This window comes from Cibotium barometz, chromosome 25 (genome assembly GCF_041138505.1).
Source record: "Cibotium barometz isolate CiBa-2024 chromosome 25, ASM4113850v1, whole genome shotgun sequence".
NCBI lineage: Eukaryota > Viridiplantae > Streptophyta > Polypodiopsida > Cyatheales > Cibotiaceae > Cibotium > Cibotium barometz.
Window position 1 is genome coordinate 37,984,546 of NC_141070.1, and position 220,888 is coordinate 38,205,433.

The 220,888-nt window shown below is 40.0% G+C and overlaps 4 protein-coding genes and 1 pseudogene across 5 annotated transcripts; 2 read left to right on the forward strand and 3 right to left on the reverse strand.

The window, feature by feature from the left end:
- Positions 1-54,095: 54,095 nt before the first annotated feature.
- LOC147624534 (uncharacterized) lies at positions 54,096-55,036 on the reverse strand. Its single transcript, XM_086819984.1, has 2 exons — positions 54,524-55,036; positions 54,096-54,440 (listed from the first exon to the last, which is right to left on the reverse strand). Exons 1-2 carry the CDS (start codon positions 55,003-55,005, stop codon positions 54,296-54,298), a joined length of 627 nt encoding a protein of 208 aa, XP_086676110.1. The 5' UTR covers positions 55,006-55,036; the 3' UTR covers positions 54,096-54,295.
- On the reverse strand, positions 54,096-111,624 carry LOC147624535 (uncharacterized). The gene is made up of 3 exons (XM_086819985.1): positions 111,113-111,624; positions 110,823-111,029; positions 54,096-54,241 (listed from the first exon to the last, which is right to left on the reverse strand). Exons 1-2 carry the CDS (start codon positions 111,592-111,594, stop codon positions 110,885-110,887), a joined length of 627 nt encoding a protein of 208 aa, XP_086676111.1. The 5' UTR covers positions 111,595-111,624; the 3' UTR covers positions 54,096-54,241; positions 110,823-110,884.
- Positions 105,333-106,449, forward strand: LOC147624536 (uncharacterized). Its single transcript, XM_086819983.1, has 2 exons — positions 105,333-105,980; positions 106,061-106,449. The coding sequence occupies exons 1-2, from the start codon at positions 105,511-105,513 to the stop codon at positions 106,203-106,205; spliced, it is 615 nt and encodes a 204-aa protein (XP_086676109.1). The 5' UTR covers positions 105,333-105,510; the 3' UTR covers positions 106,206-106,449.
- Positions 110,496-147,668, reverse strand: LOC147624537 (uncharacterized; annotated as a pseudogene). The gene is made up of 3 exons (XR_015269108.1): positions 147,217-147,668; positions 146,863-147,133; positions 110,496-110,731 (listed from the first exon to the last, which is right to left on the reverse strand). The product of XR_015269108.1 is annotated as an uncharacterized LOC147624537 (transcript).
- A 44,171-nt stretch (positions 147,669-191,839) lies between these two features.
- Positions 191,840-196,509, forward strand: LOC147624538 (uncharacterized). Its single transcript, XM_086819553.1, has 5 exons — positions 191,840-192,404; positions 193,102-193,237; positions 193,326-193,458; positions 193,599-194,831; positions 194,927-196,509. The coding sequence occupies exons 1-5, from the start codon at positions 192,263-192,265 to the stop codon at positions 195,476-195,478; spliced, it is 2,196 nt and encodes a 731-aa protein (XP_086675679.1). The 5' UTR covers positions 191,840-192,262; the 3' UTR covers positions 195,479-196,509.
- Positions 196,510-220,888: the final 24,379 nt, after the last annotated feature.

The window sequence follows — 220,888 nt, forward strand, 5'->3', positions numbered from 1 at the left end:
TACCCTTTCAGTTTGACCATCGGTCTCAGGGTGATAAGCCGTGCTGAGATCCAAGAAAGTTCCCATTGCTTCGAAAAATGCAGTCCAGAACCTTGAAGTAAACTTGGGATCTTGATCACTTACTATTCTCCTGGGTAGGCCATGCAATCTGATTCTTTGAGGAACACTCTGGCCACATCCACTACAGTGTAGGTTTTTTTTACTGGGATCAGATGGGCAACTTTGGTTAGTCTGTTAACTACCATAAAAATGGAGTTATAACCTGATTGCACTTAAGGTAATCCAGTAATAAAGTCCATAATACTGATACATTCCCACTTCATCTGGGGGATGTCCAATGGATGTAACTTCCTAGGCATTTTTACTCTTTGAGTTTTGACTTTCTGGCATGTCAGACATTGACGTACAACATGATTCAGTACATCCTTTTTCAGACCAAGCCAAAAGAAGCTTTTCTTTACAGACATGTAGGTCTTGATGAAACCTGGATGTCCTGCAATAAGGCTGTCATGGGCTTCATTCAAAATTTGTCCTTTGGTTCCCTTATCATTGGGAATGCATAGCCTGCGATTATAATACATAATTCCATCATTCAGGCTGTACCCTTGAACTCGGCTCAACTCCTGTGGAGTTTTGCTTTCCTGCATAAGTAGGGTAGTAATAGGGCCAAAGAATCTATCCTGCATGATCTTCTCTCTTGCTCTTCAATAATCAAAGGATTTGACACTACAGTAAATGCAAACAAGGAGGCTTTCTTGCTGAGGGCATCTGCTTCTACCACATTTTCTTTGCCTGGGCGATACTTGATTTCAAAATCAAATTCCTATAGGGTCTACATCCACCTTCTTTGGTGCATGTTGAGATCCTTCTGAGTGAAGATCCACTTTAAGCTCTGATGATCAGTCCATCAAAGTGAATCTTTGACCCAGTAGGTAATGTCTCCACAATTTCAGAGCATATACTACTGAAAGTAGTTCCAACTTCCTGCATGAGTGCACCTCCCAGGGAAAAACCACTTGCATCAAATACTACCTCACAAATACTACCTCAAAGGGTAGAGAGAAATCTGGCAGCTTTAGAACGGGATTGGTTACCCAAGGCAGTCTTTAGCTTATCAAAAGCACTCTGGCACCTGGCAGACCATTGAAACGGAATATTCTTCTTGAGAAGATTAGTCAGGGGGAAGCTATGAGAGCATACTTTGGTATAAAAATTCTATACCAACCAATCAATCCCAAGAATCCTCTGACTTCTTTCACTGTCTTTGGTTTAGGCCAATCTATGACTGCTTGGACTTTTGCGGAATCTGGAGAAATTCCATCTTTTGACACCAGAAAGGCCAAGTATTCAACATGGTCGGCAGAGAAAGTGCATTTTCTCTTTTTGGCAAAGAGTTGGTGCTTCCTTAGGATCTCAAGAACTATTCTGACATGAGCTTCATGGTCAGCTGCATTCTTTGGGTAAATCAAAATATCATCAAAGAAAACAAGAACAAAATCATCCAAGTATTCTCTGAGAATGTCCTACATTAAGCGATTGAATGTAGCTGGGGAATTTGTTAATCCAAATGGCATGACAGTGAATTCATAATGCCCATACCGAGTATTGATGGCTGTCTTCGGGATATCTTGCTCATTAATCCTGATCTGATAATACCCTAATTTGAGATCTGGGCTCCACTTAGCCTGTCCAGAAGCTCATTAATTATGGGGATAGGATACTTATTCTTAACTGTCAGTTGATTTAGACCTCTGCAGTCCACACAGAGTCTTAGCGTTCCATGTTTCTTTTTCTGAAAGAGAACTGGCGCACCCCAAGGTGAAACATTGGGTCTTACAAACCCTTGTTCCAACAGCTGTCTAAGCTGTTCCTTGAGTTCAATGGCTTCAGGAATTGGCATTTTGTACGTGCGCAGGGCTACTGGCTAAGCTCCTAGGGTCAATTCTATCACATGATCTACTTCCCGTATTGGAGGCATCTCTATTAGCTCTGCTGGGAATAAATCATCATATTCACTTAACCATTCAGGTTCTTTAGCTTTTAACTTTGAGTCTACCGGATTCATTTTGACAAGATAAATGCACTGCTTCTTTCTAAGTCCTTTTAGTAACTTAGAAGCCTTTTAGTAACTTTGCAGACTTGGGGATCCTGAAATTCCGGTTCCTTGAACTTTGTTTCCGTGAAGGTCACGGAAGGAAATGGTTCCATTATGACAGTGAATGTCAGCTTGATTTTTGTGGAGCCAATCCATTCCAAGGATCCCATCAAAAACTCCCAAAGGTATAACTCTAAACTGACAGTCAGTTAAATTCTCATCTAGATGGAACCGAATACGATTTGTCTCAAGGTGAGTGAAAAGAATCTTCCCACTTGCCAATTCAACTTGCATAGATTTCCTTAATTTATGATCTAAGACTAGCTTACGCAAGCATCCAGGGGAAATGAAAGAATGAGTACTACCTGAATCAATCAAAAGCTTAAAAGTTTTGCCGTGATACTCAGCTGGAGTATTGATGACGGAGAATCGACGATTTGGCCCTTGATTTTCAATTGCTGCATAAATCTGGCCTCTTTCTTCTTCCACTACTTCTGCTAATGTGACTGCTCTGGCTGCTCCAGTCTGAGGCGAAACTCTTTCTCTTTGGTTGCCCTAGTTCTGGGAAGGAGTTCTGAGGCTACTCTGGACAGAGGCAGATGTTTGAGCTGGAGTTCTCCTGGGATTTCCCTGATTCTGGCGTAGGGAACCCTGATTGGACCGATAAGAAGGAATCTGTCTCTCGGAACTCTGGGACCCTGGCTTCCTTGGCCCACAGAAGGAGATGGGCAATCCTTGAGCTGGTGCCCAAGACCTTGACATCTGAAGCATCTGTTCTCGCTTCGAAGGTCTTCTGTTTGCATTTTGGAGAGAGCCGGAGTTCCGAAGAATGTACGTCTCCCTTCATTTCTAAAGCTTCCCGTTTCCACATTTTGGTTAGGACCTTGGAGTCTCTTTGGAGGCGTTTCTCTAGAAAACATTTCTTTATTTATATATAAGTTGCAATATGTACATAGAGCAGCTCGGCTCCAAAATTCAAAATCTCCTCGGGAGACGCATATGACGACGGTACTACTGGGCCATAGCCATGCCCTGATACAAACGTCTGCTTATTGACAAGGGAGCTATTATCTTCCACTTAGGAATAACGCAACTAAAGAGTCTGTAGACTTGACATGAAAGTCTAAAATTTCGAGGCGTCGAATGATATAGAATGACACCATGCACCATTTTCAACTTTAACAAAATCATTGCCAATGAGAGGTTCTGCCTTAACATTACACGCCGATCACAAGAGGCGTGGTCATACTACCCTGCAAACCACTTATGCTGTCGTCTCTCTGCTGGTGGGTCTGGAAAATATAATTCCTCGAAATGGCTTGCGAGTCTTTCTTGGCTTGTTCGAGTTGAAGCGGGAGAGATAAGATGCTCGAAGGCGAACACAGTCATATCTTGAGACTGGTTGAGGTCGGGAATACCGGATAAGTATGGAGCTTCCATCTATAATTTCCAATTCAATTTATAAGTTTTTAATTTTTTTGAAGTTTACTCAACATAATATTAGCAAGCAAAAAACATTATTTCTCAAAATTTTAAGCAATTTATGCTATTGTTACGTAAATTTTACAACAGTGCTCTGATACCAACTGTGAGATTCCTCAGCCCCCTCCGCGCACCGGCGGATTGGCGGTAGCTGACAGCGGAAGCAGCCCCCTCATGCGCGAGGAAGGGTTTCTCACTCGGGGCCTCGCCCACGAATGTCCGGACACGAGACTAGGCTGGTGGTCACTCCGAAAACCGAAACCGGGAAAATTTTCCATGCCCGGAAAGCGGGGACGATTCCAACTTTTTGAATTTTCTTAACGAATTTTTCTAATGTGATCAATTCTAAGCTATGCTTCACCTGAATAAACCAGATAGAAGGAAACTATCACTAATATAATTTGATCATTTGAGTAAACTCAACGCTTTTTTCTTGATCAAGATCAGGCACAGCCGTTGATCCACTCACTTGAGAAATTTATCAGGGAATTGACTAGCTACTTGAATCCTAGCGTAATCCTAAGATTTTTCAGTTTGATTATTAAAACTCTACTGATTCCAGCCCATGGGTTAGCCACACCACCCTACCACTGGAATCGGAGGAACCAACAACAAGTACTCACCCACCCATAATTGAAATGCCTTTCTTAACTTTAACTTTAGAAAACAGATACGCACACACTACTCTTTAAAACTTTAATATAAAAATAATCCATTGACAAAACAGATATGATCACAGATTTCATAATTCAAAATTTTCATTCAATCCCTTGTTCACAAAAAGAGTACCACTCTGGATTCTCTGTTGGGACTAGCTGGTCAACAACAACGAGATCCAGTAACAGATTACAATAATCACTTCGTCAACATACATATATATCTTTCTCGACATACATATGGGTGTCCTAAGCACCGCGAGCCCGTGCATCGCCTGGTCAGAACCCAACCCTCCAGGATTCTCCTTAGGTGTCTTGGCACTTCACTCAGGGACCGCTTCGTCGGCCCTCGCCCATCGTACCGGAAGCGCACCATTTTTCACCATACCCAGGTTGGTCAAGACGTGGGCAAGTTTTTACCGCGTGAGCTGTCCCTCGAACACTCCCCGCTAGCTGTTGCAACCGAACTTCCCTTAGATAAACATATATACCAAATGCTCCCTCCAGCATTTTGGCGTAAGACAGTCTTTTAAGAAAACAAGGTTTCTATGCAAGTTTTCAGTTTAGATTTTGTTTGAAAACCATGAATAATCTTAAATCTGTATCCCAATACTTCTAGATCCAGGTCTGAATTCCAAACAGAATTCCTCGAATTCTGTTAACTTGATCCTTAGATCAAAATCAAAAGTCTTAACTTAGTTTCAAATTCGGAGGGGGATTTGAGTACATTTTTTCTGAACTGGGCACATCGTCATTGATTGAAATTGATGAAGGAATTAGGTCTTGGTCAATAGTCTGAATCAGAGTTTGGGTCTTTAATTCCAACAATTATCACCTAACTAGGATAAAGAAGGGTTGATTCTAAGAAGAGAGAGGGGAAAAGCCTTTCGATCAAGGCATAGTGTCCATTTATCACTTCAAACAATCATAAAAATTAGGAAAGCATAAAAATCAATAAGAAAATTACAAGATCTCTACTTACATAATTCATTAGGACCTCAATGGAAGGCTTCTTGGGCCCTTTTATTTGGCAGTTTAAGGAGTCAAACCTTTTCTCTTAAGAAGAAACGTTTTCTAATTAGAAACTTCAAAACGGCTACTTTATTCGAATTTGAATTTTGGGGGAAAAATGGAATTTAAAATCTAGCGGACAAAACCATATCATGTAACATATCTATGGAAAGCTCTTGATGCGTAGATCACGAATCTATAACCTCCGCTCAAATCGGAGCTTGTATATAGAAGTTATGGAGGTCCGAAAATTGTAAAATTGCCTCCCCCCCTTTTTGGGGAAAAAAGTGCACCCTTTGATCACTCTTACACCTCTCTTACAAACCCAACATTTCAGTCCATATGGCAACCCTCCATTTGGCTATTCCTTAATCACCTTGATTAGGCTTGGGCAAATTAAAGGGCCCAAGAAGACCCCATTCACTTCCTAATGTCTTGGAGCTTTCCTTTGGCTTGATGGTTTGAGGGTTCTACTCTTGTTTGTAACAAGAGTGGCCACCAATCTTTGGAAGAGGGAAATGTCAAAAACTAGTGAATTATGAATAAATTCACAGTTCTTGGCTTGGGAGGAGTAGAGTAACAGTGCGTAAACACTATTGAGTTTTAACAAAGGGGAAGGCTTCTATTTAGGAAAAATTGAGCTCTTAACCAAACAAACTGATTCTAGAATTTTCCAAATCAGTTTGGTCAATTTTTGACCATTTTTAGGTCAGTTGAGCTAACTTTTTGGAACTAGACGTGAATTAAGAGAGAGGAGAGATGAAATATCTCAATTTTTGAAGATTTAAAACTCAATTGCACATGTGAAGTAGGCACCTCATTCATGAGGGAGAATCCCCATTGTGAGGTGTCAAAAATCCATTTTTTTAGCTTTTCCTTTGGTCCTTAGTCCACTCTTCATCTTATGTGAATATTTACTCATTTTTGGGGGTGATTTTCTTTATTTCTTCTATTTATCTTCTTCATACATTTGGATGAATTTGATTGGCCCTTCAAAACCTTAATTTGAAATTTTTCGAAAATCTAGACCCCTAGGATAAGGCCTCTTGAATAAATTATACTTAATTTCTAATGCACCTTCTGAAAATCTTTTTGAACTTCTATTTCGGGGGAACTTATTTTAATAAGGAGAGATATTTTTCCATCCAAAAATATTCAAAATCTGAATATTCTCTCTCTAGAATATTTTCTCTCTCTAGGCTAAAACAAGTAGAAACAAGATCTTTTATATTTCTGAAGAGGGAATTGATTACAGGGGAAGATGCTGGACATCTTGAGAGGCTGGGGAGGAATCTTACATATCCCGTGATCAGCTCCCCTGTCCTTAGTGCTCAACTACAGGAGGAAAGTGCTAAGCGATCTACTTGGTCCCAAGGAAGAAAACAATAGCTTGTCTGATTCCTACAGGCAGGAGTTAGAAGCAGATTGCAAGTCAGAAACAACAAAAGTCATAATGACAGACAATGGTGTACCCCAGATAACAGTAATGTTAAAGGGGAAGCCGATCCATGAAGCAATACTAGATGGAGGCTTGGGAGTAAACATACTGTCACAATCCATAGCAAAAGAACTCAATCTCATAAACTATGACCATGCTTCTTTTCTTGTGAAGATGGCAGATCAGCATAGAGTCTAGACCCTAGGATTAGTTCGAGGGGAAAACATTCAGATTGCCGGATATGATTTCTTTATGATTTTTCTTGTTCTCTGAATGGAAAATGAGGGATCATAACCAATGCTGTTGGGAAGACCATGTCTTTGACAAGGCAAGATCAAACACGATTGGCATAGAGAACAAATCATAATTAGAAAAGGAAAAAAGAAGGTGAAAATCTCCACAAATCCAAAGAGGAAAGTCAATCTGGTTGTTAGATCGCTATATGTAGAAGGACTGAACATGTTGGAAGGAATTGAAGAGGACGAGAAGGAAAGAATCCTCAAAGAAAACCCACATCTCATATCTTGATTCCAGATGGACATAGAAAAGATTGTGTCCAAATACTCAGCAGAAGTATTGAACGTCCAGCCAGCGGAAGAAGCTGCAACAACTGCAACTAACACAAAAGCAATGCAAGAGGAGCAAAATCTTTAGGAAAAGAAGTTGCCAACAATTGACACAGAAGCAGTGTCAGAAGAGAAAACAAAAGAAGCTAAAGCCTCAGGAAACACAGAAGAAGTCCCATCATCCAAGGGGCAAAAGGAATGGATGGAAGCAATGCATTGCAAGGATAGGGAGTAGCAGCAATCCATCCGTCTTCTACAAGAATAAGAACTCATGGAGCTCAATCTAGGGATAGAAGAGCAACCGCCGCAGATAGTAAAAATCAATGCAAAACTAGAAGAAGCAATGCATAACAAACTCCAAGAATTGTTGATGTAGTACAAAGATGTCTTTTCCTGGAGCTACACATATATACTCGACATTGACACAAAATAAACCTGAAGGGGGATGTAGTGCCGATTAAGCAACAATGGTACATGATGAAACCCAACTATGCCAAGCTTCTACCAACACAAAATAAACCTGAAGGAGGATGTAGTGCCGATCAGCCACCCATTAACGGTACATGATGAACCCCAACTATGCCAAGCAAGTCAAGGAGAAAATCGACAAACTGCTGGTAGTAGGATTCATTCAACTAATAGAAAAGCAACCTGGGTGACCTGGAAAACTCACAGTCTGTGTGGATTACAGGAAGCTAAATGCAGCAATAATACCAGACCTGTTTTCTTTGTCCCAATCCTTGTAGCCAGCTAGTGTAGGTTCTTTGTTATTAAAGAAGGCCACAGCCTTTTGGCAATGGTGGCGGTGTTGGAAGAGGGGTCGGTGTAAGGAAGGAAGCAAAAGAATATGCTATAAGCCTTAGCCTTGGCCATGGAAAAAGAATATGGGAAGTATCCCACATCCATGCGGGATGGCCTTGCCCATAGCATTAATATAAGGGTGGATGCATGGTAAGGTGGACTCGAAACCTATGTCCTGCTGGACATGGATTTTAAAGTGGTTTTTAGACATTTGCGAAAGTCATTTTCTCCCATATTTTCTACGTTTGAAAATCCTGCAGACAAAAAACAGTTATAAGCAGCTCGTAGTGCACTCATTTCACCACCTCTCCCACGTCTCTCTCTCTCTCTCTCTCTCTCTCTCTCTCTCTCTCTCTCTCTTTTTCTTACCCACTCTGTGTCTTTCCATCTCCTTTGTACCCTAAAATTGCATCACTGCTGCCTTGTTGTCTACCTCCTCCCTCTCTCTCTCTCTCTCTCTCTCTCTCTCTCTCTCTCACTCGCTCTCTGTGCCTATTTCATGTCCCTTACTATTGTTTCACTGACACACACACACATACGCATGGACCTTTCACCCATCATATATTCCCAAGCTTTTAGAGGCAAATGTAGAAGTTTAGGCTGTGTAGACAGCAGCTACGAGTCATGTGTAAATTTTTCTTCCGATGCAATGAAGGACTATCATGCATAGAGGAAGCAAGAACAACATGCAAGGATTAAGTCTAAGCTATAGGAATAATAGGAGCACAATGTAAGTCATGGTGCAAACGAGCAGAAGTGTCAAAAAATATGCAATGATGATGTTCATTACTTTAATCAATGGACCAAGGGTCTAGATGAGAAAACGAGGTTTGATATATTATCTCAGGTTCTCCAACATTGCTCCATGAAGGAAATTTCCAACAGTTTTCCACTATGGAACCAGACAAGTGTAATAGAGGGAGGGCATACAAAATACACTTGAAGCACTGAAAGTGCCTAGAAACGCTGAGGAGATATTTCTTAAAATGTCTATTCTAGTGATTCTTATGAATGGTATTGGCACAAATACATCCTCTCTTAACATTGCAAATGCTTCAAGGTAGTTGAACATACATAGACATAATTTCTATGCAACTAGAGAGATTTTGCAAACCTTTGCTGATGGTATTTTGCCATTATCTTCATGCCATCAGCAGGCCCGTATAGTAGGCATAATCAGTGATGAGGTGAAAGATCTTGTTTTCAATTTTCGGTTAAGCCATACTCGTGTTTCACCCAACAAAAAGGATGTACGTCAGCGACTTGGTAGAAAATCTTATGTTAAAGCATTGGACACACCTTCTCGATCAATCTCAAGTAACAGCAGCAACCTGTGCTCCAACACATGCTGATTTGGTGTGCTTTTATACATTACATATTCCTTTAGTATAGATTCAAATTCTTTGTAATGATGCCAAATACTAGATTAGATGTTTCCAACCTGTATATAAACAAATGCCAAACTCTCTACTCTTCTATGATTCTATCATCCTTGATTGTTTCCTTCTTTTATCATGTGTTTATGTGTATTATGTATGACTGTCAGATTTTCAATCTGTCAACTTATAGCTCTTGGACTACTTGGGGAAGTTTATGACTGGAAAATCTAGCACATAAAACTCCATACGAGGCTTTCCATGGTGAGAAGCCCTCCGTTGTTCATTTTCGGATATTTGGGTGTACGGTGTATGTTCATGTGCCTAAGGAGCATCGCTCCAAGTTGGACTCAAAGTCTCAGTGCATGCCTTTTCTCATATACAGCACTGTGTCCAAGGCATATCGCCTTTATGATCCTCAGGTCGGTATAAAGTTGTTGAGCCTTGATGTGGTGTTCGATGAGACTCCTACATCTTCAGAGGGGGGTGGTTAGCTTCTTCTTCCTTCACCTCCATCTCTGCCTTCTTCTTCTCCTCCTCCTGCCCCTGCTTCTGTTACACCTCCAGCTGAGGATACTCAGTCAGATGATGATGACCCTGCTTCTCCTCCGGTGAGTTTGAGCAAATTTGTACCTGGTTGGTATTATCAGATAGTTCGTGATTCTCGGTTACGTGAGCTTCCTTCTGCTCCTCCGCCTGGTTCTCTCTTCGGCGTTCTTCCAGAGTTACAGGGAAACAAATTCATGAGGGCAACATGTTTATTAATTATGCTCTTATGTCTACTATCATTAATGGTCCTTCTGATCCCACTTCTGTAGACGAGGCTCTTTCACATGAGCCTTGGCATCGTGCTATATGTAGGCAGATCTGGATGCTATCGAACAGAATGGCACTTGGATTTTGGTGCCTCGGCCACTGCAGCGTGTAAGGTGATTGGTGTGCATTGGATCTTCAAATCAAAGTTCCGAGCTGATGGCTGCTTGGACAACCACAAGGTGAGGTTGGTTGCCAAGGGTTATGCTTAGCGCTGCCCTAGTGTTGACTTTGATGAGACCTTCGCTCCGATGGCCCGGATGACTACCATTCGTGTACCGTTCTTGCTCTTGCAGGACATCATAGATGGCCCATTTTCTAGATGGACGTCAAGTCGGCTTTCCTAAATGGAGAGCTTACAGAAGAGGTTTATATTGATCAGCTGCCAGGATTTGTTGTTTCGTGCAAACAGGATCATGTGTACTAGTTGAAGAAGGCTTTATATGGTCTGAAGCAAGCTCTGCGGGCTTGGTACCAGCAGATTGTTGAGTTCTTTTAGAAGCTTAGCCTGCAGCGTTCTCATGCAAATTCAAACCTTTATATCCTCCTTGAGAGGGAGTTGATTGTTATCATTGTGGTCTATGTTGATGAACTCATCTTTACAAGTTCTTATTCTATGTGGATCCGTTCTGCTATGGATGCTTTTTGGAGACAGAGTTTGAGATGACGGATCTACCTCTTGCATTATTTTCTTGGCTTTGAGATTTGGCAGACCGCGAAGGGCATTTTCTTCTCTCTGCAAAAGTACACTCGGGAGATTCTTGACAGATTTTAGATGACTGGGTGCAAACCAGTATCTTCTCCTATGGATATTGGTGAGAAGCTTTCTTCACTTGATGCTTCTCCAAGGACTGATCAGGGATAGTATCAGGTTCTCGTCGATTGTTTAGTATGGTTGACCTACTCCCGATTGGACATATGCATTGCTGAGTCAATTTATTGAGTTCCTTCTTCTCATCCAAACCCCATCAGCAGCATTGGCGGTGTGCTCTCAGAGTTCTTCGGTACTTGTGTGGCACTTTGGATTTTGGCATCTTTTATGGCCAAGGATGCACTCTTGTTGGATGGTCTGGGCTAGAGATCCAGATACACGGCGTTCGACCACTGGTTGTGTTTTTTCACTTGGGTCTGGAGCCATTTCTTGGAGCAATAAAAAGCAGCCTACTGTGGCACTTTCCTCTATGAGGCGGAGTACTGTGCAGTTTGTTATGCTGCATGTGAGGCGATATGGTTGCGGAGATTATTGGAGGAGCTCGGTAGTCCTCCTACCGGATCTACTTTTTTTTGGTGTGACAATCAGAGTTGCATCGCCATCGCCAAGAACCCTGTGTTTCATGCTCGTACGAAACACATTGAGATTCAGTATCGCTATGTTCGTGAACGGGTTCTTTTTGCTGGAGATTTGCATTTGGAGTATTGTCCTTCCATGGAGAATGCTGTAGATTTGTTCACCAAGGCGGTTTCTCAGGCTTCCTTGGCTCCTCATCTTTAGATTCTCGGAGTTTGTTCAGCATCTGCTGGGTGTGCTGAGAGGGGGTGTTAGCACATTCATCCCCAGATTTTGCTCTTTTATGGTGCCCATTTGGTCCCTTTTGCATGGCCCTTGCTTGTGGGCTGGCCACCCCTTTTTCTAGTATTTTTTTGGAAATTTTCCCAGCCTTTCTGGCATTTTCCAGTTGGCCTTTGTCCAGTAGCTCCAGTCGGCCTTTGTCCAGTAGCTCTAGTCGACCTGTTTTTTGTAGCTCCAGTCGGCCTGTTTTTTGTAGCTCCAGTCGGCTAGCTTACCCCTACTATAAATAGTGGTAGTGGGTGTTCGCCTCTCATTGTTCATTCAGTCTTGTACATATTTTTCTCCCTCACTTATGAGACTTATGAGACTTGTACTGTCTCTTGCTTGGGACTGTTTTGCTTCAGTATATTCAGCATAGTTTTCTCCATATCTCTCTCTCTCTCTCTCTCTCTCTCTCTCTCTTGCACTCTCTGTTCATCACATTCTAGTGCCACTCTCCGTCCGCTCTGTGAACTCTTTCAGCCCCATGAGGTCCAAAAATGATGTCCCCTAATTTTGTAATTGCCTTGATATGAGAGGGTCTACAACATATGTACTATTCTATATGTCTTCTAGTAGAAGTGAGAGATAATAACATGCAACAATGAATAGAAAATAAAATTAGGATTTGTGAAAAATAGAATTAGAATTGGAAAATAGAATACAGCATGATCATGGCGCCATACCATAGTCATACATTCATGACTGTGTCTGTGACTTCCAATATCCCGTCACATTTCAAAACATGTAAATCAACTGCATCTAAGCTGGTAAACAAGCCTTGTTCCCCAAATTATAAATGCCATATTGACGGGTGTAATACTCTCCAAATACCTTAATTCTATGATATTTTCTACTTCAATGACGGTAATTTCTCTACAAATCGTGTTGTCTTCTTGGCCTGCATCAGCATCTGTTATATCATCCAGCAAAATTATCACCATCATTAGCATAACCGGAGGGTTGTGGCTGTGTGGTAGCAGCCTTTGGTTGTGCCTTTTGTGGTTGTGTCTCCGGTTGTGGTTGTGTGTGAGGTTCTGGTTGTGCAGCATCTTACTGTCAGCTGGTCTTGTGCTTCTAATCTTCTCTGAGTGGGTGTCTGTGTCATGACCAACATGGGTGTTCTCAATTGGCCTTGCATGAGGATGGAGGGGAAAGACCGTCAGGATCTCCAGCATGTGACAATCGCTAATAGAAATAGGTGCTAATATCTAGTCAGCACATGCCATGATTGCTAACAAAAACATGTGCTAATAATTGGTCATATCTGTACCTCAACCTATGGAGTGTATCAAAATCTCTAGGCATTATTGTAAGCCTATGGGAATTGACAGCAAGGAAATATGCATCTTCAAAAACCTCAATCAACCAGTCTTTAAAAATTTCCAAGAGACACAAAACTGCAGATGCTTGCCATCGCATGCCAATACTCCAATGTTCACAAATATCACGCACAAGCCTCTAAAATGGTAGCCTGGCTATTACAAAATGCATATTTCGCTCAATCTTTCAAAGCTCTCGTAGAATTGTTGTGTGGGATTGATATCCTCTCCTCCTACCTTACCCGTGTAGTAGTGACTCCGTTGGCCTTTCACTTGTTTCTAGCCTTCAAGCAATTTGCTTGGTATGTGTCATCTAATAAATAAACTCAGTAAGATGACAACCAAAAAGTTGTTCGGAGTCAGTACCAAGTGATAACGGACTAGCGGGATGCCCACCGCGAATAATTAATCGCTTGTTGGTACCAACCCCCGCTAACAATATCTTATTGTATAGGTGTTGTCTGAATAGGGAGGAAGATGTAGTTGCAAGAGGCAAAGGCAATAATGTTTCCTAAAATAAATCAAATGCATGCAAGAGAGGAGAGGAGAGGAGTACCTACCATAGTGACGTGTCATTCATGCGTCAAACCTTTTAAATGCTACTTATGATCAGCACGGGAGTGGTTCTAAGAACACATGGTACAACCACGTGGTACGGGACCATGTTGGTCTATAACGTCCCCTATCTCCCCCTCGGGAGCTTCATTCATTTGGTCGAGTTCCTTGCCATCGCCCTTTGCGTCATCCCTCTGCATTGCCATTGCCCCTCCTTCTTCTTCTATCTCCACAAGCAAACTATAGCGTTTTATCAAATCTACAGGCATGATTTTCTTTCTATCTCTCTCTCTAATTAATGCACACAGTGAAACACTCACAATATTCATTCTAAATACACACGCACACAAAAAGAAAAAAATTCTTCTCCGTCTCCAATAACCTTACAAAAGGAAAAAAAATATATGATGTTTTAATGCACCATAGCCTTGTAAACTGTGATGCATGCTCATTTTTGAAGGCATGGGATGAAACTTTTATTTGAAGGGTTAATTCTATTATGCCCTTTTTTCCCTATATGTAACAAGGGGATTTTGAAAAATTAACCCTTCAATTTTTTGGTGGCATTATATGAAGGGTAAAATGGCTTATAAATGTGTGAGACCTTATAGTGCCACTTATAATCAGGACACACCACACCTGTACCACCACGTGGGTCTAAAACAGCCCGAATCTCCTTGGGACATCGAGCTTTCTGCCCTTCCTGAACCCTTGGCATCGAGCTCTCTACCCTTCGTGTCATCCCTCTGCATCACCATCTCCATCTTCTAACCTCTGCCTTTCCCTGGTCTTCCTGTCGAGATCCTCTGCCGCCATCGTTGTCACCATCGCCAAAGAAGGTATCCTTGTAGTATCTTATAGCTTGTTCTTACTGACCCCCTTTTCTTTCATTTTGTTATCTGGGTTAGGAGGAAGCAGTAAGGGACTCTCGCGACGGACATTGCGTAAGACCCCTACCACTTGTACTAACCCCATGATCCATATGGCCTCGTATTTACCCCCATGTCTCTCCTTTTATACACAAGGGGTTAGTACCAAGCAATAGGGAGCTCGCAAGCATCGCGTAAGCCCCTAATCGCTTGATACTGACCCCTTTTGTTTTCTTTTGTTTTGGGGTTAGTATGAAGTGACAAGGTGCTCACATACATTGCCGAAGCCCCTTATCGCTTTGTACTGACCCCTTGTATATTAATCGTGCTTGTCCTAATAGACTGAAATGTTTCTTTAGGCATGTCGACGAATGAGTTGGACATTATCTTGGAATCAGATGATGAGGCGAAAGAGTCTTGCACAGAAAAGCTATATATGTTCCTATACACTGCACTCGTGCTTTTGAATTATCTTCAATGTTCAATGCATAATTTCCTTTTGAGAACATTATTAAGATTTTAAGGATTTTTCTTGGTGATTGGGAGCAAGATTATGAACATATTATTTTTGGGAACATCGTGACATCCATGGTGGACAATATGTTCATCCATTTGATTTTGCAACATACAAAGTCATGAAAAGAAGGCTCAACCGTTGTCATGAAAAGATCCCCAACTATGGTAGTAGAGTAGAGGAGAAATCCCCATTACACTCAAAGAAGTGTCACCTTCTCCAATACAGTTATACATTTCTTTGGTTTCTGCATCTCCTTACTAAAGAATTTGAGCCCCAAACAACGGATTTGCCAAGCAGTCAAGTGCCAATTGAGGATGATGGAGTTGAGGAAAAGGTGGTTATCGATCCAATAGAGGAGAGGGAAGAGGCCAAAAAGGAAACGTTTCCCACTAGTACATCCCTTGTCGGTGCGATGCAGCAACACCTATGAGTATAATCCCATTGGAAGCCAGTCCACCTAATGAGAATAAAAAGGAAAACTTATCACTTCCTTCTTTGCCCAACTTTACTATGGTAGACCAATTTGATTATATATTATTAACATACATTATGCATCATTTTAATATTCGTGAAGACTATTGCTTTGGCAGCTTTAGCAAATTATAGTGAAGCAGACATAGGGTGGATAGAGCAAGGAGTTGATAAACACCTCCTAGTTGATTTTGCAGTTTAGGACTCCGAGTATTTGCCTCGCAAGGAGATATTAAAGGAAATGTTCAATGAAGCTAGGACATATGAAACCTAATTGCCTTCCAAGGAGAAGGTTGCAGTAATTGCAAACCATCTTGGTTTGGCAGATATGGGCAAATATATAGCAGTCATCGTACATGAAGACAGTAAGTCTATGATCCCTTTGTGGATACGCAAAATGCTTGAGTCTGATGAAAATCAACAGATAAACCCTAAACTAAAAATTTCTTAAGCTATTAGTATTCATTTTATGTGTATTTTATCGATTTAACGTATTACATTGCTTCCAAATTTTCGTATATGATGATGATTTCCTGAAGAGAGCAAGAGGCTCAAGATCATCTGGGTGCTAGTAGTTCAAAATCATCAGATAATCAAAAGGATGCTAGTCTCACTGAATATATAAGACATTTGAATCATCAAAAGATACATACAATTTATGACACTTGCTTATAATTGATAGTAAGTTGACTTGAATCATGATGATTACAATTTTAATGCGCAAATCATTACATTTCATAAAGAGTTCTCAAAAGACAATGTAAAATTTTCTTTATTTGCATTGAAAGTACTCTCCAAGTTTTGTGGTGGATATGATGTGCCGTTGAATGCTGAGAAAGTGGTACTGGTGGAGAAACAGTTTGCATTACGGGTGTTTGGTTAGGGGCATGGATGTCAAGCGCTAAGATGCCCCTACTACCTATCATACACAGCCCAGGATCTTGCAATAGGAATTAATGAACTAGACACATTGCCTCCTTATGGGGAAAGATATCTTATGAGGACAAGAAAGAGTAGGTGTGTTCCTCAAGAATTGATGCCTCCAGAGGTGCAACTGACAGGAATAGATTTCCCAGCAGATGAAGTTGAAAAAGAAGACGAAGAAGAAGGAAGAGGACTGAAGAAGATCAAGCCCACCTCCTCATCAAGCTAAATTCCTCCCAACCTTAATCAATTGTAAAGTACGGTGTATGATTATACAATATATGCTGCAATCAATGACAAAACAAAACTAGATGTATGTATAAATTAGACTTGAAGTATTAAGATTCTTTTAAGTCTTCTTCTTCTTCTTCTTTGTGAGTCATTTCTACTACTGTTACTGAGTACTTGAGTGTCTCCATGTGTCGATGTTGTATTCATCGGAATCCCCACTTTAGGATTGATGTTCTCATTTACAAAGCAAGTGTTCTCTGTCGCCATTTTTAAGAATAGCAAATTGAAAAGGAAATTAGCTTGAGTAAGGATGTTTTTTTTAACGTGAAACTATTTTTTGGCAGATGAATCATTAAAACTTCCATACATACTACCTCAAATCATTAAAATCTTGATTCTGACAAGGTTTACGTGCATCTAATCAAATATTCAAGAGAATTGAATCATCGAAGCTACATAATACATCGTCCTCGAGCACTAAATTTCATGAGCAACATAATAAACATAGACATGGATAAAAGAAGGAAAGAACGCACATATAGAATCATAGAAGAGTAGAGATGTAACATGCCCATTTTCAATAATAATATATGCCCATAAATTTATGGTCCTTTGTGGTGTAAAAATCAACAATTTCAATAAACAAGTTGTTTCCACTTAGAATCTTACAATTCTGAGTGCAAATTTGGAATCTGTGCATGATTTTACCCTAATATAGGATTTTAGAGAATCCAAATGGACACCGGATCGAGCCTATATATAAAATTTTAGTTACTTTCAGTTAAAATACGGTAAACTTAAACCTTAATAAATGCACGTCTGAGTGTTCGATTGACAGACAGTCTGCACGCCTACGACTAGGAAGACACCTCGGACATTTTCGTTGAAAATTATTTTTCGCACCGCTAGGCGCTCTGGCACACATATCAAGGCCGATGCCCCAAATTAGGGTCCTACCCCAAAAAGATGTCGTACACACACCTGGGTGCTCGTACAATGCCCGCACAAGGACCAAAGGCCAACCACCCTAACGTTTGGTCCACACAGACCGCCACGTGGATGCCCATGTTGCCTCTAATCCGCCCGGAAGGTACATGCATACCATAGCTTTTGCCCATGCACATGTACCATTCCTTTTCCCAGGCCCATGCAAGCCACATGTTAGTGTAATTTCATCGTACACTATCCTTTGTACCTATGCTTTGCTCTTCCTTTCCCTGCACCCATACGCGCACCTATATAAACCCCCTAGCACCCCTTGTGGTTGAGACACCCAACACCTTGCTGCCCGCGCGCCCGACACTCTACATAGTGACTGTACCCGACAATCCATACCCAGCACTCTGTGCGGGACTATACCCGACAGCCCTTTTTACAACCCTCTTCCAGTAAGCCCTTTCTACCCATTTCCAAGTAAGTAAGCCCTTCACAAATTTGTTTTGCCTCATCTCACCCTTTGTGGGTAGAGTGCCCTTAGCTGCTCTCTCTCCTTCCCTCGCCGGTGTGAATAGACTTAAGGGAGGACTCCCCCTTCTCTCCCTCTAGGTACAACCTTCTTCTCTACAAATCCAGTTTAAGGATACCTCCCCCCCCATTAGCCGGTGAGTAAGGGCTTTTTGGGTCTTAGAGGTGGTTCTCACCTACTAGGAGTTTTTTTGCTCATAAATTGAGCAAACGAGCTCCGATTTATGATCTGAGTGAAGTGTTGGATTCCCAACTACGTGGGCTACAAGAAGTCAGGCAGAATGGCTCCTCACACGAAAGCGCCAAAATATTGCCTAGAGAGACATGCACAACAACGAGCCTAGAGAGGTTGCTCTACATGCGGCCCCAACTCTCCCCTTGGGATCCCCATAAGGAATTAATGGCCAGGTTAGCTTGGTCATCATTTAAAAAGAGGTTTTTGATTAATCCTTAATGTTAACTTTAAGAAATTAAGAAAGAAGATACCACTTTCCTTTATACCAATTTTTTTTAAATTGTTGTTTTCTCAAGAAAGTGATGATAACTATCATATTCTGTGGTTTAGTTTAAATTTTTTTATTTTGATTGAGTTAAGAAGTACAGGTACATCTTCTCCCCGCTTCGACGCTAACCCCGTTCTCGTGCTTGTGTAGCCAGGCGGTGTCGTTAGAGCGAGGCCAATCGTTTCGCTGACCCAAGGTATCCCTTGTACCATTGGGAGAATGAGGTTTGCCAATGGAGGCGAGTATTGTGATGCTGCCTAGTTCTATGGGCCCCTAGTGTGGTGAATAAGCCCTCCCTACTGCATAGACATCCCTCTGATGAGGGGTAGGAGGATCAAGCAATGGAGCCTTAGAGGAGGGCGATAGGCCGACAAGCTGACTTGAGTCCTCGTCGCCAGCTGCCGAGGATGAGCTGTATGGTCCCGTAGGGATTGCCCAGTCTATAGAGGTTGGAAGGCCAAATTCTAGATCATTGTCATAATAAAGTAAAGAGCCTCGATTTGGTTACGATATAATTTTGATTATTGTATCTATTTTTTTAATGAAATCCTTTGTTTGTAAGCATTGTTGTATCATTGATAAAAACTTTTTAAACGAACAATGTGTAAGGCCTTTAATTAAGGAACTTTTTTATTTATGTCAAACAATGTGGTAGTATTAATTAGCAAACAAATTGACACATGCGTGTGGGAGGATGGAATGCCCTGAAATGGCAACATCCTATGGACAAGTGGACCCGATTAGTCGGGTAGCTTTCCAATAAATTAATTGAAGCTCTACATTAGATAAATAAATCCCTGGGCAACCCTACTCTAGAGGACTAGGTTAGCAGTTGTGCCTTGCATAGATGAGGAAAAAAGCGTTGTTTCTAGAAGTCAAGAATAGAGGTTGCGTGAGTTAAGGTTGATCACTCAATGAGTGGTTTGATTTTAGAAATCCTTTAGAAAGACCATGCTCCCCCCTGCCGGATAGAACTAGGTCTTAGTGTCGACGAGTAGGAAATTATCCCAGGTTAGACTTAGTAGACTATCGTAAAGGTTTTTCCTATTTAGGAAGGGGGACCTTACAAGAGACGACAACAAAAGAGCACTATAGAGGGATACTAGCAAAATCAAACTTGAAATATATTAATCGCGAGAGATCATTGGAGTAAAAAAGAGGAGTGTTTTGTTACAGATGGCTACAAGCATAGCTTGTGCCCTTTAGGTTTTGTTACAGATGGCTACAAGCATAGCTTGTGCCCTTTAGGTTTTGAGGTTCGACCAACTAAATCGTTGGTTTCTTTTAGCCCAGTACTAACTTTGTTCTCATTGTCACATGATGCTTGCTCATCTCTAACTCTGAATTCTCTGTTCTCACCCTCTACAAACCCAGATGTTGCAATTATTGCTGATTTCTCGGGTGGTAGAACATCTTCTTTCGAATGCACATCCCTTGAGGGCAACAAAACATTAGCCTTTCCCTTCTTCTTCTTCCTCTTCGCTAGTTGGTGCAAGGTCATATCCTGTGAAATTTTTTCAACTAAAAGAACAAGAAAATATAAGCGGCCAACACTAGGGACAGTGGTTAGGTCTTTTCAAATGACTTGTAAATAATGCTCGCCTTGATCATCAGAACTCTTCCTTTCTGGTGTCCTAGAACATGTCACACGGTTAGTACAAGCATGCCCAGCTAGAGAGCTTCCTTCTTGCCTCATGGGTGATAGTTGAACATTTAGCTCACCTTAGCTCACCCTGATCATCAAAACCCTTCCTCTTTGGCATCCTAGAACGTGTCATGCGATTATTATATGCTTGTCCTGGTTCTGCACTTGCAGTGTGATTGTGCCCACTTGGAGAGCTTCTTCCATCATGCCACACGGGTGACAGCTCTCCTGTACTCAACTTAGTTCGAAGTGGTGCTCTTTGGTTCCTTGTTGACATCGCCCTCCCCTTCTTCCAAGTCAATAATGATAACACTTATTGAATCAGTAGTGTGGTCTCATCATGTGAAAGCATGATGATGGAGATTGAAAAACACTCACCAGGCGTTCTTCCCACACGAGACAATTTTTTTGGAGTTTCCTCTACATCTGTAAAATGAAGCCTATGCTCCACAACCTCACTCAAATCAACATGTTCATGTCTTTTGTCTGCCCCCCTTGCCTAGTACAAGACGGGTGCTGAAGTGTATCCTACACATTTTGAAATTCATTGGTAGCAACACATCTTTCAAATGATTAGAAGACTCGGGGGGAGTCACTCATAAAAATGTAAGCGTAGCACGTGGCTTCAACAGAAGGGATTTTTAAAATCCTCTTTTTAAACATTTTTTTACATACAGAAGGGTACCATTTAAAGGGAGCATTCACAGGTTGAATAGAAAAAGGGTGTGTTTTATTCATGAAAAATTCACAAATAAGGGATTTTTAAATTAGGCCTTGAACTCATGTGATACAGAGGGTTTACATATAGTGAGCCCCCTGAGTTAGAAGAAGACATACACAAGTCGCTTCAACACATGGCAATTCATCTATCAATTTTGAGGTTGGGAGCAAAGCATGTGATTTTCAACACAAAGCTTTGCAACCGGTTGATGGTTTGTCCAAAAGGTGGATTCCCAGTTTATAAGTTGGCACCTCTAAGGATTTTTTACCACAGGTTTCCAACAGGCAGTTGATAACCATATAATAGGTTGTAAGGGTTTACAACCCATTAGTTAAAACCAGTTTATAAGTTGACAACTAGGATTATAAACATCGGTTGTTAACTTATAAACTGGTTTAAAACCAGTTTATAAATTGGGCCATTTTAATGGTTTTTAACCCTTGTTTTCCAACTCCTTTGAAACCATTTTATGGGTTGGAAGGGTTCATAACCACCATTGGTTGACAATCAGTTTATAAATTGAGAGCATGACAAATGGCAATTGGCTTCCAACTTGTTGACATCAACCGGTTTATATATTGAGAGTATGACAAATAGCAACTGCAAGTTTATAGAGAAGGGGCACTTGAAAGGGTTTTAGACTATTAGTTTCAGTCCACTGACAACCAGTTTATATGTTTGGAGCATAACAAATGGTTTTTAGTCACTAGATTGACACCCATTGTAATAGCTTGGAAGCACTGCAAATGGGTTTCAACTGGTTTCCAACGGGTTGGCATATAGCAAGTGCTTAAAGTTGGTATTAACAAATGCCCAACAATGCTAATCAAATAAAACCAGTTAAAGAGTATAGGTTTCTACCTTTCTTTTCAAGCATGCATGACCAAGTGGTTTCCTTGCCACTATTTTTTTTGCTTCTTTGGGTATGTCCTAGCTACAACCAATTGCAACACTTGCCTTTGACACATACATAAGAGTAGCAAAACGCATGGTACACATGCTTGCGAGGTAATATTAACAGACCAACAAATAGACTGGTCCGCTTCAAATCCAAGGCTACACCCTGGGCAACTTTTCATCACAATCAATATACTATCCTCATGCAGAAGAATCTTTGGCGGTTGTGGAATGATCATCATGCTAGAGTTCTCTAACTTCACACCCATCATGAAAGCTCTACTAGCACCTGCTTTCTCCACAACCTCATTCTTGTGGTCTAAATTGGCCTACAAACATAGACAAAGAGGCAATTAACATGGCATGGAGTTTCTTCATATGTAAAAAACACATATACATACCTTTGCTTTTTCTAGAGCTTCTCTAGTGACGCAAAGTTTATCTTGCTGCCGCTTTGCTTATTCTTGTGCATCAGGGGGGATGTTATTTGATGGATGCATCATGGTGTGGTATTCAATTGCACCTTCAATGTGATGCAAGATGCACTTTGCTCCTCTACCTTCGTTGTCGTTGTACAAAGAGCCAGCAATGCAGCTTCTTTGTTGCACTTGGTATTCAATAGAATGTCATCTAGCAATGTCTACACCTGACCTGAGGCCTCCAGTTCTACCTCATATAGGCTACCTTGTGCCACTGGAGTGCATGTGTCATGAGTTAGTGTTACACCACATCTCATAGATGACAAAATGACTGTACACCTACCTCGCACATCCATTGAGTTCTTTTTTTTGTTCAATTACCATCAACACTTGTCTTCTTTAACAACCTGCTTAGAAAATACGGCCCACTTCCCAGGACCCGTGCAGACCTTGTAGACGTAACCTCCAACAAATTGAACGCCCACATAATAGTTTGAGGGTGTAGTTTGGTAAACTTGTTTATATAATGTATACAAGGCTAGGTAGTGCTCATGCCTTGTCATTTGCAACATTACATTTGATGGATATATTGCCTTTGAGTTTCCTCCTTGTGGAGCAGGTTCTATAATGATTGGCATGGATCAAAAGCACGATGGGCATGTTTGGACATAATACATTACTTGCACATCAGATTGTTTTGCTGATGCCGTTAGGCTTAGCAAGTGATGTGGTCATTTGCAACACTTGAATCTTGATTGCCCATACTTGGAAGAATGATGAGTGCTAACTTGACACAATGTAAAGGAAGACTTAAATGAACATGGTCAATAGAAATAATTGGTCCGGAATATGGAAGTCTCTCTTACAAACATTGTGGTTAAATGCCAAACTATATAGGGACTTGTCTGGAGCAATTATATACTAGTGCATACTTAGTGACCATTTCTCAACCACAAGATGTTCTATTCATTTAGGTTTTCATGAAGACCCTTACAAAGAGGGTTAATCTAGGCAGAAAAAAGTGTGGAGGAGAAGATTGTAATGCATGCACAATTCAATCCTTTCTCTACTCCAAAATAATTAGGGGTTACTATGGCCTAGGACATTGTTATGGACATGTTGTTGGGGTGATGGGGTTACAAATACTAAAGAGTTTGGAGACATAGACCTTAAAGAGCTTCTGGATGTATTAACTCCACTTTCTAATAAAAGGAGGTTTCAAAAGTGTGTAGCGGATGCAAAGAGGGCAAGTTCAGCTAGTGCAAAAGGATTAGATGCAATGTTGGATCTAAAAAACAGATGTAGATATCCATTTATTCACAACATTCTATTTCCTTATCAACTAGAGACCACACACCAACTGCATATATTTAAAATGTCCACTATTAGACCAAGGAGTGGCTTATACTTTGTGAATAGAATGCATCCTCATGGATGTGGATTCACTTTGACCTTGTGAATCAAGTTCAAGGCTGGTCTACAATGGGCGCCCATGTGTATGACCCTTTCATCTATGAGTTGTTGACAATAGCCACATGTGAGTTCAAGGTGAAGCATAGATATGTGTAGCTTGAGTTTTGGAAAATGTTAAATGTTGTGGTTAGGAAGTGTGGCTTTAGAAATCCATAGTTTCATGGCCGAGGAGGCTAGTGCTAATTGGTTAGCTATGCGGTCCGTGTATAATGGTGGTGCTAAAAAGATCATGCATGTATCTTGGTTAAATTAAGGTACAGGTACAACTTCTCCCTGCCTTGACGCTGCCCTGTTCTTGTGCTTATATAGCCGGATGGCGGAGACGTTAGTAAGGCCCGGAGTTGGCCCATGGTATCCCTCATACCATTGGGAGAATGAGGTTCGCCGATTGAGGCGAGTGATTGTGATGCTGCCTAGTTCTGAGAGCCCAGGCTAGTGCGGTGAATTAGCCCACCCTAGTGTGCAGACATCCCTCTGAGGGACGGGAGGATCGAGCGATGGAGCCTGAGAGGGCGACAGGCCGGCTTGAGTCCTCACTAGCAGCCGACGATGAGGTGTATGGTCCCGTAGGGTTTTGCCTAGCATGTAGAGGCTGGAAGGCCGAATTCTAGATCATCGGCAGTATAAGAATAAGAGAGCCGATTTGGCTTGTATGAAATTGATCCATGTTTAAACTTTATTTTTATAAATCTTATCTTTGGCATTATTGTATTGTGAAAAAAGGCTATTTTAACAAACCTTGTGAAAAAGGCCTTAATTAAGGAACATGTTTATTTATGTCAAACAGTGTGGTAGGATTAATTAGAAAACAAATTGACGCGTGAGTAGGGTGGAAAGTGGGAGGATGGAATGCCCCGACGGCACCATTCTACGGACGGGTGGACCCGATTAGTTGGGTAACTTTCCAACATATTAAGTGAAAGCCCTATGTTAGATAAATAGGTTCTCGAGCAATTCTATTCTAGAAGACTAGGCCAGCGGGGCTGTGCCTTGCATGGATGAGGAAAAAAGCGTTGTCTCTAGGAATCAAGACTAGTAGTTGCCCAAATTATGATCAATTACCATATGGGTGATTTGATTAGTAGAAGACCACGCTCCCCCTGCGGGATAGAATTAGGTCTTACCTTGAATCGTATCCTTGAATCTCTGCATGGTCAAGGTGTCGATGAGTAGAAAATTTTCTCCAAGATAAGACTTAGTGGACTATCTTAAGTGTTTCCCCCATTTTGAAAGGGGGGGAACCTTACGTGTGCTATGGCCTATGACTATCATTCTCAAGAATAACACTGGGAGTATTTAACACTAGCCCTTACATCGCACACTATATTGTTCCCTATGGACACATTGCCTCTCAGGAGAGTAATGCCCGCCTCTTCCATTGTTTAATTAACCAAATCAACAAGGGTTTTATCGGAGGTTACGTCAAGCTCCCCACTACAAACTTGTCTCATATGCCCTCAAGTTGTGGACCAGTTCCTAAGTGCTTTCCTCTAAGAAATGCATTGTAGTTTGAGATTTGCAAAACCTCCAGACAAGTCTACATAGTAGCTTCATATAAGAAAATGTGATTTTTGAATCCCACACTTGCTCGCGTGCTAGAGCGCTTTACCTTGGCCAAATTTGTTGTCAGCACAAACAAGTCATCCTTATTTTGCATAAGAAACCATGACCCCCAATGGAAGGCCCTAACATCTTACCATGCTAGCCAAATTTCCAAGCAAGGAATCTCCCCCTTCACGGCATGATTATTTCTCCAAAATTTTTACAATTCTTGCTTGCACTATTTGGTGGGCCCACATTTGTGGGGGCTTCTCTCCATTTTTTGCACAAAATCCTGTGGTCCTTCTCAGAGGATGCACACATACATTTCTTTGTGTGATTGAGCATGTGGAAAACACAAGATCTGTCCTTTTACTCACTAAACCACAGGACTAGGATCCATGTCACCTTCTTAAGAAAACAATCCTTTTCACAAAGATTTTAGCATTTCAACTTGAGATTGCGATAAGACATTCTTTATTAAGACATATGCTATTATTTAAAAGAATACAAACTTTAAATAGTAAATCAATCAAATAAATCACTATTAACAATTTATAGAGAAGCCAGGGCCATACCTCAACCCCTAAGAATGATATGTAAATGAAAAACAAAATATGTATATACCTTATAGAAATTTGTCGTTTATCGTTGTCCTTGCTTGTTAACAAGATCTTTAGAACTTGACATATGAGAATAGAGTCTTCTAATACCTTGTCTTATGATTGAAATCATCCAGTCATTCCCAAGCTTTATCTCCTCCTACTCGTAGTGTGACTCTTCTCTCTTTCTAAGGTTTATGGCAAAATAGCCTCTTCTTATACTATACTTTCTCTAAAAGAAAAGCTATGGAGTTTAGGTCTCTTCCTCCGAAAGACCATAGCAATCTAAGCTTATTTTCTGAGATATTAGATAAGAATGAAGGGATATATGCATCTCAAACTCTAGGATTACCTTGAGGCTACTTGCTGCCTTCTCACAGTTTTCTCTGTGTAGAGACCCTGACAGAAACAGTAAATTGTTTCGGCCATAACTCTCTGATAAAAACTCTGAATATGGTCATATAACCAGTAAAAAGAACAGGAAGGCATCTGGTCTATAAGCTAGCGCGGGCAGAATAGGCAAAAACGTCTGTATATAGCCACAAACGCGCCATCTTTAGAAACGCATTGTTTTTCCACATTTTTAGTATGCATGGACTCTAAATGTGTAAAAGTACTCTAAATATGATCTCTTATCACCTAAATTCGAAATTCTATTTTTGGGGATACTTATCTCTTAATAGAACTATTCTTATGTTCTTATTTCTTTTAGGATTTTTGAAGCTAATATTTTTATTCTAACACTTTCCTAATGTTTCTAGCCTTATTGTCTCACTCTTCTCTAAGTGCACTCTCTTTCCTTCTTGAAATCTATATTAAAAGAGACACATACATACGTGGCTTGGGAGGGATGTTACAACACATAACCATAATAATGAATTAGTGAGTCGATCTACGTGTGCCATAAAGAAAATTCAATATGGATGTTGTGGAGGCAGGTGGTAGCAAGACCATATGAGCTATTCAAAGAACTGAACCGCATACCATGGTCACATGTTTTGGATTATTTTTGGAGAGCAAGATGAGGTGTGGGAAATCGATCAATACTTCTACGAAGTTTGGGCACCTAGTTTTTGGGGTTGCCTGCTCATTATCCCAATAGTGCAGTGGAGACTTCTATATGGCTTAGTAACTTCACCAACACACACTCATGGGCTGTGGATATATCCAAGGTCTTGGGGTCACGTGGTCCCGCTCTCGGCGTGTGGCCAGTTGCCACATCGAGATAAGTCTCAGCACTGTTTTGGAGAGAGGAATCTCAACCTCCAATCACCAGAGAGATCAACAAACCACTCCAAGGTCATTCAGTGGTGTACTCATAAATATAGAGACGGCAAGGTAGTTCAATGGAGGGAGAAGTTGACTAAAGAGTCAATGAGAAAATTGAAAAGGGAAAAATCTCTCGGCTGAAGAGGTTTAGTAATCATCTTGTGTAATGAATCACAAATATTTTATGTTAGCACGGAGGGGTCATGCACCAAGGGTGTGAACTATTTCGGTCACTATTTCGGAGCTCCCTCATTGCAATTGTGAGGACTTTCAAAAGCGGGAGAGAAAACACCTTACTTATGTACCTTGTAAACACATGACATACTTTGTGTTCCTGTAAACAAGTGCTCAACTTAGATACACAGACTCATCATTACTTTATGCATCAAGTTTCTTTATCTATGGTGGAACTATTCCAGGCACTTTCAGGATGCAAGTCTCAAACTACACCTTGAGAATATGTCTTGATGCTAGATGGGACATCGTAATCCCCTGTGGAAAAGGATAATTAGGAAATTTAAAATGAGTCCAACTTTGTGGTATTGGAAAGAAGTAAGTTTTGGGTTTTGGTTGTTTGTTTGTTATTTGGTCATTTAAAAACCATCATAGACTACTTATGCAAAGAGTGTATTGAGGTTGAATGTACCTTGTTTTGAGGTGTTCCACATCAGTGAGGTTGAATGTACCTTGTTTTGAGGTGTTCCACATCAGTGAGTTTTTAATTTTTGAAATGAATCTCAAGCCAATATGGAGCTATAAAAAATTTCTTCTATGAGGACTCGGGAGGAATATGAAGGCAAATGAGAGCTCTATTGTAGTGTTGGATATAGGTTTGTTTGTTTGATGTTGTGGTGTTCCATTGTTAACATGCTTCACATCTTTGTCTTGTGACTGAGATATATTTCTAGCTTGCATAGGTCAAGGGTGACAATGAAGCCAAAAAGATGATATTTTTGGATGCTTGCTTGATGAGAAAGTTGAGCTCCACTGTGGCTTCTTGTATTTAACACGAAAAATGTATGTTTTGATATCATCGTTGGCAAATTCGTTTGGTAGATTTTCTGTACTCGCTCAGAGATGCTTTCTACTCGGTTTTAGTTGCTCAGAGTGTGTTAATCCTTGTGTGTGTGTGATTTCACTGTTGTTAACATGTTTTTTTGTATTATTTTTATAGGGTTTCCATTGATTTATACTTGCAAGCTCAAGCTCTGTATTGGTCTCTCATGCTATAAACCTTCCCTAGAGACTCCAACTAGTCATGAATCTCTCCAGTAAGTGCCCTAAACACGTTGTTTTAGTTCATTTTGTATGCATCTACTTGCTTTTGAAGTTTCCCCTCGATGCGGGCTTTGGGTAGGTAGATCTAAGCATGAACCATGTTTATGCCATGTATTGCCTAAACCCTAAACACTAAACACATGCATAATCATGCGTATAACCACCTTTGTGTGTGTGTGTGTGTAGCCCATGGATCGTACAAAAAATGACACACCCGCATACATTCCCATAATCATGCGTTGTATAACCACCATTAGGGCCAAAAACGGCTAGAAAAGGGCTGTTTGTTAATCCAAGGATTAAGAAATTATCCAATTGTGAATTGACACGTATACAAAAGTATGGCATTCTTGTCTCCTCCAAATGTCTTCTTAACGGTTCTATTTTAGTGGCGAATGGCTAAAACGGCTAAATTTAGATGTTTACGATGGCCAACATTAAAGTTTGGGTCCAAAATAGTGACATCTTGTTCCATTTTTTATTTCAAAAAATCAAGCATTAAGATACGAAATCCTCTTTTCAGGCCTTGAAAACAACGCTATTAATGACAAAACATCAGACGTCTACTTTCCGCCTTCCTTTCATTTTGGCATATGGTTTATTCTTTCTTCTTTGCACTTTCAAAAGATTCACTATTCAAAAGATTCACTATTCAAAGGATTTACTATTTTTCTCTTATCTGTGAGCTTCTATGGCGTCCTCACGTCGTCCTTCTCATAATATAACTTCTTGTGATTTTCATAACACGAGAGAAGATGGTGTTTGGAAACCCATGTCTTTTCGTGTGAATGATTGGGTAACAATGCTTCCCTCTTGCAAAGGTGCCCACAGGGTGAAAAGAACCAAGCGAAATGAAGTGAAATCCCATTGGAAAGGTCGTGTTCTTGCATTCAAAGTGACCGACAATGGCTGGCTTGCAAAAGTTCAACATGTCTACATGGCCAAAGACATGGTGTTGAACTTGGATGAACATCCAATTCTCCATTCTTACTGTAATTCAACAAACCTTTATCTATTTGACACAACATAATATTTCTCTTTCTGATATATTTGTTGTTTGTTTCATTTCAGTTATCTTTCCGTCAACAGCTGTGGAGTGGCAGCCTGTTGAGAGCTTAAGTGGCACATTCAAGGCAATTCACAAGGGGATTGCAGATGTCATGTACGCAGACAAACCACCTTCATTTTACAAATCAGTGGATTTATTTGTGTATTTTGCAGAATACAGGGTTCCATAAAGAGAAGGTGTTCATGGAGAATTGTATGACATACCTATTCCCACAATAATGTCACTACAATGGGAAGTTCCTGATCCAAATACCATAACAAGCTTCAAATCCAAAATCAAAGATGATATTCTTAAAGCAATGTCTCCTGGAAGGATTTCAAGAAGGATTAAACTTCAATGGTTCTTGCCTATACATGTCTTTGTGGCATGTTTCAAAACAATGGAATTGGAGAGGACAAGAACGATGTGGCTTAATAGAAGACTATCTCTGACTGATCTGGACACTGTACTTGGAGAAGGATGGAGTACCAAGGAAACTTTTCATATGGGGGACAATATCAGTTGTAGAGTAAGCCCAAATTCTTTGTCCATCTCATACCAACTGTGTCGCCAATCCTTAGTTTTGGGCTATGACTATAGGAGATGGAAAAGCAAGCTTGGCAGTTGGGTCCCTTTGGACTCTGAAGAGAATTGTCCAGAGTTTGAATTTAACATCATAGTCCATCCATTCATAGATCCAAGGAAACTCATAGTAACATCAAACTGGCGACTACAACATGTAAGAGAGTCGCTTGAGTTTCTGGATGAAATATCACCTGAATATAGATTCAAAGTAGATGATATTGTTATCCGTACAAGGATGGAGAGTGCAACCTCATGCATCACATGTCTCCCCCCAAAAAAAGTTGTATTTGAGCCACTTGCAAGGGCAAGTTTGTACAGTTGAAAAGGATAATGTAATCAATATATTCTGCTAGATTTCGTCTCGTCTTCTTCACAAAATTGGTTAACAAATTGTTCGCGACACAAAACAAGGTTTAACAGATTGATATCAAATTATTGATACAGAAATTTACAGAAAATTAACCCAAAAAGGGTGTGTTCATATGGACAAAATGAACAAAACAAAATCGAAAATGTGGAATCACTCTGCAAAATCAACTTTCCTTTTGGCATGAGATGACCCTGCATCTTTAGAGAATCTTTCTCTCTTCTGTTTGCTTCGATCAAATTTTGCTGATTGAGGTTCAAGTTCTGGAGTTTTCAGCACTTGAGGTGTTGGAGAGGAAGACTTTAGAGTGGATTCCCCTAATGGTGGTAAGTTGGGCTCCTCTTTGAGACCTTCACGTGTTGGCGAGGGAGATTTGGCAGTGGGGTCTGGTTTTGGAGAAGGTTCTTTGGAGGTTGGCCTTGGAGACTTGGCAGTCTTCTTGGGGAACATGAACAAGAGATTAAATGGAGAGCCAACATTTGCCCTCTTACTACCTTTGTTGGACAAACGACGCTTCTGAATTTTAAATTTCACTGGTGAGTGAAAAGGAAGACCTTTAGCAGCACTCCTCTCTTTGACAGGGGTCTTCTCTTTGATAGGTGTCTTCTCTTGAGCTGGATAAGAGCTCTTCTCTTTGGTAGGAGGACTAGGGATCTTCTCTTTGATAGGTGTCTTCCCTTGAGCTGGAGAAGAGCTCATTTCTTTGGCAGGAGGGCTAGGGGTCTTCTCTTTAGCAAGTGGGCTAGGGCTCTTCTCTTTAACAGGAGGGGTAGGGATCTTCTCTGTAGCCTGAGGGATCTTTAATTTAGAATGGCTCTTCTCTTTAGAATGGCTCTTTTTCCCCTTGGAAGACTTGCTCTTGGAAGGGCTCTTCTTTCTCTTCTTCTTCTCTTTGGCAGAGGTCTTTTCCTTCTTGAATGAGTCATCCTTGTCTTTGCTTTCCTTCTTCTCCCTTTTCCTTTTCTTTGAAGTTGTATCCTTGGCTCCAGGTGGAAAGGGAGAATCAGGATCATATGGATTGATGGATCTGCTCAAAACCATGGACACTGCCTTCTCCCTTACCCAACTTACCCAAGAATCTGAATACTCATGCAACTAAGACAAAAGAAAAAAAGAAAGTAAGAAAACAAGTCACTCAATGTATTCACTAAATCAATCAATGGTTTTTATTCATGAACTTACAGGAAGTGTTGTCATTCTGAATCTTGACTCAAGAAATTTCCAAGCATTAGCAAGAACCATCCATCCACAAGATGTTGAGTCTTTCTGCAAGGGAACTTCCTGATTGAAATACTTAAAATCTTCAAGTTTGTAGTCTACATAGGTAGAGGCTAGAAAACTCAAGATAAGTTTGGCAGCACTGCAAACATAAAATTTTGAGGGTCAACCAAATAATTGAAATCATGCAAGAAATTTGAGGGTCAACACATGGCAAAATTGATTCTTACATTTTACTTCTCCCATGGATGGATGCCAAAGAGTTCATAAAGATCACATCTCTATCCAATAGATTGATAATAATAAGACTCCAGTGGCCTCTGTGATAATATTACTGAAATTAGTAATGAATACTGTCATGTCTATAATAGGCAAAAGGTAATTGAGAATGAGTCTTACACTTCAACATAAGGGTACACAATGTAATGCAGGTAAGCATATCAAAGTCTTTGAGAAAACTTGCAAGATCCCCTTGCCTATTGAAAAGGCATTGTGTAACAAGGGGATCAAGAATTGTCACTTGCACAGCCATTGATTCATGAAGATCCCTCATAAGACATCTGGATACACAAACAAAACATGTCAACAAAATATGGTTCCTGGGAAATTCATCAAGAAAACAAAAGCAAATCCCTACAAACCTCAGGCAGATGAAGAGGACTGTGTCAGATATCTCAATATTAGGATTCACAAGCATGCTTGTGTCCTCAGGGACAATGTCACAATACACCTCATCCTCTCCAGGCATGGACACATCTACTATCATTTGACCTGTCACATTCTTATAAAGCTCTGAATTGGATGAATGGAGAATCTCAGCTTGCTGAGAAAGAAGTGCATCCTCTGAAATTTTCTCTTGCTCTCTCTCTTTTTCAACTTCTTCTTTGATATCCTGAGCTTTTCTTGTATCATAAGGATGAGAAATATCTTCAATAACAACAGACTGCTTGGGTTGCCTTGCTGGAGGGATATTAAGAATTTCAAAAGCTCTCATATCTTGACTTGGAATAGGCTCCAAAGCTTTGTCAAACTTATATCTAAGTCTGGACACCAGCACAAAATCTTTGCTCATAAGAGTGATCCTATGAGCAAATGCAGCAGCAATGTAGCCATCATTCATAAAGTCGATTAAAAAATCTTCAGCAGCCTCTTGAAGACACATGAGGGCCTGGGTTTCCCATCGAACTTTCTGAAGATATGTGTTTCTCATTTTACCAACCAACCTTTCTGATATGTCCCTGACAACCTGTGTAAATGGCAGTCGAGGGATGAGGAGACTTGTAGACTTCTGTGCTGCTCTTATCTCTCTTAAGGACTTCACCTGATAATTCAATCTCTTTCTTGCTGTCGCCCTCGCACGAGGCTTTGGAAGGGGCTTTTCCTGTTCGGAAGGTCCTGGCTTGTCTTCAGCTTTTTCAGTCTCCAATGGTGGGTAAACTTTCCTTGCAGTCTGCTTCGTCCTTGCCATTGAAGCTAGAAAAGGAGACCAGATCAAGCAATTTGTATAATAGGACAAAAAAATGAAGTAGCCCGAACGAAGCGATATAGGGAATCCAAAGATGATGGAAGATGATAATCGCTTGATTCGAGCACGAAATAAAAAAAAAGAAAAATCCCGAACGAAGCGATGATGAGAATCCTAGAGGTTCGGATGTGTCTTATCGCTTGATGCGGGCAAGATTCAATGAAAAATTTAAGACCCGAACGAAGCGATGACGAGAATCCTAGAGGTTCGGATGTATATTATCGCTTGATGTGGGCAGGATTTAATGAAAACTTGAAGACCCGAACGAAGCGATGAGGGAAATCCTAGTGAATCGGATGTGTGTAATCGCTTGATGCGGGTAGGAACGAAGCGATGCGGAGAATGCAAGGATCTCGGATGTTCGTATCGCTTGATTCGGGTAGGGAATTGAGAAAACGCTTGATATGGGAAAAGTGGGGTTGAGAACCAAAGGTTAGCCTGGTTTCGCTTGATACAGTGTGACGGAGAAAAAAATGAATATTTTTAACAATATTAAGTTTTTATACCTCGGATATGTCGTACAAAGTACCGTTGAGTCCACGTGGTATGTAATCATTATTGCCACGTGGCATAAACGGTCACTTTTTAATGTGTTTAAGTCACGCGCTTTTAAATTTTTTCCCCAGTTTTGGACCACTCACTTGCGTCAGATCAAGCTTTGCACCGTTTTCTCTTCCAAACCCTATTTTGCAAAAATCAAAATAAATTTCGAGACCTTGGAATTGTCAAAGCCCGCACCAAGCGATAGAGTCATTCCAATTTTTTTGGACCTTTCATTTTCGCTTGGTTCTGGCACATCAGAATTTTCTAGGCATTTTTCTCAAATATGTCAATGAGTAAAGGTGCTGCGGATCGACATGAGCTTGTTGAAGAAAGCCCAAGCGAGAAACTCTTGAATGCTATTTTGCAAGATGGTCATGATATGAAGGTATACTTTGATGCAGTGGAGATTTTCAATCCAAGGTTTTCTCTTTCAGATGTTTTGTTGAAGCTCAAGGACATTCTTGAAGATGAGTACAACCAATTTGAAATGTCAATTCAAGCTCATTGTTTTCGTATCGGAGACCATGATTTTTGTCACCTTACAGATTTTACACAGCTATCTGTGGAGAAAGCCAAAGTAACAAAGAGGTTCAGTAGATTTTCAAATAGAACTTCTTTCACATGCCCTTCATCCATTTCTTGTCCTATCCATAAAAAACATTGCAACCTTGTCCCCAAGGATGTCTCCTTTCTTTTCTTCCTATTTTTGAAAGCAGAAATACAGGATAAAGAGCAACAACCAGAAATTGATGCAGAGAATGAGGAAGAAAACTTAATTGTCACCACAGTTTCAAAGTTAGAGAAATGTGAAATTTTGGAAGAGGAAGAAATTGATGTTCAAGCTGAGGAGAGAGAAAGTGCAAATCTTGATGTTGCAGAATTTAGGGCTTCCACTATTACTGAAGAGCCTTCAGAGGTAGCAAGTATATCTGTGTCCTCTGTTACTCTTCCAAACCTTCCTTTCTTTTATATCAATGAGAAAGATTTTATTCCTCTTTCCTATCTTCAATGTCTCTTCAATATCAGAGAAGACTACTGTATTGCAATTTCAGAAGCTTGTGAAGTGGCCAAAGACTTTATTGATACAGAAGTAGAGCCAAAGGAAGAGTTTTTGGCACTTGATTTGCAAACATCTGACAACTCATTTATCCCTGCTCTACTGATGCACTTGCCTTGTGCCTTAAAAAAATGGAAGAGGGGAAGCCTTCCTTGAGTGATGAGGATTTTGAAGACAGGCTAATTGAGTTAGGTATTGAGTCTTTTGGCAGAGATTTCAAGCTTCAGGCAGATTCTGATAAAGTGGAAAGGGTTGGCTCTTGCAACTTGATGAAAGACAAAGTAGTAATTGAGGATGAGTTGCAGAAGGTAGCTTCCATTTAATCCTTTGTTAAATGTTATTGTGATTGTAATTTTTTTTAATTGAGGTTTTTTTCTTGCAGATTGAATTGCTTGATAAGGATGATTTTCTGGGAAGAGCTAGAGGCACCAGAGTGAAATCTACAGAAACAAGGTCAAGAAGGCCTTCATCTGCTCTCATGCACTACTTGCCTACATTGGATAAGGCTGTGTTCTGTGCATTCCACATGAACTTCTCTGAAGATGCTGAGTTGCCAATATTTGCCTTCAAGGTGTTGTCAAGGTTTATGGGATATACTCCCCTTCAAATAAATGCTAACAAGGTTTTGCTTCTAGAGAGAGCTGCTGCTCTTAGAATCTTTGGATATGCTGCAGGTTTCAATGCCTCAAGAGCAGGATACTTTCTTTGCTACTCTAGCTATGCAGCTGCAGCTGAGGTATCAGATATCAATCTCCTTGGAGGTTATAGAAGGAGAAAATTTTTGAGATACAGAGGTGACATGCCAAGTAGTCCCAAGAGAATCAAATACTAATGTACACAATATTTTGCAAGGACCAACTTTATTTCAGCAAAACTTTTTGTTAGAGGTACAAATGTGTTAGTAATCATTAGTCTCTTTCTTGAGGTGTTGGTGTAGTTTCAGATTGCTGGGTCTTTGATCTCATCCTTTGTAATTGCCTCCTGTAGAACCAATTGAATAATTCGTTTAGTGCGTTGCTTCTTCTTTGTCCACCTCCTCCTCTTCGGGTACATCTAAAAAAGGAAGTTCTCGCTTGATAATGAGACTTTTCCATTCCTTGTGTATTCCATGTTGCAAGTGGTCCTTCTGTAGCAAAATATGGTCCATGCAAGTAAAGAATATGCTACAAAGAAAATTTTTGTTAGTACATTTAAGAAATTTCAAGTAATTTGTCTGGACACACCAATTTATAACTGTTTTGATAAGTCTGAATACTCACCAAGTAATAAGTTATGTCTTTTTCTCCCCAGGCATCTGTGATAGCTTTGATCAAAAGCTTTATTGCGTTTTTGAAATCATCTGCATAAGTATTTGAACCAACTTGTCGTCTAAGGACTTGAAAAAAATTGTCGAGTTTTTTCCAAACTTCCATACGTTTGTTGGCTACATCTGGTCTACTTTTGACATTTGTGGTGATGACACATAGCTGTTTCCAACAGTTCCACATTGCGTTGACTTGTTTGGTGTCATGGTTGCTCAAAAATCTTCTCGCTTTTGCTCCTCCCATTGAAACATCTTGCAGAACATCACCTGTACCTCCAGAAAGAACAGGATCTTTTTTAAGATGCACTTCCCCACCATGAAAACCCATTTGAGAGAGCAAGGCTTCGCACTTTTCTATGCACTCATCTGCAAGTTTAGTCGGCTTAATAGAATATGCATAGTCCAGATGAAGTCTGAGCAATTTGTCCAAGATTCTTATCTCTGCATGCAGTGTACATATATGCACATTTTTCAAATGTATTGGTAGAATTGGATCCCATATTTTAACAGAAGTTGGATAATCGACAACATTCACATTATTTCTGGATGGTGGTTTTCCAATCTCATTTTCTGCAAGCCATTCTTTTGTCCCTGTGCTTGCCATGCAATAGAGACATGGATATTTGGTATTTGCTCCTCCACATACACCAAACATACACTTCAACGCCTTGAGGTCGGCACTCAAATGCCATTCCACAATGAAATCACCTATGTCATCAACATGAAGGTGTTCACCTATATTCTGGCTCTGAATAACTGAAGGAATGTCTGTTTTTGAGAAGAGCAACTTTAATGTTTCATGACTCTCTACTGGTACCTGAGCTGATCCAATCCACCATAGCTCCATTTCTGATTGAGTTTTGTGGTATGGAGAATCAAGCTTACCCTGACTATAGTCCAATGCTTTATTCATTAGGGATATAGATATTCTTTCCATTTTTTGACACTTTTGGATTTGAGCTTCATCTAATTTTAAAACAAATACAAGTTTTCCTTCACAATCTATTTCTCTTATGTTGTAATATCTCACCATAAAAGATTGGACTTTTCTAATGTTCATCCAAATATTATTATAAACGTTGTATTCAAAAGATGATTTTTTTTTTTGTCTCTCATATGGCATTGTTCCCTCAATATGGAAATACTCTCCGAAATGTTTAGAAATTTCCTCATTTAACATAGTTCTATATTTTCCAACATTGTGAGGTCTAGGCAACCCAAAAGCTTTGATTTTGTAATACTTAAGGACCCTGAACCAGGTTTTAGAGATGGCTCTGTATCCCACTCACTCCCACTGTGTCACAAACTTCTTGCATTTGGGAAGGCTGGACTAATAAGTCCATATCTTTTAATAGATGTTGAAAGACCAGTTTTTTTTTAGTTTGATTTTCAGAAAGTTCTAAAAGTTTCAAGATATCCGACCTATTCATAAGCTCATTCAAAAATCTCACCCTTTCCTGAGCATTAGACATGTCAAATCCTAGAAGGTTAGTAACATGATCTCTTACAAGTTTTAACCTTTTTTTTCTTTGTCCAGATCTCTCTGTTAAGTTAACTACATCCCGCATTCGTTTTACTCGTGCTCTTAATCCTATTGGAGTTTCTTTTAAGGATTTCAATTGATCATTTTCTTGTTTCAAAGACACTATTTCGTTTTCAAGTTCTAAAATTTTTGTGCATTCAAAGATGAAGTATTTTGAAGATATGTAGTATATTCTGCATAATTAATATGTGATTGAGATAGTCTTGAACTATAACCAAGTAAGCCATCCTCCCCATCACCAACAAATCTAATCAAATCATGTGGTGTGTGAAAAGAAGGATACCTTCCTGTTTTGGGATCCGGTGGATATAGACTTCCATCTGTCCATAGGTCAATATGCTTCTTTCCTTTGTTGCGAAGATGTTGAGCTTCATTTGTACATGATAGGGATCTTTGGTAGACACTCCGTGTAGTTGCATACTCTTGGTTAAGCTTGATGTTCAAATGAAACTTACGATTAGATGTATCACTCATTACTAACCGAGCAAAAAGTATAAGTAGAGCTATTAGATCATGAGAGACACAGAAGAATGAGAATGAGATGTAGCTTGTGAAATTTTTAGAGAAGCAGAGGAGTGAAATTTTTTTGGAGAATGGATAAGAGCGCGTTTGGAGAGAATGGTCATTTTGCCGCGTAGTCACTGAAAGAGGACAAATTTCGAGACGAGCCATTAAAGAGTAGCATGAAAACGATCTATTTTTTAAGATTTTAAAATATGCACTTAAATACGTATTCAATCAGATAGATACGCTTTAAATACCCAAAACGGCTAAATTTGGAGCCGTTTTGACCGTCAACATTCTACTAATTAGCAAGTTAGCGAAATTCCTTACACAGCCCATTTTGAGACGTTTTTGGCCCTAATGCCTTTATTTGTGTGTGTGTGTAGACCATGGATCACACACCAAATGACACACCCGCATACAGTCCCAATATCTCCACCACTGCGCCTACTCATAGGTAATGTTCCCCAATCAATTTTTTAATTTTATCTCCCAAACGAGCCCTAAGCAAAGGGCTATGGCACAAGCATACTTTGGGAGAAGGGATGGCACTTCTACACAACCACCACATCCCAACACCACACAAGTTATGCCAACATGGCGAGGGGTCATAGGAATCCCGCCCATAGCTCACTCAACCAATTCTAGTCATAGAAGATGGGATTGCTCATTGAGTTGTTGTCATGGGGGTGTCAGACGTTTCTACCCCTCCGTGCAAGTGTCCACCATTTCCAGTTGTGAGGAGACATTACTCTCACACTCATTGATGATTCAACACTAACCCCTCTACCCTCAGTCTAGCTCATAACAAATATCAAGTAGTGGAGGGAAATATAGTCCTCTCACCGATGTCGGCAAATAAGATAAAGACTCGCATGGTGATTTATGCCATATAGTTTCTTTCGACGACTATGAATACATGGCATAAAACAGAATAGGCAAACAAGGACCGCATTGTCAACCAGATTAGGAGTGACTTTAGTGACTTTAGGCCAGCCCCATGTAGTGAAGAGGTTCATCCTAGGTGGATCAAAGATCACATGGTGGATGTCATGAAGAACTGGTGTAATGATGTTACACAGAGGGTGAAAGTAGGGGGAGAAAAACCTTGGTATTGTCACCAAGAGATTTGGGATAAGGAGTACATGAATCCCAATGCAAACCTCCCCATAGTTATAAGCAGCAAAAGAACTCGAGAAGGTAAGCAAATGGAGAGCATAGGGGGCTTCCATCTTGGGAACGGTGGGGTTGGGACTCTTTCCACATGTACTTTGTAAGTATTAATAATAATCTTTCTCTCTTTTGATGGCATAATGTGCATTTCTTATGCAATAAAGTATTTATGGTTGGTTTTCATGCTTCCGAGTGGTGGGACGTGCAATGAATTATATAGAGGAGAGGTATGCCTTAAACCATGGCATGTATGCCCTCCTCGAGCAACTTGAGTGAGAGGGCATCAATATCAACGGGACATGTGGTCGATATGGTAATCACTCTACACTTTGCTCCCATGCTAAACTTTTCCATCACTTACCATTTCCCATTTTTTGTGTTTCATATCAACGTTTTTTTGTGGAGAGCAATGCCGAACCCCAAGTTCACACCGATTGGGTTCGGCCTTGCTCACAAGACACTATATATAGGAGAAAAAACTTTAAGTATTTTTTTGTCATCTCCAATTGTGTGAGGATATATTATAATCCTAAATAGAAGATGCTATGTAAATTGGTTGAAGTAATAAAAATACATGTTTTGTGAAATCTGAGTACAATTGATATGGGTACTCTTCTCAATACTGGCATAGTGGTGTATCCAGCTGCTATGTAGGTCTATTGGATGCACCATTATTGCAAAAAACATTTATAGCTGTATCTTTTTTCAACGACCTTTTAAATGTTTTTTCAACAGACATTTTGATGAATCTATACCGATGGTTATTTTGACATGCATTTTTACGCTTTCAAGTTTTTCACATGTTCATTTTCGTCGAAATAGAGTGTCAAAATTAGGCCCATTTGTAATAGTGAAAGTTACGGGGCAATGAAGGACATTATATATGCATTTACACCCTATGCATAGGGCAAGGTCCTATGTGTATTTGTTGCATGGTTCCCTTGCCCTATGCATATCTTAGGCTATGTATAAATGCTAGCCTTTATGAATGGCCTTAAGCCATGTGGCCTTATGTATAAGCTTAAGGCCATGCATAGAGCTTTATGCATGGCCAGCATATGTGTAGGGCACATGGAGCCATGCATAAAGGCATCCTTTCCCTATGCATATTCCTTTGTGCATGGATTGTTAAGAGGTAGTGATTGCGGTTGTGCAATGCTACATTGATGGGTGATGGGTGATGGGTGAGTGAGAACACCTCGATTAAGAGGGGGGGTTGAGAGATGTAATTGCGGTGTTGTGTGTATGTGGGAAATCACCCTAGAAGTGCAAGATATTATGGTAAGATAAGAATTCCACATATAATATTGTATGGTGTGTGAGTGTTGACCAAAAAATGGAAAAGGGAGTGCCATATGGATGATGATGTGTAAAGTGGGATAAGGCTAGAAGGCCTATATCATTGTATGGCTCATTTGTGATATGCAATAGAATTGAGTGTTGAGTGTGCATTCTCTCTCTCTCTTATGGAGTTCTTAGTGTGGTTTAATCCACCCTAATTATATTGCTTAATCTATGTCTATCACCATGATCAATCCCATTTTAGGATTGTTTAACATGGTATTAGAGCTTGGGTGGGCTCTTGGTCATGGTAAATATTTATGTATAGTTTTTCTTGGTTATGAGTTCTTTGATTAAGCATTATTTTTAGTTTATTACAAAAAAAAAATTATGCACACTCATACTATCATTTGGATTTGCATTTGTGAGGATTTGAGAGAGATTTGGAGCTGCCATTCTCAAGTTTTAGAGGAGATTTGCAAACAAGGAGGTTACATAGAAGCTTCCCAAGAGAGTTGCAAATGGGATTTTTGCAACATGGAAAGCCTGCTCATCATCATGGAAGCTGAACATGGAGATTTCAGCAAGTATGAAGGCTCGATGTGTCATCAAGGAGAAGCTGCCAAGAAGTTTATGGAGGTAATTTGTGAAATTTTATCTTAATGTTTTTGGTTATTGAGCATGGAAGAATGCTCTTGTGGAGGTGCATGCTTGTCAAGATGATGGCAAATGAAATGGTGGACTCAATGGAGTTCACATGTGTGTGCATCAAGAAAAGGATGCACTTGTGGATGTTGCTCAAGGAGATGAGAAAAGTTGTGAAAGTTGTGGGAAATTTCACAATGGTTTATGCATCTTGGTTTCTTGTAGGAAACCTTAAGTGAAGCACCCTTGAATGGTTGCATGAAAAGGAAGAGCATGCATATTTGAGAGCTCAATGGTAAGCTCATGGAAGCAATAGGATGGATGGCTTGTGGCCTTGAACTAGGCCAAGAATGAATCTATGGAGCCTAATTGGAGGTAACAATTTGTAGCAATGTATAGCTAGTATATTTGAAGCTCATTGGAGAGCTCATGGTGGTGATGGCCATCTGAATTTCTATGCATATCTCATAAAGAAGGTTCAGTTAAGGGAAGAATTTTTTGGCAAAGGAGTTGTAGCAAAAGAAGCTACATATGGAGCTCATTTAGGAGCTTCTAGTGCTGGTCATTCAATGGCTGAGATAACCTCATTAAGGAGGTTTTGTGAGGCAAAGATGATGAGGCCACTGTAAGCTCAAGAGATGGACATAACACTAGGGCATATCTGAAAGGTCAGGCTAGTAGTCAGTAGCAAACGTTGGATAAACCTTCTCCTCAGTGCTACAGTGGATTGAAAGAGGCAGCTTGCGATGCTTGTAATGATGCCAAGATTGTAAATGCTTGTGCCCGGGAGGGCTTTGTCTTACTTGCATGGGGATTTGAAAGACTTGACAGACGAGCACGTCATGACGTTGCCCTCTTGGGGTCAATATTTTTGAAGTGTGATGCTCGTGCTAGGAAAGATACAGTAAAACTAGATACTGATGCCTGTTGCTCGCCTATAGAGAGCATTGCCGTGGGTCTGAAAGACGAAGCACAAACATAGTTGAAGACAGTAGCAGAGAAGCACTGGAGTATTAGGGCTCTAGATGCTGATTTACGACTAGCAGACTTGAGGGCTAAAAGACATGCCAGCAAAGAAGGGGCTGTAGTTGTGGCTATCCCTCAAACAACAAGCAGCATCATCGCAGCTATGGCATGCATAGAGAAAGAGGCCATAAGGGAGGAAGACGAAGACCTGCAAGGCGGGTCCCAATTCTGCAAAAGATTGGTGCAGTACGGTGCAGAGATTCACCAGTGTTTTAAAAGAACTAATTTGACCCTTATTGGCAATAAGGGTTCATTCACACACACCGTATCATTTTTGTTTTTAAAGCATAAGCCTTGTTCACATGATTTTAGCGGTGAACTTTGTATTTGATGACGGATATGCCATTTTACATATTTGTTTATATGGTGTAAAGTGAATTGTAAGTAACACACACAGCTTCGGTGTGGAATTTCGAGTTGATATCGGCTCAACTCAAGGTAAGTTAAGAATTTTCACACGGGGTCCACTGCCTGGCTATGGCCAAAATGCTTTGTGATCTTTCCACCCATGTATGTGAGAGTAACCATACCCAAGCTTGTGTGTCAAAATGAGAATATTTTGTAATCACCCACATTGGTATGAGGGTTGCCCTGCCCAAGCTCACACCGAGAAGCTCAAAATGGTTGTTGTGATGTGTCATAAGCAATGCATGTGTGAGTGTGCATGGGTTGGTTCACACCCGAACTTCTATGTTCAAATCGGACTCAGTAATTCCACTACTGTGAGCAAGTCGGCTCAGAATGGAGTAGGTGTCTAAGATGGTAGACATCTTAGACATGCGCACACATGTTTGTTTGATGGACACTCCAATGTATCATTGAGGTAGCGATTGCGGTTGTGCAATGCTACATTGATGGGTGAGTGAGAATACCTCGATTAAGAGGGGGTGTTGAGAGATGTAATCGCGGTGTTGTGTGTATGTGGAAAAGCACCCTAGAGGTGCAAGATATTGTGGTAAGATAAGAATGCCACATGTAATATTGTATGGTGTGTGAGTGTTGACCAAAAGAGTGGAAAAGGGAGTGCCACATGGATGATGATTTGTAAAGTGGGATAAGGCTAGAATGCCTATATCATTGTATGGTTCATTTGTGATATGTAATAGAATTGAGTGTTGAGTGTGCATTCTCTCTCTCTCTCTCTCTCTCTCTCTCTTATGGAGTTCTTAGTGTGGTTTAATCCACCCTAATTTTATTGCTTAATCTATGTCTATCACCATGATCAATCCCATTTTAGGATTGTTTAACATGGATCTCAACCTTGCCCTATGTATACTTATTTATGCTTGAATCCCCTCGCTCTACGCATATGCCTACCATGCCTAAACCCTAGCCTCACGCAATATAGATATTAAGGCCATACATAGAGCTTTATGCATAAAGTTTAGCCTCCATTAGTAGCATGAGGAAAAATACCATTGGTAGGATCCCTATCATGAATATATTTGCATTGGTAGTATCCCTATCATAAGAATGTTCCCATTCGTGGAATCCATGTAACTTTAAACTTGGCATACTGCTAAATGAGCATGGTCTGATCATTCCAAAGGTTGGCCTAGAGTTCCACTTGATAAGCTCGGGGGGTTCACGACGCAAATATGTAAAAATAGCATGTGAGTTCAAATGAAGGGGTTTTTTAATTCAAAATGTTAAGGTAAATTTATAGAAATACATTTATAGAAGGCATTTTTTAAAACAATTTTGAAAAAAAGCCCTTAACTCCATAAAGAAAAAGGGATAATTTTATTCATGAAAAATTTACAAGTAGTTTTTTAAATACCCCTTGAACGCGCGTGATACATAGGATTTCTTAGTAGTGCACCCCCCGAGTTGATATGCATATTAATTAGTGTCCTTATAATTGGCAAGGGTAATGAAATTGGTTCTATTCTAAATCTTGGTGTGTGGCAAGTTGAGATTTGTGAGAACATTACCATTGGTAGGATCCTTGCGATGGTGAATTTGGCGTAATGCAAATGAGCTCTCTAAGAGAAGCCTCCTAGCCTTTGTAAAAGGGTATCAGGAATTGGATGTTGAGTTCAAAATGTTGTCCTTGGTAGTAGAGATACTATTTTTGAAATTTTAAAGTGAAAAATCTATAGAGGATGCATGGAAGCCATCCAAAGAAAAACACCTTGACTAGCCAAAATCAAAAGTACACTATGGCAAGCCAAGAACTTTATAGAGGTGCATTTGTTATGGAGACTTGATTTAGTTGGTCATCCAAAGACAAAAGATTGTGATGAATACATTTTGAGTGGGATTGAATCGTGCTCAGTATGCACCCCAAATCTTTTGTGGGGGTTGCATTAATTAATTATTGAATATAACCTTAATCTAGTTCTTTTGCATGTGAACGCGGACAAGTGCACCCCAAATCTTTTGTGGGGATTGCATTATAAATTATTGCATGTGAACGCAGACACGTGTAACATTCGTATGCATTGTTTTGCATGTAATTTGTTCTATGGGGTTGTCGTCGTCTGTCTTTCCCGTCTTCTGGAACCTGTGGTGGTCGGGTTAGTATGACCAATTTTGTCGCCAACTTTTGCGATGGTTTGGCATGCTTCGTCACCAACTTCTGCGAGCGATGGGATTTTGTCGCCGAATCTGTGATGGTATGGGATGGAATACACTTGTTTTGTTCTGTTTTCTCCTCCTCGTCTGTCTTTCTCGTCGTCTGGAACCTGTGCTCGGGTTAGTATGGCCAACTTTTGTGATGGTATGGCCGACTTTTGCGAACTTATTACCGATTCTGGCATGGTATGGGATGGTCACGTGCTTTTTCTGGATGGAGTTGTGGAGCGAGTCGTCAGGTGGTTCCTTTCGTTGTTTTTCTGGAGAGTTCATCGGCGTTTTTCCTAGTTGTGGCTCTTCTCGAATGGTAGGCAATTGTTTATCTTCACGTCCTTCTGGACTTGCACGTTAGATTTCTTCTGGACTTGCACGTTAGATTTCTTCTACCTATTTAATGAACTGTGTGTTAGTCTTTTCGGTGCATCTGTTTCCCAGCTATTTAATGTACGCTCTGTTAGTCTTTTTGGTGCATCTTTTTCTTATCAGTGTTTTTCTGTTCGATTCTCTTAATTCTATTCTACAAAATGGCTCCTAAAAGGAAACCGATGAATGACATAACAAACTATATGTGTCTTGATCGTCATCCTTCCCCCGTCACGTTTTTTGATGCATGCATGCAAAGTCCGCCTAGATTACCTCAAGTTTCCAATTGTCCCACAACATCGACTACTGTCCCTAGACCTATCTCTGAGGAGGGACCTCGCATCAGCACTCCACCAGATGGGCCTTCTAGAGTCCGTAATCTTCGTGCGGCCAAGAAGAAAGTGAGATCGGCCGATATGTAGTTATTCAATTATTTTCCGTTATGCTCTCTTTTTTCCCGCACCTTATTCATTAAATTGTTTTTCTATTCAAAATGCAGGAAAGTGAATAAATATTTTAGCAGTCAATAGTACAATTCTTATAATTGCACATATATACAGTGCGCATATTAATCGACATGGGGTGCACGTTACACGAGTCCGCATTCAATGCAACCCCCACAAAAGATTCGGGGTGCATTGATTAATTATTTGTTATATTTGTCATAATTTTTTTATGAATGAATACCAAAAAAAAATCTCGTTTACCCGGATTGTATTTATCTAGACTGTATTTATTTGGAATTAAAACAATTTTGTAGTCGATTAATACGACTATATATATACAAAATTGTAAGATTTATGCTATTTCTATTTTTTTTCCTTTTGTTTCTCTTGATTTTTAGATTTAATTTTTTTATTAAGCTATTTTTCTCATTTAACCGGATTGTATTTATCCGGACTATATTTATTTGGAATTAAAACAATTTTGTAGTCGATTAATACGATTATATATATATATAATTAAAAGATTTATGCTATTTCTATTTTTTTCCCTCTTGTTTCTCTTGATTTTTAGATTTATTTTTTTGGTAAGAGTAGATTAATACAGTTCATTGATACCATACTGTATTTATGCAAAATTAAATCAATTTTGTAGTCAATTTATACGCAGACTTATACGCAGACTGTATAAATTCATATTTATAAGAATTGTGCTACGCGAACTGTAATAAAGCGGAATTATAAGAATTATGCTATTTTTGTTTTTCCTTTTTTTATATTTCTCCTACTTTTTTAATTGTTTCTTTTATTATGTTTTTTTTAGTAACAATACATTGATACAGTCCATTGATACGCAAACTGTTTTATGTAGAATTATAACAATTTATTGATATTTATTCTCCTTTGTTTTTAAAAATATTTCTCCTAAGTTTCTTATAAATCCCTAACAATTTTTTTAAACCTATACGCACTCCATGTTTTTTCAAAAATAATTTAAACGATAATTGTTTGTATTTTAAACTCTCTTAAACTGCACGATTGACACACTCAGATAAAAAAAACAAAAAGCCAGAGACATTCAAACCGTCGATTCACAAGATACCTAAATTCCAAGAAGATAAAAAAACAAGGCTGTTTGAAGTATCTGTGACAATAGGTATTGGAATGGTGATATTAAATTGTCTTCCTCGGAACGATTAGAAGAATTTGTTAGGATGGAATGCTTTAAAGGTCTTTTTGCTCTAGAGAAGGGGGGCACATTAAATCACTTGCACTTTCAAATGGTAGCTAGTTTAAGGGTGCCATCTTTAATTAGCATAGGTAAAACCATAAAGAGATACTTGGGGTGGGATATGTTTAAACCTCAAGGTGGTTTAGTGATGTGTAGAGGCCTTTGACATATTAGAATGCACACACTAGAAGGAATGATAGGCTACTGTATGAAGGATTTGCAGAAGCCACACTTTAAATTTTTCTCGCACAACATCTCCACTGAAGAGATAACAAGAGGTAGACAGCTATACGCCTTGTATGGCCAAGCAGACTTTAAAAATAAGGTTTGCCTGTCTCCTGTAAACTTATTTGAGAGAGCATATGTATATATGGACAACTACATAGCCAATAAACTGGGAGCCTCATTGCAAAGCACACTTTTGAAGATGGTGTGTACCGGTAATACTACCCGACTGCTTCATGGATCATTCCCAAAACTGGTTCCGGCATGAACAAGCAAAGATCAGCTGTTGTTTGGAAAGTACTGAAACTCCCTCACTTGACCCAATGTATCGACATCAAAGATCAGCTGTTGTTTGGAAAGTACTGAAACTCCCTCACTTGACCCAATGTATCGACATCGAAGAAATTTTCTTCTCCGACAAACCCACCAGAAGATACTTCAACCAGATGAATCCAACATCTCGAGCTCAATAACATGAAGATGAAGATAGCGACAATACCGAGGAAGAACAATATCGAAACAACAATGAGATGGGGACTAGAAACAACCCGATTGTGATTGATGATGATGTGCCAGAACAACAACAAGAAGACTACAAAAAATCATATCTTTGTGTTATTGAAAGGAATGCCAACTTCAAGAGATCTTTTGTGGAAGGGCATAATTTTGTACCTCTATCACCTGAGGTATGTAAATATGTGGGCCTCAGTGAAGAAGATGGTTGTTTTCTATAGGTTTTTCAGTTTTTGATAGAAAGCCACTTCTATAGGTTTTTCGGTTTTTGATAGAAAGCCACTTCTATAGTATCCAATGTATAGTGTCCGTTTTGTAAATTAGGCTTTCTGTTTGATGTATCGTCAGAGTCATGTTTTGCTCTCAAATGTACATGTCTCTTTTCTATATGATGTATATAGTTTACTTATATCAAATTTATATTAATTAAATTTCTTTTAAATGCCGCTACTAATTTTTGTCAAAAAGTATTTGACTAAAATTTTTCAAAGGTCCCTCTGTTGTATTTTCACTCCCTTCTTTATTCTTTTGCACTGAAAATTGAATAAGCACCACCAACAAAAATGAAAGAGTGAATAAGCACCACCAACAAAGAGTGTGATGAATACATTTTGAGTGGGATTGAATCGTGCTCAATGCACAAGCACCACCAACAAAAATTAATTAATAGTGAAAGAGTGAATAAGCACCACCAACAAAGAGTGTGATGAATACATTTTGAGTGGGATTGAATCGTGCTCAATGCACAGTCTTACTTGAAAAAAAACATTATTAGCCAAGAGATCCTTACATAGGGACCGATTATTAGCCAAGAGATCCTTACATAGGGACCGCTACGCTCACTTAAGGGGAGATAACTTCAAGCCTAAACAAGAGCTAACAAACGTGAAACGGAAAGTGGGTTGGATGAGGGTGTAAAACAAACGTCTTTTACGTAGAAGGCGTAGATTATGGAGTAAGGAGTTGCTTGCAAATCTCCTGGTTGTGCGCCGTGGGTGCTGGGAGGAGGCAGGCCGCCCTTGGATGCAACTCTCTGCAGGTAAGTGACGGCACCGAGAAGCTCCCTGAAGAACACAAGCATTAATTAAAATCGATGCAAAAATTAATGCGAGAGCGGAAGCACGTAAGATCATGTACTATTCAATGCGTTAATCGTGAGGTGTATTAATTTTTGCATCAATATTAATTAATGCTTGTGTTCTTCAGGGAGCTTCTCGGTGCCGTCACTTACCTGCAGAGAGTTGCATCCAAGGGCGGCCTGCCTCCTCCCAGCACCCACGGCGCACAACCAGGAGATTTGCAAGCAACTCCTTACTCCATAATCTACGCCTTCTACGTAAAAGACGTTTGAAGAACTAAACAGCCACCGTTGTCGCTGTATGATTAGCCCGCCTACGTTGTCACTGTATGATTAGCTTCAAACACACCCCGAAACCTATTTGTTTTACACGCTAATCCAACCCACCTTCCATTTCACGTTTGTTAGCTCTTGTTTAGGTTTCAAGTTATCTCCCCTTAAGTGAGCTCAGAGCTTTGAGGGTCCTTATGTAAGCATTTCTTGACACATAAATAAACATAATAATGATTTTTTTCAATGAAGACTGTGCATTGAGCACGATTCAATCCCACTCAAAATGTATTGATTACACTCTTTTGTCTTCGGATGAGCAACTAAATCAAGTCTCCATAACAAATGGACCTCTATACAATTCTTGGCTTGCCATAGTGTACTTTTGATTTCGGCTAGTCAAGATGTTTTTCTTTGCCTGGCTTCCATGCATCTTCTACAAGTTTTTCACTTTAAAATTTCAAAAATAGTATCTCTACTACCCAAGGACATAACATTTTGAACTCAACATCAAATTCTTATACCCCTTACAAAGGCTAGGAGGCTTCTCTTCTCTTGGAGAGGTCATTCTTGTGGCATCATGCCAAATTCACCATCACAAGGATCCTACCAATGGTAACATTCTCACAAAGCTCACCTTGCCACATGCCCAGATTTGGAATGGGACCAATTTCATTACCCCTTGCCAATTATAAGGACACTGATATGCTCATCAAGTGGAAGGGCATTCTAGACCAACCTTTGGGATGAGGCCATGCTAGTTTGGTAGTACACTACAAGAGAATCAGAACATAGCTGCGTAAACTAGAGAGAGATGGAAGTGGGAGAGGGGCCATGGACGAATTTACGATCTGGCGGGGTTTACGCGGCTATATGTGCGGATATATGCACGTCTATACTGATATAGACGCGAGTATAGACGCCCTCTGTTTAAAAAAAAAATCGAATAATCTCGCGTCGACGCCGTAATATGGGATTCTTGCGCTGATTCTTGTGTTGACGTCCTCCTTTCTTGGTCGGTTGAGGTGGTATTGATTGAAAATCCTTGGGAACCCATTTCCAGGTAGATTTGGGTTGCCATTTTGTAACTCGTCCAATATGTTCGTTCTTTTCATATCCATGTGTCTGCTGTGTGGAGGAAGAAGGATCTTGAGATTCTTTTGGATATTGGACACTTAAGTGGAGGGAGTTAAAGCTTCCACAAATTATGTGGATGTTGAATCTTCCTCCTCTTTGCGACCCTCGAGAATAGTGAGAGGTGGCATAGAGACTCTCCATGTTGACCAATCAATCATACATCCTGTAGCCTTCATCCCTATACGACTAAGTATTATTGATTTAGGTAATGTTTTGGCAAGCATAATCAGGAAGTCTACCACTAGTTGCTTGCTGCTATCATAGTATATCTCTAAACTTTGTAATATCCCAAGAACCTTGGTATTTCTACCATGGATACCTTTAACCTTTAAGGAGGTATCTACAAGTTAGGGTTTTCCCAATTGGTTCCATGCATCGAAGGAAATCAGATTCTGACTGGCTCCCATATCAAGTAATTATAAAGCACTTTTTACCATAAGGGCTAGGCAATTGAATCCCCTTCAACTTTTCCCACAAAGGCTTGCGCAGTAGGTCTAAGGTTCCCTTATCATTGTTGTTGTAGTTTGGCTCGCCTTTCCCTTGCCTCCTCTTAGGATTGGGTCTTCTTTTGAGCAAACCTTTCCTTGGCAGCTTTCTTGTCATGTGAAGCATGTAGGGATTCTTCGGTAAGAGGTCCATAATATTTTTTAAACTTACTTCCATTAAGGAAACCAATAGTTTTAAATCCATCAAGAGTCTCAACAGGTATAGTACCTTGTGGAGTAACTTTACAGACCCTAAATGGTCCCCTTTTGGCATTTTTAGGCCTTTTATTTTTAAGCCTTTTATTTTCAATGCGGACCCCATACATGAGTACAAGGTCTCCTACCTCCATCTCCTTATCCTTGAGATTTTTATCAAACCACTTCTTTCGTTGGTCCTTTTCTATGAGCATGTTTTGCACTGCAATTTGTCTCTCTTCAATGATTTGTTCTAAAACAAATAGCCGGTCAACCAATTCATTACCGTCAAGCTTTTCATTTACAACTACCCTTAAGCTAGGAATCAAACTTACTTCCATTAAGGAAACCAATAGTTTTAAATCCATCAAGAGTCTCAACAGGTATAGTACCTTGTGGAGTAACTTTACAGACCCTAAATGGTCCCCTTTTGGTATTTTTAGGCCTTTTATTTTTAAGCCTTTTATTTTCAATGCGGACCCCATACATGAGTACAAGGTCTCCTACCTCCATCTCCTTATCCTTGAGATTTTTATCAAACCACTTCTTTCGTTGGTCCTTTTCTATGAGCATGTTTTGCACTGCAATTTGTCTCTCTTCAGTGATTTGTTCTAAAACAAATAGCCGGTCAACCAATTCATTACCGTCAAGCTTTTCATTTACAACTGCCCTTAAGCTTTTCATTTACAACTACCCTTAAGCTAGGAATCATGAACTCCCAAGGAATTACTACCTCAAGTCCATACACCATCTTAAAAGGTGTGCAACTAATTGCAACTTTGTATGATGTGTGATAGGCCCATAAAGCTATTGTGAGCTTAGACTCCCAGTCAGTGCATCGAGCTTCAACAATATTTATCATAATTGAAATAAGAACCTTGTTGGTGCTCTCTGCTTGGCCATTTGCCTATGGGTAATATGGCATTCACTTACGGTGAGCGATCATGAATGTGCTAGTAAGATTTTTTAATTACATCATTGGATAAAATGCTTACCTTGATCACTCACTAGCTCAAATAGACATCCAAAGCGTGTAATGATGTTCTCATAGAGGAACTTAGAAGTTGCCATGGAATCCACTTTTTGTGAAGCTCTTGCTTCAATCCATTTGGTTATATAATCTATGGGAATAATTATGAAGCATGCTTGTGTGCCACGTGCAGCAGGACTAATAGGACCAATGAAATCTAAGCCCCATAATCTAACAAGATGCAGTGGCATCGTGTCCTTCTTTGTGGCTTTGCACATCATTGGCACTTGTCACATCCCTTGACAACAAATAGTGCACAATCTTTGAAGACCGTGGGCCATCAATACCTCGATTGGAGTATTTTTCTTACTGTAAGGTCGCTTACGAAGTGTCCTCCAGCTAACCCCAGCTAACCCTTGGTGTGCTTGCTTGATGATGTAAGTATTCATCCTCCTTGGGGGCAGCATCTTAGTATGTCATCCTTACCTCTTCTATAAAGAAATTTGATAATAAGTTGGTAAGGTGCACTCTCTTTTAGCAGCTTTCTTGCTAAATCTTTCCTTAGTTCCTTTCCTTCTGGAAAACCATTAGCTAAAAAGTTAACGATTTTCTCACTCCATGCTGGAATAGCCTTAGCCTTACATAGCGTAGCATCCAGTAACTCATCATTAACCTCGATTGTTGCTTTGCCATTAGGTATGTGAGATATAGATGATCTGCCATGACATGTTTCTTGCCATTAGGTATGTGAGATATAGATGATCTGCCATGACATGTTTCTTGCCAAGCCTAACAACTATTTTGAAATCAAACTTGAGAAGAATCAACAACCACCTTGTGATCCTTCCTGTGGAACATGGTTTGTTTACTAGATACAACAAGGCTTGATAGTCAACATCGAAAACAAATTTGTTAGCAAGAAGGTAATGCCAAAATTTCATTACAACATAAACCATTGCTAACCCTTCATTCTCAATGGTGGTGTAGTTGATTTCAACCTCATCTAGTTGTCGACTTGTAAAACTACTAGGATAGTCCAATTTGTGTTTCCCTGGTTGTGCTAGGACACATCCAATTGCGAAGTTAGACACATCAATGTGCACATGAAAGATGATATCCTAGTTAGGTGTTCGCAAGATTAGAGCACTGGTCAAGGCTTGCTTTAGCGCATCATAAGCTTTTTGATAATTAATAGCTTGTACAAAGGACGAGCTATTTCGACATTGAAAAGAATAAACAGACGGTAGTAGCTGACATGGCCCATGAATCTTTGGACTCCCTTATAGTTTTTTGGAGGGAGTAATTCCAAGATGACCTTGATTTTTCTCTCATCAATTGAAATCCCATTTTAGGACACTATATGCCCAAGAGTAACTCCATGTTTCACCCAAAACTTGTATTTGTAAGGGTTTCAGGATATATGATAAAATCGACACCTTTCATTCACCATAAAACAAATTTGAAATGTGATAAGGTAAATTTATAGAAATACATTTATAGAAGGTATTTTTTAAATTTTTTTTAAAAAAAAGCCCATAACTCCATAAAGAAAAAGGGATCATTTTATTCATGAAAAACTTACAAGTAAGGGGTTTTTTAAATACCCCTGGAACGCGCGTGATACGTAGGATTTCTTTTAGTAGTGCACCCCCCGAGTTGATACGCATATTAATAATTAGTGTCCTTATAATTGGCAAGGGTAATGAAATTGGTTCTATTCTAAATCTTGGTGTGTGGCAAGATGAGATTTGTGTGAGAACATTACCATTGGTAGGATCCTTGCGATGGTGAATTTGGCATAATGCAAATGAGCTCTCCAAGAGAAGCCTCCTAGCCTTTGTAAAGGGTATTAGGAATTTGATGTTGAGTTCAAAATGTTATGTCCTTGGTAGTAGAGATCTTTAGAGGATGCATGGAAGCCATGCAAAGAAAAACACCTTGACTAGCCAAAATCAAAAGTACACTATGGCAAGCCAAGAACTTTATAGAGGTCCATTTGTTATGGAGACTTGATTTAGTTGGTCATCCAAAGACAAAAGAGTGTGATGAATACATTTTGAGTGGGTCGATCGAATCGTGCTCAATGCACAGTCTTACTTGAAAAAAATCATTATTATTTTTATGTGCCAAGAGATCCTTACATAGGGACCCTCAAAGCTCTACGCTCACTTAAGGGGAGAAGCCTAAACAAGAGCTAAACTCTTTCACTTAATTAGTAGTGAAAGAGTGAATAAGCACCACCAACAAAGAGTGTGATGAATACATTTTGAGTGGGATTGAATCGTGCTCAATGCACAGTCTTACTTGAAAAAAATCATTATTATGTTTATTTGCCAAGAGGTCCTTACATAGCACTTAAGGGGAGATAACTTCAAGCCTAAACAAGAGCTAACAAACGTAAAACGGAAAGTGGGTTGGATTAGGGTGTAAAACTAATCACGGAAACAAACGTGAAACTAAGGGGGTAATCATACAGTGAGCGACAACGGTGGCTATTTAGTTCTTCAAACGTCTTTTACGTAGAAGGCGTAGATTATGGAGTAAGGAGTTGCTTGCAAATCTCCTGGTTGTGCGCCGTGGGTGCTGGGAGGAGGCAGGCCGCCCTTGGATGCAACTCTCTGCAGGTAAGTGACGGCACCGAGAAGCTCCCTGAAGAACACAAGCATTAATTAAAATCGATGCAAAAAGTAATACACCTCACGATTAACGCATTGAATAGTACATAATCTTACGTGCTTCCGCTCTCGCTGGTGGCTTCAAGGAGGCTCCACGTGATGCTGTCGGGGTCGACTGTAACTTGCCGGAGGGATTTGGCGGTGACGAGGCTGGTACTGGGTCTGTGGGTTTCCCAGGAGGGCTGCCCACCGCCAGCGTCCGGGTACGGCAAGAAGAAGTGCTGCCCGACCACGTCGTGCGCCGGCGCCTGCTGGCCGGAGGCCTTGTAGTAGAGATCGGCGGTGGCGTTGTAGAGGACCCAGGCGGAGCCATTGAAGGAGTAGTGCTGGAGGCCAACGGCGTAGTAGGCCACTTGCAGCTTCTGTCCGGGAGGCACCTGGATGTCCGCTGGTATGGGAACGTTTGCCAGGAGCAAGCTGCTGCAGTTGGCGCTGGTGGATGCGCTCGCAGCCACCATGAGCGAGAGGAAGTACACAGCTACGCTGACACAAATTAGAAGCCTTAGTTTCTGAGCCGCCGGCACCATCTTTTTGGCCATCTCGCGCAAACAGCCTACCAAATCTCGGGCGAATATGATTATGGATATCTGAAATCAGCTCGTGTTTTGCTCTCTTAAAAGGCAAATGGTGACCCTAGCGGCGTTCTTCTTTGAACTGGTCAGCTTGGATTTCTACAATACAACGACTTTGCGAACATGGAAACCATTCTAGAACTTCTGGCCTCTTCCTGCTTTTGATTTTATATATATATATTCATTCTTTATTACCTTTATTTATATTATTTATATTCCAGAGAGACTTTTCCCTGTCGCTCTTGGTGGAAAAAAAAAACTAAATTTTTAGTGAGTTTCGTTATATATATATATATATATTGTATTTACGCTCTTGTCTTCCGATAGATTCTTTATCTAATGCTACTACACTTTTTAATTACCATCACAATGTCATCAAATACAATATCAAAAAAAAAAAGTGAGCGATACCAAATTTAGATAGCACCAGATCTAGAAATGTAAACAATACCAAATTTAATTAAAAGTAAAGAAACTAATAAATAGTTTATATTGCACTTCCTCACTTCTTAAAATTAAATTCAAGCAAGTTCGGTTGACCATAGTAAATACTCATAGCATCACGACATTAGGTTGCCCATAGTAAATGCTCATAGTATCACGACGTTAGTAAATGCTCATAGTATCACGACGTTAGTAAATGCTCACAGCATCACGACGTTCAAATTTTATTGTTGCCAATTCCATAAATGGAAAAAAATGTAGGGGCATAAGAGCATGTAGCACATCATCCTACACCTTGTTTGTTCCTTTTAAAAAGAAACAATCGAGTGAAAGAGACCAAGTGGCAAGAGGAGATAGATATATTTACCTAAAATGCTTGTTTGCTCAGGTTGATTATTCATTTTATCTCCACATCAATTTGGACTTTTGAACTTCCATAAAGTACTGCTAGTCAAGGAATTATTGGTTCGTGAGCTTCTAAAATGTCATCAAAATCCTTTATAGAGGAGGTAGTCTTCCTCACAAAAATAGTGGGGTTTACGTTGAAAAAGCATTTGCTCAATGCTCCAACCCTCGCATTGAAACTGCGGAATATGCAAAATTGGGGATTTCTTGAATATGCAAAATTTTCTATTATGCTATATATATCATTGGAAAGGTCTCGAAGAGTAGATTCCGAATGTCTAAACTCCGCTCACTTCTGATTTGATTTTTTAAAATTTCACCATGCACCCATTTTTGTAAAGAGAGAATGTGTAGCAATCTTAAAGGGTACAAATTTTCCCTCATGTTTAGTCATGTATAGAATTGAAGTCAATTATTGAGTTTAATGATGTTATTTTTGTGTAATTTAGAAGTGTATCACTTGTTGAGGCAATCAATTTGTAGCCCTAGATGACCAAAATTAGACTTATGCAAGTTCTCAGATAGGTTGGGATTCTTGAGCCAAAGTGCAAGCTTCTAGATTCTCAAAGCTGCTTTCTACCCACTCCCTTTTGTTATTTTAGGCTCCGTATACTTTCTTTTGACCTTGTTCTTGCACCATGATTTTGCATGTTTAAATTTTCACGACCGTGATTTTGGTCATACGTCGTGATTTTTACCGGGACTCTACAGAATCACATCGCTCGTACATCATGATTGAGTCATGCTCCGTGGACCGTAATTCGTGATCATTTTTTTTTCGTGACTACAGAATGACGCTGATTTTCACCGTCATTCGCGTCGCTCGTACACATCGTGATTTGGTTGTACATTGTGATCCGTGATCACGTCAATTTTTTTGTGATTCAGTCATACCCCGTGATGTGTGACTGCAAAATCACGTCATACACCGTGATTTGCCTGTACGCACGTGACTGCAAAACACGTCAATCAAGATATTACTATTTTTAGCCTCGTAATCTCCAAAATCTTGGCAAGAATCTCGGGAAGATAATCATAGACATAATCGCTATAAAGAATCAATTTATGATTTCGCAGGGTTTTTTCCAAAAGCATGATTTTGCAAGAAATTCAAATTTCATTTTTGGGTTGTTTTTTATGTTTTTTAAACCAAATTGTCTAGTATGGGTCTCCTAAGCATGAAGATCATAAATATATGTGTTCAATGGAGCCCAATATGCCCTCTAAACTCCAATTTTTTAAATTTTTGTGTCTTGAGTTCACTAATAAAAAAAATAATGTATTAATGAAAATTTGCAAAAATCAAGAGTTTTTTTGTTTTTTTATGATTCTTTTTTATTAAGCTAGCTAGTGTGAATCCTATCATGCTAATGTAATCAAATAGCATAAAAAACTCAGACAACATGCAAAAATTAAGCATCTCAACACATTAAATAGAGCAAAAAGAAAACAAAACTCACACTATTTCCACACAAATCTCCATCAAATCCCACTCTCGTTTATGGCACTGCACTATTCAAGATGCACTATTCAAGAGTATGAGCAATGGGTAAACTATAGATTAGGGAAAAACAAATGATAAAGCCAAGGGATTTCTCTTCTACAGAGGTGCCAAAAATGTTAAGGCTAAGAGATAGCAAAGAGGGAACCACTCACCTCAATGTGAAAATCTTTCTGATGGCCAAGCTACACAGGTAGCATACTATTCACCTTCTCCCGTGAGCGTTGTCACACCATCACGTTGCCCTACGAGCACTACTCCCTCCTCTCGCATCAAAGAACTCTAACACACCCACTAGCATGCATTAGAGATAAGATTAGAAAGAGGTTTAGCACAATGGGAGAGTGTTCTTGCATTATGAGAGAAATTGCCGTATATGCATGGCCATAAGTGTTCACACACACTTAAACCATGGCCGGGTAGGTGCCCAAAACATTAGGTGGCCTATTGCTTACACATTGCTTCATCTCATAATACATTGATGCATTATAACACTAGAGAGAGGAGCATAACCTAGCTCACCTACCACACACTCTTGGAGTGGGAAACACCATTAATTATCCATCGGACCTTTACGGGTGTTTATCCAAGTTTGAGATTTAGACCCCATTGATTCATGCCTTGTTTGTACATGAGCTTGGTGTGTCCATCCTTGACATTTTATGTAGATTACTCATGTTTGGAAAATAATTGGGATGCGGCAAACTTTGTTAATCCTAAAATGGATTAATAATAAGCTCAAGGCCATGCATAGAGCTTTATGCATGGCCAACATATGTGCAGGGCACATGGAGCCATGCATAAAGGCATTCTTGCCTTATGCATGGATCCCCTTGCCCTATTCATGGATCCCCTTGAGCTATTCATATGCCCACCATCCATAGATCATAGCCTCGTGCATGCATATAGATTAAGGCCAGATGAGTTACAAGACACCGAGCTAACATAAATGAGCAAGGCCCAAACTCGAGCGATTGCAAAAACCATATAGTGCTCTAGGTGATATGGTCTAGACTCGATGTCAATGTCGTGTTGGAGATATGGTGTTTTGGTTATGGTGTTTATGATGTTTTGATTAAGATTGCTAAGAAAATCAATTGTGAGTGATGTCTAAGTTAGTATTGGGAGTTGGCTGACTAGGGACAGGGTCAGTTGAGGGTCAAAAGTGGTCAGTTAGTGACAGGTGAGTGTTAGGATAAGTTAGCTGAAAATGAAGAAGGGTGGAAATAAGTCTTTTGGGCTGAGAGGAAGCCATTTAGTGTCAAATCCAACAACCAGAAGTCTATCACAGTTAGATAGAGTTTTGTGGACTAGAGGATGTCAAACAGGGTCAGCTCTGAAGGTCAGTTGATGTTAGATAAAGGACTCTAGTGCTGAATCATTTTGGGATCTAAGGTGTTCTAGGGTTTGTAAGTGTCAGAGCACACAAAACTGGAAAGGTTTGAAGGCAGCCGAGTCAGGGCTGAATTAGACAGGAGTCAATATAGGCAGTCATTAGAGGGGTGTTGACCCCTCCTTTTAGTCCTCCTCCACTAACCCCCCTCCTCTAAGTCAGGGCTGAATTAGACAAGAGTCAATATAGGCAGTCATTAGAGGGGTGTTGACCCCTCCTTTTAGTCCTCCTCCACTAACCCCCCCTCCTCTGAGTCCTCCCCTCCTCTGACTCCTCTGACTCCCCACCTCTTTTCCTCCTCTAAATCCTCTATTGTGCCTCCTTTGACCCCTTCTCTGAGTCCTCCAATCATGTAACTCATCCTCTAACTCCTCCTTTGACTCCTCCTGTGACCCCTCCTCCTGTGACCCCTTCTCCCATGACTCCTATGAATCCTCCTCTAACACCTCCTCTAACCCCTCCTCATGTGACTCCTTTGACTCCTCCTTTGAGTCCTCCACCCTCCTCCTTTGAGTCCTCCACCCTCCTCCTTTGACTGCTCCTCCTCTAACCCCTCCTCTGAGTCCTCCCCTCTTCCTGAGTCCTCCTTTGACCCCTCCTCCTCTTGATTTGAACCCGTTGTGCGGATGGTTTAGTTTTGTGTAAGAGGACATAGAGGACACATAAGTGGGAAGGTTTGAAGTCAGTTGAGTCAAGATTGGAATCAGATAGGAGTCAGTAGGCAGTTAGCAGAGTGGGTGTTGACATGATCAACACAGTTCTAGAGCAAGGGATTTTAGGGTCTAACCCCTTCTCTGAGTCCTTCCCTCCTCTGACGCCTCTGACTCCTCATCTAACCTCTCCTCCTCTTGGATTTAAACCTATTGTGTGGATGGTTGATTTTTCTATCAGAGGACACATGCAAATTGGACATCAAGAGCAATATTAAGTGCATTTTTAGCTGACTGAGAAGTTGTCGTAGTCTAGACCCATTAGCCTGGAGGAGTTGAGTTGAGATTCAATGCCTTCATTGTCGTGTGCATGACAAGCCCCTGGGTAGGATCCACATGGCATGAGTTATATCCTATTGGAGCTACCAGTGAAAAAAAGCTAGGAAGCACCCTACGCGACATGGGCTGCTTCCCAGTTTTTTTTCTCTAGCAGCTCTAACACGATATAACTCATGCCATGTGGATCCTACTTGGGGATCAATGATCTTGTCATGGCATCTATGTAACTACGAGCACATCAGGATAAGAGGGCTATGACAAGCTAGCCAATGAGATCAAAAAGTATTCCTGAAAGGAGGCTTTTAAAAAAATGCCCGCATTAGGATAAATTTGGACTCATTTTTGGGCCCTCTAAGAAGTGCCAAGTCATCATTCTATTAAAAAAAGGGAGCTTATGGATAGCTCTACTCTTTGTACCTCAAAACTATATCACGTAACCTATCATTGGAAAGATCTCAATAAGAGGGTTCTAACGCACTAACCTCCGACAAATTTGGACTTCATATGCTCAAGTTATGGCCATCCCACCAAAAAGTAATCTCAAAAGTTCCGTAATAACGGAAGCCTCATCCTCATTGGTCTCCTCATGGAATATTCCCTAGAATCCCCAAGGGCTTAAAAGGCCCAAAATCGAGTCTAAGTTTCCTCTATAATGAAAGGAGGCCGCACCAACGCAGCCTCCCATTAGGAAGTGAATGGGGTCTTCTTGGGCCCTTTAATTTGCCCAAGCCTAATCAAGGTGATTAAGGAATAGCCGAATGGGGGGTTGCCATGTGGACTAAAATGTTGGGTTTTTAAGAGAGGTGTAAGAGTGGTCAAAGGGTGCACTTTTTTCCCAAAAGGGGGGGGGGGACAATTTTACAATTTTCGGACCTCCATAACTTCTACATACAAGCTCCGATTTGAGCGGAGATTACAAATCCATGATCTACGCATCAAGAGCTTTCCATAGATATGTTACATGATATGGTTTTATCCGCTAGATTTTAAATTTCATTTTCCCTCCAAAATTCAAATTCGAATAAAGTAGCCGTTTTGAAGCTTCTAATTAGAAAACGTTTCTTCTTAAGAGAAAAGGTTTGACTCCCTTAAATTGCCAAATAAAAGGGCCCAAGAAACCTTCCATTGAGGTCCTAATGTTTTGGATAATTTTTTAAAGAAAAATTCACAAGTTCTTTTAAAAAAACACCCAGAAGGAGCACGGCCTCCTTCCAGGAATCCTTTTTGTTCTCAAATTCTTGACAGTATGGTTTGATAGACTATATGAGTACCATTGAAAATTATCAGATATGAATTTAGCATACCAATTGAAAAGTTACAACAGACTAATAGTAACTATATGCATATCGTTTGTCAAAATATATGATGGGAAAGTACCATAGGTAACGGTTCAATTTAAAAAATGCTTGGAAGGAGGCTGCACTGGCACAGCCTCCTTCCAAGCATTTTTTTTAAAGAAAATATGTCATCAGTGCTCACTCCGGTGCCTTCTAGCGACCGTCAAACTAAGCTTCCCACTTGCCCTTCTACATTTCTCAGTGATTCACCCTTAGTGAGCCCAAGATAATCTCACCGCTCTAGTCACACCAAAAATGGAATTAATGATCACCATCACAATTTCAAAGGCCAAACTTAGAGTTCTCATGTTGCATGGAACTTGTAAACTGGGTAATTAGACCTCCACATCTTTGTCAACCAATGCATGCCCTCATGCACAAGAAAAAGCCACCATCCTCATCAAGAAAAAGCTGTCGTCCATCAAGTGAATAATGTCACTCGTAGTGGCCCCCCAATTAGGACGCTTTGTTGTAAGTTATCCCTCCTCTTGAGAAGTCTTTCCAAATGCATTTAGGCAACAATAGCAAACTCGACGAAGGAAGCAACCCAAGCCTTCTAACCTTAGTCATTTATAATTTTTAGTTATATTCAAAACCCTAACTTTTAGTTAAGTCCTAAATAAGACCCCTTTATTATCTTACAACTTTTAAAGACACATCAACAGAGTAATGACATAATCACATGCCACACAAGACAAGTTTGCTTCATAGGATCATTCATTCCCAAGGCTTGAGGCACAAACATACCTCAAGAGATCCAAAAAGATCTCGATCAACCTCTTATCTTAAGATGACTAAGATGCAAGTCCACCTACCCGAACAAAAGTAAAAACCAAGAAGTAATGTCTATTTCATGCATCTCTAGCATTCCATACCTCAAAATTCAGTTTATGTCATTGTTTATATCGTAACTCTCTAGTTTAATGACACCTTACAAAGTACCTTTTATTTTTATGCGATCTCATAAAATTATATAATGGTATTTTCTTTGTCTTAGCTACATATATGCCTAAAAATTGCAATGATAAAGAGCTATTTTGTTTGTTGGGAAAGTTGTGCTCTACTGGCTTCTTGAATTTAACACAAAAAATGCATGTTTTAATATTATCATTGGAAAATCCCATTACTAGATTTTTTGCACTCGCTCAGAGATGTTTCTTACTCGGTTTCAGTCGCTCGAAGTTTGTTTATCCCCCAGCAATACATAGAGCTCTATACATAGACCTTAAGGCAATACATAGAGCTTCATGCATAAAGCCTAGCCTCCATTGGGAGCTCTATGCATAGACCTTAAGGCAATACATAGAGCTTCATGCATAAAGCCTAGCCTCCATTGGTAGGATTCGTATCATGAAGATATTTATCCATATCATAAGAATGTTCCCATTTGTAGAATATCCATGTAATTTTAAACTTGGCGTACTGCCAAATGAGCATGGCCTCATTCCAAATCTTGGTCTACAATGACCTTCCACTTGATGAGCATACTAGTGTCCTTATAATTGTAATGAAGCAACACCTTTAGTGTAGGTCTAGGACCTTGGTCATCGGCTCAAGTATAAAAGGGGGCTCATGGACTATCATTGTATCTTTTGGAACCTTTTGACATCTTGGCTCCTTTCTTGGAGATGGCCACTGATGGTCTAGTCATCATGGAAGTCTTGATATCCATCCTCTTGGTGGGAGGTTAACTCACTTAGGCATCATGGCCATTGTATTAGATTATCTTTAATCTTGTATTAATCCATGATGATTTATCCCTAATCTGAGCTTAATGATTCACTCCATTGGTATCAGAGCTTAGGCTTTTGATCCTAACCTAGGTTTTGGTCTATTGAATCATTTTCGCCACTTCATTAACCCTAAATTTTAGTTTCTTGATTTTGGCTGAAGTGCAGTGTGCCAGTGCAGTGAGCTGCTGATGAACAGGAGTGCGTACACGCAACCACAGCAAGCGCGTCACCTTCTTGAGCACCTTCGTGATGAGCGCAAAACTCTGACATAGCCAGCTTAGAAGATAGTGCTTTCTTTCTAAACAATGTAGAGTAGCAAACATCTTGCACAAGTATTTGCCTCGTGGTTCAGTCGTCGTGTTAAGCGTGAAAAGCATCTCAATAGCATTTCACAGGCGCCTAGTTTCGCATGGGAAGAAGTATATGATTCTCCTACAAGTCTACCACACGATGTTCATCTCAGCCTTGCCTTGAGCAAGATCACAGCATTCTGAGAGCACAAAGAAGTGGTTCGGGACATCCTCACGAGGTGTGAGCGCTTGATGGACTCCAACAGTCATCTAGAGGTTGCTCAAGTCTACAACTTTTGAACGTTTTTAAAAAAAAGTCTGCAGCATGTCATTGCCCGCATTGAGGCTCTGTGCAGTTTAAGGCTCAAGAAGAAGCTTCATCGTCATTTAAGGCTCAGCTCACGTCTTACACAACCAGTCGGCATTCAATCCAAGAAAGCAAAAGCAATTTCCATATTGTAACTAGCATTTTTTCTTTTCTTATTAAAAATAAAAACAACACAGCAAACCACAAGAGTTCGCTCAGCCCATAGTAGACCACGACTGCCCCCAACAATGCTTTTGTCGATCTAGGGTATCCAATTCTGCTAGCCTGTGTATTTGAAGAGAGCACCTGTGCAAGGATGAGGGCACACAACAAAGAAAAACTTCTGAGCGAGAGAAGAGCGACCACAAATGAGCATTAAAAAGGAAGGTCAGGGCAAGCACACAGGGAGTTTCTGTTCAGAAGATGAAGAAGCCACAAATAAAGGGAAGATTTGTGCGTGACAACTTGCAGCAAAGAGCATGCTACAGATGAAATCATTATGGCAACAAACAAGCCCTCAGACGTTTACCATCATTGATCTTGGAGGATCTCTTAGACATTAGCTCACAAGCCCTCTTTGGGAGACAGGGCTCAGCCAGTTTGTGTGCGTAATGTGTGTGTTAGTGAGAGAGAAGTGTTGTGTGTATGAGTGTGAGAGACAGATAGAATGTGTACTCTTTTATCGTTTCTATCATCTTTTGCCCTAACCATATTCTCCCTCACATCTCCACCCTAGCCTTCATCTATTTCACATCTTGTCTCTTCATTTTTTGGGGTTTTCACACTGGCCCATCTTGCCCAGTTTTGCAACTTGTTCCCATGTAGCTTTTGCCATACTCTTGCACCAAAATATTTTCGCCGGTTCCTTCTTTGGATTTGGATTTTGGTGCATTTGGGTAGTGTTCACACGCACACTTTCGGCCATTTAGTATATTTTTTTGGGCGTTCACATGCACATTTTTTGCCATTCAAGCATATTGGTGCTTTTTCCACACGTGGTGTGATATTCGAGCATATTTGGGAGTGTTTCTACACTTTCGACATTGGCGGGATGACATAGGGATCCATTACTACACCTCTACCCCACCTACGATCGCCGTGCTACCCACCATCATCGTCGTCAACATCACTATGACTCCATCCCAGACGCTGATCATGTGGCATCCACTCATACCCTATTACTAGCTCTATGCCAGTCATCTTGATTTTCCATTTCAGGTGAGGAGATGCATATCATTTGCCTAGTTCATACATACATTTGGCACATCGTGGCTTTGACCTCTAGATCCTTCTTCACCGACATCATGCTATGATGACACATCATATTCATGTCACATATGGATGTTCGAGCTTCAAATGTTGTTGCCTAGCCAGCGTAGACACTTATTTAATGAGGAGGATGTTTGTTCCAGATGGTCCAGACATTCTACATATGGTGATTTTGTTGAGGACCTATGTGGTTATCTTTACATGGATGGTTCGGCATTGACTGCATGGGATGATGTATGTGGGGACTTGATTGAGTGCCCTACATATGTGAGCAAAGATGACTACATACTTGAGGATGGGTATCATTATGACATGCATTCAGTGGATGAAGATGTGGATAGTGATGATGATCATCATGTTGATGATGATATTGATGTTGACACATGTACACATGGTGATGGTCATACGCACACATGTGATGACATTGATGTATCACACCCACATACCTATGATGATGTATCATGCACACATACACATGATGATATTGAGCAAGAACACAAGATGTGTAGAAGCTTGTATATTACCTTCTATTTCAGCCACTCCAAAGTTGGCTTAACCTTCACCTTCGTGTGTTTTTTGTGTTATGTTGTATTACAAAAAGTGAGGCCTCCTTCCCTTTATACACGGTTCACCAAGGGCTGAGGTGATCCCTTTTCCACTCACATGCCCACTTTATTTGGGGTTTGTTCACACCTATATGACCTCTTTCGCTCACCCCTTTATCACTTTTACATCATACATTTCAACACCCCCTCTCAATGCCACCATGAGATAATGCCAAACATGGAGCAAGGTGATCATTGGACATACAAGAACATGGAGCAAGGTGATCATTGAACATACAAGAACAAAATGATTCCCTATTAACCATAGGATAGATGACAAGGTATGTAGCCTTTATAAATTAGGCTTTTATAAAAGTGATGAGTTACAGAGAAATATGGTTCACTCCTAATTCTAGTAAGCATGCTTCAATCCTCAACTAGAAAAGAAGAAGAGAGCTTACCACTAAGATTATGTGAAGCTAAAAGAGAGCATTAGTGCAGGAGTTGCAAAATAAAAGAGGCAACAACACAAGAATGATCTAACAAAAGAATGCTTAAAGCTTAAACAAAAGAGGCAACATGCGATATAAAAATATTGCTGAGCTTCTACAATACTGCTTAGACAATCAGGGTGGACAGTGCCCCGTTTGGATGAAAGCCTCTGAGGACTTTCCACACGCTTCCCACTTTTAAAGCCAAATGTAACTTCTCTTTTACAAGAGAAAGATAGTGAAAAGATTGAAGGCTCCCCCTTCACTATAACCAGCTGTTTTGCTGGTGGGGCCGATAACCACTCCTAACTTGACTTAACCAACATTCTAGATGGTCCACATATCTGTATGCATAAGCCTAAACCCTAGACCCTAACCACAAGGATGCAATAAACAGCACTACACATTAGGCTTATGTGTAGGCTTAAGGCTTAAGCATAGACTTATGCCTAGGCTTATGCATAAGCCTTAAGCCTTATGCATAGGCTTATGCATACGCCTTAAGCCTTAACCATAAGCATACGCCTTAAGGCTTATGCATAGACTTATGCCTAGGCTTATGCATAAGCCTTAAGCCTTATGCATAGGCTTATGCATACGCCTTAAGCCTTAACCATAAGCATAGGGTTTATGCATAGGCTTCTACATAAGTCTTAAATCTTAAGCATAGGGTTTATCCATATGCTTATCCATTAATCCTATGCTTAAGTCTTAAGCATAGGCTTATACATAAGCCTTAACCATATGCTTATCCATTAACCCTATACTTATCCATTAACCCTATGCTTAAGTCTTAAGCATAGGCTTATGCATAAGCCTAAACCATAAGGATAGGGCTTATGGATAATCCTTAAGCATAAGCCTTATGCATGCATAAGGGCTTAAGGCTTATGCATAGGCCTTAAGCATAGGCCTATGCATAAGCCTTAACCATAAGCATAGGGCTTATGCATAAGCCTTAAACCTTAAGCATAGGCTTAACCATAAGCATAGGACTTATGCCTAAGCCTTAAGCATAGGCTTATATATAAGCCTATTACATAAGCCATAATCCTTAAGCATAGGCTTACGTATAAGCCTTAACCATAAGAATATGGCTTATGCATAGGCCTTATTGCATACTGCATAGGCCTATTGCATAAGCCTTAAGCATACTGCATAGGCCTTATTGCATACTACATAGGCCTATTGCATAAGCCTTATTGCATACTGCATAGGCCTATTGCATAAGCCTTAAACCTTAAGCATAGGCTTATGCATAAGCCTTCACCATAAGCGTAGGCTTATGCATAAGCCTTCACCATAGCATAGGCTTAAGGCTTATTCATGGGCCTTAAGCATACGCTTATGCATAACTTGACCTAATCCTAATCTCGACACCCAAGGGTGCAATAACACAAAGAGAAAAGCATAAACATTGAAGAACGGAAAAAGAGGGCTTACCTCTTCTTTGAGAAGCCGTAGGAGAGGATTGGCCTAAATCCTTGTTAGTTGTTCACTTGAATAAACCTACAAACAAGAAACATAATATTAAGTAAAAAAAGTTAGTTCATTTTAACATATTAGTAAGCAAGAAGAAGAAGAAAAAAAAGAGGTGAGTAGCCTAAACCCTATTCCTAAATGATGGAAAGAAATTGGTTTATGTTGCCCTAACCCTAGCTTTATACATAGAATGCTTAATAGATAGCTTGTTGATGTAGAGCTCTCCGTCAAAGCTGTATATTAGAGCTCTATGCATAGGGCTCTATGCATAGAGCTCTCCGTCAAAGCTGTATATTAGAGCTCTATGCATAGGGCTAGGGTCATGGCAAGGGAGAAAGGTAAAGGAAAGAGAGGGGAAGGGAAATCAAAACTCACACAGACCTATGTAGAAGCTTTCCATGAAAGCTTAGAATGAAAGAAAGCATTGAAGCTTTCCATGAAATCTTGGGAGAAAGCAAGAAAGGAAAGGGTGGCACTTACCTTAGAGAGGAAGAGAGGCTTAATAGAATAGGATTGAGGGAAGAGGTGTGGTGAAAGGAAATATTATTGTGCAGGTGTCCTTTTCGCATGTGAAAGTAGCAAAGTAGGTAGAAAGACAAGACTCTCATCAGCAGAGATTTTAGGCAGGAGCCCGAATTTCCAAGTCACTACCTAGCAACGCAATTTTCCTACTAACTTCACTGCTAAAGAAGTGTTTTTTTGCTGCTGAGCAATGAAAAAACGTTGTTGTAATCACTATCTAGAAGAAAAATCGTGGGTAATTTTCTATCATAAGTTCTGTATAGCTCAAGTGTTTTTGTACTAACCCTAAATCAGTTTTGGCTAGGTTTCAAATGTCTGCTGATAGTGGTTCCAAAGCATGGTTGAGAGAAAAAATTATTTGTATGTGTGATTGCTGCAAGAGCCAATATATATATGACAACGTCGTTTAACAATTGATCATGTCCAGACGTATGGACTTCATGAGGCATTGGCATGACCAAATACGGATGATGACATGGAGGAGAAGCATAGGAGAGTTCTAGGTAACATACCACACCATTCAATGACATGGGGTAGAGTGGAGAAGGTGGCAAGGCTTCATATGGAAAGCATGGTTGAGACTCATCTTTTGAATGAGGTTCCTCATCCATTGCCACATGAGGAGGAAGAAAATCTCATCATGGATGACATGGTGAATGACGTCTTTACATGATGGGAGGTCATAGATGATAGTGAGCAAGCTCCAATGTCACAAGAGGAGGAAACCTTACATACAGAGGCAAGCACCCCTTTGTATGAGGGATGTTTGTACTCCATACTCAAAGCAAAATTGGAGCTATTAAACTTGCAAACAGCCTATGGATGGAGTGATGCAAGTGTCACAAGTCTTCTTAGGTAAGATCACCTCAATATATTCTCTTAAATAGAAAATGTCTTTCAAGATCAAGATGTGGAGGTCGAATCTCTGGATGAGGTGCAAGTACTAACTCAAATCGTCTCATTGGAAGAAGGCGATGAAGAAAACATTTTGGAGGAGGCTGATTAAGAGCATGAGGAACATCAATCTGAAGAAGATAATGAGTCACCTATCAATCATGACAATGATTCTTTGGATAATGATAGTGATATTGATATGGAACCCCATCTTTTCATTGAGCTTCCATTCGATATAGACCTTGATGAAGAAACACATATGGATTTATTATAAGATGGGATAAATTCATGACCAGGACATTGCTTCCTTTCTCAAAAGTTTTCAACTATCTTATTTTTTTGCTCAAAACATGGCTCCAAGGGTTGTGATGGATGTTTTTTTTAACTATAATCATTTGTTGTATGTATGTGACATGTATAACTTAAATTCAGCACTCAACAACTCTTTGAAATTTTATGCAATTACAACAGGTTAACTTTTTTTTTTAATAGACTCCCTCTTGATATGGACATAAACTTTGTCGGGGAGATAAACGTGGAGGGAAAAATTAATGATATTAGCATAAGTCCGCCCTTCCTGATTTCTATCATACCTTAACCTCGCGGAAGGACAGTATTGTAGGTTTTTTGCAACCATCCCTTCCAACTTTGCTCCATTAATGTTTGTTGGCTAGGAGCTCTCTTTGTTTTTTGTTGTGGTGGTTGATCAACTTCCAACTTTAATGGCAATAAAGGGCTCTCATAAGACCGGATGGAGATCATGATTTCACCAATATTGATGAGCAATGGAGTTAACACTTGCAGAGTGGGTCGCTCATCTAGGAAAACCAATGGGGTTGGGGCTTGGATAGCCATCAATGGTTTTGTAATCTTTAGCGATGTAGAGGCTTCACCATCAATCACCATGTCTTGTGTGATAGGGTTTCTCTTTGGGTTCTAGACCTTTAATTTGGGCATTGGTGGTGAAGGTCCTATTATAATAGTTTTTTGTTTGTTGCGATTTGAGCTATTAAAGCCTTTATCCATCATTGATGAGGAGGTTTAAGGATTGCTAAGTGGCGGCAGTGAGACTAGGGGTATACTTTTATATTTTGGTATCCAAATACAATGGTTAACCTCATAGTAGCCTTGAGCTTTCAATAAACGTTTGGGGATCCATTTTGGGGTAACTTGTAATATGGGATTCCTGCATTGATTCTTGTGTTGACGTCCTCCTTTCTTGGTCGGTTGAGGTGGTATTGATTGAAAATCCTTGGGAACCCATTTCCAGGTAGATTTGGGTTGCCATTTTGTAACTCGTCCAATATGTTCGTTCTTTTCATATCCATGTGTCTGCTGGGTGGAGGTGGCATAGAGACTCTCCCTGTTGACCAATCAATCATATATCCTGCAGCCTTCATCCATATACGACTAAGTATTATTGATTTAGGTAATGTTCTGGCAAGCATAATCAGGAAGTCTACCACTAGTTGCTTACTGCTATCATAGTATATCTCTAAACTTTGTAATATCCCAAGAACCTTGGTAGTTCTACCATGGATACCTTTCACCTTTTAGGGGGTATCTACAAGTTGGGGTTTTTCCAACTGGTTCCATGCATCGAAGGAAATCAAATTCTGACTGGCTCCCATATCAAGTAATTATAAGGCCTTAAGCATAAAACTATGCATGAGGCCTTATGCATAAAGCACTTTGTAAGCCACGCTAGCCTAAACTAAACCGTACCGTGGCACTATGCATTAAGCATGCATGCATAGAGCTTAATGCATGTATAGAGGTCTATGCATAGAGCTTTATCTATGCATAGATCTCTATGCATTATGAATGCATGCATAGAGCTTAATTTATGCATTAAGCTCTACGAGTAGAGCTTAATGCAAAGATTAATCTCTATGATTAGAGCTATAATCATAGATTAAGCTCTATGCATAGAGGACCTATAAAACAAAACCCCTCTTTTTGGTAAATAAAAATAGAGAAAAGAGAGGATAAAAAGATAGGAAAGAGAGGAAAGATAGGAAAGCACTTACCTCTTTTTGGTGATGTTGAAAGAGAAGATTAGAATACCTACAAAACCAACAAAAGGGTGAGGAAAGGATTAGTAATGCAAAAGCCCTAAGAACCTAAAGCATACATACAAAATCGAAAAGATTAAGCTCTATGTATGCATTATGCTCTATGCATAGAGGTCTATGCATAGAGCTTAATCTATGCATTATGAATGCATGCATAGAGGTCTATGCATAGAGCTTAATCTATGCATAGATCTCTATGCATTATGAATGCATGCATAGAGCTTAATCTATGCATTAAGCTCTACGAATAGATCTTAATGCGTTGATTAAGCTCTATTCATAGATTAAGCTCTATGCATAGAGGACCTACAAAACAAAACCCCTCTTTTTGGTAGATAAAAATAGAGGAAAGAGGATAAAAATATAGGAAAGAGAGGAAAGATAGGAAAGCACCTCTTTTTAGTGATGTTGAAAGAGAAGATTAGAAGACCTACAAAACCAACAAAAGGGTGAGGAAAGGATTAGTAAAGCATACATACAAAAGCCCTAAGAACCTAAAGCATATATACAACATCAAAAAGATTAAGCTCTATGTATGCATTAAGCTCTATGCATAGAGGTCTATGCATAGAGCTTAATCTATGCATAGATCTCTATGCATTATCAATGCATGCATAGAGCTTAATCTTTGCATTAAGCTCTACGAATAGAGCTTAATGCATAGATCAAGCTCTATGATTAGAGCTCTATTCATAGATTAAGCTCTATGCATAGATGACCTACAGAACAAAGCCCCTCTTTTTGGTAGATAAAAGGGTTGTTGCAAGATCAGGGTGTCCAGTTTTATCCAGTTTATGCTGGACCGGGACAATGCTTGGAGAGCAAGTTTTGGGGGGCAAGGTACTTAAAATAAGATCAAGCAAATAATAGAAAATACGCTTGTCCTTAAACTAACCCAATATAACTTAAATTAATATAAATTTTTCTAATTAATCAAAATTAATCAAAAATATGATGAAATGATAAAAAATGATCTTTTCATACTTAGAGTGATCCAATTTATTTTTCCATAGATGCACCATTACAAGCACACTAGTCCCTATAGGTTTTATATGATTCACATCAAAAATGTAATTTTACTAATTAGATTATTAATATTTGCAGGCCTTCTAATAGTCTGGAAGAATTTTGAAAAAGAGATCATTAAAAATTCAACCATTGGATTTGTAATTTTTACTAACCACCACATTCTACTAATGTCTCAATACCTACCCACTCTTTTGATCTACAAGATTGAGGATTTTAAGTGGTAGCTATTGTGGGTACAAAAAGTGGCGTATATTATAACACTTTAAAGACCTTGAAATATTTAAAGAAAATAGACAAATATCTTAAAATTTTCTCGAAAAATCAAGTTAAGCTCCATATTATGCGAAGATCTAAGGTACAAAGTGGGAATCTCATATGAGTATATATGTAAAAGATATTAGCATTTTATGGAATCAGTTCAAATTTGGGACAGGGTGTATACATTGACTTTGTACCTAAGAAAATGAGGACTTTTGACTATCTAATGCTCAATCAAATTATGCAACTATATTTCCAACTTTGAGTATGATGTTCTAACAAAAGAACTTGAAACAAAATTCCTTCATTTACTAGGAGAGATTAGCCACTAAAGGTAAACAAATGCCTGTTTTTTTACTATTTACAGGGTGCCTGAGTGGACAAAACTGGGTACCCTGATCTTGCAACCACCCAAAAATAGAGGAAAGAGAGGATAAAAAGATAGGAAATCACTTACCTCTTTTTGGTGATGTTGAAAGAGAAGATTAGAAGACCTTCAAAACCAACAAAAGGGTGAGGAAAGGATTAGTAATGCATACATACAAAAGCCCTAAGAACCTAATGCAAATCAAAAAGAGAGGAAAGAGAGAAAAGCATTTACCTCTTTTTGGTGAAGTAGAAAGAGATGATTATAAGACCTACAAAATAAAACAAAAAGTTGAGAAAAGAATTAGCAATACAAAACCCTAAAATTATGAATAGCATGGATACACAAGGCCGTTTAAGCCTTATGCATAAGAAGGTTTAAGTATAATTCTCTTATGCATAAGAGGCTTATGCATAAGCCTCTTAGGTTTATGAATAAGAGAGAGAGAGAGAGAGAGAGAGAGAGAGAGAGAGAAGAGAATACCATTCGAAAATTTTAACATAAGAAGCTTATGCATGAGAGAGAGAGAGAGAGAGAGAGAGAGAGAGTGAAGAGAATACCAATCAAAAACCCTAATTCTAAACATACCATTCAAAAACCATAAATATATGAAGAGGTGGGAGAGACAAGTGGGATAGAGATTACCTTGTAATAAGGAATCGTCATTGTTGGGAGGAGACTTTGTGAGGAGAGGACAAAGGGTGAGGTGCAGCCATCATCAGGAAGAGAGGGTTGCAAAAACTTACGGTTATGTATAGCAGAGGGAGCAGAGGGGAACCAAAAATAGTTGCGGCTTCGACGCGGGATTATTCAAAAAAAAATTTAACAGAGGGCGTCTATACTCACATCTATATGTGCATCTATAAGCACATCTATATCAGTATAGATGCACTTATAGATGCGCATATAGTCGCGTAAACCTCACCAAATCACAAATTTGCCCATGGCCCCTCTCTGACTTCCATCTCTCTCTAGTTTGCACGGCTATGTTCTCATTCTCTTGTAGTGTACTACCAAACTAGCATGGCCTCATTCCAAAGGTTGGTCTAGAACGCCGTTCCACTTGATGAGCATATTAGTGTCCTTATAATTGCCAAGGGGTAATGAAATTAGTCCCATTCCAAATTTGGGCATGTAGCAAGGTGAGCTTTGTGAGAATGTTACCATTGGTAGGATCCTTGTGATGGTGAATTTGGCATAATGCCACAAGAACGACCTTTCCAAGAGAAGAGAAGCCTCCTAGCCTTTGTAAGGGGTATAAGAATTTGATGTTGAGTTCAAAATGTTATGTCCTTGGTGGTAGAGATACTATTTTTGAAATTTTAAAGTGAAAAACTTGTAGAGGATGCATGGAAGCCAGGCAAAGAAAAACATCTTGACTAGCGAAAATCAAAAGTACACTATGGCAAGCCAAGAATTGTATAAAGGTCCATTTGTTATGGAGACTTAATTTAGTTGCTCATCCGAAGACTCAAAAGAGTGTAATCAATACATTTTGAGTGGGATTGAAACGTGCTCAATGCATAGTTTTCCTTGAAAAAAATCATTATTATGTTTGTTTATGTGCCAAGAAATGCTTACATAAGGACCTTCAAAGCTCTGAGCTCACTTAAGGGGAGATAACTTGAAGCCTTTCAAGAGCTAACAAATGTGAAATGGAAGATGGGTTGGATTAGCGTGTAAAACCAATAGTTTGGGGGTGTGTTTGAAGCTAATCATACAGTGACAACGTAGGCGGGCTAATCATACAGCGACAATGGTGGCTATTTAGTTCTTCAATCGTCTTTTATGTAGAAGGTGTAGATTATATAGTAAGGAGTTGCTTGCAAATCTCTTGGTTGTGCGTTGTGGGTGCTAGGAGGAGGCAGGCCGCCCTTGGATGCAACTCTCTGCAGGTAAGTGACGGCATCGAGAAGCTCCCTGAAGAACACAAGCATTAATTAATATTGATGCAAAAATTAATACACCTTATTAATGCATTGAATAGCACATAATCTTACGTGCTTCTGCTCTCTCCCTGGTGGCTTCAAGAAGGCTCCACATGATGCTTTCGGGGTCCACTATAACTTGTCGGAGGAATTTGGCATAAGATTAAATGATAATATTTATAGAATGCATAAAGGGTTAACTTTGTGTATGTGAGAAGGTTTGATGGAACCATACCTATGGAGTAAACTGAGACCAAGCTTACTGTCCATATTGTTCATTGATAATAGATAGCAGATTGGCGACCTCTAGGTCTTACGATGGACCAATCGACATTGCCTATACAAACATGCATAAGAGTCAATTGCTTGAAGCATAAAACATAAAGGCCTAATGCATAGAGCCTTAGGTATAAAGCTCTATGCATAGAGTCTTATGCATAAAGCCTTATGCATAGAGCTATGCATGGAGCCTTATGCATAGAGCCTTATGCATAAAGCTCTACGCTTAGAGCCTTATTCATAGATCTAAACATAGAGCCTTATGCATAAAGCTCACGCATAGAGTCTTATGCATAGAGCTATGCCTAAAGCCTTATATGCATAGAGCTACGCATAGAGCCTTATTATGCATAAAGCCTACGCATAGAGCCTTATGCATAGAGCCTATGCATAGAAGCTTTATGCATAGAGCTTGAAAGAGCCTATGCATAAAGAAAACCTAAGCTAAACCTAAACCCAACACCTAAGGGTGCAATAAAGGAAAAATATGTTATAAGCAATCAAAATAAGAAGAGAGCTTACCACTAAGATTATGTGAAGCTAAAAGAGAGCATTAGTGCAGGAGCTGCAAAATAAAAGAGGCAACAACACAAGAATGATCTAACAAAAGAATGCTTAAAGCTTAAACAAAAGAGGCAACATGTGATATAAAAATATTGCTGAGACCTTCTACAATACTGCCTAGATAATCAGGGTGGATAGTGCCCCGTTTGGATGAAATCCTCTGAGGACTTTCCACACGCTCCCCACTTTTAAAGCCAAATGTAACTTCTCTTTTACAAGAGAAAGATAGTGAAAAGATTGAAGGCTCCCCCTTCACTATAACCAGCTGTTTTGCTGGTGGCCGATAACCACTCCTAACTTGACTTAACCAACATTCTAGATGGCCCAATATTTGTATGCATAAGCCTAAACCCTAGACCCTAACCACAAGGATGCAATAAACAGCACTACACATTAGGCTTATGTGTAGGCTTAAGGCTTAAGCATAGACTTATGCCTAGGCTTATGCATAAGCCTTAAGCCTTATGCATAGGCTTATGCATACGCCTTAAGCCTTAACCATAAGCATAGGGTTTATGCATAGGCTTCTACATAAATCTTAAGCATAGGGTTTATCCATATGCTTATCCATTAACCCTATGCTTAAGTCTTAAGCATAGGCTTATGCATAAGCCTTAACCATATGCTTATCCATTAACCCTATACTTATCCATTAACCCTATTCTTAAGTCTTAAGCATAAGCTCATGCATAAGCCTAAAGCATAAGGATAGGGCTTATGGATAATCCTTAAGCATAAGCCTTATGCATGCATAAGGGCTTAAGGCTTATGCATAGGCCTTAAGCATAGGCTTATCATAAGCCTTAACCAATGGACCAAGGGTCTAGATGAGAAAACGAGGTTTGATATATTATCTCAGGTTCTCCAACATTGCTCCATGAAGGAAATTTCCAACAGTTTTCCACTATGGAACCAGACAAGTGTAATAGAGGGAGGGCATACAAAATACACTTGAAAGTGCCTAGAAACGCTGAGTAGATATTTCTTAAAATGTCTATTCTAGTGATTCTTATGAATGGTATTGGCACAAATACATCCTCTCTTAACATTGCAAATGCTTCAAGGTAGTTGAACATACATAGACATAATTTCTATGCAACTAGAGAGAGTTTGCAAACCTTTGCTGATGGTATTTTGCCATTATCTTCATGCCATCAGCAAGCCCGTATAGTAGGCATAATCAGTGATGAGGTGAAAGATCTTGTTTTCAATTTTTGGTTAAGCCATACTCGTGTTTCACCCAACAAAAAGGATGTACGTCGCAATCGCAAGCGACTTGGTAGAAAATCTTATGTTAAAGCATTGGACACACCTTCTCGATCAATCTCAAGTAACAGCAGCAACCTGTGCTCCAACACATGCTGATTTGGTGTGCTTTTATACATTACATATTCCTTTAGTATAGATTCAAATTCTTTGTAATGATGCCAAATACTAGATTAGATGTTTCCAACCTGTATATAAACAAATGCCAAACTCTCTACTCTTCTATGATTCTATCATCCTTGTCTGTGCATTGTTTCCTTCTTTTATCATGTGTTTATGTGTATTAGGTATGACTGTCAAATTTTCAATCTGTCAACTTATAGCTCTTGGACTACTTGGGGAAGTTTATGACTGGAAAATCTAGCACATAAAACTCCATACGAGGCTTTCCATGGTGAGAAGCCCTCCGTTGTTCATTTTTGGATATTTGGGTGTACGGTGTATGTTCATGTGCCTAAGGAGCATCGCTCCAAGTTGGGCTCAAAGTCTCAGTGCATGCCTTTTCTCATATACAGCACTGTGTCCAAGGCATATCACCTTTTTTGATCCTCAGGTTGGTATAAAGTTGTTGAGCCTTGATGTGGTGTTCGACGAGACTCCTACATCTTCAGAGGGGGGTGGTTAGCTTCTTCTTCCTTCACCTCCGTCTCCGCCTTCTTCTTATCCTCCTCCTGCCCGCTGCTTCTGTTACACCTCCAGAGTTGAGGATACTCAGTCAGATGATGATGACCCTGCTCCTCCTCCGGTGAGTTTGAGCAAATCTGTACCTGGTTGGTATTATCAGATAGTTCGTGATTCTCGGTTACGTGAGCTTCCTTCTGCTCCTCCGCCTGGTTCTCTCTTCCCAGAGTTACAGAGAAACAAATTCATGAGGGCAACATGTTTATTAATTATGCTCTTATGTCTACTATCATTAATGGTCCTTCTAATCCCACTTCTGTAGACGAGGCTCTTTCACATGAGCCTTGGCATCGTGCTATATGTAGGCAGAGCTGGATGCTATCGAATAGAATGGCACTTGGATTTTGGTGCCTCGGCCACTGCAGCGTGTAAGGTGATTGGTGTGCATTGCATCTTCAAATCAAAGTTCCGAGCTGATGGCTGCTTGGACAACCACAAGGCGAGGTTGGTTGCCAAGGGTTATGCTTAGCGCTGCCCTAGTGTTGACTTTGATGAGACCTTCGCTCCGATGGCCCAGATGACTACCATTCGTGTACCGTTCTTGCTCTTGCAGGACATCATAGATGGCCCATTTTCTAGATGGACGTCAAGTCGGCTTTCCTAAATGGAGAGCTTACAGAAGAGGTTTATATTGATCAGCTGCCAGGATTTGTTGTTTCGTGCAAACAGGATCATGTGTACTAGTTGAAGAAGGCTTTATATGGTCTGAAGCAAGCTCTGCGGGCTTGATTGTTGAGTTCTTTTAGAAGCTTAGCCTGCAGCGTTCTCATGCAAATTCAAACCTTTATATCCTCCTTGAGAGGGAGTTGTGATTGTTATCATTGTGGTCTATGTTGATGACCTCATCTTTACAGGTTCTTATTCTATGTGGATCCGTTCTGCTATGGATGCTTTTTGGAGACAGAGTTTGAGATGATGGATCTACCTCTTGCATTATTTTCTTGGCTTTGAGATTTGGCAGACCGCGAAGGGCATTTTCTTCTCTCTGCAAAAGTACACTCGGGAGATTCTTGACAGATTTTAGATGACTGGGTGCAAACCAGTATCTTCTCCTATGGATATTGGTGAGAAGCTTTCTTCACTTGTTGATGCTTCTCCAAGGACTGATCAGGGATAGTATCAGGTTCTCGTCGATTGTTTAGTATGGTTGACCTACTCCCAATTGGACATATGCATTGCTGAGTCAATTTATTGAGTTCCTTCTTCTCATCCAAACCCCGTCAGCAGCATTGGCGGTGTGCTCTCAGAGTTCTTCGGTACTTGTGTGGCACTTTGGATTTTGGCATCTTTTATGGCCAAGGATGCACTCTTGTTGGATGGTCTGGGCTAGAGATCCAGATACACGGCGTTCGACCACTGGTTGTGTTTTTTCACTTGGGTCTGGAGCCATTTCTTGGAGCAATAAAAAGCAGCCTACTGTGGCACTTTCCTCTACGAGGCGGAGTACCGTGCAGTTTGTTATGCTGCATGTGAGGCGATATGGTTGCGGAGATTATTGGAGGAGCTCGGTAGTCCTCCTACCGGATCTACTCTTTTTTGGTGTGACAATTAGAGTTGCATCGCCATCGCCAAGAACCCTGTGTTTCATGCTCGTACGAAACACATTGAGATTCAGTATCACTATGTTCGTGAACGGGTTCTTTTTGCTGGAGATTTGCATTTGGAGTATTGTCCTTCCATGGAGAATGCTGTAGATTTGTTCACCAAGGCGGTTTCTCAGGCTTCCTTAGCTCCTCATCTTTAGATTCTCGGAGTTTGTTCAGCATCTGCTGGGTGTGCTGAGAGGGGGTGTTAGCACATTCATCCCCAGATTTTGCTCTTTTATGGTGCCCATTTGGTCCCTTTTGCATGGCCCTTGCTTGTGGGCTGGCCACCCCTTTTTCTAGTATTTTTTTGGAAATTTTCCCAGCCTTTCTGGCATTTTCCAGTTGGCCTTTGTCCAGTAGCTCCAGTCGGCCTTTGTCCAGTAGCTCTAGTTGGCCTGTTTTTTGTAGCTCCAGTCGGCCTGTTTTTTGTAGCTCCAGTCGGCTAGCTTACCCCTACTATAAATAGTGGTAGTGGGTGTTCGCCTCTCATTGTTCATTCAGTCTTGTACATATTTTTCTCCCTCACTTATGAGACTTATGAGACTTGTACTGTCTCTTGCTTGGGACTGTTTTGCTTCAGTATATTCAGCATAGTTTTCTCCATCTCTCTCTCTCTCTCTCTCTCTCTCTCTCTCTCTCTCTCTCTCTTGCACTCTCTGTTCATCACATTCTAGTGCCACTCTCCGTCCGCTCTGTGAACTCTTTCAGCCATGAGGTCCAAAAACGATGTCCCCTAATTTTGTAATTGCCTTGATATGAGAGGGTCTACAACATATGTACTATTCTATATGTCTTCTAGTAGAAGTGAGAGATAATAACAGGCAACAATGAATAGAAAATAAAATTAGGATTTGTGAAAAATAGAATTAGAATTGGAAAATAGAATACAGCATGATCATGGCGCCATACCATAGTCATACATTCATGACTGTGTCTGTGACTTCCAGTATCCCGTCACATTTCAAAACATGTAAATCAACTGCATCTAAGCTGGTAAACAAGCCTTGTTCCCCGAATTATAAATGCCATATTGACGGGCGTAATACTCTCCAAATACCTTAATTCTATGATATTTTCTACTTCAATGACGGTAATTTCTCTACGAATCGTGTTGTCTTCTTGGCCTGCATCAGCATCTGCTATATCATCCAGCAAAATTATCACCATCATTAGCATAACCGGAGGGTTGTGGCTGTGTGGTAGCAGCCTTTGGTTGTGCCTTCGCGGTTGTGGTTGTGTCTCCGGTTGTGGTTGTGTGTGAGGTTCTGGTTGTGCAACATCTTGCTGTCGGCTGGTCTTGTGCTTCTAATCTTCTCTGAGTCTGAGAGTGGGTGTCTGTGTCATGACCAACATGGGTGTTCTCAATTGGCCTTGCATGAGGATGGAGGGGAAAGACCGTCAGGATCTCCAGCATGTGACAATCGCTAATAGAAATAGGTGCTAATATCTAGTCAGCACATGCCATGATCGCTAACAAAAACATGTGCTAGTAATTGGTCATATCTGTACCTCAACCTATGGAGTGTATCAAAATCTCTAGGCATTATTGTAAGCCTATGGGAATTGACAGCAAGGAAATATGCATCTTCAAAAACCTCAATCAACCAGTCTTTAAAAATTTCCAAGAGACACAAAACTGCAGATGCTTGCCATCGCATGCCAATACTCCAATGTTCACAAATATCACGCACAAGCCTCTAAAATGGTAGCCTGGCTATTACAAAATGCATATTTTGCTCAATCTTTCAAAGCTCTCGTAGAATTGTTGTGTGGGATTGATATCCTCTCCTCCTACCTTACCCGTGTAGTAGCGACTCCGTTGGCCTTTCACTTGTTTCTAGCCTTCAAGCAATTTGCTTGGTATGTGTCATCTAATAAATAAACTCAGTAAGATGACAACCAAAAAGTTGTTTGGAGTCAGTACCAAGTGATAACAGACTAGCGGGATGCCCACCGCGAACAATTAATCGCTTGTTGGTACCAACCCCCGCTAACAATATCTTATTGTATAGGTGTTGTCTGAATAGGGAGGAAGATGTAGTTGCAAGAGGCAAAGGAAATAATGTTTCCTAAAATAAATCAAATGCATGCAAGAGAGGAGAGGAGAGGAGTACCTACCATAGTGACGTGTCATTCATGCGTCAAACCTTTTAAATGCTACTTATGATCAGCACGGGAGTGGTTCTAAGAACACATGGTACAACCACGTGGTACGGGACCATGTTGGTCTATAACGTCCCCTATCTCCCCCTCGGGAGCTTCATTCATTTGGTCGAGTTCCTTGCCATCGCCCTTTGCATCATCCCTCTGCATTGCCATTGCCCCTCCTTCTTCTTCTATCTCCACAAGCAAACTAAAGCGTTTTATCAAATCTACAGGCATGATTTTCTTTCTATCTCTCTCTCTAATTAATGCACACAGTGAAACACTCACAATATTCATTCTAAATACACACACACACAAAAAGAAAAAAATTCTTCTCCGTCTCCAATAACCTTACAAAAGGAAAAAAAATATATGATGTTTTAATGCACCATAGCCTTGTAAACTGTGATGCATGCTCATTTTTGAAGGCATGCTCATTTTTGAAGGCATGGGATGAAACTTTTATTTGAAGGGTTAATTCTATTATGCCCTTTTTTCCCTATATGTAACAAGGGGATTTTGAAAAATTAACCCTTCAATTTTTTGGTGGCATTATATGAAGGGTAAAATGGCTTATAAATGTGTGAGACCTTATAGTGCCACTTATAATCAGGACACACCACACCCGTACCACCACGTGGGTCTAAAACAGCCCGAATCTCCTTGGGACATCGAGCTTTCTGCCCTTCCTGAACCCTTGGCATCGAGCTCTCTACCCTTCGTGTCATCCCTCTCCATCACCATCTCCATCTTCTAACCTCTGCCTTTCCCTGGTCTTCCCGTCGAGATCCTCTGCCGCCATCGTTGTCACCATCGCCAAAGAAGGTATCCTTGTAGTATCTTATAGCTTGTTCTTACTGACCCCCTTTTCTTTCATTTTGTTATCTGGGTTAGGAGGAAGCAGTAAGGGACTCTCGCGATGGACATTGCGTAAGACCCCTACCACTTGTACTAACCACATGATCCATATGGCCTCGTATTTACCCCCATGTCTCTCCTTTTATACACAAGGGGTTAGTACCAAGCAATAGGGAGCTCGCAAGCATCGCGTAAGCCCCTAATCGCTTGATACTGACCCCTTTTGTTTTCTTTTGTTTTAGTATCAAGTGACAAGGTGCTCACATACATTGCCGAAGCCCCTTATCGCTTTGTACTGACCCCTTGTATATTAATCGTGCTTGTCCTAATAGACTGAAATGTTTCTTTAAGCATGTCGACGAATGAGTTGGACATTATCTTGGAATCAGATGATGAGGCGAAAGAGTCTTGCACAGAAAAGCTATATATGTTCCTATACACTGCACTCGTGCTTTTGAATTATCTTCAATGTTCAATGCATAATTTCCTTTTGAGAACATTATTAAGATTTTAAGGATTTTTCTTGGTGATTGGGAGCAAGATTATGAACATATTTTTTTTGGGAACATCGTGACATCCATGGTGGACAATATGTTCATCCATTTGATTTTGCAACATACAAAGTCATGAAAAGAAGGCTCAACCGTTGTCATGAAAAGATCCCGAACTATGGTAGTAGAGTAGAGGAGAAATCCCCATTACACTCAAAGAAGTGTCGCCTTCTCCAATACAGTTATACATTTCTTTGGTTTCTGCATCTCCTTACTAAAGAATTTGAGCCCCAAACAACGGATTTGCCAAGCAGTCAAGTGCCAATTGAGGATGATGGAGTTGAGGAAGAGGTGGTTATCGATCCAATAGAGGAGAGGGAAGAGGCCAAAAAGGAAACGTTTCCCACTAGTACATCCCTTGTCGGTGCGATGATGCAGCAACACCTATGAGTATAATCCCATTGGAAGCCAGTCCACCTAATGAGAATAAAAAGGAAAACTTATCACTTCCTTCTTTGCCCAACTTTACTATGGTAGACCAATTTGATTATATATTATTAACATACATTATGCATCATTTTAATATTCATGAAGACTATTACTTTGGCAGCTTTAGCAAATTATAGCGAAGCAGACATAGGGTGGATAGAGCAAGGAGTTGATAAACACCTCCTAGTTGATTTTGCAGTTTAGGACTCCGAGTATTTGCCTCGCAAAGAGATATTAAAGGAAATGTTCAATGAAGCTAGGACATATGAAACCTAATTGCCTTCCAAGGAGAAGGTTGCAGTAATTGCAAACCATCTTGGTTTAGCAGATATGGGCAAATATATAGCAGTCATCGTACATGAAGACAGTAAGTCTATGATCCCTTTGTGGATAAGCAAAATGCTTGAGTCTGATGAAAATCAACAGATAAACCCTAAACTGAAAATTTCTTAAGCTATTAGTATTCATTTTATGTGTATTTTATCGATTTAATGTATTACATTGCTTCCAAATTTTCGTATATGATGATGATTTCCTGAAGAGAGCAAGAGGCTCAAGATCATCTGGGTGCTAGTAGTTCAAAATCATCAGATCATCAAAAGGATGCTAGTCTCACTGAATCTATAAGACATTTGAATCATCAAAAGATACATACAATTTATGACACTTGCTTATAATTGATAGTAAGTTGACTTGAATCATGATGATTACAATTTTAATGCGCAAATCATTACATTTCATAAAGAGTTCTCAAAAGACAATGTAAAATTTTCTTTATTTGCATTGAAAGTACTCTCCAAGTTTTGTGGTGGATATGATGTGCCGTTGAATGCTGAGAAAGTGGTACTGGTGGAGAAACAGTTTGCATTACGGGTGTTTGGTTAGAGGCATGGATGTCAAGCGCTAAGATGCCCCTACTACCTATCATACACAGCCCAGGATCTTGCAATAGGAATTAATGAACTAGACACATTGCCTCCTTATGGGGAAAGATATCTTATGAGGACAAGAAAGAGTAGGTGTGTTCCTCAAGAATTGATGCCTCCAGAGGTGCAACTGACAGGAATAGATTTCCCAGCAGATGAAGTTGAAAAAGAAGACGAAGAAGAAGGAAGAGGACTGAAGAAGATCAAGCCCACCTCCTCATCAAGCTAAATTCCTCCCAACCTTAATCAATTGTAAAGTACAGTGTATGATTATACAATATATGCTGCAATCAATGACAAAACAAAACTAGATGTATGTATAAATTAGACTCGAAGTATTAAGATTCTTTTAAGTCTTCTTCTTCTTCTTCTTTGTGAGTCATTTCTACTACTGTTACTGAGTACTTGAGTGTCTCCATGTGTCGATGTTGTATTCATCGGAATCCCCACTTTAGGATTAATGTTCTCATTTACAAAGCAAGTGTTCTCTGTCGCCATTTTTAAGAATAGCAAATTGAAAAGGAAATTAGCTTGATAAGTAAGGATGTTTTTTTTAACGTGAAACTATTTTTTGGCAGATGAATCATTAAAACTTCCATACATACTACCTCAAATCATTAAAATCTTGATTCTGACAAGGTTTACGTGCATCTAATCAAATATTCAAGAGAATTGAATCATCGAAGCTACATAATACATCGTCCTCTCGAGCACTAAATTTCATGAGCAACATAATAAACATAGACATGGATAAAAGAAGGAAAGAACGCACATATAGAATCATAGAAGAGTAGAGATGTAACATGCCCATTTTCAATAATAATATATGCCCATAAATTTATGGTCCTTTGTGGTGTAAAAATGAACAATTTCAATAAACAAGTTGTTTCCACTTAGAATCTTACAATTCTGAGTGCAAATTTGGAATCTGTGCATGATTTTACCCTAATATAGGATTTTAGAGAATCCAAAATGGACACCGGATCGAGCCTATATATAAAATTTTAGTTACTTTCAGTTAAAATACGGTAAACTTAAACCTTAATAAATGCACGTCCGAGTGTTCGATTGACAGACAGTCTGCACGCCTACGACTAGGAAGACACCTCGGACATTTTCGTCGAAAATTATTTTTCGCACCGCTAGGCGCTCTGGCACACATATCAAGGCCGATGCCCCAAATTAGGGTCCTACCCCAAAAAGATGTCGTACACACACCTGGGTGCTCGTACAATGCCCGCACAAGGACCAAAGGCCAACCACCCTAACATACGGTCCACACAGACCGCCACGTGGATGCCCATGTTGCCTCTAATCCGCCGCCTGGAAGGTACATGCATACCATAGCTTTTGCCCATGCACATGTACCATTCCTTTTCCCAGGCCCATGCAAGCCACAGGTCAGTGTAATTTCATCGTACACTATCCTTTGTACCCATGCTTTGCTCTTCCTTTCCCTGCACCCATACGCACACCTATATAAACCCCCTAGCACCCCTTGTGGTTGAGACACCCAACACCTTGCTGCCCGCGCGCCCGACACTCTACATAGTGACTGTACCCGACAATCCATACCCAGCACTCTGTGCGGGACTATACCCGACAGCCCTTTTTACAACCCTCTTCCAGTAAGCCCTTTCTACCCATTTCCAAGTAAGTAAGCCCTCCACAAATTTGTTTTGCCTCATCTCACCCTTTGTGGGTAGAGTGCCCTTAGCTGCTCTCTCTCCTTCCCTCGCCGGTGTGAATAGACTTAAGGGAGGACTCCCCCTTCTCTCCCTCTAGGTACAACCTTCTTCTCTACAAATCCAGTTTAAGGATACCTCCCCCCCCATTAGCCGGTGAGTAAGGGCTTTTTGGGTCTTAGAGGTGGTTCTCACCTACTAGGAGTTTTTTTGCTCATAAATTGAGCAAACGAGCTCCGATTTATGATCTGACTGAAGTGTTGGATTCCCAACTACGTGGGCTACAAGAAGTCAGGCAGAATGGCTCCTCACGAAAGCATCAAAATATTGCCTAGAGAGACATGCACAACAACGAGCCTAGAGAGGTTGCTCCAGATGCGGCCCCAACTCTCCCCTTGGGATCCCCATAAGGAATTAATGGCCAGGTTAGCTTGGTCATCATTTAAAAAGAGGTTTTTGATTAATCCTTAATGTTAACTTTAAGAAATTAAGAAAGAAGATACCACTTTCCTTTATACCAAATTTTTTTTAAATTGTTGTTTTCTCAAGAAAGTGATGATAACTATCATATTCTGTGGTTTAGTTTAAATTTTTTTATTTTGATTGAGTTAAGAAGTACATGTACATCTTCTCCCCGCTTCGACGCTAACCCCGTTCTCGTGCTTGTGTAGCCAGGCGGTGTCGTTAGAGCGAGGCCAATCGTTTCGCTGACCCAAGGTATCCCTTGTACCATTGGGAGAATGAGGTTTGCCAATGGAGGTGAGTATTGTGATGCTGCCTAGTTCTATGGGCCCCTAGTGTGGTGAATAAGCCCTCCCTACTGCATAGACATCCCTCTGAGGGGTAGGAGGATCAAGCAATGGAGCCTCAGAGGAGGGCGATAGGCCGACAAGCTGACTTGAGTCCTCGTCGCCAGCTGCCGAGGATGAGCTGTATGGTCCCGTAGGGATTGCCCAGTCTATAGAGGCTGGAAGGCCAAATTCTAGATCATTGTCATAATAAAGTAAAGAGCCTCGATTTGGTTACGATATAATTTTGATTATTGTATCTATTTTTTTAATGAAATCCTTTGTTTGTAAGCATTGTTGTATCATTGATAAAAACTTTTTAAACGAACAATGTGTAAGGCCTTTAATTAAGGAACCTTTTTTATTTATGTCAAACAATGTGGTAGTATTAATTAGCAAACAAATTGACACATGCGTGTGGGAGGATGGAATGCCCTGAAATGGCAACATCCTATGGACAGGTGGACCCGATTAGTCGGGTAGCTTTCCAATAAATTAATTGAAGCTCTACGTTAGATAAATAAATCCCTGGGCAACCCTACTCTAGAGGACTAGGTTAGCAGTTGTGCCTTGCATAGATGAGGAAAAAAGCGTTGTTTCTAGAAGTCAAGAATAGAGGTTGCGTGAGTTAAGGTTGATCACTCAATGAGTGGTTTGATTTTAGAAATCCTTTAGAAAGACCATGCTCCCCCCTGCCGGATAGAACTAGGTCTTAGTGTCGACGAGTAGGAAATTATCCCAAGTTAGACTTAGTAGACTATCGTAAAGGTTTTTCCTATTTAGGAAGGGGGACCTTACAAGAGACGACAACAAAAGAGCACTATAGAGGGATACTAGCAAAATCAAACTTGAAATATATTAATCGCGAGAGATCATTGGAGTAAAAAAGAGGAGTGTTTTGTTACAGATGGCTACAAGCATAGCTTGTGCCCTTTAGGTTTTGTTACAGATGGCTACAAGCATAGCTTGTGCCCTTTAGGTTTTGAGGTTCGACCAACTAAATCGTTGGTTTCTTTTAGCCCAGTACTAACTTTGTTCTCATTGTCACATGTGGTATTCAATTGCACCTTCAATGTGATGCAAGATGCACTTTGCTCCTCTACCTTCGTTGTCGTTGTACAAAGAGCCAGCAATGCAGCTTCTTTGTTGCACTTGGTATTCAATAGAATGTCATCTAGCAATGTCTACACCTGACCTGAGGCCTCCAGTTCTACCTCATATAGGCTACCTTGTGCCACTGGAGTGCATGTGTCATGAGTTAGTGTTACACCACATCTCATAGATGACAAAATGACTGTACACCTACCTCGCACATCCACTGAGTTCTTTTTTTTGTTCAATTACCATCAACACTTGTCTTCTTTAACAACCTGCTTAGAAAATACGGCCCACTTCCCAGGACCCGTGCAGACCTTGTAGACGTAACCTCCAACAAATTGAACGCCCACATAATAGTTTGAGGGTGTAGTTTGGTAAACTTGTTTATATAATGTATACAAGGCTAGGTAGTGCTCATGCCTTGTCATTTGCAACATTACATTTGATGGATATATTGCCTTTGAGTTTCCTCCTTGTGGAGCAGGTTCTATAATGATTGGCATGGATCAAAAGCACGATGGGCATGTTTGGACATAATACATTACTTGCACATCAGATTGTTTTGCTGATGCCGTTAGGCTTAGCAAGTGATGTGGTCATTTGCAACACTTGAATCTTGATTGCCCATACTTGGAAGAATGATGAGTGCTAACTTGACACAATGTAAAGGAAGACTTAAATGAACATGGTCAATAGAAATAATTGGTCTCCGGAATATGGAAGTCTCTCTTACAAACATTGTGGTTAAATGCCAAACTATATAGGGACTTGTCTGGAGCAATTATATACTAGTGCATACTTAGTGACCATTTCTCAGCCACAAGATGTTCTATTCATTTAGGTTTTCATGAAGACCCTTACAAAGAGGGTTAATCTAGGCAGAAAAAAGTGTGGAGGAGAAGATTGTAATGCATGCACAATTCAATCCTTTCTCTACTCCAAAATAATTAGGGGTTACTATGGCCTAGGACATTGTTATGGACATGTTGTTGGGGTGATGGGGTTACAAATACTAAAGAGTTTGGAGACATAGACCTTAAAGAGCTTCTGGATGTATTGACTCCACTTTCTGATAAAAGGAGGTTTCAAAAGTGTGTAGCGGATGCAAAGAGGGCAAGTTCAGCTAGTGCAAAAGGATTAGATGCAATGTTGGATCTAAAAAACAGATGTAGATATCCATTTATTCACAACATTCTATTTCCTTATCAACTAGAGACCACACACCAACTGCATATATTTAAAATGTCCACTATTAGACCAAGGAGTGGCTTATACTTTGTGAATAGAACGCATCCTCATGGATGTGGATTCACTTTGACCTTGTGAATCAAGTTCAAGGCTGGTCTACAATGGGCGCCCATGTGTATGACCCTTTCATCTATGAGTTGTTGACAATAGCCACATGTGAGTTCAAGGTGAAGCATAGATATGTGTAGCTTGAGTTTTGGAAAATGTTAAATGTTGTGGTTAGGAAGTGTGGCTTTAGAAATCCATAGTTTCATGGCCGAGGAGGCTAGTGCTAATTGGTTATCTATGCGGTCCGTGTATAATGGTGGTGCTAAAAAGATCATGCATGTATCTTGGTTAAATTAAGGTACAGGTACAACTTCTCCCTGCCTTGACGCTGCCCTGTTCTTGTGCTTATATAGCCGGATGGCGGAGATGTTAGTAAGGCCCGGAGTTGGCCCATGGTATCCCTCATACCATTGGGAGAATGAGGTTCGCCGATTGAGGAGAGTGATTGTGATGCTGCCTAGTTCTGAGGGCCCAGGCTAGTGCGGTGAATTAGCCCACCCTAGTGCGCAGACATCCCTCTGAGGGGCGGGAGGATCGAGCGATGGAGCCTGAGAGGGCGACAGGCCGGCTTGAGTCCTCGCCAGCCGACGATGAGGTGTATGGTCCCGTAGGGTTTTGCCTAGCATGTAGAGGCTGGAAGGCCGAATTCTAGATCATCGGCAGTATAAGAATAAGAGAGCCGGTTTGGCTTGTATGAAATTGATCCATGTTTAAACTTTATTTTTATAAATCTTGTCTTTGGCATTACTGTATTGTGAAAAAAGGCTGTTTTAACAAACCTTGTGAAAAAGGCCTTAATTAAGGAACATGTTTATTTATGTCAAACAGTGTGGTAGGATTAATTAGAAAACAAATTGACGCGTGAGTAGGGTGGAAAGTGGGGGGATGGAATGCCCCGACGGCACCATTCTACGGACGGGTGGACCCGATTAGTCGGGTAACTTTCCAACATATTAAGTGAAAGCCCTATGTTAGATAAATAGGTTCTCGAGCAATTCTATTCTAGAAGACTAGGCCAGCGGGGCTGTGCCTTGCATGGATGAGGAAAAAAGTGTTGTCTCTAGGAATCAAGACTAGTAGTTGCCCAAATTATGATCAATTACCATATGGGTGATTTGATTAGTAGAAGACCACGCTCCCCCTGCGGGATAGAATTAGGTCTTACCTATGAATCGTATCCTTGAATCTCTGCATGGTCAAGGTGTCGATGAGTAGAAAATTTTCTCCAAGATAAGACTTAGTGGACTATCTTAAGTGTTTCCCCCATTTTGAAAGGGGGGGAACCTTACATGTGCTATGGCCTATGACTATCATTCTCAAGAATAACACTGGGAGTATTTAACACTAGCCCTTACATCGCACACTATATTGTTCCCTATGGACACATTGCCTCTCAGGAGAGTAATGCCCGCCTCTTCCATTGTTTAATTAACCAAATCAACAAGGGTTTTATCGGAGGTTACGTCAAGCTCCCCACTACAAACTTGTCTCATATGCCCTCAAGTTGCGGACCAGTTCCTAAGTGCTTTCCTCTAAGAAATGCATTGTAGTTTGAGATTTGCAAAACCTCCAGACAAGTCTACATAGTAGCTTTATATAAGAAAATGTGATTTTTGAATCCCACACTTGCTCGCGTGCTAGAGCGCTTTACCTTGGCCAAATTTGTTGTCAGCACAAACAAGTCATCCTTATTTTGCATAAGAAACCATGACCCCCAATGGAAGGCCCTAACATCTTACCATGCTAGCCAAATTTCCAAGCAAGGAATCTCCCCCTTCACGGCATGATTATTTCTCCAAAATTTTTACAATTCTTGCTTGCACTATTCGGTGGGCCCACATTTGTGGGGGCTTCTCTCCATTTTTTGCACAAAATCCTGTGGTCCTTCTCAGAGGATGCACACATACATTTCTTTGTGTGATTGAGCATGTGGAAAACACAAGATCTGTCCTTTTACTCACTAAACCATAGGACTAGGATCCATGTCACCTTCTTAAGAAAACAATCCTTTTCACAAAAAATTTAGCATTTCAACTTGAGATTGCGATAAGACATTCTTTATTAAGACATATGCTATTATTTAAAAGAATACAAACTTTAAATAGTAAATCAATCAAATAAATCACTATTAACAATTTATAGAGAAGCCGGGGCCATACCTCAACCTCTAAGAATGATATGTAAATGAAAAACAAAAATATGTATATACCTTATAGAAATTTGTCGTTTATCGTTGTCCTTGCTTGTTAACAAGAGCTTTAGAACTTGACATATGAGAATAGAGTCTTCTAATACCTTGTCTTATGATTGAAATCATCCAGTCATTCCCAAGCTTTATCTCCTCCTACTCGTAGTGTGACTCTTCTCACTTTCTAAGGTTTATGGCAAAATAGCCTCTTCTTACAGGACTACGGCATACTATACTTTCTCTAAAAGAAAAGCTATGGAGTTTAGGTCTCTTCCTCCGAAAGACCATAGCAATCTAAGCTTATTTTCTGAGATTTTAGATAAGAATGAAGGGATATATGCATCTCAAACTCTAGGATTACCTTGAGGCTACTTGCTGCCTTCTCACAGTTTTCTCTGTGTAGAGACCCTGACAGAATCAGTAAATTGTTTCGGCCATAACTCTCTGATAAAAACTCAGAATATGGTCATATAACCAGTAAAAAGAACGGGAAGGCATCTGGTCTATAAGCCTACGTGGGCAGAATAGGCAAAAACGTCTGTATATAGCCACAAACGCGCCATCTTTAGAAACGCGTTGTTTTTTCACATTTTTAGTATGCATGGACTCTAAGTGTGTAAAAGTACTCTAAATATGATCTCTTATCACCTAAATTCGAAATTCTATTTTTGGGGATACTTATCTCTTAATAGAACTATTCTTATGTTCTTATTTCTTTTAGGATTTTTGAAGCTAATATTTTTATTCTAACACTTTCCTAATGTTTCTAGCCTTATTGTCTCACTCTTCTCTAAGTGCACTCTCTTTCCTTCTTGAAATCTATATTAAAAGAGACACATACATACGTGGCTTGGGAGGGATGTTACAACACATAACCGTAATAATGAATTAGTGAGTCGATCTACGTGTGCCATAAAGAAAATTCAATATGGATGTTGTGGAGGCAGGTGGTAGCAAGACCATATGAGCTATTCAAAGAACTGAACCGCATACCATGGTCACATGTTTTGGATTATTTTCGGAGAGCAAGATGAGGTGTGGGAAATCGATCAATACTTCTACGAAGTTTGGGCACCTAGTTTTTGGGGTTGCCTGCTCATTATCCCAATAGTGCAGTGGAGACTTCTATATGGCTTAGTAACTTCACCAACACACACTCATGGGCTGTGGATATATCCAAGGTCTTGGGGTCACGTGGTCCCGCTCGGCGTGTGGCCAGTTGCCACATCGAGATAAGTCTCAACACTGTTTTGGAGAGAGGAATCTCAACCTCCAATCACCAGAGAGATCAACAAACCACTCCAAGGTCATTCAGTGGTGTACTCATAAATATAGAGACGGCAAGGTAGTTCAATGGAGGGAGAAGTTGACTAAAGAGTCAATGAGAAAATTGAAAAGGGAAAAATCTCTCGGCTGAAGAGGTTTAGTAATCATCTTGTGTAATGAATCACAAATATTTTATGTTAGCACGGAGGGGTCATGCACCAAGGGTGTGAACTATTTCGGTCACTATTTCGGAGCTCCCTCATTGCAATTGTGAGGACTTTCAAAAGCGGGAGAGAAAACACCTTACTTATGTACCTTGTAAACACATGACATACTTTGTGTTCCTGTAAACAAGTGCTCAACTTAGATACACAGACTCATCATTACTTCATGCATCAAGTTTCTTTATCTATGGTGGAACTATTCCAGGCACTTTCAGGATGCAAGTCTCAAACTACACCTTGAGAATATGTCTTGATGCTAGATGGGACATCGTAATCCCCTGTGGAAAAGGATAATTAGGAAATTTCAAATGAGTCCAACTTTGTGGTATTGGAAAGAAGTAAGTTTTGGGTTTTGGTTGTTTGTTTGTTATTTGGTCATTTAAAAACCATCATAGACTACTTATGCGAAGAGTGTATTGAGGTTGAATGTACCTTGTTTTGAGGTGTTCCACATCAGTGAGGTTGAATGTACCTTGTTTTGAGGTGTTCCACATCAGTGAGTTTTTAATTTTTGAAATGAATCTCAAGCCAATATGGAGCTATAAAAAATTTCTTCTATGAGGACTCGGGAGGAATATGAAGGCAAATGAGAGCTCTATTGTAGTGTTGGATATAGGTTTGTTTGTTTGATGTTGTGGTGTTCCATTGTTAACATGCTTCACATCTTTGTCTTGTGACTGAGATATATTTCTAGCTTGCATAGGTCAAGGGTGACAATGAAGCCAAAAAGATGATATTTTTGGATGCTTGCTTGATGAGAAAGTTGAGCTCCACTGCGGCTTCTTGTATTTAACACGAAAAATATATGTTTTGATATCATCGTTGGCAAATTCGTTTGGTAGATTTTCTGTACTCGCTCAGAGATGCTTTCTACTCGGTTTTAGTTGCTCGGAGTGTGTTAATCCTTGTGTGTGTGTGATTTCACTGTTGTTAACATGTTTTTTTGTATTATTTTTATAGGGTTTCCATTGATTTATACTTGCAAGCTCAAGCTCTGTAGTATTGGTCTCTCATGCTATAAACCTTCCCTAGAGACTCCAACTAGTCATGAATCTCTCCAGTAAGTGCCCTAAACACATTGTTTTAGTTCATTTTGTATGCATCTACTTGCTTTTGAAGTTTCCCCTCGATGCGGGCTTTGGGTAGGTAGATCTAAGCATGAACCATGTTTATGCCATGCATTGCCTAAACCCTAAACACTAAACACATGCATAATCATGCGTATAACCACCTTTGTGTGTGTGTGTGTGTAGCCCATGGATCGTACAAAAAATGACACACCCGCATACATTCCCATAATCATGCGTTGTATAACCACCTTTATTTGTGTGTGTGTGTAGACCATGGATCACACACCAAATGACACACCCGCATACAGTCCCAATATCTCCACCACTGCGCCTACTCATAGGTAATGTTCCCTAATCAATTTTTTAATTTTATCTCCCAAACGAGCCCTAAGCAAAGGGCTATGGCACAAGCATACTTTGGGAGAAGGGATGGCACTTCTACACAACCACCACATCCCAACACCACACAAGTTATGCCAACATGGCGAGGGGTCATAGGAATCCCGCCCATAGCTCACTCAACCAATTCTAGTCATAGAAGATGGGATTGCTCATTGAATTGTTGTCGTGGGGGTGTCAGAAGTTTCTACCCCTCCGTGCAAGTGTCCACCATTTCCAGTTGTGAGGAGACATTACTCTCACACTCATCGATGATTCAACACTAACCCCTCTACCCTCAGTCTAGCTCATAACAAATATCAAGTAGTGGAGGGAAATATAGTCCTCTCACCGATGTCGGCAAATAAGATAAAGACTCGCATGGTGATTTATGCCATATAGTTTCTTCCGACGACTATGAATACATGGCATAAAACAGAATAGGCAAACAAGGACCGCATTGTCAACCAGATTAGGAGTGACTTTAGTGACTTTAGGCCAGCCCCATGTAGTGAAGAGGTTCATCCTAGGTGGATCAAAGATCACATGGTGGATGTCATGAAGAACTGGTGCAATGATAATACACAGAGGGTGAAAGTAGGGGGAGAAAAACCTTGGTATTGTCACCAAGAGATTTGGGATAAGGAGTACATGAATCCCAATGCAAACCTCCCCATAGGTATAAGCAGCAAAAGAACTCGAGAAGGTAAGCAAATGGAGAGCATAGGGGGCTTCCATCTTGGGAACGGTGGGGTTGGGACTCTTTCCACATGTACTTTGTAAGTATTAATAATAATCTTTCTCTCTTTTGATGGCATAATGTGCATTTCTTATGCAATAAAGTATTTATGGTTGGTTTTCATGCTTCCGAGTGGTGGGACGTGCAATGAATTATATAGAGGAGAGGTATGCCTTAAACCATGGCATGTATGCCCTCCTCGAGCAACTTGAGTGAGAGGGCATCAATATCAACGGGACATGTGGTCGATATGGTAATCACTCTACACTTTGCTCCCATGCTAAACTTTTCCATCACTTACCATTTCCCATTTTTTGTGTTTCATATCAACGTTTTTTTGTGGAGAGCAATGCCGAACCCCAAGTTCACACCGACGATTGGGTTCGGCCTTGCTTACAAGACACTATATATAGGAGCAAAAACTTTAAGTATTTTTTTGTCATCTCCAATTGTGTGAGGATATATTATAATCCTAAATAGAAGATGCTATGTAAATTGGTTGAAGTAATAAAAATACATGTTTTGTGAAATCTGAGTACAATTGATATGGGTACTCTTCTCAATACTGGCATAGTGGTGTATCCAGCTGCTATGTAGGTCTATTGGATGCACCATTATTGCAAAAAACATTTATACCTGTATCTTTTTTCAACGACCTTTTAAATGTTTTTTCAACAAACATTTCGATGAATCTATACCGATGGTTATTTTGACATGCATTTTTACGCTTTCAAGTTTTTCACATGTTCATTTTTGTCGAAATAGAGTGTCAAAATTAGGCCCATTTGTAATAGTGAAAGTTACGGGGCAATGAAGGACATTATATATGCATTTACACCCTATGCATAGGGCAAGGTCCTATGTGTATTTGTTGCATGGTTCCCTTGCCCTATGCATATCTTAGGCTATGTATAAATGCTAGCCTTTATGAATGGCCTTAAGCCATGTGGCCTTATGTATAAGCTGAAGGCCATGCATAGAGCTTTATGCATGGCCAGCATATGTGTAGGGCACATGGAGCCATGCATAAAGGCATCCTTTCCCTATGCATATTCCTTTGTGTATGGATTGTTAAGAGGTAGCGATTGCGGTTGTGCAATGCTACATTGATGGGTGATGGGTGATGGGTGAGTGAGAACACCTCGATTAAGAGGGGGGGTTGAGAGATGTAATTGCGGTGTTGTGTGTATGTGGGAAATCACCCTAGAAGTGCAAGATATTATGGTAAGATAAGAATTCCACATATAATATTGTATGGTGTGTGAGTGTTGACCAAAAAATGGAAAAGGGAGTGCCATATGGATGATGATGTGTAAAGTGGGATAAGGCTAGAAGGCCTATATCATTGTATGGCTCATTTGTGATATGCAATAGAATTGAGTGTTGAGTGTGCATTCTCTCTCTCTCTTATGGAGTTGAGAGAATTGAGTGTTGAGTGTGCATTCTCTCTCTCTTATGGAGTTCTTAGTGTGGTTTAATCCACCCTAATTATATTGCTTAATCTATGTCTATCACCATGATCAATCCCATTTTAGGATTGTTTAACATGGTATTAGAGCTTGGGTGGGCTCTTGGTCATGGTAAATATTTATGTATAGTTTTTCTTGGTTATGAGTTCTTTGATTAAGCATTATTTTTAGTTTATTACAAAAAAAAAATTATGCACACTCATACTATCATTTGGATTTGCATTTGTGAGGATTTGAGAGAGATTTGGAGCTGCCATTCTCAAGTTTTAGAGGAGATTTGCAACAAGGAGGTTACATAGAAGCTTCCCAAGAGAGTTGCAAATGGGATTTTTGCAACATGGAAAGCCTGCTCATCATCATGGAAGCTGAACATGGAGATTTCAGCAAGTATGAAGGCTCGGTGTGTCATCAAGGAGAAGCTGCCAAGAAGTTTATGAAGGTAATTTGTGAAATTTTGTCTTAATGTTTTTGGTTATTGAGCATGGAAGAATGCTCTTGTGGAGGTGCATGCTTGTCAAGATGATGGCAAATGAGATGGTGGACTCAATGGAGTTCACATGTGTGTGCATCAAGAAAAGGATGCACTTGTGGATGTTGCTCAAGGAGATGAGAAAAGTTGTGAAAGTTGTGGGAAATTTCACAATGGTTTATGCATCTTAGTTTCTTGTAGGAAACCTTAAGTGAAGCACCCTTGAATGGTTGCATGAAAAGGAAGAGCATGCATATTTGAGAGCTCAATGGTAAGCTCATGGAAGCAATAGGATGGATGGCTTGTGGCCTTGAACTAGGCCAAGAATGAATCTATGGAGCCTAATTGGAGGTAACAATTTGTAGCAATGTATAGCTAGTATATTTGAAGCTCATTGGAGAGCTCATGGTGGTGATGGCCGTCTGAATTTCTATGCATACCTCATAAAGAAGGTTCAGTTAAGGGAAGAATTTTTGGCAAAGGAGTTGTAGCAAAAGAAGCTACATATGGAGCTCATTTAGGAGCTTCTAGTGCTGGCCATTCAATGGCTGAGATAACCTCATTAAGGAGGTTTTGTGAGGCAAAGATGATGAGGCCACTGTAAGCTCAAGAGATGGACATAACACTAGGGCATATCTGAAAGGTCAGGCTAGTAGTCAGTAGCAAACGTTGGATAAACCTTCTCCTCAGTGCTACAGTGGATTGAAAGAGGCAGCTTGCGATGCTTGTAATGATGCCAAGATTGTAAATGCTTGTGCCTGGGAGGGCTTTGTCTTACTTGCATGGGGATTTGAAAGGCTTGACAGACGAGCACGTCATGACGTTGCCCTCTTGGGGTCAATATTTTTGAAGTGTGATGCTCGTGCTAGAAAAGATACAGTAAAACTAGATACTGATGCCTGTTGCTCGCCTATAGAGAGCATTGCCGTGGGTCTGAAAGACGAAGCACAAACATAGTTGAAGACAGTAGCAGAGAAGCACTGGAGTATTGGGGCTCTAGATGCTGATTTACGACTAGCAGACTTGAGGGCTAAAAGACATGCCAGCAAAGAAGGGGCTGTAGTTGTGGCTATCCCTCAAACAACAAGCAGCATCATCGCTGCTATGGCATGCATAGAGAAAGAGGCCATAAGGGAGGAAGACGAAGACCTGCAAGGCGGGTCCCAATTCTGCAAAAGATTGGTGCAGTACGGTGCAGAGATTCACCAGTGTTTTAAAAGAACTAATTTGACCCTTATTGGCAATAAGGGTTCATTCACACACACTGTATCATTTTTGTTTTTAAAGCATAAGCCTTGTTCACATGATTTTAGCGGTGAACTTTGTATTTGATGACGGATATGCCATTTTACATATTTGTTTATATGGTGTAAAGTGAATTGTAACACACAGCTTCGGTGTGGAATTTCGAGTTCATATCAGCTCAACTCAAGGTAAGTTAAGAATTTTCACACGGGGTCCACTGCCTGGCTATGGCCAAAATGCTTTGTGATCTTTCCACCCATGTATGTGAGAGTAACCATACCCAAGCTTGTGTGTCAAAATGAGAATATTTTGTAATCACCCACATTGGTATGAGGGTTGCCCTGCCCAAGCTCACACCGAGAAGCTCAAAATGGTTGTTGTGATGTGTCATAAGCAATGCAGTGCATGTGCATGGGTTGGTTCACACCCGAACTTCTATGTTCAAATCGGACTCAGTAATTCCACTACTGTGAGCAAGTCGGCTCAGAATGGAGTAGGTGTCTAAGATGGTAGACATCTTAGACATGCGCACACATGTTTGTTTGATGGACACTCCAATGTATCATTGAGGTAGCGATTGCGGTTGTGCAATGCTACATTGATGGGTGAGTGAGAATACCTCGATTAAGAGGGGGTGTTGAGAGATGTAATCGCGGTGTTGTGTGTATGTGGAAAAGCACCCTAGAGGTGCAAGATATTGTGGTAAGATAAGAATGCCACATGTAATATTGTATGGTGTGTGAGTGTTGACCAAAAGAGTGGAAAAGGGAGTGCCACATGGATGATGATTTGTAAAGTGGGATAAGGCTAGAATGCCTATATCATTGTATGGTTCATTTGTGATATGTAATAGAATTGAGTGTTGAGTGTGCATTCTCTCTCTCTCTCTCTCTCTCTCTCTCTCTCTCTCTCTCTCTTATGGAGTTCTTAGTGTGGTTTAATCCACCCTAATTTTATTGCTTAATCTATGTCTATCACCATGATCAATCCCATTTTAGGATTGTTTAACATGGATCTCAACCTTGCCCTATGTATACTTATTTATGCTTGAATCCCCTCGCTCTACGCATATGCCTACCATGCCTAAACCCTAGCCTCACGCAATATAGATATTAAGGCCATACATAGAGCTTTATGCATAAAGTCTAGCCTCCATTAGTAGCATGAGGAAAATACCATTGGTAGGATCCCTATCATGAATATATTTGCATTGGTAGTATCCCTATCATAAGAATGTTCCCATTCGTGGAATCCATGTAATTTTAAACTTGGCATACTGCTAAATGAGCATGGTCTGATCATTCCAAAGGTTGGTCTAGAGTTCCACTTGATAAGCTCGGGGGGTTCACGACGCAAATATGTAAAAATAGCATGTGAGTTCAAATGAAGGGGTTTTTTAATTCAAAATGTTAAGGTAAATTTATAGAAATACATTTATAGAAGGCATTTTTTAAAACAATTTAGAAAAAAAGCCCTTAACTCCATAAAGAAAAAGGGATCATTTTATTCATGAAAAATTTACAAGTAGTTTTTTAAATACCCCTTGAACGCGCGTGATACATAGGATTTCTTAGTAGTGCACCCTCGGAGTTGATATGCATATTAATTAGTGTCCTTATAATTGGCAAGGGTAATGAAATTGGTTCTATTCTAAATCTTGGTGTGTGGCAAGTTGAGATTTGTGAGAACATTACCATTGGTAGGATCCTTGTGATGGTGAATTTGGCGTAATGCAAATGAGCTCTCTAAGAGAAGCCTCCTCGCCTTTGTAAAAGGGTATCAGGAATTGGATGTTGAGTTCAAAATGTTGTCCTTGGTAGTAGAGATACTATTTTTGAAATTTTAAAGTGAAAAATCTATAGAGGATGCATGGAAGCCATCCAAAGAAAAACACCTTGACTAGCCAAAATCAAAAGTACACTATGGCAAGCCAAGAACTTTATAGAGGTGCATTTGTTATGGAGACTTGATTTAGTTGGTCATCCAAAGACAAAAGATTGTGATGAATACATTTTGAGTGGGATTGAATCGTGCTCAGTATGCACCCCAAATCTTTTGTGGGGGTTGCATTAATTAATTATTGAATATAACCTTAATCTAGTTCTTTTGCATGTGAACGCGGACAAGTGCACCCCAAATCTTTTGTGGGGATTGCATTATAAATTATTGCATGTGAACGCAGACACGTGTAACATTCATATGCATTGTTTTGCATGTAATTTGTTCTATGGGGTTGTCGTCGTCTGTCTTTCCCGTCTTCTGGAACCTGTGGTCGGGTTAGTATGACCAATTTTGTCGCTGACTTTTGCGATGGTTTGGCATGCTTCGTCACCAACTTCTGCGATGGGATTTTGTCGCCGAATCTGTGATGGTATGGGATGGAATACACTTGTTTTGTTCTGTTTTCTCCTCCTCGTCTGTCTTTCTCGTCGTCTGGAACCTGTGCTCGGGTTAGTATGGCCAACTTTTGTGATGGTATGGCCGACTTTTGCGAACTTATTACCGATTCTGGCATGGTATGGGATGGTCACGTGCTTTTTCTGGATGGAGTTGTGGAGCGAGTCGTCAGGTGGTTCCTTTCGTTGTTTTTCTGGAGAGTTCATCGGCGTTTTTCCTGGTTGTGGCTCTTCTCGAATGGTAGGCAATTGTTTATCTTCACGTCCTTTTGGACTTGCACGTTAGATTTCTTCTGGACTTGCACGTTAGATTTCTTCTACCTATTTAATGAACTGTGTGTTAGTCTTTTCGGTGCATCTGTTTCCTAGCTATTTAATGTACGCTCTGTTAGTCTTTTTGGTGCATCTTTTTCTTATCAGTGTTTTTCTGTTCGATTCTCTTAATTCTATTCTACAAAATGGCTCCTAAAAGGAAATCGATGAATGTCATAACAAACTATATGTGTCTTGATCGTCATCCTTCCCCCGTCACGTTTTTTGATGCATGCATGCAAAGTCCGCCTAGATGTTTCCAATTGTCCCACAACATCGACTACTGTCCCTAGACCTATCTCTGAGGAGGGACCTCGCATCAGCACTCCACCAGATGGGCCTTCTAGAGTCCGTAATCTTCGTGCGGCCAAGAAGAAAGTGAGATCGGCCGATATGTAGTTATTCAATTATTTTCCGTTGTTATGCTCTCTTTTTTCCCGCACCTTATTCATTAAATTGTTTTTCTATTCAATATGCAGGAAAGTGAATAAATATTTTAGCAGTCAATAGTACAATTCTTATAATTGCACATATATACAGTGCGCATATTAATCGACATGGGGTGCACGTTACACGAGTCCGCATTCAATGCAACCCCCACAAAAGATTCGGGGTGCATTGATTAATTATTTGTTATATTTGTCATAATTTTTTATGAATGAATACCAAAAAAAAATCTCATTTACCCGGATTGTATTTATCTAGACTGTATTTATTTGGAATTAAAAAAATTTTGTAGTTGATTAATATGATTATATATATACAAAATTGTAAGATTTATGCTATTTCTATTCTTTTCCTTTTGTTTCTCTTGATTTTTAGATTTAATTTTTTTATTAAGCTATTTTTCTCATTTAACCGGATTGTATTTATCCGAACTATATTTATTTGGAATTAAAACAATTTTGTAGTCGATTAATACGATTATATATATATATAATTATAAGATTTATGCTATTTCTATTTTTTTTCCCTTTTGTTTCTCTTGATTTTTAGTTTTTTTTTTGGTAAGAGTAGATTAATACAGTTCATTGATACCATACTGTATTTATGCAAAATTAAATCAATTTTGTAGTCAATTTATACGCATACTTATACGCAGACTGTATAAATTCAGATTTATAAGAATTGTGCTACGCAAACTGTAATAAAGCGGAATTATAAGAATTATGCTATTTTTGTTTTTTCTTTTTTTATATTTCTCCTACTTTTTTAATTATTTCTTTTATTATGTTTTTTTTAGTAACAATACATTGATACAGTCCATTGATACACAAACTGTTTTATGTAGAATTATAACAATTTATTGATATTTATTCTCCTTTGTTTTTAAAAATATTTCTCCTAAGTTTCTTATAAATCCCTAACAATTTTTTTAAACCTATACGCACTCCATGTTTTTTCAAAAATAATTTAAACGATAATTGTTTGTATTTTAAACTCTCTTAAACTGCACGATCGACACACTCAGATAAAAAAAACAAAAAGCCAGAGACATTCAAACCGTCGATTCACAAGATACCTAAATTCCAAGAAGATAAAAAAACAAGGCTGTTTGAAGTATCTGTGACAATAGGTATTGGAATGGTGATATTAAATTGTCTTCCTCGGAACGATTAGAAGAATTTGTTAGGATGGAATGCTTTAAAGGTCTTTTTGCTCTAGAGAAGGGGGGCACATTAAATCACTTGCACTTTCAAATGGTAGCTAGTTTAAGGGCGCCATCTTTAATTAGCATAGGTAAAACCATAAAGAGATACTTGGGGTGGGATATGTTTAAACCTCAAGGTGGTTTAGTGATGTGTAGAGGCCTTTGACATATTAGAATGCACACACTAGAAGGAATGATAGGCTACTGTATGAAGGATTTGCAGAAGCCACACTTTAAATTTTTCTCGCACAACATCTCCACCGAAGAGATAACAAGAGGTAGACAGCTATACGCCTTGTATGGCCAAGCAGACTTTAAAAATAAGGTTTGCCTGTCTCCTGTAAACTTATTTGAGAGAGCATATGTATATATGGACAACTACATAGCCAATAAACTGGGAGCCTCATTGCAAAGCACACTTTTGAAGATGGTGTGTACCGGTAATACTACCCGACTGCTTCATGGATCATTCCCAAAACTAGTTCCGGCATGAACAAGCAAAGATCAGCTATTGTTTGGAAAGTACTGAAACTCCCTCACTTGACCCAATGTATCGACATCGAAGAAATTTTCTTCTCCGACAAACCCACCAGAAGATACTTCAACCAGATGAATCCAACATCTCGAGCTCAATAACATGAAGATGAAGATAGCGACAATACCGAGGAAGAACAATATCGAAACAACAATGAGATGGGGACTAGAAACAACCCGATTGTGGTTGATGATGATGTGCCAGAACAACAAGAAGAAGACTACAAAAAATCACATCTTTGTGTTATTGAAAGGAATGCCAACTTCAAGAGATCTTTTGTAGAAGGGCATAATTTTGTACCTCTATCACCTGAGGTATGTAAATATGTGGGCCTCAGTGAAGAAGATGGTTGTTTTCTATAGGTTTTTCAGTTTTTGATAGAAAGCCACTTCTATAGGTTTTTCGGTTTTTGATAGAAAGCCACTTCTATAGTATCCAATGTATAGTGTCCGTTTTGTAAATTAGGCTTTCTGTTTGATGTATCGTCAGAGTCATGTTTTGCTCTCAAATGTACATGTCTCTTTTCTATATGATGTATATAGTTTACTTATATCAAATTTATATTAATTAAATTTCTTTTAAATGCCGCTACTAATTTTTGTCAAAAAGTATTTGACTAAAATTTTTCAAAGGTCCCTCTGTTGTATTTTCACTCCCTTCTTTATTCTTTTGCACTGAAAATTGAATAAGCACCACCAACAAAAATGAAAGAGTGAATAAGCACCACCAACAAAAAGTGTGATGAATACATTTTGAGTGGGATTGAATCGTGCTCAATGCACAAGCACCACCAACAAAAATTAATTAATAGTGAAAGAGTGAATAAGCACCACCAACAAAGAGTGTGATGAATACATTTTGAGTGGGATTGAATCGTGCTCAATGCACAGTCTTACTTGAAAAAAAACATTATTAGCCAAGAGATCCTTACATAGGGACCGCTACGCTCACTTAAGGGGAGATAACTTCAAGCCTAAACAAGAGCTAACAAACGTGAAACGGAAAGTGGGTTGGATGAGGGTGTAAAACAAACGTCTTTTACGTAGAAGGCGTAGATTATGGAGTAAGGAGTTGCTTGCAAATCTCCTGGTTGTGCGCCGTGGGTGCTGGGAGGAGGCAGGCCGCCCTTGGATGCAACTCTCTGCAGGTTAGTGACGGCACCGAGAAGCTCCCTGAAGAACACAAGCATTAATTAAAATCGATGCAAAAATTAATACACCTCACGATTAACGCATTGAATAGTACATGATCTTACGTGCTTCCGCTCTCGCTGACACAAAGTAGAAGCCGTAGTTTCTGAGGCGGCACCATGTTTTTGGCCATTTTTGCGCAATCGGTTACCAAATCGGTTATGGATATCTGAAAGCAGCGTGTGCTTTGCTTTCCTAAGGACGTTATGGATATCTGAAAGCAGCGTGTGCTTTGCTTTCTTGAAAGGTAGATGGTGATCCTAAGGACTCAATAAGCGGACAGTTCTTGAACTGGTCAGCTTGGATCTCTACAGTCTTATGTGAAATGAGCTTGTGTTTTGCTTTCTTGAAAGGTAGATGGTGATCCTACGGACGTTCTTCAACTGGTCATCTTGGATTGCAACAATAAAATTTAAATGTTGTGATGCTATGAGTATATTCTATGGTCAACCTAACTTGCTTGAATTTAATCATAAGAAGTGAGGAAGTGTAGTATAAACTATTTATTAGTTTCTTTACTTTTAATTAAATTCCATGGTGTTTTAGTTTTAAGGCTCTTTCCAAAAGAAAATCCATGGTGTTTTAGTTTTGGTATTGTTTACATTTTTCGATTTGGTATTTGATGACATTAACGTGCTATCTATGCATTCAAAATTTGGTATCGCTCACTTTTTTTTTTAATGTATCCATAATGCCTCTACGAGAGAGGAAAAATAAGAGTTTTAGACTCGTTTCTCCACAAATAATTTTTGAGCTTCGATTTGCAAGGTGTCCATCGATTTGCTGGCGTGCATTTGGACAACGTTTCATTTTATCAAAGGTAGACCCCCCTATAATTGTCAAAGCAATGCTCACTGATAAATAAATGATTTTGATTTTCTACTCATTGCAGGCCTCTATTTGATGGAAATTAAGAATTGTAGTAACACTAGATAAAGAATCTATCGGAATACAAAAGCACAAATACAATACATATATCACGAAACTCACTAAAAATTTAGTTTTTTTTTTCACCCTCTTTATATCACACAGCTCCAAAAGAGAGAGAGAGAGGGAGAATGCCTCTCATGAATATAAGGCCTGTTACACATACCCCACTGCCCATGTATGGGCGAGGGAGATTGCCTGCCCATGAATTATGGGCAGTGGATACCTCACCACGTCAGCATGGGCAGGCAGCTCCAAAAGAGAGAGAGAGAGAGGGAGAATGCCTCTCATGAATATAAGGCCCGTTACACATACCTCACTGCCCATGTATGGGTGAGGGAGATTGCCTGCCTATGAATTATGGGCGGTGGATACCTCACCACGTCAGCATGGGCAGGCAGCTCCAAAAGAGAGAGAGAGAGAGAGGGAGAATGCCTCTCATGAATATAAGGCCCGTTACACATACCCCAATGCCCGTTACACATACCCCAATATAAGGCCCGTTACACATACCCCAAGGCCCGTTACACATACCCCAAGGCCCGTGTATGGGGGAGGGAGATTGCCTGCCCATGAATTATGGGCGGTGGATACCTAACCACGTCAGCATGGGCAGGCAGGGGTATGGGGATGTGTAATGGGGCTAAATAAAGACAATAAAGAATGAATATATATATATATTCAAAAGCCCAAATGTTCTCGACAAGGTTTGAAATGTTCTCCACCTTCGCCAGGTCGTTGTAGAGACGTGTACACTGTAGAGATCCCAAGCTGACCAGTTCAAGAGCTTTCCGCTTATTAAAGAAGAACGTCCGTAGGATCACCATCTACATTTCAAGAAAGCAAAACACACGCTGATTTCACATAAGACTGTAGAGATCCAAGCTGACCAGTTCAAGAACTGTCCGCTGATCACCATCTACCTTTCAAGAAAGCAAAGCACACGCTGCTTTCAGATATCCATAACCATATTCGCCCGATCTGGTAACCGATTGCGCAAAAATGGCCAAAAACATGGCGCCGCCTCAGAAATTAAGGCTTCTACTTTGTGTCAGCGTGGCTGTGTACTTCCTCTCGCTCATGGTGGCTGCGAGCGCATCCACCAGCAACTGCAGTAGCTTGCTGCTGGCAAACGTTCCCATACCAGCGGACATCCAGGTGCCTCCCGGACAGAAGCTGCAAGTGGCATACTACGCCGTTGGCCTCCAGCACTACTCCTTCAATGGCTCCGCCTGGGTCCTCTACAACGCCACCGCCGATCTCTACTACAAGGCCTCCGGCCAAGCGACGCACGACGTGGTCGGGCAGCACTTCTTCTTGCCGTACCCGGACGCTGCCGGTGGGCAGCCGTCGTGGGAAACCCACAGACCCAGTACCAGCCTCGTCACCGCCAAATCCCTCCGGCAAGTTACAGTCGACCCCGACAGTATCACGTGGAACCTCTTTGAAGCCACCAGCGAGAGCGGAAGCACGTAAGATTATGTGCTATTCAATGCGTTAATCAGGTGTATTAATTTTTGCATCAATATTAATTAATGCTTGTGTTCTTCAGGGAGCTTCTCGGTGCCGTCACTTACCTGCAGAGAGTTGCATCCAAGGGCGGCCTGCCTCCTCCCAGCACCCACGGCGCACAACCAGGAGATTTGCAAGCAACTCCTTACTCCATAATCTACGCCTTCTACGTAAAAGACGATTGAAGAACTAAATAGCCCCCGTTGTCGCTGTATGATTAGCCCGCCTACGTTGTCACTGTATGATTAGCTTCAAACACACCCCCAAACCTATTTGTTTTACACGCTAATCCAACCCACCTTCCATTTCACGTTTGTTAGCTCTTGTTTAGGTTTCAAGTTATCTCCCCTTAAGTGAGCTCGGAGCTTTGAGGGTCCTTATGTAAGCATTTCTTGACACATAAATAAACATAATAATGATTTTTTTCAATGAAGACTGTGCATTGAGCACGATTCAATTCCACTCAAAATGTATTGATTACACTCTGTTGTCTTCGGATGAGCAACTAAATCAAGTCTCCATAACAAATGGACCTCTATACAATTCTTGGCTTTCCGTAGTGTCCTTTTGATTTCCGGCTAGTCAAGATGTTTTTCTTTGCCTGGCTTCCATGCATCTTCTACAAGTTTTTCACTTTAAAATTTCAAAAAGAGTATCTCTACTACCCAAGGACATAACATTTTGAACTCAACATCAAATTCTTATACCCCTTACAAAGGCTAGGAGGCTTCTCTTCTCTTGGAGAGGTCATTCTTGTGGCATTATGCCAAATTCACCATCACAAGGATCGTACCAATGGTAACATTCTCACAAAGCTCACCTTGCCACATGCCTAGATTTGGAATGGGACCAATTTCATTACCCCATGCCAATTATAAGGACACTGATATGCTCATCAAGTGGAAGGGCATTCTAGACCAACCTTTGGGATGAGGCCATGCTAGTTTGGTAGTACACTACAAGAGAATCAGAACATAGCTACGTAAACTAGAGAGAGATGGAAGTGGGAGAGGGGCCATGGACGAATTTGCGATCTAGCGGGGTTTACGTGGCTATATGCACGGATATATGCACGTCTATACTGATATAGACGCGCTTATAGACACGCATATAGACGCGAGTATAGATGCTCTCTGTTTTAAAAAAAATCAAATAATCCCGCATCGACGCCGTAATATGGGATTCCTGCGCTGATTCTTGTGCTGACGTCCTCCTTTCTTGGTCAGTTGAGGTGGTATTGATTGAAAATCCTTGGGAACCCATTTCCAGGTAGATTTGGGTTGCCATTTTGTAACTCGTCCAATATGTTCATTCTTTTCATATCCATGTGTCTGCTGTGTGGAGGTAGAAGGATCTTGAGATTCTTTTGGATATTGGACACTTAAGTGGAGGGAGTTAAAACTTCCACAAATTATGTGGATGTTGAATCTTCCTCCTCTTTGTTGCGACCCTCGAGAATAGTGAGAGGTGGCATAGAGACTCTCCTTGTTGACCAATCAATCATACATCCTGCAGCCTTCATCCATATACGACTAAGTATTATTGATTTAGGTAATGTTTTGGCAAGCATAATCAGGAAGTCTACCACTAGTTGCTTGCGGCTATCATAGTATATCTCTAAACTTTGTAATATCCCAAGAACCTTGGCATTTTTACCATGGATACCTTTCACCTTTAAGGAGGTATCTACAAGTTGGGGTTTTCCCAACTGGTTCCATGCATCGAAGGAAATCAGATTCTGACTGGCTCCCATATCAAGTAATTATAAAGCACTTTTTACCTTAAGGGCTAGGCAATTGAATCCCCTTCAACTTTTCCCACAAAGCTTGCGCAGTAGGTCTAAGGTTCCCTTCTCATTGTTGTTGTAGTTTGGCTCGCCTTTCCCTTGCCTCCTGTTAGGCTTGGGTCTTCTTTTGAGCAACCCTTTCCTTGGCAGCTTTCTTGTCATCATGTGAAGCATGTAGGGATTCTTCGGTAAGAGGACCATAATATTTTTTAAACTTACTTCCATTAAGGAAACCAATAGTTTTAAATCCATCAAGAGTCTCAACAGGTATAGTACCTTGTGGAGTAACTTCACAAACCCTAAATGGTCCCCTTTTGGTATTTTTAAGCCTTTTATTTTCAATGCAGACCCCATACATGAGTACAAGGTCTCCTACCTCCATCTCCTTATCCTTGAGATTTTTGTCAAACCACTTCTTTTGTTGGTCCTTTTCTGTGAGCATGTTTTGCACTGCAATTTGTCTCTCTTCAGTGATTTGTTCTAAAACAAATAGCCGATCAACCAATTCATTACCATCAAGCTTTTCATTTACAACTACCCGTAAGCTAGGAATCATGAACTCTCAAGGCATTACTACCTCAAGTCCATACACCATCTTAAAAGGTGTGCAACTAATTGCAACTTTGTATGATGTGTGATAGGCCCATAAAGCTATTGTGAGCTTAGACTCCCAGTCAGTGCAATATCGAGCTTCAACAATATTTATCATAATTAAAATAAGAACCTTGTTGGTGCTCTCTGCTTGGCCATTTGCCTATGGGTAATACAGTGAGTGATCATGAATGTGCTAGTAAGATTTTTTTATTACATCATTGGATAAAATGCTTACCTTGATCACTCACTAGCTCAAATGGACATCCAAAGCGTGTAATGATGTTCTCATAGAGAAACTTAGAAGTTGCCATGGAATCCACTTTTCGTGAAGCTCTTGCTTCAATCCATTTGGTTACATAATCTATGGAAATAATTATGAAGCAGCAGGACTAATAGGACCAATGAAATCTAAGCCCCATAATCTAACAAGATGCAGTGGCATCGTGTCCTTCTTTGTGGCTTTGCACATCATTGGCACTTGTCACATCCCTTGACAAAAAGTAGTGCACAATCTTTGAAGACCGTGGGCCACCATCAATACCCCGATTGGAGTATTTTTCTTACTGTAACGTCGCTTACGAAGTGTCCTCCAGCTAACCCTTGGTGTGCTTGCTCGATGATGTATAAGTATTCATCCTCCCTGGGGGCAGCATCTTAGTATGTCATTCTTATCTCTTCTATAAAGAGTTCTGATAATAAGTTGGTAAGGTGCACTCTCTTTTAGCAACTTTCTTGCTAAATCTTTCCTTAGTTCCTTTCCTTCTGGAAAACCATTAGCTAAAAAGTTAACGATTTTCTCCCTCCATGCTGGAATAGCCTTAGCCTTACATAGCGTAGTATCTGGTAACTCATCATTAAGCTCGATTGTTGCTTTGCCATTAGGTATGTGAGATATAGTTGATCTACCACGACATGTTTCTTGCCAAGCCTAACAACTATTTTGAAATCAAGCTTGAGAAGAATCAACAACCACCTTGTGATCCTTCCTGTGGAACATGGTTTGTTTACTAGATACAACAAGGCTTGATAGTCAACATCGAAAACAAATTTGTTAGCAAGAAGGTAATGCCGAAATTTCATTACAACATAAACCATTGCTAACCCTTCATTCTCAATGGTGGTGTACTTGATTTCAACCTCATCTAGTTGTCAACTTGTAAAACTACTAGGATAGTCCAATTTGTGTTCCCCTGGTTGTGCTAGGACACATCCAATTGCGAAGTTAGACACATCAATGTGCACATGAAAGATGATATCCTAGTTAGGTGTCCGCAAGATTAGAGCACTGGTCAAGGCTTGCTTTAGCGCATCATAAGCTTTTTGATAATTAATAGCTTGTACAAAGGACGAGTTATTTTGACATTGAAAAGAATAAACTGACGATAGTAGCTGACATGGCCCATGAATCTTTGGACTCCCTTGTAGTTTTTCGGAGAGGGAGTAATTCCAAGATGACCTTGATTTTTCTCTCATCAATTGAAATCCCATTTTAGGACACTATATGCCCAAGAGTAACTCCATGTTTCACCCAAAACTTGTATTTGTAAGGGTTTAGGGATATATGATAAAATTGATACCTTTCATTCACCATAAAACAAATTTGAAATGTGATATGTGATAAGGTAAATTCATAGAAATACATTTATAGAAGGTATTTTTTAAAACAATTTTGAAAAAAAGCCCATAACTCCATAAAGAAAAAGGGATCATTTTATTCATGAAAAATTTACAAGTAAGGGGTTTTTTAAATATCCCTTGAACGCGCGTGATACGTAGGATTTCTTTTAGTAGTGCACCCCCCGAGTTGATACGCATATTAATTAGTGTCCTTATAATTGGCAAGGGTAATGAAATTGGTTCTATTCTAAATCTTGGTGTGTGGCAAGATGAGATTTGTGAGAACATTACCATTGGTAGGATCCTTGTGATGGTGAATTTGGCATAATGCAAATGAGCTCTCCAAGAGAAGCCTCCTAGCCTTTGTAAAGGGTATTAAAAATTTGATGTTGAGTTCAAAATGTTATGTCCTTGGTAGTAGAGATCTTTAGAGGATGCATGGAAGCCATGCAAAGAAAAACACCTTGACTAGCCAAAATCAAAAGTACACTATGGCAAGCCAAGAACTTTATAGAGGTTCATTTGTTATGGAGACTTGATTTAGTTGGTCATCCAAAGACAAAAGAGTGTGATGAATACATTTTGAGTGGGATTGAATCGCGCTCAATGCACAGTCTTACTTGAAAAAAATCATTATTATGTTTATGTGCCAAGAGATCCTTACATAGGGACCCTCAAAGCTCTACGCTCACTTAAGGGGAGATAACTTCAAGCCTAAACAAGAGCTAACAAACACGAAACGGAAAGTGGGTGTAAAACTAATCACGGAAACAAACGAGACAACGTAGGCGGCTAATCACGGACAGTGACAACGTAGGCGGGCGTTTAAAGCTAATCATACAGCGACAACGGTGGCTATTTAGTTCTTCAGTCGTCTTTTACGTAGAAGGCGTAGATTATGGAGTAAGGAGTTGCTTGCAAATCTCCTGGTTGTGCGCCGTGGGTGCTGGGAGGAGGCAGGCCGCCCTTGGATGCAACTCTCTGCAGGTAAGTGACGGCACCGAGAAGCTCCCTGAAGAACACAAGCATTAATTAAAATCGATGCAAAAATTAATACACCTCATGATTAACGCGTTGATTAGTACATAATCTTACGTGCTTCCGCTCTCGCTGGTGGCTTCAAGGAGGCTCCACGTGATGCTGTCGGGGTCGACTGTAACTTGCCGGAGGGATTTGGCGGTGACGAGGCTGGTACTGGGTCTGTGGGTTTTCCAGGAGGGCTGCCCACCGCCAGCGTCCGGGTACGGCAAGAAGAAGTGCTGCCCGACCACGTCGTGCGCCGGCGCCTGCTGGCCGGAGGCCTTGTAGTAGAGATCGGCGGTGGCGTTGTAGAGGACCCAGGCGGAGCCATTGAAGGAGTAGTGCTGGAGGCCAACGGCGTAGTAGGCCACTTGCAGCTTCTGTCCGGGAGGCACCTGGATGTCCGCTGGTATGGGAACGTTTGCCAGGAGCAAGCTGCTGCAGTTGGCGCTGGTGGATGCGCTCGCAGCCACCATGAGCGAGAGGAAGTACACAGCTACGCTGACACATATTAGAAGCCTTAGTTTCTGAGCCGCCGGCACCATCTTTTTGGCCATCTCGCGCAATCAGCCTACCAAATCGGGCGAATATGATTATGGATATCTGAAATCAGCTCGTGTTTTGCGCTCTTAAAAGGTAAATAGCGGCGTTCTTCTTTGAACTGGTCAGCTTGGATTTCTACAATACAACGACTTTGCGAACATGGAAACCATTCTAGAACTTCCTGCTTTTGAATTTATATATTCATTCTTTATTACCTTTATTTATATTATTTATATTCCAGAGAGACATTTCCCTGTCTCTCTTGGTGGAAAAAAAAAACTAAATATATATATTGTATTTACGCTCTTGTCTTCCGATAGATTCTTTATCTAATGCTACTACACTTTTTAATTACCATCACAATGTCATCAAATACAATATCCCAAAAAAAAAAAGTGAGCGATACCAAATTTAGATAGCACCTAAACAATACCAAGTTTAATTAAAAGTAAAAAAACTAATAAATAGTTTATATTACACTTCCTCACTTCTTCAAATTAAATTCAAGCAAGTTCGGTTGACCATAGTAAATGCTCATAGCATCACGACGTTCAAATTTTATTGTTGCCATAAATGGAAAAAAATGTAGGGGCATAAAAGCATGTAGCACATCCTACACCTTGTTTGTTCCTTTTACAAAGAAACAATCGAGTGAAGGAGACCAAGTGGCAAGAGGAGATAGATATATTTACCTAAAATGCTTGTTTGCTCATGTTGATTATTCATTTTATCTCCACATCAATTTGGACTTTTGAACTTCCATAGTACTGCTAGTCAAGGAATTATTGGTTCGTGAGCTTCTAAAATGTCATCAAAATCCTCTATAGGGGAGGTAGTCTTCCTCACAAAAATAGTGGGGTTTATGTTGAAAAAGCATTTGCTCAATGCTCCACCCTCGCATTGAAACTGCGGAATATGCAAAATTGGGGATTTCTTGAATATGCAAAATTTTCTGTTATGCTATATATCATTGGAAAGGTCTCGAAGAGTAGATTCCGAATGTCTAAACTCCGCTCACTTCTGATTTGATTTTTTAAAATCTCACCATGCACCCATTTTTGTAAAGAGAGAATGTGTAGCAATCTTTAAAGGGTACAAATTTTTCCTAATGTTTAGTCATGTATAGAATGGAAGTCAATTATTGAGTTTAATGATGTTATTTTTGTGTAATTTAGAAGTGTATCACTTGTTGAGGCAATCAATTTGGAGCCCTAGATGACCAAAATTAGACTTATGCAAGTTCTCGGATAGGTTGGGATTCTTGAGCCAAAGTGCAAGCTTCTAAATTCTCAAAGCTACTTTCTCCCCAGTCCCTTTTGTTATTTTAGGCTCCGTATACTTTCTTTTGACCTTGTTCTTGCACCATGATTTTGCATGTTTAAATTTTCGCGACCGTGATTCTGGTCATACGCCATGATTTTTACCGGGACTCTACAGAATCACATCGCTCGTACATCATGATTGAGTCGTTCTCCGTAATTCGTGATCACGTTCTTTTTTTTTCGTTGACTGCAGAATGACGCTGATTTTCACCGTCATTGACTACAAAATCGCGTCGCTCGTACACATCGTGATTTGGTTGTAGTTGTGATCCGTGATCACATCAATATTTTTTGTTACTATAGAATCACGTCGGTCATACACTGTGATTTAGTCGTACACCATGATCACGGATCACTTCAACTTTTTTCATGTCTGCATAATCGTGTCGCTCGTATACCGTGATTTGGTCGTGCCTCGTGATCCGTGATCACATCAAATTTTTTGGGATTCAGTCATACCCCGTGATGCGTGACTGCAGAATCACGTCATACACCATGATTTGCCTGTACGCACATGACTGCAAAACACGTCAATCAAGATATTACTATTTTTAGCCTCGTAATCTCAAAAATCCTGGCAAGAATCTCGGGAAGATAATCATAAACATAATCGCTATAAAGAATCAATTTATGATTTCGCATGGTTTTTTCCAAAAGCATGATTTTGCAAGAAATTCAAAATTCATTTTTGGATTGTTTTGTATGTTTTTTAAACCAAATTGTGTAGTATGGGTCTCCTAAGCATGAAGATCATAAATATATGTGTCCAATGGAGCCCAGTCTGCCCTCTAAACTCCAATTTTTTAAATTTTATGTGTCTTGAGTTCACTAATCAAAAAAATGTATTAATAAAAATTAGCGAAAATCAAGAGTTTTTTTTGTTTTTTTATGATTCTTTTTTATTAAGCTAGCTAGTGTGAATCCTATCATGCTAATGCAATCAAATAGCATAAAAAACCCAGATAACATGCAAAAATTAAGCATCTAAGCTCTATGTTAACACATTAAATAGAGCAAAAAGAAAACAAAACTCACACTATTTCCACACAAATCTCCATCAAATCCCACTCTCGTTTATGGCATTGCACTTTTCTGGAGTGTGAGCAATGGATAAACTATAGATTAGGGAAAAACAAATGATAAAGCCAAGGGATTTCTCTTCTGTAGAGGTGCCAAAAATGTTAAGGCTAAGAGATAGCAAAGAGGGAACCACTCACCTCAATGTGTCGTGACAATCTTTCTGATGGCCAAGCTACACGGGTAGCATACTGTTCACCTTCTCCCGTCAGCATTGTCACACCATCACGTGGCCCTACGAGCACTACTCCCTCCTCTCGCATCAAAGAACTCTAACACACCCACTCTAGCATGCATTACAGATAAGATTAGAAAGAGGTTTAGCACAATGGGAGAGTGTTCTTGCATTATGAGAGAAATTGCCTTATATGCATGGCCATAAGTGTTCACACACACTTAAACTATGGCCGGGTAGGTGCCCAAAACATTAGGTGGCCTATTGCTTACACATTGCTTCATCTCATAATACATTGATGCATTATAACACTAGAGAGAGGAGCATAACCTAGCTCACTACCACACACTCTTGGAGTGGGAAACACCATTAATTATCCATCGGACCTTTACGGGTGTTTATCCAAGTTTGAGATTTAGACCCCATTGATTCATGCCTTGTTTGTACATGAGCTTGGTGTGTCCATCCTTGACATTTGATGTAGATTACTCGTGCTTGGAAAATAATTGGGATGTGGCAAACTTTGTTAATCCTAAAATGGACTAATAATAAGCCCAAGGCCATGCATAGAGCTCTATGCATGGCCAACATATGTGCAGGGCACATGGAGCCATGCATAAAGGTATTCTTGCCTTATGCATGGATCCCCTTGAGCTATTCATATGCCCACCATGGATAGACCATAGCCTCGTGCATGCATATACATTAAGGCCATATGAGTTACAAGACACCGAGCTAACATAACTGAGCAAGGCCCAAACTTGAGCGATTGCAAAAACCATATAGTGCTCTAGGTGATATGGTCTAGACCTCGATGATGTCAATGTCGTGTTGGAGATATGGTGTTTTGGTTATGGTGGTTATGATGTTTTGATTACGATTGCTAAGAAAATCAATTATGAGTGATGTCTAAGTTAGTATTGGGAGTTGGGACTGACTAGGGACAGGGTCAGCTGAGGGTCAAAAGTGGTCAGTTAGTGACATGTGAGTGTTAGGATTAGCGAGGTGAAAATGAAGAAGGTTGGAAATAAGTCTTTTGGGCGCTGAGAGGAAGCCATTTAGTGTCAAATCCGACAACCAAAAGTCTATCAGAGTCAGACAGAGTTTTGTGGACTAGAGGATGTCAAACAGGGTTAGCTGAAGGTCAGTTGATGTTAGATAAAGGACTCAAGTGCTGAATCATTTTGGGATCTAAGGTGTTCGAGGGTTTGTAAGTGTCAGAGGACACAAAACTGGAAAGGTCTGAAGGCAGCTGAGTCAGGGCTGAATTAGATAGGAGTCAATATAGGCAGTCATTAGAGGGGTGTTGACCCCTCCTTTTAGTCTTCCTCCACTAACCCCCCCTCCTCTGAGTCCTCCCCTCCTCTGACTCCTCCGACTCCCCGCCTCCTTTTCCTCCTCTAAGTCCTCTATTTTGCCTCCTTTGACCCCTCCTCTGAGTCCTCCAATCATGTAACTCATCCTCTAACTCCTCCTTTCACTCCTCCTGTGACCCCTCCTCCTGTGACCCCTTCTCCCATGACTCCTATGAATCCTCCTCTAACACCTCCTCTAACCCTTCCTCATGTGACTCCTTTGACTCCTCCTTTGAGTCCTCCACCCTCCTCCTTTGACTCCTCCTGTGACCCCTCCTCCTGTGACCCCTTCTCCCATGACTCCTATGAATCCTCCTCTAACACCTCCTCTAACCCTTCCTCATGTGACTCCTTTGACTCCTCCTTTGAGTCCTCCACCCTCCTCCTTTGACCGCTCCTCCTCTAACCCCTCCTCTGAGTCCACATAAGTGGGAAGGTTTGAAGTCAGTTGAGTCAAGACTGAATCAAAAAGGAGTCAGTAGGCAGTTAGTAGAGTGGGTGTTGACATGATCAACATAGTTCTAGAGCAAGGGATTTATTTGAGGGTCTAACCCCTTCTCTGGGTCCTTCCCTTCTCTAATGCCTCTGACTCCTAATCTAACCCCTCCTCCTCTTGGGTTTAAACCTATTGTGTGGATGGTTGATTTTTCTATCAGAGGACACATATGCAAATTAGACATCAGGAGCAATATTAAGTGCATTTTCAGCTGAGTGAGAAGTTGCCGTAGTCTAGATCCATTAGCCCGGAGGAGTTGAGTTGAGATTCAATGCCTTCATTGTCGTGTGCATGACAAGCCCCTGGGTAGGATCCACATGGCATGAGTTATATCCTATTGGAGCTACTAGTGAAAAAAAACTAGGAAGCACCCTACGCGACATGGGCTGCTTCCCAGTTTTTTTTCACTAGCAGCTCTAACAAAATATAACTCATGCCATGTGGATCCTACCCGGGGAGCAATGATCTTGTCATGGCATCTATGTAACTACGAGCACATCAGGATAAGAGGGCTATGACAAGCTAGCCAATGAGATCAAAAAGGATTCTTGAAAGGAGGCTTTTAAAAAAATGCCCACATTAGGAGAAATTTGGACTCATTTTTGGGCCCTCTAAGAAGTGCCAAGTCATCATTCTATTGAAAAAAGGAGCTTATGGAGATAACTCTACTCTTCGTACCTCAAAACTATATCATGTAACCTATCATTGGAAAGATCTCAATGAGAGGATTCTTACGCACTGACCTCCGACAAATTTGGACTTTATATGCTCAAGTTATGGCCATCCCACCAAAAAGTAATCTCAAAAGTTTCGTAACGGAAGCCTCATCCTCATTGGTCCTCATGGAATATTCCCTAGAATCCCCAAGGGCTTAAAAGGCCCAAAATTGAGTCTAAGTTGATGATGAAAGGAGGCCGCACCAACGCGGCCTCCTTTTGGATACTTTTTTTAAAGAAAAATTCACAAGTTCTTTTAAAAAAACACCCAGAAGGAGCACGGCCTCCTTCCAGGAATCCTTTTTGTTCTCAAATTCTTGACAGTATGGTTTGATAGACTATATGAGTACCATTGAAAATTATGAGATATGAATTTAGCATACCAATTGAAAAGTTACAACAGACTAATAGTAGCTATATGCATATCGTTTGTCAAAATATATGATGGGAAAGTACCATAGGTAACGGTTCAATTTAAAAAATGCTTGGAAGGAGGCTGCACCGGCATAGCCTCCTTCCAAGAATTTTTTTTAAAAGAAAATATGTCATCAGTGCTAACTCCGATGCCTTCTGGCGACCATCAAACTAAGCTTCCCACTTGCCCTTCTACATTTCTTAGTGATTCCCCCCCCTTAGTGAGCCCAAAGACAATCTCATCGCTCTAGTCACACCAAAAATGGAATTAATGATCACCACCACAATTTCAAAGGCCAAACTTAGAGTTCTCATGTTGCATGGAACTTGTAAACTGGGTAATTCGACCTCCACATCTTTGTCAACCAACGCATGCCGTCATGCACAAGAAAAAGCCACCATCCTCATCAAGACAAAGCCGTCGTCCTCATCAAGTGAATAATGTCACTCGTAGTGGCCCCCGATTAGGACGCTTTGTTGGAAGTGATCCCTCCTATTGAGAAGTCTTTCCAAACGCATTTAGGCAACAATAGCAAACCCGACGAAGGGTGGCAACCCAAGCCTTCTAACCTTAGTCATTTATAATTTTTAGTTATATTCAAAACCCTAACTTTTAGTTAAGTCCTAAATAAGACCCCTTTATTATCTTACAACTTTTAAAGACACATCAACATAGTAATGACATAATCACATGCCACACAAGACAAGTTTGCTTCATAGGATCATTCATTCCTAAGTCTTGAGGAACAAACATACCTCAAGAGATCCAAAAAGATCTCGATCAACCTCTTATCTTAAGATGACTAAGATGCAAGCCACCTACCCCAACAAAAGTAAAAACGAAGAAGTAATGTCTATTTCATGCATCTCTAGCATTCCATATCTCAAAATTCAGTTTATGTCATTGTTTAGATTGTAACTCTCTAGTTTAATGACACCTTACAAAGTACCTTTTCTTTTATGCGTTCTCATAAAATTATATAATGGTATTTTCTTTGCCCTAGCTACATATATGCCTAAAACTTGCAATGATAAGAGCTATTTTGTTTGTTGAGAAAGTTGTGCTCTACTGGCTTCTTGAATTTAACATAGAAAATGCATGTTTTAATATTATCATTGGAAAATCCCATTACTAGATTTTTTGCACTCGCTCAGAGATGTTTCTTACTCGGTTTCAGTCGCTCGAAGTTTGTTTATCCCCCGGTGATGCATAGAGCTCTATACATAGACCTTAAGGCAATACATAGAGCTTCATGCATAAAGCCTAGCCTCCATTGGGAGATCTATGCATAGACCTTAAGGCAATACATAGAGCTTCATGCATAAAGCCTAGCCTCCATTGGTAGGATTCCTATCATGAAGATATTTGCATTGGTAGTATCCATATCATAAGAATGTTCCCATTTGTAGAATATCCATGTAATTTTAAACTGGGCGTACTGCCAAATGAGCATGGCCTCATTCCAAATCTTGGTCTAGAATGACCTTCCACTTGATGAGCATATTAGTATCCTTATAATTGTAATGAAGCAACACCTTTAGTGTAGGTCTAGGACCTTGGTCATCGGCTCAAGTATAAAAGGGGGCCAGGGATTTCACTGACATTAACGAGAACATGTGAACATGTTAATAACACAAAAAATCTTGTGATCACATGTTATATTCACAAAGCTTTCACAAGGGCCTAAAAAAATTATCTTTGTCGGGCATAAAAAATCTTCTTAGGTGGCCACTCACCTGCTATTATGTGAAGATGGTAACATGAGAACATGTGAATAGCTTATTCCCATGTGTAGCCAAGCTTTTAAGGGGTTCCCAAATGGCAAGTGACCTGTCATTTTGTGAACGGTAACATGAGAACATGTGAATAACTTGTTCACATGTGTTATTATCAAAAAAAATCTTGTGATCACGTGAATATTAAATCCCTGAAGGGGGCTCATGGACTATCATTGTATCTTTTGGAACCTTTTGACATCTTGGCTCCTTTCTTGGAGATGGCCACTAATGGTCTAGTGATCATGGAAGTCATGATATCCATCCTCTTGGTAGGAGGTTAACTCACTTAGGCATCATGGCCATTGTATCAGATTATCCTTAATCTTGTATTAATCCATGATGATTTATCCCTAATTTGAGCTTAATGATTCACTCCATTCCAATTGGTATCAGAGCTTAGGCTTTTGATCCTAACCTAGGTATTGGTCTATTGAATCATTTTTGTCACTTCAATAACCCTAAATTTCAAAAATCTGATTTTCTTGATTTTGGGAGAAAATGTAGTGGACTTTTTCATAATTTAGCAGGAGCCTTTAGATTTTTCCTTAGCTTTGAATCTAGGGAGAGATTTAGGGTTTGCTGCTATATGCAAAAAATTCAAGAAGTTGCAGAAAATCCAAAAGAGTGCAGAATATACAGATTTTCTTGCATTTCTTGATGTTCTTGAAAATCTTATTGACTTTCTTGAATTTTAGAGAATTTTTGCATAAATCACGTCCTAATTTCATCAAATCTTTACAGAAACCCTAGTTTCTTACTATCATTTGCAAGATCCTTTGAGTTCTTTGCATTTTGGAGCTCGATTCTTGGTTGTTATGCAGTTGGTGAGAGATTTATCAAGAAAGGTGTTGGTTATCACAGATATTAAAGACGTATTAAAGACAGATTGTAACTATTGTAGATTTTGATGTAGTTTTCAACAACAAGCATCAAAGTGAAGATCTATTGTAGAGTTATTATAGTTTCTTGAAGATTTGAGTGCAAAATATTATTATGCAGAGTTTTCTAATTGTTGTGTAGAGTATTACATATTTCTATATGCAGAGTTAAACTCTACGCAATCTTTTTGGGAAATTGTGTAGAGTACAATGCAAAACTATTGTACCAGTTATTTACAGATTTACAAGATTTTCTATGCAATTCAGTACAATTGATGTACATTTTTCAAGAAAGTGCAGAAATTCAAATTTCTTCAAGTTTAGTGCAAGAAATGGTACTAGTGAGTTACTTCAAACCCTAATCTTGTCCTGAAGTTGATTTTCTTATAATTTGTATAAGATCTTTACATTGTGTGCAAGAAAACTTCAACATCTAAACATTCTGTGCAAGAAAACGTCGATATCAAGTTTTATTTAGTCACAAATGCACAAGAAATAGAGACAATAGTGAATCTTGATGTATTAGAGTGCAAGAAAGTGCAAGGAAGTGCAAATCTTGCAAGATAGAAAGAATCTTGACAATTTAGAGAATTTGATGTAAATATTGGTGTATTACAAGAAAAGGAAGCAAGCAAAGAGAAAACATTGTTTACAAGCACATACCCTGGATTACAGCATTTTAACACATTTTCATCAAGAAATGTATAGCATGTTATGCTATTACAAATCTAAGCATTAGTATTATGCAGAGAGCATGTTGATGAATAGTTGATACAAAAGTGTACAAGCTTTACGATTTCAAGTCCAGAAATTCAAAAAAAATGCTGGTTAACACTATGTTTGTAAGTAAAGCCCCACTAGGAGTCGAACCCAGTCCTCTGGCCTCCTTAACCAGTGTGCCCCATACACCAAAGGAGTTGTATTGGATGTTGGGAAAAGACTACCGACCATTGACTGGCCGGTAACCATCAAGGATTGTAGCAAGCTACCCATACAAGAGCAACTTATACATGAAAGTGGCTCTAACCATCATAGAGACTAAGGTCTCTAGGCATCATTGAATTGTTCCACACAAGGCTAGCTACAACCATGGTACACATGCAGCCAAGTGGTGAGATGAGAAGGGGGGAAAAAATAGCCATAACTGGAAGGAAAAGAAGTTGCAGTGCATATTCATGAAGCTTGCAATAGTTAGCCAAAGATCTTGTGAAACTTAAGTATGATGGAGCCAAAGAACTTAATGATGATGGAGTCTTCCCCATCCAGGTTGTTGTTATCCCCAAGGAAAATGTGGGATACATTGACGCCCTGAGGCATGCACAACTATTTATAGCAACAACATCAATGGTAAAATGCATGGATAGGCAGATCCAGAGGTAACGGATGCCATCAACAACCACTTACAGCAGGTCAAACCTTTGGTCTTTGATGAGGTATATGCATAGAATCCTCGAACAATAACCGCTACTTGTCGCAGCAGCCTTTTAAGGCTCTCAATTGAGCAGGCCAGCAACCAGGAACACCATAGTGTCATATCCAAGCTCATAATCAACATACACAGTCACAAAGAGATTGTGTGCAGCATAGTCTAAGAATTATGATGGTTGGAGCAATCACAAGTGCTTGCAATGCAGTATATGCGTAGCGCAGTGATTCAGTGCAGGCTGTAGCGTAGGCTATTGTGTTTCGTTTCATCACCATGCCTAGGCTGAAGTGCAGTGTGCCAGTGCAGTGAGCTACTGAACAGGAGTGCGTACACGCAACCACAGCAAGCACGTCACCTTCTTAAGCGCCTTCGTGATGAGCGCAAAACTCTGACATAGCCAGCTTAGAAGATAGTGCTTTCTTTCTAAACAGTGTAGAGTAGCAAACATCTTGCACAAGTATGATTCACAGGCGCAGCATCTCAACAGCATTTCACAGGCGCCTAGTTTCACATGGGAAGAAGTGTATGATTCTCCTACAAGTCTACCACACGATGTTCATCTCAGCCTTGCCTTGAGGCATCCCAGCCAAGATCACAGCATTCTGAGAGCACAAAGAAGTGGGTTGGGACATCCTCACGAGGTGTGAGTGCTTGATGGACTCCAACAGTCATCTAGAGCTTGCTCAAGTCTACAACTTTTGAACGTTTTAAAAAAAATGTCTCCAGCATTTCATTGCCTGCATTGAGGCAGCAAAAACACGTCAATCAATATAAGATAAGGTTTACTATTTTGGCCTCGTAATCTCAAAAATCGCATGATAAGAATCTCAAGAAGATAATCACGAGCGTAGTCACTAAAGAATCATGGTCGTGATTTTGTAAGTTTTTCCTAAAACGTGATTCTGCAAGAAATTCAAAATTTATTTTTGGAATGTTTTTATGTTTTGGTTTGACCAAATTGTCTAGTATGGGTCTCCTAAGCATGAAGATCATAAATATATGTGTTCAATGGAGCCCAATCAATGTATTTGGAAAAATACATCAATTGGTTTTGTCTCTTGACTCACAAAAAAAAATCAATTTTATGGTTTTTGTCTCTTGACTTCACTAATTTAAAAAAATCAATATATTTGGAAAAATTAGCAAAAATCAAGAGTTTTGTTTGGTTTTTATGAATTTTTTTAATTAAGCTACCTAGTGTGAATGTTAGCATGCTATTGTTATCAAATACCATAAAAAACCTAGATAATATGCAAAAATTAAGCATCTAAGCTCTATGTTAACACATTAAAGAGAGCAAAGAGCAAAAAGAACACAAAACTCACACCATTTCCACACAAATCTCCATCAAATCCCACTCTTGTTCGTGGCACTCGACTATTCAGGAGTGTGAGCAATGGTTAAACCATAGATTAGAGAAAAATAAATTATAAATCCAACGTCTTTCTCTTCGATAGAGCGGCGCCAAAAAATTTCAGGCTAAGAGATAGCAAAGAGGGAACCACTCACCTCAATGTGTTGTGTGAGGATATTTCTGATGGCCGAGCTCCATAGGTAGCATACCATTCACATTCTCCCATGAGTGTTGTCACACCATCGTGTTGCACTACGAGCACTACTCCCTCCTCTCACATCAAGGCACTCTCTCACACACACTAGCATGCATTAGAGAGAGGATTAGTAAGAGAGAAAGCTCAATTACACAATGGGAGAGTGTTCTTGCATTATGAGAGAAATTTTCTTTTATGCATGGCCATATGTGTTCACACACACTTAAACTATGGCCACGCAAGTGCCCAAAGCACTAGGTGGCCTATTGCTTATACAGTGTTTCATCTCATAATACATTGATGCATTATAACACTAGGGAGCACAACCTAGCTCCCTACCACACACTCTTGGAGCGAGAAACACCATTAATTATCCATCAGACCTTTACGAGCGCCTATCTAAGTTTGAGATTTAGACACCATTGCTTCATGCCTTGTTTATGCATGAGATTGTTGTGTCCATCCCTGACATTTAATGTAGATTACTGATGCTTGGCAAATAATTAATGGGTGTGGCAAACCTTGTTAACCCTAAAATGGGTTAACAATAAGCTCAAGGCCATGCATAGAGCTTTATGCATGTCCAACATATGTGTACGACACATGGAGCCATGCATAAAGGCATCCTCGCCTTATGCATATTCCTTTATGAATGGATCCCTGGAATGAAGGGATGTAATGCATGAAAAATATGAGTAATCACCATGTAAACATGATGCCTAAGTGTGTTTAGTCTCTCACCAAGAGAATGGAAATAGCCTTCCACAAGCCAAGAGAGAAGCCATGAGCTCCAAGAAACATAAGTTTCCATTTCTAAAAATGATCATCAAAAGTTACAACCATGGTCCAAGTCCCCTCTTTTATACATGGACTTGTCCCATTATTAACCCTATTGAATAAAGTTCCTACTTTATTACAAACCATCCCTTCTCAAAGATTTTGTCCTCAAAATCAATAACATGTACAATCTCAAAGTATGAGACTCTAATGTAATCAATGGGAAGTGGTTAAGAGTTCTCAAGTACATCCAAAGCACATATACAATGTAAATCCGGATGTATACAAGTCCACAAAGCTTCAAGCCCAAAGTGTATGAGTGGGACTGTTATGACAGCCCTTCTAGTCGATGAAGACCCTTGAAAATCCTTCATTTAGACTCCATATATTGGGCTGAAAATGATATGTACACTCAGCCATATGTAGCCCACATCATAATCTTTCATTAGGATACGCCATGAAGCTTGTTGGAGTAGAAAAATAGGCCCAATAGTAGACCTTCCCAAAGCTGTCCAGAAATTACAGCATGTATACTTCTTAAGAAGAGTTGCCATTTCCTCATCTATGTGCTGTCCACTGCCTTCCATCCCCTCTTGGGTAACATGTAACACATAGATAGTGCCAAAAGCCTTAATCTCTTTCTTGAGTCGCCTTGGAGTGATCAAAGAGAGCTTCTTAGGTGCATTTGCAGCAAGTACCACTTGTTGCCCATGATGTAGAAAGCTCATGAAACCTTGTTGAAGGTTCATGTGAATGTCACCAAGTGAAGCCAACCAATCACACCCCATAATAATGTCGATGGGACCCATATCCAAAACCACCAAATCACCTTCCCAAGTGTATGAAGAGGATAAAACCACTTTTGTAGAAGGGCAAACCAAGCTAGTCTTCTCACTTTCCCCATTTGCCACTTGCACTTGGAACGTTGTAGGTGTCTTCTTTGTGTTGAGTTTGAGAGAGTTGATGGATTTAGAGTTGATGAAGCTATGAGTGCTCCCGGAATCCACAAGAATATGTGCAACCCTCCCATTGATGGTCCCCACCAACCTTAGTGTGCTTGGGTTCTTGCAACCCGCCAACAACTCTTGTGAGACACTACAAGGGATTGGGCTCATACCCGCGCTCTTAGCCGCTAAAAATGACTTGTGAAAAAAAGTAGCGGGCCCGTGTATCAGCGCGTGTATTCTCGCGGCCACAGACATGCGTGTAAAAACGCGTGTAAAGTACCTCTCAGACGCGCGTATACACGGGTGTGTAGCCGCGTTTTTTTTTTCAGACGCATTAATACACGCCAGTATACACGCGTCTTGTTCTATTAGACGCGGTTATACACGGGTGTATAGCCGCATCCTGTTCAGTTCCAATGTCCCAGCCGCGTTTTTACTTGCGTCTGTACACGCGTTTATTTTATTTAGATGCGCTTATACACGCGTTACTGCCAGTTTATACGCGTGTATACACGCGTTATTTCCAGTTTATCCGCGCAGATACACGCAATTTTTAGCAGTTTTGACGCGTTTATACACGCGAACAGAGAGCAAAAAAAAAAATCCAGAGAGTGCTATTTGGTGCCTGAATACTGTTCCAGCATTCCAGCACCCAATAGCACTCTCTGGTTTAGGGTTTTTGGTGCATTAGACCATCCACGAAGAACATATGCACGAGGGAGATTAAGACAAGAACGACATGAATGCATACATTGTCATTACACGATTCAAGAGAGCCATGAATGTAATACTATCGATCAATCAATTCAATATTACTATCAAAATTTCATACATGTATACAAGGGAGTCCATATCTCGAAGTAGCCCATGGCTTGAGTTTACAAAAAAATATATACAATCACATCCTAAATATGGAATGTGATACTACAAATCTGAGTACTACTCAGACCCAGATGATGACTCGGTGCTCCCCTCATGCTCAGATGAGCTCGCATCGGTCGGAATGTCCGAGGAGTAGTGCTCACGTCCACCCTCTGCAGCGGCGGCCGGTGGATCATCAGCAGCTTGTGCCTGTTCAAGTAATATATAGTATATAAGTATATATATATATATATATATGCAATTCAATAAACCAAAACCATTCGTTACGAATTTTCAAGTACCTGTCGACCGTATGGTCTCATGGCCAACTCAAACTGCGCGTCCGTAATACGTCCCTCGGCTCTGAAGATGGCCCACGTGTCACGTCTGCTATGCCGGCGAGCATACGCAGTATCGTGGGTTGTGGGCTTCCTCCCCGTAACCCGTCGCTGTATCATAATCAACACAATTTGTAAGATTAAAACAATTCATAGAATCAATGAATTAAGTAAACAATCAAATAAAGTGACAGGATACTTACGAACTCTGCCTCCCATGACTCGACGCCGCCAGATCCGAAATGCGACGATCCAACGGTCTCCATCTGGATCCGTCGTGCCTCCACATGCTGCCTGCTCTTCACGCCACCCTCTGCTCGTTTCTTTGCCTCCTTCCACTCGCGTTTGTGCGCAGTGGCAGGTTTCTCGGCAGGATAGCCACCCGCAGCTACATTTAGCCGGTCATCGTACGCGAGTTTTTTAAGGTGAGATCTTTTATTACTTAAGATCTCCCTTATTCGCGTCCTTCCCCATACATCCGAGAATGTAGCATGTGGGGGATTGGGGTACCGACTGTGTACAGCCTCTATCACCTCCCCAACTAATCGGCTATTTTGATCTTTAAATTTAATAAAACAATTTCTATATGAGTTTGATACTACCCCACGCATGTATTCCATTACCTCCCTCCCCCTCGCATCCATCACTATCCCGCCCCTATCCGTCACATCATAGCAAACCACTCTCTCCATCTCTCTCATCTCCTCCTCTTCCGAACTGTCTCCTCTAACTCTTCTCCCTCTATCTCCTCTCTCACCCCGTGCCCTACTACCTCCCCCACCTCCCCCACCTCCCCCACCAAAGCACCCGCCGCATCCTCCCCCACTCCCACTCTTCCTACTGCTGCGGGTGGAGTCACGACTGGGGGATTGTCTACGTGACGGTGGCTGTGAGCCCTGACGTGACGGTGGCTCTGAGGGAGCACGTGATGGTGGCTGTGAGGGTGTACGTGAGTGTGTCTGGGACGAGGTATGTCTCCTCGGTGGACGTGGAAGAGGAGAAGCTGCATGCCGTCTCGTCGGACTCGGAGGAATAGACGGCACTGGAGTGCCCTGGATACTCGCGACAGGGGTATAGACACCAGGCAGGGAAGGAGGGGGATGGACATACATATACTCTGTAAGCTCAACCGGACCAGGTTGGCGCCCAAAGTGATTCATCATCTCCATCAACCAATTGCTGTACGCAAATGGATCGGATGAAGAACCTGGAATATCCATAAAGAACCTGCAACAAACATCATCATGTACATCATGGGCTGTCTCTTGACTCACACATTGTCATTACACAAGTCAAATGCCTGCAAACCCTGAAATCTGAAACGCGGCAGTTTTCTGTCTGCAGAAACGCGTGTATACACCCGGCAAAAAACGCGTGTATATACCCGGCAAAAAACGCGTGTATATGCGCGTGGAAAAACTCTGCAGACAGGTTACACGCGCTCCTACACGCGTTCTTACACGCGACCTGCGAAAAAAATTTCTCGAAAAGACCGACCCCTCGACAAAAACAGAATGTCCTTACAAAAGGACCAGCCATTGTCGCCCCTGTCAGGATGCAGCAACCCAATCGTGTGCAAAAAGACAAACCCAAAGAGCAAAGAGCAAAGTAAACAAATCTGACAAAAGAGACAAGGCACAGGACAAAGTGACTCACCTCTGAAAAAGTGAGTCCTCTCTGCTCCTTCTCTGCTCCCTCCTTCTCCCGTGTGTGTGCTCCTTTCTCTGCTCCCTCTTTGCTGTTGGAAGAGGCGAAAACAGGCGCACTGTTGATTTCTAAGTTCAAAATCTATATTTGGGGAAGGCGGGCTATGTTTAGTTTAAATATGCCGCCGCGTTTATGTGTGCGTTTATATTCGCGTATATAAACGCAGGTATATTCGCGTGTACATGATTGTAGCTGCGTTTATACACGCGTTTTGCAGATATTAGCCGCGTGAATACACGCGTTTTTTAGGAAGTAGCCGCGTTTATACACGCAAATTGTAGGAGATAGCCGCGTGAATACACGCGTTTTTGTGCTTTCATTAAAAATATATAATGAGTTTGTGTTTTCTGATTTGTACACAGGATGTCATCAACCTCTTCAAGCAGTTCTGAGGAAGATGAGACAATGCGTCATCGTAATCGCGATGTGTGGTTGGGACAACGGATCAAATGTATGTGTAATCGATGTCAAGGATGCATTGTACGAGCACGTCGAATTACCTTGAATCATATCTCCATGTATGGAGAATGGAATCAAACAGGTTTGGAGGTGAGTAGATGTAAATTGATGGTATTCAAATGACTCATGGTATCCAAATTAAATTAATAGAGTTGTAACATATAATTTGATAAATTGAAGCAGGATGCAGTACCACACCCTAACATGGTACCCTACGCGCGACGAGAGCACGTAAAGCGTCGACGAGATGATGCTGGAGCTTCGGGATCTAATGTCAGAGATGAGTGGGAAAGGGACGACAATAGCCCTGCACCTCACGAAGTTGTGGAAGAGGAGGTGCTTGATGATATGGTGCGAAATCTTTTTAAGGATGATCCCAAAGGTATGGACGACGATGATATGGAACAAGAGCATCTTTATAAAGCTTCATCGACACCGGTGTTTGAAGGGTGCACATTCTCAGTTTTACGTGCTTCCCTTGAACTACTTAATATACAAACAGTTTATGGATGGAGCAATGCAAGTCTTGACGCATTGTTGAAGTAAGCATTCTAACTTATAAATTTGAATTAGTGGTTTAAGGTTTAGGATTTAAGACTAATTATAATTGATGATATTGGATGCAGGCTATTGTCAAATATGCTTCCAAAGGAAAATAGACTGCCCACCTCAAGAGACATAGCGAGGCGCTATGTGACATCTCTTGGAGGACTGGATTATGATAAAATACATGCATGCGTCAATGATTGCATTCTCTTTCGTGGGACGCATAAGGAGGCTCTGACATGTCCCACTTGTGGTGAAGCAAGGTACAGAACAGATATGAAGAGTTTTGATGTACCTCGTAAAGTCTTGCGACACTTTCCTATAATTCCTCGCATCAAACACATGTTCAAGTGCAAATCTATAGCAGAGCTCATGTCATGGCATTCCTCACATCGATCGGATGATGGCATGTGGAGAATTCCCGCAGACACTCCTGCTTGGAAGCATATTGAAGATGAGTGGCCCAGCTTTAAAACAGAGCCCAGAAACTTGAGACTTGGCCTGGGTATGGATGGAGTGAATCCATTTGGTTTCAAAAGCACCGCGTACAGCGTGTGGCCAGTTGTGCTGGTGAATTATAACCTTCCACCATCAATGGCGATCAAGAAGGGACATCTTATGTTATCCCTTCTAATTCCAGGGAAACATAAAGTCAAGCATATGGATGTTTATCTTGAACCACTGATTGACGAGAGGTGGGTGGGCACGTTCGTCTTCCGCCTGCACCATGGATTATATCAAAGAAAGAGGAGAAGCAGGTAAAGCAGGCCATCACCACTTTGCGTACTCCCACTGGATGCATGAGATCATTGAAGGGAGCCTTTACAACCACTAAGAAAAGAGACGTTGAGCAACTATATGGGTTGAAGTCCCACGATTGGCACAAGATGCTTCAAGTAAGCGTTTTCCAAGTTTTGTACGTACGTTGAAATTAAATTTTGTAATGCCATAAACCATAAATGTGCTCTTATGTGCGCAGTTCATACTACCTACTAGCATCGACCATTGTGCGAATAAGAGTTTGAAAAAATGTATTTATAAGATGGGCGAGCTTGTGAGGTATGTAAAACCCATGCTCAGATCACCCTTCATTATACCTTGCAAAATGAACGTGCATGAGGTATAACGTACTATTTATTTATTTTTCAGATATGTTAGTTCCAAAGCAATTGATCCAGCCACGTTGGATGATGCGCGTGTTATGGCAGTGGAGGTGGTTTGTTTGGTAGAGGAGACTTTTCCGCGAACCATTCTCACAAGTCAACTACATCTCATTGTGCATTTAGTGGACGAAATTGCTTTATGTGGTACTGTGCATGCACGTTGGATGTTCTTCCTAGAGCGCTTCATGAAGACCTTAAAAGACTTTGTGAGGCAAAGTGCAAGGCCTGAAGGAAGCATGGCCGAGGGTTGGTTGATACAAGAGTCGCTTGTATATATTTCAGAATTTCTTGGTCAGGTGGACAGCTCTTTGCCACGACTATGGAGCAATGAAGAGGACTTGAGGATGACCTCTATTGTGCCTCAAGGAAAAGGACAGAGTAAAGTAATTGACAAAACGTTGATTGATGATCTCAATTTCACTTGTATCCTTAATAGTGATGTGATGAGCAGATGGGTTACAAGATATGAGGATGCAAAGACAAAAAGGCAAGCAGAAAGAGCTCTCTTTCGGAGGCAACATGGCTCTCGGAAGGCGTACCCTAAGCATCTAGCAACACTTCCGAATGATATCCATGTTGATTGGTTGCATGAGGAAATGGAGAGAGCAGAGAGTGACGAGGGGCTGCATATCACGGCGGAAGAATGGGAGTATGCACGAGGATGCATGTCAAAGGTACATAGAACTAATGTTTTGCATTAGTTGTAAGTGATTTTCTTTTAATATTTATTCACATTGCTTACACAAATATTGTTTCTATTTTGGTCCAGTGCACTATGTTCAATGCTATATGGTGTGAAGGCAAGCATTTTCGAACACAAAGAATTGATGAAAAGAGAAATACACAAGATTGCGGTGTCATTAGTAGCTTTGAGGGAGCTAATGGAAAAATGGATGATTATTGTGGCATAATCCAAGACATATTTAGGCTCGACTTTCGTCGCTTCTTTGTGTATGTTTTGGATGTCAAATGGCAAATGAACGTGGTGGAAAAAGGGCCTGATGCAACGATAAAACGCCATGCAAGTGGATATGTAACTATTGACTCTACAAAGTTCTGGCAAACAAAGAAAGATAGGCTCGTATTGCCACAACAATGTGAGCAGGTATGCATTTTTTTACTAATGTGTTTCATGTACATATATATCTAAGCTCGCGTACCCCTTGACTTTTGATATGCTAATTAATTACTGTACTGTGTGTATTTGAGTAGGTTATCTATCTACCAATGGTGCATGACATCAAATGGTGGTACGTCATCCCTATTGCACCACGTTCCAAAGTGATGTATAATACATTCACTGATATGGAGCATATGGAGGATGTAACAAGCCGCAATGAAGATGACGTCGAACATGCATATGCCATTGAAGATGTTGTGATCGATGATCAAGAAATAAGAGATGATCGTGATAATGAGGATGAGCATGCCATTTCTCATGATCATGAGAATGACCCTACCATTGAGGATGATGGTGATGTTGATGAGGATGATCAGGACATCGATACCATTATCAATGGAGTACAGAATATCGATAGTGGAATAAATTTAATCGTAGCCTTACCAATTGATCAAATGGATATTGATGTTGATCGTTTGGCAAGGATGGATCTTATTGAAGATGAGATCGAACCCTAACCAATCCGTCACTGTATGTTCTAAATTGATGACATTTCCATCATCTCATATGCAATATGATTTATTCTTGAATATATTTCATTGTTGTAAATGCATGTAGTGGGATTGTGTAATGATCTATACTGTAATGTACTATGAGATGGTTTAAGGAAAATAGTTTTTAATTTTGTAAAGGAATTCAGTTTTTTTTCAGTTTTTCTCTGCCATTCGTGTATTAATCCGTGTATAGTAGCGTGTATTTATCCGTGTATAATAGCGAGTATTACCCCGTAAATATTATCGTGTATAGGTGCGTGTATTACTGCGTGTATATAGACGCTTTTATACACGCGTTTATTAATGCAAATATACACGCGAATTTAAATGCAAAAATACACGCGCCCGATTCTATTCAAATACAGACGCGACCATACACGCGTTCGTAATTTATCGCGTGTATGAAACGCGTGTATGGCAGCATTGTCTTGTAGTGAGATAGAGCATATGCAAGCTGAAATTTCTGCATTGGTAGGCATGTCTCCATCCACAAGGCTTTCCTTAACTCCACCTCCCGGATCAAACGGAAACTCACCATCCTCCGTGATGAAAGAATGGTCTTCAAGTGACTCCTCATGTGCTTCTTCATTGCAATCCTCCCATTCTTCAATGTCATGAGAGTCATCCTTGTTCTCTTCCTCATCCATGAGGATCATAGTGGCCACAATCTTCTTTGATTTGCACACATGCCCGGGTGACCACCTCTCTTTGCACTTGAAACATAGCCCTTTGCTTCTCAACTCCTCAATCTTTGGATCATCCATTCTTTGAGTCTTCTTGAAGGGTTGAAAGGGCCTCTTCTTCATGAAGTCACTACTCTTTTTGGCATCAAATTGATGTATCCCATTCTTTGGCTGTCCACCCCCAAATGATGTAGGAGCTCTTGGATTAGAGGATGGTAATGTAGAGGTAGGACCTTTCCCAAAATTGTAAGAAGTAGTGGTTGGTTTGAGTGTGTCTTTGGTGAAGGTCATGGGCTGAGACCTCTTGTACTTTGGCTCATAGAGTTCGGCTAGCCTCATAGCTTCTTTGAGAGAGCTAGGCCTTTGAGCCGACACATCCGCCTTGATGAAGTGTTCAAGCCCATGCACAAACTTTTTCATCTTCATGTCTTCACTCAAGCCTTCCACGTACATTGAAAGCTTCAAAAATCTCTTGATGTAATCTCTCACCATCATCCCCTTTTGACAAAGCTCATACCATTCTTCATGGTATCGGTCAAGCACTAAGGGTGAAATGAAGGCCAAGTTCATCTCCCGCTTCAATCCTTCCCAAGTTGATGGCGTGTTCCCTTGTTTGACCAAGTGCCTCCACCATTGATGAGCATAATCTTCAAGATGTAAGGAAGAAAATTGTACCATATCACGCTCACTTTTTGGGTAAAGTTGGAAATAGGTGTCAAGCTTGGTAGCCCACTCCTCCAACTCTTGCGGAGATGACCCGTCACCTTTGAACTTTGATAGTGAGATTTTGTCTTTGACATCCTTGGAAGATATGTGGGATGGGTTATCATGTTGGGTAGAGGGCTTGAATCTTTGCATCTTCGAGTATGACTCCATAAATTGTGCAAAGTCTTTGTAATCCCTCTTGATGATATTCGATAATTCCATCCACTTCTCGTGAGCATCCCTTTGTCTTTGGGCAAAGGACATTTGATTCCAATCGAGTGCAATCTCCTCATCATTCACAAACACCTCATCCTCTTCCCTTGAATGCATTGCCCTAGAAGAGGTAGGACCCTTTGATGCATTGAGGTGAGACAAACCCGAATGAAAAGAAGGAGGAAACATCTCCTTGACAAGAGGTCTCCGTGCATCCGCCATGAATCCCCGAGTGGATGCTCCCAATGGATCCTCTTGTACGGCCTTCATGGAATCCTCGTTCAAGATGCCCTTGCCTTTTCTTTGCTCATAGTCACCATAATTCCCATGCTTTTCTTGTGCTTGAGACTTCCCAAACTTGTCCTCCATCACACCAATCCGTGAGGATAATGTTTCAAAATGAGAATCAAGCTTGGAGTCTAAGGTCTCCAACCGTTGTACAAGCATTTGCATGAGGGTGTCATGGTTAACCGCCGCTTGTGTCCCTTGAGAAATTTGATTATGTACATTGCCCCCATTGTCTTCATTGATGAATGCATCCCTTGCATCCATATTACCTTCCATGTCCTCATCACCAATGATCATGTCTTGCACAACATCCCCACCCTTGCGTGGTCTTCCCTTCGGCATAGTGAAGAAATGCAAGATGTTGGTAGAATGCCCAAATGATGTCGGAATTGGAAAAAATAAGGTTCTATGGGTAGGTAATGGTATCTACTATCCTCCCAAATAAACACAATAAGAATTAGGTGTGGGCAAGTACTCTCTGTTTTAGGGTTTGTGCGGGACAGCTGAAAGTAGTAATTTGGCTCTAAAATGCAAAATATATGTCGGAATTAGGATTTTGACGGCTCTATAGAAAGCTAACGGAAGATAGAACCTACCCCTAAAAGCATTTTGATTCAGTCAAAGTGGAAGTATATTTTGTTTGACTTTGACCAGAAAGTCAACATGACTACTTTGACCAAGATTGTGATATCCGATTAAGGGGTTCTATGGCTCATTTGAAAACTCTCAATGAGTAGAATAGAGTCGTGTAATCACTCGGACCTAATCCCAAAAACCCTAGGACTGAATTAGGGTTTTGTAAAATCCCAGAAATTCCCAAAATTCGGTCCCAAAGCTCAATCCGGCTACAAATGATTGGTGTTTCTCCCCTTGGTAGTTGTGAATAACTCTTCAAGTGTATCCATGGGGTAAATCTCCAATCAATAAGCTTGTTTGGCTCCCTTGTTGGAAAAATTCCGCCATAGTCTCCTTTGTAATTGGAACCAAATCTCAAATGGAAATGCAACTTCTCAAATCACAATGCAATACTCTTTGTATCCCACAATGTCATGAAAGATCATATGCACTCTTTGTCCATCAAAGCATTTGCAATATCCACACAATATGACGGAAAAAGGGCCCCATTGCCCAAATGCATCCACAAAGTCGATGGTGAGGATTGTTGAGGACGCGCGTTGAAGCTTGCCGATCTCCCGGCCAAGCTCTTCTCACCCCTTCACCGAGTTTTCCTCCAAGGTGAAGGTTGAGGCCATTTCTTCACACCGGTGTACCTAATCCCCCTTTGTACCGCTTTTCCAAGGCAATCACGGCACAAAGAGTTCAAGCCATTCTCCCCTTGGCCTCTCCAACCAATGCCAAGGTACCCTCACACATTGCTAGATTCTATAGAAACTTGAAGTGGTAGCAATGGTGAGTGTAGGTACAAAATGATGTGGATAATATCAAATGATGGAACAAGTTTGTTAGCTTACAAGTATTGAGCATGACTCATGCCCTTTTACAATTTAGAACTCATCAATAAAGCATGGACTCATGCCTCAATCCATCATCCAAAAGCTCCAACACAAACCAACAATTCACAATGTCCTCACCATGGCATTTGCATAAGCATTTGTTAACCACAATCAAGGCATTTGCAATTGCATTCCAACAATCCCTTTCACATCATATTGACAAATGCATGCTTCCAAATCTTATGCTCTCTTATGCCCATGTGTAAAACATAGCATTGGCATGGCTATGTATAGCATCCATAGTGTCCATATGGCATCAAGATGAGCATGAGCTGGATTCCAAAAAACATTGCATAAGCTTGCTATTCCATCAATGGCAAGCCAATTGAGACATAATGAAGAAAATCCCCCAAAATGTGATCTATGAATTGGCCAAGCTCATGTGGAATCAATTCCTTTCACCATTGCCATCAATAATGCATGGAGAAGCAATATTGGCATGTGAATGGTCAAGCTTTAATGGTTAATTTCTGAAAATTAGGGGAGTTTGAATGTGTCCAACCCTAATCCATTCCCAAGCTCCACCAAATGCTTCAAACTTGCAAGAAATTGATCAAACCACTCACCAATGTCATCCGGAAAGCTTCAATGGTAGAAAATGTTGAAGAAGCCTCTTGTTGAAGAAAAAACGTAGCCCTTCTTTGCTCTGAAATTTGCAGCCAAATAACACCTCCCATGTGCTTGAATAAGGCTTGAAAATATGCTCCAAACAAGGGCTAAGAACCCTATTGAAAGGCTTCCAACTCTTGAGGTAGTAGAGCTAGGCTTCACCTAGCTCTCCCTCACGAATTTCAGCGCCGTTTTGAGGCGGCAGCCTGCTGCTGCAGCCCGCCATTTTCGCCTCTTTGCCTCCCTTCATGAGATGATTAAGCTAACAATGATGCCTATGAAGATGTACAAGCTTAGCAATTGAAAGATATGGTTCATGGAAGGTAGACTAAGCTCAACTTTCAGCCATGGAGAAATGTTCACAAGCTCACAAATCTTGAGAAAAAAAATTGCAAGAAGAGGCTCAAATGAAAGATCTCAGTGAGCTCTACAAAAACCCTAAGGTTTGGCATCAAAACGGGTAAAGGAAGAGCATCCCATGGCTATGGAAAGCTTGAGGAAGAAGAAGATGATTACTAATCATGATTAGCAGAAAAGTTAATTGTAATTAGTCACTTGCCCTAAGTTTTGGCCCGACTGTCCCAAATTTTTGGTCCAGAGGCCCAAAATTTGGTCCAAAAATGGTAAAATTGGCCAAAATCCCTCAAAATTCAAGCAATTTCCATGAAATGCTCACCATCTCCATGAGATTAAGCAAGATTAGAGAAGATTTGTCAAGAATCACTCAAGGATTACAAGAAAATAAAAAAAAATTTAAAAGAAACTCAAATTTTCAAGCAAATTTTCCCAACAACCCATGCATGCCCATGATCAAAATCAAGAGCTCTGATACCAATTGGAATGAAGGGATGTAATGCATGAAAAATATGAGTAATCACCATGTAAACATGATGCCTAAGTGTGTTTAGTCTCTCACCAAGAGAATGGAAATAGCCTTCCACAAGCCAAGAGAGAAGCCATGAGCTCCAAGAAACATAAGTTTCCATTTCTAAAAATGATCATCAAAAGTTACAACCATGGTCCAAGTCCCCTCTTTTATACATGGACTTGTCCCATTATTAACCCTATTGAATAAAGTTCCTACTTTATTACAATCCCCTTACCCTATACATATTCCTTTATGCATGGATCTCCTTGACCTACGCATATGCCTGCCATGCATAAACCATAGCCTTATGCATAGAGCTTAAGGGCATACATAGAGCTCTATGCATAGAGCGTCATGCATAAAGCCTAGCCTCCATTGGTAGGATGAGGAAAATTCCATTGGTAGGATTCCTATCATGAAGATATTTGCATTGGTAGTATCCCTATCATAATAATGTTCCCATTTGTGGAATATCCATGTAATTTTAAACTTGGGATACCACTACAAGGAAAAGCGACCGTAGGCGTGTTTATAGACGCGTTTTGACAACGTGGTTTAAAATATTACGGGCGCGTCTAAAATCGCATCTACCGAAATAGGTGTCTATATGCACGTCTATACGAGTGTCTATATACGTATCTATAAGCGCATCTATATCAGTATAGACGCGCTTATAGTCTCCATTATAGACGTGCATATAGACACGCTCTAGAATTTAAAACATTTCTAGAGAGCTGCCTATGCAAATGTAGCTACATTTTTTGCACATGCAGCTGGGCAGCTCTTTGGTTTAAGATTTTGCTACATAGACGAATCAAGATCAGCAAAGATATCAACATAAAAACTTAAATTAAAGATAGATCTGCACAAAAAGATTTGTGAATACACTTCGAATATTGATTGAAGAAGATGAGAAATTATATTTTATATCCAAAAATTTATCCATACATGATCGTAGCCACATAAGGCTTGAATAAAAACATAGATACATAAAGCAGATGAAAAATTTCATCTTATATCCAAGAAGTTGTCCATACATGATGGTAGCCACATGAAGCTTCTAAAAGAAACATAGTTGCCTAAACCAAAACTATACATGAAGAAAAACTAGCACGCGACTACTCGAGGAGTCATCACTCTCCAAGTCATCTTGTCCACCTTGTGCCTACATAAAGTAAAGATATATATTATAAATATAAATAGAAAGTATTATAAAGGTCGAAACGTGTTTTGTAAATAAAAATAAAAAGTATTACCTACATTGGTGTTCTCCTTGCTCGATTGTATTCTTCGTCGGAGATGATCCCTTCATCGTGAAGGTAATCCCATGTATCTCCTCTACTATGGCAATGATGGTAGCCAACTTCTCGGGGGTGGGAGTATAGCCAAAGATGCCCTCTACCTCTCTAGCAAATCCTCGTTTGAGACTCAATGAGAGCCTCAACCTGTGGGTCTGTGGGACAAGAGGACGAGGACCCATGCCACCTCTATACAAACAAAGAGAATATTAAAAAAATATTATGCAAGCTAGAGAAGCCTTATGCAAGCATTATGTTTAAAGTACTATGCATAAGCTTAAAACACTATGCATTATGTTTAAAGCACTATGCGTTATGCAAGCCATTACGCAAGCCTTGCATAAAGCATTATGCATTAGGCCTTACGCATAAAGCATGCATGAGGCCTTATGCATAAGCTATGCATAAGGCCTTAAGCATAAAGCTATGCATGAGGCCTTAAGCATAAAGCACTATGCATAAGGCCTTAAGCATAAAACTATGGATGAGACCTTATATGCATAAAGCACTATGCATGAGACCTTAAGCATAAAGCTATGCATGAGGCCTTATGCATAAAGCACTATGCATAGGGCCTTAAGCATAAAACTATGCATGAGGCCTTATGCATAAATCTTATGCAGAAGGCTTAAGCATAAAGCTATGCATGAGGCCTTATGCATATAAAGCTTATGCATGAGGCCTTATGCATAACTCATTATGCATAAAGCATGCATAAGCATTATTCATAAATAATTATGCATAAAGCTTATGCGCAAACCTACAAAACAGATCCCCAGTACCCAAGGGTGCAATAATAATAGAGGAAAGATATGAAAGCACTTACCTCTTTTTCGTGATGTTGAAAGAGAGGATTAGAGGACCTACAAAACCAACAAAAGGGTGAGGAAAAGATTAGTAATGCATACATATAAAAGCTTGTGGAATCCCCTTGCAAGCCCTAAGCCTTATGCAAGCTATGCTAAAGCTTATGCAAGCTATGCTAAAGCTTATGCATAAAGCATGCATGAGGCCTTATGCATAAAGCATGCATGAGGCCTTGTGCATAAAGCTTTTAGCATAATGCTTTATGCGTGAGGCCTTATGCTGCATAATAAAGCTTTAAGCATAATGGTTTATGCATGAGGCCTTATGCATAAAGCTTATACATAAATCATTATGCATAAGGCTTATGCATAAAGCACTATGCATAAGGCCTTAAGCATAAAACAATGCATGAGGCCTTATGCATAAAGCCTATGCATAAAGCTATGCATGAGGCTTATACATAAAGAATTATGCATAAAGCATGCATGAGCATTATACATAACGCATGCATAAAGCTTATGCGCAAACCTATAAAACAAATCCCAAGCATCCAAGAGTACAATAATAATAGAGGAAAGATAGAAAAGAACTTACCTCTTTTTCGTGATGTTGAAAGAGAGGATTAGAGGACCTATAAAACCAACAAAAGGGTGAGGAAAGGATTAGTAATACATACATACAAAAGCTTATGCAAGCTAATAATGCCGCTATGCAAGCCTTATGCAAACTACGCCGCTATGCAAGCCTTATGTAAGCTATGCTAAAGCTTATGCATAAAGCATGCTGTGCCCAATAGTGGGTGTAGAACTCTGTATCAAGATATGCTCTTATGGTAGTCAATCCACAAGACTATATAACTATCGTTAGAAGCCTAAACCCTAAACACAAGGATGCAATAAAGAGCACTACACATTAGGCTTATGTATAGGCTTAAAGCGTAAGCATAGACTTATGCCTAGGCTTATGCATAAGCCTTAAGCCTTAACCATAAGCATAGGGTTTATGCATAGGCTTCTACATAAGTCTTAAGCCTTAAGCATAGGGTTTATCCATATGCTTATCCATTAATCCTATGCTTAAGTCTTAAGCATAGGCTTATGCATAAGCCTCAACCATAAGGATAGGGCTTATGGATAATCCTTAAGCATAAGTTTTATGCATGCATAAGGGCTTAAGGCTTATGCATAGGCCTTAAGCATAGGCTTATGCATAAGCCTTAACCATAAGCATAGGGCTTATGCATAAGCCTTAAACCTTAAGCATAGGCTTAACCATAAGCATAGGACTTATGCCTAAGCCTTAAGCATAGGCTTATATATAAGCCTATTACATAAGCCATAATCCTTAAGTATAGGCTTACATATAAGCCTTAACCATAAGCATAGGGCTTATGCATAAGCCTTATTGCATAATGCATAGGCCTATTGCATAAGCCTTAAACCTTAAGCATAGGTTTATGCATAAGCCTTCACCATAAGCACATGCTTATTCATGAATCATAAGCCTAAGCATAGGCTTAAGGCTTATTCATGGGCTTTAAGCATCGGCTTATGCATAACTTGACCTAACCCTAATCCCGACACCCAAGGGTGCAATAACACAAAGAGAAAAGCATAGACACTGAAGAATGGAAAAAGAGGGCTTACCTCTTCTTTGAGAAGCCGTAGGCAAGGAATGGTCTAAACCCTTGTTAGTTGTTCACTTGAATAAACCTACAAACAAGAAACATAATAAATAAAAAAGTTAGTTCATTTTAACATATTAGTAAGCAAGGAGAAGAAGAGGAAAAAGAGGTGAGTAGCCTAAACCCTATTCCTAATGCATAAATGATGGGGATGAGGAACATCAATCCGAAGAAGATAATCAGTCACCTATCAATCATGACAATGCTTCTTTGGATAATGATAGTGATATTGATATGGAACCCCATCTTTTCATTGAGCTTCCATTAGATATAGACCTTGATGAACACATATGGATTTATTACAAGATGGGATAAATTCATGATCTAGACATTGTTTCCTTTCTCAAAAGTTTCCAACTATCTTATTTTTTTGCTCAAAACATGGCTCCAAGGGTTCTGATGGATGTTTTTTTTTAACTATAATCATTTCTTGTATGTATGTGACATGTATAACTTAAATTCAACACTTAACAACTCTCTGGAATTTTATGCAATAACAATAGGTTAGCTTTTTTCCACTAGACTCCCTCTTGATATGGACATAAACTTTGTCGGGGAGATAAATGTGGAGGGAAAAATTGATATGGACATTAGCAATGGAGTTAACAGTTGCATAGTGGGTCGCTCATCTAGGGAAACCAATGAGGTTGGGGCTTGGATAGCCATCAATGGTTTTGTAACCTTTAGCGATGTAGAGGCTTCACCATCAATCACCATGTCTTGTGTGATAGGGTTTCTCTTTGGGGTCTAGACCTTTTTGGGCATTGGTGGTGAAGGTCCTATTATAATAGTTTTTTGTTTGTTGGGATTTGAGCTATTAAAGCCTTTATCCATCATTGATGAGGAGGTTTAAGGATTGCTAAGTGGCGGCAGTGAGACTAAGGGTATACTTTTATATTTTAGTATCCAAATACAATGGTTAACCTCATAGTAGCCTTGAGCTTTCAATAAACGTTTGGGGATCCATTTTGGGGTAACTTGTAATATGGGATTCCTACGCTAATTCTTGTTTTGACGTCCTCCTTTCTTGGTCGGTTGAGGTGGTATTGATTGAAAATCCTTTGGAACCCATTTCCAGGTAGATTTGGGTTGCCATTTTGTAACTCGTCCAATATGTTTGTTCTTTTCATATCCATGTGTCTGCTGTGTGGAGGTAGAAGGATCTTGAGATTCTTTTGGATATTGGACACTTAAGTGGAGGGAGTTAAGGCTTCCACAGATTATGTGGATGTTGAATCTTCCTCCTCTTTGCGACCCTCGAGAATAGTGAGAGGTGGCATAGAGACTCTCCCTATTGACCAATCAATCATACATCCTGCAGCCTTCATCCATGTACGACTAAGTATTATTGATTCAGGTAATGTTTTGGCAAGCATAATCAGGAAGTCTACCACCAGTTGCTTGCTGCTATCATAGTATATCTCTAAACTTTGTAATATCCCAAGAACCTTGGTATTTCTACCATGGATACCTTTCACCTTTAAGGAGGTATCTACAAGTTGGGGTTTTCCCAACTGGTTCCATGCATCGAAGGAAATCAGATTCTGACTGGCTCCCATATCAAGTAATTATAAAGCACTTTTTACCATAAGGGCTAGGCAATTGAATGGATATTCGTAGAGGCGCTATGTGCTCCTCTGTGTCCCATTCAACTTTTCCCACAAAGGCTTGCACAATAGGTCTAAGGTTCCCTTCTCATTGTTGTTGTAGTTTACCTTGCCTCCTCTTAGGCTTGGGTCTTATTTTGAGCAGCCCTTTCGTTGGCCGCTTTCTTGTCATGTGAAGCATGTAGGGATTCTTCAGTAAGAGGTCCATAATATTTTTTAAACTTGCTTCCATTAAGGAAACCAATAGTTTTAAATCCATCAAGAGTCTCAACAGGTATAGTACCTTGTGGAGTAACTTTACAAACCCTAAATGGTCCCCTTTTGGTATATTTAAGCCTTTTATTTTCAATGCGGATCCCATACATGAGTACAAGGTCTCCTACCTCCATCTCCTTATCCTTGAGATTTTTGTCAAACCACTTCTTTCGTTGGTCCTTTTCTGTGAGCATGATTTACACTGCAATTTGTCTCTCTTCAATGATCTGTTCTAAAACAAATAGCCGGTCAACCAATTCATTACCATCAAGCTTTTCATTTACAGCTACCCTTAAGCTAGGGATCATGAACTCCCAAGGCATTACTACCTCAAGTCCATACACCATCTTAAAAGGTGTGCAACTAATTGCAACTTTGTATGATGTGTGATAGGCCCATAAAGCTGTTGTGAGCTGAGACTCCCAGTCAGTGCATCGCGCTTCAACAATATTTATCATTATTGAAATAAGAACCTTGTTGGTGCTCTCAACTTGGCCATTTAACTATGGGTAATATGGCGTTCACTTACGGTGAGCGATCATGAATGTGCTAGTTGTTGAAATTTGAGCATTGTGATGAGCTATGGTGGATCAAACACTAGAATCAACATCATTAACAAAGTGATTAGCAAATAATTAAGATATAATTAGTGGGTAATTAGCAAATAGATTAATGTAGGCATGGATACTCAAAAACCAGCAAATTCTCATTAGGGCAATGCCTCAATTTATAGAGTTTACATCAAGCATCAAATCCCACTGATTTCTCCATGATTCACTCCACCTCTTTTCCCTGATTCTCTCCACCTCTTCACTTTTCCCAGAATATCTCCACACTTTCCAGAATATCTCCACACTTCCTAAATCTTCTCATGCTACCCTTTATTCTCTCCCAATAGATTCTTCTCACCTTTTCACACGTTCTTTCACATTTACACATCCTCTTTTACAGCCTCTAACCAAGGGCTTGTTCCCGCACACACCCTATTCACTTGTATATTTCAACACCTCCCCTCAAGTGAATACTCCTAGTACACCTAGACCCTATACCAAGTTTGCCTCCCCTTACTTGATAGTCCGTGACCAGTGTCTACACCTCCCCTCAAGTTATCTTAGCACACCTGGACCCTGTACCAAGTTTCTCTCTTACTTGATAGCCCGCGACCGCGCCTCAAGTCCCTAAACTCCATAGTCCTTGACACTCTCTCTCTCAATGTGTCCAAGGCTACCGCGACCTTGACTAAAGTGCTCACACATACATCTATCTACCACGTGGCCTACATCATCCGTGGCTCAGAGGTGGTTTTACTTTGTTGGGGCATGTTACATTGGGTTGTGGGGTCTCTTTCTCTCTCTCTCTCTCTCAGAGATTTTCACATGGCTCCTCACTCTTTGGAGCCTCACATCTTCTCTTTTCTTCAGTGTTCTTGTCATGGCAGCTTCTCTCCATGCGTCCGTCTCTTCTTTCAGTCTTCTTTGGGGCAGCTTCTCTTCTCGTGTCCATGTCTTCCTTCAATGCTTCCTTTAGATCTTGTTGGTGTGGATCCTCTTCTTGGAAAGAGATATTCTTCTTCTTTCATGGCTGGGGCCATGGGCTTGTCTGTCAGGTCTTTTTGCTCCATGTGAGCAACATGTTTAAACATTTTGTTGATTGTTCTTTTGGGCTTTTTCTGTTCATCTTTTGTCATTATGCAATGCAAACCCAAATTTATGCGGGAGGTCTTACCTCTTGCCTTATTCTGGACAAGGGCACTGTCTGATCCCATATTTACACTGATGTAATGTGCCCAATACATAATGCGTACAGCATTCATTCTCATGCACATTCCCAAATGCAACTCTGGCTGTGAATAATCTTGAATTTGAGTGAGATTTACAGGCATTAACCAAAGGTTAAATGTAAAATGATGATTATCACAATTTTATAAAATGCTTTCAAATCTATCAATAGCAATGAGTCTAGTAGAGGATTAAGCCAAGAAACACAAGATTTGACCAAATATTGAAAGCTTAATCTCTGTTTTACCAAAGTCACCTCCTGCAGATTTGATGAAGAGCTTGGATCTCACTGTAGACTTGATGAAACTGAATTCTGTCTTCACCAACTTGTAGAGCATGCTTGAAAACACCTTGGGCTAAGAGGAATTAGAGGCATTTGAACTGAGCAAGAAGAAATTAGAGGCATTTGAACCTTGGGCTAAGAGGAATTAGAGGCATTTGAACTGAGCAAGAAGAAATGTCTAATCTCCTTTAGAAAAACGGTGCCTGGTAAAACGACAATTTCGGCTGCATCCGTCGGCGGTTTGCTGCGTGGAGTTGATGGGCTTGAAGAGCATTGAGGTGGCTAGCTATGGTTAGAAGTACTAGGGCTAATTTTAACTGTGCAAGGAGAATGGACTCCTCCACTGGCTGGGGGTACAGAGGTGAGTTGAAAACTAACTAAAATTTTGATTATTTTCTAATTATCTACTAATCCTAATTAATTAGATAATAGGCTCATAAACCTGATGGATTCTAGGCATGGCTTTGATACCATGTTGAAATTTGAGCATTGTGATGAGCTATGGTGGATCAAACACTAGAATCAACATCATTAACAAAGTGATTAGTAAATAATTAAGATGTAATTAGTAGGTAATTAGCAAATAGATTAATGTAGACATGGATACTCAAAAACCAGCAAATTCTCATTAGGGCAATGCCTCAATTTATAGAGTTTACATCAAGCATCAAATCCCACTGATTTCTCCATGATTCACTCCACCTCTTTTCCCTGATTCTCTCCACCTCTTCACTTTTCCCAGAATATCTCCACACTTCCCAGAATATCTCCACACTTCCTAAATCTTCTCATGCTACCCTTTATTCTCTCCCAGTAGATTCTTCTCACCTTTTCACAGGTTCTTTCATATTTACACATCCAAGGGCTTATTCTCGCACACACCCTATTCACTTGTATATTTCAACACTAGTAAGATTTTTTATTACATCATTGATAAAATGCTTACTTGATCACTCGCTAGCTCAAATGGACATCCAAAGCATGTAATGATGTTCTCATAGAGAAACTTAGAAGTTGCCATGGAATCCACTTTTCGTGAAGCTCTTGCTTCAATCCATTTGGTTACATAATCTATGGGAATAATTATGAAGCATGCTTGTGTGCCACGTGCAGCAGGACTAATAGGACCAATGAAATCTAAGCCCCATAATCTGACAAGATGCAGTGGCATCGTGTCCTTCTCTTGTGGCTGTGCACATCATTGACACTTGTCACATCCCTTGACAAATAGTGCACAATCTTTGAAGACCATGGGCCATCAATACCCCAATTGGAGTATTTTTCTTACTGTAACGTCGCTTACGAAGTGTCCACAGCTAACCCTTGGTGTGCTTGCTCGATGATGTATAAGTATTCATCCTCCCTGGGGGCAGCATCTTAGTATGTCATCCTTACCTCTTCTATAAAGAGTTCTGATAATAAGTTGGTAAGGTGCACTCTCTTTTAGCAACTTTCTTGCTAAATCTTTCCTTAGTTCCTTTCCTTCTGGAAAACCATTAGCTAAAAAGTTAACGATTTTCTCACTCCATGCTGGAATAGCCTTAGCCTTAAATAGCGTAGCATCCGGTAACTCATCATTAACCTCGATTGCTGCTTTGCCATTAGGTATGTGAGATATAGATGATCCGCCATGACATGTTTCTTGCCAAGCCTAACAACTATTTTGAAATCAAACTTGAGAAGAATCAACAACCACCTTGTGATCCTTCCTGTGGAACATGGTTTGTTTACTAGATACAACAAGGCTTGATAGTCAACATCGAAAACAAATTTGTTAGCAAGAAGGTAATGCCAAAATTTCATTACAACATAAACCATTGCTAACCCTTCATTCTCAATGGTGGTGTAGTTGATTTCAACCTCATCTAGTTGTCGACTTGTAAAACTACTAGGATAGTCCAATTTGTGTTTCCCTAGTTGTGCTAGGACACATCCAATTGCGAAGTTAGACACATCAATGTGCACATGAAAGATGATATCCTAGTTAGGTGTCCACAAGATTAGAGCACTGGTCAAGGCTTGCTTTAGCGCATCATAAGCTTTTTGATAATTAATAGCTTATACAAAGGACGAGCTATTTTGACATTGAAAAGAATAAACTGACGGTAGTAGCTAACATGGCCCATGAATCTTTGGACTCCCTCGTAGTTTTTCGGAGAGGGAGTAATTCCAAGATGACCTTGATTTTTCTCTCATCAATTGAAATCCCATTTTAGGACACTATATGCCCAAGAGTAACTCCATGTTTCACCCAAAACTTGTATTTGTAAGGGTTTAAGGATATATGATAAAATCGATACCTTTCATTCACCATAAAACAAATTTGAAATGTGATATGTGATAAGGTAAATTTATAAAAATACATTTATAGAAGGTATTTTTTAAAACAATTTTAAAAAAAAGCCCATAACTCCATAAAGAAAAAGGGATCATTTTATTCATGAAAAATTTACAAGTACGGTGTTTTTTAAATACCCCTTGAACGCGCGTGATACGTAGGATTTCTTTTAGTAGTGCACCCCCCGAGTTGATACGCATATTAATTAGTGTCCTTATAATTGGCAAGGGTAATGAAATTGGTTCTATTCTAAATCTTGGTGTGTGGCAAGATGAGATTTGTGAGAACATTACCATTGGTAGGATCCTTGTGATGGTGAATTTGGCATAATGCAAATGAGCTCTCCAAGAGAAGCCTCCTAGCCTTTGTAAAGGGTATTAGGAATTTGATGTTGAGTTCAAAATGTTATGTCCTTGGTAGTAGAGATCTTTAGAGGATGCATGGAAGCCATGCAAAGAAAAACACCTTGACTAGCCAAAATCAAAAGTACACTATGGCAAGCCAAGAACTTTATAGAGGTCCATTTGTTATGGAGACTTGATTTAGTTGGTCATCCAAAGACAAAAGAGTGTGATGAATACATTTTGAGTGGGATTGAATCGCGCTCAATGCACAGTTTTACTTGAAAAAAATCATTATTATGTTTATGTGCCAAGAGATCCTTACATAGGGACCCTCAAAGCACTTCAAGCCTAAACAAGAGCTAACAAACATGAAACGGAAAGTGGGTTGGATTAGGGTGTAAAACTAATCACGGAAACAAACGAGGCGGGCGTTTAAAGCTAATCATACAGCGACAACGGTGGCTATTTAGTTCTTCAGTCGTCTTTTACGTAGAAGGCGTAGATTATGGAGTAAGGAGTTGCTTGCAAATCTCCTGGTTGTGCGCCGTGGGTGCTGGGAGGAGGCAGGCCGCCCTTGGATGCAACTCTCTGCAGGTTAGTGACGGCACCGAGAAGCTCCCTGAAGAACACAAGCATTAATTAAAATCGATGCAAAAATTAATACACCTCATGATTAACGCATTGAATAGTACATGATCTTACGTGCTTCCGCTCTCGCTGGTGGCTTCAAGGAGGCTCCACGTGATGCTGTCGGGGTCGACTGTAACTTGCCGGAGGGATTTGGCGGTGACGAGGCTGGTACTGGGTCTGTGGGTTTCCCAGGAGGGCTGCGCACCGCCAGCGTCCGGGTACGGCAAGAAGAAGTGCTGCCCGACCACGCCGGCGCCTGCTGGCCGGAGGCCTTGTAGTAGAGATCGGCGGTGGCGTTGTAGAGGACCCAGGCGGAGCCATTGAAGGAGTAGTGCTGGAGACCAACGGCGTAGTAGGCCACTTGCAGCTTCTGTCCGGGAGGCACCTGGATGTCCGCTGGTATGGGAACGTTTGCCAGGAGCAAGCTGCTGCAGTTGGCGCTGGTGGATGCGCTCGCAGCCACCATGAGCGAGAGGAAGTACACAGCTACGCTGACACAAATTAGAAGCCTTAGTTTCTGAGCCGCCGGCGGCACCATCTTTTTGGCCATCTCGCGCAAACAGCCTACCAAATCTCGGGCGAATATGATTATGGATATCTGAAATCAGCTCGTGTTTTGCTCTCTTAAAAGGCAAATGGTGACCCTAGCGGCGTTCTTCTTTGAACTGGTCAGCTTGGATTTCTACAATACAACGACTTTGCGAACATGGAAACCATTCTAGAACTTCCTGCTTTTGAATTTATATATATATATATATTCATTCTTTATTACCTTTATTTATATTATTTATATTCCAGAGAGACATTTCCCTGTCTCTCTTGGTGGGAAAAAAAAACTAAATATATATATTGTATTTACGCTCTTGTCTTCCGATAGATTCTTTATCTAATGCTACTACACTTTTTAATGACCATCACAATGTCATCAAATACAATATCCAAAAAAAAAAGTGAGCGATACCAAATTTAGATAGCACCTAAACAATACCAAGTTTAATTAAAAGTAAAAAAACTAATAAATAGTTTATATTACACTTCCTCACTTCTTAAAATTAAATTCAAGCAAGTTCGGTTGACCATAGTAAATGCTCATAGCATCACGACGTTCAAATTTTATTGTTGCCATAACTTTGGAAAAAAATGTAGGGGCATAAAAGCATGTAGCACATCCTACACCTTGTTTGTTCCTTTTACAAAGAAACAATCGAGTGAAGGAGGCCAAGTGGCAAGAGGAGATAGATATATTTACCTAAAATGCTTGTTTGCTCATGTTGATTATTCATTTTATCTCCACATCAATTTGGACTTTTGAACTTCCATAGTACTGCTAGTCAAGGAATTATTGGTTCGTGAGCTTCTAAAATGTCATCAAAATCCTTTATAGGGGAGGTAGTCTTCCTCACAAAAATAGTGGGGTTTATGTTGAAAAAGCATTTGCTCAATGCTCCACCCTCGCATTGAAACTGCGGAATATGCAAAATTGGGGATTTCTTGAATATGCAAAATTTTCTGTTATGCTATATATCATTGGAAAGGTCTCGAAGAGTAGATTCCGAATGTCTAAACTCCGCTCATTTCTGATTTTTTTTTATTTTTTAAAATCTCACCATGCACCCATTTTTGTAAAGAGAGAATGTGTAGCAATCTTTAAAGGGTACAAATTTTTCCTAATGTTTAGTCATGTATAGAATGGAAGTCAATTATTGAGTTTAATGATGTTATTTTTGTGTAATTTAGAAGTGTATCACTTGTTGAGGCAATCAATTTGGAGCCCTAGATGACCAAAATTAGACTTATGCAAGTTCTCGGATAGGTTGGGATTCTTGAGCCAAAGTGCAAGCTTCTAAATTCTCAAAGCTACTTTCTTGGTTGTACGTTGTGATCCGTGATCACATCAATATTTTTTGTTACTATAGAATCACGTCGGTCATACACTGTGATTTAGTCGTACACCATGATCACGGATCACTTCAACTTTTTTCATGTCTGCATAATCGTGTCTTCATATCCAAAAAAAAAGTGAGCGATACCAAATTTAGATAGCACTTAAACAATACCAAGTTTAATTAAAAGAAAAAAAACTAATAAATAGTTTATATTACACTTCCTCACTTCTAACACATATGGATTTATTTTACAAGATGGGATAAATTCATGACTAGGACATTGTTTCCTTTCTCAAAAGTTTTCAACTATCTTATTTTTTTGCCCAAAACATGGCTCCAAGGGTTCTAATGGATGTTTTTTTAAAACTATAATCATTTCTTGTATGTATGTGACATGTATAACTTAAATTCACCACTCAACAACTATAATCATTTCTTGTATGTATGTGACATGTATAACTTAAATTCACCACTCAACAACTCTCTGGAATTTTATGCAATGACAATAGGTTATCGTTTTTCCAATAGACTCCCTCTTGATATGGACATAAACTTTGTCGGGGAGATAAACGTGGAGGGAAAAATTAATGATATTAGCATAAGTCTCCCCTTCCTGATTTCTATCATACCTTGACCTCGCGGAAGGATGGTATTGTAGGTTTTTTGTAACCATCCATTCCAACTTTGCTCCATTAATGTTTGTTGGCTAGGAGCTCTCTTTGTTTTTTGTTGTGGTGGTTAATCAACTTCCAACTTTAATGGCAATAAAGGGCTCTCATAAGACCGGATGGAGATTATGATTTCACCAATATTGATGAGCAATGGAGTTAACACTTGCATAGTGGGTCGCTCATCTAGGGAAACCAATGGGGTTGGGGATTGGATAGCCATCAATGGTTTTGTAATCTTTAGCGATGTAGAGGCTTCACCATCAATCACCATGTCTTGTGTGATAGGGTTTCTCTTTGGGATCTAGACCTTTTTGGGGATTGGTGGTGAAGGTCCTATAATAATAAGTTTTTGTTTGTTGGGATTTGAGCTATTAAAGCCTTTATCCATCATTGATGAGGAGGTTTAAGGATTGCTAAGTGGCAACAGTGAGACTAGGGGTATAATTTTATATTTTGGTATCCAAATACAATGCACTACAAGACAATGCTGCCATACACGCGTTTCATACACGCGATAAATTGCGGGCGCGTGTATGGTCGCGCATGTATTTGAATAGAATCGGGCGCGTGTATTTTGGCATTTAAATTCGCGTGTATATTGGCATTTATAAGCGCGTGTATAAGCGCGTGTATATACACGCAATAATACACGCCTCAATACACGCATTAATACACGCATCAATACACGCTTGGTAAAGAAAAACTGAATTCCTTTACAAAATTAAAAACTATTTTCTTTAAACCATCTCATAGTACATTACAGTATATATCATTACACAATCCCACTACATGCATTTACAACAATGAAATATATTCAAAAATAAATCATGAGATGATAATTAAAAGACAACACATACAATAGAATTGTCATCAATTTAGAATGATACAGTGATGGATTGGTTAGGATTCGATCTCATCTTCAATAAGATCCATCCTTGCCAAACCATCAACATCAATATCCATTTGATCAATTTGTAAGGCTACGATTAAATTTATTCCACTATCGATATTCTGTCCAATTGATAATGGTATCGATGTCCTGATCATCCTCATCAACATCACCATTATCCTCAATGGTAGGGTCATTCTCATGATCATGAGAAATGGCACGCTCATCCTCATTATCATGATCATCTCTTATTTCTTGATCATCGATCACAACATCTTCATTGGCATGTTCGACGTCATCTTCATTGCGGCTTGTTACATCCTCCATATGCTCCATATCAGTGAATGTATTATACATCACTTTGGAACGTGGTGCAATAGGGATGACGTACCACCATTTAATGTCATGCACCATTGGTAGATAGATAACCTACTCAAATACACATACTGCAGTAATTAATTAGCATATCAAAAGTCAAGGGGTACGCGAGCTTAGATATATATGTACATGAAACACATTAGTAAAAAGATGCATACCTGCTCACATTGTTGTGGCAATACGAGCCTATCTTTCTTTGTTTGCCAAAACTGTAGAGTCAATAGTTACATAGCCACTTGTATGGCGTTTTATCATTGCATTAGGCCCTTTTTCCACCACGTTCATTTGCCATTTGACTTCCAAAACATACACAAAGAAGCGACAAAAGTCAAGCCTAAATATGTCTTGGATTGTGCCACAATAGTCATCCATTTTTCCATTAGCTCCCTCAAAGCTACTAATGACACCGCAATCTTGTGTATTCCTCTTTTCATCAATTCTTTGTGTTCGAAAATGCTTGCCTTCACACCATATAGCATTGAACATAGTGCACTGGACCAAAATAGAAGCAATATTTGTGTAAGCAATGTGAATAAATATTAAAAGCAAATCACTTACAACTAATGCAAAACATGAGTTCTATGTACCTTTAACATGCATCCTCGTGCATACTCCCATTCTTCTACCGTGATATGCAGCCCCTCGTCGCTCTCTGCTCTCTCCATTTTCTCATGCAACCAATCAACATGGATATCATTCGGAAGTGTTGCTAGATGCTTAGGGTACGCCTTACGAGAGCTATGTTGCCTCCGAAAGAGAGCTCTTTCTGCTTGCCTTTTTGTCTTTGCATCCTCATATCTTGTAACCCATCTGCTCATCACATCACTATTAAGGATGCAAGTGAAATTGAGATCATCAATCAATGTTCTGTCAATTACTTTACTCTGTCCTTTTCCTTGAGGCACAATAGAGGTCATCCTCAAGTCCTCTTCATTGCTCCATAGTCGTGGCAAAGAGCTGTCCACCTGACTAAGAAATTCTGAAATATATACAAGAGACTCTTGTATCAACCAACCCTCGGCCATGCTTCCTTCACGCCTTGCACTTTGTCTCACAAAGTCTTTTAAGGTCTTCATGAAGCGCTCTAGGAAGAACATCCAACGTGCATGCACAGTGCCACATAAAGCGATTTCGTCCACTAAATGCACAATGAGATGTAGTTGACTTGTGAGAATGGTTCGCGGAAAAGTCTCCTCTACCAAACAAACCACCTCCACTGCCATAACACGCGCATCATCCAACGTGGCTGGATCAATTGCTTTGGAACTAACATATCTGAAAAATAAATAAATAGTACGTTATACCTCATGCACGTTCATTTTGCAAGGTATAATGAAGGGTGATCTGACATGGGTTTTACATACCTCAAAAGCTCGCCCATCTTATAAATACATTTTTTCAAACTCTTATTTGCACAATGGTCGATGCTAGTAGGTAGTATGAACTGCGCACATAAGAACACATGTATGTATGGTTTATGGCATTACAAAATTTAATTTCAACGTACAAGACTTGGAAAACACTTACTTGGAGCATCTTGTGCCAATCGTGGGACTTCAACCCATATAGTTGCTCAACGCCTCTTTTCTTAGTGGTTGTAAAGGCTCCCTTCAATGATCTCATGCATCCAGTGGGAGTACGCAAAGTGGTGATGGCCTGCTTTACCTGCTTCTCCTCTTTCTTTGATATAATCGATGGTGCAGGCGGAAGACGAACGTGCCCACCCTCCTCTCGTGGGGCCAAGCTTGACGCATACGTCCTGCGACCTGCAAATCCTCCCGTACGCTAACATTGTCTCGTTTACCAATAACATGTTCCCAAATACCAGATCCCACATTCTTGAAGATGTGCATGGGATCAAGAAGATGGTTGATCTTAAGATGGGTCCAATATGGTAGCCGAAAAAAAATGGAGTACCTACACAAGGGATTGCTCTATGTGACCTTTAATCCAATTAGAGACTACACAAAACAAGATTGAAAAACATTACTATACCTGTTCATGCCATCTGGAGGAAGAATATTTGCAGACTCCCAAATATGCTTCCAATCTTTTGCACGAAGTGTTTGTGGAGGAATGTTACTCTTACTAGCAACATATTTAGGATGATCTGAGGGGAGAAATCGATGATGATTATCGAATATGGTTTTACACAAACCGTCAGCATACTCATGTACTAACGAAGGGCCACAAACAGGACATGCATGTTTACCCGATGTTTTCAAACCTATTAAAATATAAATAAAAGTTAGAATAATAAAGTCAATATTTATAATTAATATAGCCAATAGTATTAGAGTAGGGAGGTAATTAGAATTCTTACCAGAACAATCGCTGTATCCTGGAAAGTCATGCATTGTCCACATCAACACTGCTTTTAAGTCGAAGTGTCGAGAGGAGGGAGGCCTATTAATGTCCACCACCGCAACACCTCTCCATAGTTCCTCCAACTCATCAATCAACGGTTCGAGATAAACATCCATATGCTTGACTTTATGTTTCCCTGGAATTAGAAGGGATAACATAAGATGTCCCTTCTTGATCGCCATTGATGGTGGAAGGTTGTAATTCACCAACACAACTGGCCACACGCTGTATGCGGTGCTTTTGAAACCAAATGGATTCACTCCATCCATACCTAGGCCAAGTCTCAAGTTTCTGGGCTCTGTTTTAAAGCGAGGCCACTCATCTTCAATATGCTTCCAAGCAAGAGTGTCTGCGGGAATTCTCCACATGCGATCATCCGATCGATGTGGGGAATGCCATGACATGAGCTCTGCTATGGATTTGCACTTGAACATGTGTTTGATGCGAGGAATTATAGAAAAGTATCACTAGACTTTTCGAGGTACATCAAAACTCTTCACATCTGTTCTATACCTTGCTTCACCACAAGTGGGACAATGTCGAGCCTCCTTATGCGTCCCACAAAAGAGAATGCAATCATTAACGCATGCATGTATGCGATCATAATCCAATCCTCCAAGAGATATCACATAATCCAATCATTGACGCATGCATGTATGCGATCATAATCCAATCCTCCAAGAGATGTCACATAGCGCCTCGCTATGTCTCTTGAGGTGGGTAGTCTATTTCCCTTTGGAAGCATGTTTGATAATAGCCTGCATCCAATATCATCAATTAGTCCTAAATCCTAAAACTTAAACCACTAATTCAAATTTGCAAGTTAGAATGCTTACTTCAATAATGCGTCAAGACTTGCATTGCTCCACCCATAAACTGTTTGTATATTGAGTAGTTCAAGTGAAGCACGTAAAATAGAGAATGTGCACCCTTCAAAAACCGGTGTTGATGAAGCCTTGTAAAGATGCTCTTGTTCCATATCATCGTCGTCCATACCTTTGGGATCATCCTTAAAAAGATTCCGCACCATATCATCAACAAACACTTCCTCTTCCACAACTTCGTGGGGTGCAGGGCTATTGTCATCCCTTTCCCACTCATCTCTGACAATAGATCTCGAAGCTCCAGCATCATCTCGCCGACGCTTTGCATGCTCTCACCGTGCGTAGGGCACCATGTTAGGGTGTGGTACTGCATCCTGCTTCAATTAGAGTTTATATATTACAACTCCATTAATTTAATTTGGATACCATGAGTCATTTGAATACTATCAATTTACATCTACTCACCTCTAAACCTGTTTGATTCCATTCTCCATACATGGAGATGTGATTTAAGGTAATTCAACGTGCTCGTACAATGCATCCTTGACATCGATTACACATACATTTGATCCGTTGTCCCAACCACACATCGCGATTACGATGACGCATTGTCTCATCTTCCCCAGAACTGCTTGAGGAGGTTGATGACATCCTATGTACAAACCAGAAAACACAAAATCATGCCAATGTTTTTAATGAAAGTATAAAAATCGCGTGTATAAACGCGGCTATTTCCCAAAAATTGCGTGTATTAATGCGGCTATCTTTTAAAAATCGCGTGTATTAACACGGGTACTTCCTAAAAATCGCGTGTATAGACGTGGCTAGATCCATAAAATCGCGTGTATAAACGCAGCTAATTTATCATACACGCAAAAAACCACGCGTTTCTACATGCGACGAACTGTTTAAACTAAAAATAGCCCGCCTTCCCCAAATAAACATTTTGAACTAACATATCTGCTCTCTTTCATTTTCGCCTCTTCCAACAGACACTAATAACACAAGGAGGGAGCAGAGAAGGAGCACACACGGGTGAAGGAAACCGACCAAGAAAGAAGACTCACTTTTTCAGAGGTGAGTCAGTTTGTCCTTTGCCTTGTCTCCTTCCTCAGATTTGTTTATGCTATTTTGTCTTTGCTTTTTGGGTTTGTCTCCGTCCTTTTGCTTCTGTGGTTGCGATTTTGGGTGAACGATTCTAACAGGGGCGACAGTGGGTCTTTTATAAGGACACATTGTCGGAGGTCGGTCGCTTTCAAAAAAAAATTTGAGCAGGTCGCATGTAAAAACGCGTGTAGAAACGCGTGTATCCTGTTTGCACAGGCTGTTCACGCGGATATACACGCGTTTCTGGACGGGTGTATACACGAGACTGTGTTTTCGGAAGAGGAGGAGATGAGAGAGGTGGAGGGAGTGATCTGCTATGATGTGACGGATAGGGGCGGAATAGTGATGGTGGATGCGAGGGGGAGGGAGGTAATGGAGTACATGCGTGGGGTAGTATCAAACTTGTATAGAAATTATTTTATTAAATTTAAAGATCAAAATAGCTGATTAGTTGGGGAGGTGATAGAGGCTGTACATAGTCGGTACCCCAATCCCCCACATGCTACATTCTCGGATGTATGGGGAAGGACGCGAATAAGGGAGATCTTAAGTAATAAAAGATCTCACCTTAAAAAACTCGCGTACGATGATGGACTAAATGTAGCTGCAGGTAGCTATCCTACCGAGAAACCTGCCACCACTGCGCACAAACGTGAGTGGAAGGAGGCAAAGAAACGAGCAGAGGGTGGCGTGAAGAGCAGGCAGCATGTGAAGACACGACGGATCCAGATGGAGACCATTGGATCTTCGCATTTCGGTTCTGGCGGCGTCGAGTCATGGGAGGCAAAGTTCGTATCTTGCCACTTTATTTGATTGTTTACTTAATTCATTGATTCTATGATTGATTATGATACAGCGACGGGTTACGGGGAGGAAGCCCACAACCCACGATACTGCGTATGCTCGCCGACATAGCAGACGTGACACGTGGGCCATCTTCAGAGCTGAGGGACGTATTACGGACGCGTAGTTTGAGATGGCCATGAGACCATACGGTCAACAGGTACTTGAAAACTCTAAACGAATGATTTTGGTTTATTGAATTACATATATATATACTTATATACTATATATTACTTGAACAAGCACAAGCTGCTGATGATCCACCTGCCGCCACTGCAGAGGGTGGACGTGAGCACTACTCATCAGACATTCCAATCGATGTGAGCTCATCTGAGCATGGAGGGAGCACTGAGTCATCATCTGGGTCTGAGTAGTACTCAGACTTATAGTATAACATTCCATATTGAGGATGTGGTTGTATATATTTTTTTGTAAACTAAAGCGATGGGCTACTTCGACATATGGACTCCCTTGTATATATGTGTAAAATTTTAATAGTAATATTGAATCATGAATCGATAGTATTGCATTCATGTCTGTCTTGAATCGTGTATTGACAATGTATGCATTCATGTCGTTCTTGTCTTAATCTTCCTCGTGGATATGTTCTTCGTGGATGGTCCAATGCACCCACAAAAAAAAAAATCCAGAGAGTGTTATTGGGTGCTGGAATGCTGGAACAGCATTCAAGTACCAAATAGCACTCTCTGGATTTTTTTTTTTGCTCTCTGTTCACGTGTATAAACGCGTCAGAACTGCAAAAAGTCGCGTGTATATACGCGAATAATCTATAAAATATGCGTGTATAAACGCGTCAAACCTGAGAAATACGCGTGTATAAGCGCATCTAAAGTCGCAAAACGCGTGTATAGACGCTTGTATCAACGCGTCTAAATGCAGTTGAACTGACAGAATGCGTGTATACGTCCGTGTATCAGAGCGTCTGAACAGTCCTATACACGCACTTTTACACGCATGTCTGTGGCCGCGATGATACACGCGCGCATACACGGGCCCGCTACTTTTTTTCACAAGTCATTTTTAGCGGCTAGGAGCGCGGGTATGAGCCCGATCCCTTCTAGTGATGGTTAACCTCATAGTAGCCTTGAGCTTTCAATAAACGTTTGGGGATCCATTTTGAGGTAACTTGTAATATGGGATTCCTATGCTAATTCTTGTGTTGACGTCCTCCTTTCTTGGTCAGTTGAGGTGGTATTGATTGAAAATCCTTGGGAACCCATTTCCAGGTAGATTTGGGTTGCCATTTTGTAACTCGTCCAATATGTTCGTTCTTTTCATATCCATGTGTATGCTGTGTGGAGGTAGAAGGATCTTGAGATTCTTTTGGATATTGGACACTTAAGTGGAGGGAGTTAAAGCTTCCACAGATTATGTGGATGTTGAATCTTCCTCCTCTTTGCGACCCTCGAGAATAGTGAGAGGTGGCATAGAGACTCTCCTTGTTGACCAATCAATCATACATCCTGCAGCCTTCATCCATATATGACTAAGTATTATTGATTTAGGTAATATTCTAGCAAGCATAATCAGGAAGTCTACCACTAGTTGCTTGCTGCTATCATAGTATATCTCTAAACTTTGTAATATCCCAAGAACCTTGGCATTTCTACCATGGATACCTAGTTGCTTGCTGCTATCATAGTATATCTCTAAACTTTGTAATATCCCAAGAACCTTGGCATTTCTACCATGGATACCTTTCACCTTTAAGGAGGTATCTACAAGTTGGGGTTTTCCCAACTGGTTCCATGCATCAAAGGAAATCAGATTCTGACTGGCTCCCATATCAAGCAATTATAAAGCACTTTTTACCATAAGGTCTAGGCAATTGAATGGATATTCGTAGAGGCGCTATGTGCTCCTTTGTGTCCCCTTCAACTTTTCCCACAAAGACTTGCGAAGTAGGTCTAAGGTTCCCTTCTCATTGTTGTTGTAGTTTGGCTCGCCTTTCCCTTGCCTTTCCCTTGCCTTTCTCATTGTTGTTGTAGTTTGGCTCGCCTTTCCCTTGCCTCCTCTTAGGCTTGGGTCTTCTTTTGAGCAACCCTTTCCTTGGTAGCTTTCTTGTCATGTGAAGCATGTAGGGATTCTTCGGTAAGAAGTCCATAATATTTTTTAAATTTACTTCCATTAAGGAAACCAATAGTTTTAAATCCATCAAGAGTCTCAACAGGTATAGTACCTTGTGGAGTAACTTCACAAACCCTAAATGGTCCCCTTCTGGTATATTTAAGCCTTTTATTTTCAATGCGGACCCCATACATGAGTATAAGGTCTCCTACCTCCATCTCCTTATCCTTGAAATTTTTGTCAACCCACTTCTTTCATTGGTCCTTTTCTGTGAGCATGTTTTGCACTGCAATTTGTCTCTCTTCAGTGATTTGTTCTAAAATAAATAGTCGATCAACCAATTCATTACCATCAAGTTTTTCATTTACAACTACCCTTAAGCTAGGGATCATGAACTCCCAAGGCATTACTACCTCAAGTCCATACACCATCTTAAAAGGTGTGCAACTAATTGTAACTTTGTATGATGTGTGACAGGCCCATAAAGCCATTGTGAGCTTAGACTCCCAGTCAGTGCATCGAGCTTCAACAATATTTATCATTATTGATATAAGAACCTTGTTGGTGCTCTCTACTTGGCCATTTGCCTATGGGTAATATGGCGTTCACTTACGGTGAGCCACTACAAGACAATGATGCCATACACGCGTTTCATACACGCGATAAATTACGGGCACGTGTATGGTCGCGCATGTATTTGAATAGTATCGGGCACGTGTATATTGGCATTTAAATTCGCATGTATATTGGCATCTACCAGCGCGTGTATAAGCGCGTGTATATACACGCATTAATACACGCATCAATACATGCATCAGTACACGCTTTATTAAGAAAAACTAAATTCCTTTACAAAATTAAAAACTATTTTCTTTAAACCATCTCATAGTACATTACAGTATATATCATTACACAATCCCACTACATGCATTTACAACAATGAAATATATTCAAAAATAAATCATGAGATGATAATTAAAAGACAACACATACAATAGAAATGTCATCAATTTGGAACGATACAGTGATGGATTAGTTAGGGTTTGATCTCATCTTCAATAAGATCCATCCGTGCCAAACGATCAACATCAATATCCATTTGATCAATTTGTAAGGCTACGATTAAATTTATTCCACTATCGATATTCTGTCCAATTGATAATGGTATCGATGTCCTGATCATCCTCATCAACATCACCATCATCCTCAATGTAGGGTCATTCTCATGATCATGAGAAATGGCACGCTCATCCTCATTATCATGATCATCTCTTATTTCTTGATCATCGATCAAAACATCTTCATTGGCATGTTCGACATCATCTTCATTGCGGCTTGTTACATCGTCCATATGCTCCATATCAGTGAATGTATTATACATCACTTTGGAACGTGGTGCAATAGGGATGACGTACCACCATTTAATGTCATGCACCATTGGCAGATAGATAACCTACTCAAATACACATACTGCAGTAATTAATTAGCATATCAAAAGTCAAGGGGTACGAGAGCTTAGATATATATGTACATGAAACACATTAGTAAAAAAATGCATACCTGCTCACATTGTTGTGGCAATACGAGCCTATCTTTCTTTGTTTGCCAAAACTTTGTAGAGTCAATAGTTACATAGCCACTTGAATGGTGTTTTATCGTTGCATTAGGCCCTTTTTCCACCACGTTCATTTGCCATTTGACATCCAAAACATACACAAAGAAGCGACGAAAGTCAAGCCTAAATATGTCTTGGATTGTGCCACAATAATCATCCATTTTTCCAGTAGCTCCCTCAAAGCTACTAATGACACCGCAATCTTGTGTATTCCTCTTTTCATCAATTCTTTGTGTTCGAAAATGCTTGCCTTCACACCATATAGCATTGAACATAGTGCACTGGATCAAAATAGAAGCAATATTTGTGTAAGCAATGTGAATAAATATTAAAAGCAAATCACTTACAACTAATGCAAAACATTAGTTCTATGTACCTTTAACATGTATTCTCGTGCATACTCCCATTCTTCCGCCGTGATATGCAGCCCCTCGTCGCTCTCTGCTCTCTCCATTTCCTCATGCAACCAATCAACATGGATATCATTTGGAAGTGTTGCTAGATGCTTAGGGTACGCCTTACGAGAGACATGTTGCCTTCGAAAGAGAGCTCTTTCTGCTTGCCTTTTTGTCTTTGCATCCTCATATCTTGTAACCCATCTACTCATCACATCACTATTAAGGATGCAAGTGAAATTGAGATCATCAATCAATGTTCTGTCAATTACTTTACTCTGTCCTTTTCCTTGAGGCACAATAGAGGTCATCCTCAAGTCCTCTTCATTGCTCCATAGTCGTGGCAAAGAGCTGTCCACCTGACCAAGAAATTTTGAAATATATACAAGAGACTCTTGTATCAACCAACCCTCGGCCATGCTTCCTTCAGGCCTTGCACTTTGCCTCATAAAGTCTTTTAAGGTCTTCATGAAGCGCTCTAGGAAGAACATCCAACGTGCATGCACAGTGCCACATAAAGCGATTTCGTCCACTAAATGCACAATGAGATGTAGTTGACTTGTGAGAATGGTTCGCGGAAAAGTCTCCTCTACCAAACAAACCACCTCCACTGCCATAACACGCGCATCATCCAACGTGGCTGGATCAATTGCTTTGGAACTAACATATCTGAAAAATAAATAAATAGTAGGTTATACCTCATGCACGTTCATTTTGCAAGGTATAATGAAGGGTGATCTGACATGGGTTTTACATACCTCACAAGCTCGCCCATCTTTAAATACATTTTTTCAAACTCCTATTTGCACAATGGTCGATGCTAGTAGGTAGTATGAACTGCGCACATAAGAGCACATGTATGTATGGTTTATGGCATTACAAAATTTAATTTCAACGTACAAGACTTGGAAAACACTTACTTGGAGCATCTTGTGCCAATCGTGGGACTTCAACCCATATAGTTGCTCAACGCCTCTTTTCTTAGTGGTTGTAAAGGCTCCCTTCAATGATCTCATGCATCCAGTGGGAGTACGCAAAGTGGTGATGGCCTGCTTTACCTGCTTCTCCTCTTTCTTTGATATAATCGATGGTGCAGGCGGAAGACGAACGTGCCCACCCTCCTCTCGTGGCCAAGCTTGACGCATACATCCTGCGACCTGCAAATCCTCCCGTACGCTAACATTGTCTCGTTTACCAATAACATGTTCCCAAATACGAGATCCCACATTCTTGAAGATGTGCATGGGATCAAGAAGATGGTTGATCTTAAGATGGGTCCAATATGGTAGCCGAAAAAAAATGGAGTATCTACACAAGGGATTGCACTCTATGTGACCTTTAATCCAATTAGAGACTACACAAAATAAGATTGAAAAACATTACTATACCTGTTCATGCCATCTGGAGGAAGAATATTTGTAGACTCCCAAATACGCTTCCAATCTTTTGCACGAAGTGTTTGTGGAGGAATGTTACTCTTACTAGCAACATATTTAGGATGATCTAGGGGAGAAATCGATGATGATTATCGAATATGGTCTTACACAAACCGTCAGCATACTCATGTACTAACGAAGGGCCACAAACAGGACATGCATGTTTACCCGATGTTTTCAAACCTGTTAAAATATAAATAAAAGTTAGAATAATAAAGTCAATATTTATAATTAATATAGCCAATAGTATTAGAGTAGGGAGGTAATTAGAATTCTTACCAGAACAATCGCTGTATCCTGGAAAGTCATGCATTGTCCACATCAACACTGCTTTTAAATCGAAGTGTCGAGAGGAGGGAGGCCTACTAATGTCCACCACCGCAACACCTCTCCATAGTTCCTCCAACTCATCAATCAATGGTTCGAGATAAACATCCATATGCTTGACTTTATGTTTCCCTGGAATTAGAAGGGATAACATAAGATGTCCCTTCTTGATCGCCATTGATGGTGGAAGGTTGTAATTCACCAACAGAACTCGCCACACGCTATATGCGGTGCTTTTGAAACCAAATGGATTCACTCCATCCATACCTAGGCCAAGTCTCAAGCTTCTGGGCTCTGTTTGTCTGCGGGAATTCTCCACATGCCATCATCCGATCGATGTGCGGAATGCCATGACATGAGCTCTGCTATGGATTTGCACTTGAACATGTGTTTGATGCGAGGAATTATAGGAAAGTGTCGCAAGACTTTACGAGGTACATCAAAACTCTTCACATCTGTTCTATACCTTGCTTCACCACAAGTGGGACAATGTCAAGCCTCCTTATGCATCCCACGAAAGAGAATGCAATCATTGACGCATGCATGTATGCGATCATAATCCAATCCTCCAAGAGATGTCACATAGCACCTCGCTATGTCTCTTGAGGTGGGTAGTCTATTTCCCTTTGGAAGCATGTTTGATAATAGCCTGCATCCAATATCATCAATTAGTCCTAAACCCTAAACCTTAAACCACTAATTCAAATTTACAAGTTAGAATGCTTACTTCAATAATGCGTCAAGACTTGCATTGCTCCGTCCATAAACTGTTTGTATATTGAGTAGTTCAAGTGAAGCACGTAAAATAGAGAATGTGCACCGTTCAAAAACCGGTGTCGATGAAGCCTTGTAAAGATACTCTTGTTCCATATCATCGTCATCCATACCTTTGGGATCATCCTTAAAAAGATTCCGCACCATATCATCAAACACTTCCTCTTCCACAACTTCGTGTGGTGCAGGGCTGTTGTCATCCCTTTCCCACTCATCTCTGACAATAGATCTCGAAGCTCCAGCATCATCTCGTCGACGCTTTGCGTGCTCTCGCCGCACGTAGGGCACCATGTTAGGGTGTGGTACTGCATCCTGCTTCAATTAGAGTATATATATTACAACTCCATTAATTTAATTTGGATACCATGAGTCATTTGAATACTATCAATTTACATCTACTCACCTCTAAACCTGTTTGATTCCATTCTCCATACATGGAGATGTGATTCAAGGTAATTTGACGTGCTCGTACAATGCATCCTTGACATCGATTACACATACACTTGATCCTCTGTCCCAACCACACATCGCGATTACGATGACGCATTGTCTCATCTTCACCCAGAACTGCTTGAGGAGGTTGATGACATCCTATGTACAAACCAGAAAACACAAAATCATAATCAGTTTTTAATGAAAGTATAAAAATCGCGTGTATTAACGCGGCTACATCCTAAAAATCACGTGTATTAACGCGGCTACATCTTGAAAATCGCGTGTATGAACGCGGCTAGATCCCAAAAATCGCGTGTATGAACGCGGCTGATTTATCATAAATGCGAAAATACACGCGTTTCTACACGTGACGACTTGTTCAAACTAAAAATAACCCGCCTTCCCTAAATAAACATTTTCAAAAAATAGATCTGCTCTCCTTTGTTGTCGCCTCTTCCAACAGAGCACTAAACCTAAGTGCAAGGAGCAGACAAGGAGCACACACGGGTGAAGGAAACCGACCAAAAAAAGAAGACTCACTTTTTCAGAGGTGAGTCAGTTTGTCCTTTGCCCTATCTCTTTCCTCAGATTTGTTTATGCTATTGTCTCTTTCTTTTATGGGTTTGTCTCCGTCCTTCTCCTTCTCTGGTTGCCATCTACTGAACGATTCTGACAGGGGAGATAGTGGGCCTTTTATAAGGACGATTTGTCGAAGGTCGGTCGCTTTCAAAAAAAAATTTCACAGGTCGCGTGTAGGAACGCGTGTATGTCTACGTGTATCCTGTCTGCACAGACGGTTCACACGTATATACACGCGTTTCTAGACGGGTGTATACACGAGATTGTGTTTTTCCATTCTATGGTCTGCAAGCTGATAGGTGGCTTGGATGATGATATTTGTGTGAGTCAAGAGACAGCCCATGATGTACATGAGGATGGTGATAGTCATGCATGCAATAATGTGTGTGCAACCTTTGAAGATAACCACACAAGATGGATGTTGTGGTGATAGTGATGTATTTTTTGAAGAGTTGTAGGAGGATAACTCTATAGTTCTGAGTGTTGTTGAAGATATGAATTCTCTAGATAGTGATGTCAGTTTGATGGTGGAAAATCATATGTGCGCCTAGCTTGCATTTGTGCTTTGATGCAATCATGTATATACTTTTATTTTTGTAGATTCTTTATCATTTTGGGCACCATCCTGGTCCACTTGAGCTTACAGAGTACATGTATGCCCATCCCCCTCCTTCCATGCCTGGTGTCTATACCCCTACCGCGAGTATCCAGGGCACTCCACTGCCGTCTATTCCTACGAGTCCGACGAGACGGCATGCAGCTTCTCCTCTTCCATGCCCACCGAGGAGACATACCTTGTCCCCCAGACACACTCACGCACACCCTCCCAACCACCGTCACGTCAGGGCTCACAGCCACCATCACGTACTCCCTCAGAGCCACCGTCACGTCAGGGCTCACAGCCACCATTCACGTAGACAATCCCCCAGTCGTGACTCCACCTGCAGCAGTAGGAAGAGTGGGAGTGGAGGATGCGGCGGGTGCTTTGGTGGGGGAGGTAGTAGGGCACGCGGTGAGAGAGGAGATAGAGGGAGAAGAGTTAGAGGAGACAGTTCGGAAGAGGAGGAGATGAGAGAGGTGGAGGGAGTGATCTGCTATGATGTGACGGATAGGGGCGGGATAGTGATGGATACGAGGGGGAAAGAGGTAATGGAGTATATGCGTGGGGTAGTATCAAACTTGTATAGAAATTATTTTATTAAATTTAAAGATCAAAATAGCCGATTAGTTGGGGAGGTGATAGAGGCTGTACATAGTCGGTACCCCAATCCCCCACATGCTACATTCTCGGATGTATGGGGAAGGACGCGAATAAGGGAGATCTTAAGTAATAAAAGATCTCACCTTAAAAAACTCGCGTACGATGATGGGCTAAATGTAGCTGCGGGTGGCTATCTTGCCGAGAAACCTGCCCACTGCGCACAAACGTGAGTGGAAGGAGGCAAAGAAACGAGCAGAGGGTGGCGTGAAGAGCAGGCAGCATGTGGAGGCACGACGGATCCAGATGGAGACCATTGGATCTTCGCATTTCGGATCTGGCGGCGTCGAGTCATGGGAGGCAAAGTTCGTAAGTATCTTGCCACTTTATTTGATTGTTTACTTAATTCATTGATTCTATGATTGTTTTATTCTTACAAATTGTGTTGATTATGATACAGCGACGGGTTACGGGGAGGAAGCCCACAGCACACAATACTAGGTATGCTCGTCGGCATAGCAGACGTGACACATGGGCCATCTTCAGAGCCGAGGGACGTATTACAGACGCGCAGTTTGAGATGGCCATGAGACCATACGGTCAACAGGTACTTGAAAACTCTAAACGAATGATTTTGGTTTATTGAATTACATATATATATACTTATATACTAACATGCTATTGTTATCAAATACCATAAAAAACCTAGATAAGCAAGGAGAAGAAGAGGAAAAAGAGGTGAGTAGCCTAAACCCTATTCCTAATGCATAAATGATGGAAAGAAATTGGTTTATGTTGCCCTAACCCTAGCTCTATACATAGAATGCTTAATAGATAGCTTGATGTAGAGCTCTCCGTCAAAGCTATATATTAATGGAAGTCATGATATCCATCCTCTTGGTAGGAGGTTAACTCACCTAGGCATCATGGCCATTGTATCAGATTATCCTTAATCTTGTATTAATCCATGATGATTTATCCCTAATTTGAGCTTAATGATTCACTCCATTCCAATTGGTATCAGAGCTTAGGCTTTTGATCCTAACCTAGGTTTTGGTCTATTGAATCATATTCGTCACTTCATTAACCCTAAATTTTAGAAATCTGATTTTCTTGATTTTGGGAGAAAATGTAGTAGACTTTTTCATAGTTTAGCAGGAGCCTTTAGATTTTTCCTTAACTTTGAATCTAGGGAGAGATTTAGGGTTTGCTGCTATGCAAAAAATTCAAGAAGTTGCAGCACTTCCTCACTTCTTATGATTAAATTCAAGCAAGTTAGGTGGAGATGCTAAATCATTTTGGGCGCCATCCTAGTCCAGTGAGTCGCTGCTCCCTCCATGATCAGATGAGCTCACATCAGTCGGAATGTCCGATGAGTAGTGCTCACGTCCACTCTTTGCAGTGGCAGCGGCAGGTGGATCATCAGCAGCTTGTGCCTGTTCAAGTAATATATAGTATATAAGTATATATATATATGTAATTCAATAAACCAAAATCATTCATTGAGTTTTCAAGTACCTGTGGACCGTATGGTCTCATGGCCATCTCAAACTGCGCGTCCGTAATACGTCCCTCGGCTCTGAAGAGGGTCCACGTGTCACGTCTGCTATGCCGGCGAGCATACCCACTAGTATCGTGGGCTGTGGGCTTCCTCCTCGTAACCCGTCTCGCTGTATCATAATCAACATAATTTGTAAGACTAAAACAATCATAGAATCAATGAATTAAGTAAACAATCAAATAAAGTGGCAAGATACTTATGAACTCTGCCTCCCATGACTCGACGCCGCCAGATCCGAAATGCGAAGATCCAATGGTCTCCATCTGGATCCGTCCTCCACATGCTGCCTGCTCTTCATGCCACCCTCTGCTCGTTTCTTTGCCTCCTTCCACTCTCGCGTTTGTGCGCAGTGGCAGGTTTCTCGGTAGGATAGCCACCTGCAGCTACATTTAGCCCATAATTGTACGCGAGTTTCTTAAGGTGAGATCTTTTATTACTTAAGATCTCCCTTATTCGCGTCCTTCTCCATACATCCGAGAATGTCGCATGTGGGAGATTGGGGTACCGACTATGTACAGCATCTATCACCTCCCCAACTAATCGGCTATTTTGATCTTTAAATCTAATAAAACAATTTCTATACAAGTTTGATACTACCCCACGCATGTACTCCATTACCTCTTTCCCCCTCGCATCCATCACTATCCTGCCCCTATCCGTCACATCATAGCAGATCACTCCCTCCACCTCTCTCATCTCCTCCTCATCCTCACTATCTCCTCTAACTCTTCTCCCTCTATCTCCTCTCTCACCGCATGCCCTACTACCTCCCCCACCAAAGCACCCGTTGCATCCTCCACTCCCACTCTTCCTACTGCTGCGGGTGGAGTCACGACTGGGGGATTGTCTATGTGACGGTGGCTGTGAGCCCTGACGTGACGGTGGCTCAGAGGGAGTACGTGATGGTGGCTGTGAGCCCTGATGTGACGGTGCCTGGGAGGGTGTGCGTGAGTGTGTCTGGGATGGGGTATGTCTCCTCGGTGGGCGTGGAAGAGAAGAAGCTGCATGCCGTCTCATCGGCACTTGTGCACATTCCTATTGACTTACGAAGCTTCTCAGGTGAAGATAACCCTATAGAGAGAAAATGTGTCATTATGATATCCATTCAGGATCACCAGATGTCAGTTCCCTTTTATGTGGCTAGTAAGTCCAAGGCAGTGGTAGAGGTTGTTCTTGGTCGATCATGGTTAAGTGCTACCAATTGTTCATTAGATTGGAAGAATAGACAATACAAATTGCAAATTGATTCTGTTTGCATCTTCGGATCTGCTGCTCCACGAGTTTTATCATGTCAAAAGGGTGGTAGTTCTACCTTACACAACCCACTTTCAACATCTGCTCTTCAAGCTCCAAGAAAAATGATGTGGATAATCGATGAGTCCTCAAGTGAGGGCCATGGTTGGCATGTTAAAACTACTCTAGTCACTGTTCAAAGAAGGCCAGGCAAGAAGGAATCGTCAATTTGGCTACCCAAAGATGCGTACAAACTTGTACCATCTAGCCTAGTTGCTAAACCTCCTAAAAAGAATATCTTTTCCAAGCCTAAGCCTCAGATTGTTACTCATTGGGTCCCAAAGCATGTTCTTAAAGCACAAGGCTATTATGAGGGTGCAACAGCACTTTGGCTTCCCAAATGCCATGGGTTGCTAGAGCCAGAAGAGTATATCAATAAAATTCCAAAAGCCACTCTTGGTTTTTCATATCAGTGGGTGCAAAGGAAATCAACACAACCTCTTCAAGATAGGATAGATGGTTGTGATAGCAACTACGAATCTCCTTGTGTTGACCTTCCCAAAACATGTATTGAATCACCAGTTGTCCCAACTTCTCCTTGTTACACACTTCTACCATCAACTTGTGTACCTAAGACAAATCCAACTTTACATGAGTCTCCTTTGAGCATAGATTCTAGCACTTCACTGCCTAAATCCTCTTATCTTGCTCAAATTTCTCGACAATTGCTATCCTTCCCACCTCTTAAGAAGGACATACCCAAAACCAAAGATAAGGCATTAACACTACAATTGAAGCTCTTTGGTAGATCAGTGTTTGAATAGTCTCACTTTTACTAATGTGGTTCCTTCTGCCATTACAGGATTGTGTTCTTTCTGAGATGATCTTATCTACTTGTTTTTTATAGAGATTGTAATGCTGAATATGAGTGTATAAATTTTGAAGTTTCTAAATTTCATTGTTCTACGCCCAGATACCTCCTGATGGATACTTGGCGAGATACATGTCCACCATGCATTGACCCTGATAGTACTCAACCTGAACATCGCGGGGGTTATAGTGCTCCTCCTTTGCAAACTCATTCTAGGTACTTTTATGCTCCCTTAGGTGAAATTTGCTGTGGACATCACTTTGTCACTTTATTCTATCAACAGCATCATCCATTTCCACATTGTCAAGAGTGTGCATGACTCGTATTAGGGGAAGCTTCACACATTTGTTGGCTATGCCGCTCTTACTTTCGACGATATGGCACGGGCTTAATGAAACAAATTGACCTTCCCAAAACATGTATTGAATCACCAGTTGTCCCAACTTCTCCTTGTTACACACTTCCACCATCAACTTGTGTACCTAAGACAAATCCAACTTTACATGAGTCTCCTTTAAGCATAGATTCTAGCACTTCACTGCCTAAATCCTCTTATCTTGCTCAAATTCCTCGACAATTGCTATCCTTCCCACCTCTTAAGAAGGACATACCCAAAACCAAAGGTAAGGCATTAACACTACAATTGAAGATCTTTGGTAGATCAGTGTTTGAATAGTCTCACTTTTACTAATGTGGTTCCTTCTGCCATTACAGGATTGTGTTCTTTTTGAGATGATCTTATCTACTTGTTTTTTATAGGGATTGTAATGCTGGATATGAGTGTATAAAGTTTGAAGTTTCTAAATTTCATTGTTCTATGCCCAGATACCTCCTGATGGATACTTGGCGAGATACATGTCCACCATGCATTGACCCTGATAGTACTCAACCTGAACATCGTGAGGGTTATAGTGCTCCTCCTTTTCAAACTCATTCTAGGTACTTTTATGCTCCCTTAGGTAAAATTTATTGTGGACATCACTTTGTCACTTTATTCTATCAACAGCATCATCCATTTCCACATTGTCAAGAGTGTGCACGACTCGTATTAGGGGAAGCTTCACACATTTATTGGCTATGCCGCTCTTACTTTCGACGATATGGCACGGGCTTAATGAAACAAATTGTGGGAATTACACCCCAATGCCATAACCTTCTTGATATGAGAGTACCAGACCGAGGACCAAATCAACGTAGATTACCTGAGGAGGTTCAAGCACAACAATGGAGGGATACATGCATAAATGACTTGCAACCACCTATCTTGCAAGCCCTTCTTCCCCCAGTCTCAACATGTCAATTTTGGATCACTATGAGCACCTATATTGAGCAATTCCAAAATCGGCATTGTCTGCTTAACCTTCCCATAGAACCAATGCCATATTTAGCGAGGAAGCACTCCTTCCTCTACCATCTTCTCTAGAGGCCGGTTTTTGTACAGGGTTGCCCTTGCATCTTGAAGTGATTGATACAATCTTTCCAGCAGAAGTGGACATGGATCCACCGCCAGTGCAAGGATAAGCACATCAACTCCACAATAAGATCAACAAGCCAGGGCACTTTTCTCCCACTGGGTTTTTTCCCTCGGCTATATTCGGTGATTGGCACCAATAACAAATTTTATTCTTTTCTTTTCTTGTTTGTTAATAAGACATTTTGCAAAGATCTCAGCAAAACAAGAGCATACAAACACGCTCCAATAGTCCACCTATCGTGCACACAAATTAGCAAGGGGGGAGACATGCAATGCCTACAAAGAGCAAAGAGAAGCAATCTGCACATCAGCAATGCATCAAGACAAACGCGCCACATCAACGAGCACGACAAGTGTATTCAAATCATAATCTTTTGTTTTTTATGTGCTTTTCACTTTTGCATATATTGTTTGCATGTTCACACACAGTTGGCTGGTTTAAGTTTTAAATTAGTTGTTACTATTGGCAAGTGATTTCTAGATTCTTAGAGGACTTAGTAGAAGGTATTTCTATTTGAAGACGGTGTAAGATATATACCAACGGAGTATGCCAAGTTCTTAAGCTCTAGAAGTATATTAGTTATCCCTAGTGGTAGCTACCTCTTAGGTATGGGCTAGGTGCTACGATAAACAAAAATTTACGAAACACATGCCCTAAAAAATATATAGAAGTGACTTGAGACATGACGTGTCTACGGCCATGTGGAATGCTTGGTAGGACCTTGGGTTGTTTTAGCACCTTGGGGCCGATGCCTTGGTTTCCATGGGGTGTACACTGACGTCTAAAAGATTAAAAAGAAGACCTACAAGGACTCTATCGCCTTGATAGATGCTGGTAGGACTCTTGGGTACATTATGGGCCCTCGAGACCGATGCCCTCATCTTCATAGGGTACTCCTTATGTCAAAAAGAAAGAAAAGGGTCTGTCACCCTTGAGATACTTAGCAGCCTTTAGATTCTCTTGGCGGAGGTCTCTTGGCCATTGCTTGGGTCTCATTGGGATGGAACCTTCCTCTTTATCAAGCTAAAAATAATAGTTCTCTTTAATCTTCTACTCTTTACACAAAAAAAAAAAAAAGAGAAAGAAAAAAAGAAAGAAAGAAAGGTCCAATCACCATAGCTTATATTTAGGAGTAGGGTTGCCACTTAGGAATAACTTAAACACTTGTAGGACATTGAGACTGCGGTCATAACCTGTGGTGTACAAACACACTTGCCTTTGCATAGCACTATCTACCACTTAGTCTCACTTTGACTAGTCTTTACTCGTTTCTTTTAGCACTCTTTAAAACTCTAATCGGCCTTTCACCGGCATGCTCACGTGTGAGATTGTCATTTCTGGTTTTTTTTCAATAAAAGGCTTTACTTTTCTTCCATTGTTTTTTGTAGCTTTTGTTTCTACCGCGCCCGAGGACGTGCGCGATTCAGGGAGGGGGGAATGTTCCACGGGAACACTCACACGGGAACACGGATTATGGAAGGAGGTCGGAAGTAATTAATGCGAGAGAGCGGATTGTAGTCATGGGAGCATAAAGACGCACATAATTTTTTCATATTTTTGTGCCGAAGTGCAATGTAAATCGTTTTAGGCCAATGTGGGTTCTAAATGAGAGTTCTAAGTGTATTAAGCAAGGCTCACTTATGGGGTTGTCCGCCCATGTGTGAAAGAGGCCTAGGGTTAGGTTTAGTGACATCTCTATAAAAGAGATGTTAGCTAAAGAAAGAGTACGTTTTTGGCCATTCTCATAAGCTATTGAGTGAAGCTCTTGAGCTCTCAAGCTATGGCAACTCTCTGACTCTCTCTCTATTGTACTCTAATGAGCATCAAGCTCCAATGAGTATAGCTCCACTTCTTTCTCTTAATCTGTTTTAGCATCATTGAAGTAGATTAATCTATGATTAGTTGAATTCTTCTTTCTTTCTCTTGTGTATGCATGCTTGTAGTGTGTGTGTGTGGTCTCCATTGATGCAAGCTCTTGCCCACTTCATTGTCAATGAGTTATTCATGGATAGACTCTCTCTATGAGCTTGTGGGTTTGTGAATGTTACATTCTATGTTTGCTTAAGCTTGTGGGTTAGTAGATGCACACTTATGGGTTTGCTGGCAGCATTAGGGAAAGCTAAGATTTAATCAATGTTTGAATGGGATTAAGAGATTGCCATGCATTGCTTGTTCTCTTGATTAGTGTAGTGGATTTAAGGGATTGAGAGATTGATTGAGGTGTTGAATAGTTGAATCATCAAGTGGTGGTTCGTGTATGTGAGCTCTCCCTCATGGGATAAGCCTTCATGTACTAATCGGGTTGAGTCCTCGGATTGACATTGTGTTTCTTAACACATTTGTTGATCGGTAGTACTCTATGAGCACTATATTGCACAGTAGAGAGAACCGCTCTACAAATGCTTTCTCATTTCTATTCTTCCACTCATTCTCCCCATTCTCCTCTAGACATTCATATCTTCCCTCAACTAGCCCTCATAGATTCTTCCTCATGGAGTAAATACATGGTCTTTGTTTGCCATGTATGAAATTGCTCCCCGTTAAATTTTGCTACTTCTTGTGCAATGCTCATATGATGTGAAGGGGGGTCTTACCTCTTGATCCAATTCAAGATTCAAGGGCAGTGTCTACCCTTTTACAACTCCAATTTGGTGTTAAATGATGGTTACAATAGATTTACAAGCATGAATACACCAAAAATTATATAAAGCCAAGGATAGTTAGTTTTTGTACTGGATGGTTGGGACATCAAACCAACTTAAAATTGTAATCTAAAGTGATAGAGATCTATATCAGATACCCAATGGTAATTTTGAACCATCAACTGCACCAAAATATAATGATTAGTACTAATTAATCACTTATTAGTGAAATTAATCTCCTATTTTGTGTGCAAAAAATAGAGTGTACAGGGAGGCTAGATCTGGTGCCTTAGAGTTCAAATGCACTCAAATCCTTTCAAGGGCATCAATAGCCATTAGTCTAGTAGAGGATCAAGCCCAAAAACATAAGATTTGACCAAATATTGAATGCTTAATCTCCGTTTTACCAAAGTCACTTGCAGATTTGATGCAGAGCTTGATGTAGCTTCTCCCTGATGAATTTCAAAAATCTGAGTCCACCAATGTGTTCAAAGCACCCAAAAACCCCTTGGGCTAGCTCCATTTCTCCCAATTCTAAGGCATGATGACAAATTTGCAATTTTACTCAGAAAAAAAGGCACCAACGTTTTTGCGAATTCCGACTACTTTTCGACGATGGCGATCTTGAGAGCTGACTTGATAGGCTAATACGTGAGGAGATAGCTAGGTGTGGCTAAGAGGTTTTAGTCTACTTTGATGGCTGGAAGGAGATCAAGCCCCTCCACCAGCTTGGGGTGCAGAGGATAGTTGAAAAAGGACTTAAAAAAGGAGGATTAACTCATAATCTATAATTAGCAAAGTGATTAGGCTTAATTATTAGCTGAATCCTAAGCTATGGCTCTAATACCAAGTTGATTTTGCAGCAATGTGATGATGAGCTATCATGGATTAAATACAAGAATCAACATGATTAGCAACAAGTAATTAGAGGATGATTAAGGTAAGATTAGTACACAATTAATCTAATAGCTTAATTTAGACATGGATACTCAAAAACCAGTAAGTTCTCAGTAGGCTAATGCCTCAATTTATAGATTTTACATCCACAAGATGCCAAGCATCTAATCCCACTGATTTCTCCTGATTTGTACCACCTCCCCTACATCTGCTGGCGGCACCTTTTCCTAGAATCTTTCCACACCCCTATATTCACTCATGCTACCCTTGATTCTCTCATTCAGTAGATTCTTGTCACCTTTTCACTACTACCCACTCAATTATAGACTCCCTTTTACAATCTCTAGATAAGGGCTTGTTCCCGCACACACCCATTCACTTGCATATTTCAACACATACAAATCCCTCAGGCGCTATGAGCTCCCGTCGTATATTCAGCGCTGAGGGTCTCCTATCAACAGTGCCATCTACAAATGGAGGTTATCTAAGACACCATCATAATGCAGTTTGACGACTTGCATCATGTTTCATTTCCCATGGAGTTCACCCCCCAAGAAGCCACAAGCGCCAAAGCTTTCTTCCACTCCAAAAGCCCCGATAACACCTCCTCTGATGATGAAGATGACAAACAATGACCACCAACAGAGGAGCCCCGGGCACCCATCCCCATCTGCAACGCCCACCCTCATCTCCCTTTCATATCAACCCCCTCCTCCCATCTCATCTCACCCCAGCACAAGCACCCAACCACCTCCATCCCCACCCCCACCTAGCACCACCGCACTTCCTCTCTTCCCCTCACAATCCTCTACACCTCCTCACCTACCCACTTCGCCCCCATCACCAACTCCTCCCTCACCTACCACCTTGAATCTACACTTAGGCCTTCCCCTACCCACTGAAAGACTTACCTGACTTACCCTTGACATTTCTAAGGCTTCCACCCTTAATTACCGCAAGCCTCGCCACCATCGCCTCATCATCAGCCACCCCTCCACCTTTGTCACAACCGCCACCCGGCATCTCTTCCCCCACACCCTTGGAGAAAGGGGATATCCCCCCCCCATCACCACCACCAGAGCAAGAGGAGACCGACCCCCTACTGAACCCACTCAATTGGCGCAATCCATTATATCGTACGGATTTTGAGTAGACCATAAATATCCTGCTTGGTTGACAACTCCAAGAGTCTCCCATTACTAGGGTGAACGACCGCATGGACATCCATGTCCTATGGCTATACCTCGATGCCAACAAGCATTGCGGTTGGAAGTGCAAGCACTCCCCTCATCAACGCGACCACTACCATAGGCCTCTTGTCACCCCACTACTGCTCACCCCATCACCTTCAAACTCATGGGTGAGCATCCGGCCTAGCGGCATCCTTTCCTCCTCAAGCCCTACATATGGGACCAATACTGCAAGGCGCCCCGCGAGACAGCTCTAGTTTAAATATCTACCGATCCACGATTGCTGGGCTTGGAATCTTTTCCATCAGGATTAGGCCAAGAACCCCAAACTTCTTTACAAGTTTCCATGGTTCGCTCCTCTGCGCTACAGAACCCTTGCAGAAAAGAAACCATGCTCACATACATCCGGTCAAAAGATACGAGTAGGTGCCAGCCATGTCACAAGATACGAGTAGGTTGGCAATCGTGGTTGCCACCATCCAGTTCTTCAATCTCATCATCACTCTATTGGTGACCTTCTCGGATCGGCACCCTTACCACAAGGTTAGTTAAGGCTTAGCCTCCTTTGACCTCATCAACAAAGGCCCAATGCTAAAGTAACTTTTTGGCTACTACAAGCGCATCCAATGGATGCATGCCTGGCGCTTACAAACATTTAAAGATATGGTGGAGACAACCTTCCAGACCAATTATAAAGTCTTCCATCAGGGCCCCCCACATCCCATGTCACGGTGCAACTTTGTCCGCATACTCAATCTACTACCGCTAGATCCCTTACCAGCTCTCCAAGGAAGGACCTGAATTAGGGAGGGGGGTATGTTAGCCACTTTGGTTAACATCATTTTTCAAGCGTGGTTACGTTTCTTGCAATCCATAATTATGATCATTATGTAACCGTGCAAAGCGCTTATTGAGAAAAGATATATGGGATGACCGAGCTTACGGCTTGTGTAATGTCGGTCATAGGAATGAGCTAGATGTACATAGAGCTAGGAAGCTAATTTTGGGCTTCCAATTGTACATGGGCGGCCGTCCATTGTAAAAAGTGAGCTCATGTATATAAATTATTTTATGGAATATTAAAAGGGACAATTCCATTTGTCACAAATGAGTCTTGCTCTCTCTCACTCTCACTCTCTTGTGTTTATGGTTGCATGCTTGTGTTTGTGAATGCTTGCTTTCTTGATTGTGGTGTATGCATGGAGTGGATGGTGTTAGTCTAGCTTCTCTTCTCTTCTCCCTTCTCTTGTCTTCCTCTCAATCCCTCTTGTATGCACATTGGAATTGAGTGGAGGTAGAGCTCTCCATAGCTCCCTTCTTCCTTGCTCATTACCTAGTTTGTGGATCTCCATTTCAGTGGTGACACAAGTGGAGGTGGAGTGAGCCCCTAGCGGCCTCACATAGGGAAGTTAACCCTATGTGAGCCCCTAGCGGCCTCACATAGGGAAGTTAACCCTCATTAGGGTTGGCGAAATGCAAGTCTCTGAATCGACCCTTGTATGGCATCATTATCTCCCTCTCTTGTGCAAGTGCAAGGTAGTATGTTTTGGTTTAATAGTATGTTACTCATGTCATAACAATAAATGACAGCTGCCCTATTCTTGCACTCACCCACATCACCAAGCAGCTTATGAAACTACAAAAAAGAGACCCACTCATTACATGGAGTAGACAACATGGGTGTAGGTCACCATCCTAGAATCTCATGTGGGAGAAGCTCACCATGGAAGCTTGCTCAAGGCAAGGAGATAACCATATGGTCATGTCAAATATATCAAAAAAGTATACAAACTATCCGATAAGTGACTTATATAATCACTTATTCCTAAGACCTTTCACACATGGGTTGCCCATAAACCCAAGTCCTATGCCCCATAACATGTGCTTAGGCCCTCATCCTACATGTGCATATAATCTCCTAAATAACAAACCATCCCCTCCTACAATGATTTTATCCTCGAAATCGAAGGGTGGTTGCAAAACAAACCAAAACCGACCCACAACATGTGGAGTCATAGACCATAGTAAGTGCCAATAGTACATGATCCTATATAATAGGCCAAGTTGCCGTGCCAGCATCAAATGGAAACCCGTGAATGTCAATGCACCAAAAACATCAACATCAAAAGGTCATCGTAGCCTCCTGGATCAAATGGACCAACTCCCAAGTTGTAGAACATAATGCCACCCGGTCAAAAAGATGATGTAGCCATGCATCCTCAATCATCACATAGTCTGCTGGATCAAATGGAAGTCCAATGAACCAGTGGTCCATATGCACACATGCATAACCATGTGTACTAAAGGAAGCTCCATCCAATAATCTACCAAAAGGATGATCCACATGACCGTCGGGATCAAATGGAAAATGTGAAGGGCCGTCATCTATGATGAAGATAGTCATGTGCTTTCCATCAAATGGCATGAAGCACATCCAAAAATGAATGCCCCAACTGCATAAACCATCATCTCATGTCGGCATCCACAAAGTCCAAAGATACACACCTCATAGTTGACATCCGTATGGGTTGAGGTGTGATCATCCAAATATGCATGCTCACTATACATATGGAAATCTCCACTGTCAAACATAGAGCAAACATCATCATAGTGGGTATGTTCATCATCACAACTATCATCACATACTCCACCCATCAAGCATGAAGCATACATCATCATAATCATCCCCATCCTCATGATAGGTGGTAGTACAATGATAATCTGACAATTCCTCCATAGGTATGACTCTCTCTATGTCATGCTCTATGCAATGAACATAGCACCTATCAGTGCCCCATGTACAAGTAGAGTCGCCATAAACATCACGAAAACAAGAAGCATCTCCAATAGGTGTATGTAAGGAATCACTGCAATGCACAACATTCTGATCAATACATGTTAAATCATCATCATGTGCATAGCCATCACCACGTGTAACCTGCCCACATTTCCAAGGTACAATCCTCAAGACCATCATAAGCATGATCCTCATCAACACTAGACTCCGATAAAAAAGGCATCCACACATGAAGTGGTCTCATAGAGCTCACAATCATAAAATTTCCACTCCAAACTCGGAAAAGCATCATAAATTGGATTCACAAATGCAGTCCACAAAACATACTTCAAAGTATCCATAGGTGAATCCCTAGTATGGTTGTCCACCCACACCAATCAATGCATGTGTAATACCTACCATTGGTGGATCAAAAACAAAGCTATCCACACTATGAGTATCACCTATGTCCACATCATAAGCATCACACAAAGTAGATGCACAACTATCCAATCTCCTGTGAACATAGGCATCCATCTCTTTTTCAAAGTCATCATACCCATGGATACATGCATCAGTAGAAGGTGTAGTGCCCAAAGCAAAACCATCTGCCTCCATATGGACTACATCTCATGCACATAAATATCTCTTGAGGGTGCCTCCATATCAACCCAAAGAAAAGATAGGTCACCACAAGAAACTTGGTGCCAATCCACATGTGTATAATGCCCATAACTATCATCAATAGATGTATCACCAAGTCAAGTGTGAAGAGTCTTTGAAGAAGGTGAAAGAGACTTGTTCACACAACCATCAATGAGCTGTGAATTTCCAGCCATCACAAAACTCATCATTGGCTCACAATGGGCCGCTACATCAACACATAGATGTTTCCAACATAGAAAAAGATCTATGCATGCTGGAACACAATCGGCACATTAGATAATGTACAAAACTTCTTGCACTTGAGTGTATGGTTTCATGATCACTTGCTTTTCAGAATTTTCAGCAAGTGTGTTGACCCTAAGGATACCCTCAATGAACTCACAAAGACCCATATAATCATAGTCCATGCAATGACCAAAAGGTTGAGTGAGCAGGTAACCTCTTTTATCATTTTTGATATCCAAATCTTTCAACATGACTTAAAGCATTCCATCCCCACTCAAGCATGAAGTATAGCCAATAATGGATACTACCAACTCAATCATTTCTATCTTGCTTAGCTCAACAAACTTGCCCTTGTGATTGACCCTTTCGGTATGTATGTGAACAAGTCCCATCAACACCATGATCTCATCAAGACCAAATTCCCTATCAATTTGCACAATACTTTGAGATACTTCCATGAAATCTTTGTCTAATCTTTGTAAAAAACCCTCCATACTTTCCTTCTCTTTGATGTTGGGAACGAAGAAGGAAATGTACCAATATCTCTCCATATAGCTAGATTGGGAGTCCTCATGTGAGAATACCATGCATCGATCTCTAAAGCACTTCTTCTCTTGGGTGGTCACAAAGTATTGCACAACATCATATGCCAAATTCTACCAATCCCAATTATAGTTGTACATTTCCTTCTTCAACCACCAAGACCTAGCTCTTCCTTTGAAATGAGAAGTCGCTTTCTTCACTTTGGCAAGCTTGCCTATAAGAAAAGGCATGAAACTAGCCATCCCAATGATGAATCCAATCCTTGAGTCCCATGCAAGTGACTCCCTCACCATCGAATGCAAACAATCTTTGTGCAAATGATTCTCCTCTTCTGAACTATAAACTACTCACTTGAGTAGATACCATATACTCAATAAAAGCTTGCACTTTCATTGATTTCAACAACCTTGTATGCAAAAGTCCAGACATCATGGAAAATCTAAACCTTTATTTTGTATCATAATGTTCCATAATCTTTATGTCTTCAAAAGAATATTGTTCTTTGTCTTGACTCTCAATTGATAAAGGCCTTCGATAGGCATTTCCATCCATTGCCTTTGAAAATGAAAAATCTTCGGTTAACCTTGCTTGAGAGAAGCCTTGTCCTTGTACACCATATATGCTTGAAGAAGGTTGCTTGGAAAAAATATTGCTTCTTTCTTGCATGTCGTCCAAATCCTCTTCATCACTATCCTCATCAATTGAGTTTGTAAGATCACTCTCAATTGGGTTCCAATCACCATTTCTAAGAGTGACCTCATAGGAAGAATCATAGCCAACTTGATTGAATTGAGATTCTACTTCAGTTTCATGAATCCCATCATCATTGCTATTAGTGACCTCATAGAAAGAATCATAGCCAACTTGATTCTTGTAAAGCATAAGCATCAAAATCCATACCTCCCGTATGTCCTTAATCATACTCATAGCCTTCATCACATTGATCATTATCCATGCATGTTGAATCTTCATGATTGTCTCTAGCACCATTGAAAATATCCTCTTCAATGCAATCTTCCTCATCCGTGGTACAAATTCCATTGCAAATATTATCATCGATACTATAGTCATCTTCATCCTCGTAATAGCTTTCATCATCCTCACTACTAATAGTCATCCATGACTCTTGAATAGTGTACCAGACCCAAATTGCTCAACTATGCCCCCAATACAAGATTTGATCCAACTTGTGATTCCGGAATCCGATTGACGAGGTTTAAAGCTTTTCATGAAGCTTATGGGACAAGGATTGAAGCCCAATGATTTCTTTCAAGCCTATTGACTGAATTAGGGTTTAGCACTCTGCCCTATGCGGTTAAAAATTGCCAAAACATTAAATAGGCCATATTTTCCTCAAACGAACTCCAAATTTGATAATCTTTAGTTTGTCACGTCCGCATGGAGAGAAGAAAGAGTATACCACCCTAGATCCCACTTATGGACTCCAAATTTGATGATCTTTAGTTTGTCATGTCCGCAATGGAGAGAAGAAAGCGTATACCACCCTAGATCCCACTTTGGATGAGTGCTATAGCTCTCCATTTTAGGGTTTTTAAAGTACTACTGAAAATGGAAAATTGGCTATAAGATGACTAAAACTCGACCGGTTTTATGATCTATAGCGTGTTGGAACTATCTTAGCAAGTACTATCATCCCCCCAAAGAGTTTGACCAAAGTCAAAGTGTAAGTCAACTCTATTTTTACTTTTGTCAAAAAGTTTAAAATGTCACTTTGACCTAGCAAATGAAATCGGAATCAAAGAGTTAAGGGCTTGATTGGAAGGTCTAATGAAGTACTAACAAGATATGTGAAGAGCCACGCAACATAATATAGGATTTATGACTGAATTAGGGATTTATTATTTCTAAAAAAATCGTAATTTTATCCCCCAAACAATGTCAGAATCAAGATCTTTTAAGCTGTTATAGTATTTTGGACACAAAAACAATGGTTTTAGGTGCTATGCAAAAGGAAGGAGCAAATATGCGATATGTGCACATTTACGAGACAATAGAGGAAGAGGAGTGTCAATTTTCACATCATGAGACAATAGGTGAAGAGGACTGTCAAATTTCACATGGATGATTGGAAGTATTTTGGACACGAATACAACGGTTTTGGGTTCTCTACAAAAGGAAGGAGATGCGCACATTTTCTCCTTCCTTTTGCATATTGTGCACATAAATACACTGGTTTTAGGTGCTACACAAAAGGAAGGAGAAAATGTGCACATATAAGGAGAAAATGTTCAATATGTGCACATTTTCTCCTTCCTTTTGCATAGCACCTAAAACCATTGCGCACACAAATACAATGGTTTCAAGTGACATGCAAAAGGAAGGAGAAAATGTGCACCTAAAACCATTGTGCACATGAATACAATGGTTTCAAGTGCTACACAAAAGAAAGGAGAAAATGTGAAATATGTGAACATTTTCTCCTTTTGCATAGCACCTAAAGCTTTGTGCACACGAATACAATGGTTTCAAGTTATATGCCAAAGGAAGGAGAAAATGTGCAATATATGCACATGAACTTTGAAGAATAACTATTTTACCCTTAGTCAAGAAGAATAATTATTTTACCCTTAGTCTAGAAAGGGGATGTATTAATTCATTTCATTTATCATGGATGTAAAGGTAAAAGTTATAAGCCTTACAATTTTGTATATTTCTCAATTAAAGATATACAAAATATAATTAAAAACCCAAAAAGAGTGGAGAAGAATTAGAATCGCTCCAAGGGTTAGATTTAGTAATAAACCATTATAAATACTCCAAATGGACAGAGAGAGCCACCATTTTGGAGGGGGTAGATTGGACCCAATGATGTCTCCTATTCTCTTTTCTCTTTTCCTATGTGTTGAAAATGCATTTTTAGTGACAAAAGACTAAAATTATGATAAATTTTCATAAGTGTATTGATGGATAACAAAAATAGTAGAAAAAGCATGTGTTTTAAGAGAATTTAGGTTTTCATACGATTAAAGAGAAATTTTGCAATTCTGCCCAGGATGTCTTGTGCACCACATCGGTCAATTCACATCGGTCAATTAGAGTACTTGAACAAATATATTTGAAGTTTGGAATAGAGGGATATACCCTATTAAAGTCGTAACTTTGGTCATAACTTTGGTAAGAAATATCCCTAGAATCTATGAATCAAGTTTATGTTATGGTGTGTCACGTTGTCTGAATTTCTTCTGCTCTTCTCTCTTTATCTATTAATTTCATCATTACATCTATTAACTTGTTATAAATGTTATGATTTATTATTAATGTTATGATTTGTTATTAATGTTATGATTTTATTTTTAATTTATTATTAATTTCATAATTTAATTATAAATTTAATAGTTTAATTATGGCTTCTTCTTCTTTTGAGAAGTTGAATTCTTATTACAGTGTCATAGAATTAACAACAAACTTACAACTCATGATAGTTGCTAACTCAAGCAAGAGGGATGTCACATGATTTCCCTCTTAAATATTTTGGGAATGGCTAGCTTATTTTTACACCATACTAAGTGAGGTTAATATCATGGGTGACAATATGATTAAATATTAATAATCTTAGGGTTAACAAATGGTGTGTGTATGCTTGAGGCCTTGATAAATTACTAGATTGGTTTGTATGAGAGGGTGACACCTTGGGTACATACATCACTAGTAATCATTAATTAGTCTACAATTTGTGCTTATAAATGTAATTGTTAGGATTGATTGATTTCATTATTTAATTGGTAAACTGATGTTTGCATTGCATGAGATAGGTGAAGAGGATTGTGAATATTTCACATGAATAATCGAAGACACAAGTGCGCGTGAATATATGTCCAAGGCATAGCATAAGGAGCAAATGTGCAAGTGCACATTGAGAATAATAAATGTATCTACTTTAGTTTTGTAGACTCTTGAATAAATATTTTTGTATAAAGAAGGCTATTTTTCCCAACCTTGGATAATTGGTAGTTATATCTCCTTTTAAAAAGCTAGAGTTGTGCTTGAGTATGCAAAAGTGCAAGACATACTTGTAAGCCTCACATTTATGCATGCAAAAGTGGAACACATGCAAGCCACACCTTTGTAGAGAATGGTATTGGCCAAAAGTGTTCTTGATTGAATAAATATAAAAATACCAATGTGTGGGAGAAGGCCGCACACATTGGGGTGGACATTGTACCCATTCTTGTGTTGTGCACATATTTCTTTCAAGTATTTTTGGCTATTCTATTTTATTTAAATTTATGTTGAATTATGTTGCAACAAGTAGTTTCTATTGAAGGATTGTAATTATCTAGAATGCATTTTTATCCTCTTTCTTAGATCTATCACGCAGACACTCTATTAAGTTCCTACTTAACATATAAGTTGTGTGATTTTTTGTTGCTTTCATGCATACCAACCAAAATATCCCATGCTTCTTACAAGTGTAATCATTCTCTTCTAACGCTAATGGAAATCCAATGTAGCCACAACTTCTTGGCTTTCTCATACTAGGTATCATGCTGCTTTCAAGGCTTTTGGATCCTCTATCTTGCAACATACTCAGCTTTCTATATCAAATGCCACATGCCTTTTCCCATAAGAAATATTTGACGTGCGAAACTTCCATACCTAGAAGTTATTCTTATCCAACTTCTCACATGAAATCTTGGAGACTATCTGACATGAAACCTATAATTATCAGCCAAGATGCTCTTTGCATAGAGTAAACCAAAACAATTAAATGCACCCCTTTGCATCATCCAAACCAATGAGTTCCACCTAAATGTCTTCTCACATAAACTTGAAATTTTAGATTTAGGCATGCAAAAACCGTCCCAAGCTTTTGCACCACATGTACATGCTTCCAAAGCTCTAAGAAACCTCAATCCCAACAATGAGGTAGGTGCGAGCTCATACATGGGTTTTCACTGCCCAATCACAGCACATGTCAATATACTTCCAAATCTCACCTAGAAATGAACCAAACAAAACTAAGGCTTTTTGGCATGCCCCACTTGTAATCCACTTGAAAGAAGCTTAAAATGGCTCCCAATAACTTTTTCCAAATATCATATGCATAAACCCAACACATAGAGCATCATATGCACACCAAAAACATGAGCTAAATTGAGTCCAAACAAAAGCTATAAATTTTGAATTTCTATGCTAGCTTCTAGGGGTTTTCTTGCAAGTGTTTGAATGACTCAAATGCTTTAAAAATAGGTGGGAGAAACTTCAAATAGGGTGGGTACAAGTTTCCACATAGTGTTTTGAGTGTAGATTTGGGCTAAAATAGTGCTCCAAGTTCTGATGCCACAAAACAAAAGAGGTCTACAAATTTACAGCCCTTTGTAGACCTCACTCCACAAGCCTAGATCTCTAACACATCAGAAAAGTTTTAAAAAATCCCTTTGTAGACCTCACTCCACAAGCCTAATAGATCTCTGACACATTAGAAAAGGTTTAAAAAAAATCATATGTAGTATATTGATTAAGAATAATATTTTGGACAAGAGAATTATATTTTGCCGGTTTGTAAGTTACAGGAAGTTATCTTTTTATCACTTTCTCAAAAATGTAATTTGCATGTCTACGTGTTATTTTTGGAGTATCTACTCTCCGTATGTGGCACTCTACTTATTAATATGAGTAACCTAAGGTTCATAAATCAAGTATGAGCTATCTCTGAACCATATGTTATTACTTTATATAACCATAATCTAGGTGGCCACCAACCATTCTATATGTACTTGGAATATTACCAAGGCATGCTTTCAACTTCACTTGACCTTGCCTATTTTTCATCATATTAAACACATTGGTTGCATGGCTTCTCTCCTTTTTTATATCGTGAGGAAGTTTTTAAAGCCATCATCCATGATCCAAGCTCTATAGACTTACTTGTCTCTACTTGTAACTTAGGTGAACAAGTGCATAAGTGCGAGTGCAAGTGCAAGGTAAAATGTTAAGGCGTATTGAAATGTGTGTATATTCATCCAAGGTTGAGGAGCCAAATCTACTCCACTTCACTATCCTCCTTTCTTATCCCTTAATGGGCATGCATCCTTATGCCTACTTACCCAACAAATACAAGGTACAATGAAGATTATCCTCTCACAAGCCTTCCTATAATTCCACTCTTCATCCCACACTTCCTCTTACTATCTCCTCTTCCTCTTCTATGCATATACCTCTCTCATCTCCCTAGCTCCATTCCCTTCTCCAAGAAATACAAGGTAAAATGGAGATAATCCTCTCACAAGCATTCCTATAATTCCACTCTTCATCCCACACTTCCTCTTCTATGCATATACCTCTCTCATCTCCCTAGCTCCATTCCCTTCTCATGCCCATGCTTCACTCCACCTAACTTGAGATCTCATCCTAAGGCTTTGTCCTTCACTCAAGATAAGTTAATGTAAGATTTTTATATTCATACACACCTAAAATCTCAAGCAAATCCATGATCTCAAGTAAAACCAACAAGATAAGAGCTTAGTGTAGAACACTCATGAATACTATGTAGGCCATAAATTTTGAGAGAGCACCACACATACATATAATAGTGAGAAGAACCCACAAGAGTGTAAGAGGGTAATAGTGCTTCCAAAGTTAAAAATAGCATGTAAAATTATATTGAGCATAGAAATTTTATCTTAGATACAACTTAAGTTTATCGGCGTCACAATTGTCCATTACCTAAAACTCACTTATTCCATAGTCTAGTCTCTAACTCCTAATTCTCATAACTTCTAAATAAGCAAAAAATGGCCTAGGAACATCATTGGGCATACCCTAACTTTTTCATGGGCACCTATCATTACAATTACGTGCTACATTAAATGCCTAAGCCAAAAATGGTTTTTTCATTATGCAGTTAGGTTCTCGTCTTTAGGTGTTGATAGGAACCTATCTTTGGTCAATGTATACTTGTGATTCAACTTGAATCAACATATTTATCCTTATTATTGATGTGTGTACTCACGTTAATAGTTATATTTCAATCCATTCATATTACTTTCTCATTTTCTCAATGTAGAACATCATTGCAATCGAATATATAAAAGGTACGACCCTTTTACGCTTAACTCAACCTTATGATTGCTAAGTTTCATATTTATTATTTAAGTTTATTTTAACTCAAATACAAATTAATCAAGATTGTTATAATTGTTACTAGTCATTCATATTTATATTTATTCTTAAGCTTTTAATGTATTGAAAAATCTCACACCCTCTCAAACAGATTTTCAACTCAGTCTCCATAATCAATTTATCTTTATAATGATAAGCTTCTCATGAATTTTCAACTCACGTCTCTTTGGAGTGTCAAAATTCTTTTCATAGATAATTTCAATAATACCACAACAATGAAGGTATGTATATATTCACTTCCTTTTGTAAAACTTTTTCAAAGGCCCTGCTATAATATTTTTACAACCTAAGAACCTAATTAATAAAACATAGATTCAACATTACGATTAGTTCAAGTTCAATAACATAAATAAAATTTCAAGATAAAGAAAATTTATGTCAAAATTTAAGTTTCAGAGGGTACTAGCCTCTCCGCCTCAAACTTCTATTTTGAAGGAAGTGATGTATAGAATTAATCTGGTGGTATGGGACATCAGATTGGTTTCATATACTTACTCTAGACACATTTATGTCTTCTATCTTTTACCATCCTATGTGTGTATGTGCAACATGCCTATGTGGTATAGGACACTTAGACTCATCTCACATACATTTATTTGATTGGTTCATTGCATATGCATTATGTGTTAATCTAGTCTTCCACACCAATCATGAAGCCATCCTCTCATGGATTTATGCAACCCTAGCAAGAGGGAATGATATGAGAATTAACTCTTTTTTATTGGGAATTATATTATCGGGGACGCATGTGTGTGCCGTGCTGCCTATTGGCCGTATGTGCCTGTTGGTACGTGTATTTTAATTTTATGGTTGCCTCTATCTCATGACAGTGTTGGGATTAATTGATGTGTTCAATTAATTATTTAACTAACATGGATTAAGTCTATGAGTATAGCCACCCACATCATACAATGGTACCGACGACGATTGAGGTGTCGTATTATGACATGAGATGTGCGAGGGTACCGAATGAGGTGTCACACTATACGAGGTTACCGAATGAGGAATCGTATGGATGGTGGATTGAGTGGTGGCATGAAGATGAAGATCATTTTGTTAATCATGTATTAGAATTTTATGGCATTTTGTGTATATGATTTGTGATTTAATGATGACTGCAAGGATCACCAATTGAGCTGTCGCACAAGTTTTATTGTGGTATTCCATGTCCATAACAACCTCAGAGCCATGCCTAATCAGCCTCTGAGCCATGTTCGAACCTTATAGTTTACCATGCAGGTTATGACATCGATAGCTACGAGCATAATGTTGTTAGAGAATTTATTTCGACAGAACTGAGGACAGTTGCTTCCTCAAACGGGAGGACTGTTATAGGTATATATTTTATCATATTTTTGATGAATTAATAATCGTAGAAAAATATGCTTGATTTAATGTGTGCAGCAGGAATCGGTTTAATGGAATGTGCGAATGTACACAAGGTTATTAAATGTGCGAATGTGCATACTTGGTTATTGTATGTGCAAGTGTACACAAAGATATTTCATGTGTAAAGACCCATTAGCCTTTATATTTGGGTAAAGGTTTTGATATGTATAAACCTTAGGAACTTTCATATAGTTAATAATATGTAAAGGAATATCCAAAAGTGGGAAAAGCAAGCCCAAATTGTACGCATGTCTATTATTAGCTCCTTGGGGCTATTTTATAAAATACAATTCTCTAAATACTCATGTAGTGGAAGTGGAGCTACACGCATGGGAGGGAGATTGCAACCAATCTTGTCTTGATGGTAATGTTGTTCTATTTCTCTTGTCTTATGCTATGCTATGCTCTTTGATTTTTTTCAATTTAATTCAAGTCTTTGTTTTAATTTTTGATGTATTTTTGTGAGTTTTTAATTATTTCTTCAAGAAGTACAAAAGGGTCTCGTGACACGCTCTCTCTCTCTCTCTCTCTCTCTCTCTCTCTCTCTCTCTCTCGCCTTTTTCTTAGCATTATACTTCAACATAGCTTTACAAAGAATATGATGAGTGTAGGGGAGGAGGGTTTGGGTTTTTTTTTGAGGGGGGGTGTTGATGGGAAAATAGGTAATGATATAAAATAGATTTCATATACAAAATATTTGGTGCAATGATGAATGAAAATAAGAGATATATTTATCTACTTCACAAGCATTTACATTCACACTTAGCATGCAAATAATACAGGGAACGTTGCCAAAATACAAGGTTATAGATGTTGCAAATCAACAATCCAACACTTGGAAGCACACAACATCATCAAACTTAAGCTTGCATGTGCAAATGGGAGACTTGATTTTTTTCTAGTTCTTTGTGGGTGGTGATTACCACAATAGATGAATATAGCAAGCATTTCAATATATGGAATACATCATTGAAAATGTATAATAGTGTAGACCAACAATGTACAACCTTTAGTGGAAATCACTCAAAATAATCTTGTGATGCACATAAAGGTATGATGCAATCATAAAATCAATGAGGATACATATAGAGTATGGGCCATCAACCTACAAGTAAGAGATGGCTTATTTAATAACTAGCAAAAAAATGTGTAATTATCCACATAAAAAGACAAGAAAAACATGACTCAATGCTAGATACTTGAGATCTTTATAAATAGAAGCTTGAAATTAATTCTTATTGTTTAAGACATGGAATGGTGAGTATGCATGTTATTATAAGGGTTAGAGGTAGGTAAGAAGCTCTTGTCAATGTATAGTATGTGGTAGAATGGATTGTTTGGTTGATGTGAAATCTCGTTATCCCTTGTGATGCTTCGGTAATGTTCTGCTTTCAATCAAAATAATCTTGTGATGCACTAAAGGTATCATCTACAATCATAAAATCAATGAGGATGCATATAGAGTATGTGCCATCAACCTACAAGTAAGAGATGGCTTATTTAATGACCAACTAAAAATGTGTGATGGTCCATATAAAGAAAAGAAAAAAATGACAAATTCTAGATACTTGAGATCATTATAAATATAAGCTTGAAATTAATGATTGTTATTTAAGACGTGGAAGGGTGAATATGCATTTTGTTATAAGGGTGGGCACCTTAATTGTCTTCATGGTGTCGTTAAGAAGCTCTTGTCAATGTATAGTATGTGGTAGAATAGATTGTTTGGTTGATGTGCAATCTTGTTATGCGTTGTGATGCTTCGGTAAGGTTCCACATGCATGTGTACTTGATGCTTTGAATAGGTTGGCTATGCAAGTCCACATTTCATTGGTTTTGCTATTTGCAGGTCGTCAACCTTTAGGTTGACAAGAAAAATAACAATTTTAAATTTCATATTTCTTTTCTTTGGTGTATTAATGGTGTGTAAGAGAACATAAACTTTGAGACATTCTTTAGGTATGTAAGCAACACACCTAAGTGTGTAAGAGAACATAAACTTTGAGGTAGTCTTTAGGTGGTGTAAGAGACACTTATTATTAATAAGGATAGCCACCTTACGATCAATTTGTATTTTTGTCTTTATAATTGCACATATGCTATTAATGGTTTACAAGAGGACATTTATGGCTTAATGTAGCTTTTAGATTTGCAAGAGGACATTTATGACTTGGTGTAGCTTTTAGATTTGTAAGAGGATATTTCAAGAGATATTTTGAGTTAGGTGGCCATATTAGGTGACCAATTTACATATGTTTGATATTGCGAAATTAGAACAAACTTAAATTTTATTGCAGTGTGCCAAGACCAACTACATTTATGAGCTTATTGTAGTGTGCAAGACCAACTACATTTATGAGCTTATTGTAGTGTGCAAGACCAACTACATTTATGAGCTTATTGTAGTGTGCAAGACCAACTACATTTATTAGCTTGTTAAGCATGCTCTTTCACTTGTATTAAAGTTAAGAGTCGTTAGGCTTCTATTGATGTCAAGAGTACAATAATGCAATGTTCCTTTCTTGGTTATGTGTTCCTCACATATATGTACAAGGTGCCATGCAAAGTTCCATGAGCATTGTGAAAACCTTTTAATAACCTATCTTATCATAAATGGGAACAAAGAGAAATGAAGGTCTAAGGGAACAATGCCTTTCAATTGTACCTTCCTCATGTTGAATGCTTCATGCTTGCTTGGAACATGGACACAATGAAAGAAAGATATTCAAAGTCTATTTTTTAAACAAGGAATGGGAATTATATATAAATAAGAGACGATATCAATCCATGTCCTTGACTTGTATGAGCCTTTGATTAGGTGAGGTACATCTTCTTGAATCACTTTGCAAAAACCTTTATGATTTTGTAAGCTTTATAATCACAAAAAGATGAGTGAAACAAGATTGAATGTCAAGAAAGTTCAATTTGGTAGGTAGAAAAGCATGCATAACTTACCATGAACAAATTAAAAGTAGGATAGTTTGTTAGGATTATCTTAAGAGTGATTGTTTAGATTATCATTAAGGGTGACTATTAGGAGTCTCTTAAAAGGGTGATTATACCAAGTTTGTAAATGTTATTATGCATAAGATAGCAAGGTGTAAAGGTGAAATGTTTTAATAAAGTCAACATTTCAGCATTGGGGTAACTTAGTTGGATATAGGTTGATTATTGTGTAGGGGAGGTTAGGAAGGAATTAGTTGGGGCATCTCTAGCATGTCCCATGCTCACCCAATATAGGGAGGTGTGTAAACACCAAAAGTTTATGCAAAAGGATGATATTAAATGGGGCATCTCCCATGCACCATGTGCATGCTACATAGGAAGATGTCTCAACACCATAAGTGTATGTGAAATGTTAGAGATGGTAATGGATGTGGCTTCTCCCACCATGCCTTTCCAACATAGGAAGATGTGTAACTGCCATAAGTAATGTGAAATGCGAGAGGATGATAATGGATGGGGAGTCTTCCAACGTCCATGTGTCCCCAACATAGGAAGGTGTGTAGACATCTAAAGTGTATGTGAAAGGATGATTTTTTATCATCATGTCTAAAACCTTATGGAAGTGTGCCCTTGATGATGGGAGACAGAGAGAGACATATTGGTGGAGCTAAAGTTCTGATTGAGTGGGCTCAAGAGAGTAAAATATGCCTCAAATTGGGAATTGGTAATCTATCCAAGAAGACATGAAGGTGGCATGGAGGCTATATTGACGTTGAGAGATGTGAAGATGCAAGGTATTTTGATATTATACAATGGAGGCCATTGGGATGTTGGGAGTTAGGACTTAGGAGGGCATCCATGAAGAAATCATTTTTTTGCAAATTGATTGTTGACTGTGGATAGGGTGGGGTAAGGTGGGGTGGGGTTTCAGGACATATTGATTGAATGCAAGTTACAAGCATTGTTTGGGGGGGGGGGGTCAGAAAGGGTGGTAGATTGTATCATTTAGTGCTATGTAGTGTAGGTATGGTGTGTGTATCAAGATAGCATCTCCCTTGTGTGTTTTTGTGAGTGACTCTTCAGCTTTCCTTATCTTAATACTTACCATTTGCCCTTATGTCAAGGCTAGGTGTATAGAAAGGCCTTTGGTTGTGAGAGAGAGCCCAATCAATACCCATGTTTTCCAAGCTCTTGTAAACTACTTTTTGCAAAGCGTTGTGCTGGGTAAGGGGTCACTTTTCACCCTCCTATCTCTTACACCTCCATTTGTGTAAGTAGTTAGTTTACTTTGCTTTACAACCGGGATTTGGACCCCCTGTCTGCCCTCCCTCTAATAAAGGCCCTCCCCAATCCTTCCTTCTGGTTACATCACGGGCTGGCTTCTTGTCGAATCAAAGCTGCCACACTGTCCCACTCATCAGAGAGAAAGGCAGCCCCATGCATCGGATTGTAAGCATTTCTTCTATCTTCTCCAAATGCTGCTAATTCTCCTTAACCTATCAAGGGAGACATGAATCACATGAAAGCCAGTCCCAGGCATATCTTCTGCAAAACCTCCACATGCCGTTAATTCTCCTCAACACATGAAGGGCGGCATGCCCCTCCACATTCCCTGCAGAGGATGAGACTCATACGAGCTGTGGGCCAACACTTTTGCTGTTCTTCTTCGTTGTTATGCTGTGGAATGCATGATCATATCGTCGCTATTACTTTATTCCTCCCCTTTACCCATTCTCTGCACGGCAAACAATGCAGAAGAGGGGCACGATGGCTGCTAGTGGAGCTGAGAGAGATGAAGACTTGGCCCTTTTCCATGACATGCGCAAGAAAGAGCGTGAGAGAAAGAGCAATGCTATCCATCCAGTTGGTAATAATGGAGAATCTCATTTCGGTAAGCGATTATTAGCCCCTTTATAAAAGCATAATCTGTCTAAAATTGCTGTAATTAGTGTAATTAGGAGCTTGATCTCTCAAAAACTGCTGTTTATAAAGAGCTCTGTCCAGACTCCAACATTGCTGTTTTGTGGAGTATGGTGTGTGTGTGTGTGTGTGTGCGTGTGTGTTTTTCTTTTGTTTGTTTGTTTTAGGTTCTCGTCTGTGAACTTTATCAACGTGGCTTTGTGTTGCGGGTTGTTGCTTCTCTCTCTTCGGGTCATTACTTTCTTCACGTGAGCTGTACTTTTGGTCCCCATTTCTCACTTCTCATTGCTCTGTGTTTTGGGTTCTGAGTTTCAGAGGTGCCTCTGTGTTTTGGGTCTTCACCATCTCACCATCTCACCATCTCTGAAGCTGTTCTGCGTCTATAGTCCTCCCTTCTCACTTTTCTGCGTCCTTCTCTCTCAGCGTATTTGAAGCTTTTTTGTCATTTGGGTCCTCAAGTCTCACTTTTCTGCCTTTTGGGTCCCCATCTCTGAGCATATCTGAAGCTTTTTTGTGCTTTGCGTCATCTCTTTTCTGCGTTTGGGGTTCTTCATCTCCAAGCATGTCTGATTCTATTGTGTCTTTACGCTTTCATTTCTCACATTTTTGCTTTTGGGTCCTCACTTTTGAGCGTTTCTGAAGCTTTCTATTGTGCTTTGTATTCTCAGTAAGAGTCAGATTAGCAAGCTCTTCTGTGCAGCATCGCATGGCATCCTCTGCTGCAGCAACCACAGCTGTCCACAAGAGCAGCAAAACAGGCGATGAGCTTCTCACAGCAGATTTAGGAAAAAATGATTATGATTGGTAAGACATTGTCTCTGCTGGACAAAGCATCCTTCCTCAACTTACAAAGCTACTACAATCGTCTCATACGTTTTGTCTAATTTTGCAGGTTGCTGACTCCTCCAGATACCCCTCTGAACAACCCTCTAGACCACAATTCATCTGCAAATGGTGATGACTTCTTATCTCAGGCAGCATTACCTAACTTGATCCGATCTTTAGCTGCTATAAAGACATCGCGAGTAAGTCATCTGCATTGTCTTCTCAACAAAATGGGTAAATGTGGGTGTGTGGGAGATGGGGATTTTGGGCTTTTTCCCTGACTGGTGTTTTTAGCAAGAGTTGGGTTTATGAAAGAAGTATGATGTGGGCGATGTTGCAGCTCTTGAGTTCAAGATTAGAGCCCACCATGAAGAAGGAGCCATCTGCTGGAGCTCTTTTGTCTATGAGGCCTGATCCAGCTTCAAGAAACACACGCAGTGGTCTCTATAGATCAACTGGTATGGCAGGTAGCTCCTTCTGTACGACAAACAATCTAACCAGTACAGCAAGTAAAAGGACATCTCTTGCACCAGGCTCTAGACCTGCATCTCGACCTACAACCCCTACAAAAAGACCCACAGTCTCCTCAACTCCAGCATCTCGCCCTGCCACACCCACCAGCAGACCCAAAGTTGCTTCAACACTGGCATCTCGCCCCACAACACCCACCAGCAGACCCAAAGTTTCTTCAACCCCGGCATCTCGCCCTACAACACCCAGCAGCAGACCCAAAGTTGCTTCAACACCAGCATCTCGCCCTACAACACCCACCAGAAGACCCACAATTTCTTCAACATCAAGAAGTGGAAACAACACTGTTCCATCTGCTTCAATGACAACAGCAAGAGCAGGTGCTTCGTCACGTCCAGCAACACCTGTGAGAAGGCCGGGAACACCCCAAACACAGACCCAACCTCTATCTGCTACTGCTACAAGGTCGTCTTCTATTAGCAAAGGAAGACCTGTGCCCTCTAGAAGCACTCCTTCTTCTAGAGGCAGCTCACCCACATCCAAGCCTCATGCGTGGCAACAATTATCGGCTATTCCAGGCTTCTCTTTAGAGCCACCCCCAAATCTCATAACAAGCCTTCCCACACGCTCCACTTCAAATTCGAGGGGTGCATCAGTGGGTTCTTCTTCAAGGGCAGGACCATCAACAGCAGGAACGACAACAGTGACAACACGAGTGATGACACCTTCTGCTACCCCATCTGAGACAGCCCCAAACATATCGACAAGACAGTCATGCACACCCAGCCGGCCAAGAGGGCAGTCTTCTATACTTTCTGTTTCTACAGCTGACAGACACAGCTCTGCTAGCTCAATCATGTCAAGGAATGGTGGTAAACTAGACATAAGTCCAGGTGAAATAGTTGCCAGAGGCACCAAGGCAGTGGAGAAGATGATACAGTCTCGGAGGCCTATAGCATCATCACATTCCCCTGAAACAACACTGTCTATGTCACAAATCAAGCATGTAGTGAAGCCTGCACCTCCAACAACTATCAGAGACAGCGCTGGATATGGCAGGAACATGTCTAGGAAGTCTATCGACTTGAGTATGCGGCACATGGTAATGATACTTCTTCTTTGAAATGTTTGTAACATGAACAGTGCTGTTTATTATTTACCTTGATTGACTCCTTAGTTATTCACTTGATCCTGCAGGACCTGCGGCAAAGCACCTCAAATGGGCTGCGTTCCCTGGTCTCCAACATACCCACTTCATCTCTTTATAGTGTTAGACCTGCAGGGACACGAGGTCGCCCCAATTACTCCCCCATGGCTACCAGCAGCAATGCAAGTTCAGACTATAGCATGAGCATAGTGCGTGATCCAGAAAGCAGCGAATTGGGGGAAGAGTTTATAAATGAAATTGGTAGCAAAGCATCACCTGTGAGCCAACCGGATTCCTTGTCTTCTCTTGTCAAAGATGCACGTGTGAATAACTGGCTGGGTAGCCCTGAATATAGGGATGGTAATCGGGAATCGATGCAGGTTTTCCGGCAGGGTATCGAAAAATTTGCAGGTTTTGAATCCCCTCTTGATTGCCCACATGGTGGTATGGCCGCCAACTGTGACCTCTGTAATGTGAAAATTCGGTTGCAGAAGTTGAATGAGAAATGCAGGGCAAGTTTGAGAGCCAGTTTGCAGAGTTCAGATGAAGTAGGGAAGGGCAGCCCAAGCAATGGCAGTGTACCATCACCTGACCAGCATTAGGGCATTGTTATAGTGAGTTGATGAATGCAAATCTTGGCAATGGGCAAACGGATGTGTACACTAACAGACACACTTGAGGAGGCATGCTTGTGGCAAATTTTTTCATTCAATGTACAGTTTAGCAAAAACATTGTTATACATCAACATACAAGCTTTTGCACATGGGAATCACCTGCTGGCTTTACTTTTGGAAGTAGTATAAATCTTGTACTACTATTGAACCTGTACATTTGCCATTAGTTGATCTTCTGCAAGGGCTGATGTGTCAATCAGAGGACCATTCTATCTGACATTTCCTTTGGGACTACCTGGCCGACGCGTTGATCTGTACATTCCAGACCTGGCTGATCTGCTCCCCTCCCCATAAGCATGAGTGAAGTAGATTGGGCACACTTAATCTGAGTCGCCCATCATGCAAAATGGGAGTCGGCATGATCATTCCCTACTCCTGCCAGTTCTCAAAAGGAGACTTTCTTGTTTGATGTTGGTAGAAGGAAGTAGTGCTTTTTGCATTTGTATACTGAAGGTGGGCAGCAATGTGATGTGGGTTCAATTGCCACACGTGAACAAGAAGAGGGTTTGTTGTTTGATGTTGGTAGAAGGAAGTGCTTGTTGCATTGGTATACTGCAGGGAGGCAGCAATGTGATGTGGGTTGTTAGCCACATACTTGAACATAGGAATAATAAGACTCAAATCACAATGTTCAAGCAACCTGCCACTGATGCTACTCGTTGCCTGCTGGAAGATACCTGAGTAAGGAAACCCATATCGTTTATGTAAGAACTTGATTTTCACATGGCTTGAGTTTTTGAATACCCTGACTGTTCATTGTAAGCAAAAAAAAAAAAAATGTAGTATCTGTTTTTGATGTGAGAGAGGGTAATGAATTACAATGCCACAAGGGTAGATTCGAATCCTCTACCTTGGGTAGGGTTCATTATGTTGAATCTTCTGCAGACCAAAGGTCACTTAAAATTTTGCAGGCTTCAGGCTACTCAACCCTTTAAATAATGATAATTTGTTTAACCTCACAACCGTGGAGACCTATTATGTTAAGAGTTCTCCTACTATTGAACATTGTGCATTCAGTTGTGATTCGTAGATGCTGAGTTTCCATAATATTGAATTTTGTGTTTGCATATGGCGAGAGTAGAAAATGCAATGTTTGACGTACATAAATCTTTTTTGCAAAACTAATTGTAAGAATACACAATAGCAGAAGTTAGATCAACACAGTACAACACACTGATTGCAGAAAGAAGTGGAAAGTAAACAATATTATTGCTTGCAAACTTCGATTACAAATTGATGGCGACCGTCCACCCATGTGCTCCTGGTATGAAGCTTTGATGGTAATCGAGACAGGTTATAGACCTAGGATATCTTGTTTACGAGAGTGCTTGTACACAATGAACTCGATGGGTACAAACTAGTCTACATATAGTACCCAAGGTCAGCATGGACCTAGGTCGGTCACGTTGGCAAACCCATGACTTGGTCCAAAATGACTAGTCCACGCATCATCCAACAGGGACAACATTAGACTACAACAATGTTTCGTAGGGACTTTGCACATCTCCCAAGACCATCTGAGACCGTTTGGATCCTTAAATGGGTCTTGTAACCCAAGAACAGCATATTCTCAGTTTGTTGTTCAGCACTTACTAATGTGGTCACTTGGCTCGCACAATCAAGCATCCTACTTGGCAATGTGCCAAGTCTACATAAGCCGTCTCCTAACCATCTAGCCACCATCCATTGTCTAAACTGGGAACTGCCAGGTGTCCAAGTGCTCACCACAACGGCTACTCCTCATAAAGGGTATCTTACAAAACAGAGCATATACATCACCCGCACAAAAACAACGCGAGAATTGGAGCATTGAGCAAATACTTTTCCAATACCCCTCCTCAATGCCCACTCGTAGCTCTTCAATTCAACGTCGAGACAATGAAGACGTTGCTCCACCAAATCTCTCCCTAGGGTCGTTGTGAAAATATCTGCACAATTCTCCATCGACAAGCTCCACCCCTCCATCCATAATAAGCTCAATGTGCTTTGTGCAAGCATGAAACATTGGGTTCTTGGCGCTCGCCATGTAATTGTGATTGTTACATAGCAACAATGTCGCTCTCTTTTGAGCAATACCCATGTCTCCTAAGATCCTTCTCAACTAGATTACTTCATATGAAGCAAACCATGTTGCCTTATACTCAACCTTTGTAAAAGAAAGTGCCACTGTAGGTTGCTTCTTACTGATCTAGGATGCAACTCCCGCATCAAGATCGTCTCGACCTTTAAATGCACCTTGGAACCCAAGAACAGTGTGTCCTTAGTTTGGTGTCCAGTAATCACTAATATGGTCACTTAGCTTGCACAAGCATGCATCCTACTTGGCAAAGTGCCAAGTCCATATAAGTGGTCTCCTAACCATCTCGCCACACTTGGCCACCATCTAGTGTCTAAAATAGGAGTTGTTGGGTGCTCACCACGATTGCTCCTCATAAAGAGGATCTTACAAAATAGAGCACATTCATCACCCGTAGAGATACAACACGAGGGTGGAGCAATGAGCAAATGCTTTTCCAATACCCTCCCTCAATGTCCACCCATAGGTGAACTACCTTTTCAGTCTTAGGCTGAGTCAATGAAGATAGTGCTCTAGTAAATCTCTCTCCCAAAGCCTTTGTGAAACTATCTGCACAATTCTTTGTCATCGGGCAATAGACAAGCCCCACCTCTCCATCCATAATAAGTTCACACACATAATGATAATGTATCTCAATGTGCTTTGTGTGAGCATGTGCAACTCTGATTGTCACACAGTAATATTGTTGCTCCCTTTTGAGCAACACCCTTGTCTTCTAAGATCCTTCTCAACTAGACTGCTTCACACATGAAGCAAAGTATGCTACCTTATACTCAGCCTCTATAGAAGAAAGTGTCATTCTAGGCTGCTTCTTGCTGACCCAAGATGTAATTCCAGACCTAATAAAAAAACAATAACCAGAAATAGATTTCTTGCTATCACAATCTCCTTCCCAATCTGAGTCACAAAAGGAATTTCGCAATTTATGAGTGATACCATACCCAATGGTACCTTTGATGTATTTCAACACGTGCACTCGTACCTTCCAATGGTTCTCTTGGGGCTAATTTCCAAAGCTGATGTCAAACTGTGTATTGCATAGGAATATTAAATCCCCACCAACTTCGTATGTCCCTTCATATCCACAGACAACTTTGCATACCCCTTCATATCCAATGGTTCTCTTGGGGTTGATTTTTAAAGCTGATGTCAAGCTGTGTATTGCATAGGAATATTAAACTCCCCACCAACTTCGAATATTCTTTCATATCCACAAGTGGAGAAGCATCTTCCACAGACAACTTCGCATCAACCTCGATGGGTGTAACCCCACTGACTTGTACTCCAGCCATGCCAAACGCCTTCATAATTTCTCCTGCATACTTTTGTTGAGAAATGAAGGTTCCATCTGAGTCTTGTTAGACAAGATTCCCCAAACTGAAAGGCATGAGCCCAAAGTCTGTCATATGAAACTTTGAACTCAACATCTCCTATGTTTTCCAGATCTTCTTTTCATGGTTCCTCGTCCCCATAATGAGGTCGTCCACATATAGAACAATGATCATGTACCTACCACGCTCAAAGAAAATATACAAATTTATATCTGATGGGCTTTTAAAAATACCAATACTTATAAAGAAAGCATCTATCTGCTCTGGTACCATGTCTGAGGGGCGTGTTTCACTTGTATAATGTCTTCCGGAGTCTACACACTTTGTTTTCTAAACCATCTATTTCAAACTCGAGTGGTTGTGCCACAAAAACCTCCTCCTTGAGATGACCATTCAGAAATCCTGACTTTGCACATTCATTTACAATAGCAGCCACTTCCCATGAGTGGCCAAGGAAAGTATTTTATGAATAATGGTCAATCTAGTTGTGGGGGCAAATGTCTCCTAAAAGTTGAACCCTTCAACCTGTGCAAAACCTTCGCCACTAGCCTTGCCTTGTACTTATCCAATGTACCATCAGACCTGCACTTAGCCTTTCAAACCCACTTGGTGCGATAACCTTCTGTTTTGTAGGACGATCCACAAGATTCCAAGTGTGGTTTCAAGGTGTTTCATCAACTGCACAAGGAGAAATCACTAGGCGTGAATTTGCCCATTTTTGGGTATTTGAGCTGAATCCTTCTACAAATGACTCTTGTCCTCATCAAGAACGACATTGCTAAGTAAAATTCCCCTTCAAGAACTTCATTGGTAAGCTCAATTTTAGCCTCCATCTGTCAACCCTCTTAATCACTATATTAAGAAGGTAATTAAGCTCATGAAGCTAAAATTAGGAACAATCAAGGTAGAAGTTGTCTCAAGATTTAATGGTGATTGGCAATCTAAAATTCATAGCTAAAGTAGCTATAGTTCCAAAGTAGCACAAGGGCCAAGTAGCCTAGTAGAAGGGGAGAGAGAGAAAGAGTTAAAGCCTAAAAATTGTACCCAATCTAGCATCAAGGGGTGGTGTTGAAATGAGTGATGTTAGAGTGTCAAGTCACCCAGTCAAATTTATCCCACATGAGCTGTCAAAGCCTTGTTATACCTCCCTCATATTAAAGGGGTCACTTTCAATCAATGGAATCAAGCAAGCTCTCAAGCTTCTTCATGAGTACAAGTCTTAATCTTGTAACCTAAAGCTTAATTAGTTTAGGTTATTCATCATGTTTATGTTTAGGTATCATCCTTCTTAGGTTAGATTAGCACTATCACATTGTTAAGCACTATCACACTGTTAATTAGTATAGGATTAAGTCTTTCTCATCATCACCATGTCCTTGGGAGCTTGGATCCTCAAGTTCTAACACATAGAGCGATCACTTCTTGGATTCATTTCAAAATACATATCCAATTCGTCAACCCATTCATCATACTCTTCATTTCTTGATCCTTCCCTTTTGAGCTTTGAGAAGACGACTTTGTCTTTGATGCCCTTGAAATCATCTTCATTTTCTTTGCCATTACCCATGCGTAGCCTTACGGGTGGATCATCATGATTCCACGTGAACCATCTACGTGTAAAGTCAAATCTACATGCTTCCCTTTGGCATCATCGCATGATGTAGATGGAATGTTTGTAGGAAAAATCCCAAAAGAAAATGAACTTGGTGGCAAGGTTTCCTTGTTTCCCACTTGCACAACACATGCACATTGCCACCTGAATGCTTGTGTTGGCTCATGAAGTCTTCGAGTTGTCGAGACGGACTCAAGCCTTTTCCATGATGAATCATATTTGCATCTCTTTGCATAGACACTTCCTCCAATGGAGCTTGTTGCTTGCGAACGAAAGGACCCCTCTTTGAAGGCTTCTAGCAAAGATGTATGTGTAAGATTCCTCCTCAGCCCTAAAAGATGTATAAGCTCTCACTTCAATCCCCTGTAATCATCCCCTATTTCAGAATGCAAGAAAATATTGTTTTCCCTTGTTTTGGCCTAGAGAGAGAAAATATTCTAGAGAGAGATAATTCAAAATTGAGATATTTTTTGATATAAAGTTTCTCCTAATATCTAAGATGAATTCCCCTAAAACAGAAGCTCAAAATAAATTTTCCAATGTGCATTAGGAATTAATTCAATATGTGTATTAAAAGCCTTAGCCTAAGGATCCACATTTTCAAAAAAAATTGGATTAAGATCCAAATAAGGTTCCAATGGGCCAATAGGATTAATCCAAGTGTTGGGATGACAAAAATGCAAAGAATAAAAGAAAATACCCCAAAAATGAGTAAATACTCACATAAGATGAAGAGTTGACTGAGTACACTCGGTTTATTAGTAAAAATTAAGGTCTATTATTGAAAAAATCAATTTTTGACACCTCAGTAAGGAGGGAGAGGCCCCATGAAGTAGGTGCCTTTGTCTCATCATTACTTGGCATTTCTAATTCAAAAAAATGGGATATTAAGATGTGGACTCCTTGTAGTGTGCAATAAGTACACCTAAAAGGTCTTAAACCAATTTAAAGTGTAGGCGCCCGAATGGTGCAAAAGAGCGACATGGCCGTATGTCAAATTCGTTGTGTAGAGGATGAAATTGGTGATTTTCTTTGGTGGGATTGGTCATCTAGAGATGTAGAGTAAGTGTCTAAGAAGGATTGGCCAATTTTCAAGAGGATGAGGAGAATATGGATCTATAATCTCAGCCTCTCTCTTGGGTAGAAGATAAGATTGGGGTTAAGTGAGGGCTTTGATACCATGTTAGATCCATTGATTGTTGAAAGTGACCCCTTTTATATGAGGGAAGTACAATAAGGCATTGATAGCTCATGTGGGATAAGTTTGACTAGGTGACTTGGCACTCTAGCATCACTCATTTCAACATTATGAAGATAAATATGCATAGAGATGACTAGCAAAGAGTGAGGTAAGGATGATTTGAATGCCTTGACTTTTGGAAAGTTTTCAAAGGATGCTTCGTTAACTCTCACCATTCCTAGGTATCCTACCATCTATGGTGGTGGTTCAGATTTAAAAAAAAAGGTTTGGGTCAAATCCTTTTAAAGCTTTGAGTGGGGATGGAAAGCTAACCAATGGAGGTGTCAATAAAAGCAAATTTATGAAGGAAGATCGAATCATTGAGCTAAGAAACAAGGTCCTTTGCTATAAATGTGGTGAGAAACGGCATAAGGAACATTATAAGACATGCAAATCTAGAAATGTCACTATCAATATGGTCTTATTTGAAGTCATTGATGATGAACATGAAGAAGAAAATAAGGCCTTTGGGGTGATTGCAATGAGTTCATGGAAAGTGATGATGATCACGTACTAGATGGGGAGTTTCCTTTTGATCCTGGTGGTACTTTACAAGAGTATGATGATGGAATGCCTATGTGCACTTTTAATAGAGCAAGCATGAAGCCAACTTTGTGCACTTTATCTTATGACTCTTATGGAGCCAAACTGGTCCAAATCTTGTCAAAACTAGATCGAACTGAAGCTGGAAGCCTCTAGAACTCAATTGGACTTGGTTAGTGGCCTCCCTCACCTATAAATAGACCCTCATTCCTTTGTATTTTCATCTTTGAGTAATTACATGCCAGTATTATATTCTTCATTTTTAGTGTAATTTCTATTATCCCTCTATTTGCCTTTTCTCTTCGGAGCTTTGGAGCTTCTCTATTCTCCATTCTTTCTTGGAGATTACATTCCCCCTCTTGGTGGCCAAGGACTTGCTTGAGGGCTTCACTTCTATCCAAAGAATCAAGCCAAAATCAAGGGTAAGCTCTAATTTAATGGGTTTTTTTCTATTCCTCTCAATGATTTTCTATTTAATGGGTTTTTTTCTATTCCTCTCAATGATTTTCTTCTTCTTAACCCCTCTAATGATTGAGAAGATTTCAATGGAATGGTTTTCTTTTGAAATCAAGCTCTCCAATGATTCATGATGTTTAATTAGATTAATGCTAATTTCTATGCTTAATTATAGTATTTTTGTTAATAAATCTCTCTTTTGAAAAGATTAATCATCTTTATGGTTAGATCCTTGGTAGAAGGATGATTCTCAATGATAATCTCTTTATTTTAATCAAAACTCTAGGCTTGATAAGTTAGAGAAAGAGATTAGATATTTTCATGATTTTTAATCTAGTAAAAATGATGGTTAATTCTTTTTAGCTTGATTATGAGTAAGAAAAATCATATTAACTCATTCTAAATTGAAAGAGGGTTATGCTAACATTTTTAGAAATGAGGAATGGTTATTTTAGAATAATCAAGAGATTTATTCATAATTATACTTATAATTATGATTATAATTATGTTATGTATGCATAATTTAATTTTAGTCTAAAAGAAGAGTTCCTATCATATTTTCATTACAAGTATTCATTTTAAAATAGAAGTGAATGCAACAAAGCTATGGTAAAATTTTCTAGAAAAAAGATAAATCTTATTTTTATGCATAATTTCAATAAAGCAAAAAGAGGAGTTCCTATCATATTCTAGGTATAGATATTTTTGCTAAAAAATGATTTTTATCATATTTATGGAAAATACTTTTATAGTATTTATGCATATTTATTTAATTAAAGAAAAGAGAAATTTTTGATATATTTATTTTCATGCATAAAAATTTAGATGCAAAAAGAGGAATTCCCATGATATTCGAGATTCGAACATTTAAATGTTAAAAGAGGAATTCTTGGCATATTCAAAGATATGGATATTTTTATTTATTTAAAAGAAGAATTTTCATTGTATTTTAAGTAAAAAATGCATAAATAAATTTTGATGTTAAAAGAGAAGTTTTCACCATAATTTCAGGTAGGAAATTTTGTTAATTTAAGGTTGAGGATCAAATTGATGAAAATAATATTTTTGATATTTTTATGCGGATAAATAAATAAAATGATATATACTCACAATTGGATTATTGGAAGAAGAGTTTTTTTTATAAAATCCTGTTATTCTTGAATAAACCTATTTTTAATTCTATTGTGGCCAGGAAGGAATGAATTTTCATAAAGTTGAAATTTTCCTTACGGTTGGAAGTCGCCATTAATTTTTCAGTTAATTAGAAGAAAAATCCTTAGGAATCAAAGATAGGATCAACTTGAGTAATTTATGGTTAGACCACAACCATGAGTATGGTGGGCTAGTAAGATACTTGCCCATCTCTCGAATCTGAATCAAGCAAAACCTCGAAACTAATTCCAAATCTTCAATACGAAGAATGGACTACTGAGACTAATTTAGAGAAGTTTTCCTTAGGACCCAAAATCATCGAGAATAAGTCAAAAATTCATTGAAATTGATGGGTAGATTACCTTGATACGAGATTCGTGATTTTCATTAAGAAAATCTGGATTATGAGAAAAAGGGTTTTGTGGAATCAAACTCGATGGGAAATTCTTACTTGCATAGAAACTCTATTTTTGAAAAGGTCTATTTTACGCAAGAATGCTGAAGGAAGCATTTGGCTTATGATTTAACTAAGGAGAGATTTGTTGCAACAGCTGGCGCGGGGAGTTGTCAAAGGACGTCGCTCGATAAAGCCTATCGAGGTCTTGACCAGCCTCCTCGGTATGGTTAAAATGGTGCGCTTTCGGTACGATGGGCGAGGACCGACGAAGCGGTCCCTAAGTGAAGTGCTAAGACACCTAAGTAGGAACCTAGAGGGTTTTGACTAGGTGATGCACGGGCTTACGGCTGCTAGGACACCCATGCGTATGTTGAGGAAGATATGGATGGAATGGAAAGGAATTATTTATATGAACTGGAATTTGATATTGGATCTCATTGGTTGACTAGCTGGTCTTCAACGGAGGGTCCGGATGATATTTTTGTAAAACAATGGACTAGATATTTTGGAGGATTATGATCAGTAATACTATGGTTTCATTAAAAGATTACTTTAAAGACAGTCGAATCTGTGAAAAAGCTAATTTCATATTGGGTATATAAGTGGTGTGACTACCTTGAATTTTGCTTGAAGCGCTGGCTATGGGACCTGGGAACTCTTTTCCTTGGTACCCGGGACAAACATAACCAAATTTTATATAAAGGGATCCCACCAATACAGTGGTTGGGCGGCTGGCTAACCCATGGGCCATGGGCCGGTTGGGCTAGATCGGTGGATTCTTGCGATACAGATAGATATACGATTAAGTTACGTTAGTTGGATTAAGTCCCAAGAAGACCCTTATTCTGTGGAAAAGAATCAGCGTGCGGCTGTGCCTCACTTAAGGGGGGGAAAAGCGGTGATTTCTATGAACCAAGTGCAATTCCCTTCCTTGATCTGGCCATGTGACCTACGGGTTCAGTCGGATTAAAAAGGATAGTTAAGGCCTTGACCCGTTAGATAAATCTTCCCTTAGATGATTTTCCTGGAATCGCCGGTGCCTGGGGAGTTTTTTCGATCTCGATTTCGGAGGGACTGCCGAAGTAGTCTCTTGTCTAGACATTCGTGGGCGAGGCCCCGAGTGGGAAGCCCTGCCCTGCGCGATAGGCTGTCGCTGCTTCCGTCGTCGTCGCCAGCGCCCTGGAGGGGGCATCGCGACGGAGGGAGCGGGGGTCTCACATCTGGTATCAGAGCTTTGTTTTGAAAGCTTAAGAAGGAAAAATGAATTTTATCAGAAATTTATATAAAAACTCAAAAAGAGCATTTACATATTGTGTTTTCATTCCTTAAGCTTCATTAATGAAGATTTTTAATCGATGAATTGGATTTTATAGATGGACGCCCCATGCTTATCTGGTATTCCCAATCTCACTCCATCTCAGGATATGATTGCTTTCGCCCCTTTGAGCATATCCTCTCCTCCGCTACGTCTCGATCGAGCAGAGCAAGACTCGCAAATCATTTCGAGGAATTATATTTTTTGGACTCGGCTGAGAGACGATAGCATAAGTGGCACGCAGGGCAATATGTCCACACCTCTTGCAACCAGCACCTGATGTTGAGGAAGAATATCTCTTTAGCCATGGTCCTGTTGAGGCTAAAGGTGGTTCGCGGTGTTATCATGTATCACCCCACACCTCGAGATTTTAGGCTTTCTTGTCATATTTATAGACTTCTTAGATGTTTTATCCGAGCAGTAAGATTGTAGCACCTTTAGCGATAAGGGAGCAATTGTATCACAGAGCGGCATGCCAGTAGCCCAATATCGCCCTCATGCTTATACCTCAGAGGTTTTGATTTTCTGGAGCCATGTTGCTCTATGTATATATTGCAAACCTTATGTAAATAAAGAATTTTTTGTGAAAAATTTCCAATTATCTAAGTGATTTGACTATCAGATATCGAGTTTAAAGAAATAAGATCTGTTTCCTCGAACGTATGTCGTAGATCTTTAATAAGATCGATTATCTTGTTTAAAGTAATTATTTCCAAACTTCTTAAGGAATCAAATATAAATTTAACGATGTATCATTTTGGCAGAATCATGAGACATGCGAACCGTGGTGGCAGACAGCCAGATCCTCTCTCAGATGAGGAAGAGCTTGACCCCGATGTTCGCAAAGCCCTTCACAGATCTCAAGTCCCTTCAAGGGTGAAGGGAAAAACTTGGGCGAGGTTGTGGAAAAGTGGATCAAAGCAATGGAAGAATACTTCGATGTCACTGCTAGTCAATGAGAAAAGTAAAGTGGCTCTTGTAAGGCTGAAGATAGTAGAAACAGCCAGAGTAGCATGAAGAAACCAGTGTGAGACAAACCATATGAATCGGAATACCTAGACATGGAATGATCTCAACACATACCTAAGGAAGAGATTCTGTCCTCCCAACTAAGATGAATGAATTCTTGGAGTTAACCCAGGGGAGCAGAACTATTAAAGAGTATCACCATGTGTTCGCTCTTCTCCTCAAGTACTCGCCACACTAGACGAAGAGCAACTCATGGCCAAGTTCATTCGAGGAATGAACAAACCTTTGGACACCCTAGTAAAGAATGCCAAGCCAGTTTCCATGGTTGGAAGCAGTATGGATGGCAAAGCACTTCGCCAAGGCCTTTGTTGTTTGTTAAGGTCCCGCCAAAGCCAGCTCCCTCATCCTTCAAATGGTTCCAAACATCGGGAAGTGCCTCCAAAAAGACACCAAGGTCCCAATCAGAACCAGGAGACGGGAAATTTTAGAAATGAAGGAAGACCTTTTCCTTGAAGCTCTTTTTCAGGAACTCCGGCTCTTTTTCAGGAACTCCGGCTCTTTTTCAGGAACTCCAGCTCTTTCTAGAATGCAGAGGGAAGAGCTTCGAAGTGAAAATAGGTGTTTCGGTTGTCAAGGGTTTGGGCACTAATTCAAGGATTGCCCAACTCCTTCTATGGGCCAAGGAAGCCAAGGTCCCAGAGTTCAGAGACCGACTCCTTCGTATCAGTCCAGGTCCCCCTTGCCAAAATCAAGGCAACCCCAGAAGAGTGCCAGCTTAACCTACAGCCTCAATGATGCAAAGTAGTCTCAAAACTCCCTCCCAAAATTGGGGAAACCAAAGAGAGAGTATTCCACCGGCAGCTAGAGCAATCACAATAGCTGAGGAAGTGGAGGAAGAAAAAGGACAGATCTGTGCTGCCATTGAGCATCAGGGGAAGAATCATCAATTCTCAGTCCTCCAAACTCTAGCATAGTACAAGGGTAAGCATTTCAAGCTTTTGATTAATTCAGGAAGTACACATTCTTTTATTTCCCTAGGATGTCTGCGTAAGTTAGTCCTAAATCAAAAATCAGGGAAACCTATGCAAGTGGAATTGGCCAGTGGAAAGATTCTTTTCACACACCTTGAGACAGACCGTATTGAGTTTAATCTAGATGGGAATGCGACAAACTGCCAGCTCAGAGTCCCACCCTTGGGAATCTATGACGAAATCCTTGGAATGGATTGGCTCCATAAAAACCAGGCTAACATTCACTGTCACAATGGAACCATTTCTTTCCTCGACCTACATGGGAATCGAGTCCAAGGAACTGGAATTTTCGGATCCCCAGTTCTGCAATTAGTCAAAGCGTCTAAATTGTTGAAGGGACTCAGAAAGAGGCAAGCTATCTATGTTGTTAAAATGAATCCAGTAGATAGAAAATGCAAGGCTATGGAACCAGAATGGTTGAGTACGCTGATGTATTTCCAGAAAAGCTAATTGAGATGTCTCCGACTCGTGAAGTAGATCATGAGATAGAAGTAACCCCCAAAGCTCATCCAGTAGCCCAGCATGCATACAAAATTCTAGTTCCAAAAGCCATAGAACTTAAGGAGCAATTAAGGCAACTGCTAGAGCAAGAATTCGTAAGACCCAGTGTTTCACCTTGGGATGCGCCCATTCTCTTTTAGAAAAAGAAAGATGGAACGTTAAGACTCTGTATTGATTATAGAGGATTGAATCAATTAACAATTAAAAATAAGTATCATATCCCTAGGATTGATGAACTTCTAGATCGGGTAAGTGGAACCCAAATGTTCACAAAGATAGATCTTAAATCCGAGTATTACCAGATCAGAATCAAGGAACAAGATATCCCTAAGACAGCTTTGAGTACTCACTATGGGCATTATGAATTCACAGTCATGCCATTTGGATTAACTAATGCCCCAGCGACGTTTAATCGCTGGGACATTAGTCAATACTCACTATGGGCATTATGAATTCACAGTCATGCCATTCGGATTAACTAATGCCCCAACAACGTTTAATCGCCTCATGCAGGATATTCTCAGAGAATACTTGGATGATTTTGTTCTTGTTTTCTTTGATGACATCCTGGTATACTCTAAGAATGCAGCAGATCATGAAGATCATGTGCGCAAGGTCCTGGAGATCCTAAGGAAGCACACTAACTCTTTGCAAAGAAGAGCAAGTGTACTTTCTCTGCTTACCATGTAGAATACTTGGGATTCATAGTATCTAAAGATGGGATTTCTCTTGACCCCGCTAAAATCCAAGTAGTTGTGGATTGGTCAGATCCCAAAACAGTGAAAGAAGTCAGAGGATTCTTGGGAATAACCGAATGGTATAGAATCTTTATACCCACGTATGCTCAAATAGCATCCCCTTTGACTAACCTTCTCAAGAAGAGTACCCTATTTCAGTGGACTGCTATGTGTCAGAGTGCTTTTGATAAGCTGAAGACACCTTTGGTAACCAACCCTGTCCTTAAATTGCCAGATTTTTCTAAACCATTTGAAGTCATTTACAGCAGATGCTAGTGGTTTTGCCCTAGGAGGTGCTCTTATGCAGGAAGGTCATGTAGTAGCCTATGAATCCAGAAAGCTCATAACACATGAGAGAAATTATGATGTCCATGACTTGGAGTTACTCTCAGAGTAGTTTATGAGTTACTCTCAGAGTAGTTTATGCTCTGAAGTTATGGAGACATTAGCTCTTGGGACAGAGATTCACCTTGATGACAGATCATCAAAGTCTGAAATGGATCTTCACCCAAAGGGATCTCAACATGCGTCAAAGAAGGTGGATGTAAACCCTGCAGGAATTTGACTTTGAGATAAAGTTTTGGTCAAGGAAAGAAAATGTGGTAGCCGATGCACTTAGTAGGAAAGCCTCCTTGCTTGCAATAACATTGGTGTCGAATCCATTGATCAGTGAAGCAAGGGAGAAAATCATGCAGGACAGATTCGATGCCCCTATTGCTACCCTACTGATGCAGAAAAGCAAGACTCCTCAAGAAATGAGGCAAGTTCTTGGGTACAAATTGGACGAAGGATGCATGTATTACAATAATCGGCTATGCATTCCTAATGATGAGGAATATTATATAAACAAAGAACTTGGATTATATGAATATAAATGGAATTGAACAAAGATGAGGTTGTACACAACAATTTTAGGCTCTATTATACTGTGTGAAGTAATTTATACGTATACATTTCAGACTCTAATTATATTGTATAAAGTAATTTGTACACATACAAAAATGATTTGTATGCATACAAAATGATTTGTATTGTATGAACTAAGTTGTACACATACAAAATGATTTGTACACAATATACCAAATGATTTTGGCATGAATTGTTTGATGTATGATTTATGTGATCCAACGTGCAATGTGAAAACATGTACATATCAAATGAATCCAATAAAGAATTAAAATTATTCGAGGTATCAATAAAATTGTTCGGTGTATGATTTATGTGATCCAATGCACAATGTAAAAACATACACACATCAAATGAAGTGTCTGATAAACAATTAGAATTGTCTTCCTTATCAATTGAATTATACAGTATAGATATATCAAATGAACTTATATGAATAAGGTAACACATGCAATCATTGTTTGGATGATTTTAAGTACACCGTGTCAAATTTTCATCTATATGATGTCATCACTACTACTTATTAAGTAAAAAGTTAATGATACCAACGTATACTATGAATTGTACTTGCGTGTTTGTAGGGTTTGCATGCAGAGTTGTAGATTTGAAGATTTTTAAGATTTTCATACAATACACTTCCTGTAACACCACACTTAAAGAGCCATGGGCAAGATTAATATGTTAAATGTGCTAAGTTAGCAAACAAAAAGAGGGAAGACAATTCCCTCAGCAACATCACTAAAGGGGTTACTCTCTATTCTAACATAGGCTAGAATGACATGATAACTATCATGTGAGCATGGGAACTTAGTTGCTACTCATGTGAGCCAAGCTCCGAAGAATAATTTCATTTGGTTTCTCTATCAATGTGTCACTTAGAGTCACTACACTTGATGGTTCACTCTCACTCCTTCTCACTCACTCACAAGCAAAAAGAGGCATAAAGAACATGTAACTCTCTCTCTCTCTCTCTCTCTCTCTCTCTCTCTCTCTCAAGTTAGCCAAGGGTCACTACACTTGATGGTTCACTCTCACTCCTTCTCACTCACTCACAAGCAAAAAGAGGCATAAAGAACATGTAACTCTCTCTCTCTCTCTCTCTCTCAAGTTAGCCAAGGGTCATTTTTATTATGCATAAGAATGGTGCTCTATACAAAGTGAAAGTCACTTTTATATACAATTGTTAAAACCCTAAGATCTCTCTAGATAATTGTTATGCATAAACATACATAAATCAGGCGCATAAACTCATCCATCCGACCACCCCCGAGCCCAAGGAATGCACACATGAAATATAATGAAATACATCATACCTTTACCTTAATGTCCCATACCATCAAGAGGTATAAGTCCAATCCAATAGCATGTAGCTATAGTGTGAAATGGTAGGTGAGTAGATATGATCCTCTACACAAGAGAGCATAACATAACCTAGCCTCAAGCTAACATCAAGAGACCATAGCCTAAGCCTCAAGATAACATAGCCTTGGCCTCCAAGCCCCCAAGCCTCCCTTGAGTGTGCCCCATGCCCCTATTATATAGGAGGGCCCTCAAGTGACTCTTGACTCTCCATTTCCCATGTGTGACCCTTAGATGCCTGACCCTAACCTTAACCCTTAAGGTTAGTCCTTACCCATGCTCCACTAGAGCTTATGCCCATGCTCCCATGCTCACAAGCCTAATGTGGGTTAGACTCCTAGTATATGCACACATAATGTGCATATAACAACAATTGCTACTACTGGTGGATTCACACTTGGCCATCATTAGAAAGACTTCATAAGATTAAGGCTTTATAATTTTTTGCATGGACTCAAAAGATAGATTCTTGACTAAAAAAACATTTTGGCTAAGTATATTAGCTAAGTTTGTCACAATGTATTACAAAATATAATGTGCCCAAACCCCAAAATATCTATATTTATTTTTTTTCAACCAGTTTGAAGAGTAGATATCTCATCCCCATATGAGATTTTTTAATGCTTAATATGTATGGAAAATCAATCACATTATACTATACAACTCTGTCAAAGAAATTTTTATCAAATTCTATGCCATTTTGTTGTTTCATCATCCTCTTTTTTAGACACCTATTTTTTTTACTTGAAATTTGAAATAACTACTTGTAAGGGGTGATCTCAAGAAACTGGGAGTTTTTATCTAGAACTTTGAGGAGACCTTGAAAATTAAAATCTAAATTAGTATTAATAGAGTTACCAAGAGGAAAGATAACTTATTTTTTATCTTAAGAGGTGGCTACTATAAAAGTTAATTAGTTACAAAACACATAGGAAGAGAGAGTTTTCATAAACATAAGCTATGATAAATTGACCTTCTCCCATCCTTTCGCTAATGCAATAGGTGTAAGGAGGTAAGCATTTTGGGATGTATGGTGACAAGAGAGAAAAAGGTAGTTGACACATTAATTATTCACCTCGGATGTTTAAATTAGCACAACACATTTTAAAAGACCTCATAAAAATAGACAATAGGCTACAAATTAGCATTTTGTTTTAAGCAGTGACCTTGGACCTTGCTACATGCTTTGGTTAGATACCAAAAGATGGAATGGCCTTGAAGGCCAGCTTTGCTGGTCACTTAAACATTATGGGCGTGATGTGTAAGAGAAAGGATAGAAAGAAGATATTATGGCTTGGCAAGACTGGGAGAGGTGGAAGCCATACACAAACCTTCTAGCTCCTAGGGGACCAAGATGAACTCCTCCCATCATTCTGCTAACATAATAGGCGTGAGGAGGCATAGATTTTGGGATGTATGGTGTTAAGAGAGCAAAAACTAGTTGACACATCAACTATTTGGCTCGATGGTGAGAATCTATGAAGAAAAAAGTTAGCATTTTAGCTTTTGAATGATTTGAATGATGTTGCGAATAGGCAATTTAAGGAGAGCGCTGATTTTGTATTATCAATGTTGGTAGATTGGGTAGTGTAGCTTACCTATACAAGTATTAATTCTAAACATGCTCTATCTTGGAAAAGTCCAAACTACCTATCAACCTAACACCTAGTCACAACATTGATTAATGATATTATAGCTACTGTATGTTTTTTTTTGTTTTTGTTGTTTATTTGTTTATTTGTTTTTTCATTTTTTTTTGGTGTGAAGTAGAAACACACACACACACTCTTCCATCCCTTTGTGGAGTTAGGGGGAGGGTGGGCCATAAACGCGAACCTGCGTCTTGGGAGGAGAGTCATGAGAGAGCAGAAGGGGCCCGTACTGCTCGGTAAAATCAATTTTTTTTTCAACCAATCAAGATAAGAATAACTTTTTTTTTGGGATCAATCTATACAGGATTAAGGGAGAGTGGCCCTCCCTCCACGTGGGCAAAGGAGGGGGGCCTATTTCAAAATACTGCCTCCTCCTTGCAAGCGTGACGTTCACGCTTGAATTTGAAAATAGCCAGTCACGTCACGCTTGGATTTGAAAATTTGAAAATAACCGGGTCCAGTCAATTCGGGTCGCCTGCTGTTCCACGCCTGCTGTTCGCCTGCTGTTCCACGCCTGCTGTTCGCCTCGACCTCCACACGGTGCAGGTACGTTTCTAAGGTTCCCTCCACGTGCATTGTCTGCTTTTACTCCGTGTCCATTGTCTGCTTTTACTGCAAGACGTCTTTCATGTCGGGACTGCGATACAGAGAAACGTGGGTGGTGTAAGTGAGGGAAGGCAAAAATACAAAGATGAGAGGGACTGATAAAAAAACAAGATGACCTGCATCTGCACGAATTTGTGTCAGCTTTTCTGCTCGCCATTCTGGATCCCACCATCTCTGTTGGCCACCTCCTCTCCCTCCTTCACCACCTCGGCCGCCTCCTCTCCCGCCACCGCCTCCTCTCCCGCCACCGCCTCTGCCTCTTCCACCGTGTCGGTTTGGACCTCCCCCTCCTCCTCGCATGGCCATGCACCACTGAAACAGGGGATGGAGGAGTTTCAACTCAACTTAATTCTCTTTAATCACACACGTTTCACAGTTAATAATAAAAAGATTCTAAAATACCAAATTAGTTAATTCCTTGCGGAAACTACCGATCTGTCGATAATGAAGAGCCAGAGGAGCAAAGGGACACCAAGATCTACCAAGCACAACTATGTTGAGCTGCATGGGTAAAAGGACAACTGCAAGTGACAGCAAGCCACAGTTAGGTCAAAATACGCAAGAGGATTCCTCATAGCGTCAAAAACGCCCTAGAATATACATGCAACACAGAGAGAGAGAAAAGAGAGCAAACACTGGCATGTTGGCGCCGTGTTTGCTCTACCTGGACCCCATCGATGATACGCCTGTCGCCCACGTCGTAAGGGTGTCGTAAGGGTGCAGCGTCGGGTTGCAGCACATGTCCATAGCCCGCATCTGGGCGAGTTCTTCATGGCGTTGATGAGATGGAAGACGGAGCCGCCCACAGCCCCCATGGCCTGTTCCAACAACAAAAACAGCTCCTCTGTTTGCATGCAACAACAGCTCCTCTGTGTTGCATGCAAACAGATTGTGAAGGTGGTGATTGTGAAGGTGCTTACATGAGAGTGGGGAGGCACGAAGGGCAAGTAGGGAGGCAGGGAGGGGCGCTGCTATGGAGGAGAGAAGAGAAAAAGGTTGAAAGAGACATTCTCTATGAGGACTTAGTCTTTGAGTGAGTCCACAGAGCTGTGAAATGCTAGAGCTAGCTTTCTGGACTGACTCAAAGACCAAGTCCTCAAAGACAAAACACAAAAACCAGAAACACAAGCCGCCTCCAAGCCTGGACGTAGAGGCGGCAGAGAGAGAGAGAGAGGGAGGGAGGGAGGGAGGGAGGGAGGGAGGGAGGGACGTAGAGGCGGCAGAGAGAGAGAGAGAGAGAGGGAGGGAGGGAGGGAGGGAGGGAGATGATGCATGCATGTCCACCACGGCGCCCACAAACAGTGAGAAGCTCTCTGCAAAAAACCGACTCCAAGCCTGCAGCAGCAGCCAGCCTGGACGTAGATGCCACCAACGCGCCCAGAAACAGTGAGAAGCTGCAAGCCGCCTCCAAGCCTTGACGTAGCCCAGAAACGCTGAGAGCTTTGCCCAGAAACGCTGAGAAGCTCTCTGCGTTTACGTGCAAGAAACCGACTCCAAGCCTCTGTGCAAGAAGCCGACTCCAAGCATCTGCGTAAAGGCGAAAGAGAGAGAGAGAGAGGGAGGGAGAGGGAGGGAGGTAGGCAGGGAGATGATGCATGCATGGCATGTTTCTCCACGTGGCGTAGAGGCGATAGAGAGAGAGAGAGAGAGAGAGGGCATGCATGCGTTGACGTGGTAGAGAGAGAGAGAGAGTAAAATGATTTAAAATAAAAAGTGATTTATCTCTCTCTCTCTCTCTACGTCAATCCCCAGTTCCACGTGGTAGAGAGAGAGAGAGAGAGAGAGTAAAAAGTGATTTATCTCTCTCTCTCTCTCCACGTCAATCCCCACGCATTCACGTGGTAGAGAGAGAGAGAAAGAGAGAGAGAGAGAGAGAGAGAGAGAGAAATGATTTAAAATAAAAAGTGCTTTATCTCTCTCTCGCACTTTTTATTTAAATATTAAAATTATATATTTTCTTAAGCATTATTTTTCATTTATAAGTGAATAGTCTATTACATATTTTTTATATTCTAGATTACATTTTTGAAGTGAATAATCTATTAAATATTTTTCCTCTTTGTAGAGTAAGAATGTAAAACTTGAAAATGAATATTTAAATATTAAAATTATATATTTTCTCGAGCATAAATTTTCATTTAGAAGGCCCTCCCTCCACGTGTTTTGTTATACACACACACACACACACACACACACACACACACACACACACACACACACATATATATATATATAGAGAGAGAGAGAGAGGGAGAGGGAGAAAGTGTAGAATAATTTGGGTTTTTTAATTAAAAAATGATTGAGAAAAAGTGGTTGCATTTTTGCTAGCCTTCAAATTTTTAAAAGTTTTGGTTATTCTATGTATGCCAGGCACCTCAGTTTGCTAGCCTCTTTAAAAAATATTTCATTAATATATTTCTTAATAATGTACAGTATGGATAACGAGGGGGAAATTGTGAGGTGTTCCATGGACGTTCAGGATAGAGGCCATTGTGCAGAGTATTCAAGACCTCAACAATCTGAGGTAAGAGAAGATAATGAGAAGACTCAACGAATAATGCATGCTTTTAAGCAATGCCAGAGGAAACTAAAAACCTCTACTAAGTGGGTGCGACGTAACCATGGTAAGAAGACTCGAAATGGAAAGAAGACAATAAATGTAACATCAGAGAATATACTCCATTTGGTCAACGACACAAACTCCCATGTGTTAAATGTGGAGAGCTTGATTGCTGGTCTTGGTCAGTGCATAAGAAATCATGGAAGTGGGGAGAGCAGTTCAACTCGAGAATCAGTTTCTGCCATTATAAGTAACAATCACGAGATTAAGGATATTGTCGAAGCTACCTACCTCCGCGTAATGGATACATGTGGTGCTTTCGGAGCACACCTATATGATATTGGTTGTCGAAAGATAATTGATGCTATAAAAGAGCAACAAGACAAGTTAAGTGCCCATGTTGATAGGCTTGGAATGGAAGTATCAAGCCTTAAAGTAACATTGAATAGGTTTGGGGCTTTGCTTACCCAAATGAGTCGTAGATTGCAAACACGTGGAATGTAATTACTCAATTGGTTCACCAATTAGGAGTTGATCTTATGATCCTTTTGTAACACTTATTACACTATTATTTTTTTGTAAGTTTGGGCTCTAAGTACTCTAATGATAATGATGGTCGTTTACTTACCAAAATGAGTTATAGATTGTAAACAGGTGGAATGTAATTATTCATTTGGTTCACCGATAAGAAGTTTTTGTTATGATCCTTTTGTAATGCTTATGACAGTATTTTCTTTTTGTAACTTTGGGCTCTAAGTACTCGAATGATAATGATGGTTCTTTTTGTCTCTCAGATATCTGAGAGAGAGAGAGAGAGAGAGAGAGAGAGAGAGAGAGAGAGAGAGAGAGACAGATTGATTTATATATGTGGATATAATCTCTTAGTATTTATATGGAGATTATAGAGAATGTCTCTTTTAATGGTTTTTTATAGAAAATTCTCTTTTTATGGCTTTTTGTCTCTTATATGTACATGGGGGGAAGAGAGAGAGAGAGAGATTTCTAAGCTTGGTTTGGTCATTGGAAGACATTGGATGTTGATTTTATAATGTTTTTGTAATATTTGTGACATTGTTATTATCTTTTTATAAGTATATATGTAATGTTTTATGATTATAGATTTTGTCTGTTATTTTTATAAATGTAAGTTTAAAGGAAAACTGTGAAATGAAGTTAAGGGGATGGAAAGAGCTCTCATCTATTCTACTTTGTGGATCAATGTAGGTACATTAGCTTTTCATAGGACTGCCATATTGTTGATTTGTCATATAGTTTGGGTCTTCCTTAGTCTTTTGAGGTAAGCTGCCAAAACTTTACTTTATTTTTGTTTTTCTTCTTAATTCTATGTTTATTTTTAGAATTTATGATTTTTAAATACGAATAGCTCGATATAGTTTGATAAGAGCATAAGGATTTTAATGCTCATGAGAAAAGATGAAACTTGGCAAAGATCAAATAAGTTTATGACATTTATTTACCTACATATAAGCACAATCTAGCTTGAGTCAAAGGGATGGATATATATATATATATATATATATATATATACATGTATATATATATATATATGTGCATATATATATATATATATATACATGTATATATATATATATGCATGTATATATATATATGTGCATATATATATATATATGTATATATATATATATTCATGTATATACATATATATATATACATGTATATATAGATGTATATATATACATGTATATACACATGAATATATAGATGTATATATATATATGTATATATATATGTGTGTGTGTGTATATATATATATATACATGTATATATATATATACATATATATATATACATGTATATATATATATATGTATAGATATATATATACATGTATATATATATACATGTATATATATATGTATAGATATATATACACATGAATATATAGATGTATATATATATATGTGTGTGTGTGTGTGTGTGTGTGTGTGTGTGTGTGTGTATATATATATATATATATATATATATATATATATATATATGTATATATATATGTGTGTGTGTATATATATATATATGTATATACATGTATATATATTGTATATATACACATGTATATATGTATATATATATATATATATATATATATATATATCTATCTATCTATACATATACACATGTATATATATATATATATATATATATATATATATATATATATATATATATATATATAGATATATACATGTATATATATATATATATCTATAGATATATATATACATGTATATATATACATGGATATACATCTATATATACACGTATATATATATTCATGTATATACATGTATATACACATGTATATATAGATGTGTATATATACATATATATATATCTATCTATACATGTGTATATACATGTATATATATATATCTGTATATACATGAATATATATATATATATATATATATATACATATATATATGTATGGTGTGTGTATATATATATATATATATACATATACATGTGTATATACCCACTTGAGACTAGACCGCTTAACGTCGACTTAGAGGGTTATTTCTACCCAATCGATGGGGAGACTTGAACCCAGGTGGGTAAATGTCATCCCGAGAGAGAGAGAGAGAGAGAGAGAGAGAGAGAGAGAGAGAGAGAGAGAGAGAGAGAGAGCTTTTTAATCTTTTAGTATGTATGTGAAGATTGGAGAAAATCTCATAAGGGATTGTATATTATGTGTATACACAAATATTATAGAAAAAAAATTGCTATTTTTATTCAATGTTTACTATTTTATAATAAAGAAACTGACTTTACTATTTTATAATAAAGAAACTGACTTTACTATTTTATGATGGAATTAGGTTTATAGCAAGAATGGTAGAGACACGTAGTTTGAGGCGTCCTCTTCAGACCATTTCCTTGAATGCTCCAAGGAAAAGAAGAAGAAATGGAAAAATAAAATGTGCACAGGAGTCAAGGGATAGTGAACCTCATTGTTGTAATGCAAGGATGCATAATGTTAGCTGTAATACCGGTGATGTATTGATGCAAGAGACTCATAGGATTCTTGCAGAAAACGATACCTTTTGTGCACAAAGACAAGTAGCAAAAGAAACTTTGATGTGTTTACCTCAATCTAGCACTAAGAGGTCTCAAATTGCCCTGGGTGGAGATAAAAGGATATCTAACAAGAGTGCTAGAAGTGTTCGCCGTGAAATTGCTAGGAATAGGACTCTTTTGAAAGAAATAACAAGGGAAATGGCAAGTGGAGTTTATTCAGGGATATCACTGGTTGAAAGTTTGAGACTTACAAGAAGGTACCGTCGCTTCATCGCTAGAAATAGGACCTCTTATAATGCAGCTAGAAGAGTAAATGAGGGTAATGCAATTACAATGTGTTCCTTTTTTTCCCATGAAGAGAGAGAAGTACCATTTGCTAATACAATAAGAAGGGAGAGTATCGAAGAAATTCCCTCTTATGTATTTGAAAAAAGAAAGGGAGGGATTTTGTCTATCCTCCATGAACTCCCGCCCGTACAAGGTACACATGCAGCTACTTGGCCTTTGGTATATTCGTGCACTTTAAGTCACTCATTAGGAGGGATGACACATGAGTGTCGGTTTTGTGGAGCACAGTTATGGGCAAGTGAAAAGAAGATGAGTTGTGGACAGGTTCTTGGCAAATATTGTTGTAAACATGGGCGTGTGTCTGTTCCTTCACTTGTTGAACCACCTGAGCCATTAAGATCTCTTTTGATTGGTAGTGACACTACAAGTAAAAAATTTCAAGAAAACATCAGGGCTTATAATAGTGTGTTGGCTTTTTCATCATTGGGTGCACAAATAGACGACTCTCTCTTTCACAATAGTAGTGTCTATACTTTCAAGGTGCATGGGACTGTTTATCATCGGATTGGGTCCTTGGTCCCCAATAATATGTACAATCCTAAGCCACAGTTTGCACAGTTGTATGTGTTTGATACTGAGCACGAATTACAAAATCGACTAGGTGTCATGAATGGATTGGAATCCACAACCCTAGAAGCACTTCAATCGATGATGCACACTTCTAATCCATTTGCACAAGCTTTTAAGTATGTGGGAAGAATGTTGAGTGACAATCCAAGTTTGGATTTGAAAATGACTATATGTGAGACGAAATCCACATCTAGGCAGTACTCAATGCCAACAGCTTCCGAGATTGCTGGTATCATGATTGGTCAAGGTGATGATCATAATGTTGGTCATCGTGATATTTTATTGCATACTCGAGAAGGCACATGCAAACACATCTCTAATTTGCATAGGTGCTATATGCCTCTTTTGTACATCATGTTATTTCCAAGAGGGGAGGATGGATGGCACTTGAGAATCCCTTATGCTGATGCACAAGTGAGTGCATTGAGAAATGGCCATTGTGTGACTCAACGACAATACTATGCTTATCGATTGCAAATTCGCCCAGATACAAATGCATGCTTGCTACGTGGTGGAAGGTTATTGCAACAGTTTATGGTTGATGCCTATTGCAGTGTTGAAGAGTCACGATTATCTTGGCTACGCCATAATCAAAAAAGTTTGCGTTCAGAGGTTTATAGTGGTTTAGCAGACATGCTTCATGTGGAAGGAAGTGGAAGTGGTATTGCAGGAAGGACAGTGGGAAGTAGAATAGTGTTACCTTCCAGTTTTACTGGTGGGCCACGACAAATGTATCAACTTTATCAGGATGCCATGGCAATTGTTCGTTCAAAGGGCAAGCCCGATTTATTCATTACTTTCACCTGTAACCCAAAGTGGCCAGAGGTATTAGATGCTTTACTCCCGGGGCAAAGTGCATGTGACCGGCTTGATTTGACTACTAGAGTATTTCACCAAAAACATTCAGATATGATGAAA

Coding starts and splice junctions, on each gene's coding strand:
- LOC147624538 (XM_086819553.1), top strand. CDS start 192,263: ATGCAGAAGAGGGGCACGATGGCTGCTAGTGGAGCTGAGAGAGATGAA. Junction 193,238..193,325: donor GGAAAAAATGATTATGATTG/GTAAGACATTGT, acceptor CTAATTTTGCAG/GTTGCTGACTCCTCCAGATA. Junction 194,832..194,926: donor ACTTGAGTATGCGGCACATG/GTAATGATACTT, acceptor TTGATCCTGCAG/GACCTGCGGCAAAGCACCTC.
- LOC147624536 (XM_086819983.1), top strand. CDS start 105,511: ATGGCCAAAAACATGGCGCCGCCTCAGAAATTAAGGCTTCTACTTTGT. Junction 105,981..106,060: donor ACCAGCGAGAGCGGAAGCAC/GTAAGATTATGT, acceptor TGTGTTCTTCAG/GGAGCTTCTCGGTGCCGTCA.
- LOC147624535 (XM_086819985.1), bottom strand. CDS start 111,594: ATGGCCAAAAAGATGGTGCCGGCGGCTCAGAAACTAAGGCTTCTAATA. Junction 111,030..111,112: donor ACCAGCGAGAGCGGAAGCAC/GTAAGATTATGT, acceptor TGTGTTCTTCAG/GGAGCTTCTCGGTGCCGTCA.
- LOC147624534 (XM_086819984.1), bottom strand. CDS start 55,005: ATGGCCAAAAAGATGGTGCCGGCGGCTCAGAAACTAAGGCTTCTAATT. Junction 54,441..54,523: donor ACCAGCGAGAGCGGAAGCAC/GTAAGATTATGT, acceptor TGTGTTCTTCAG/GGAGCTTCTCGGTGCCGTCA.